This window comes from Hypomesus transpacificus, chromosome 11 (genome assembly GCF_021917145.1).
Source record: "Hypomesus transpacificus isolate Combined female chromosome 11, fHypTra1, whole genome shotgun sequence".
Classification (NCBI taxonomy): domain Eukaryota; kingdom Metazoa; phylum Chordata; class Actinopteri; order Osmeriformes; family Osmeridae; genus Hypomesus; species Hypomesus transpacificus.
In genome coordinates, this window is record NC_061070.1 from 11,997,783 (window position 1) to 12,275,015 (window position 277,233).

The following is a 277,233-nucleotide window of genomic DNA, read 5'->3' on the forward strand; positions in this document are numbered from 1 at the left end:
ACATGGATTAAGTCTAGTCCTTGACAAAAAACATTTTCCATTGAGATCTTTATTGAATTGGCTTAATCTGTTTCTGGGAAAGAGTGCCGTAATGTTTTTTATTTGTTTTTGCAAGCGTTGTTCTTTGTTGTTTATTTTGTTAATGATGACTGATTTGAGTCCACAGATGCCAGGAAGTCTCACCTCTTTGTTTTTCAGATGGAGTCTGGGGGGAACGCAGGCGTCGGTGCCAGGGCCAAGTCCTTCTAGTGACCTGGAAGGGGAGATAGAGTCAGAGATGACACTGACTGAGGTATGCACACAAAGAAAGATGTGCTCATGGTGTGCATGACTTTGTAAAAAGGTGTTAAAAGTAGTTTCCTCTTTCATACTTACTGATGCATAACTGGAGAGGATGGTGGCCGCCAGCGATATAATAAGTAGCAGGTTCATTGCAACCTCTGCTTCCTCTTTTAAGTCTAGAAAAACACAGTTTGCAGAAATGAGAAACCCAAACCGCTGATTCCCTTCTTTGGAGTTAAAGATACACTCAGTACTGCGCACACGCATACACCCATGTACACACGCATACACCCACGTACACACACATACACACACGACGTACACATGCATACACCCACGTACACACGCATACACCCAGGTACACACGCATACACCCATGTTCACACACACACACACATCTCAAAAGCCTACATCTAGGAATAGAACACTGTCACATGATTAACCATTAAGCCCAGTGCACTGTAGTATAGTAAATTGTGTGCGTGTGTGTGTGTGCATGTGTGTGTATGTGTGTGAGACTGGTATAGGTATGTATACAGCATAAAATGCAAAAATAGAATTCAACGTGTATCTTGATGCTGGGTTTTAGAGAGCTGGATGCACCCCACGGTGAGAGAGACCCTCAATGTGGAGACTGACAGTAATCCACCACTATCTTTAAACACCATAAGACACAGGACATTCCTAGACTCTATGCACAATGTACACTACTTTCACATTAGTTTTCACCCAAACAATGAATCCAGATAGTATTCTTCCATGTCTTTATCTAGAATCTTGATTTGTTGTACTCACTCGACCATGTATCTCTGTGACTGTGTAAATAAGTACTTGCGTGGCGTTGTTTATATAATATTATGTACATATGTCTATTCATTGAGAAACAAATTCTTTTCGAGATTATATTAACACAATAATAAAATATCCTAAGAGTAATTTATGAACTCATTATGCAACCTCTGGTTCAAACCTTTAAGCATTTTGGGTCGTTTTCCCGTTCAGAACCATTGTGTGTCTCTCCGTAACTCAACTCAACATGCTGCAGTCAACCCAAACCAATTATTAATCAATATTAAAGCTGTATCAGTTTACCTCCAAGCTGGACCTGATCAAGACCAAGTTGTACTTCTTCCCTCTGTTGATTCTACTTTCTTATTTGCTGCTTGTTGGTTCTGTTTCTGGTTTTTCTGTTTTGGTTCCAGGTCCAGATGATTGGATGCTTGACAAAAGGTCTTCTGCGGCCTCTTCTTGTGTTCTGCTGAGTTCCCACAATGTTGCTTCATAGACTTTGAGTGTCTCTGCCCATCAAGGTCTCTGTTATAAATCTGCAAAGAGACAGTGGGAGGGGTTATAAATTGGTGGGAAGTGTACACACACATACAAATACACTTAAACACACACACACACAAATTACAACCACTTCTCACACTTCTTACAGCTGTCATTCAATGTGGTCATGGCAAAATATCCTTATATGGACACAGACCCATCAAAAACATTTTGCCTGAAATTACAACATGATGTCTGAAGAATTCATTTTAGCAGCATTAGCATTTAGGCATCTATGTTTGTGTATATGCATTGTGTGTGTGTGCATGGTCTTGTTGAAGGACTCTTGTGGGGACTAGAAAACCAGGATAGAAAGGATAGTGACAAGCATGGTAAACAGAGAAAAACTATACCTCTTGGGCACCACAGCTTCAAGTGCTATTTGTAGGGGGTTCGGGGAGGTTTATAGTCAGGGTCAGAATTAATGTTAGGATTAGATTAACGTTAAAAGTTCAGTTTAGGGTTAGGATTTGTTTGTTGCATTGCCCCTAACCCTAAACGTATCCCCTTAATGTAATTAAACATTAAATCTGGATTAACACTGAATGGGAGTGAATTGTGGGTCCTCACTTAAATAGTAAATGAAAAAAACGGTCAAATCTTTAGCCTTAAGAATCATATGCAGGTCTTTAATTCATAATGTGCTCTGTGCCCTGTGGAAAATACTTTGAAGAAGACACTGACATTGAAGACTGAATATGTAATTGTCTGGACATAACTCCACGTCATACAGAAAACAAGATCATTACTGGAAAACAAGTGTGTATTACAGCTGTAGCAAGCCAATATGATTAATATGGTGATTAAATACGTTACAACAAATAACTCAATGTTACAACATTTTATTTATTTACAAAATACTAAAAACATATTATACACATTTGAGAAAAATAGCCCTCCCTTTTTTCTGTGAACAATTCCAAAAGACAATGACCTCATTCTTCACACATTGAGAAATATATGTTGTCTGATGATTTACCAACCTTTCCGGTCCCCAGGGAGGGGAATTCACCTTTTGATGCTGCAACACATTCTAGCCTACATCATCCACTCATGTATAGTCACAATAATGTGTTTCTGGCCAACGTTGGCATATGGGGATTTTTGGATGTGACCACCACTGGAAATATTTTGACAAGCAGGCCTTTATTTAGTGGGGGTGATGTAAGCTATGCTTACATCTCTAAAATTTGACTCTCAAATTTCTACCCATGGGGTGTACATTTGTATCATGTCTTGGATATAATGTTTCACTATTTGGCTTATCATTATTTACTAATAAAAGAAAGGTCATTGTCACTTTACTTTAGCAATGTTCCTCTTACTTACATAGCTTACCCTTGATAAGTATGACATGAGTTTTAACTGTCCCCTGTAAGAATTCAATTAAAAGATTACTTCAACAGATATACCCACGGCCTTGGCATTGAGACTCACAAGAAGCAAGTACTCACATAACATTGTGATGTGAGACAAAAAAAGACATACAAGTGAAGCAGTATGATTACTAAGTGAATACTGTGGAAATAAATGAATCCATCTACTGTTCTGAGAACTAAACGTCATTCACACATCTGTTCCTTATCGCTGGAACATATATTTTTTTTAAGACAGTTGATATTGATTATTGTTGAGAAATATGCACCCATGACATTAACCAATTATTATTTATTTCATAATTGATTGCCCCCTATCAATTTTATATAATACTATTGAAACATCTCTATAGGTGTTTAACTTACTTCACAAATATTTTGTGTTTCTCCCAACTTTTCTTTGTATACCGACAAACACACCAAGTGGAAACTTGGCCTACTCCAATGTCTTTTAATGAGAGCCACGTGTCAATTTTAAATTTGTCCATTTTAGTCCCTTGAAAAACTGATTTACTTCATCTTTTTGCAGAACACTTCACATACTGTAAATCCATGTTGACTCAGGTATTGCAGCTCTACTGCGCTGGCTCCTCAGTGTAATATTCATTTCGAAACACTTTATAGACAAGAAACTATTGCTGTTAGGTGTTGCTTCAAAACATCCTCTGCTAATCATGTCTTTGGAAACTCTGTATCTGTGTCACTATCTTTCTCTACCTAAGAACATAGGTCTAGTAACTGCAATGAGTTGTGTAGTGATAAATGTGTTGAAAAAGTGAAGTTTACCAGTTCTACAGTATTGTTTTGTTGATAACATGAACTGTATTTAACTTCGTAGGGAGTCAGCTGGCTGAGCGATTAGGGAATTGGTCTAGTAATCCGAAGGTTGCTGGTTCGATTCCTGGAAGTGAAAAATGACGTTGTGTCCTTGGGCAAGGCACTTCACCCTACTTACTTCGGGGAATGTCCCTCTACTTACTGTAAGTCGCTCTGGATAAGAGCGTCTGCTAAAAAAAATACATGTAAATGTTATATCATGCACTGTTAATTTGACGAATCTTTTTTTTGTAATCTAATGTCTGGCCAGGGGGCCTGTGCCCCAGAAAAGTTTTATGTCTAACAACGCCTCTGTCTCTGTCTATTTATTTGTCAAATGTGTCACTGTGTCAGATATCTGTGTTGCTTCCATGCTACTATTGGAAAGTTGGAAGCAGAGGGATATACACGAAACAATGAACTGACGTTCAAATGTTATACATATTCTGGCTTTTCCTCCGATTGTAATTAATTCCTAGTTCATCAGCAATAGTACCGTAGCCTACCTCTTGCCCACAGTTTCGGAACCACTGCTGAAGCCGAGTGAGGTTATTTTGACGCGCATGCGCACGCAGGCTGCGCGCTGCCTTGTTTGGGTCGTGAAACTACTCGAAAGTAAAACTAAACCAGCTAAAGTTAGCTATCTAGCATAGGCCTAACCTAACAGTTTACTTACATTAGATTGATTCGATGTTTTTTTTTTAAATTTGAAAACCAAAGTAGCCACAGGATACATTTGTTTGCGTTTTGCCAGTATCACCTTTAAGGAACGACGTCCAGTGTGTGTGTGTTACTGTACTGTACTCTGAACAACAGGGAAACTGATTGACAACATGTGTGTCTGTGACAATCTGGTTTTGACTTGACAGATGTGATACATCGATAGCTAACAGAAGTATTCCAATCCTGTCAAGGTAAAGGTTTGTGAATGATCAAATCAATAGAAGAAATTCCTTGTTAGCTGTTGCTGTTATGCTAATTTCAGCTAATACGAGAAACCTGCTAGTGTGTAGTGTTAAACTGTACCTAATGTAGCATTCAATATCTGTTGCGTGTGTTTGTGTGCCTCCACATTCCTTTCCTCAGACAGCCAACGTAAGCTACGGAGAGAGCCATGCTGAAGCAGACCCACGTCTGCGGGCCATGGGAGATGAAGGAGCGGCTGGGGACAGGGGGGTTTGGAGATGTTTACATGTACCAGCACCAGGTTAGTCATGAATACACCCAAGTTACCTTAAGGTTACAGGTGCATTTTATTTGTCTACTAAGGCATATGTTGATTATGATTTTTGGAGAAGCACCACATTTCTCTACAGGGATCAATTATTTGTATTTCTAACTATGTCTTTTTGTTGATATGTGTGTGTGGGTGTGTGTGTGTGCGCGCGTTTGGAACAGGAGACCGCAGAGAAAATTGCTGTAAAACAGTGCCTCCTTGAGTTGAACTCAAAGCACAAATGCCACTGGACCAGAGAAATACAGATTATGAAGAAGTCAGTCATCAAACAGACCTTCTCACACTTTAAAGCTAGCTACACCAAAATCCCCTGAACAGTGTGTATAACAGTACCGTAACCATCAGCTGTGTCCATATATGTTCTGTGATTCATGTTCAATGAAAGTGTCAGCTATGCTGTCACAATGACCATAACAAAAATATTTCCTTCCTGCCTCCCTGTCCCCATCCATCTGTGTGTGTATTGCTGCCCTAGGTTGAGTCATGTGAATGTGGTGAGGGCCAGGGAGGTGCCAAAGGAGATGAGTTGCATCACTCTCAACGGCCTGCCCATGTTGGCTATGGAGTACTGCACCAAGGGAGACCTGCGCAAGCGGCTCAACAAGCCAGAGAACTACAGCGGACTGAAGGAGAGCGAGATAGTCTCGCTCCTTAATGACGTCGGTAATGTAACCTGAACCTAAAAATGGTATCTGTTTAACTCATGTTTAGGTTATTCATGGTTAATTATGCTTTGGTATAGAGTATGTACATGCATGTTCTCCTGGAATTATTAAGCGTACTCTACCATACAACCCCAGGGTCTGGCATCAGGTACCTCCATGAAAATAAAATCATCCATAGAGATTTGAAGCCAGAGAACATCGTACTACAGGAGACCAATGGGAAGGTGAGGGCATACACACAAGCAAATACACACGCCTCGAACCCTACTTCGATGCTTTATAACATATCTGCTGTTTTTACTCTACTGTACTCTACCGTAGATTGTACACAAGATCATCGATCTGGGTTATGCCAAAGACCTGGATCAGGGAAGTCTCTGTACTTCCTTTGTTGGGACTCTGCAGTACCTGGTGAGAAGCTCTGTACCTCTTGCTTCTTACAAGTACTCTGACACAGACGTGGAAGAAACAAACTCAACAGCTTACTCTGTGTGCGTGTGTGTGTGTGTCAGGCCCCTGAGCTGTTTGAAGAGAAGCCCTACTCATTTACAGTGGACTACTGGAGTTTCGGAATCATCCTCTTTGAGTGCACATGTGGCTTTCGGCCTTTTTTGCACCACTCAAACCCTGTACAGTGGTGAGTACATTTCCCTCTGGGTCATTATTTCATTGTGTGTCTTCTACTTCCTTTGCCAGTGCCTATAATAAGGATTTATTTAGCTATTGTATTCAAGTGTGTATGTGAAGAAGAAAAAACTATATCTTGCTTTCTGTAAGTGCACCTTTGCCCTACTGGCTGCTGACTATGCTTGTTTCTACAGTATTGGGAAGGTGAAGAACAAAGGTGCTGACGACATCATGGCGGTTGAGGATATGAACGGAGAAGTCAAATTCTCAACACACCTGCCCTACCCCAACAACCTGAGCAAGTAAATCAGCCAGACACGACCTAGCCAGGGCTACAGTGTAATGGTACGCCACCAAGCAGTAGTTACTCCAATCTGTGTGTGTGTGTGTAGGGCTTTGTTGGAGCCGGTGGAGCGTCTCCTGAGGATGCTGCTGTTGTGGGACCCAGCTGAAAGGGGTGGAGGGCTGGACCCAGACACACACCAGCACGTCTGCTACACTGCTCTGCAGAACATTCTGGAGATGAAGGTAGACTCACACACACACCAGATCTTTGAATGGTCGACAAAGGGTCTGTTAACCAATATTACCGCAGAATGAATTGTGACACCTATATTGGAAACTATAATCCCGTCAGTACTTTAACTATGTAGAATTATTTTTGGAGAAGTGGATCAGACATGAAAAAATATCCTAGCGGGCACGCTGGGTAGGGTGTGTACCATATGGGCTGAGGCCCTCACATAGCGGCCCAGGTTCAATTCCGTCTCAGGCCATTTCTGCATGTTTTCAGTTTTCTCTCTCCCTTGTATTTACTGTCTAACTAAATGTATCCAATCAAGCTGAAAATATACGTAAAAAAAAAAAAAAAAACATCCCCATCCTCCAGGTGATCCATGTGCTGGACATGTCATCAACCCAGCTGCACTCCCTGGTGCTGGGGAGTGAGGAGGGCCTGCACTCCCTCCAGCTGCGCTTGGAGACCCACACTCAAACACACATCCCCTCCCTCAGCCAGGAGCTGCTGCTGGATACTGGAGTCTCACTGGACCCCCGACCATCGCCCGTCTACTGCCTCCCTGATGGACCGGTGTGTTTTTACCCCCTTCCTCTTAAATTCTGATGACCAGGAATTGCCCTCACCGGTGACAACTTTAGGAAGTACAATGACAAAATAATATAACATGCGCCAAACACTCCAATGACTCTTTCCTCAGCGAGGGTGGGACAACTGCTTAGTGTACCTGTTTGACAAGAGCCTGACGAAGTACACCGGCCCTTTCACTCCTAGACCTGTCCCTGACAGCGTCAACTTCATCGGTAGGCTGTAACACCACTACATCAGCCTGATTAAGGGCCAACGGGTATGCCATGAGACACTGTAGTGGGGTGAAAATTCACGACTGAGCATGCATACACTTTCTTTGAATTTGATACGACCGATGACTCCATCTGCTGTAAAGCCGCCTGTTGAAATGAGGTTGAGATGACTCTGTGTCAGTGCCCGCGGGTTTGTAGCCTGGAACATCGCCGAAAAGCTGGCTAGTCAACGGCGGTATTTATAGCCGCGTAGCTGTTCAACCAATTCAACTGTTGAGTTGATGCGCGTGTCACTCGGTCCCATCTTTGATGGCCGCCTGTGTTTGGCTTGACTCAGTGAGGGAGACTAAGACCCAGCTGCCCCTGACGGCCCTCCGGAAGGTGTGGAGGGATGCGGTCAGCTACATCTGTGGCCTCAGGGAAGACTACGCCCGCCTGTACCAGGGACAGAGGGCTGCCATGTAGGTCTATACACAGTCAGAACTCAGCATATGTTTTGCAACTGAAGCGTATTTGGGGAAATGTAACTACCTCAAATAATTGTAACTCGGACAACATTTTATTTTAAGCATTTGCTTTGTGTCAATCTTTTAGTATTTTGTACATTTGGAACAAGTTAGTTAAGTCATTTAAACACGTTGTGTGGAAATGTAATTATGAGTGCACACGTGTCCTAGCTGTCTATCTTGCAATGTCTTGCTTGTGTGTGTGTGTGTTTGTCTAGGTTGAGTGTGCTGCGTTACAACACCAACCTGACCAGGTATAAGAACCTCCTGTTCTCCCAGTCCCAGCAGCTTCGAGCCAAGCTGACCTTCTTCAGGTGCAGCATTCAGCACGATCTGGAGCTGTACTCCCAGCAGAGAGACACTGGCATCTGTGAGGGCTCCTTGCTCACACCCTGCTGTGACCCCCCCCCCCCCCCTTCCGCACACTCTCATACTCAACAAAACCATATACTCATACAGCACAGTATTGATCATAAACGGTACAATACTCTAGAGAGTTATTGAGGGCAGGCTGGCCTGACCTTCTCTCAAGGCTGGTTCAAACACATTGGCCTTTGTCGTGAAGTATTGTTCGATTGCGTGTTGAAATGGTCAAAGCAAATACGATTTGATTTGAAACCCAGTGAGCCTCAACTCTGCTGCTTTGTTGTTTATTCCGTGTGCTGCAGCCTCAGAGAAGATGCTCAAGGCCTGGGAGGACAACCAAGAGAAGGCAATGGAGTTTGGACAGGTAGATTCAAGTGAACTCTTGTTTTGGTTTTACTCTGTTTTCTTTTGACAAATCTACTCATCTTTACCTCACTGTTCTCTACTCCTTAACTTAAAGCTACTCTTCTGAAAAATTCCCTACTCATACTTACTGTACTGTACTGTACTGTGTGTGTGCGTGTGCGTTTAGGCAGCGGAGGTGAGCTATCTTGATGAGGAAATTGTGTCTCTCCATCATGAGATTTGGGAGCTGGAAAGGAGTCCCTTTGCCAGGAAACAAGAAGACTTCATGGAACAGATGTTCGTATCAACGTCCACTCCTTTTAATCAATGCTGGCCTATGTGTGTTTGTCCTATTTGTAATGTTTTTCCTGTTTGGGGAAGGTGGCTAATAGAAATGTTTGTTTTTCCTCAGAATGGAGACGGCCATTGGCCTCTATAAGAAGTTGACCCTCAAATGCAAAAGTGAGTCGGATCCCATGACAGGGAGCTGAGGTGTGCCCGAGTGGGATGTTGTTGAAATCAGCTCAGGTTCATTCTGATGACACCGAATGTATGCTGTGCTGTGTGTGCGTGTGCAGGTGCTGACCCCCCTCATGGCTACAGTGACAGCTCCGACATGGTGAAGGCCATCATTCAGACCATTCAGAACCACGATCGAGTCCTGAGAGACCTCTACACCCATCTCGGGTACGTCGCACACAGCTCTACGCGCGCACAACACGGGCAACGTCTTCAAACATGCACGCGCAAAATTCTTTGACGTACACACGCACGCACGCTCGCGCCCACACACACACGTCATCGAAATGGTTTCCCGGCGTCTCTGATTCCGTCTGTCTCTGCTTGCCTCTCGTTCGATCCGTCCCTCCTCCCAGTAAGACCGCGCTGTGTAAGCGGCATATGGTGGATCTGTTTCCCAAGCTGGACGTGGCCGTGGAGGGCATAAAGGCGGCGGAGATTGCGGTCACGCAGATGCAGTTGAAGAGACAGCGAGAGTTCTGGCACCTTCTCAAGATTGCCTGTGACTGTGTGAGTTATGGACACGCCGATGCTCATGCATCCAATGTACTACATATATACGTGTCTATATGTATATATATATATACGTGTCTATATGTACTACATATATACGTGTCTATATGTATATACATATATACGTGTCTATATGTATATATATATATACGTGTCTATATGTACTACATATATACGTGTCTATATGTATATATATATATACTCGGGTACACACACACACACTCTTGGATGAACACATTTGTCGGTGACTCCCCAACTCACGAATGGGAAATGAATCCTTTCAATTCAAGTGTTTAAACTGTGTGTTTGTGCCCGTTTGTGCATGTGTGTAGGCCCTGAGCACCTGTCCCAGCTCTCTGCCCCCCCTCACCAAGGCGCGCAGCCTCCCACAGTCCTCCACACTGCATGTGTACCAGCCTCCGACCAAAGACGGCCTACCTCCTCCCAACACGTTCCTGCCGGGGGCCAACGACCAGTGAGGCCTATGACATCGACCTATTAGATCATATCACACAACGGGTATTTGAAGCACTGTCATGTCACTCTTCTCTCTGTCACACAGGCACATTTTCTGTTTTTCTTCCCTCTCTTAGTGAGCCAGTTTGCCACCTGTTAGAGGAGAACCAACAATACCTGAGCCAGCTGACGTCGCTCATGCAGAAGACCGCTCAGCACATGGAGCACAGCGTCATGGTACATGTTTGTGAGCGTGCTGTATGTGAGCGTTAGTCGGCAGTACTCATGCGTTTATGTGTTAACGTGTAAAACGTATGTTTTACTGTTTTGTATTGGCTTGGGTTTATGTTTGGCTGATATGTCACTAGTAAGGCAGGCGTGAGGATGTGCATGCAGTGTTAATGGACCATGTGCAGAGGCATGCCTGACCCTGTGACCCTGCCTGTGTGGCCTGCAGGAGCAGGACTGGAGCTGGACCCAGTATGGATCAGGGATGTATGCTTCACTTCAGTGGTTTGAGAGCCAGCAAAGCCCCGGCTCTGTGAAGGCCACTACCTCCCTCCCATAAGCCCTCGGGTGAACGTGGACTTTTCAAACAAGTGCTTATTTGGAAGGAACTATGGCTAGATTATGTCTGTATGCATCGCACATATTTCAACACAGACTGGATGTCTGCATAGTTGCACGACAGAAGCAGAGTAATCTAATGACGCAATGTAAAAAAATGTGTCAACATTGTGAAGAAAGCCATAATATGTGTCTGTGAGCACATAACATGCATTTTACAGACACCATTAGGATGATGCCTTTGTAAAGTTGAAATACTATCTTGTAAGACAATGAAGTTAATTGAGATATGATGCAACCACATAATTTATTCTTATTTCATTGCAGGATATGACGAGTTTACATTTGTGTGTTTGTATGTGATTGATAAAGTTTTAAAGAAGACCTTGGTCTGTATGGATTTTATTTAATAACACGAGTCCTTATCTGGTTTACTCAGTTATATTTCACGTTTTGGTATTAATTTCGTGAGACCGTGAAACTCAATCTCCACGTCTGTCGTCTATCGCTTTTATTGGCAGATTGCAACCAACGTTAATGCACGTCAGTCTTCTTTCTCTCCACCTTTTAATAAAAGTTTTAGGTTTTCCAATTCTAACCCGGAAGAGCTGAAACGGTTAAGCGAGAGTATCGGTATCTAACTAACATTGCTTGGCTGTCAGAAGTGAAAACACCCGTGGGTGTTGGAAAGGGGGATGGGTCGCTGTGAACCGATCGTAAAGAGAACTGATCAATAGACTGGTAAAATTTCATTTCCATCGTACTTATGTTATTAGCTCAGCTAATTTTAGCTGAGTAAATCATGTTAGCTAGCTTTATTAAGTTGCTTGCTACGAGATGACACGCAGATTGTCGAACTAATTGCTAGCTAGCTAGGTTTGCGAGCAAGCTAATGTAGCTTGTCTAGCTAATGTTAACGTGCGTCATAAATTAGACGTAGGCTACATTGTAGGCTGCTAAATCATAGGTATCTGCAGGATAGCCATCTTAATATTTACGTTGTATACAATGCATATTATGTGCAGTGGTAACGTTGCTAAACACAGATTATTTCTAGTCTAGTAGTAGACCTTAATTGTGTGCCCCCTATTGTGTGAGTGGCTGTATTTTGCTAATTTACTTAGCCTAGCTTAGTGCTAGTGACCCAATAAGGGGGCAAGGTAATTGTATAAGCGCTACGGGTGGAATTGTCTGATAAGGTATTTGGAATTACTTTATAACTGCTGGCTATCCGTTGGGCTGTAGTCAGATATGTTGGAGCAAGAAATAAAGTAAGCTATACAACTATGACTAGTCTTGTGTCTACGTGCCAGGTGTGGTGAGTCCTGCAGGTGAGGATGACGATGGCGCATGTTGGGGCAGTAGTGGCAGCAGCGATGGGGCTGATGGCTATCCTGCTTCATTCATCCATCCATAAGATAGAGGAGGGACACTTGGCCGTTTACTACAGGTAAGAGCTATCTTCGCTTCAGCATGGAGCCTAGTAATGCTGCAACACTCTTCCTTCTCCTTTATACTTTCAAAACGCTCATTTTCACAACAATGGATGTGTGAATTGTTTAAGTCAGAACAGAGCTTTGTGCGTTTTCACAGGTCCTGCGAGAGGGTTGGCATTTTGGTTGTTGTGACTGCATATTGCTTATAATGGTGTTATGTGTTTCAGGGGAGGAGCTTTGTTGACCACGCCCAATGGCCCTGGGTATCACATCATGTTGCCCTTCATAACAACTTTCAGATCTGTACAGGTAACAGTAGCCAGCTTTTCAGACACAAACCCTAGTTCGCTAGAGCAGGTCAGTTACTATTTGCCAAAGCATGGGGTGGGATCAGTTTATCTCATTGGGTGCAAAGAACAGAACAAGTGGATACAGATGGGTGTGAACCACAAGATTAGTCAAACTCACATTAACAACTTTCAAATGGTTACTGATAGCTAAAACAATCCAAGGTTAGCTGACTCATATCTGGCTAAATAAACAGCCATATCAGATCCTACAGTGTAGTGCTGGTCAGTGACTAGCTCCTCTCACAGTTCTGTTGCTTGTTTTAACAGACAACTCTCCAAACGGACGAGATCAAGAATGTGCCTTGTGGAACCAGGTAACTGGAGGAGGGTCTGGCTTGGGCCCTGTGTGTGTGTGTATTTCTGTAATTAGGGCCTCCTAACATCCATGTTCTCTCCACAGTGGAGGTACGATGATCTACTTTGATAGGATTGAGGTGGTCAACATGCTGGTCCCTACTGCAGGTAACACCCTCAGACCCCCCACTTCCCAGAACTCCACTCCCCTAGACGGGACTGGGAAACTGCACGATGCAGTTGATAATGTTCCAACTCACTCCAACCTAGTCTTCTGTTCCCTCAGTGGTTGACATTGTGAAGAACTACACAGCTGATTATGATAAGACGCTCATCTTTAACAAAATTCACCACGAACTCAACCAGTTCTGCAGTGTGCACACCCTACAGGAGGTCTACATAGAGCTGTTTGGTGAGAATACACACGCACACACACAAACACACTCTCTCAGAAGACAAAACTGTCTTTTTTTAAGTTCTGTTAATGTCTTTCGCAGATATCATAGATGAGAACTTGAAGATCGCCTTGCAGAAGGATCTCAATTGCATGGCCCCTGGACTTACAATACAGGTACACACACACACACACACACACACACACACACACAGGCCTGCTACGGCAATGCTGGGTGCTTGGCAACTTAACAGGTTTGAATGTGCTGTCAATGTTTTCTTTCTTCCTGTGTTGTAGGCGGTCCGTGTCACAAAACCCAAGATCCCCGAGGCAATCAGGAGGAACTTTGAACTCATGTGAGTGTTTTAATGAGTGCATGCGTGTGTGTTTAGCTTGTTCAGGCTTTGTGTTTTTAATGTATATTCCAGCATCGTAGCTGAGACACCCACACTAACTGTGGGCTGCAAAGTGGCAAACACGTTGACTTTCAATGGCTTTGCCGTTCTCTCGTTCTCCTTTTCTCCCCTGCCTCTCTTTCCCTCCGTCTCTCTCGGACTAGGGAGGCCGAGAAGACTCGTCTGATGATAACAGTCCAGACTCAGAGGGTGGTGGAGAAGGAAGCGGAGACTGAAAGGAAGAAAGCCATCATTGGTAAGGCTTGACATCCTTCCGTCCCATACCGAACCATAACACCGCGCCCCCTCCAGTGTCCAATAGAAATGCCACGTTACGTTACCCTACCTCTTCAACGTCATTCATTACCCCTAGCAACATGCCCGCACACCATAAAGTTGCAACCATCGGTAACCTAGCAACGTGCCCGTGAACCTTGACCTACAGAACAAGCCTTTGTTCTATAAGACGGCCCTCTTTGAATTTGCTTTATTACACGTAGCTTTGTCCAAATGACCTTTTGATAAGTCACAGACGTTTCCTGGAGCTAGATCAATGTAAAATAAAGAGCCAAATATAAAAATATACTTTATTTAAATGTTTTCTCCGTCTCCCAGAGGCTCAGAAGATGGCCGAGGTGGCTGGGATCCACTTCCAACAGAAGGTGATGGAGAAGGAGACAGAGAAGAGGATCTCTGAGATCGAAGGTCTGTCTGTCTGTCTTCGTAACTCTCGTCCATGTTGTGGCCCCCTGTGTTGTACCAAGCGTGACTCCCCCCCCCCCCCCCCCCCCCCCCCCCTGTGTGTTTCAGACTCTGCCTTCCTGGCGAGGGAGAAGGCCAGGGCTGATGCTGAATACTACACAGCTGCCAAGTTTTCTGAAGCCAACAGGGTAAACATGTACATACTTCTCTCTCTCTCTTTTGCTCTCTCTCGCTCTCGCTTCCTCTCGTATATCATCCCTCATCATCCATCTTCTCTTTCCCTAGTTGAAGTTAACCCCTGAGTACCTGGAACTGATGAAGTACCAGAGCATAGCAGCCAACAGCAAGATCTACTTTGGCCAGGACATCCCCAACATGTTTGTGGAGGGCAACAACAACGGCCCCTCCACCACGGAGGGGGACGCCCTCCCGGACGCCCAGCTCCGGGAACACTGAGACGCCCAGCCTGCCTGTCTGTCTCTGGGCAGGAAGGGGGGGAGGACGGTCACACTTTGTGGGGGAGGGAGGGGTGTGTCTCACCGGGGAAGGCATGAACTCTGATGGCTTCAGGGTGGCATAGCTGCGCAACTAGCTTGGTGGGAGTAAAGAAGTAAAACAAAAAAGACAAAAAAAAAACATGCTTTGGTCTTAAACCTCAAGGGCTGAGAGAAAAAGACATACGGGGAGAAAGAGGGGATGGAGTGAACAGAGGGAGAAAAATGGGATGGGGTTAGAGAGCGGGAGAAGGAACGAGTGCATTCTGCTGCTTTGTGTGAAGATGCTGTCTCAGAGATAGACACCATGATGGAACAAGCATTATGAACGCCGATGCATGGATCAGTCCGGTCCTGAGAAGTCAACCAGACGGGATCTCCTCTTGACATTCGTCCCAGTCACCCTACTTTACACGTGCTTGCATTTTAATGCAACTTTGGGCTTTGCTTTTGAAAGCTTAATTCTTTTTTGGGTTTGTTTTTTGGTGTTTCCCTTTTTATGCAAGACGATTTGATTTGTTTGGAAATTGAGCGGTTATCGATGTTGATTGAGCCTTACCGTTTGTGGTTTAGTTTAACTGGAATCCAACAGGTGACACTAATTATAACTGATCTCTATTTCTGGGATGTGGTCAGGGACACTCACCTGTTTTAATTAAGTTCTTAGGAGCAGAGAGAGAGAGAGAGAGAGAGGTGAGCCTTCTCCCCCCAGACAGCGCATCTGCTCAGTTCAACACTACAACCTAGCACTCTCACTGATAGGTACTGGAGAAAGAGGCGTTGACCTGTATTAACATGTATTAAGCACAGACACTCACACCCCTTACAACCATACAAATACAATCTTAAGGGCCAGAGCTGTATGTGCAGTTAGGTGTTGGTTTTGTATTGGCTTACCTGGAGTCTTGAGTGCTCAGAAGGTGGTGGTTTACAGTAGTATAGGTGTATCGTCATTGTATTTAGTGTAGTTGGTGGGGTCGATGGTAGTTTGTGTGCAGTGCGAGTCCGTGACCAGAGATTGACTGAATATACCCACACTAAGACCAGCCCTGATGTAAACTGTGAAGCCGACAGAGAGGAAGCACTAAATCAAGGGCTGTCCAAAGGAAAATCCTCGGAAGGGAATTGTCCTTTTCTATTCTCACGTCCGTCTTGAGTTGGATAAAAAGGGATTTAATTATGTAGTTGCAGGGACCAGTCGTTTCCAGGCCTACTGATTTCGAAGGAGGCGGCAGGGCTGAAATGAGCCGTGTCCCTGCTCCCTCCTGCTTGTTGCCCTCAGGAAGAAGGATGGGAGGATGGGACAAGTCCTGATCATGCAACTCCTCCAATTGACTTTCAGGGGTCACCCTTCTCTTTAGTGTTGATTAGAGCTTACAATCGCCCCACAGCAGTTTACACACACACACACACACACTCATATGCAGGTACAGTGCCACATCAGACAGGTTTAAAGAGATAGGGCTCTGAGATTTAGACTTTAGTTAAGGTGACAGACTACTGATGAGCTTATATAGGACTAGTGCTGTCTGGCTGGTTAACACACCACTAACACAGTGGAAGCTTCGACCTGTGGTTAAGATATAGACCTACTGATGTTGACTTGATCGAAGAATCTGCATTAAAGACTGTTCTTGTGATTTGGTGGTGGGTTCAAATCAAACATACCAAGGGGTTGTAATTGAGATACTCAAAGGAGGATTCATAACCTTGTGAATGTTACTTTTGTACAATCTGCCTAATTTGGACTATGTCTCATTGTTTTCAAAGATTTATATGCAAGACGTTTTCATCAAGTTTTGACAATGTTCGTTTATGTAAAATAAAGCCTATTTTGATACCACATACTGTGTCATGGTTGGCAGTTTTTGGAAACCGATGTAGTATTCTTAATTTCCACTAGATGGAATACTATAGTTGTGTTAAAAGACTTGAACTTAACCAGGGTTTGGCTTTGTTCTTGTGTTTTTGTGTTCACAAAACACTGACACGTCCACATTCAGCATTTCTGATGATGCAAGTTGTCAGGGGTTTTCCACCCAAGCTGCAAAAGATCTATTAAGGATTTTTATTAAAACATGGTGTTATTGGCCATGAGAATCCACACTGAGGCTGGAAACTAATTTCCTGAGGGGACTTAGGAAGAAAACAGTTGTTGATAATTTATGTGCTTTTCTTTTTTACGACTTGTGCGTGTTTATTTAAGTGTGTGTCTCTGAGAGAGACAGGGAGAGGGGGGGGATGATTTTCAGTGTGGATGGGCTGTGGTTGCATGAGCATGACTCACATTGCAAGCACACACACATTCAATCACGACAAACACATCTTTTGACTGTTTCAGTCGCTTGTTATTTTGACCCATATATCCATTACTGTGATAGGAGCACTCAGGGCTAGTCATCAGCTGTGTGTGTTGTGTGTACGGGACAAAAGGAAAGTTTGTGTGTTTAGTGCGTGTGTGAAAGGATGGCTGTGTGTTTGTGAGAGAGAACAGTAGAGTGTGTGTTGTGTGTGTGTGTTTGTGAGTAGATGGCTGTGGCTTTGCTTTGACTAACCGCTGCTCAGTTTCCTCCTGGGGTCTCTGCCTCACTCCCTAAACGACCCCCACTCCCTCTCTCCTCAGACCATAACTCTCCTGGATGCTGAGTTGGCGCTGCAGACCCTGCTCCTCCTACCAGAGCATTTGGCTGGAGTCTGACTCCTGACCCGGTCACCGCTGGACTCGGAAGTCTGGATGTGTCTCCTCAGGAATTGTATGAGATGAGGAATTGTGGCTGTGTTTGTGTGTGTGTCTGTGATAACAAACGGCTGAAAGAAGGGAGACAGGGCTTTGTGCAGAGACTTTTCCATCTTGTCTGTGGGTGGAGTAGAGTAGCCTTTTCTGTAGTAGCTCATTCTAGACTTTTATTATTCACACGTGCGCACACAGATTTAATCGTTGGAAAAAGTGTGATGTGCAGAACCGAGGCCGATGATCATATCAGGGATCCCAACAGAATATCGACATGGTGTGTTTTAAGCCCCTCCCTTAGAGGAAATGAGGTCAAGGTGAGTTGTGCCGCTTCCTGGATGGTCATGGTTTCCTCCATCTTTCCTGTATCCTTCTGGTGTGTGATCCCACCCTGGCCAGATCCCCCTCCGCCCAGTGGGTACAGCCCCAGTCTTATCTGAGTGCCCAGGGTGGAGGAGTTTCAGTGGGGATATTGTGGGAGGGAAAAGAGTGGGGTGCAATGACCAGAAAAGGGAGCTAGAGGAAGGAGGGAAGGACCAATGATAGGGAGAATAGGGGAAGGAAAGAAAGACAAGGCAAAAAGGAGAGGAATACAAGGAACTTTGTTTTAGCAGAAGCGAGGCAGGGAGAATGGAGAGACGAAGGCCTCTATTTCCCCAAACAACCGGGTGGCAACCGTGACTCAGTCTACCTATCACACAAACCTCATTGGCAGCACCGGGCACCCACACATTCCAATCCTGTGTGTGTATGAGTGTGTGTGTGTGTGAGAGCCTTGTTATAGAGGGAAGAGGAATGACACTGGTGCTGTTATCTTATCACTCACGCTCTCACACACTACCAGTAATTTCAAGAGTACACCCAGAAGAAAGAGGCCCAGCCCTGTAATGCCTCACCACCTCCAGGCTGCCCTGCTCCCCGTGGGTGATTCACCCTGATAACACCCTGCAGGACTCCTCAGTTCTCCGTGGGATTTTCTTCCCGATGAAATGTCTTGTCCACCTCCATCCACGTGGTCATTTCTCACAGGCGTGCCAGTGTCTTGAGTCATCACCTGGACTGTTGGAAACGTTTCTTGTTTGAAGTGTAAGGACAAGGTTGGGCTGCTATGTCTTTGGGGGGTGCTTCATGAGTACGTCATCACAGTCAAACAAGACATCTGAGATCCAGCTGGACTAGATCAGCACCCCAACAGGGTCCAAGAAGACTTTAAGGAGATTTTATCAGGTGTTATCCTATACTGGGAGAGAAGTAAAGACTACAACTTAATCAGACACATACTGGGTGACTTGGTCGGTGACTACACTTATCTGGTGTTATTCGACAAGGGTAGGGGCTATAACAACATAGATAGGCCTCACGTAAACACCAATTAGCAGCCCACTGAGAATGGCACCTTGGAAAAGTAAGGGACAATGCTGGGAGAGTTTTGAAGAAAGCTCCGTACATCCCAGTAACTGGGCACTCCCACGCGTGCAGTCAAAAACATGCTGTCCTCGCACATGCTTGGGCAAGACTAATAAGAAGTCTTTTGAGAAGGTTTGTTCAGAGCCTGTGGATAGCATATGCAACTGAGTCTATTGCCACAGGGCCTGGTCTCTGGTTTTGTAAGGTGTTAGAAAACCAAATCAAATGTATTTGTATAGCCCTTTTTACACGCAAGCATGTCACAGAGGGCTTCACATGCGCCCATGGAACTGAACTAGAAAAGATAGTCTAGATATGGTAATGAATGATTTGCTTTCTGTAGGTGTCAGACCAAATTCTATTCTGAGAATGGCAACAGTTGTGCTTCGTTGGAAGTTCCTTCTATTTCGAAAAGAGCATATGCATGAGCTCCACTCGAGAGTTCGAGAGAAAGTGACGTCAACTTCTGAAATGGAACTTTTTCTTTTCTCTGCTCTCCTGCTGCTCTCACCTGTCCCCTCGCCACCCGTCTTCTCTTCTCCCTCATCCTCTCACATATAGGCGGAGCGGCACAGTTGTCGTATCAGGCTGGATCGTTTATTTAGCTCTTGGTTTCGAGGTCAGGTAGGCTGAAGGCACAGTAGTAGCAACACATCCAATTCACAGATGACATTTATATAAAACACAGAATCACATGGTCTCATTGGTCATTAAACACGTTAAACCAATGATCAAACGGTGCACACAGCTACCTGATGCAGAATGACCCAAATATGTCATCAAAAACAAACGTGAAATACATCATCTTTAGTTTAGAAACATAAAGGAATATGGTTGGAAAAGAGGCATCTGTGATTCCACGAGAAATAGTATTAAAAGTAGAGAAAATAACGATCTTGTTATGATATTCTTCCATCACCAATAATCTCCAATATTGGTATATTGAGACTGTGTGAAATAAACCTTATTGCAGATTAGGTTCTAGCCTTGTGTCTGTTTATTTGGACATGTTGGCTCTGGCCTTGTATCGCTCCAAATGACGTGTCAGGTCTTCGATCCGCATGTCCTTCAGCTGCACCAAGTGCTCCAGCCTGTTCACCTTAATCTGCAGGATCTAAACACACACACACCGACACACTCGTGAAAATACAACATAACTTGCTCCGTGAGATTGTAAATGCAGTGCCTTGCTGACGATCTGTAACACGTTGGTGATGAGCAGCTGTGCTAAAGAGGGCTCACATCTGCAGAGAGCTAACTGACTCAGTGACCACCACTGGCTCAGCTTACCACACACACACACACACACACACACACACACGCACACACACATACACACACACAGTCAGCAATGTTTCATGTGAACTGGAACGTCCTTAGCAGGTCATCACAGGAAGAGGGAGTGTGTCACATTTTGTCAGCAATGTGTGTTTCCTGATTATAGAGGATGTTGCGCATAGCAGTGTATATACAGTGTGTGTGTGTGTGTGTGTGGGTGGGTGTGAGTGAGTGGGTGTAAGTATGAGTGGCTGTGGGTTAGTGTGTGGGTCTGTGTGTGGGTGGGTTTGGGTGTATACCTCCACAGTTTCCTGGAGGGCCAGTATGGACTGCTCCTTGTCCTCCAGCAGCAGTCTGAAGGCGGGTTCCATCTGAGAGCCCAGGGCCACCTGAGGAATGCTGTGGGAGCAGACACACACACACCGGACTCAACAACACGCAACCACATGCACTGCTTGTTACATTGCATAACCATCACTGAATCTATATCTTTATTCGTTTACCGCATGTAACTCAGCTTATATATTTTTGTTTACAATGTAAGGTCTGGTTTATTATTTTGTGTCTTATGTATGAAGTAAATAAATAATGATACAATGCCATGCTCTAACCACTGAGCTATATCCTTCCTATCTTAAAAAAATAAATAAAAACATGTACTGTATATATACAGTATTCTAGTGTGTCAGAAGGGGAAGCGTACACCAGGTATGCTGTGCATTTGCTGGGGCACCTGCTTTTGTCTTGTCCAGCCTTCTCCTTCTTCCTCCCCTGCTCTGCCCTCGGCCGAGCCTCGATCCCACGGGCCTCTGGGGGGGAAAGGAGGAAGCCAAGGATGGAAACACAGAGACACAGCCGTAGGCCTGACTCGCACATCTCTCATCACAGTATCACGATGGATCGGAGCCTTCTAGCCGCGGCAGTGTGGTTAGACCACCCAGTCGACAGGGTTGGTCAGCGGCAGAAGCACACAGGGGTTGATCTAACGGAGGCCCGTGAGCACAAAGGGGTCGAGAGGGGCGGAGGAGGACCAGACACGGCCTTCCCAATCGGAGAGAGAGAGATAGTAGTCGATGGGGGAGCTAGCCAGTGATAAGAACCATCTGGCGATGAGGGCTGATAGGATTCCTTTGTGTGAGCGCGAGTGAGGATGGAGGGGAAAGGAAAGAGGGAAGGAGACGGGAAAGGGGAGGGGGTGGAGGTTGGAGAGAGTGTACGGACAAAGGGGGAGGTGAGGTGAGGGAAACGGAAGAAAGATATGTCTGGGTCCCTCCCTCAAGGTCTTGGCCTCTTGACCCTCATTCCTCCTCTTATCTGATGTGGCACCTCTGTGTGTGCGTGTGTGCGTGCGTGCGTGTGTGCGTGCGTGCGTGCGGGGGGAGTGGTTAACATTTGCTGACATTGGAATTCTGACAGCACCTCAGCAAAGATGTCAGATGGTTGGCAGTGGGACAGAGGTGACAGGAAACAGCCTCCCCAGACAAGAAATCTTTCTGTCCTTTGTTTGTCCCTCCTTCAGATGACTGGAGCACTGGGTCAGCACAACTCCAAGCACGTGCATATATGTGTGTGTGTGTGTGTGTGTGTGAGACACTTCCAAATAACCCTTAAAATGAAATCCAGTCCCCTGCCATCTGTGCAAATGTGCCGACTTGCTGCATGTCAGCTGAGCAGATGAACCCAAATACACACAAACACACGCACACACACCTCACCACATGATCATGAGCTGGCCTGCTGGACTCACTGAATTGATACCAGGAAGTGTCCATCCAAACAAACACATTTGTCTATTTTCTCATTCTATTTACCACAGCCTTTTATGATGATGAAAGGAAGCATAATAAAATAATATAATGTACTACACAGTATGATCATATCAGTGCTTTTCTCCTCAAAACTGTGCGTGAATTGGTGATGTTAAGTTGACAGGCATTAACATAATTTAATGTATTCAGTATTCCCTTACCTTTTGTTATGGTTGAGGTATTGTTACCTGAAGCTGGAGAGGTTTTCTCCTGATTCCTGATATTATAGTATTCCAGATCCTAAGAGTGATGGAAATAATTTATTTACAAATTATGCCATACTGTACATGTTTCTGGACACACAGACACGCATGCATGCACACACACACACACACACACACGCACACGCGCACACACACACACACACACCAGTAATGTGTCTCCAGCAGTGTGCTCCACTGGCTTTTCCTCAATCCTCTCTCTGAGGAAGCACATCACAGGCTCGATCACCCCCGGGGCACACACTACAATCCTCTTCACTGTCTCCTCAGGCACGTGGAAACTGAGCTTGGAAAACACCTTCCTACACAGTACAAAAACAAAAAAACGCATGTTTATGGAAATCATGGGCTCTGGTTTCAGTACCAATAAACAAATGAGTACTCCTAGACAGAGATTTAAGTGTCTGTTTAAATAGGTTTTATTTTTAATCCAGAACTAACTGGATTCCCAGAAAAAGGCCCATAATATCCTTTACACTGCTTGACAAGATATGTTTTCAATGAGTGGCAACCTCCATATCTGGGTCTCACTGCTATGTACAGCGGCATGGCTGTGTTCCAGACCAGAGGTCAGAGAATGCAAGTGTTTCCATCACAGTTCTCACGACCCATAGCAAGGATGTGGAGAGGAAAACATTGCTCAGAGCAGAGGTCAGTATGCACTGCAGGCAGGCAATGCATCTTACTGCAAACATTCCCATATTCTATTCCACACCAAGGATATATTGTCACAAAGGGTTTCCTCCTTGCCTGTTGAGAGTGCCCCAGTTGCTGAGCTTATGCTGTGTGGAGTTGGCTGGGCTGTAGTTGTGCATCTCTACGAGTTTGGGAAAGAAATACTTTACAACTTCAGCAGCCATCACTGGAGGAGAGAGAGGGGGGCACCGTTTTTGGTCAGACAGTGACAGTACATCATGAGCATTTAACATGACTCACAAGAAGTAGGCTAAATGTCGGCGAGTTTGCTTGTTTTGGACAGCATTAATAGTGAGAAAACATGACCAGTTGTTGTACAGAATACATTGCCAAACTAAATCAACACTGCAGACCCTTTAAATGCAACACAGACTCTGTGTCAAGTCTACTGCATAGTAGCACTGCTACTAGCACTAACTTTGACGTTAGCTAGTAGATACCTCCATCGCTGAAGTCCCTTGTAATATTTCTTTTAGGTCTTGACAACGGTATTTTGTCTATCCAAGCATACAAATCTTGCAGTTTTTCTTCGTTTAACTCTTTATCCATGTTTTTGTTACTGCCTTACATTAGATAACTTCGATAGTGTTTCATTGGCTAGCTAATGTAGCTCACTTTTCCAACAACAGGTTGTTTAATTTGTTGCTTGGTAACCAACATCCAGGTATGGCAACTGAGAAAGGACAAACGTTTCTTCACCAGTTGTTTGTGCAATTTTAATTCACATTGGCGAATAAGTCAAGGCCAACTAACATTTTCGTAATATATACACATTTTATCATTGAATTCTTTCAATCACAACATGATTCTCAATATATAAGTCAAAACGTCAGTCTGACAGTCTTTTTTGTCAAGTTTATTTTCAGGTACAAAAATGTGCACAGAAATACAGTACAAGGCAAAACGTTCAGAAATGAGAACAATGGTTCAGACTGAGTATAACAGAATGTAAATGTAACATCTATAAAAAATGTCCCTTACATTATTCAAAAAACCTATAAAAAGTACATCAGCAGCAACAGGTCAACAGACACAAAATAACAACACCTTAAGGCAAACCCTAAACAGTAGTACATAGTGAAATTAACAATGCAGTTTGGCCCTCAGTCATAAGAAGTCCATGCTTGTGCAAGGGGACAACAAAAGAGTCCCTGAAAATGGTGCTTTGTCTAAGAGTCGTACCGAAAGTTGGTGAAGTAAAAGGAAAGTCAGTAAAGAGTCAAAAAACGATAAAAAGAATGATTTGCTGTGCAAGTGCTTACTCATTAAATACAGAGGAGAAGTTCTTTTAAAATAAAATCCACATCATCATCATCAGCATTATCTTCATGGCGGCATAGCCAGTTGTCATAAAACAAGAAAGCGAGGGAGTGTGTCAATCACAGACACATCCGCATGCAAGCACTTTCATACACTCACACAAGCCACACAATCACACACACACACAAGGCACAGACAGTGATCAAATTGCAAACTAGGCGAGGCTTAGGTAGGGGCTGATGTTCCTCAGAGCAGCTCCCCCTGCAGCAGACAGACTCTGAGGACCAGGTCTCCTCAGACAGCCTTTGTTCGATGCAGGCCAGCTCCCATTCAGTATCAGGAACCTGGGATGCTTGACAAGTTGCTCAGCTAGCCAGGCCTCTCCCTGTGGGACAGCCAAAAGGCCCTCCACTCCGACCATTTCAAAGGGTTTCACCTCAGGGGTTCCTCTCCGTCATCTGGGTCTGGTGGGGGGCTTTAAGGCTGCCTTGCCTGCCGCCTGTATAAAAAGACACACGCACACACCAGGAATGAGTCAGTATTTCCTGTCTCTTACTCCCTCTCTCTGGCCTCCTCCCTTCTCTCTGTCTCTTTCTCTAATTATTTAAACCCTGTATGGTAACTCATATATAAAACCAGCTGTTTGCGGTCATGAAAAGGGATGGTTAAATGGTTCTGACTTACTCTCCAAACATCAGACACTCCCTGTGTGTTACATGTCTAAATGCCAGGACGTTGTCCGGATAAGAGGCTTGGACCATAGGGATCTTTATATAGCTGAATGCCAGGAACAATGTCTGGGGTGTTTGAATGCCAGCCATTTGCCCTCCCATGCCCCTTCCTAATACGATTCCTATTTGATTTAAACTGGAAAATCCCTACTTTCTCTCCAGACTCTCCTTTCAAAAGGAAGGTCTGGACAAGAAATATAGGCCCCGCCCCTAAGGAAAAACACTACCAATACATTCAATACCAAACAGAAACTGACCACTGTTCAATCCTTTTACTAAAATACACACATTTCATATCAGTGTCGAAATAATGACCCACCAGTTGATTCTGTTTCCATGGAGAGGGAATGACAACAGGCTTCACAGATGGTATAGGAGGCTTTGGCTTTGTGACCTGATAAAGGAATGATCAAATTGTGAATTGCTATTGCGACCTGAGTATGTCTGTGTTTTTGTATGTGTATTTTCCTACCGTTCTGGGGCTCAGAGGAGGCAAGGGTCTGGATGGAGGCTTTGGTTTAGGCTGGGAAAACAAGTCATTCAAGTAAGTATCTCTCCCATAGTACAAGAACGTCTCCCATGCAGTATTTGTACAACTGGAGATATTCATCCTCACCTCTAACACCTTCTTGACTGGAACAATTGGTGGTGGCAGACATGGTCTAGCAACCTAGGAGAATCAGTTCAACATCATCAATATGCTGCTCTTCTCTCCTCAACACAAGCAGACATGTAAGTAGTACAGATCAGTATGTGTCCAGTAGGTGATGGTTATCAGTCGACTGTACCTGTTCTGTTTTATGCCTGGGGGGCAGCACTGAAGGTGTCTTCCTGGGGGGCAGCACTGAAGGTGTCTTCCTGGGGGGCTGTTGGGAGGCAGAGACAGACATGGCATCATGAAACCCCTGCAGCATTAACTCCCCCGCCCCCGAAAAAGCACAAAAGCACTGACGTCTGGTCAGATTATTAGTTCCCATATGGTACCCCTTATGCAACTGTGCAACTACTTATCCACTATCTCCAGACATCCAACTATCCATTCACTCTTGTTATCCCCCAATGGCTGCACACAAATTGAGTTACGTTGATATAAATGACATGAGCATCAGTCCTGTATTCTATGAAAGCCTATGAATATAAAGTGCGGCCTTGCTGTTTCCGGGAACCTAAACTGATGAAGCCGAGAGCGAGTCCCACCTCGGGGGCAGATCTGCTGGGGACCACGGTGACACCGAGGACCTTGCAGGGGGCCCGGCCCACCGACAGGGAGAGGGGGGTGTAGGCCTGGGTAGCAGACGACTCCACGAACGTGGGTTGGCTGATGCGAGGGGGTCCTTGGCGGGGGCTGCTTGACTGAAACAAGGGGTTGGACTGGCCAGAGGTGGAGCGCGAGGGGCTGTGGAATAACACACAAGAAGGGAACAGTTGACTCTAGGGACGCACAGGAACAACACTTTCTTATTCGTGGTTGTACTGTTGAATAGCAGAACATCTGTTCCCCTATTCTAGATTTGGACTATTAGTGTGAAACAGAACCAATGTTTTCCTACCCTTTGGAGGAATGTTCCTTCCTGCCATTTCTCCTGAATCGCAGACCTCCAAAGACCAGGATGAGGAGCAGGAGGAGAACTCCAGCCAGGGATACACTGATGATAACTCTTTTCATCCCTGTTCACAAACACACACATACACGGCCATGACTACAGCATCCCTCAAGGGTAAATATGACATCTGACATCAACACAGGAAACAGACTCAACTGTAACCGTATCTGTTGAGACTATCGGGCAAATTCAATTACAGTCTGCCTGTTCACTCATCAGAACAAAGTACAGTTGTTAAAGACCATGGGAAAAGGTTGCTCAATGATAGTGATCCCAGACCACACACATTATATTATACACACACACACACACATACACAGGGACACACACACAGACGGTAACAGTACCTGAAGCAGCCTGTTCTGACAGCTTCACATTACAGTAGGGCGGGGCCCAGCCAGGCTCACAATGGCACTGCTTCTCATGGTTGCAGACCTATCAGAATGCAGATGCAGTCAGCTACAAGCTACACGTTCTCATAGGTCAATCTTTGACAGTGATGAGAGCTGTGGGATTGATTGCTGCGCGTCACTGTCTCACCCCCTGGTTGTTGCATTTGGCAGAGCAGTCGTCTGTGCCGTACACCTTAATGTCCTGGCAGCGTTGGGCATAGCACACCTGAGCCACAGAGGGGAAGAGTCAAGGACCTCACATAAACAAACATTAATGTTTCTAATCACTTCTACACAAGAAGCCCATATACTGACCAGAGACAAATAATCATCCATCACATGCATTGACTAAAACCTAACATTTAAGATATAAATGTTTACCTCCTTAACTTGCATTACATAGGTATCTCAACATAAGTGGCATAAAGTATGAGTTCAGGCCTCGAATCTAATGTACTGCTGATTGTATCTAGCCAGTGGATCTTGTACTTTGCAGTAGTGTAACGTTGTTTGGTTTAGCCAGCTTTTCTCACCATGTCGGTGCCACACTTGGTGCCGGTGGGCACCATAGTAATGTCCTCAGAGCTGCCTGTGGCATCCATGCTGGCCTCGTTACACGTCACTCCATTGAGAGTGTGGATCAACTTGTGACGTGTAACCGGAAACGTCCGTCCACCGGTGCAGTACAGCTTCCCGCACCACATCTCCCTGGAAACACCCCAACACAACATCACCAGTCAGCCTGTAAGTCAGTACCCCATTTCCCTGAAACAACATTTGACCAGAGTTCAAGGACTATCGGAACGATGCGGAATGTAACGAATACAATCGGTCGTTGTGTTGGTCACCACAGCCTACAGTTGTATGTAGAATAACTGGTTTATAAGAGTACTACCAGACAGGAAGACAGTGCTATTGTGGTTCTTACTGTGGCTGACACCTCTGGGGTCCATACAGGCTCTTCCTGCACTGCTTGTTTGGGGACAGGAAACAGGCGTTGTCTGCCACCTCAGCATCTAAAACCATAGAGATAGAGGATGTAGAGTGACCTGTCAGGATCAAGAAAACAGGACAAACCCTCCACCCTGAAGCCTGTTGTCTACAGCATCTGTAATACCTCCTCTGTGTTTCACACTGGGGAGCTGGTCTGACATAGATTGAGCCAAGACTTAATCACAAGGCTTAATCTGTACATGGGAAACAGATTCTCAAATGTAAATCTTTATGCTGCGAATGAACACAGGGTCATCGTGAGTACTTCCTATTGTTGAGAAGTACAGTCGTGGGAAATTGAGTGTCACTCTACCTGGTCCCCACAGTCTCTTGCAGTGTTGCGTGTGCGTGGGACACTCTCCGTTGTAGCAGTATCCGTTTCCACGGTTACAGGGCAGCCCGTTTTGAGTGTAGGAATCAACGGGGCACAGAGGGGAGAAGCCAGTACAGTGTTCAGCCAGGTCACAGTCACCGGATCTGGCTCTGCACACGCTGCCTGTTGGCCTCAGCTAGAAGGAGAGGAGAGAGAGAGACGAGAGGAAAAGGGAGGAGAGGAGCGGAGAAGGGAGAGGAGGACGAGAGGGAGAAAAGAGGTGAGGGAGTGGTCTGGAGGAGTAGCAGCCATCGAAAGAGCTGCTGTGGTTTGACACCTAGCAGTTACTGTGGATGGTGACGAAAAGTGAGGTGTATCTAGTATTTTTCTTTGAAAAGTGACATCAGTTATGATTTCCCATCAGGGCCGTCGTGCTCACTTCCTCTCAGTGATGCCACGCGGACTTCCTGCATTCAATATTCAACCACCAACTGCTGTACAATGCATCCGCCATCCAACACCCACAAGTGTGTGTGTGAATATGGTTGTGCCGAGTGTGTGTGTGTCTGTTACCTGGCAGTCGTGGCAGCAGTCTCCTTCTGCACATTGGGCTCCGGCATTCAGTCTGCAGGTGGAAGCGTTACAGCAAGAGTTCACGCATTCCTGTCGGAGAAATAACTACGCCTTCAGTTCCTGTTTCCTGACACTGGGCATGAACCGACAGACACATGGTGTGTGCGAGTCTATAAGTCTGTGTGTGCGCATGGGTGTGTATTGTATGTGGGGTGTGTACGTGTATGTGTATGCATGTGGGGTGTGTGTGTGTGTGTATGCGTGTGTGTGTGTGTGTGAGCACGTACCTCCACAGTGCCACAGTCACACTCCTCCCCAGGCTCTACATATGCGTTGCCACACACAGGTCCCCCGTAGATGCGGTCCACAGAGGGAGAGTCCAACAGACACGAAGGATTCTCCTCCTCCAGGAAGGTGCTGAGCTGCTGCTGGCTGCAGCTACTGAACCCCTTCGGATACTCAAACCTAGAGACACGCGCGCGCACAATCCTTAGCTGCTAGTCCTGCTCAAACTGCGACCGATGGTATTTGTATGGCAGGTTTTACGGCGAAAGTCTGTTTGAACTCACCCGACTGTCTCAGCCATAATGCAGCCTCTGGCAGATGCCGACGATCCACAGCGGCAGTTTGTTGTATCATGGGACATTCCCAGGTTGTGGCCCAACTCATGGGCGATGGTGGAGGCCACTCCCACTGGGTTCTGGTTATGGTCCTGGAGAGATAAGAGGTGGAGAGGAGATAAGATAAAGGAAGAGGAGGGAAGAGAAGAGAAGAAAACAAAAGAGATGAGTGATGATCTTCGACATGCAGCAACGCAAACTGTCCTGCATTTGGTCCGGTGACAGCTGCAGGAGACACCCACCTGGTTGACAGCCCCAGATATGATAGAGCACATGGATTTGGTGGGCGCCAAGCCAACAGTGGACCCTTGAAAATCCACACCTCTGAAAGAACGAGAGGAGCGCTATTCAGAACGGAGCACATCAGAATCAGACGCACTATCACCACGAGGGTACATGCATCAATATCGTGTGTAGGGTTACAGTCAGACCGTGACCAGACAACACAATCCAACAGTATTGAATGACACACATCACATTCTACAGTGTATAAAGAGCGAAATAAACAGACATTTCATTGGCGAGAGAGACAAGAAATGGCTCGTTCATTCTTACGTGACGAATTGTGCATTGTCATGTTTGATCTTGTTCAGCAGGCTGTCCTGGCGCCACTGCAGGAAGCGTGTCAGCGTCTTGTTAGGGTCCGAGCTGACCTCCATCAGGTCTCTGTAGGACCACATCTGCAGACCCACCAGCATCACACACAGCCCAACAGAGCGATACAGCTTGTCCACGTGGTTGGCAACCTGGAGCATTCTGGCCTCCACCAATTTCCTGTCACCAAACTTCTTGTACTGCAACAAGAAAAAGGACGAGTCGATGTTGATAAGACACTTTGAAGTTTATGATAACTTAGAGATTGTGATGTGTTCGGATTATTCTACCTACCTCTGTGTGGTCAACCACTATAACCATTTCCACGACCCTGCGCTGACCAGTCCGGGCCTTGGTCTGGGCCTCCCATTTCTATAAAGAGGAGGGATTTTATTTATGTATAGAGTTGATGTATCTTTTCTGTTAGGGTTGTTGGTACTTGTGTCTAGTGTTGGGAGGGGGGGCTTGTGAGTGCATGTCTTTACCAGGCTGCCAAGATGGTACATCCCAGATGGAAGGGAACCATGGTCGTATACTGTAATGTTGTCATAGGAACAGGAGCTTCTCTTTCTCCTCAGGTGTTCCTCTCGATACACCGCATGAAGCTCCTCCCCTTCCGCATGAGGCTCCACCCCCTTCGACTGCTTTCCTGTCACATGGTCCCCTAGACGTTCAATCAGGTATGACTGATGAGCCAAGCGCACAAACCCCCTGCACAAGAAAAATCAAACTCTTACTTGAGACCTTTTATCGATAACACTTCAACGACAAAAATCAGAAAATCACTTGACCTAATAAAGACAAACATAGATCTATGTTAGTGTAGCAAAATTAGACATCCCTGTTGGGACCATTGAACAGATTTGACCAAAGAGCAAATAGGATGATTCGAATCACACAAGTCTGGTCCTCTCAGTAAGGCCGTTGTGTGTCCATAAGGAGCTGATTAGGTTACAGGTTATCAGAGGCCGGGGGTAGACCCACAGCTTTAATGGTCTTAATGACCGTGTTAGAGGGATACAGGGATAGTTCACTAATGCTCTGATCACTCCTGACGTACGCCGATAAATTGATTATTTCAGCACCCTATCATTTCTCATATTGTATTTAAAGTATCTACTCCAGTCTATAGAAACATTACATTACAGTGATTGAAAATAGATCACATATACATACAGACCCCTCGTGGATAACATAGTATGTCATGCTATTATTCTTAATTGAGAGTGCCACTCACTGTATCCCCGAGCACAGTCCCACACTGACGGAGGAGTCTGCCATATCCACAACGTGCCCATGGTAGTAACAGTGGTCCTGACACACACACACACACACAACCATTATTAGATGTGAGTCTCTTCACAGTGATCTGACGTACAGTACAAAGGAGTTTTACTGATACGACTATGTAGCATAAATAATCCCACTGTCCTGCAGACGTAGACATACACAAGCAGGCTGGGACGTCTCGGGTTAGGATTAGTTATCGGTTAATAAAATAGTACCTCATGATTTGGGGTTGTTACAACCTCGGCGCCGTCTTCTGAGTAGTGGGTCAGTTCATAATGCTTTCCGACAAGATCCCTGGGATGAGATGAAAGAGCTTTAGTGGTGGACAGATGAAGAGGGGGTTGTGTTTGACGGGAGAGGATCTGCCTCCAGATGGTCCCTTTCCATCTATATACCATATTCTCAGATTACAGTGCAATCTCACCTGTTCTTCTCTAAATGGAGAGTGTAGTTCTGTCCGTCTAAAGCGACCAGGTACTGGACAACATCAGGGTATGTCTGCACACAAACACGCAACACAGACAGGCATGTTTCAAAATGGGTTAGGAGGAGGAGGCATTCCATATGGCAAAGACAGATGAAAGTAAATTATTTTGACCACAATTTAACGACCGGGTAATACGTTTGTACCTGTTGAGAAGAACTCCCTTGTGATTGAACTTTCAGTATCCGAGGTGTGACAACTTGGTAGTCTGTCACATGAGGTAATGTAGGAAGGCTTCTCACAAATATCCCTGAAATAATAAAAACCATGTTCAATTTGAAGAAAGAAAGACAGACAGACAGACAGACAGACAGACAGACAGACAGACAGACAGACAGAAAGAAAGAAAGAAAGAAAGAAAGAAAGAAAGAAAGAAAGAAAGAAAGAAAGAAAGAAAGAAAGAAAGAAAGAAAGAAAGAAAGAAAGAAAGAGAAAGAAAGGAAGGAAGGACATTTTTTGGAAAGAAATGAAAGAAAAATATATCATGTATATCCTACCCCATGAGGAGATCCAGAACCAGAAGGATAAGCAACGAGACCATCTCATGATGCTGCGGACAAGAGGTCTATTCTCCCTTCTCCTAGACTGACAATGGCAATGCTCGGCTCTTGGTCTGGGAAATCACACAGCCATACCGGAACCACGCCTCCCTGCCTTGTGCGTTGGTCTCATATCCTGAAAGTTGGCATGAAGTAATCGGCTCTTCCGCCGGATCAGGACCGAGACTGAGTCAGTTAAGAGTCACATTTACTGGAAGGTCCAGATTTTGATTCATTCAACTTCAAAGGAAATTCGTAATCAATGTTGTTATCATCCATATTGTTTAGGCTACCATCAACATACAATTTGACAACTTGCCTATCTTTAAATTCTAATCAGTTTTCTGTGCGCTTGGCCATCTACAAACAGCACGTCCCCCAGAGGCCAGATCTGAAATGTTTCTATCGTTATGAGTAATTGTATTCGATTTGTATAGGCCTACGTGTATGTTGGTTACATATTTAACGCGCTTGTGTTTAGCTTTTGAAGCTCGGGACAAGAGGACGTGACAAATGTCATCAACATGAAGTGCACTTTAATCGCCCTCTTGTGGTTGAAGTCGCAACTTGCAAGCAATACTTTTTGAGAGCAAATCAGGCGCTTATACCGGTGAGCCAATCATATCCGTGGCGCACGCCGATTACGTCATCATCCCATCGGTAATTGACTGTAGAAATCGGTAGAAGTTGTATCTACCTGAGATATATCTGGCTGTCACAGTGAAATGCAAATGAAAAATTCCTAGTACGACAATGTTGCAGCCTGAGTTAATACAACATTTAAAATGTGGCCATATTATTAGCATAGAAACGATTCCAACGTTGCCGGTAGATTCTAAATCGTGGCAGTGTAGAAGGTTGGAGCAGCCAAGTGGAGATAGTGGTACAGAAGAAGCACTTTCACCATTTACTTTCGCTCCTCATGGGATTCATCTCAGCCAGGAACATGAAATATTTGAGGTAGGCTATTTATCTGTAAATCTATGTGCTGTAGAATTTAGATATTTTCAATTTGCCCTCTCAGAGGATTGAGCTCGTCAACTAGCTTGAGCTTTCTACTCCTATTAATAGTGGGCTCTAGCTATCTATTTGTGAATTATACAGAACAGAAAACATACGCTTGCAGCAATCATGTATCCTGTCTCCCCGGTAGGATGGAGATATCCACAGACATCTGTATCTGCAGGATCTTAGCAGCAGCACTGCAGACGCAGACAACTCGCCGAAGCTCAGGTACTGTCAGTGGGCTGTCAGGGCCTCTAGTCTCCATCCTTGGTATCAAAACAAGCTCCCTGTTTCTATGCAATCTCTATAAGAAACCTCTACCTTTACTCCCCTGACTCCTCCCTGGCTCAGCGTGTCTGCGTTTGGCTGCCACATCTCAGGATGCAACCAGGTGTTCAGCAGTGTTGAGGAGTACGAGCACCACTACAACTCCCTCCACAGGCACGTGTGTTGCTCCTGCCAGCGCTCCCTGCCTTCCGCCCGCCTCCTGGACATCCACATACAGGAGTGGCATGACCCGCTCTTCACCATCCTCACCCAGAAACAGGACATGGTAAACCAGACTCTGGACTCTAGAACTTTTTCTAATGCACATATATATTAGATATAAATAAGAAGAATAAATATTGTATACTGAACATTTTTATTGTAGTTAGAGGCAAACATTTTCACAATTGTATTGTTCCTCTTCTTTCTGCCTCTCCAGTTCCAGTGTTTAGTGGAGGGATGTGAACTAAAGTTCAAGACTGGTATACAGAGAAAAGACCATCTGATAAGGATCCACAAGTATCCTCCAGACTTCAGGTTTGACAAGGCCAAAAAGAACAGAAGGTATAGTGGGTGTACTCTACATGGGTGTTCTCATTGTGTCCAGCAGGTAGCAGTAGCACCTCTTGTTTTAAATGCAAGCGTCTGGTTCGCCGTGCTCGATACTGTATGCTTATGGATCATCTATGAATGTGTTTCTATGCTGTGTTGGCCTCAGAGTTGACTACTTTGTCCTTTCAGAACCAAACACATGAAGATCCAGCAGCCTACAGACAGAACTATGGAGGTATCTGACGGTGTATGTGTGGTGGAGAGTGCATGTGAAGGTGCGTGCAACATGGCCTCCATCCACCCAGAGGAGGGGGAGTCCATGGAGGTCCCTCTCCCCCCGGAGGAGGCAATTTGTCTGGTCACTGGAGCTACTTCTGGCCCCTCAGAGATGAACACAGAGCATCCTGCTGGTCCTCCCACCGTCCCACACGCCACGGATCAGCAGAAACCACGGTACTCCTACAGGTCGGTGAGCTATGCCAGGAAAAACACTTCTTGTAATCTTTCTATATCCTTAAAGCTTGGTTCAGATGCGACTGCCAATACTAGACTAATCTATTTTTCTAAGTGTTTTCAGATTCAAGATTTCAATTTTTTGGGGGGCGCTTTTAGTTCTATTTGTATTTTTCCGTTTAGCCGATGGAGTTTTCTGTTACATGTGGTGTTCTGGTGTCGCAGGGTTCCTTCATCTGTGTGCTTCGGCAAGGGCTCTGTCCGTGGGTTTAGGGGTCAGGGAAGGAAGAAGTGACAAACCGGACCCGAGCTGGAAAAAGAGGTTGGTTGATCTTCAATATTTCACTTCATAACTACTTGGTTAGTCTGAAATGGGCACTGCTTGCATGTACAGCTTTGTATGAAGCTAAGGTTAATTTGATCATTTATCATAGCTTACATGTTTAATCGATTTACATATGGTGGCACACATTCTTGGAGAAGTAATTTTTTACAAGTAACTGATCATCCCTCAATACAGTCAACTCCACAAACAGGCCTACTGTATATAACTCTCTCAGTTTCTGAATGTATTAGTGGGTAAACAAACTTCTATTCCCCTTGCTGTTTTATAGTGTATGTGATGAAGAAGCACTGAAGGCCTACTGTATGCAACTCTCAGTTCCAAAAAGTAATACTGAGTAAACAAACTTCTAGTCTCCTTGCTGTTTTATAGTTTATGTGATGAAGAAGCACTGAAGATGACATCAAAAGAACATTCAAAAGAACCAGGACATTTAGCTTATTCTGGAAATATTTATTCTACCCCAGTACAAATGTGTGGAATAATTCAAACTCTTTAGTAATGTCGACTCAATCTGATCGTCTATCTCAATGAGACTAGCCTGTATAAACTAAATTGAATAAAATATATGTACTGTTTTTGGTTACTGAACACTACACCTATTCTGTGGATATGACAATGTCCTCCTTAAATTGACATAATATGGGAGTTGACTGACAGACGTTATACAGTATACCATGTTATTTTTTTCTAACGAAAGATCTTTATTATTTTAGGCTAGTTGCATTATATAACATATAAATACCATACCAGTTATATTGCTGTACATTTTGGTTGCAAAAATAGTTGATACATTTTATTTACAAATTCCAAAAACAGAAAGTTTGCATCATAAAATGTGTTGGCTTGTTCCATCGGTTTAGTGAGTGCGGCCTTCAGATCCAAGTTAAACGCCACAGCTAGACCAAATAGACATAAAGGTTTTCTTTCACGTTTTCCAATCTAGGCAACACCAAGACAATCTAAATCATCCAACAATCGAGAAACCACATGTGTTTGCTATTGGTCTTTATCTTGGCAGCACCGATCGCATATGTAGGCTGGTTAAGCGACTGCGTACATGTTCAATAATATGGTCGGTCGGAAGATGCCATTGGCTTTTTATTACAACTGATGGTTACAATAGGCCAACAAAATATGAAGGATGTCAATACTGTTCTCAGAAAAATACCTTAACTTTCAAATGTACTTTACTTAACAAAGTTAGACCTTCAAATTAACCTGCAATTATGTTTTAAAATCCAGAAATATAACGGATAGGCCAAATGACGGGAATGAGGACGGTGCAACTGAGAAGTAATCCGTGGCGAGTTTGCATGTTGGAACGGTCTTTCCAACAATTCAGTTTGTATGCATTAAGAAAGGTAGTACATCCCATAGGGTCCACTGAATAGTCCGGGTACCGGTAAAGCTGGCCGTGGAAACGATCCGTTAACAGCGCCGTATAGAGACGGTGGGTTCATATGTGCGCCCAGAGGAAAGGGAAATGCGAAAGCCGGGAGTAGGGGTTTGGTAGCCAATTTCAGTTTCTCTATTTCGGCCTCCTGTAGTCTCTTCGCTTTGGCTCTCCGGTTCTGAAACCAGATCTTGACCTGGGTCTCTGTAAGGCTGAGCGAGTTAGAGAACTCGGCTCTCTCAGCAATGGATAGGTACTGTTTCTGACGGAACTTTCTCTCCAAAGACAGAAGCTGGGAGGTGGTGAATGGGGTTCTTGGTTTTCTGTTGTTCTTGTGTTTCCGCAGAGGGCAGGGTGGTGGACTAGGATGCCCTATAATATAATACAAATTCACAAGTTTAATGATTTGTGAGATTAGAGATAATGTGAAATTATGTTGGAACTTCAAACGTCATACAGTACTTGTGAGAATTTTGACAAGATAATGTACAATTTGACAATTTGTTTGGGAAAAGAACAATACAAGATAGGCAGCACACATTGCACTACATTTTAGTTGACATGGATCAGGATTTCTGATCGGTTGCCACCATAGCAGATTAGGCTACAAGCCTAATTGAAACAGAATCGTTGTGATATATGCCTATTATGTACTTAAAGTATAGCCTACGCTTAGCAAAGTAGCAAGCGTTTGAAACTTTTAGCCAACCCATTGCATGTAATCGTATTTTTTTATTTTGGGATGGACATCTTATTGAAGAACACTTACTTGGAGGTGACGCGAATTCAGCTTGAAACCAAGAGCACTGTTCCTTGTCACTGAGCTCTACCGTCTCTCTCTTAGGGCTGTCAGACAGGTCAGCTCCCCCACTGAGAGGAAATCGCTTCTCCGCGTAAAGTCCCATTGGGGACCGACAAACTTTCACCTCTGTCTGGTTTTTAGCCAGCCCTGGATCTGATGAATAGTGAGTCCGACCCGGCGCCCTGTTAGATATCAGGGACTCCACACTGAAAGGCAGATTCAAACTTTTGGTTTTGCATCGTTTAACTGGCGTCGCCAAATCGCGCGTCTGGAGTTCTATTTCCTTGCTGTCGTTGCGATCATCTGGTAAGTCATCCACTTGAGCAGTGGCTGGTGATCCCTGCGCAGGATTCATTACGCACGAGAGCGGGGCCATGCAACTTCTGTATCGAAGTCTATGGTAACTCCTCGACAACCTGTTACTCTCCTGTCTTGGGGCGCCTCTCTGTGCCCTCTGAATATGGCTTCAACTTTTACGCACGAACGTTGCTACCCGCTATTAAAGTTCCACAAGTATCGCTCTGATCTTACCGCCTGCCAATCAGCGTATGAGCTAATCACGTGACCATCCGGGCATGAGTTTTGATAGGCTTGTTCCCGAAAGGAATAGAGAATGATGAAGTTGCTGTTCGGGTGCTGCTCTGGGACCAAGGTTGCTTCGCTCTCTCTATTAAAAACCCGAATAATGGTTGGATTAGCTGATCCTGGGTCGGTAAGCACATGCTTCTGATGAGACCCGTCAAGGTTTAGACAGCATGGATCGAGTGCCCCATAACTTTCATTGTAGCTAGTACCAAGGTTGCATTAGGAGTCCTTTATGGATCTCAATGCCCCCTTGTGTTGTTGTAAACCAAAGAAACACTCAATAAGGAACGACGGGTTGTTTTAAAATAGATACCCTACACAAGTGTAATAAAAAAGGTGCCGTGTTTATCTAATAGCTACAATAAACCCAGCATAACGAGGAAATGTATGATATTAAACGTTTTATCTTTAGCTGTCATTTATAACGAAGGTAAAGAATTCTTATGTTCCATTGCATTTTGGTGTATTTTCTTGTGCATTTGTAATGCAATTACAATAACTCGATCCAATGTTTTTCTTCGACTTATTTCGTTGTCATATTTTTCAAATGTGACAAATCCTCTCATAAAACCGTTCCAGGGATGTGAAGCAATGAAGGATAATCGTCAGTCACGCTACATTAAAGCAATTTAAAGCTTGTATAGGCCTTTAAAGTTTCGAGCGCTTGGCAATCCGTCACCGTCAGTCAGTCAGTCAGTCACACACAAACACATACACACACACACTCACACACACAGAGTCAAGGAGTTTATACAGCAGACAGTTATGTTTCTGCCGGCGCCAGCCTCGGCGGGATCAAAGCCGAAGCTACCTTGGGGGAAAGAGAGAAACAGTTTACTCCACTTAAACAATTGTCCTCCACATTGAATGTCTATGGCTGATGGGAAACCGTTCCCACAGTCTGTCAGTGTTTTCTTTTTCTTAGTAGTTTTTTTGTTGTTGCTATATCCTCATGCCGATATTTTAGCATTATTTTTTGCTATCCAAGAATAAGCCATGCCTTGTAATTTAGAGGAACGTATCCCAGATTTAGCCTATACCTCACGACTTGTTTCTTAATTACTATGCCCAATTATTAAAAACAATGGACTTCAAGACAAGTTCTCCATTTATTTTCGTGAAAGGCAAATTATTTGTATTTGTATATATCATATATAAATAGTACCTATAATATAACAATATTGTTTTTTTATGTAATATAACTTGCGAACATTTCGACTGAAATAATTCTCAGAAATGGGCGCAAAAACTTGACGAAGTCACTCCGAGAATATAAACAATTTAAATAGCCTTTATATATATATTTGTATTAAAAAAATGTAACTGCTTTTTTAAACTTATGTGAGACCCGCCTCTGTCTAGATATAGGGTCTTTGTTTTGCTCTGTACCGTCTTTATTGAATAATTAATATTTCCTGTTGCTCTTCTTGGGGTTAGTGTAATTGCATGGAAAGTCAACAGTGTGTATTTAGCTTCGGATCCTCCGGGGCTGACTGTGGCTTTGCCAGTAGAGCAGAGAGGACTCCTCAGCAGGCTTGTCATTGTTTACTTTAGCTAAAACCCTGCTTGTGAGTGTGTGTGTGTGTGTGTTTCTGTCTCCCTTACTTCAACGTTTTATGATGATCTGGAATATTAAAGTATGCATAAGGGGGTTACATCTATTCCACAGGCCCCCTGTGTGCATGTGTGTATGAGCGTGTACGCAAAACCCCAACCCTGCTGCGGCTCTCAGGCTTACCACAGTAGAGAGTTGTTTAAGGAGGTAATTGTGGTTTTCCAAAAAGTCATCTTTTTGAACCATGCATGTCAGAGCAAGCTTTATATATTCATTCTTTTTCCTTCTTTTTCTCTTTCATGGAAATTGGCAGGCACTCAGAGTCATAAGAAAACTTTGAGAAGGGAGTGAGAGTAGTGTGGGATAAACATTTATAAAGGCCACAGTGGGGAACCTGGTGGGGAGTGTATCGTCTTTAAAGTGACCAGGGCACTGGCATAATAAAACTAGAGCGTGTCTGAATGGACCTGCCAGAACCAGGCATGTCTGAACCTGGATAGAACCTTTATCTCCTCATCTACACTCCACAGATAGACATTAGATGGAAACTTGAGATCCGTTGCTGGAGTGCATAACTTTAGGACGTCTCGAATCAGCATGCATAGGATTCAAAAGTTAGGACTCAAATTCTCATCAGTTAGGATCCAATCCAAGTTCCTGATCCTCAACCACATTGTGATAAAATAGAACTGCCTTCAGTACATCTTTATATTGAGCTACTTTCTTGCCACTAGATATTTGTATTTCCTCATGTGATTTCCTTGTGACCTGACCTCACTGTATCTCTGCATAAATTCTCCTATGCAAGGTTGCCTGGAGTGGTCACATGATTATCCATATGTGTAGCCGTGTTAATGAGTTAGTCTCTGTGATTCTCTTAATTTCAATCACAGGATGGGGTTGGAGAATCATGAGGACTGAGTTATGTGGCAGAACTAAAGCTGATTCCACCTCAGGGGACTGGCAAGATGTGACTCGACTCGTTTACAACTGAGCCGTTTGGAAACAGAGGAACAACACTCACTCACACACACACAGACACACACACACACACCTCTGCTGGCAATCAAGTCCCATTAGCTGTGCGCTGTAGTGTAACAACGTGGACAGGGGTCGTGACCTCTCTGCTCGACATCAGATGCTGCTCAGGAGGGAAGGCTTCAGGCTGTCAGCAATGATCATGTCACTCATTTTACAGTGTATATATATCTGTTCCCTGCTGTCTCTTCTCTACAGTATGATTGTGCCATGATAAAAGTAACCCTTGACCTCTAAATGTCAGTATAGGTTTCTGTACTTCTTTCCATCACAGACTCAGGGTAATGGCTTATGTGTTCATTTGAAGTTGTTCCTTCTAAAAGTCTTCCTTATCTTGGCACCCCTTCCCTAACCCTCACCAGCTTCCCCTTCCTCTCATATGGCCCTTTTCAGTCCCACTTCGCCCCTCATGCTCCCCCATGGCCCCCTGACAGCGCAGAGCTTCTGAGAAGTTCCTGTTTGCCCCCAGACGAGTTTTGTGTCGCAACATGCAACAGAGTAAACCGTGTCAAAGACAATGACTTAGTTTGACAAGAGATTCCACAACAGCACTCCAAGTCTCGTTTAGAGTTGCACTTTCAGCAGAGGCAGCCCAGCTAGGGACGTCTATAGAGAGGAGATTCATGTATACTGCAATTGAAGGTGGTTATTGGTTCTTCAATGATTTACTCGTACGTTCTCTGTGAAGGAGACGGGGACTTTTATTTTGCATAGGATGTGAGAGAGGACGTGAACTGGCGCTGTCTAATAACCCGATGGATCCCTAGTTAATTGCTTAAGTGCCATCTGTCCTCCTCTACAAGGTACTGTGACTGCGGGGCCATATCGAGAGTGCTGGGAGGTGTTGACAGGGCGGACGCCGGTGGGGCATCCTGTCTGTTGGTGTGTTTGTTTAGTGTGTGGAGCACAGTGAGTTTGGTGACAGCCAGTCGAGTTCCACATGGCATCTGATGTGGTCGTGGAGGCCAGTGGTTGGCTGGTAGGGGCTGGGGGCGGCCAGGCTCCAGCCAGAGGTGCTAACAGCAGAACAGTGACATATTGTTGCTGCATTGTAGCGGCTCGGAGGGACAGGCAGGGACAGAGGGAACCAGACACCCGCCCGCTCGAGCCCTGGAGAGAGGTTGGGGGGGGAGGGGAGGCGGTGAGCTCAGTGACACCCTGGCTGATGGCCCATGCAGCCAGGTAAACTCAGACGATAGATGGGCCGGACCTGCGCGCGGTTGGGTCCCGCTGGAGAACGAGAGAGCTCCACGAGGAGAGTCCACTGGTGCCTCAGCGCGATGCTTTCTCGTTCTCCCCGTTTTGGTGGAGGAGATGGGGGGCGGGGGGGGTGGGGAGGGGAGTAGGAGGACCAAGGTGCTGACTGATGGTGGAGATGCAGGAGTGGGACCCAGCAGGATGATACTCTCAGACACACATACTGCAGAGCAGCACACACACACCCCTATACCCAGATACGCCTAGACAATTTGACTATTTTATTTCTCCTGCCTCACCCGCTTGGGCCCTTGAAAGGAGAATAATAATACTGGATCTCTCCTGGCAGGCTGATGTGGTGATTGAGCTGTTATGTCGGTTATGTGTTTGTCCCAGATGGTCATCTATGCTAACCTTTTGATTTTATAAAAGGGTGCTATTTAAAACCACTGAACAGCTCATGAACCTTTCTGCATTTTGGCAATTTGTTTCTCCATTCATCATTATATTTGGTGAAATTGTCCTGTAATTAACATGTCAAGGTTTATCATGTGTGGTTCTTAAACTGACACTGGGATCTGCTGTGCAATTTTGCACATCCCCTAATGGCTATCCACATCTTCACGGTTTGTGACGCCCTATGATTCATTAGACATAATTGGCCTGATTTAAAGTGTGTTTTCAAATGCATCATGGGCTGGAGCACGTTTATGTGTGTGAGATCACACCACACAGAGAGTCTGAACAAACAGCCTCGGCCAATTGTTCTGGGATTACAATATTCTGTCTCATGCAGCTGTGAAAGAAGTGGGAGGCCCCTGAATCAACAAGCATTAAATCCTCCCTGTCTCTGTCTGAGAGGCCCTGCCACTGAGGGGCCAGGCTCGGAACAAAACCAGAGGCTCGGTCACAACTCAGGTCCAGACCCAACACTGAGGAGACTGAAAAGGAGAGACATACTTTTGAAGACGTAGGAAAGAATGATTATTCTACACCCCGAACGGGGGTTATGATGATAGTGAGGATTATATGGCTCCAATTAATGGAGAGAAGAAGGGAGGAGATGGAAAGAAGATGAGTGGATGCCATGGAAAGCGACTGATGAAAGGAGGGAGGGGAAGATGAAAGCTCGGTTGCGCGGATGTTTAATGAGGTGGAAAACACAATTGCACTCCTCTGACTGTGGAGCACTGTGTGTGTGTGCGTGTGTGCATGCTGAGCCTGTGTTTGCGTTGGTATGTGTGAGCGTGTATGCCTGCGTGTGTTTGTTTCCTCTGGCCGTCGTAAATTACCATCAAGAGTAAGCCCGAGCTGATAGAGAGCTGCGCTGTGATAGGCTGATCCGCCCTCAGTTCCATAGAGTCTCTGGCCCTCTTTGCAACGGGAAGTGAAGCGACTCTGCATTTGTCATCTGTGTTGAGTTTGCTGTGCAGGCCTCTCAAAACATTTCAAAGCTTTACATTGAGCTCATCGTTGTCCCACTAAATGGTTCTACATGTTCATGTTATCGTGCCCCCTACCCCATTCTACTACTGAATGCTACGGCCCCTCCGCCCTGTCTCAGTTCTACCAACCCTGTCTCCTACCCATGTGCCCTATTCTTCTATTTGCCCCATTCCATTACCCCTTTGGTCATTGTTCTGTAAACAGGGGTGTGACCGAGGCCCAGAGAGAGGGGTGAGACAGCGATGGACTAGGGCAGAGAGGAGGAGGAGGAGGGTAAGGAGGGTGTCTAACTCTTCCCCGATATTTAGTGAACTCCGAAGGGCGACTCTTCATCCTGGCTTTGCAGGCTTGGCACATGCCTTCTGTTACTAAGTGGCTTCGTATTGAAAGGCTCGGCGGTGGCTATTCTCTGTCCCCCCGGGTGCCAGGCTCTCTGGCCAGGCAGCTGCTGGGCTGCAGAATGGTCCCTTAGTCTCCGCACTGCAGGTGAGCTCCACAGCCAAGAACGGGGCCCCTCAATGGCCCTTTCAGGCCCCTCAAAGAGAAACTGACTCGCTCAGAGAGAAACAGACACACAATGGCCGCCTTCTGTAGATGTGGAGGAGGAGATGGAGACGGGACATTCTGCTGCGGCATGACTGCTGTTTCTGGAGATGATGGAAGACGAGAGGACTAGAGAGGAGAGGAGAGGAGAGGAGAGGAGAGGAGAGGAGAGGAGAGGAGAGGAGAGGAGAGGAGAGGAGAGGAGAGGAGAGGAGAGGAGAGGAGAGGAGAGGAGAGGAGAGGAGAGGAGAGGGAGGAAGGAAGGAAGGAAGGAAGCAAGGAAGGAAGGAAGGAAGGAGAAAAGGTGAAAATGGGAATGGAGAGTAAGGAACGGACAGGGAAACGAGACAAGTGGAGAGAAAAAGGGAAGGAGAGAAGAAAGGAAACGAGTGGTGTCTGTTCTACGTGGCTCTCTGCCCTGTGAGAGGCTCCGTGTTTCGAGAGGAGCGGTTGTCATGCTGTGGCATCCTTTTGTGCCTTGAACTTCAGTGTAATTGCCCCCCTTCCCTTTTGAAGCATTACAAGGCCATGTGTTTTCCACAGTGCCGTGGGGCAACAGAGGTGGCACCTCGCTCCCTCCCTCGCTCCCTCCCTCCCCCCCAACCCTGCCCGCCCCCACTCTCAGCTCCCTCCCTCCCTGTCCTCCTCCTCCCCTCTATTTCTTTCTCCGCCAGTCTGCCATCAGATGGCCTTCCTTTCCCCAGCCCTTTCCTCTCCCCTGCAAGGGAATGAACAAAGGAAGGCACCTTCCTTTGCTCATTCTCACATCCATATATCTAGTTTTTTCTTTCTTCAAAAGCGACAAGTTTCACTGACATATCAAGAACTGGCAGCGGAGATTTGGAGAAGAGGGAGGGAGGTAGGGGTGGAACTGGGGAGAGGATGGAGGGGATAAGAGAGATGGAGCGGGTGAGAATAGCAGAAGGGGATAGCTTAAAGGCAACACCACAGTATAGTCTGCCTCTTAGGAACTCCAAACAAATCTGACCTGGTCTGTGTTGATGTTCAGAAACACAACATAAGCCCTACTTAGATAGAAGTATGGGGTCATGTGATATGCTGCATACTTCACATAACCTCTCTACTGTAGCTGTGAAACCACCACACAACTGTTTGCAACGTCATGGAGCCTTTTGCTGCCTGAACTCATTAAGTTGGGTAAGTAGATGTTATCAGGGATCTAATCCCCCCTCTCTTGCTTTCTCTCTCTCTTTTTTCTATATTTCCCTCCTCCCGATGTCTGTTTCTCTGTAATCAGTCCCAGTCTGTTATTGCTGGCCCCAGGCTGTTTACCTCCCTTTTAAACAGTTTTCACAACCAGGAGACCAAAGCCGACGGAAGGCCTTTAGTCTCCCTAAACGGCCTCTTCAGGCCTGACAGTAACTGTGTGTGATCCTAGGTTCACATCTGGGAGGTGTTTGTCTGTGTTAATGCAGGACTTATAACAAGCAACAGTACAGCGCCCCAACATCTCCCATACATGCAGACCTGTGGTCAGTCTTCTGTGGTTCTCCCAGTTGATGTCAGGAAACAATCTCGTGTTTAAGGGTTGGCATTACCCAGCAAGTGGGAAAGTGTAACCAGGGCTGTTAAAAAAACAAAAGCACCAAAAGATTCTCTCTGACCTTAGCGCTCCTCTCTGGTTCATTGCTATCTCTATTTAAAGTGACACCATCCTGCCTTACGGTGGGAGAACGCCGGACGAGCACTTCGGACAGGTCAAGAGAGAGCCAGGGACAGAGAGCAGATAGAGAGAGAGAGGAAGGAGGGATGGAGGGGAGGGGGAAAGATTGCTCGAGCCACAGGAGGTACAGCAGAGAGACTGGCGAGGGCGGAGGGAGATGGCTATCTCAGTCTCGGAGCGCAGCAGCAAACAGTAATAATAAACGTAATGAAATACGGTACCGAGCAGAGGAATCCACGGGAGTCCTCGAGACTGACTCGGCAAAGGAAGAGTTAGCTAAGCCAGGCCTCGTCCCTCTCTTCCCTCGGAGGTTTTTAAAGAGGAGGAAGCATGTCCTGCAGTCAGAGCAGCTGGTAGCGATTTGGAGACATTATTAAAAGCCGGGCTCTGCCAAGCGGGCGTCTATTCTCCGGGAGGGAGGTTCAGGAGACTGTGTAAACCAATAATGTCCCCCCTGATCCTCTCAGGTCCAGTTCAGCCTCCTGGTGGTTCTGACAGAACAGTGCTTAGGCTGGGGCCGGATTTAAGCATATTAGACTTTAACATGGGCTTTCGGTGAAGGTAGTATGTACACAATAAGCGTGTCGATGGTGTGTAGGGGCCATGCAGTCATGATCCACAGGTTTGACCTGCATTGTAAGTTTGTCTGTGTGTCATGTCTGATTACATACACTGAGAAATGGGGAGGGGAAATGTGTGTTTGGTGAACAGGAGTGAAAGAGGCTAGCCAATGACCTCTTCTTGAGGTACTGTAATGAAAGTATGAAAGTAACCCTTCATTGTAGAATGGTTTGCAGGTCTGTCTATCTCTGCTGCTGCCTCAGTTTGTCAATTGCTATTCTTGATTAGAGAGAAAATTGAGCCCGTAAGTGACATTGATAGTCTTTTATACACACACACACGCAGTTATGGTAAAGCTTTACTGATGATGACCTCCCACCCTCAGTCTTTGTATTCTCCTCTGCTGTGCTCTGGTATTGTCTGTGGTTTCAGCAGACATGTAATTATGGTTTGCGAGGTCTGGAGCCAGATTCTCTTCAGGACAAAGCATGGGAACAATGCTGGACTGGGAAGGTTAACCCTGACTCCCTGGGCTGCCTCTTCCTGTCTCTCTTCCACTACTTCTCTCCCGTACCTGCCTCTCCCTGCTGGGACTTGACTTTCATGGATCTTTTTCCTGCTTCCCCTCCCCTGCCTTCCATCTCCTGCATGTCTCTCCTACCTCCCCTCTCCTGCCTCAGTCTCCTGCCTCCCATCTCCTGCCTCAATCTCCTACATCCCATCTCCTGCCTCAGTCTGCTGCCTCCCCTCTCCTGCCTCACTCTCCTACATCCCATCTCCTGCCTACTCCGGAAGCGTCGGTTGGTAGCTTATCTCCAATACCCCACCTCTCCTCACTCGACAACCTCCACCATTAAAGAGCAACATTGCAAGACTGATACCAGGTCAGAGCTTTGCCTTGACATCCATACTGATACCCCCAGAGGGACCCACGGCATGGTTTAGCAGCAATGACATGTAATTAGAGAGTGGATGGTTTATGTTTGCTCCACAACTCGCTCTGAGCAGCAAGTGTGTTTAACCTGACATGAATGAAGTTTCTCACATCAACACGGCCTCTCTCTAATCCACCCTGAATGCTGAGGTTTCTGTTCAAAAAGAGTCATTGTGCTTTTTACCATGGCTGTGTGTGCACGTGGTGAAAGCAGAGACATTGCTGTCATCTTCTCATGTTGTTTCAAGATTAGTAGAGAGAGAGAGAGAGAGAGAGGTGGGGGGGACAAAGAGAGAGTGAGGGAGAGAGAGAGAGAGAGAGAGAGAGAGAGAGAGAGAGAGAGAGAGAGAGAGAGAGAGAGAGAGAGAGAGAGATGAGGGGACGAACAGACAGGGAGAGAGAGCGGTGACTCAGATTTCTCAGATAAAGACATGCACACCACATCACATGTAATCCTGCAAGTCTACATAGTGATTGAAACACAGCAGTGGAGCTGATCAACTCACTATAGATCAAAGGCATCAAAGTCAAACACAAACAGGATTGTCACTGTGTAAACACGCCCTTCCTGTATTCCACATTAATAATAGTTCACATTTCACATATGATTTCATTCAAAGCGACGTACGGGGGGGGGGGGGGGGGGGGGATTTCAAACAGTGACCTCTAGATCTGCAGTCAAATGCTCTACCACTGAGCTAAACCCAAACCCACAAGGATTTCTATCATGAATCCAAATCCTTGTCAACTCGGAAGCACTGAAGTCTTGCAGAGGTTTCAAACCATCTGTAGTTGTGGATAGTCCATATAGGACTGTTGAGGAAGAGTGAAAGCACACAGGAGACCCAATCACCAGCCAGGTCACATGCGAACAGGCTCCGCTCAGCCCTGCTCCAATTAGTCATGTGGGTATGTGATTAAGAGCAGAGCTATGTGGTAATCAGTGTAATTGTAGCTGGTGCAGGCCTTGACTTGCTCTGTCAACAGGCAGCTATTCATTATCTGTTGACTCAGGAACCACAGAGTATGTCTAATATGATAGAGTCATGAACTGATGGGAGGTTTTCAACCGTCTATCCCAGCTCACATGTTAATACTGCTCACAGGAATTTGGTTAAATATACAGTGCAATTTACAGTACATTTATTCATAGTAGACACTTTTATACAAAGCGGTACACACAAATAATGGACAGAAGAATGAGTTATTCATCTTTTTCTTTAAGCAGACTAGCATTGTACAGTCCCGAGTGCATGTGTATATTACAACTTACAGTACAGTCACATACTTAATTAGTTTCAATCGTGTTTTTCAGACACATACTAGAATATCTGCTTTTTATCGATGTATGTTTACTAAACCCAGAGAGCAGAGAGAATGACCCCCCCAGGGCTGTGGTATGGTCAGAGCTCTGTAGCCAGAGTTAGTAGAACTGGTTAGCCACAAGTGTCTTTCATAAGGATGAAAGTATGGTTCTCCTGTAACATGATCTCTTTGGAGCTGCCATCCCGGGGAAGAACAGCATGGACTTCACTTTAACTCGGGGGCAACGTTGCGATGGATAGGACCCTGACACGCGAGCTTAAATATGCCGACACACACACACGCACACATACTGATGTTACATGCTATTCCTTTTCAAATTCTTTTGTATATTTGTATTGTTTTGGCGTGGAGAACCAGGGAAGCACAGTTGCTCTGTGTCTTGAGTGTTCAAATAGTCCTGTCCCAGTGAATGAGGACACTAACCAGGAGGGCAGGCAAGCCTCAGGATCAAAGACTGTTTCTTATCTACTGGTTTGCAGGCCTTAGTCTGTCCACAGTCAGAATGCAATGTCAGCGTGGCCTGCGAGGGCTAGGGGTGAGACATCATGGGTTCACACGCACAAAGACACACACATCCATATTTTGATGTGTGTCTTAACCTATCACAGCCTGGCTCTCGCTCTCTCTTTCTCCCTATGCCCCCTCGGTCCCCATGGCGATGTGCCATCGCTATGTTAACGCTGGTCCTGAGGAGGTCCGCAGGAGACCATTGAGGTGCGGCGGGGTGATAGAACTCTGCAGGGCCAGGGGTCAGAGGTGAGGGTCAGCGGTCAGCCGTACTCCAGCTGGCAGGCAGGGACTCAGTGGTATCCAGTGATGAGCCATTCACATACTAGATGAAGGGGGGAGAAAAGGGGGGGGAGATAGAAAGAGGGGTGCCGTTTCTCCCCTCCGTTCCTCTCGCTTTGTTTCTCGTCTTTCGCTTCTTCCGAAATGTTACGCTCCTCGGACGCGATCGGCTCGCGATTCTTGTTCCGCGGCACTTCTGTCTGTCCGCCATGGGAACAGAGAGACCTCAGGCTCAAACAGACCTACGCCCACGGACAAATCATGCCAGGCCTCACAGAGAAGGAGTCGGATAGTGTTGGCTTCTCACTTAGATACTCACTTGGGATATCAGTCCATTTACCTCATTTAACTGTAATACTAGTACTGGCTAAGCAAAAATGTCCTATCCTTGATATTTGCCAGATGCACTGTTCCATGTTGGCGGTTGAGTTTAAGTGCCGAACAGAATTGCCTGTAGTTCTCCCACTGCCCTGTGGAGGGCAGAGCTTCAGAGGGAGGGTCTTGCCCAGATTTACCGTATTCAAATTGAATTCCGTCACATCATTCCCCTAGCTCCCCTAGATTCCCCAATCACTGACACCCTCACACACCCATACACACACACACACACACACACACACACACTGACTGACATGTTCACCCTCACCCAGCAGAGTTGATGTCGGGCTTAGGTCATTACTGGAGATCACCTTCCTCACAGCTGCAGCGATCCATGCTATCATCTGTTTGTGTGTTTGTGTGCACATGTGGGTGTGTGAGTGAGCATGCTAAATGTTGGCACGATAACTAGTTCATTTAAGAGGGTTTTCTGAAACATTAGCAATCTCAGAGTGGAAAATGTGTTTAATGAAAAGCCTAGAGAACACAGTAAATAGCTATTAAACTCACTTTAACTGCTGCCACATGTTTACTAAGTGTATGAGGGGAATGATTGAGAGGGGGAAGTGGGTCATTTATAAGTGTATATGTGCACGCGTGCGCGCGTCCATGCGTGTGCGTGCGAGAGAAAGGTAGAGAGAAAACGTGTCCGTTTGTGAGAGCGCTCAGAGTGTGAGAGAGACACGGAGCAGGAAATACACACCCGTTTCTTCCAAGCCTCCATCCATCTCTCCCCCTTGTCACGGCCGACCCCCCACCCTTCCTCTCTCACGTATTGAGCTGATTCACGGACAGACATCCACCAGAGTGGTTCCTGTGTTCTTCAGGCTCGTATCACATGGCTAATGCTGCTAATGCTGCTAGACTAATGCTCATCTCTCACACTGCCGCTAACAGATAGGGCGGATTAAGTCGGCTGGACAAAAGGGCCAATCACATTGCCTGGAGAGACGGGAGTAGGGAGGAGGAAAGGTTGGGGGGCGGGGGGCATGGTCATCTCCCCTTCCTCTCGGTCTCCTCTCTCACACAAAGGCCTCCACATCCCCAGAGAGAAGTGGTCTGGGGGCTCCATTACACAACAGACAGAGTGAAAGTTTCATAATTCCGTCTGGCTTCGGTGTTTGTCAGTGCAGATCCTAGTTGGTACTCTTTCTCTCAACCTGACCTGTCATCAGGGTCATTGTTCCTGGGCTTATAAAATAAAGGTCATTTAGCCCCCTCCCACTTGTTCGACACTTCACATCCTTTCCCCTCCCCCTATTCCCTCGTCCCCAACCGCTACCTGGCATGGTTGTGTTCTTTTCGAATTGTGCTGTAAAAATGTTTGTCATTCGTTTCATATGAGTGTGCGTGTGTACGCGTGTGTGTGCGCATTAGAATGCGTGTGTGTCTGTGCATGCACGCACTCTATGAATTATGACCAACTGTTGAGCAGATGTCAGACTAATTCCCTCTCGAGCAGCTCACTAACGCTGACAGCTTCCACCAAACATCAAAACAACACAAAGCAACATCACAACAACATTAAAGCAATATTATATTCACATCATCCCCGGCCCTTCAGGGAGGTCCCTGCAGCAAGCCTGTAATTCATGTGGTTGGGCTCCACTCTGAAGAAGTCTAATGTGTGTTTAATGGGTGTTGGTGAAATATCAATTATGTTAATTGTAGATCATTGACTTAATTTTAGTTATTTAGAAAACCCCAGATTTCCTCAATGTTAGGAACTGAGGGGATTGTGGCGGATGAGCTGAAAGGGCGGTCAGCCTCAGATAGGCCTCCCTGCTTCGAGGCAACATCTTAACAAGTTATTAACCGAGCAACGACAATGAAGATGGCGTCATCCCAATGTACTGTGTGCATTCATTGCACACATCACACATCTACACTCACAACGTAATCAGCTAAACATAATCAGTTCAAACTAGTTTCGAGCCAGAGGGTCCCAGTTCCCCAGTCTGATTTGGTTCCTCTGTGGCTGGTTATTGTCTCTCCTCTATTTGTTCCTCCAAAAACAAAAGAGGACATATACAGATGCAAGTTTGACTTTCATGCACAAACATGCCGACAGCATTCCTCTCTGGGTTGTTCTGACTGCTGGAGTAACAATCGTGTGCTGCTGTAGGGCAGGAGCCAGCAGAGTAGTTCCTGTGGTGGGACATCAATTACACTCAACCCCAATCTATACTCAGCAACAAATGATGGGCGTCAGGGTTCTTCTTATCTCATCTATCAAACTGAACACTGAGGCTCTGTTGCATAAACCACTGAAAGAGACACACAAGGAAAAAGATTCACCCTGGTACACACTAACCGACACACACTCAATACACACATCCTGTATAAGGTACAGACTGACATACACACGCTCACAGACAGACACACACTCAAACAAACACACTCACTAAGGCTGTTGTATAAGCTGTTTTCAGATTAGATGTGTCATTCACATCAGTTTGTTTCTCATGGAGATGTTTCTAAAGATCCCCCTCACATCGCCCCGTTGAGCCATCTTGGTCTGGGAATCGTACACACGTGGACTCACATTCAAACGCCTTTTACCCGGCAAAATCAGCCCCTGCCACTGTTAGTCGTCCATCATTAGACAACAAACACAATAAATGTTGATGGCGAGGCCCACAGTCCGCAGCCAATCATTATCCTGGCTTCCTCTGTGTGACTGACATGTGCTGAACAAATGTGGAGGACTGGAAGTTCTGCAGGCTGAACATGGCTCAGACTACAGACATCACCCACACCGCTTTGTAGGGGTTGGGGTGGAATGCCACTACAGAGCATGGAGTCCAATGGGTACAGGGCTAGTTTGCTACTGGTTTACCCCTCTATGCATAAAGAAACCTACAAAAAAAATTATCTCTAAAGAAATTCCCCAGAACCCAGCTGTCCTCATTGGTGGCGTCAAGTCAGGTGACAGCTTTAATTCAAATTAAAAAGTTTAAATTCTTCTAAAAAGATGTAAGGAGTGGGAGCCCACGAACACTTACAGTATACGCTACACTTATTATCACACAAATACACACACAAAATCCAAGTGTGTAGCGGGCCCTTTTAGTCAAGTGTAACCATTTAATCGTACCATTCCGATATTGGAACCTATTCAAATATTCATCATGGTGGTTTTCCCCCATATAAATTAAATTGCTCCAAGATGCACCACTTGGAGCATGTTCTCTCCAATAATGCCATATTTCTGGGAATAAATCACATCTTAATGCTGCACTTAAATACTTACAGACAGGCAATTTATTCTTGGCTTCCTATGCGCAATACCCTGGCCAGTTTGAAAGAGTGTGTGTGTGCGCGCGTGTCAAGGTTCATTGCCAACAGTCATTTTTTGCTGACAGCTCACAGTCACTCTAGTCTTTATTGTTCCCTTTACACGTTCTAAAACTCTCGACACACACACACACACACAAACCCTCACACACACCGACACTTGCCCAGGCGTTAGCTTACCTCGGGGCAGTGGTATGGGAGGGGGAAAAGGGAGCTGCGTTGCTCATGTTTTGGCAGACTTCACCAAACTTCATACAGCTTGTAGGTGTCAGGGCAAACCACATATCATAATCAAATTACCCTCCTATCAATCCTGGCCAAAAATACAAAAAGTCTTTCTTTTTGGGGGGGGGGGGGGTGAACTTGTTTCTTAGGAACATTCCACCACTGAGGCCTGTGTTGTTTCCACATCTCTAGAGAGAGAATAAGATGATTGGTTGGGCTTAAGCTGTGTATGCTAACACTGTCTGGAAGGACACAGATAAACCTTTGACAAAATAACACTGTCCCAGAGTTAGTTCTTTAAAGACCCCCTTCAAGTGTTAGATACATTTTGCCTCACATATTGACTTATATGATTGTCCAGATCAGCTGTGTTTCCATTGGGTAGGTGTGCTTACTTTGGTGTGTTTATTTAGAGGGTTTAGAGAGGCCAGAACTTTGATCACATTTTATCACACCTTAATGTCACATTTTCATTCGAGCTTATTCAGTATCACAGTGAGGACGTTTTCTTCAACCGCAGGCTGTGACGTTTGCGTCGTACGAGCTGTCGCGTTTGGTTTCAAAACCCACTGAATTTCCTTCACCCTGTTGCATGACAGCCTAGATACCAGACGAACTTCCATCCTCAAACAGTTGATCATCCGTGGGTTCCCCCCAGTTTTGAACCCTCTCACCAATGGACTGACCAGAACACTAGGCAGGAAGGCATAAGGCCAGCTCCTCACAGACCTGTCCTACCATAGAGACACATGTTCTGCTGCAGGACCTAATGGGGATCATTACTGCCTGGGCGGAGATGGGGGGGAGTGGTGAGTCACTGTGGTTTAGTGTTGGGCCACTCGGCTACAGATGAAAGTAACTGCTAGTGATTTATCTGCCTATCAGAGGGCTACTAGCCAACATGGCCACAAGAGGGTTGGAGAAAGTGATGGAGGGATAGTGGGTTTAGGTCAAAGCCCTTTCACACTTTATCCATCAAACTTCACTTTCAGGTCAGGAATTCCAGATTTTTTTTTCTTTTCTGCTTTGTGGTTTCTGGGAGAAATGAGGAACATTCCCACGATGACTCTCCTCTTTTCTCTGGCAGACTGTGTGTAAGACCAGTTTAGACGAAGACAGACATCCAAACCCAGTCTATGCCTCTTCCTGTGGTGTGTGCATTGTTTTTTATATGTCTAATGAGTGGCATCTGTCTCTGGGAATCAATTATTTTCCCATCAGTTCACATAGTGTCCTGCAGGGGTCAGTGTGCCAGTCAGACAGTGGGTTTTTCCGCAGGATTGAATAGAGGTAGTATGTAGTACCAGCACATATGGATCTGATATAGAGGCCAGATAGCAGTAGACGCTATGGAGCCATCCCTCCAACAGGGCAGGAAGTGTGTGGTGTATGTCTGTCTGCCCTTGGTCTGTTCTTACCCACTGCGTGAGAGAGGGAGGGGGAGTGTGTGCGTGAGCGAGAAAGTGTTTTGGGTTTGAGATGGGATGGGGGGAGGTCATGATGTAGGAACAGACTGAGATGATTCATTTGATACTCGACTTCTAATTGAGACAAGCTCACATTCTTGTTTCATGCGGCCAACCAAAATAACTGCACAAGAGTTGAGAGCAAAGGTGAGTTTCAGTTCTTCTTCCTTCACAGCAGACCAGATTCACATCCATATCCATTGAATACTGATTAACCTTTTATATTCATAAACAATTCTATTTAAGTGTGAAATTGGGAGCTTGTGACTTAACGGAACTGTGAAAATAATAACAATTCCTCTATTTAATTATTGAATCACTGTCTCACTACTCTTTTCAGCTGTCCGTGGTTCACCCTCTTATAAACTTACAGCTTACTTAGTGAAAGTTCAAATGTTCAAACAGAACATGGTTTATGAGCCTACCTTTGCCCTGTGGTGCCGTGCGTCATGACTGGTATGTTTAAAAGAAGTCTGTGTGTCAGATCCACACACACTCCAAGACTCAACAAACACAATCACAATGTTCAGGTAAGATCATACTTCTTCGATTTGATTACACTAGTCTGACTGAATTGTATCTGGGTACAAATGAGTTCTGTTGTACAGGAAGGTTCCCGCTTTGACATACAGTAGGAAACATTTGTACAACATATTTACAGGTTATCACTGTTGGTTTGTACCTCTCTACTATTGTGTGGAATCACAGCAAAGCCATTCAAACCGTCTGTGAGTACAACACGCAAAAGTTATAAGGCCCCAATTCAAATCTTATAATAATTATGTTTACATGTTTTGATCTTGGTGTGTCAACCTAACCATTTCTCTATGTTTACCTGACTGTGGTGCTGACAGGGTAAAGTGGCTGATGCAGCATTCCAGAAAACTCTGATGTGAGTCATCTGTTTTCAAAGTGATAAACATCGATGACCATGGATCTGACAATGACGATATACTCATAAATAGTCATGATAAAACTGAGTCTTTGAGTCAGTTGAGTCCAAACTGAGTCACATACAATGTGTTTGATATGTCTGGGATCCCCTTTTCCGCTTCCCCTCTTCTTCTCCTAGGGACTTGACTGAAGGGAAGATGCCTTTGGGACTGAGAGAGGTGGAGCCTCCAGAGGACATGGATGTCACTGATTATGACATTAACCCCAACATGGCCATCTGGAAGAACATGAGAGGCAATGGACAGGAGGAGAAATACTTGAAGGCCGAGAAGGACAGTGACGATCTCTACCACCCCTCCATGGAACAGAGCCAGATGGCAGATGTTCTCAGAGCCTGGCCCCAGCCAGAGGACACCTTCTCCTGGGTGGATGTCCAGGCAGAACCTCTGGAGGAGGGAGACAACCTCGAGTACTACCAGGAAGCAGAGGTAGATCAAGACGCCATGTCACACACATTCTCAGAGCAGATGGAGCCTGAGGTAGACTGGGATGAGGTGTACCACCCTGGGACCAAGGAGGGGGGAGACGGAACATACCAAGTGGTTGTGCCTTTACAGGAAGAGCTCATCCCACAAGGTGATTTCCATAGAGTTCACACAGTTCCAGAGGAAGATGTGGATGACATTTATCATGGTGATAGGTCTGCACACACCCAGGTGGACCCCCTTCCACAGGAGGCAGAAGTCCGGGATCAAAGCAAGGTCATCAAGAACAAGCAACCGGAAGAGGACCGAGATGACGTCTACCATGCCGACCCTCCTGCATCAGTTCCTTACCACAAGGTGGCTGACACTCCAGTAGCTGCTCTGCTGCCTTATGATCAGGCAGTACAGAGGATGCACACCCAACCAGAGGAAGACCTGGATCACCTCTACCACCACTAACTGCCTTTGAGCTTCACCTTGATGTCTCACCCATCTCACACACATCCAGGATGACAGCCGAACTGTTCAAATCAGTCATTTTTTCTGTATGAACCTGTTTTTGAATGATGATCTATCTGTCTTCTGGAACAATAAAGACACAGAAAAGCTAACACAGCAATGTCAACAATCATTCTAACAGTGTTCCTGCAGGTTTCAGGAAGTCAAATTTAAGACCCTTTTAGGACACTTTAAGACCATAAAGTTGGAATTTAAGACCTGCAAGACGCATTATCAAAAAAATATTCAAATCAAAGAAATGTGTCATTTAATTTACAGATAAAGCAATCACAATAGTAACCTAATTGAATTTCATTCAGGACTAAGTACAGGGGTGGGGGAAAAAATCGATTCACATATGAATCGCGATTCAGTCTTTAAATTGTTTATTTTAACTTAAAAGTTACATTGTGGTCATGTGAGATGTGGGACTTCACCTTCACATAGTTTCATGAATGCAGCCAGCGATTCTGCAAAAGACTAAATTAAATTTAAGACCGGATGAAAATCAGTTTTTTAAGACGTTTCAAGGCCTTAAATTTAAAGTTCCGAATTTTAGACTTTTTAAGATCACGCGGGAACCCTGTTCTAAACATACTGTACTTGCACACTTAAGTCCCTTAGACACAAACACAAGGAGAGAATCTTCCTTTTCAAATGCCCTTAACTACTAATTCATTGTTTAGAAGTGACCCAGTAAACAGAACAATTTACAGTAAGTGTAAATTATGTAATTGACATGATTTACAAACACTGCAATTTTTTGAAGTAACAATTTAAGCAATTAACATAAATTATTAAAGCAATTAGTTGACATGACTTAATTTACAGAAGTGATTTGCACAAATTGTGCAATAAATACTTGTGTAATTGTGTAAGTTATGTAATTCACAAACAAGCGAAAATTAAAACTGAAAAACTAAACAATATATATACAGTATATATATAGCAATACAAATTGAATAGCATTACGAAACAAAATTCAAAAATGTTTATTTACAAGCTGTAGATCTATGTATGAATTACTGACATACTATGTGAGTGTGTGCGTGTGTGTGTGTGTCTGTCACTGCAGTAACTCAGCAGGGATGACCCCCTTCTTCAGTATCAGGTTACCATACAGAGCCGTCTCCCTGTCAATAGAACCAAACAACCAACACTTACACAGTGGGGGTTGTGAAAACACAATAACTAGCACCAAGCACAGAGCAGCAAACACAGTGATACCGGATATGAAGTTATGCAGTAGACCTAGACCTCCTAAAGCTGGTACATCTTACCCCGTAGCCACAACAGCAAAGGCTTTCTTTGCCCGTTCATAGAAGGCAAACCTCTCCACCATTTCCAAAGGAGCCTATGTATAAACACAAATACACACTCAGCAGAGAAGTCAATCAGTATACACCTGGGCCTGTCTTCACCCCTATACCTAGGCCCATAACCAGCATCTGAGATTTGGTCCAACCAGAAGTGTACATCATAGATCTGGGGCATTTTAAAATTTGGAGCAGGGCAATATTTAAATAAATGTTTATTTTGCTCTGAGGTCCAAACATCAGGTTCCTCATCTTAAGTTATGGCCATGCCTGTACCCCTGGTGTTTTAGGTCTCTCAGTTGCAGTTGTTGGTAAGTATACAGTATGTGTTTTTCTGTGAGTGTGTGTGTGTGTGAATACCACCTTCCTCTCACCTGTGACCCTGCCTCAGATAGAAGCTGTGTGAAGGTGTCCCATACAGGAACAGCCAGACCTTTCAGTTTGTCACTTGCCACAAGCTCCATCACGGCAGCCTACAACAAGACAACCTCATTTCAAAAGGGGCTCCCCATACAGTAGTAGAAAACTGAAAACAAATATATTATCATATTAACACAATGTTTACATCCACAATGAATCCAGCGTTACTCATTGTGTTGACAGAAACAGCTGTAAGTCACTTGTTTGACCTACCGGACTGTGGGTGTATGTATCCAAGGGAAATAACTTCAAAATGGCAGCCAAAAGCTCTGGGACCTGTAACCCTGCAAGACAGATGGGCGAAAATGTGATACCTGACAAGTGGTTTGAATCATGGCAGAAATGGCTATGGAAAGAATTGTTGGTAAAACATTTACAAACCATCAGCTCGAATCTCAGTGGGACCACAGGCACAAACAGAGGAAGTAGGAAAGTTTGCATCAGCAAGAACTGAAGGAGAAGTTTAATCACAAAGTTATCAACCTGCCTCTAGTTTGTACGTGGATTAATGCTGCTAACTGGGAGTTTGATTGTTGACCTCCATTTATAATTTTAGATATCTTCACGAGACTAGTAAATATTATGCTACTGAAATGCATCTTATGTATTTAACTTTTTGTGTCGCTGTTTAATCACATTAGTGCTGAAAGTGACATGGCATAACGCCAAGCACGTTTGTTAGTTTCAAAATGTGATAGCTTTTAGCAGAGCTGGAGAAGATAAACAACAAGAACAATCTCTCGCAAATGTATCCCGGCTGAACAGTGCCAGTCGAAAGAATCTTAAAAAAACATACCCAGTTCATCTCCATGGCCCATTTTTGCTAGAGCATAAAGCAATTCTGGAGATAAAATATGGGGAATTCCTTTCAAAACAACCATGGCTACAACTTCACCTCAGTTTATCTCAGCACACGGACGCAGTGCAAGAGTCAATAAGGAAGTGAGTCACGGGATCCAGAATGCAGTTTGATTGGTCGAACAAAGAGAGCTCACACCTCACGCTCCTGTCTGCACACCAGACAAAGTCGCACCGGGCTGTGGGTAGTGAGTGAATAGATGAGAATAAAATAGAATTCACTTTACTGCAAGAGGAAACATTAGGAAATAATTCATTTGGACTTATGAGCTTTTTCATAAAATGCAGGCCCAAGTTTTTCTTGTCAGTTCATGACTAAATACATTTACAGAAACTACTAAATGTTAAAGTAAACTACAATTATTGCATCTTCGTATTTTAAGTAATTACAATGACTTAAATGTGTTTATTCTGTGCGTAATGCGTGCATAATAGGCTGCTCTGCTCTTTTTCATGTATAATTTTCTTTGAAAACCTCTGGATGGACTAGCCTAATAGCAAACACCTGAATTCAAATAATTATGTTTTGGGACTTTCTATGCTAAATATATAGACTCTGTAGACTCATTCGAAAACAACCATCAGTTGAGGGACTGCAATGGGACTGTGGTTGTCTTTGGACAGCCTACTCCAGCACTGTCGTCTAATCCACCATCCCACACGCGCGTCATCGTTAGGCTAACTTTTCATTTTATTTCTTCTTCACTCTGTCAGTCTATGCTCTGCTTCGAGTCATGCATCTGTTTCAAACTGAGCGCTGGAATCTGACCAGTCGTTTACTAAACAACCCTCCAGACTTATTACATTAGTTCAGCAGAGGGAATTTAGGCCCTATGTTGTTTCTGACACCCTCGGGTGGGCAAAATTCAAAGCAAAAACTTCTGAACGTGTTATTCCGACACGGCCATCGGTGCCAAGAATGCGAGATAATGAAAATATTTGTCAGATGAAAACCATTCCACCCTATAGTCGCGTTTCATCTGAACCACGGCAACCTTCGACCGGACCGCAAAACGCCGAGGAAACTTCTGCATGGCTATCAGATATATCTTGCTCTGTATAAGCATGAGATCTGCATGAAAAAGCTTTTAGAGGGACCCAAAGCATCTCGCATAAATAAAGCTCGAGTCCATGGTAAAGAATAACAGACCGAACGTGCAGCTGCTACTAATGTAGAGGTCGACTCTTTTTTTGTCTTCCTCTTTTTCTCTCTCCAGATCAGGTTGTAATTTAGAGGAAATTTCTATTAGCGTGGTGTGAATGGGTGTGTGGAGGCATCGCAGCTGGGAGAGGACAGAGAGGAGAGAGAGACGGACGGAGACTGATGGGTAGAAGAAAAGGGCCTTCGCTGGAGCCAGGCCTGTCTGTTGGTTTGAAAGCTCTTTTCTCTTTCTGTGGACTCATGCTGCTCCCTCTTTAGTTCGGCTTCTTTAAATGAGTTTATCACGCTATGAGGGACTGCACTGCCAAAATGTAACGTTTTGCCCTCATTGTCTGCAAGGAGAGCCTCAATTGGGTCTACATTTATTATTTTGACCTTTCGGTAGCAGGGGAGAGACTTCAAAGGGGTGCTTCTTTTCGACTTTCTCTGCAAACCTTTGTGCGTCCCTGCGGTGTAAGGAGACGAGTTTTCTCTCTCCTTTTATAAGTTTTGTTCCAGGGGCTGACAAGAAAGCAAGCTCCAGGGGAATATTGAATGAAAATAAAAATCAATTAGGCCACGGCCTTGTGAAGATATGGGGCGCCGTCGTGTGAAGAAACCAAGATCAGAGACGTAAAGTGCCTTGAGATGATCGGAGAGTGACTAAAGAAAGTGCCCCATAATCAAATCTGTTCTGGTGTTTTCGTTACGTTTGAAGTGGAATGGTGCATGTTTTTTGTTTTTGGTTAAATTGTTTAATTAAATAGGCTAGATGAATATTCAGACATAATGCTTCAACACAATAGCCTGATTTATTTCGAACTGTCGTAACAGGTTAATAGTTTTCATCACGATAGCCCATTTAAAGCGAACTAGACAGGCCTATCTATTATCATATAGGCATAAGTAAAACAAAACATACAAATTAACCTACTTTTCCGTTAAAATCCACTAATAGTAGTTTGTTAATAATGCTAAATTAACCTATAGGCTATAGGCCTACCCAAAACCTTTTTACATTATGCTAGGCATATAATAGTCGGCTATAGAATAGTTTACAATGATTAAAACAATTATTTGAGATTAATCCGGGAATCCATTTGAACGTTCCTGGGAAAAGAAAGAAATGTTCCAAACAAATCAAAAGATTTGCCTTAATTCATGTTACTTAAATGTAGACTATTTGGCTATTTCGGCAATGGAAAGCCATTTGGAATTTCAATAAATTCGATAGCACATGCTATATTTTAACATAGCCTATGGTTCATATCAGATGAGAGGCACAAGTTACAAATTATAGGCTACTTCAAACAAATGACAAATTAAAATATAAAGTCCAACAGAGACTGCCACAGTTTCGTCCTCATCCATCGGCAACCTAGGTGTTTCTATTTGTAATTTGTGTCTCTTATGCTCCTATGTTTCTTCCCATTTGCACTTATTTGCTTTTCACAATGTATGCTTCATGTTTTGGCTACCCGCAATGTTTTTGGGGCTATCTCGTTGTTTTTGATCATTGACCTATGCACTTTTGTAAAACTGTCACTGCGGTTTTACAAAAGTCTGCGTCTGCTAAATGAATAAATGTAATGGTAAATGTTCTTAACGGCGGTAAAAAAAAATCCAGCTTTTTAATTGTAATTTTTCTCTCCATAAATGCACATTTTAAAAGGTAATTTCAACGCTGAAAATAATGGACTTCAAAAAGGGCCTAACATTTAGGTCGTGTCTCATTCTGCAACTTGGAGAAATTTAAACTATGGTGTACTTGCCTCACCTACTGGTGAAAGATAGAACTGTCACTTCGTACACAGAGGCCTCTTCTGAACTTATTCGTGTGTGAAGTGGCCTGGCCTGCACACAAGTCCATTAGTTATTTTCACTGCCACGTTTCGTCAGATGAGGATGAACCATCGTCCATCTTACAACACTTGGGTACAGTTACCGATGAACTGCCACAAAGACCCACTTTAAGTAATCATCGCCATCATCAACCCAGATATTTCTATACTAGGTTATCATTGAGACTTCCATCTCCCATACATAGGAAACAGCAATTAGGGATAATTACTTTTAGACTAAGAGAATATCTCCTGCCATCTGTAACACTAAGCCTCTAAAATACAGACATGTCTCTATGCCTAATTGACTTGAAACGTAATCCACCAACATGGTAACAGATGGACAGGTAGACACCTTAAAGCAAAAATAGGATATTATTGGAGTTTTAAAATGTCCAAAACCAATTTGGAATCCAACATCCGACAACCAGAAAATAAATACACTGGTCAAATACATCCAATAATATAATTAGTAAAGTACAAATATGACAAGATCATGCACCTTGATCCAGCTTTATTTGCAAAATGTACAGGGTAAACGTGTTTATCTAGAAAATGTTGATATTCTTCTGCAGTGAAAATCAAAGGCATGGTCAGGTGTTACTGGTCGGTATAACGCTTCCTGTTCCATCATTCATCTCGACAGGACTAATCTTTTATGTAGAAACTCTACAAACGGTATTACTGTATGTAGTATAACTGTGTATGCACATAGCGTATAATCACACTACGCTGTATTCACACGCACACAATGTTTAGAAGTTGAAAAGGCACTACCACAGTCTAGCACTCAAACAGGGCACAATTCAAACTTCTCATCCATGTTCATTGTTGTTTCTTACATTTGTGCAGGATTTAGGCGGAAATCCAAGTTTTGAGCACAGAGATGGGGATCATTGGGAACTTTGCATAAACAGTACTCTGCGTGTGGGGGGTTCTGCTTAGCTCTACTGGTCCTGAAAGCTGGCCTTCCTCTTCTCCACGAATGCAGTCATACCCTCCTTGCGATCGCCCTGAGAACACAGACACACGTAGGCACGACACACCCACATTTAGACACAGACCTTGATGTGTAACAAACACAAAAATGGACACAGAGCCCCTTCGAAAAATGACACTGTTCAACTCACAGTAGCAAAGGTAGAGTGGAACAACCGTTTCTCTAAACGATTTCCCTCAGCCAGAGTCAATTCATAAGCTGCAACCAGAGAGAGAAAGACAAGGTCAAACCAGTCCAGTATTAATAACGAAGAGCGTTTTACTCTATTCCTGACGACAACAAAGAAGGAGACAGACCTGCGTTGACGGCCTCTTTGGCCATGGCAGAGATGATCTTGGAATTGCCAGCAATCTTTTCTCCGCATTTAATGGCTTCTGATACCAATTGGTCTACAGGATATACCTTACTCACCAGACCTGAGACACATACACACAGAATGAGCCATGAGTGGCCAATCTGAAATATTAGTCATACAAGGTTTGAAGTGAATATCTGTATTACCTGAATACCTGATGACTCAGCCTCCTCTGTGAATGTGTGTGTGTGTGTGTACCTGATTGCTTTGCCTCTTGTGCATTTATCCTGTCTCCTGTTAATACCATCTCCATAGCCAAGGACTTCCCTACTGCACGGGTCAGTCGCTGAGTGCCACCCGCTCCTATACAGACAAACAGTCCATCAGTCAGTACCACAGACAAGCTAACACAAAAAGAATGATGGGCTGACAGAGAGGCCCTCATTTTTGACAGACAACCTATGAAACAGGAGAGGAGTGAAAAAAAAAGAGATGGAAAAAAAGTTTGGAGATCATGGAAAGGGAGAGGAGGATGAAGAGGAATGGGATGGAGAGGAAGAGGCGCACCAGGGATGGTTCCCAGCAGAATCTCCGGCTGGCCAAACTGAGCCTTCTCTCCAGCATAAATGATGTCACACATCATGGCTAGTTCACAACCCCCACCCAGCTGCAGAGGGATGGACATAAAGAGGGAGAGAGGGGGAAGAAGAGAGAGACTTAATAATACAACAAAGTTCCAGGAGCAAGTTATAACAGACACACTGATCTACGTTTTCTCTCAAGCACAAATTGATTAAAGAGTAAGATACTCACTGCAAATCCGTTGACAGCCGCAATGACTGGCTTCCTGGCCGTGGACACTCTGTTCCAGTGGGCCAGGAAGTTACCGCTGTAACACTCCTGGAATGTTCGGTTTTCCATCTCCTTGATGTCTGCCCCCGCTGAAGATGCACATTGATGATGATGAGTTGATTGAATTGTCATTCTGGTCAGTGGCACTCCAACTTTCATTTATGGTAAGATTCGCATCTACTCAGATGAGATTTGAAGGTCATAGACATATCTTTATAGCCTGGCTGCCAGCCCAACTTCTCCCCGCCCCCCAAAAAATGTGGTCGGGAAGTTGTGTCTGGAGGGTCTCGTATTGGGGACCAACTACAGAAAACCAGAATCTGGGCGGACCAATGAAATTGCCAGGGCGGGCTTTATACGATGATGGACAGATGATCAACAATAACGTAATCAACAACGTCACGAAAGAGCGCTTGGGTTGAATTCGTTTTCAACAAACAACATATTACGTTGCTCTGATTGGTTGTAGGTCTATCCAATTGAGCGAAGAGGCATTTGTTTTCCAGGCTCGTTTGAAACACGCCCCGTAGTCAAAGCCCAACGGAGAGTTCTCAGACTCATATTCTGACTAGAATTATGGGTATGACAACGTCAGGCTAATATCTTGAAGCCTACTTATGCAAATAACCCCCCCCACACACACACACACACACCCCTCACCTGCAAAGGCTCTCTCACTCCCAGTGATGACAATGGCTCCCACCTGCCCATCAGCCTCGAAGGCATCCAGCGCACGCCCCAACTCCAGCATCAGACCATCACACAGAGCGTTTAGAGCCTTGGGCCGGTTCAGCTGAATAAACCCAACATCTTCCTTCTCCCCACGCTTCTCCACTACAATGTATTCATACTGACCACCTGTAAGCATTCACACACAAACACACATAACTGTTAAGCACCTTGAAATGGTTCAAAAACTGCCAGTAAGTGAGGGTGTCTCAACAAAAGGCTGACCTGTGGCACTTAAAAAACACTAGTATCCCAATGTGCAGGCTTTGTGTCCTTGAAAATATACTGAATAATTCAGTAGGGTAAAGGTTAAGTTATGTTGCAGGTACAATACATTGTTGTGGATGAACTTCCCTTCTTAAATATAAATAATCAAATATTATTCTCACCGTTAAATCGACTACGTTCCTGCGCAAATCCAGCAGCACTGGATTGACAGCCTTGTTTAATAGTGCTGCTAGTCTAGTTACTAGATAGTTAGCAAGCTAACGTGCAGAATCCAAGATAGCCTAGTCATTTTACCAACAACAAACTAAAAATCTGTAGCTTGCATATGCTGTCACTAATTAAGTATTTCTTAAGCAGAGAAATGTAGTAACGCTAAACTATGACTGGCAGGTTATGACGCTGATCACTCAGTGTCGTAGCCACTTCGGCTCACATGCTGCAATTTTCAAACAAGTTCCATGACATTGTGGATTTGGAAAGGGCAATGTAGATTTCCTCCACACAGTAAGAGTTATTTGACAATGTATCATATACGTACCTACGCTGTACTGCCGTGCAACCGAGAGACTTGCAGTGAGTGACCTAGCTGGTATCAAAACACGGGCAGCGGTTCTGCAGAACACAGCCATGACTGCGAGGACGAAGTAGTGCTACACTGCTAGCTAGCCAACAGAGACACCAGACGCACGAGTTCTCACTGCTTGATCGCGCGATATTTGACAATACAAGCCAACTAGAGGAAAATAAAGGTGCGATTATGTGCGCGTCTATGCCGGCACAAAATAAAAACAATTCCTTTATGTGAACTGGAAATTTGTCTGGATTGATAAATAATATATATATATATATATCCAAAATAAAACACAGGCAAAATGCTCCATGTATCTTATAACCTAATCTGCAAATGCAAATTGGCCTGGAGCAGATAAAATAGGCTACAGATAGGCTAATGATGAATTCAGGATAATAAAGATTTCACAAATTGTACTACATTTGATCCCAGACCAAAGAGAACAGAATTGTTTACGATTCTCTAGCACACAAGGTAATTCAAAGTCAAGGTAGTGTTTACTTCCACAGGTTCCTGTATGCCCACAGGAGTGAAGCCTTGATGGAGCACATCAGCCACAGAGCCAAACCCTGCCAGTCAATCCAGAGCGTACCACCCTGTACCATCATTGGGAAGCAATCTGAGGAAGTGGTTCTTATTAAATACTCGACAATTAATCTTTTCATATAAGTGAGGAGAGGAGTCACAGACAGACTCGTGTCCGTTCTTCTGTCACCCCATGAGCGTGTCAAGGGGCGCGAGCATCTAAATAGGCTACTGTACAGAAAGGAATGAACGTCCTCGTTCAAGCACACTGATGTTTTGAGCACGGATATGATACATTATTCAGAATTAGGGTATCGAGAGCATCTGCAAAGCTAAGGAATATTCGACTGACATAACAAGGTAAGATTTCTTTGGTAAACCTAGATAAATGATGCAAGTTGGTTAAGGTGTAGGCTACCTATGGTATCGATAGCTGCAGTAATTGGTCGCAAGGCAAAAGCGTAATTATGCTACCGATGATAATCCTAATTAAAAATAAATCTTAATCCATCATCACGGTTTTTGAGAAAGCATGTTTATCGTACAAGATAAGCTCACTAAATGTAGTGCTTGTATGATTATATGGTCTGGTGAATGTCGCTCAGCTCACAGTTTTTTTTAATATAATGGGATATTTATGTAATTTGCTAGCCTATATCTTCACGATTCACCTATTTTGTGGCGAAGCTATGTTTTTTTAGAATGGCCTACAAATGTTTCCTAAGCATAAAGCCAGAATCCAGTGTCCTCTGTGTTGTGCTCTGTTTATATTGACCTACTTAGCACGATTAGCATTCCTAACAATGTCAGTTCTATTATTTATTTCCCTTTCAAATAGTGCCAAGTGCTTGTCTTTTTGATCAGCGAAGGAGATAGTTATTACTGACAAGCTCTTGGTTTTGAACTTCCACAAAACAGGCCAGATCGATAGGCTATCGTCAGGTGAGAGATGACACTGTGGTGGGATAAATAAAACAGGCCCATAAATCATGATCATTTGCCATTGTCATTCATTTAGGTATTGATGACGGGAACGATGCGAGTATTAGCCACGTGCTGGACGTTTCTTCTGATCGCTTCGTTCATAACTGAATCCGTGCTTGCTAAGGGCGGCCGTGGAGGCGCACGGGGGTCTGCACGAGGCACAGCTCGCGGTGGAACTGGGGGGCATTACCGAAGTGGAAGTTATGGAGGCACACGCTCGCGGTTTAGGGCGGCAGGGCGCAGCTCCCCAGTGCGCGTTGCAGCTGCAGCAGCAGCCGGTGCAGCGGTCGCACTATCGGCAGATAACTGGTATGCATCTGCCTTCCGCAACAATAAAGTGGACGACAGCTCTGAGTACGAAGGGGACTATTACAACAGGACAAACTACTTTAATGCGCAAACATCAAAAGCCACTCACAACGAACCCTTGTTTACTCAAATTGTATCTGTCTTTATAACTATAATTCTGCCTAAATATGGACATATCTGGGAGAGTATACTATACTATATGGGCTAGTTTAGATAAATTAAATGTCTGGATTAAGTCTTCTGGATTTTGAGTAGGCCTTGCTGGTTTAGTGCTCTTGACCTAACCTGCATATAAAGCCATGGCTCCCCAGTTGAAGTTAGAAAAGAGAAAGAAACAACCCCCCCCCCACACACACACACACACACACTTATTCTTAATTCATGACAATGACCCTGTTGCAAAACACTATATTTAGACTATTAAATCGTCATAGTTTTGCCATTTCAAAACATGATTTGGAGAGGGTATTTGGGACAGAGAACTGGATTATTTAGAATACCCTATTGGAGGCCTCAGGGCTCCATAAATTTGACTAACATTGTCAATATCACTTGTCTATAACAGCCCCTACACCACTGTCAAATCTTTAATGTCTGTAAAGCTTTACTACCATGTATGCAAATATAATTGCCAACAAAACATAGTGCCAGCAAACTCATACTAGACACTGTTACAGATGTGAATAGGTAATATTTGATTATATCAATAATTTTACAAGATTTGTCTGTTTAGTAGAGGAATGGCTTTTATACACATGTTGTTTACAATGTATTTATCCATTGATGGTTTGGTTGTGTTATGTAACTACAATATGAACTACTAAAAGAGTGTTTTAGAATTGCTCATATCCTTGTTAGATGACCTCAGTGATGATGTTGGAACCAGTTTGGTACTGTGCCTATGGTAAATGTGACTGTCTACGTGACTTGACCGCTCATCTCCTGCACTGTTTAGTCAACACTGTATCCCAAATGACTTATTTTATACTGCACTACTGATATATTCGTAATTTTGTACCACAGTATATTATCCCCATGGCTTCTATAATATTTTCTGTTTGTCTCCATGACCTTTACAGGTCTGAAAATCACAATTTCTAAATGATGACTTTTCCAGGTTTTCCATGTTATGGGGGAGCCCTAGATATTATGCTGCCTATATTACTATACACAAACTGTGTAAACAAGACACTGTACTGTACATAAAAATACAGCATTTATTATTGTCACCCTGTCTTTGTGGTAATAAACATGTTATGTACACAGATGTTATGAGAAGTCTGAGATTTCGAGACAAGATCATCTCAAACAGCATTTCTATGATAAAGAACAGTGTGTTACACTGTGGTTGACGCCTTTTGAATCCTCTTCCTTTCTTCACCAACCTGAGGAGAGGTGGCTTTGTCTCTGTACCGTGTGACAAAGGTTTGATCCAAACAGCAAACCCTGAGGGTTGACTGCCAATGTAAAGACCGTGTTCAATCTCTGTTGCAGGGGGTCTGTCTGGGAGAAGTGTGTTTGGGGTCAGTCTAGCATGACTCGTCCCAGCTCACCCTTCCTGAAGGTCCTGATGAAGTCATAGGCTGCAGCCGTGTAGTTGGGGATTGTGATAGTGATGTTACCTGAGGAATACAAAACACAAACTATATCAGTCCACCAGTGTTTGGTTAAGGGACATAACAAAACTCCCAAGTTTGTCATTCTCTGTAGTAATGAGTGGAAACAATATACAAACGGAATAGTGATGAACGCTATTTCTACTGGTCTTACCAAGGCCGTAGCCATGGAGTCACCATTGGGGGGACAAAAAATAATATATAATTTTGGACAGCATGCGTGGTTCCCTGTCGTAGCGTAGCACATTTATATTTTTATATCAATATATTGAAGGGGACATTTTGACCAGATTTGAATATTTATATATTATGATTACGGCCTTGGGTCTTACCCACTCCAGTGAGGGCTTTAACCCGCTGAGTCTTGCCCAGCTTCACAGCGATACGTTTGAGGACCTGCTGGATGTCATCGCTCGGCTCACTTAGGTCATACTTCTCCACATACCTGCACAACACAGACACACTTTACTGTACAGGGACGTGTAAGGCAAAGATGATCAATTGCACATTATGGAGATAAAAAAAAAGACTTATACCCAAACTTTTCCAGCCGGTTTAGAGAAAACAGTAAATAGTCAGCGATGACATCTTCTCCTACTAGATGGTCCAATATTGTCCCTGAGATAGAGAGATAGAATGTACCGAGTAATAGAATAATCGCACAGTAGCTCCTGTGTGTAGTTATACCTTGCATACTGCTGTATCATGATATGAAGACAAGACTTGTTCGGGTGTGAATTATGTGCATATTTCATAATAGGCCTGGAACATACTGGTCGGTTATCAAGCTTCAGAACAGTAGGTGTCATTGCAGTACCATATGAGTTCTGGACTCACCACAAAGTGCCAGCTTCATTCCCGTCTCCAGACTCTGGATCCGGGGAGGCAGGACTCCAGGTGTGTCCAGTAGGTGGATGATTGGTCTTTCACACACCTGGAGGAAGGCACAAACCTTGTGAAGGAAACTATGAATATGATGATACATACTGTTTACAGCTAAAACAGTCACACCCACCTGGATTTTCGTGAGGACTGCCTTGGTTATACCTGGCTCCCCTCCCACTTTTGATGCTTTACCTGAAGGCAGAATAGTTAGGATAGGGCTGAACTCAAACCATACATCTAGGTAAGGCCAAACTCAAAGATCTCCTGAAAGGCGGCAAAATTATAAGTACCTTTTTTAAGATGCATCCTCCTCAGTGCATTGATTAGTGATGACTTCCCGACATTTGGTACTCCAATCACCATCAAGCAATAATTAGTATCCTGAATGCAATAAAACATTTTCTTGTATCACTCACAATGAGGGGATAAACCATAAGTCTTTATTAGACAATAAATAAATACAAATTTATTTATTGTTCCATTGCAGAAAGTCATAGCACAAGCAAGTAGACAGAAACTCACAGTGGTTAAGTATAAAAGGTCTATTGAACAAATGTATTTTAAGTTTTTGCAGCCCCTCAGGGGGACTAATAAAATATTTTTTACTGCAGATAACGAAGAAGTTGTATAACCCTTATATGAGACTAAATCATGTTGTCATTGCACTTTCAACGACTAACATCAATCAACGTACTTGTTTAAATAATTAATCACTGGTAGGGTTGTTTGCTCACCTCCTCTCTGTGGAAACGTGGACGACTCTCAATCAATTCAGTCACCACAGGAACCAACTGTAACAATGCAGTTATGTATATTAATTTGTCCTAATTCTCTCCTCTTCATTTGCTTCTGTTTCTTTCACTCACAAACGTACCTTTTTTATGTTCTCATCTCTCTGCTTGAAGCAGTCTGTGAATAGGACATTTTTGACCCCATCTCTCTCCAGTTGCTTCAGGATACTCTACATAATCAACCACAATAACATATTCAATGGTGCACAGCATTTCAGTAATCTGGAATCTTACTCAACCAAATAGTGTTTCAGGTGTTGCAAGATTGGTGGCCAGTACCTGCTTACTGGACAGGTCTGTAAGGTCCATCTTGTTGAGCACCAACAGGTGGGGTCTGACATCCAGACTTTCCTGGAACAGAGGGTTTCTGCCTGAAAATGGGATGTGCTCTAGTTAAGGACATTTGCCACCAAAGGAGTGTACCACTCTTTAAGTCTTAGCTGTGTAGCCAGCCGGGGGTCATGAAAGGATATTCTGGCGTCATGTATTTCAACGATGCAATCCACGTTCTTCACATTGGCTCTCATCTGCTTGATTCCTGAAGGGAAATGAGATGACAGCACCAGGTCGTTAGCTAGCCTTTTCCATATGAACGCAATCAGATAACCATGTATTAAACATTTTCATCTTTCCAAACATCATAACATACATGATGCAAATAATAATGAAGCAGCTGCTGGTGCCAACGGTCCAGTAGCTAGACCGTGTTAACAAACCTTTTGCCATATGACCTGGGAACCAATGTGCCACCTCCCGCTCTCCAAAGTCAAACACGGTTCGGAACTTCGCAGCATTGCGGAGTGCTAAATGGAGTTTCATTGCAGGTATCTTTAGGTTAAACAATAGGTTTTTTCACCTATTGTCATTGTCATTGGCAGAAGGTACCTTTGCATTGGTTAAAACTACCTTGTGAAGCCAACCTCGATAACGAATCTAATTTCCGGTAGAGTGCTTCAAATTACTTCAAAATAAAGGTCAACAAATTCATGTGCCAACGTATAAGAAGGCAGTTTTTCATCAGATTTTTTTTATTTTGTTATACACCATATACACATGTTGTTATATTCTATGGTCCCCAGTATATGTCATAAATCTCTAAATTTTTACACTTTTTACAATCCTTCTACATTAACTATGATAAATTGCTTCTATTAGTCCACCATGTTTCGGCAAATCGCTGGTCAAGCTCTTATTCTGAAGGCATTTTCGCAAAACCGGAAATATTGTTGAAGCAAGCAAGTTTCTCGTAAGAAGTATTGTTGTGTTACACAATTGATATGCCGACTTTAAATTGCGACACTGAATAAAATAATTGACTCAAGCCTCCCACCCGCCAGCTCCTCAGCTTGAAAGCAAAGTGAAAGGGGAATCATTAATAAACATGAAATAACAAATTACCCACACAATGCAGGTAACATGGGTGATACCAAAGGTCTTTGTAAATAAAGTTACAATAACAAAAAATTAAAACACAAATTTATTTAATTACAAAGGGCCTATATGTAAATTCCTTAAAGCTGCTATCTGGTGGTTGTTGTGGGGCTTTCGTGAACTCTGCCGACATCAAACGGGATCGTTGTATTGTTGCGTCACAATGTACAATACTCCAATACATAGATGTCATCTGAGAAATCAGATCATTTGCGGTTTGACATTCAGCGTTTTCAAAGATAAGAAAAAAAGCTACTTTCTAAAAATTGTAAACCTGGTTCTTGGCTCAATTGAATAATATCATTTTCTTGAATCAAAAAGGATAATATACAAAGGTATGGATGATTAGTTGAAGCCACAAGTGCAATTGTCTCATTCTTCAACAGACTTCTAAAACTTGTCATTTCAACTGGACAAAAGTGAACTTTAATAGGAGGTGAGCACAAACCTTTTTCACAGATAAGTGCATAAAACCAACATTGTCCGTGCCTAACTGAAGATCATGAGACAACTCGGCCTGAAAGGGGCTGAGCCAATGTCCAACTGTGCTCCACGGCGTACTGGAAGAATGCCCCGAGAGAGTGAAGAAGACGGTGGTGCCCCAGTCTTCTTCTCAAGGCACTCTGCCCTCCCAAAGCTGACGGTTGTCCCCCGGGTTCCCACACTTTCTGATGTCGACACCGACAAGTTCATCATGGCAACCCGCCAAGCAAAGCCTACGCGCCACCTCCTGGCCCCGATCCAGACTAGACGTCCTACTCTTCTGTCTGATTCTCATCCCAGCAACCCTGGGAATATACCTCCACGACCTGGCAACCCAGTGCCTACTTCTAAGCCGGTTATGCGGCTTAACAGCCCTTTGTGGCCCACTCCTAAAGATCGACCTAGCAACCCAGCATGTCCTGTTCGACCAAGACCTTGCTACCCAGTTGGCATCTCTGAGCCAAACGGCAGTGCTGTGCGGCCCTTTCAGCCTGGGTGCCAGCCCAGCAAATCTCACCTGGTTCAGAAGGAGCTGGACCTGGCTGGAGCGCCTGCCAGAGAGGTGAAACCCGGTCCCAAGAACCCCAATCTCTTAGCGCACCGAGTCCCCCTGCTGACCAGGAGGGCTGAGATGAACAAGCCCAAGGTGGTTCCTATCCGTGAACCAGCACCTCCCCCCTGCCTATTTCCTGCCATTGCCAAGGGAAAGGTGTCCCTGGTCAAGGCTAAGAAGCGGAAGAAGGGGAAGAAAGCTCAGACATCCAGCCTGGGCCCATCAGGTGCCTTCTGTGGACGTAGGTTCGTTCTAGAATAGGTCCAGCCCCCTCTCCTCTCACCCTCCATCCCCACCCTTTTTTCATGCAACAAGGAAACAGAATTGAACTGGAGCACAGCACCAATGAGCAGGACAAGTTAGCCTCTGGACCCAGTGAACAAGACCAGAGATGTAGACCTGACCACCCTGCTGCTAGATAACACTGTGCTTCCTGCCCCGCCCTACGACCCAGCCCTGATACCATCCGCCTGCACTGGTGGACACCAATGGACTACATGAACTTGTGCCATTACGTTTATTACCTGACTTCAATAAAGCAAATAATATGTTACACATTGACATACTTCTGACTGAATAGTAAAAGCATGTTGGCATCAACACGAAATAAAGATGTTTGATTTTACCATGGTTTTGTATTAGTTCCCTCTCTATCACATCTAAGGAATATCTGTCAATTTCATGATCCATACTTGTTATCATATGCAAGAGGACCATCAATAGCGAAATAAGTAGAAAGACAGACTTTCTGTGCTGAACCCAACCATTACAGCACCAGGTTTGGCTGGTTGCAAATGGATTATGGAACCAGTTTGGTTGAACAGGAATTATTGTTAATATGCAAAACCTTCTCAGGTCCTTTGAGGCAGGCCCATGCTAGACGTATCTTAACAATCGGTTGTGCCAGATGTTATCTTATTAGGTGGTCTGCTGGGGCACACAATCCATTCCACTGTTACTGTGTATACATTTATTATCACAGTTGCAAAGGAGAAGACATAACGTATTTATGAAAAATATTAGCAAAATATGAATGTACAACATTTTGTACATTTGATTTTGATTGTTGAGAATCAATAAAATAGTCAAACATTACCTATAACGGTACGATTACTAATAGGCGTCCCAAGTGGCTTCAAATCAGTTTGATTTTAACATTCACTAAAATCATTATCATCCATAGAATCTTTCAGTCAACATCAGATCCGCTTCATGAGAAATATTCCTTAATTTCAACACTCTCTTTAGTATGTTTACATATCGTATTCCATTGGTACAATAACATCATTCACATTTGGCTTAGATTCAAGGCATGAGGCTCGAGACTGCTCTTCTTTCTTCAAAGCTTGGATCTCATTGGCTCAGGCACGTTGGGGGGGGAGTAGTGTGATATGAGCCTGTCAGCTTCCCGCCAGCCGCTGAGCAGTGCTCCATGGACGGTGGAGAAGAAGCGGGAATGGGTTGCCTCCCCTGCAAACATAACCTGCAGGGGCTAGGGATGACAGAACAGTAAACACACCATGTGGAGCTGGAGACAGATCCCCAAAGTCAAAGATGGCTACCTATTCTTTATACTGATTGGTACTTTATTATCATAGTGGTTTATGGACATTTTCCTTTTTTAGCATGTGTGTGTTTGAGTTCATATGTGTGTATACAGTGCCTGTACTGCACTCATAGACTGCACTGCATGTGGGTATGTGTACCTGTGACTGCCCCCCCCTGGAGGGGAGGGGTTCTGCCAGGTTGTCTATGTCCTGGCCTGAGCAGCCTGTTGCCGTGTAGCTGTAGGAGCCACATGTCCAGGGGTCCAGAAACCACTGGGAGCGCAGAATCCTTCGTGGAGTGATGATGGGGTTCCCTACACACACACACACACACACACACACACACACACACACACACACACACACACACACACACACACACACACACACACACACACACACACACACACACACACACACACACACACACACACACACACACACACACGTAGACTTTGACTTTTATTGTGTGTTTAAAAAGGCAAAACCACCCTTGAAATTGTTTGAAAATACAATTACACACAATGACAACAGTTCATCACGAACACGGGCGCAACTCGAACGCATTCAGAAATTCACATTAGACAGACAATGATGGTATTGTTAGTATTGATGGTATTGTTAGTGTTTACCTGTGAACTTGCGGATCAGGTGCGTGATGGCGTGCGTCACCTCTTGTTCAGTCAGAGTCTCCATGTACTCGGACTCGTGACCAGCTATCCAACCACAGAGCACATGGCCGTACCTGAGGACAGAACAGGACCAGGAAGGGAGGGGGGAGAGAGAGTGAGTGCAGAGATATGCACAGTGGAATACAGAAGCACAACACTATATGAGCAAGACCCTCATATTCCATACAGCACTATAACAGCGTGGGTCTGACTGACCTCTCAGTGGGCTTGAGCACAGTAAAGCCAAACAACTTCTTCATCCAGAACTTCTCCACATCCGACACCTGGTCTACCAGGTCCACCTTGACGCGAACATCAATGCATTTACAGGTGTGCGTGTTTGTACAACAACATCAAGTCATTAGCAGTGTGTCTTTGGACATGCGTGTGTGTGCTTGCATGTGTGTGTGTGTGAGTGTGTACTCACACACCTCGTCCTCCCACACCAGATAGATGACCTCACAGTCGGCGTCCCACCAGGGAGACTCAAACTCCACAAAGATCTTGTTGTTGGTGCCAAAGCCCAGCCTCTGGACAGAGTGCTGCTTGTGGAGGGGGAGAGGGGGGCTGAGTAGGGTGGCGTGGTGCTTTTTCAGGTACCCTGTCAGTATAGAGAAGAATAGAGTAGATGCCGCTGCACTCATGCATATGCAACGGAACAATTAGGAACCATTTGCGGGAAAGTCCGAAAAAGGGTCCCCAACACTAGGCCACGAGATGCCGATTACAGACGTGTGTCGGTGAGTGTGAGTGTGTATGTATGTATGTATGTATGTATGTTTGTATGCATATCACCTACCTAGAGGAACAGTGACGATGACATGGTCAGCAGGGATCCTCTCCCCGTCCCGACACTCCACCACCACGGGGGTCTGCCCCGTGTCCCCTGTCCTGTCCCCGCCCCAGTGAACACAGTGAACAGGTCGCCCGTAGGACACTATACCGCCAGGAAGCTCCTTCATCATGTTGTCGATCAGGCCGTCGTAGCCTCTGTGAGGAGAAAAACAGAAAGCGACATGACGAGGCCATTTGGTCCCAAAGACAGCGTGTCTACCATAGACCATGGCTGATAATGTACCTGAGTGTGTGGGTGGGTGTGTGTGTGTGTGTGTATGCCCACCTGGGGAAGGTGCAGTCCAGGCCTGGTAGGGTCTTGTACAGTCCGAAGGCCCCCAGCCCCACCAGGTCCATGGAGTGTGTCCCGCTGACACAGCACTCAGTCTTCAGCAGCGTGCTGACCATAGACAGACGCAGCGCCCTAGTGGACGCCTGCTCCCCCCGCCACTGCTTGGCTGCCTGCCTAGGGACCTAACACACACACACACATTTGATTTCTGCATCGTTTTGATAAGACAAATAAACGGGGAGAGACAACGAAAGAGATGGAGAGGGAGGGGGGAGACGGACGCACCTGTGCACGTAGGAACTCTCCCACGCTGGCCCAGGTTTCTCCTCCTTGGGTGAAGTCTGTACTCTGCTCCAGCAGCTCTGCAAACAGGCTCACAGCGGGAGCCATTTCCTCCACGTCGAGCTTGCGCCCTAGGGCACAGGTGTACTCCTTCACAATCATTCATCTCACACTGGGATTTATCAAACCCAGGGGCAACAGACGAAACAGGAGATTAATGTAAAAAATAACTGCATTTTACCCAGCATTTACGAAAAAGCCATGTTTGGTCTTGATCTGAATGTGAAAAAAGGCCTAGGAATGTTGTAGGCTATTAATAAAAACCTAAAGTCCATGTTCAGTACTGGAGAGTGCAAACCTGAGCTGCTGAACCAATTGGGCACCCATGGGGGGTGTCCCCCGATGTCCATGGCCTGATTCTCAGGGGTTAGGGACTCAGGGTCCAGTAGGCCATACTGACGGGCCAGGCAGAACACTGGATTCTCCTCACATGGACCATGGATCCAGTTAGCTCCTACTTCTATTATGTTGTTACCTTTATTAAAAAAATATATAAAGAGAGAGAGTTTGTTTTATTACTGTAAAGGAAGAATTCGAGTGGCACTGTGTCGATCTGAATAGTCAAGGGATATGGTTTCAATACAATTTATTAGACTATACAATTACATAAACAAAGCTTTGCTGATCAATCACAGCGAAGGAGGTGTGCCATCCACACAGGTCGTTCGCAGGAGTGATGATCAGCCAGCACACATGCACTGCCTTATATAAACTTAAGATCAAATGGCATTCTATATGGTCAATCAATCAATGTAGCAAACTCTGTGATTGGCTAACTCAACTTAGTGACAGCTTAACACAATACCAAGTGTCCAGTGTCCCAAAGTTCTTTGATGTCACAGCTCTCTCCAGAGCAGTAGATAATAAAGCCACAGGGGTTGACCAGTCAAATGGTCAACTGTCCTTTGTGTGACCATCTTCAAACAATACTTTTAATTAACACAAACAATGAAACAGGACACAGTCCTTCTAGCCAAAGTTCAGAGCAACTGTCTCATGGACCCCTTACAGTAACCAGAGGACAGAAGGCCATATAAAATGCTTCACCCATCCCCCAGGGCAAGCTGCCCACAGAGCCATCAGCACCTCACATTCCTTTGAACTCAACTTAATTACCTTCCCTTCCTGTCTCTTACCAATGAACATAGAAGATTATAGATTTCATACACATACATCTATGCATATGACCAACATTTCCACTACATTACTACACAGTGCATAGCGAGAGTTTTATTACATTTATATCATGAGCCAGAGATCTTGTTGTGCCAGACTCAGAGCGCCAGATAGTGAGTGGGTTGTGGGTTACTGTTGGTTGGGGTGAGTTTAAATTGCATCTGAATGGAACTACATTTAACTGTAACTGTATATTTCGGTAGAACTAGTCAACTGGTAAATATGGTAACAGTTCGAGACTAATCTAATCGCATTCAAAGTCCAATTTCAATGCACAAAATAAGCAATAAACACGTAAAACAGCGCTGCTCATTTCATACGAACCAGAGCCATCGGTTCCTCACCCATTCTCCCTGTGCGAATCCTTCCCCCGCTCCTCGCAGTAGCTTCGATGATACGCACGTTGCGAAAACCATTCTTAATTAGTTTTTGAGCAGCTCCAATACCTGATATTCCACATCCAATGATGACTATGCTGGAGTCTAAATTATGAATAGAAGCCATCCTAGCCCCACTTTTCATAGCAGGTCTCTGGTCCGATAAGAAGCGGAGTGGGGGGAGCAACACGCTATGTCTTCCGCGTCAGCTGGGCGCACTTCGGAACATCGTGGAAATGTTTCTAGTTCCGCAAGCTGAAGGATACTGTAGTCCAATGTTGAACGTAAGACTAGCATACTTTGGACAACTCTTTTTTGTTACAGTGATACATCATCATCACAAACTACAACCAGAAGAGGGCAGTGTGGGTGTAGGTGTGTGTGTGTGTGGTTACACACTGGTGCAGCTGAGCTGAGCATGGTTGTTGCTGTTGAGAATCTGTGGGAAATAGGAACAGCCCCCCCTCTCTCAGGATACCCTCATTGTACAACCATGGTGGGAACACACACACACACACACACACACACAAACACACACACACATTAGCACACGTAAACACACACAGCAACTGTGCTCATGAGAACTGACTGACTGCGAGGGTCACTCACAGAACAATACTCAACTCTAGTCCAGTCACTGTGTAAATACAGGAAATAATAAAAGCTGTTACATTAGTGTAATGTGTCTGTGTATGAGTGAGTGTGTCAATGTGGATGTTTTAGTTTTTGCTGTGCACATACTTTTTTGCCAATTTGTAAATAGAAACACTAATGGATGGACAACACAACAAGGACAAGGAATTTATTGTACAAAAAACATGTATTCCATGTTGTTGTATTACAAATATTGCTACTTGAGAATATTTCATTTTTACATACTGTAACAAGACTACTATTAGAGTAAAATATAAAAACAGGTCAAATAAATGCACAAGACAAGTTTATAACCTTTTCAAAGTTCATAGGGCCAACTATGGTTTTACTGTAAGTGTAACTATAAAGGCCAACAAATGTGTAACATTGGCTACAGTAAAATACTATAAGTGAAGGACAAATAGTGTGCAAATGTTTCAGTAGTATAACAATCAGCATGGTTATTTTCCACACACTCTTACCACACACATATACGCTTGCATTAATACTGGCACAAAAGTGTGCGCCCTCACACACACATACACACACACACACACACACACACAACCACACATACACACACACACACACCACACACACACACACACAAACACACACACTCTCAGACCAGGTCAGCTGTGCCTGGGACACCTTCCAGCTGCTGTAATATCATGGACTTCAGAGCACTATACCTGGACAACAGAGAACAGACATATTAGCTGTAGGCCTCTTATATCATGTTCTCTATTTTACTCTCTCTCTCTCTCTCTTTTACTCTCTCTCTCTCTCTTTTACTCTCTCTCTCTCTCTCTCTTTTACTCTCTTTTACTCTCTCTCTCTCTCTCTCTCTCTCTCTCTCTCTCTCTCTCTCTCTCTCTCTCTCTCTCTCTCTCTCTCTCTCTCTCTCTCTCTCTCTCTCTCTGATTCTCTGACTTCTTTCACTCATTACCTCATTAGTTTCTACACACACATTGAGGTTAACAGGGCTGGTGAGCAGCTTCCAGCATCACTCTCACTGTTCACCACACAGTGCTGTTAGCTAGCAACAGAAGACAGAGACTCACTTCCTGGTTAGTCTGGAGATCTCCCTCTCCTCCTCCTCTTTTAGTTTCACAACAAAACTGTCCAAAACAGGCATCTCAAACTTGATGTACTGGGCAACCTGGGGAAAGATCAATTCAGAGATGTTAACATGACGCAGTACTTTACAGTTGTTTCTCTTCTAATAATACTGTGGTCCCAACAATGACACCCTATAAATAAAGAGCTTGCTGCTCGAGCCCATTGTTACAACAGACCCTAAACAGGAAGTCGCTCTCACTCAGCTTTCTAAAATTACCTACCTGTCTATTGCTGCAGTGTATTTTAGAATTGTCTAAACGTATTCAGACAAAACAACAAAATGGAGGTTGTGTTGGTTGAGAATGCAGTGGGGTTGTAGAGATGAATGAGACTCACGTCGTATGTGACCTCCTCCCCCAGGTCTGACTCCATAATGAAGATCTTGGAAATCTTCTCGCAGGGGCCGTATAGAACACGGGACACCAGAGGGTACCCACTGTCCCTCAGCTGGCTGCGCTCTGAAGGACCAAGTGTAATCTATGAAATGCGACATCAACACACACACCTGTGCTTTCCGTACTGACACAGTTTCACACAGACACATACAAACGTGTGTACTGACACAGTTCACTCGGAGACATACACACAGACACACACACACATATATATACAGTTCACACACTCACACATATGCATATACACATGTGGAGGCATGCAGACACTAACACACAAAGAGATCTTACCTCCTGTCTCGTGCACCATGTAGAGAACAAACTCGTCGGCTTGATTTTCCACCTACAGACACAAAAAACTGCAATAATCACTTGTAGTACTCAATGTGGAATCATGTATTCCAACCATGGTGACAATACAGTACTGGCCTGACCCCTGACCCCTGGCTCACCCGGAACTTGTGTAGCAGCAGGTTGAGGACCTGGACAGTTGTCATGGTGCTATTGACCCGTACGTTTGTAACCGACCCAAAGGCTGGTGTAAACACAGATGTCTGAGGGGAATCAAGAGAACACACACACACACAAACTTGATTAATGTCACGGGAAAGAACACATTAATTAGCAGCATCTGGTCATAGATGCTGGGTTAGTGGGTATAAAGGGCTGGAGGGGGGGAGGGCACCTTTATCGTTAACTGCAGGAAACCCCAGAGGCATAGGAAAAACCTGGAGCTCAGCCCTTTAGAAGCACATCTTAGTGTGTCTGATAACACACACTCTCTCTCCTGCTCTCCCATACACACATAAACACACACACGCGCGCACACACACACGATGTCCTGGAGGGTTGGGGTCAGTGCGGGGTTGGGAGATGTACAGTACAGGACAGTAATGAGCGGACCAGAGGACAGGCTATTGTGAAGCACTCATCATTCTCCCAGTCCCATCCGTACAGGAAGCCCCGGCCTCTCTGCACCTGGTCATGTGTCAGCAACCAGAGAGACCCACCAGCGCGGGTGTGCGTTCAGTGCGCGCGGACAGGGTGTGTGTTACCTTGTGGTTGTAGAAGTGTCCGTTGATGGAGTATCTGTGTGTGCGGAGGCGCTGCATGTCCTTGGCGCTGTGGCTCTTGCACCTCCTCCTCAGCACTCCCACGAAGGAGGCGTCACTCTTGGTCCGGAGCAGCTGGGGCACCTCCTCCTCCTCCTCCTCTTCCTGTCGCTGCTCCTCCACAGCCGTGCTACCCCCCACTACCAGGACACACACCCACACCGTTTGGTTTGCAGACTCACGTACTGTGTCAGTTGAAACGGTTGAGGTATTTATAACCGGATGACGTATTCTTCCGTGCTAATTTCTACTTATGTTTCAGACAACAATGATCGAGATGATGATCAGATGACTGTCGGCTGATGCCGATGGCTGACTGTCAATGCTTCCAGAGTCTGCAATCTGAAATAGAGTCGTCTATTGACGTATCGCCCTTTGGTTCATTCATCAAGTGACCTAAACTTGGTGTTCATCCTGTGTGTGTTTAGTAGCAGTTACATAGTACCCTCCGGTCATAGACTACAACGTCTCATTTAAGGTTTTTGAAAGACAGATTTTTTAGACAAAATGTTCTATGATGTTCCATCCTGGCAGAAAAATACAAGGGACAGCCTTTCTTATCAATGATCAGTAATCGACAATTGAGGCCAGGGTATAGCTCAGTGGTTAGAGCATTTATATGAAAAGCAAGAGGAACCATTTTCAAATCCCCCTCTTTGGATAAAAGTGTATTATTATATCTGGATAGGATTCACCTCCTTTCAGATCTCAGTAATCTGCCAGTTGACATGGCTGGCAGAGTAGGCTTGTGTGTGTGTGTGTGTGCGCGCACGAGTGTGTGCGTGTGTGTGAGAGAGTGTGGGTGTGTGCACATGTAGGTGATTTACCTCATCTGTAATCTCAGATCTCAATAATCTGCCAGTTGTCTGGTATTGTCTGGTGTCACGTGTGTGTGTGCATGTGAGTACTCACTGGTTAGGGCTGGCCCATGTGTGTGTATGTGCATGTGAGTACTCACTGGTTAGGGCTGGCCCATGTGTGTGTGTGTGCATGTGAGTACTCACTGGTTAGGGCTGGCCCATGTGTGTGTATGTGCATGTGAGTACTCACTGGTTAGGGCTGGCCCATTACTTCGGCCCAGTATGTTGTTGTTGGACTCTGAAGTCGTCTGCATTGACAGTAGGGATCTCTCATTCCTAAAAAACAACACTACGTTCAGGCAGTGTCAAGATAGTCAGAACTGTAGTAAAAAAGATTTATATATTTTTTGGTTTATATACTGTATATATATGCAGTACATATAACCTTGTATTTATAAGGTTGGCAATCCTGCCTAAACTCTAAGGGTAGGAAAGCTGCTCTCTCACGACTTGTTTCCATTTCTAGATGAAACTTCGGATGTTACCTTGAATCAACCCTAATCTGATACACGTGTAGGAGGAAAGCACAGGAGAGGGAGGAGCACTAAAGTCTACTAATGTGTGTGTGTGTGTGTATGTGAGTTGACGGTATACCTGTTGACTCCTGGGCTGCCGTAGCAGAATCGTTCATTGTCATCATGCATCTGAAGGCGGATGGGTCTACGAAGACCCCAGTAGATGTTCAGCAAACCTTCCAGAATCAGCTCTCCATCTTCCTACACAACCACACACATAAATTGGAATTTGCATTATACACACACACACACACACACTAGAATAATAATCCTCAGTATTCCAGTATCAGGGGGATATCCTGCTGGTGGGGAGCCAGCAGCTCCAGTGTAAAGCGTACGTGCGGGGTGGGCCGCATCGCAGGCGCTAGATCAAAGCCTCAGGTCTGGGAGGGACGGAGCTGGAGTCTAACCTGCCCCACCGTCCAGAGCTGAGGTCATGTCTGAGCGGAGCGGCGGCCATGACTCACAGCTCCCGTGTGCTGCTGCAGGGCACGTACGAGATGCAGCTACCTCACGTATGGAACGCAGGCGTGCCTGCTGGCCAGGAACACGTCATGGGACTTTTAGTCCAGTCACAATGCGGACCAGTCCTGTACCAGCTGAGGGCCCAGTACGATGGGTCTATTTACAGTGCTCAGCGTAAATGAGTACAACCCCTTTAACATTTTAAACAATATTTCAATGAAAACAAAACAATTGTGCAAAATGTTGACAAGACTAAGTTTAATATAACATCTGTTTAACTTATAACATGAAAGTACAGTTAATAGTTTCATTTAAAATACCAATTTTTCAGTTTAACTCAAATTAGGGTGATGCAAAAATGAGTACACCCCAGAACAAGTACATCAACAAAGTACTACATCTAGTACTTTGTATGGCCTCCATGATTGTTAATGACAGCACCAAGTCTTATAGGCATGGAATGAACAAGCTGGCAACATTTTGCAACATCCATCTTTTTCCATTCTTCAAGAATGACCTCTTTTTGAAATTGGATGCTGGATGGAGAGTGATGCTCAACTTTTCACCACCAGAATCTTGTTCCCTGAACTAAAGTCTAGCTGTACCTACCCAGGGTGTCTCCAGAAATCTGGGGCCCTAAGAAGCAACACTATTGCTATTAATGACCATGACCAGGGTACAACCTACACTCATATTTTGTATATACAGGATCTTCCATTTATGTCGTTATGTTTGGAATGACAGACCAGCCATTGAAAGAGCTGCTCTTGGTACTCATCCAGGCTCAGAAAACACTAAAGAGAAGGTTTGCTACAACCAGTAGCTACAACACCACCTGGCTCTGACCCTTCTCATCACAGAATCAGCTCTTTCTCATCGCCACAACCCCAGATTCCATTTGTCCTTCTCACCCAACAAACTCAGATAGTGGCTGGTTGCCTAGGTCTGAACAGAGATAAACACGCACTCTAGTACACACACACAAACACTCACACACACACACACTACATGTGCACACGCACTTTTACTTACAACTAACCGCACACATGCATCCCAGACACACACACACAGCAGGTGGCAAAGTCAACTCCAATGTGCTTAAAGGCTAAGAGTAAGATCCTGGGTGAGTCAAGATGGAAAGAGAGTCATGTGATCAGACACAGGGCCGATGACAGGTCACATAGGCTTAGATCAACGTCCTAGGCTTCTGCCTGTTTCCTCCAAGGCTTGTTCATGTTCAATCCAATGAATCCAGGATGTTGGAATTTGTTATGATATTTATATAATTCCGTTGATGTAGACGCTATAGGTGACATAAAATGAAAAGGTTAAAACCTATAAATAAAGCGATATTTTCTAGAATTAATAAAACCCGATAAGAGCGTCTGCTAAATGTAAATGTCCTCTCATTCAGAGCATCTAAAGTGTAGCACTTTGAGATTTTACCTAAATATAAATGCATTACAAATACAATAATACTAATTATTTTTATAAAGAGGCAAAAGTGTCAACTGTTATACAAGACAAGATGGCAAAGAAAAAGTTCAGGACCAAATGAAGCGATTTGTTTGCAGTGTGATTTTTTAAGTCAATGTGTAGTCCAGTGGTGTGTGTGTACGGCTGTGTGAAATTTGTTTGTGTGTGTCCATGTATGTGTGTGGACGAGTATTTTGTGTGTGCTCCCAAGGCCTCATTGTTAAGAAATGTAAACAGTCAAAGCAGCTGCACCACTGAACCTTGGTAACCTACCACTCCTGAGTTTCCTGAATACACACACACACACACACACACTGTAACCCCCTCCCTCTACACACACACACACACACACACACACACACTGTAACCCCCTCCCTCTACACACACACACACACCACACCCACCCACAGTTACTCCCTCAGCAAGGTCAGCAGAGGGCTATATTTAGCAGCCTCAGCCTTGGCTTACCCCCCCGTCACTGTGTGTTCATATAAAAGCTCCTGCCAGTCCCCTGAGCTGCACATCCACACACCACACACCCGGCAGAGCAGACATAGCTCTTTGATCGGAAGCACAGAATACAGCGCGACTGCTGCCCCTGAAGACTTGAGATTCAGAGAAACACAGTGGGACTGATCAGTGATCTGGACCGTTAAAACGAAAGGTGAGTCCACTTTTCAGGAACTGTACAACAGACCTGTATCTCTAAAAACCTTGATCCAGCAATCATCTTTAATTATTTTTGACTGTAGTACTAATGTACAAATGTTCAATGTGGAGTCACAATACAGCCTTATTAATTTATTAATTAACTAATAATGTTATGCTAACCTTAACCCTATTAAACATGGTACGACAGCTACATATGTTGTCTTTAGCCTTATATTTCAAACTACTTAATTTGACAGAGTAATATTGAGCTTGAGCGTGAACACCAGTCCCTCTCTAACCTTGCTCTCCCTCCTCTCTCTGTTGCACAGAATGAAACACAGACGGCTGCTCCTGTCTCTGGACCTGCTGCCCACCATCACGGAGACCCTGGAGGACTCAGCTGCCTTGGGGGTCCCTACCCACCCCTCCTCCCCCTCCTTTTCCTCCAGTTCACAGTCCCAGGACGAATACATGACCAGCATACAGGCTCTAGCCTCCTGCCCAGTGCTGTCCTCTGCCTGTGGCCCAGTCAGGTTTCAGAAAGTGCCTTCCATCCGTCTGTTCTCCAAGCCCCAGGGAAGACACTCAAATTCGGCTTCACTGCCACGCGGTAATCCCCACACACACCGGACTCCCAGAGTGTCTGGTCTCAGTCTAGCCAGGCCTGAGGAGATGACACCGTGGCAGGGCAGAGAAAGAGGCACTGGGGACCCGGTCGACTGGCTGTTTGGACAGAACCAGAACCAGACCCAGACTCTGAGAAGGATCTGTGGAGAGCCGTGTCTGAGTCCGACCATGGCAGCTTCTCTGTGGGTGCTGTGATGCAGAGCCGGGACCCGAAATCAGCAAGTCCTCATAAACTGTTAGTCTGACTGGAAGTCTCTCAGCACGACTAATCCAGATATCAGGCAGGAAGGGTCTCCCTTACAAGGAGAGGCAGTTAACCTGTCACCTGTAATGGGAGGAGTTTGGTGAAGAAAATGAAGACTGTGCATGACTGGAAGTTAGAATTGGACTTTGATGGAGCAGAGGAACCTAAGATCCACTATGAGCAGGAGGAGTTGTATTTATTTGTTTTACACTGGACTTTTGTCTTCTCGTTTACATTCTTCAATGATGTTAGTTAGTGAATCTTTTCACATTTTGTAATAAAAACGTTCAGAAGTCATGCCGCTTGAGTTTTCTGTGCTGTAATTGTAAATATGATATTTCAGCAACTATGACAGAGGACCTCAAACACACCGCTTGAAAATCATTAAATTAACTATTCAAATTAACATATCATAATTTTAATGATAATATCTAAATTGACTTCCATGGATTAACATATTATTAAGTACCAATAACCCACTAACTCAACTGAACTTGTTGAACAAAGATTTGGACACAGCCTAGGCAGAATCATGGAGGTGTGGGTAGAGGGAACAATGAACCAGAAGACAGGATTATAGTTCTATGCTGCCCTCTAGTGGTATTTGGAAGTGCTTGTCACTTGCCTTCTAGTGGTGTATGGAAGTACTTGTCATCTGCTGCAGTTCTCAGAGATCACCTGAAGAGGGGGTTGCATGTCTGCATTATGCTTAGAAAATCGAATCACATAGGTTGAGGAAATAAAATCGCATGGATAGAACGATGGAATTTGTGAGAATTTAGTTCAATTATTGTTACTAAAAATGAAAGTGAAAGTTTTACAGGTGAGTTTTACAGTGATGTACAGGTGTGCTAGAGATAAGGACATCAGTGATGCGTTTGCTGCTCAGATGTGCTAAGTCACATGAGAACCTGAAAGAGTCATCAACGCTCACACACCCTCCCATATGCACCGTGGGAAGCTCACCTTGTCTGTGTGTGTCTCTCCATGTTTGTCTGTGTGTCCCTCTCTTTCTGTCTATGTGTGTGTGTGTGTGTGTGTGTATGTCTTCATGAGTCACTCCCATGATACCCTTGGGCGGTTGGCTGACAGTCAACTTACAGCAGCAGATCCTGACTGCAGCACATCACCTGACACAAACTCACAAGAACATAAAGCAACAGCAGACTCTCTTCATCATTTAGGGAATAATCAGCGACTAGGTCTTGTCACTGCTGCAACTGCAGAGATCCCAGTTCCCAACATCAAAACTCCCACTAGCACCAGGACTGATTTTATTGATGTCAGTCCAGTGTATGAAATATGTATAGGTATTTGGTATGAATTGGTAATTTGGTATTGGAATGAACACTAGAATTGAAATGATCCTGCATGTCGTAATTTTAGTATAATTGGGTCTGGCATGGTTTAAACCCAATTCAAACAGACCAAACAAACTGTGGTTCTAGTAGTGAAAGGGGTATGATTCCCAGGAGGGGGGAGGGGCATCTTGGTCTCTCTGCTGGACTGCTGGGGTCACAAGGCAGGGGTCTAAGGCTCTTTTGTTCCTCATCCTGGTTCTTGACCTTACTCTGGCATCCTGTTCTATACATTTGAGCAATATTATGCATGTATCTGTGCTCCGACAAACACACACACACAAACCGTCAAGCATTTGGTCAGTGATCCGAAGGCCAGTTCACCAAAGCATCCGTCAAGTTCATTGTCCAAACCAGTGGCCTGTATTTGTTTGTTTCTGTGTGTCTGTGTCTTTGGATCTGTCTTTGTCTAACTTAAAGGTCAATGCTCTGTTCTCAAATCAGGCACACCCCTTGTTGGTGTGTGATGATGTGTGAGTGTGTGTTCATGTGCATGTGTGTGTTTGTGTAGATGTCATCATGTCACATCTCTTTGGTCAGTACCGAATTCCTGGGAAGTCCCCCAGAGCCATGACCTAATATGGTGTCTGCATGCGGGAGTCTGTACACACACACACACACACATATTAACTATGATACTCATTCTCTATCTGGTTAACCATATATACATACATTCAGTAAGGGGAAACTCCTGACCACATAGTCCAATTAAAAATAGGTCCAAAAACCTCCGAACATCAGCTTGTCCAAATCACACCACCTCAGTCTTCTTTCTCCTGTCTCACACAGATGCATGCATGTCTCCAGAAGCTACAATTAGCCCATATTGTTGTGCTACATAGTTAAGATTCTCAACTCCACAAGAACTGCTAATCAGAGCAGCCGGTTAAACTAGTCTTAATGTTTACTCAACTCCACTTGCAATTTCTGAACTTTCACTGTATCTCAATTAACCTGGCACTTCCTGTACCTACACACATGCTCTTACAAATTAACACTTGTTTTAGGGATCCAGAGGCTGTGAGTTCTAATTGCACTATTTTATCCCAACCACTGAAATATTGTTATATCTGTGCCCTTCTGGTCCTAGGCCATTTGCTATACTTATTATTTGCAAAATACAAGTGTCTGCTAAATGAATAAAATGTCATGTTTAACCTCAGTAACAACCTTAGATGATGGGATTAACCAGTCAGGGGAGCCGTGGCCCTAAACCGCTGAGAGACGCAGACACACTCACTACACCACGCACTTGTGAAACTGGCCACTGTCCTTTGTTTTATTACCACATTGGCTGGAAGCCACTGGCCGCTCGTTCACAAACAGCCAGCCAGAAAGGTTTCCAGAACATTCCATGGGCAGACTGAGGTTTTAGGGTGAGTCGGCTCTGATCCCCCCTACCTCTCTGGCTCTCAGCTGGAAGCTCTTGCCCTCATGGTAACAGTTGTAGGTCTTCAGGAGAGTCAGGACATCTGACCTAGACAGAAACACAGAGAACATAACATCAGCACACAAACAAGGGAACTGGGTTAACCATTCCAGAAAGTCTACAACAAATCAATGATCCTACCCCCATCCTCCAAATATCTACAACCAGGGTCATCCACAAAGATGTTTGGCCCCATGAAAAGATATTCCACTGGGTCGCCTTCAAATATGTGTTAAGCGGTGGCCATGTCAGCCACGTCCTTTCAGACTTCTATTATCCCCCTGAACACCCCCTCCTTCTATCCACAACAGTTAAAAGGGCATTAAACATGGAGCAGTGTAAAGAAGAGCTGTTAACACTTGACAGCACCAGACTCACTTAGGAATGATCTTCTCCTGGTTTAGTTTCACAAACATCTGGCCAGCAGCCATCCTGACAGACGCATAGCTGGGGAGCACAACACAGTCATTTGAAATGTTATGGCAAGAGTCATCCATTAACTATTATTAAAACAATATGGCATAGTCCTGGCAGCAGTTTCACTGTGACTGTGACCCCTATCATTCAGAACCTAGTTTGAGAAGAAATCACATGTCCCGAGAGACTGAGCCAAAGAAGCCTCTTTCAGGCTCCAGAGAAGTATCACTGTGCCAGATCGATACACAATACCCTTTATCTTGATACAATAAGAAATCAAACAAATAAACATTGATATTGTCCATTCAAGGCACATTTCAATAACATCAATTAACCACCAGCATTTCCTAGGAAGAAATCAGTGCATGTCTGCATTTGGCAGGTTGTTGTGCAGGCAGAGTACCTTTGCTGTATTAAAAGGCACCACAAAATGGCCCATGGTGGACAATATGACGTTAGGACCTTGGATAAGATGGGGGTGTCCGGTGACAAACTGTTGTTGCAGTTGCCTTCAACCAAAATGGTCCTGGACAGCCATGATCCTGACATCCTGACGAAGGACGCCTCATCTTGAGGTATTTTGGAGCGGGAGAGTGGGGGAATTCCGGAGAGATTGGAAACTCCAGTATAGAGAGTATTAAAGAGGAGGAGCTTGTGGGTATAAAACAGAGCCATAAACAGTTAAGCTCAGTCAGTCTCAAGCTCAGCAGTCAGAATGGAGTTCAATTTCCTCTCTCTTCTCGTTCGCTTCGCTGCCCTGAGTCTCATCTGCTGTCTGCTGGTCACAGGTAAGCCACTTTCGATCTTTGTCTCCAATACTCTTATCTCTTTTTTATCTCTATGGATTCATTAGGGTTCGAAGGTGTCTGTTTACACCTTCACTCTGTCACTATCTTTAACAGACCATCACTTTCTCTGAAATATCAAACTTTGTACCCATTTACCTTCTTTTGATCTTGATCTTTATTTCTGCCGGTTTTGATAGCCTACATTTTAAATTTCAGTCAAGAGCGTGTACATTATAATCCAGCATCTAAATCACCTGTGAGGACTTGTGTTTTTATATTTGCTTTCCTTTGCGTTTTGTGTGTTTACAGTTGAGGATGCAGAGAGCACGTTTGTGCCAGGGAGGTGTAAATGCCCAAAGACACAGATGACTGTCAGAAGACCTATGATTGACCTTGCAGTCACCCTCAGTAGTCCCACCTGTGACAACGATGAAATAATGTGAGTACACATACGCACACATGCAGGTGCAAAATGGGTCTTCGGTGCAAAAAAACAATTTCATAAATAATGGAGGCTATGCTTGAGAAAATCATTTGGCTTTCACTTTAGATTAAAATAGATAGGATAATAGATTGACTATAATCCAAGCCCCATGGTGTTATCGTGTATGGTTCAAAGATGATCAAGGTTTACCTCTTTACATAACATAACATCGGAAATCGTTTATCAAACTTTTATCAGTATTTTGAGTGGAAATTTCGTTTGCATTTGTACAGGTCAGACAAGAAGACACGCTTATCAACTACATTAGGCATACTATTGATTAAAACAGAACGAGGGTTCGGTTCTAGCTTACTTGAAACATACTATTGAGAACACATTTTCTGACATGCATTGCACGCGTGATGAACACAGCGTTTGTTTTTTGTTTTTCATCACAGACTTTTTTTTTGCCTTAGGCGCTCGGTATTTTTCATAGGCGCTCAGGAAAACGGCTTAGGTGCGCCCCAAAATGTTCTCTATGCAGGAAAAACCCTGCACACTATATATATTTACAGTCAAACATAAGTGTGCCTACACTTGCACACTGAAGCTAAATGTCCAAGCTGCTTGACATAATGAGCGTTCAAAAAGCCGATGATAATGTGTGTGTGTCTGTGTTTCAGTGTGGTTCTGAGGAACAGGGCACAAGTTTGTGTGAATCCGACAGGACGTCTGGGGAAACGACTGATCCGTTGCTGGAAGAGGTGAGAGACACACCATGGTTGGTGGTTTACACACACACATATACACACACGCTGTAGATAAACACATACTAGATTTTACACTTACAGATTGTAAATAAAATAAATACACAATGTAAATACGCTTACAGTTGATTAGATATCCAGCTAGCAGCCATGAAGACAAACACATGCAGCACAAACACTAAGTTTCCAACTTTGGTGTCTAGTTGCATTGAATGTTTTCACTTCACTTTCACTTTCCCCTGCCATTACAAGGGCACTACACTCAACACACACAACAACATGTTTTGCGTCTTTTTAATATCCGTCCAATATTGGTCATATGTATGTAAAATGTTTACCCACTCACACACTAAAAACTAGAAACTGTTTGGATGAAACTAAAACCCACGCTGTACTTTTACTTGACAAGCAGAAAAGGCAAGATGTAACCGACCTGCTTACACCATTGCCTCACTGTCTAATAACCGCCCCTTATCTAAAAATAAGCACCAACAATGAATTGTGTATTAAGTTTGTGTGTATGTGTGTTCTTAGGGTTACTAAGAGTGGTCTGAACAAGAAGAGGTGTCTGAAGAGGAAAAGGATTCAGGGCACTAGACAGAAGAAGCAGAAAGGTCAAGCTAGACGGCTCGCTGCATCCTGAGACTCCAAAAACCTACAACTACCCCAGGCCTATCCTGCCTGAAAAACTACAACCACCCCAGCCGATCCTGCCTGATACACTACAACTGCCATGGGCCTATTCTGAGGGAACTACAGCTTCAATGGAAGTCAGAAAGACTCGGTACTCTAGTCTCAGGCTGGATAGGAAAGATCTGTTTAAGTAATACATTGTAGAGTAACCTATCAATGACTTCCAAAGCTACATTATAGCTTCTCTTTACATGTATTGTTTGGCAGTGCCCATGCATTGAGCTCTCTCAAACAGGACTGTCAGTTTTGCACCCCAACACTAAAACAACTGGACTAAAAGCACACTAAAACAACAGTAGCTTTAAAGAAGCAAAGAAAATGTAAAAAATAAATAAAGGTCTCAATAGAAAAGCTGTTCAGCTGAGACCAGGAGACGCAATGACTGGTGAATTCACTGCTGGTTGGTGAACAGAACTCATTGAGCCTGTAGTCATTTACAAAGATGACATTGTTGGAATTTACAATTTTATACCTTGTTTAATGTGTGGGTGTTGTTTAATGTTTCTCTATTGTGTGTGCTCTTTCTTTAATCTCTTACTGCTAAGAATGAAGGAAGGTATTTTTATATCATGCAATTTTGTAATAAAACACTGTATTTTCTCTATAGTCTGTGCTCTGTCTATAATCTCTTACTGCTAAGAATGAACAAGGGTTATCCAGGATGTGAGAGGTCAGAAAAAAAAACAACAACCACTATTATCCCACAGTCACACCTCTTCATTGCCAAACAGGGTCTCTTTGTTGTCTAAACACAAAAACTGATTAGTTCCAAAATCTTTGATCTTTTGGAATCTTTTGCCTAGGAAATAATTGCGAACATTTATGTTGGAAGGTAAAGCATCTTCAGGTGGTATAAAGTATGGTGTGTGTGTGCGTGTGTGCGTGTGCATGTGAGATGGAAAATCACTGGACGAAATATAAAAAACAAAGCAAGGTGGTGAGGTTTCTTGTAAACCATGTGACTGAGCTCTCCTAAATATGGGCATAAAGGGAGCCAAGTGAATGGGAACTGGGACACACAGGGCACAGAGTAGACACCCGAGCACTCACTTTGCCCATTGTGACACAGGCAGGTGTGTTCAGAGCATGGTTGCCTAATACATCCGTTCTGTCCTTACCTGCTCTGAGGCTGGCAGAAAGAGAGAAACTGCCAGGAGAGTCACTGGCGATTCAATATCTGCTACTGGGTCTGAGAGGGGGACAGGAGGACTGAGGAGAGAAACTGGAAACTTTCTCAAATCATACTTTGGAAATACTCTCAATAACCATAAAAAAATGGAAGAAAGAATCAGAATCAGAATGGGATTTATTCACCATGAAAGTTTGCACAGACACGGAATTTGCTTTGGCAGGAAGGTGCATACAGTAAACATAAAGGAATCTTAAATTTAAATATGTGGTCTAACTATACTAAGGATACATAAACTAGCAATACTAGCAAAAGTGGAATACAATTAAAATAAAATATACAATAAGTAAAATATAAGTTGCCACTTTACAATATATAATACAATAAGTCAGGTGTATAAATGAATTGAGGGATCCCCTCCTCCAGAGATGGAGGTCATGAGAAGGACAGAAGAGGGGAAGGAGAGACGTAGGAGGAAAGGAGAAGAAGAGTGGAAGGAATGAATAGAAGACTGGTGGAGACAGGGGACAAGTAGAGGTGAGAGGTGAGGCTGGAATGAGAGGTTTGTGTGTAAAGTCAGAAAACAGAACCAGAAGCTGTTCACTCAGAGGCAGAGGCAGGGCCGGCCCGAGGCATAAGTGAACTAAACAACTGCTTAGGGCCCCCGTGGCCACCACAGGGCCCCCAAGAGCACATGAAATTACAGTTTAATGTCTTTTTTAATATATATATCTCAACATCGGCAAGGGGCCCCCAAATCAATTCTGCTTAAGGCCCCGTAAAGGCTTGGGCCGGCCCTGGGTAGAGGGCTACTCATGCGTCAGTGGTCAGAGGGTGATACTGAGGCTTTTAGTGGGGTTAGTGGAGGAACACGCGCACACACACAATGCATGCCACCATATTATTTTCACCCTGTGTGACCCTGCAGCATGCAGGTCTAGATCTAGAGAATAGTTACCTAATACTACAGCTCTCCTGTTCAGACCTGCGCTGAGGGCTAACTGACAAAAGAGTCACGGACCATATAATGCCAAGACCCGGCGTTGGAGAGGAGGACGGGAGGGGGGGAAGGAAGGTTGGGGGAGATGAAGAGATAGGTGGGGGTTTGTAGAAGAGAGGGTAACAGAATGGGAGGACCTTATGTGAAAAACTATGGAATGACAACTATGGAATGACACTGTCACCTAGTGGAAAAGAGCGCTACTGTTAAATGTTTATTTCTGCTAGCAGGAGCAGGGACAAAATTCGACATGCAAATGCAATCCTAAAGAATTGCAAACGAGTTATCTTAGATTCTCCACTCATCTCTGCTTGGATGGACTCAATACAATACAATACAAGGTCAATACAATGCGAAGATACTGGTTCTGAAATTATTGTCATTTTAACTAGAGAATTCCTGAGCTGTGGGTTTAGTTGTCTTTGCTATCATTTGTTCCTCTTTTTGGGAGAATCCCTCACTGGGTTCTGTAAGCTCAAGAGTCAGACCATCACCCGTGTTTCTGGGGTGCAGCAGTCTACAGGACACCCAAGGTGAGGTCAATCCATTAGCCCAGCTCAGTGACAACCTAAATCACAGCATTTAGCTCAGTGACCTCCGACCCCCTAGAGACAGGCTGACATTACCAGGGGAGACTGCTGAATCTGACTGTCATGCCTGGCGTGCGAGTGTAACCCAGCTTGATTCAGACAGGTCGATAACAACATAGCAGAATAATACATTTTCATAAACAGTAAGGGCAGTATGAATATTCCATAAGCACATCGGTCTGTCACCATCGATATGAATTATTTAGCCGGGGCACCTGGCATCCAGACATAAAGCTCTAATGAAATTGCAAAAGGACAGGGTGGCACAGACCATTTGGGACTGACTGACATTCTCCTCATGAGAATGGAATAATGAGCATCAGGCCTGAGGTTTTGGGAAGCTCTTGGTGGGCTGTGAGTCATGGTGACTACTGTAAGAGGGGATGGAAGTTCTATAGTATTCTATTATTTTCTATTCGCCCCCTCTGTGGACAAGGACAAAGGGACCCTCGGACAGCTTCAGATAATTTACGTATTAGCCAATGACACCGAGATCCATACAAATGACAAAACATCAGGTGCAGCTGCGGCCAGCTCGTCACCATAAAGTGCTGTAAAGACGCTGTCCGAAGAGACGCTAGATACACACAACATCGAAAAATGTAATACAAATTAAAAGATGTAGGGCCTACATTGATATGGTTCGGCAAAGTGTGTGTATAGAGAAGAAGAGTACGAGAGAGAATGAGAGAGTGAGAGAGAGAGAGAGAGAGAGAGAGAGAGAGAGAGAGAGAGAGAGAGAGAGAGAGAGAGAGAGAGAGAGAGAGAGAGAGAGAGAGAGAGAGAGAGCGAGAGAGAGAGAGAGAGAGAGAGAGAGAGAGAGAGAGAGAGAGAGCACGAGTGAGTGGGTGAGTAAGAGAGAGAGAGAGGGAGAGAGAGAGAGAGAGCGCTGAAGCCTGCTCATTCTTTTGTGTAGCCCACTATTTCGGCTGAGTGGTTCAGAAAACATGAAAATGATAGGAGAGTTAGTAACAATGTTAACTATTAACATGGCCGATTCATGAACTCATTTAGGCATGAAAGGTTTTCTGTGACGGTTAACTAGGTCACTATAGACGTCCAGTCCTTACTTCCAGCTTTGGTCCCATTTAACTTTAGGACCTTGAAAAGGTTGCGCAATGCACATTAAACAATTTCAACATCAGGCATCGGAGCACGCAATCAAAATTGAGCTCAAATCAAGATGTTAGGCTACAACGCAACAAAGAAATGAATTAACCTAACAAACATAGCTTAAACATAATTGCAGTTTAGGAACTGTAAACAACAACTTACCATCACCGAGGGAGAATATAAGTAGTCGTCCCAACGTATTCTGGTGTTTGATTTGAAATCCACGTATATCAGTCTTCACGCATTCTGGACCCTGAGGGTCTGTTTCAGGAGACCGTCTTGGAACAGGGATGAGAGTGAGTGGCAGCCGAAGAAGCGAACGGCGAAGCTCACTGATAAGCCAAACCCAATCAGTGTGTCTGTGGGCGGGATTTATGGAGCCCGGCTGCAATTATCTTTCTCATCTAAGGGATTTATTATTGTAACCTGTTACAGTCTCACGATAAAAAAAATTTTTTCTTCTTCTTACAACTTACTGATGGACGTTTTTTGGTTCTCTTCACGTGTGGAGACAAGAAGGGGACGGTGTTGTTCACTTTAAAGATGTAACCTTTCCATCCTGTTTTGGAACCTTGGAGGATGCCATCTCAAAACTAGCCTACCTAAAAGTTGCAAGTAGAACACAACCTTAGGAAGTGTTTGTGTATGTGTGCGTGTGTGTGCGTGTGTATGCACGCCTGTGTGTGTGTGTGTGAGTTATGTAGGGCAGGAGCTGATGAACATACAGAGGAAGTTGGTTGTTCCAGCAGTCAGACAGCTTCCTCCACGGAAAACAGTTTGTTTCTGAGGATATGACTGTGGCAGAGCACATCCCTGTGGAAGAAATACTGACGAGTGAGAATGAATGAGGAAGCAGACTGGAAATATTGAGATTGTTATCCTCTTTCTCAAGCTACTGTCATCCTCTCGTCTCCTGTCCTCTCCGGTTAATTATAGGTCATTCAGTCAGTCATTCACAAGCCTATTCAGAGAGAACAATGTAGCCTAGGGTTGTGGGCCAACCTCACAGCCTCTCAGTAGAGCCAGGACAAAGAGACTTTGTTCAGGACCCTGACCATCATATTTTTGTTATAGTGGTTTTAGAAACACTCTGGACAGCCGATATAATGTTATAATCAGGTAGGTTAACGGCTTACTGGATGATAATTATACTGTGTTTTTGTCAATTGCTCAGAGGTTAGAAGTACAGAGCCTGATTGCACGCATGCACAAGCTTCCAGTACTAGTGTGTGTGTGCACGTGCAATGTGTATGTGTTTTAAACAAAGGGTTTTCTATGTCTGGCACAAGCTCAGCTAGGTGTTGTCTGATCTATGTGTTTTTTTCCTCCAGCTATTGATTCTTTGTTTAGCTTTGATGTGGAAGAAAGATGGTCTGTTAAAGCTAGACAGTGCAGCAAAGTATTGCACACACACCAGCCCTACAGTCTTTGTCCCAGGGGACTGGAATATTGTGTGTAAGATTTGATGTGTTTGTTCAGTATTGATCCATACGTCTTAAGAAAGAGATCACCTCACTCTCTGCTCCCGTTTCTGCTGTTGCTCTCTCTCGTCTTCTCTCTGGAGATCGACTGAGGAGAGAGGTGTTTTTCTCATCAGCACGGCGACCAAGCTATCTCCAAGCTCCGTCTCCATGGTCACCACTCATAGGTGTTTAATTACACGAGACACGACAGACCAATACACACTCATGATCTCACTAATATAGATAGGGATGTACTATAGGCTGGAGATAAATCTGTGTTTGGACAAACAAAGAATTCAATACTGATTCAGATGAATAATGTATGAATCCTTAAGTGGATTGGTTTGCCACATGTTCCAATTAGTGTGTCTGCTCTGCTTTGTCTAACCTGTCACACATTATGCAAATACAGACAGCCAGACAAATAATTTGGCAAAATCATTTTATTTAATGTAAGTGCAAAACTATATATAGGGTACACTATGTGCAGTTTCAAGATTGTATATACACATGTATATATAAACCTTAATCTTCCAATTGATCATTAAATAGAAAAATTCAAACCTACGTTATATTTTTTGTCGTGGATTAAAAATCTATAGTGGTGTTGAATAGCAAGAAAAGGGCGTGAGCTGGAGTTCTTGGCTGGTAAAAAGCTTTCCCTCTATACATGAATTGACAAAATAAGTGCATTGCAATACTTCCATAAAGTTCCAAAGCTCTTGGGATAACTATTTAGTCAGCCAGAGATCATAGGAGCTGTGTCTGAGGTTGTCTCTGGCTCTGACTCACAGAATCCTTCCATTTCCTGCATCTCCCTCTCCCCCGAGACCTCTCGTTCTCTGAAAAAGACGTGTCTTTTCTCCTTCCCTCTCTTGTCCTCCCTCACTCTCTCTGTTGATCCTCCTCTCTGCTCTAGCTCTACCTCCAGCATAGCCTGGGTACTCTCTCCTCTCTCCCCCACTCCAAGACTCCTGCCCCTGGGTACAGAGGCCAGACTTGTCCCCTTCCTTCCCGTCACCATGTGAAGTAAGGAGAAGGTGGGCTCCGAGCTTGGCCCTCTCTCTGCCACACACACACTGGACAGCCCCGACTCACTGTAGCTGTCCTGGGGACCTTTGGGAGGTGCTGTCTTGGCTTTCTTGCTCAGGATAAAATTGAAGAAAGCTGTCACCAGAAGCATTGTCCCTTAAATCGAATGAAAAGCCTCATTAGAGGACAACACATCTAACAAATGACATAATTAATAAAGCATGATGAAATGTGCTAGTTTATTGTGAAATAACATTGATAATAATATCACATACTAATACTAAGTTGAAACGACTGGGTTAAAGCTGGAGGTACCTGGTTTGTAAAGGTAATGGAAGGAAAACAAATGCTGGCTTCCTGCTAGTACCTGTCAGAGTCATTGTACCTGGTATAACAGCATGCCACACCAGGACTGGGTGCAAGAAGCAGACCACAGACATGATGGAGTAGTAGAGAAACTTCTGGAAGCCTCCGAGATGAGCCATCTTCTCCCACAACACAAACAGACACCAGTCTGGGGGACATCTGCCGGAATGGGGGAGGGAGGGGGGGGGGGGGGAGTGAGAGAGAGAGAGAGGAGATTAAAGAAAAGAAGAGGAATAGAGGATCAACCCAACCTGAAATATGGAGATTAGAGATCACGGTGTGAGCCGTTCTCTGTACATCCAAAGATGAAGTGTAGCTACTTACGGCAGACACATGATGAGGAGGGCATCCAGGAAGTAGGCCATTTCAAAAAGCATCATACCAGCAGCTGACACCCTGCAGGAGACAGAAAGGAAGCCATTTTCTGTTTACCACAAGACTCAGCAGGGCTGGAATAAAAATGATTTCCAAATACTGTCAAATACATGGAATGGGTTGGATTTGTAGGCTGGCAGACACCCCTGCCTCCACCTGCTAAAGATTCGGGTTGCTGGATGGAGTCTTTACTTGATGGGTCTCACACCTCATTGTGTGACTTTCTATTGCATTTGACAGTCATGTTGACAAGTAAGGGTCAAGATGTGGTCTGATTGGAAAACTGGTTGTTTTGTTGTACAGATAATAGTTGCACATAAAGTTTATAAACAGTTAAAAGCATTGTTCTCTAGATTCTTAAGCCAAGCTTCTCCTTGCTCTCCTCTTTCTCTTTAAGATATACAATTCTCATGGTAGAGTAGGTCAGACAATGTTATTAAATATCAATTTAATTTAATCTAGCTTACTTCGACCATTCTTGCTCTGATTTAACCCATAGAGTCAAATAACTGCAATTCCAGCACGTTTGGTTAATATTAATACACTCTCCAGTTTACCCCTCTTCTATTAGATCTAGGGACATGGTTTTGGTTGTTTGGACAACATAGAAACCCCTACAGACTTAATCTAGATTAAAACGGTAAACACAGTATACACAGCCAATGTGCAATTTCAATTATTATGTGTTTCGGATGCAGGTCTGCATATCTCACTACACTGTTGCTTCCTTGGCAGTGATATAATCTAAGTGGGTTGGCCATACACACATTTGAACATCCCTCTCGATTTTTATCACAGTTAATCATCGGACCTGACTCTAAGACTGCCCCCAAAAGGAGATAATATCCCCAAGTGCAACTGGTACTGTGCATGTGGATGTTTGGATTGAAGTGGTAAACAGACTTGAATTTCTTTTTCCCCCTGGGAAGTGTCTTCCTGTGGGAGTTTCTTCCTGGTGTGTGAGAGCCCCTCAGTGTGTGTTGATGTGTTTGGGGTATGTAGAAACAGTCTCTATTCTGTTAACTTACAGGATAAACATTCTTTCTTTATTAAAACTTCCAGGGGGTCTAGAGGTAAGCCACATGTGGAAAGCTACCAATCCCAGGTAAGGTCATATACCGAGGAGTGATGAGTGAAAGTTAGTGTGAGTTAGAATAAGTTAGAGAACATTAGTTCAACGTTGTAAGTAAAAGTTTGTGTCAGGGTGGCAGGCTACAGTACCTGGTTTCCCAGGATGACAGTGTGTGGGTTGTAGTGCTTGGATATGAGAATACTTACAGTAGATAGACAGCCAGACTGTGGAACTCCCCCTGTCCCAAGGTTTCTACTCCCACAGCACACAGCACTGGAGGAGAGAACCAGTTTATACATCTAAGAAACGCAAAGCTCCTGCATGCTCACAAATATGTACGGAGTTTGCCACATGGAATTTGCAACTGGTGTCATTGACATGCACAATATATTCGTTTCCACAGTTTGCAACACATTGCCACTAGGTGTCAGGGTCAGCTCATAGTTTTCTGTGCAGTGTTCTCTTGTATACTGTGGCATTGGGAACCAGGGAGCCAAGAAACAGCAGAGAGCCAAGAACGCCGCAGGCAGTGCTATGGGCCAGCTCTGGGATAAGGAATCCAGGCCAGGTTTTGCCATAAGTGCTCCCCAGTCAACAAGAAGCTCAGTTGCGGGGGCAGCACAGTATAAAGGTTGTCTAGCACAAGACTTGAGGATCGAGTATGAAGAAGCCACATGGGTGAAAGCTGAAAAATCCTGTCCCATGCTAACCCCCCTGGTACTGTTCTCTGTTGCCAGGCCTGGAGCTATCCTGGACCTTGGTGAGCAGAAGAATCAGCTGCTTTGAGAAAGTTGACCCGTTTTTGAAGCCTTTTTGCGTTATTTCTTGAATAAATGCCCTTTGGTGGGCTTACCCTGTGCCTGGCTGCGAGTCTCTTCTAAGTTTTGTGAGATCGAACCCCCACGTGAAACTCCTTGATTGCCACAATACCCATTACTAGCCTATGATTGCAGCTTCTTTGACTTAAAATGTTTCACAACTAGAGAACACATAAAATCCCTTTGTTACTGTACAAACTAGTTTCTTATGAACGAGAGAAGTGAATTGTTGCTGAGCAAGGATGCCTTTCATCAATGACAAAATATTGAATGGAACCAGCTGTAATTTATAACAGATATGTAATCTCACATAATATTACACCAAAAGGTGAATCATTTTAACAAAACGGACACATCTGTAGTTATCTTTCCCCTTTCACTAGCCAGGATGAAACAAAGAGGTAAGCAAGCCAGTTAAACTACACAACACTGACAACTATGCTGATACTGGATGTTTCCCTGGCCCAAGATGACCAACTGTGGCTGATGGAATAGTGTGCATGGTCTCCATGTCTGCCTGTCTCTCTGGAGGTTCTGAGTGCAGTCAAAAGCCACTCCGAAAGAATCACATCAAGGCCACTGAGGATAGAGAAATACCCTATATGTTGTCATTGTGGATATGTTCCCTCTCTAAAGGGGTCCAAATCACCAGATCAAAAGACATAACCTCACTCCAAGATGTAAGATGTGATGAGGTCATAACCTCAGAAACATTATTCCGGAAAGGTGCATCCATGAACTTACCTACAGCTGTAGAGATACCCAGGATCCTGCAGGCACATTCCACCACAACCCACCACACTCTCTCCAGGCTCCCCATAGCAATACTCTGTCCTCCTTCAAGTGTCTCTGAATCCTTCCTCCTCTGCTGTGTCCTCCAAACCTTCGCCTGCGGGTTCCCCCGGGAACCAGCTGGTTACTATAGCAGCATGGTGGTGCGGAATCACTGAGCTGGTACCTAGCAGCTGGCAGCTCCTAGCAGGGCAGGGAATGCACGAATGGCAGACTGGAGGGAACTCTGTACTCCATAGTGTCAGGCTCTCTGTGGCTGAGGGAGTTAGTCTACAAACTAGGAAACTATGTGCCCTGTGGCTCACAGCACTGCTAATCAGCCTAATGTTAGACTGAAACACACACACACACACACTAACTCTACCACTCTCAGCTGGTTTATACAACATTCCACATACTTCATCCCAAGGTGAGCCTGGGCAGCTCAGGGTCAAACCAGGCATCTGCTTCCATACAGGTTAAACATTGCCTGCTTATTAACACAAAAACAAGAGAGCAGTAACCCTGGAGAACAGAACATAGGTGCTATCTTAGGCTTCTTTCTCCTTAAAACCCTTGTTTTCTTCTGTGTCCCAATCATTAATTCTGCTTAATTCTAATAACCAAAAGCAAGATGTGTTGGTTAAGAAAAGAAATACAACATAATTGAATCTATAAATAAGAGCTGGAGGAAGTAGGGCAGGTGCTGGGGGTGTCCAGTATATTGTATGATTCTACTTCAATGGAATACAATAGAATCAGAGCAGGCTCACATCCTCATCATGACTCCTGCTGTGGATGGAGGCATGTCAATCTGATTACACTCTTACAAAGACTCCTTTGTTAACTTCCTCCAAGTTCACTTTTTTGAGTTTCCATGTTAGTCTAGTTTTTTTTTGTGTATCAATGTGCGTGTATTAATCAAACTGTGTACATGAATTAGTAGTTTTCATATTCCAAAATATAGTTTACGTGTATCATGGTGTCCTTTGTAACAGGCTGTTGGAGAGGCCGACTTATTCAGGGACCCATGATGGCTTATAGCTGGCTGTGCTCCCATGTAAAGAATAGTGTAATCGGATGGAAGAATTAGGTTAAATAGCTAAACTTTGAAAGTTCTCTCTGAAGATTCAGACCTTTTTTCATTACAAAATCATAGTTGTCTGCAGATAGAGGGAAAAAACTTGACTCTAAACAGTTTCTTGCTCTTGGTATCTACAATTAACTAAGTGAAATAACATAAGGGTAACAAAGGAAGGGTGTCAAGCAGCTAACTCGTGCTAGCTCAAGGCTTATGACATTGCACCTCACACAAGTATGCTTGTTGCACTTCATACTGATCTTAGAACCTTTGATTTAAAAAGCCTAAGATACTCCATGCCACCACCAGTGACACCTGGTGGACAAGTGACTGCACTTACAAACCGCACAATGTAAAAAAGACACAAAAAACAAGACTGAATCATACTGTGGAATGTAATAACAATATTTACAGTTGACAATTTGACCTAGATTAAACACATATATACATTTTTTTAATTAAATCTCTGTATCACACAATTGATACATCTAGGCTATTACATAAAACTTGCATCATTACACAAACTACATTTGTTTACCAGGAGCAACACTGAGTGGCTATAGGACCATCAGACTTTGGTAAGCTTATCAAAGTAGTGTTCCAGGATGCCTTCCACTTCCTCCTCCGAGTAGTCAAGCACTTGAAAGAGAGAGCCATCGTCAGCCCCTCTGACCATGGCAGACAGCACTGGAGGTAAGAAACATCACAGGTGGATGGTCAGGGGCCGGTGATACAGGTTGGGAAAGAAACATGGTGCCTTTCGTAAAAACAGAGTGAGGAGTACCTCTGCCAGACTCGGGGCGGAACAGACAGAGGATCCTCTTGTGCATGGCCACAGCCCTGCCCAGCTCATAGCCCACTCCCAGAGACGGCTGGGTCACCTCAGCTATGATTACTGACAACACAGATAGAATAAATTGACCCAAAGTCCACCATATTTCAAGTACAACGGCACTTTATACACACATGGCACGCTCTTTTGAATTGTACAATCTATCAGACTTTTAAATCGTCAGCCTGCTCCAGGGATGGAATAAAGTCTGGACATTCTGTACCTTCCAAGGAATGCAGTCTGACAACTAGCCTAAGCTTAAATTTCAAAATGTAAAAGGTCTTATTCTCAAGAATCTTTCTGAAGTGCTTGCTTTCTCACCATCAGACTGTTCAAGCCATTCCAGGTCTCTGTGGTGAATAGCCTTTTCTCCGCCCCCTACAGAGTCCTCACCTAAAATAAATCAAGTAATTATCACATTTGGATGACATGCTGAGGCTGCTTATGTAGCCTACTCTACTCATTGGTAAGTACTCGATCATACCAAACATCACTACCATTGCAATATTATCAGGCGCATGGGTGAACTTCCCACACAAGTGCAGCAAATGACAGTTGTAAATAATAAGGGCGGCACGGTAACAGAGCTCTAACCTTTTTCTGAAAGATCACCATAACCCACGTGTTCTGTCAGAACTTGCCCATATTTCTCTAACTTCTTCAGAATTCTCTGATAAACAACAACATCTTGTCTACCTCCACGAATGCTACCACAGAAGTAAATGCGCATTGTTAGTAATATATTTATAACCGGAATGGTTACCTAAATATGTGTGAAATCCAGAGTGCGGAAAACAAGTTCCAGACTCATCAATCTATGGTTCCAATTTTACTTCTTGTGCTGCTGATGTTGGCGCGTAACCTGTAGACATGCGTAGTTGCGTACGTGTTAGTTCTACATCCAATATACTGACAGAACGGCTTTTGCGCCCTTCATGTCCAGAGCCTTCTCTGTTGTGTCTATGGTTGCGCCTATGTTCTTCAAAGCTTCACTACCACTGAGGCATTATTGGTTTACCATATAAGTATAACACTGTATTAGTTAAAACAGCACAAAAGTAAATTTTTCGTTATCACAAGCGCAATATACAATTGAAACATAGTTTTGTATTATGTACATAATTGAAACCATGTTTTCCGTCCTTTAGTCAGATAGGATGTTGACCTGACCAAAAAACGTATTCAATAAATTTTTGAAAAACGTTATTATTCACACAATGTATGAAAACGTGACTATGGATAATAACCAATAGTAAAATTATACGTAAATTGCAATTGAAGGAGCATTTTTCCCGTTGATTTGGGAACATCTAAGGTCTTAATGACGTTTTTACGTATACTTCCGTTGCTTTTCCGTGACCGTGACGTGACGACCTAGTAGGGGACCAACCATAACAGAAGCTATTACTCTACCATCTGAGAGAATCATTGAATTTTAAGGTAAATTGAATCTCCACTTTCTCGACAGCTTCTAATTTTAATCTATACACAGTTATCAGGTTTTTATCAAATCAAGGTTGTGATGTAGGTGGCAAATGTTTTCTCTCCTTGTAAACTTCCGCTACTACTGTACAGTATCTAGGTTAGCTAGCCAATTAGCTTTGTGCTAAATCAGAAAGGTTAGCAAGCACCTACGATATTTAACCTAGGATGGCACGTCATTGTACAAAAGGAATACATCCGACAGCTATCTTGCTACGATATTTTATTAGGTTTACGTGTAAATGACGGCCATTGTGGTAGCAATCCTAGCAAATCTGTATGTGTTAAGGAACTTAAGTGTCTCATCTAGTTAATGTTCACTCTCAGCCAGGGCCTCTACTTGAGTCTGGCGTTTGTGGATGGAAGTGGCGATAGCAATTGAGATGGGTCCTGAGAGAATCTTACCGAATTCCGAGGATGAGCTGGGTCAGGAACGGCCGTCGGATGGCACAGTGCCCGACATCGGTGGAGAATGGAGCGGAGAGGACATGGAAGAAGACGAGAGTGGTGTTGGAGACGAGGACGACGAAAATGGAGGCTACTATTACCAGCCTTTAAACCAAGATCCGGATGGTCTACATGCTGTGCCAGTGGACCAGCCCGAGGACATGGGCTCACATGCAGAACAGATGCAAGAGGTTCAAGAAAGGATTGAGGTACACAATTCCAACGGATGTCATAGCCAGCACGCTGCAGAACTCTTACTACATTCCTCAGTGGTCATATCTTAATTCATTTGTAACTTATTGTCTTGCCATAGGCAATGGGTCTCCACCTTCCCCAGGCGCCTCCCGCAGACAGTGAGGATGAGTTGGATCCAGAGGTGGCTGCTGTCCAGGTCAGCAACATGTCTATTCCCATGGATGCAGGTAAGAACAAGGGTTGTGTGTGTGTGAAAGAAAATATTCCAGGTCAAATGGCTTTTTAGACATTTATCACTCACCACAGTCCTCCAAATAAATAAGAATGAAGATTTAATAATTTGTCAGGCAGACATTTGAATACTATTTAATACAGTAGTGTATTAATTTCCTCTGTTACTCTATACTGTTTGTACCTCTCCAGACCACGTGGAGCTAGTGAAGAGGACCATGGCAGCAGTGGCCCTGCCCTCCCTGGGAGTCCCAGCCTGGGCCCAGGAGATCTCAGACGATCAGTGGAAGGACATGGTCCAGCAGACCCTCCAGACCAGGCAGAGCTCTGCAGGCCTCAGGATACAACGCAAAAAGGAATGACCAGAGGTGTCTCAAATCCCATGTCTAGGCCCAGCTCCATGTTCAACTATACACTGAATTTTACCATCACACATGCAAACAAGTGACTGGAGCAATGTCTCACAGATTGTGACTTGTTGGGAACCAACTGTCTATATTATTAGGAATTCGTACTGCGTCCATTTCTTTTTCAATGGAGATTATTCAGTGTGATCCCCTTAATCCTGTGTTCATCTTTGTGGATTGCTATAGGTCAAATGAATTAGGTTGTTCAGTGGAAAAAGCTTTTCCTTTCATTCACAATATTCGTTGTTGAAAATGTCAGTTTATTGTAATTATTACGAGCTTTATGTGCTAAGGGAGAAGGGAAGCCCTCTGGACCGTAGTGGAGCAGAAAGAGGCACATGAACCAGGATCCCCCTTATTAGGAAAAACGTTATAGATCACAAATGTTCCATGCCACCTGTTCTAACACCAGATCGCCTTTAAGTCCAATTGTGTTATTTTCCTTCTACCAGGTTTTGATTACCTTTTGATCATTGTATTTTACTTTGTTTCCTGTCCTAATGTGTGTGTGTAAATATGTAAATGGGCATCTTTAATAAGTAAACATAGAACCCAATCTATTAAAATGTGACCAATGGTGCAATTCACATGTAGGAAATTTTAACTTCAATGGATGTCAAACATGTCTACTTTATTTTTTACTTTTTATTTTGTTCTGTACATACATGAACATCTGTACAAAATATGACTTTCATACTATGTAATGCTCTACCTAATTAAAGTACAACATATGTACATATGACCTGGAAAGCAGCTTGATTAGTGTCAGAACTGGACAGGGGGCAGGGAGATATATAGGGAGGATGGATTGGAGAGACCCTTGGTTTCAAAATGCTCTCTTGAATTGACTTTTTGCTACAGGACAAAATGAACACTGACCTCAACCACAGTACGTCATCTCTCACTAACCAGTGATCTTAGGAGCTATTCTCTTAGTTGGCCTGGAATGTATTAACAGGGCATGGTCAATGGGAATGTAAAGGAACCTGTTATGGTTCTTTAGGCAACAAATCATGTAATTGAACTGAAAAAAGAATTAGGACTTATATATATACACCGTATATACATAATGTATTAATTTAGCATACGCTTTTAACCAAAGCGATGTACAGTACAGGGGGATTTGAAGTTGTAACCTTGATCTCCAGTCAAATGCTCTAACCACTGAGCTTCACCCTCCACACACACACTGTCCAGTGCAATCCGAGACAATAGGATTTTTGTTGTACTGTGATAAGAGTAGTCTTACAAACACTCATGACATATGGGACAGACTTGTGCTGTTTCAGATAAGGGATCACTGTTTGTAGCATAGGAAACCAGGTGGGCCATCCTCCAACTACGACAGGGAGAAGAAGACAGAGTCAGTGTGTCCTGCAGCCAGGAGGACCACGTGTTGTTGCCCACCAATGGAATGGTCAGAGTGGTTGACAGAAAGAAAGACCAATAGACACAACCATACAAGAATATGGGACAATGTGCAAAAGGTGTGAGGACAAGCTAACTAAAATGGAGGGGAGAAGGGGTAAGGTGAGTGGTAAAGTAGGGAGTGTAAACACAGGACAGGGGGGAGCCTAAGCAATATACATTACATTATACAATACACAAATATTTGCAACAGTAACTGCAGGCAAAATCCCCCCCCGCCCAATATATAATGTGCCTGAATAGTAAAGCAAGTGACTTTTTTTCTCCGTCTGTATAGACCTATAAGGAGGATTGTTTTAGCGCACTTTCATACACAGTGTATGAGTTTGTTTCATCAGTTTGTTTCCTCTAAAAATATTGCTTAGGCGCTTGAAAGAAAGTGAAGAGCACAGACAAGGACATAGACCCATTGACTCAAGCAGATTTGCACAAACAGAGAACAGAAAGTAATTATTTGCAGATTATTCTCTACAAGAAACGAAAATAGCCATTTTCTTTTGTAACGGAGCATGACTACAAACCAAATGTGAGAAACAAGAGGGGGGGGGGGGGGGGGGGGGGGGGGGGGGGGGGGGGGGGGCTACAGAGGAAAAAGGAAGCAAATAATATAAACCAAACGTAATACTTGAACACATGAATAGGGGCCTGACATGGTATTGTTCTTATTATTGGTAATAACTATGGCAGAGTCGGTGGCAAACACTCAAATAAAGAAGATATCTGCAACCTATGGTCCAACACAGCTGGAGCATAAGGAACAAACCCCTGACATCCTGTCCACCTCTGACTGAAAGGTTCTCTGAAGGTCTCATTTGACACAGTGACATGATTCACTTTGGAGCTACCCCCTCTAATTATCAAAAATACAACATTTTTGCATGAAACTCTTCTACAGCCAAGTTGAGATATTTTTTTTTTCAAGACTCTTTGTACGGATAATACGGACATTCAGTGTTTGGATTGTGAAGTGCTTTTTAAGAGTGCTTACCTTGGAGTTAACAGGACAAAATAAATCTACTGTATTTGGCCATATCAGTTTAGTGAACAACAAAACATTTAAAAACACAAGTCAGAAACAGAGCAGACCAAAAGCACTCCTAGACCTCCATGCGAGCGGCTGAGTGTACAGCGATTGTTTCTCATTGATTCGTACATAATCCAATCATCTAGGGATTTTACAATCATGCCGCTAGCTTACAAATAACCAACAGGAGAAATTGTTATTCAACAGACACTGTAAGGCCATGAGTTGGGGATGCAAAGACATGAATGACGCGAGGACACACAATGTCCTCAAATGGGAGCAACCAAAATTCATGTGAGGTATAAATGGGTCATTAATTTGTTTCAAAGGTGATCATCTCAAATGTGTTGAGCGCTTTTCCATTGCCTTTGAGGGCTTAGGGAGCTTGTTGTCTTGAACAATTAAATCCCTGGATCTTGCTAGCTGGGTGCTATTCGGACAGAGAAGAACTGCTACCCAATGTACAAGAAACATACATTCACCCTGCCTGTACACCAGCTAGCTAAAACAAAGGCTATGGATCTCCAGAACGTTTGGAACCCTCACGCCACTTCCACAAAGCAGAAGAACACTGACTTCCTTGCCCCCACATTGGGTGTCGGGGGTATGTCGGGGCAGTACTCTCTTAGCACAGCAAGAAACAAGGGTGGACCAACATGTGGAAAATCGGAAACAAATCCAAACACTGACCAAAACTAAAATGAAACAAACATGCTTCACAGAGGCCGACACAATTATGTGTTGAACTGATTGCTGTCCGCGTGCAACCTAATGATCGTCCCACTGTACCCTCAGATTACAGTGTGTGTGTGTGTGTGTGTGTATGTATATACGCTCGTGTGTGTAGGGCGGGTATTTGTTGGCATGTTACAGTTTGTGATGACCGGGTGTTCTGACGACAGGGCTCTCCAGCAGAGGTGGGAAGCTAAGAGGGGCGCGGTTGAAAAGAAGGTGGGCGGGTCAGGTGTACAGCAGGCGATTGGTGGATGGATAAAAGACGAGGAGGAGGGGGAGGAGTTAGCAGAGGGGGCCCCCACTGTTCCCTGGTCAGAGGGCTTCCTGATTGGCCGTCAGGTACTCCTCCGCTCTCTTGTGCGCCTCCAGGGCTTTTATAGTGTACACGTCCTGCGGCAACTCGGACTTCCGTCGCATCAGCGCCTTGTCCTTCTTGATCTCCTTCATCCCCTGGGGGGTGGGGAGAAGAGGCGGGAGAAAGAGAGGGGACACCGGTCAGCTCACACGCTAGTGTGCGTGTAAGGCAGTGCTAAACCTGTGAGTGTGTGCGTGTACAAAGAGTGTGTTGTACCTGACTGTGTTTGCGTTTAAGTTCATTAGTAGCGTCACACATATGTGATTGTTCGAAAGCGGGCCCCACAGAGTACCATCACACGTGTGATTCTGAACATTCCTACCGACTATTTTCCGATAGACAAAAACGATATGACAAACGCTATAGTATGGCTTCAAAATGTACAATTAGGAGGCTAACAAGTAACACTAGCAGGCAGTAGCATTGCTAAGAGTATTATGCTAGGTTGCTAGGTAATGGAAACCGTACCTGTGATTGTGTGTGCGTGAGCAGCAGGTCGTACCTGTGAGTGTGTGTGTGGATGAGTGTGTGTGTGTGTGTGTGTGCGTGAGCAGCAGGTCTTCCTGTGAGTGTGTGTGTGTGTGAGTGCGTGAGCAGCAAGTCGTACCTGTGAGTGTGTGAGTGTGTGTGTGTGTGAGTGTGTGTGCGTGAGCAGCAGGTCGTACCTGTGAGTGTGCTGATACCGGTGTGGCCTCGGTCTCCACAGTCTTCTTCAGCAGCTGAATGTCCTCGGCAGTGGGCGTCTCCATTTCCATAGAGTACAGGGGCACTCCTCCTGCACTCTCATTGTACATCATGTACTGCACACACACACACACACACACAAATACACGTATTAGTGGGTCTGAACGGACAAATCAACAGTGATGCGCCCACGGACGTCCTCAGAGCAGGGAGAGGCGGCTTAGTGGCAAGGCGGCTAATAGAAACCCACCTCTTCCTGTGGGTGGAGGCCCGGCCGCAAGGAGACCTTGGTCATCTGAAAAGAAACGCAGAGTTTAGGACACAAAAGAGACGCACGCACACACACAAAACAGTGACTCGCTATGCAAGGCAGTCTACTTAATTAAAGTCATATCTGCCTGAGCCTTTGGCGCAGGAAAGCTGTCACAAGACATGATTAACTATGATTATTAGTTAAGTCTGGAACAAAAGAATGTCTAATTATTAACAGCATAACCCTGTTTTAAACACCCCAAAGACTCCCTCCTCCACAGCCCAACGACGAGGCAGAACCACACTGAACTGAGTTGGTGAGGACCCATGCGCCCATGTAGTAGTCTTAAAGGGATCGGTATGAGATATTTCTAAAATAGGGAACATTGAAAAGGGGTGTGCTGGGTGGACGGCCATTGGATTTTACCACACAAAAACAAAGCGGCGTCCAACACAAATCCATGAAACCGGCTGGTTTCCTAAGACTCCCGCTGCAACGGCTCGTAGGCTGCTGGCACCCTGCGGTGAGGAGCCTACCTGGGGATTCTGCTTGGCCAGCTCCTCGATCTTGTGCCAGATCTCCTCCCTCTCCTTCAGCTTGTACTTCTCTCTGAGAGAAAAAAGAGAAAAAAAAAACACCAACATTAAACACTTTAGACTGGTCCCACTCCGAAACCACCTGCCTTGCATTTTCCTCTGCCCCGGGAACATGATCAATACTCCTGGATGAGGACAAGGGACAGTGCTGATTTAGAGGAGAATCATAAAGATGTCCCATCTTACAGACACAGTATGTGTGTTTTTTATGTGTATGTGTGTGTGTGTGTGGGTTTGAAATAGCACTCACTTCTGTTTTTCTGCCTTGTACTGCTGAGTGCAGTCATCAAACAGTTTCTGGTTCATCTCCATGAAGAGCTTCAAAGCGTTGTAGATCAGACCATGGATTGTTCTGTCAAAAGGACAGAGGAATGTCCATTAGAATACCAGTCAGGCAGTAATATCCCTGAGGCCAACCAGACGTCAAAGCCTTGGTTAAGTCCTATTAGGATGTTTAACCTAAACGTCTGACTTTTGCAGAGTTTTGTCTGAGTGAATCTAAACACAAAATGGTGCAAAGTGTCGAGGCACGCATCCGGCGGATGTGGGGTTTCTGCTGAATGAATACGTTGACATGAATTCCCTCTCTGGCTTCAGAACGCCGTGGGGTCAGGGCTCGTACTTGTTCCAGTGGCTCTTGGAGTTCTTGTAGAGAGCAGGGAACATGATGGGGAGGATCTTGGCTGCGTTGTCACTGATCAGACTCATGATGTACTCGTTATTCCAGTAGTACAGCGCCCTCTCTGCCACCTGCAAGACACAACAGGATTCGCTAGTTAGTCAACTCTCCTGAACCCCTCTCCTTAACTCCTCTCCTTAAGCCCTCTCCTCAGCCCCTCTCCTTAAGCCCTCTCCTTAAACCCCTCTCCTCACCCCCTCTCCTTAACCACTCTCCTGAACCCCTCTCCTTAACCACCCTTTAAAGTTTTCCTCCGTTATACAGGAGAAACATCTCCTACACTCATTGATGTTTCTGTCACATGGTTTAATTAGAAGCCAGTTGAATCTACTGGCGAGCGTACCTGGAAGTGTGGACTGGACACACACTTGGCCAGCTGTCTGAAGAGCGGCTCCATGACCTTGACAAACTCAGAGGGCTCGATGACGTCCAGGATCTCCTCCAGCTCGTTGAGGAACATCACCTCTTTCGGACTGTGGGTCTTGGGCCAGAATTTCAGCAGGCCCATTATCACCTATGGGGTAGGCACATAAAGCGATTAAATAGGATTTGGTCCTAAAAATTGACATCTTTGTTTGACTCATTTGCTTTTCAACCGAGACCGAATTGTAAGTAATGTTGTCTTATCCTTGGCATTAGTTCTTAGTTCTTCTATTCTCTGATTATCTGCTACACTTTGGATAAAAGCGATGTGCTAAAGGAATACAAGAAAAATGTCACGTATATAAACATAAACCAATCTTCTGTTGTCGGTACACGCTGTATTAGCTCGGAACTGAAGTCTTAAACTCAATTCAGCAGAAAACTCACCGGCTCAGTCAGACTGCTGTCCTTTTCCAAGAACTGCACCACACAATAGGCCAGCTGTGTGGGAGGAGAGAGAGAGAGAGAGGTGGCCAGCAGTGAGAGAGAGAACATCAGACCGGGAGGGGGCCTAATAGAGAACCTGCCCCCCCCCCCCCCTCCAGCTGGGTCGAGGAGGCCTTTCCAACAGAGCCAGCTGTGGTGCGTGCTGACCTGCGGGTGGTACACGCTGAGAGACTTGACTTTGTGGAGGGGCAGCAGCACGCGGATCAGGAACATCTTGTGCTCCTCCTTCAGTGGGAGGGCGAAGCCGTTGATGATGCTGAGGAGGGGGGACAGAGGGGGGGGGGGGGGGGGACATACACGTTTGTTTAGACAGGCGAGGTCGACAGGGTGGAAGCATGAGCATGATGATGGTCGAGGGGGGGGGGCTCGCGTTTACCTTCCTAGGATTTCTAAGAGCTCTGCGATTCCGTTGTGGTGCTCCGTTTCATATATAAACCTGCAGAATAACACAAAGAATAAATACATCCGGTATCATTCAATTTGAACTTGAAAATACTGACGGGATCCATGCAGACGTCGTCAGATGAGTAGATATACTGTAGGTATTAAACCAGTCGATATGGCCAAAGCACCAGCAAGCCTGCATATTCTAGAACATTGTCGAGGTTGGCGTCAAACCTGTAGAAGATGTTGTTGATCTGTCTGCGGATGTAGGCCCTGAGGCCCAGGAACTTGCCGTAGATCCGATGCAGGATGGTCTTGAGGAAGTCCCTCTCCCTGGGATCTTCACTGTCAAACAGCTCCAGGAGCTGCAGGGGGAGACAGACAGGATGAGCAGGCAGCGCCAGCTTCTCTCACATTCTCTCTACAACAGGCTCCTCTGGAAGCTAGCGCCAATGAATGCGTAGACGAAGAGCGTCGTTTTCAAGAAGGAACATTTCAGTGTGGACTGTTCCAACAGGCCAGGTGGTTTGTGAGAGTGAAAAAAAAAAAAAACTGAAGAGTTCAAGTTGGGTCATGAGTTTGGTTGTTATGCGACGCCATCATCTCCGCGCTGTGCCAGGATGCAAAGCAAGCACGAGGGGAGGGAGCCAAGCGCCGCACTCAGAAAGTGAGGAGGCTGACTCAAGTTCTTATCAATATTCACGGAGAAGCAGTTACGGAAAATTGATCTCAGATAGAGCAGAGTGATAACTTCCCTCTCAGCTCTCGTTTCTTTCCACTGTGTGGGAGAGAGAGAGCGAGAGCGGCCAGGCGGAATGCCCTTTCCACAGACAGCCAAATGCATATGTGCACATACGATACACAGGCTAGCGCACACAAGCACGCGCACACACACACACGCGCGCGCTTCCATTTACAAAGGCTAATGTCCTCGTTTAGCGAGTTCAAGGAGATGACACCGTCAGCTTCTTTGACATTTCGACAGCTGTCGAGCACATTTAGCTTAACAAGGAAACGGGGGGAACACTTACGGACATCACAAACTTTTGGTCAATGTATTTTTTGGCGACATTAGGCTGGAAATCAGGCGACTCCAGGAACCGTAAGAAAAACTCATACACCAGCTGAAGATAAAAAAGAAGGGGGGGGGGGGGGAGTTACACATTCAGCATAAGGTTAGTACAATGCTTGGGGAAACTAGTAATGTGGTCAGGTAACAATATGAATAAATGCCTGAGCGCTGGTACCTGCAGGTGGGGCCAAGCGGCCTCCAGCGTGGGCTCATCCTCCTCCGGGTCAAACTCAGCTCCTGTGGGGTTGGAGGACGGGGGCAGGGTCCTGAACAGGTTCACTGAAAACTACACAGAGCGAGGGGAGTCAGTCAGTGCCAAAACACTCCCCCCCCCCCCCCCCCACACATTTCAGCTCATGGAGGAAAGCAATCCTTTCAACGATCATACGGTGTCTCAGACTGGAAATTTGAGAACAGATCGGGTCTTGTGTGTTTCGGGTGCCTAAAGTCCCAAAGAAGGGATGAAAACCTAGAGGTCAAAACGGGGGGTAAAAAAAACGACCGCAAGCCTCCAAACATCCACCCTCCCTGACCATCTCTCAATCTGAGAGGGGGGAGGGAGGGGTGGGGCTACCCTCTCTGTTACCTGAGAGATGCAGCGGAGCTGCCTGCCTCCCTCCTGTCTGAACGGTGACGCAGTGCTTCCCAGGAGCCTGCTTCCTGCCTGAGCCTGGAGCTACAGCCCTGCAGCTCCCTGACACTGAGGAGGAGAGGAGGCTGGAAATAGCCTGGCCACGTCTCTGCGCTAACGCCTGAGCTGTGTTACTGTAGCTTCTCACATGAAGCGTGGGGGGAGGGGGGTGGGGAGGAGGGAAGGAGAAGACAGCAGGGGGCCTCTGAGGTGTGAGGAGGCTACTGATCGACAGAACGTGGAGAAATCGAAGCAGGAAGTGATGGCTGTTAGTCAGAGGGGAAAAAAACAGGAGGACAAAAGATGGATGGAGGGAGGGAGGGTGTATGTGTGTGTGACAGTCAGTGAAGGAGCTAAATGAACAGAGAGGGATAAAGTAGCATGACGAGGGCGTTAGGCCGGTGCACTGACAGATACGTAGTGCTCCCACCAAAAACCTGCAGGTGCCTGAACCCTGACATGTGACAGATAATTACCCAGAGTTCCCCCAGTGCATGTTTATTCACTTGTTGAGCACCAATGCTCAAATGTGCCAGTGGGGCAGACAAAACCAAATAGAACGACAGTGATGCCCGGCTTACGAGCTTCCGTAGGGATTTGCACTGATCGGACTTATCCCAGCCAGAAATAATGAGCTTTGGGGATCTCCCAATGTTGTGGTGTTAGTGCTCCACCCCCTCGCCCCACCCCGCCCTCCCTCCACCTCCCCATGGGTGGATCCCTGAGACTGGGACTGGCAGAAGTCATTAAGCCAGGATGTACTAACACTGGAAGACACAGGGGGGGAGAGAGAGGGAGCGTTGGGGAGAAGGTGTTACAATGCAGGGGGCCTCGACAGAAAACACCCCCCCCCTTCCACGTGAGCTCGGACGCGGGTCAAAAGAGAGAGGGGAAGGCTCTTACGGGCCTGCTTGTGCCCTGGTGGAGATAGGATGGAGGCTTCACACACCATATTCACCTGGTGCAGACACACATCATTCAGTCTTATCATTCTAACACAACTGTATTGTGTGTGTATCACCTGTGGGAATGTATGAACAGCGTCTGTACGTTAATATTGTATGCAGGAGTGTGTCCTACGTGCACACGCTCACCATGATGACAGCCTCGGGGTAGATGGACTCGGTGACCACGTCGCGGTTGTGTGTGATGTATTCCACCATCTCGTTCAGGCCGGCCCGCTTCACCTCCTTGTACTTGAGGTCGCTCAGGGGGTCCGTGATGAAGTCAAAGAGCACGCAGCATTGCCGCAGCTTCTGCACAAACAGCTCCTCCTGGTCGATAGGGGGCGCATCTGACGAGAGGGAGGGAGAGAGAGCGACAGACAGAGAGAGGCAGAGAGAGAGATGGAGAGGGAGAGAGAGAGAGGGGGAGAGGTAGAGAGAGAGGGTTAAAAGAACAGTGGAGGGAGAAGGTAGACCAAGATGGCAATCATTTGTAAGAGACATTCCAGCTAGGAGATCTATCTAAAAATAAGGGGGGGTGGGGTGGGTGGAACCATTGTGCTGAATCACTTTATGCAACAGGTCCTTGGCTGGCCTCCCCTCGTCCTCCCTTAGACAACCAACATGAAGGTCTCCTGTAGCCGTCAGCCCCCTCACAAAGCAGCTCCCACAAACACAGTGGAGGGCGCTCACGGCCCCCTTCACCAAGTAGAGAAAGGTTCTGAAGAGTCTTTATCTATCTCTTCTCAGGAAGAGGGATGTGAAAGGACGCAATGCGTCACGGCGCTGTTGTGGGGTTGCGATGAAACGCGCGCGGCGCCATTCGCAACTTCGGTCGTTTTGGTGGGGGACAGTTGAGAAAAGAAAGTGGTCAAGAGTTGATATGCGAGGGAGATGAGGATTAACCCACAACTCACAAACTCAGAGCTAAACGGGAGAGAGAAGAGAGAGAGACACTGATGAATGGAGGGAGAGACACAATGAAAACGACCATAGAGAAACTGGGTCACAGACAAATGCTCCAGTGAATCGCTGTTGGAGAGGCAGCTCAGAGACATCTCGGTTGTCTTTGACACAGCCACATTACACAAGACATCTGCATTCATTTTCCAAAGCCGTCTTAACTTTCTGGGTTTAAAAGAAACACAGTAAAGACTTCCATTAAAGAAGTGGCGGGGACCGTTTGAGACAAGTTTAGTGCAATTCTGGGTAGAAAGTTCAGGAACTGTGACAAGAGTCGTGTCACTGGCTGCACAACTCTGTGCACTGACTAACTGTATACCAAAAGCTATTGTACAGAGCCTGCCCTGACCGACACTAAACAGACAATTTGACACCACACAGTCACATTTCTCATAAGGGGCCTATTTGATTATCTCATGTCGTCACACTCCTCACAAATCACCCTGGTATGTGACAGAAGGCCCTGAGGAAACGCTGCTAGCCTGGGAGCCACACACACAGACACCCTCACAAACACACACATGTACACAAACACACACACAAAGTCCCCCAACCACTATGTATTTATTCCAACAACGCCTGTACATTCAGCAAATTAGCCCATTATGCTGAGTGGCTGTACAGGCAACGAGGTTACGCTTTTAATGAAGAGGGTGGAAAAATACACAAATGCTGGGTTAGTGTTAATGGTTTGGCCCCCAACTCTTTCTACCTGCCACTGTTGTAGTAGAAACTTATGCTGCTTAGAGGTATAATCACAGCAAGCAAGATCAGTACGTTATGCTGCTAACCCTCTCTGCACAACCACTGGCTCGCTTCGCAAGTGCCTCATTCCCCTGGCCACAGATCCATTACATCAAGCTACATGATCTGATTTCTACTCCACTTTTTACTCCACTCACATGGCCTTCTATCTTGTTTCAGGGCAGAGGTGGGAGTCGTCTGTGTTGCGGGTTTCTGCTGTTGGAAAGAGAACGAAAGCAGGCGCTCTAGTGGCTCACCGGGTAGGGCGCGTATCGTACAAGCCAAGGCCCAAATGCAGCAGCCCGGGTTCAATTCCGGCTCGGGACATTTCTGCACGTCTTCCTTACTCTCTCCCCCCTTCATTACCTGTCTGTCTCGATCCGGTAAAACCTAAACAATGCAAAAACGGATTTTCGTTAAAAGGAGAAATACATCAGTGGCCTTTCGCACAAAGTCTCTGTCTGTAGTCACGTGACTGCCGGTGTAGGCTCCCTATACGTCACTGGGTCGAGTGACAGGAGAGATGGGGAGGACATGTGACTTGTGTGAGCAGTAAGGCAGGGCAGAGGCTTGAGTAGGGGTGCAGCAGATCAGTTCTCGTGAGGGCTTCCAGAAGGGGCAGGAGGCTGTGAGTCACAACAAGCGAGGCAGTGTCCCATGAAGCCTACCGGTGACGAGGGTCTTAAAGACCAACTTATACGTCTGCTTGCATAGCCCCCCCCCTGCCTCGTGCTCCATAAGCAGATGAGAGGATCAGGAGAGATGTTTTATAAGATTACCACCTTACACTTTAAAAGACTGTACCTTTTTTTTATTTCCATCCTCAGAGATCTTTCCAAGTGTTGTAGTGTGGTCAAATATTTAGGATTTGATTTGCGACCGGGCAAAAAAGAAAGACAGCGACTGTTTACCCACGACGGTGGTTCTACCTACATCTACCCTCTTCTTCCTGCTAGAAATACAGTGAGAGAGAGAGAGAGAGAGAGAGAGAAAGAGAGAGAGCGAGAGAGAAAGAGAGAGAGCGAGAGAGAAAGACAACCTGTGGCTCCCCATGTTCTCCCTGCACCCACCCGAGAACACAAGGTAAGAACAGCAGCAGCAGTCCTGAACGTCCAGTATGACTCACCCCTGCAATTCCGCAGCAGCAGCAGCTCCTTCATGGAGCCGGTGACGCACCCCTGACACCATGCACATCAAATCTATATCTGAACCTATTTCAAAGCCCGTTGTATTCAAGCGGATTTAGAACTCGTACCGCTTTGACGTAACCAAGGCTTGGCGAGATCAGGACCATAGAAGAGGTAGATGAGCACCCAAAATGCAGTTCTCTACGGAGGAATAACAAATCTCTTCAAGGACAAACTGAATAGCTAGTGGGGAGTTCCTGTGAAACCACAGTAACCAAGCAGCATTTGAACATTCTATCTATAACTCCACTAAATTTGTTTAGTTCCAGTGTTCCAAAACAGCAGGCCAACATCAGCACGTGGCCCGATCCATTCAGTTGATGTGTCATGAGACTCGGCCTTCACCCTTCCAGGCACCATCCCTCCATACAGCCCTACTTCCCAAGGCCATGCTTCACTTCGCTCAACAGACTCCTATTATCTCTGTCAGATTAGTACAGCGATTCAACAAGACATACAAACAAGAGCCTCACTGTATGTACTGGTTGTAACCAAACAGGGTTCACAAATCTCTGGTGGTCTGCTCTCTGCAGAACACTAGGGACCTCAATCCAGCGATGGCTTACTTGTTGTAGTGTGTGGAAAGATGGGAGGAATCCAGGCTAGTCAGATAGCCAGGCAATTTGGAAAGGACTGTGGTATGTGTCCACGCTAGACTTGGACTTGAGATAGCCACTGACCCGCCAGTTTACATGGCTGTTTCAGTAAGCACACAGCGGTGGAGGTAACATACAGTACACGCACGCCGAGGCACATGTACTCACATACTAAAAACACACACACACACTGTGCTGTAAGTCCAATAAGAGGGTGAGGTCACACAAAAGCAGGGAGGGGAGACTTCAAGGCTTCCTGTGTTGTCTTGTTTGAAATGAGTCCAATAAACTGTAAATGAAGGTGGGTTGCCAGGGCCAACAGTACTAGAAACATGTTCACACAAACTAAACAACAATCACATATAAACAAAAGCCCACTGATTACACTTCTAAGCTGCAAACCGCTCAGTTCTGGTTTCTAGATAATGACATCAGCACACTATCATTTTCCTTGACCAATGACAGCAATCAAATAGACAACTGAAAACGCCATAATAAGTGTTCTCTGAAATAACGTTTGAAAAATATTGTCCTTCAAAACGCTGGTGGTTACTTCTGTTTTATGTTGCCTCATTTTACCTTCCCCTGAAAACGGGGCTGTCAGGGGGGGGGGGGGGGTCACAGGGTCGTTCACCCACAAAGTGTGCACTGCTCACCACCACATAGGGTAAGGGACTGGTGCGAGGGTTTCAATAAACACTTCCCACCTCTGACCCACTGGACAATATCTGTGTCAATATATACCTCCTGTGTGTGATCACCCTTCTGGAATTGTGTTGAGTAAAACCGATGCTTCAGATAAATAACAGGAATCAGCACAGATTATATAGAGCTGAATCAGTCCATGCTAGTGATTGTCGGTTGGAGCCTGACTGCTTGAAGCACATAATGCACATTAGCCAGTACATAATGTTCATAACATCATGATGTACATTAGCCAGTGTATTTCTGCCAGTTGTTTTGACTAAAATCCTCCCCAGAGGCAGGTACATGTGACTGCAGACTAAATTATTTGGGGAACTGGACAACAAATATTAGAGAAAAATGCTGACTGAGAAGCCAAAAATGCTTAATCTGTATGCACACAACAAACACCCCCCCCCCCCCCCCCCCCCCCCCCCCGCTCCCCAGAAAATCTCGTTTTCTCAAATTGACACCTAGTTTCAGTCTCATGTGTAGCTGTTATACAGGCTAATTCAGCAGAGATGGCCCCCTCGTGGGGCCCAGGTCCGCGGGGAGCTCCAGTGAGCCTGGCATGGAGGAGTGTGAGGAAAAGGGAGTGCCCGTCTGCGCCAGGAGCCCCTAATCTGTCTGCACGGTGTGTTGTGGCGAGGCATCTCTGTCCTACTTAGTGCAGACACTTGCACTGCTGATCCAATTACTGCCTGTGCTCCTCCCTCTCTCTCACTCTCTCTTCCTCTCTCTCTCACTCTTTCACTCTCTCTTTCTCTCTGCCTGCCTGGCCAGACAAGAAAGGACTCTCAATGAGGGAGAGAGGGGGTGAGGAGGGAGAAGAGCCCTAAGCCAGAACATGAGGGAGACTGTAAAGTGAGTGAAATGGAGGGAGACAAAGAGAGAAAAGCAAAAGGGATAACAAAAGTATGTCAGCACTTAAAGAAGAGAACGTTCACTTCTTATGGAGCCCCTTTGACTCACACGCCACAGTTTGCCCAGACCTCTGTCGTGTTTCCAGTTTGTATCAAGGGGATACTGCTGAGTCATTCAGAAGCATGGGACACAACCAAACGATTTGTTTCCAATAAAAAAAATCAATCCAGAAACACTAGGGAAGAGGCTGATGCATTTCCATAAATCCAATTAATTCAAATTAAGATATGGAATCTTGTCTCTTGGGGCGTAGGATGAAAGAACCATTCTCAGTGTCATACTGCACGCCTAATGCTGCCCCAAACGAGCCCCAGTAAGTGAATAAAACCTTGGTTTGGGTAGGTTCAATCCATGACCAAAAAGACACGTTTGACATTGAATGTCGGGGTCGCGCGGTCCTCCGGTCTCTGGGCCGGCGCCCCGGGACGTGGGCACGGTGAGTGGAGCTGGCTCGGAGCCGGGAGTTACCTTTGAGCGCAGGCAGCTTCTGCAGCTCCCGGTTCTTGGTGAGGTTGAATCGTGACGAGCTCTGGCGCCGCTCTTTCTTGACGATCTGGGGGCCGCCAGAGTACTTGATCTTGTTTAGCTGGGTGGGCGGTGGGGTGCTGTTGCTGGGACGCTTGCTGGCTGTCTGCTGCTGCTGGGCCTACACACACACACACACACACACGCTTTACATGATGTCCAACTACGAAACGTATGCAATGTAGAATCAACAGTGCGTGTGGTCCGAACACTTGCATCTAAAATCCCTACACTGTGATCACTCTTATCTGAGTCCTGACCCTAGCCAAAAATCTCAAGAACTAAATGTTTTCATTTAACATTTATTGTGCAATGATCTGCTCCCTTCTCATGTTACAATAGTCTCACAGCTCCAGAACCCTCCTACATGGTGATATACATGTATCCCAGTCTACAAACAGAGAGCAGAAAACAATACAATAGAGACCGTCTTGGCTTTATTTAATGGAGCCCAGATCTTTTCCTTCTAATAGACCACAGCGAGAGACAGCAATCATGATTACACAACATCACCGAAGTGTTAAGAATGATAGCAGAGGAACCAGTGTCAAATTAGACTCATGGGACTGGTTCACATACTTCAAAATGAAACACACACAGGAATTCCTTTTAAAGGGTCTTCTACAGCTTGCCTTTGGGATAATACAGATACAACTGCACAGAGGTGCTACTGCTTTCCCTTTTATGTTAATGTGGAGACAAGCTTATCCCTAACATCGTGGTACTATAACTCCTATAACACTGGTAGGCCTTATGATGGCTCACGTCCTTGTTATTCATTTTATACAATGACAAAATAAAGATCAATAAGACCAGGAGTTGGATATGTGTGTTGCAGGTGTAAATCATGCGGATTGCATTGGCTGACTGGTTAGCCAGATATCAACAGGACAATGACAAGTCCAAGAGTCACGATTTGTTCACCGGGAAAAACATCCAATTGAATAGGAAAATGTGTCCAAACTTTTGACTGGTACTGTTATATATATATATATATATATATATGTATTATATATATGGATCTCCATGTCTGGACTAATCATTTTAATAACCTAATTTCCAATGAGTCACTTGACCTCCCCTATAGCACCGTGCTAAGCTGCTGAATGGTCCTGTTTGGAGGGTTTCAGAAAGGACACGGCCACGTCTCTTGGTCCTCTCAGAATCGGCATACAAGCAAGGTGAGAACGGTATGGCCCTCCACCCAAACGAGGGGCAACAGCAGCACACTGGGACACCCATAACCCTGTCCCTACTCATGCTATCACACTGTGTTACGGGGACCAAGACTGGCTCCAGATTTTCTTTGAATCACTGATCTGATGTGTAGATCTTTGGAAGAGTCCGGAAGTATGGAGAATCAATAGACAAGAGGAGCCCTCACACAAAGGAATATATTTAAGAAGCTTTCAAAGAGTCAGGTGCCATCACCAAATAACACAATGGGATTCAGGGATAGGGGTAATAAGGAACAAGTCTAAGCTAAAAGCTCCTGATGGTCATATGGCAGGAGTCCTCTTGTTGAAATGCTTTGAGAGGATCTGTGCGATCGATTGGCAGCAGAAAACAACGAGCCCTTTCTTACCAGGTCACGTGATCAATCTTGATGCGAATACAAACATGAAAAGGAGTCTGCACAGACAACTTCACGATCCATCAAACTGAGCACGCACGACCGTCCTTTCAGAGATCATTGAGTATGTCAGTTAGAGTAGATGTTACAATGTTCTTAGTCATTTTGATGAATGATGTCATAACATTTAGGTCTAGGCCAGAGATATAGGCACAACAATGAAAACAACACCCACTGGCTTTGTGCCAGCAGTCTTTACCCTCACTACCTTCCATGACATTTGATGATGCGAGGGCTGGTACAATCGATGTTCACCACATGATCAAACCTTTGTTCTCGTCTAACAAATGAATGCTTTCAAAATTTAAAAATAAACATTTGTAGTCACTCAACCATGCCGTTGAATTACTAGCTCTCGAGTGGTGTATCTGGCTAAAGCTGGGTGCATGGGCATGGTCACTTGGTTTGCACGTTCTCCTTTAAAGTCCTCAGCTCAGAGGTTCGGAAAGGCAACACGGCGACATCAGATTCCCATCTGATCTCGTTCTGACACAGTTGTTGGGTGTTGTTGTAGGCCCATGGCTCCTTCCTATCAGACATGTTTAGGGCAGCCCAAGGCATGGCAGTGATGGCCTGGATAGGCGAGTTTGCATGACTGAGTTGGACTTAAAATAGACCTGATCAATAGCATCCCACCCTGCGCAACGTCAAACCTGAGCATCCTGCCACTGCTGTCATCAATACCACTCTCTGAACAGTGGCATGTTTAGAAAGCCCAATTGCTAACATTTGTTAAAGTAAACTAATACTCTCTGCCGGAGGTTAACTAACCACATTGATTGCAACAAGGTCTGATAGGGTGTGTTCATCTCTAGTCAATTGCAATGAAAAAGAAGACCTTCTAGTTTCCTTTCATTTCCATCTTGGTCAGGTGCCTGTGGGTAACTGTTGCGGGGGGCTTGCATAGCACGAAATGGCGATACTGTAAATGCTCTGCTGTGAAGTGTCCGTGGACACTACATCCTAGACACCTCCTAGTAGCCATCTGGTGGGCTATTTCCTCCTGAATGTCAGGCCATTTGTAACACTGAAAATATTACCAGATAATGATCTAATGACGCAGGACTTCAATCAATTACACATAATAACCATGGATCACTTTGTTCATGTGATTTAAATATGGTATTGCGGTAGGGCATTTCATCATGTCGTTTATTCAGGCAATTGAAGTGAGATAACAAAAGATGGGTTGTGGGAAATACATATATAGTCCTCTTCTGCAGAGAGTGGGACACTCCATGTAGTAAATGGAGAGGACAGAGTGCAAGAGAGCTCAACAGCTGAGGTCTCGGATAGCCACTCCTTTTCTGATAAAACATATTGGGTCTGGCTCTAACTCAAGCACAATAATGGCCCTCGTGAACAATGTTCCCGAGGAGCTGATGAGACTCCAACCAGCAGGCCAGTGGCTCAACAGACATGACATTTCTGTGTCATCTTTCAATCGCTAACTGCAACAAACACTGTGGCATTTGGATTTATGCAAAAGAAAATCTGAGAAATTATCTTACCTCATCTGCATTTTCAGTTCCTGTGTCTTTACCAGTGTTGGCATTACTGTTTTTAGTGCTGCTTTTGGCAGATTTGGTTGGCTCCTGCAAACGAAGCCACATCTTGTAAATGTAAAAGTAACACACATTTTACATGTTCTTTCAGTGTACACCCTTTTAGTACAAGCCCTGTTGAAGACCCTGCTCTTGACGGCAAAAGAGAATACGATTAATAAATGTATCTAGACTATTAATGACGATTGTGACATTTTTTAAACAGAAAGCCAGCAACAATAAACGACTGTGTTCAATAATCACTACATAACGAATCATCTCACACAATGTTGCAGTTTTCATTTATGACCTGCAGCTGCAGCCTATTTTAAACTCAAGTTCATAATCTTGCGTTTATGTAACAAATGTCGCTAGCTAATGCTTAAACTAGCTGTCAACTCTGCGCGACAATATGTAGCATGCTCGTAGACAGATTGCAGCTAAAATATTATGATGTAGGCTACATGATGAAACTAGACATTGTTGTGAGCCTTGTTTTGATAAATCATCAGATTTACAATATAGGCTATTAATTATTTAAGAGTTAAAAATGCATTGTTGATCTGCTTCTGACCATATAGCACATTATATAATTTAAAAAATATACCACGTCAGCTCTGTGTTATAAATTGCTAAATTACATTGTTGCCCCTAGATGATGGCTAGCTATTCGGTTTGAAAATCTTGTTCTGCTAGGCCTTTGGACAAAAATACAATTTATTTCAGCCGAATAAAAACACGAAACGATAAGCGTCCAGTAAATATCTGGCTACAAAGATTAAAACCTATTTCTGTCATCTTGCAAACATTACGTTACCTTTTCCTTTTTAGTTTTATTCGGCATTTTGTGGCTGATGGTGTTTTTCACGGTGACTCCGTGACAGACTTCCCCGGGACTCGAACGCTGCCACTCAGTTACCTTCAGCTCCCTGCGCCCTTCTAGGCCAGGGAAAATTCATTGGTCAAATACGTCTAATACTGCCTAGTGACAGACCACTGTGAATTTGTTATTGGATATTTAAGAATGGGCGGGTCGACTGTAAAAGGGTGTAGTGGAGGTGTTGGAATATTCTCTTTACCTAGCAACAGTGCACGCCCAAATGTCAAAACAAATAATCTAAAAAAAAAATATTTTTTGAAAATCTGGATGTGAGAGGCTGTCTTCCCTCAGCCACTATGTAAATCTTACTTAAGATTTCAGTATTAACTGATGGACTGAAATCAACCCCGAGCCTCCCGTCCACCCCCTTCTGGGATATTGACAGCAGGGCATAATTATTCCCTAGGTCGTTTATATGCCTGACCCGTTGATAACCAGTGATGACACTAGTTCATGCACTCAGGGGAAGTTATCAGCTGGTTTCCTGGCTTTAAACAGATGCAGACAGTGTGTCCATATTAACAATGTCATCACTGCCAAGTGCTAATAGAACCGGTCAGAATTGTTCAATTATCAGATATTAAAAAAATACCTCCGCCAATAAAGTGCTGTAAGGTTCTGCATATCAATCCTACTTTACTAAGTTTTTGGAATGCTGAATTCTCAATAAAAAAAAAAAAATCGACTGTACATTGCAAAATAGGTTTATGGCGTAAGGTGTCCTTGAATTTGCTAGAATTGGGCACACAGTTATGCATGAATATACCATACAACAATCCAAAAAAAAGATATGCATGAGCCGATTTTTGGTGTTTCTCTTGGCTCAACCATCAGGGGTTTTTAATGTACTTGACGAGCACCATCTACTGGAAATGCTGCAAGTTCTCACCAAAGCTCTCTAAATATATCGGAACTAGCATTACTTTCAAATACAACTATTTTTTCATAGCTTAATTACTAGAAAGTCAGTGCTCCATGTTTCTACCATATATAAAAAAATCGCAATGTAGACATGGTCCAGTAAATCCTTTATTAAACACAATTATGCAAATGACTCTACAGTGACAGAATACTGAATTATATTGTGCAAACAATAAGCCCTGAGCAGAATTAGACAATTATTATTTTCTTTAATATAATTAAGAATTATAGAGGTCTTTCTGAAAGTACATTAATTCCTGCCTGTCATTGTATAATTACTATCACAATCATCCATCTACATTTAAAAAAATACTGTGTACAGATTCTCTTGTCTTACCTTTTCCCATTTTGGGACTGCTTTCCCATGTGGCTTTGTTGAAAGGAGGAAGTGGTGGCTGGCCTTGACAAAATAACATTACAGAATACCTCTGATAGAATTCAAATAATAAACAATTACAACAATTTCCTTGACTAACCCATCACACTGATTATGTAGTAACCCGATTTTGTAGGAGGCAAGGCAAAAGTGTAAGGACACATTGATCAATAGTGCCATGGAAATACATTATATAACTTTTAGACTGATCATATTGCTCTAAAGTCTGAAGAAAAATAACATCAAATGTGGACAGATGCTTTTATTTAAACTACTTCAATTGTGGTTACATGATGACATTTTTATATACGGATGTTCAGGATACAAAAGGCTAAAATTAAACAAAGATGTGTAAAAAAAAAAATAAAGGAACATTTATGTTTAGGAACACTATTTCACATCTTCTTGTCAGGATGGTGCTGTAAAGAGTGATAGTTATTCTAATGAAGTTGAAAAAGAAATACTCTTCAGAGAAATCTTTTGGTCCATGAAGAACCACCATGCTGGTATGTCTTCATAATCTTGAGCACTGTTTCCTGTTTTAAAACACCTTTCAATTATCCAGTGAGGAGGAAAGATTAAGAATACGTATATATCTGAACTAAAATATAACACAACACAACTTTATACAGTACATTACCTTAAAGAAGTAAAGAACAACTTTGATGAACAAGAGGGTAATCAATTTCCCAAAACCAAAGGCTTGCAAAACGAATTCTAAGTTCTCTAAATGGAAATTTCACATTCATATCCATTTACTGTTCAGCTGCCTGCAACTCCACCATTATAGGTTTTGCAGCAGGTGTGGGAGATAACTCTTGTCCTCCTCTATAGCACACCATTTGACGACTACATGAAAGGGCCTTCTCCATGATGGACCACTAGCAGATTTCATTCAAAGGAAAAGTTGTAATCAAAGTCTAATGTAAGGACATCAGCTGGGAGACCCAGTGCTTCTGTTGTGATTTCCATGGGCTCGGCAGAGGGATCATCATTAGCAACTTCACACTCCTTTGGGTCTGGAATGTCCATTTCAGCACTAGTACAGTTTTCGTGAGCTGGATGTAGTTGGGCTTGTGGTTCAGGTTGAAGCTGAAGTTCAGGTTGAAGCTGAAGTTCAGGTTGGGGCAGAGGATGAAACTGGAGTTCACACATGGGTTCAGGTTCAGATTGAAGTTCAGACTGGGGCTCGATTTGGGATAAAGGGGTAGACTGGGGCTCAGTTTTGGGTAGTGGGGAAGACTGGGGTTCTGTTGGAAGTTTAGATTGAGGCTGGGCTTTAAGGGTTACAGATTCCAAGGGTTCCTTATTTTTAGAGACAGATAATTTTGTGACCGTACTGGTGTGGGATGGGACACTGCTGCTGTAGAATATGTCAAACAAATCTTGAGCTTTTGCTGCTGCAAGGTTGGACTTAGGTTTGTCTGATTTCTGGACTTCTGGTTGGTATTTGGCCATGAGAGGAGGGGGCTGGACAAGCACTGCACGGTTCTGCTCACACTCTGGCACACCCGGTGCACCTACATCAGACTCCATCGTCATCAGCATAGACATAGTTGTGGAAGGTTCATCTTTTGTGTCCATAACTTTCGGGGGAACGGAAAGAATGGGACTAACAAAGTTATCTGGCTGGTTCAAAACCACCTCCTGACCACCAAAGGCTTTGGAGATTATATCTTGGGGTAGCATGGGATCAATTGGAGGCTGGTTCTCTATAACTTTCATTGGGGGCACTGTACCAGCACTGGGTGGCCTGATGGAGAGGAAAGCATTTAGAGGTGCAGGCTTGTTGAACTCCCCAACTGACTTCCTCAGGACCATTGAGGGGGCCGGAAGGTTAGGACGTATCCTGCCACGGTTAGATTGGTATGGTACCCAGGTATTAGGGATAACAGCAGTGCCTGAAAGCTTGACGGCAATACTCTTGGCTATCGCCACAGACTTTGAGTAAGGATCCTCATCTCCGTCTTGCCTTTCTGCTTCCTTGGCTTCCTCGTCTTTTAAGAACTCTGCCGCCACTCTCTCAGCTTCTTTTGCAAGTTCGCTTTCTTTTTTCTTCCAACTGAACTTCCCAAAAGCCACTGGGGCTGCTGGCACTCCTTTGGTGGCTTCTTCGCTTTTCTTGCGCAATTTCGCCCTCATTGCTGGACTCGGCCCGCAGATTATTTTGGGAGGCTCACTTAGCTTCTCCGCAGGTTTCTCCGACTGCTTTTTAGATCCTGACGTATCTTCCTTTGAATGCCCAGCCTTGTCTTTTTTAGACAGTCCATCCTCGTTGGGTTTCCCTTTCTCTTTTCCAAATCTATACTTCTCCTCCTCCTTCCTATCATATTTTGACCTGGACTCTTTCCCCCTATTGTATCTAACCCTTTCCTCGCTGTCATTGTCCCTCCAGCTGTGTTTGGGCCTCTCGTCTCCCCTACCGCATCTAGATCTCTCATCTTCCTCTCTGTGATGTTTGTACAGGTTGTCCTCCTCCCTGCGATATGGGTATCGCTCCTCCTCCTTTCCATATTTGTATCTATACTCCTCTTCTCTCTTACTGTGCTTAGACCTCTCTTCCATCTCCTTGCTATACTTGTATCTGTCCGACTCCTCCTTCGGGAAGCACTTGTTTTTATCGTCCTCCTCTTTCTTATTATAAAAAGGTTTCTCCTCCTCTTTCTTGGCAATATTGGGCCTTTCATCGTCCTTCTTTTCCTCCTTTTTCTTGGGTTTAGATTTCTCCTCATCCTTTTTTTTGTTGTGTTTGGGTTTTTCTTCTTTCTCTGCACTGTCTCTGTTCTGTTGCTCATGTTTCAATTTGAGCTTTTTTCCACCTTCCAGATTAAGTCCAGCCTGGCGGTCCAGGTTCCTTCTCTGTTCATAGAGTGGATTCTCGTACATTTGATTCTGGTAAAAAAGGATCACATACAAATATGCAATTCAATAATGTTACAAAACTACCGTTGAATTAAGTTACAAGACTCATTTACTGTGTGCATGGAAAAAACCCTTTAACACAATACCTTGTATTTCTCATTATGCATATGGCTGGTGACATGCTCCTCTGCACAAATTGCATCGCCATAGAACTCCTCACATAGCTGGCAGAAAAATCCCCTCACGGGCAGCAATAATTCAGACCCTGTAAGGACAAAGACACAGTAAAAGAGATTAAACCAACTGATACCAACAGAGATCTGCCACTGGTGTTTACCTTTGTGGTGCTCCTCAGAGAGAGTACCTGTAGTAGGAGGAGAATGTTAATAAACTTATATTGCTTTGTAAAGCATACCATAACATTAAGTTAACCCACACTTGATTAAAGAAATGTGGTTTCTGGTAACTCAGTTCAAATGATACAAATCCCTCGGTGCATATAAAACCTTTCTGGATCTTACTTCTTTGCATTGTTTTGCTTTCAGTGACAGAATACTGTGGCAGTGTTCCAGCTGTGAACAGAACCTAAAAGTAGAAGATTGCTAACAACGTTTAAGAGGCCATCAACAAATATTTTCATAAAATATTAAACTCTTTTTATATTTAAATTTACCTTTAGCAGGCTTAACCATTTTCTCTCCCGAAGAGTCATTCTTCTCATTTTTTGTAGAACTTGATGCCCATGGTCTGCTATATGGATCCAGTGTCTGTAAAGTGAAAACAAAAAAAGACATCTAACTAAACGCAAGAAACACATTGAATAGCACTGTTGAAATGATTAATGTTAAAATATGATGTGACTGAATGGGGCAGCAGGCTGGTGTCTTATAGGAGCTTAACAAATAAAATGTGTCATTTCTAACACTGTAGGTATTAATCGCTGTGTGCCCAAGGACACAACGGGAATCGAACCAGCAACCTTCTGATTACTAGCCCGATTCCCTAACCACTCAGCCACCTGACTCCCCTATATTAGACGATTAATTAAGACTGATCACACCTGTCAGGACATGAAAACAAGGAAAGAAATACAGCACTATAATGATATTTAACCCAAAAGGGCACACCAACCTTTCTGTGCAATTTGCTATGCAAATGTGTGAAAAAATCGAACATGGAACCAGAGGTGACATTACAGTGTTGACACCAATGGTTTCCCGCGTCATAGTATTCAAATAGGCTGTCGGGGATCACTGATGGTGGAGCGCTGGAATTCTGCTTCTGTTTGTCTGGAAGTGCTCTTGAGGACGATGTCATCTAATTAGGAACACAAGTTGAAACAGTTAACAGTTTAAAGGTAAAAGACAATTGACAGTCTACAAGAGAATTAAGACCCTTACCCTTCAGCATAAAAAAGTACAACAATTGAAATACTGAAAATGAATACTTTTAAAAGTTGTATCTCAACTATCTGCTACACTTATACCATGGTGCTTTCTGTTATTTGGAAGATCATGCACTTCCTGGTGAAACTGAAAATGACATTGCCTACTGTGTAAAGCTGCTAGGCTCATGACAACTGATGTGGACTGTAGCGAGCATCCTTTTCTTTGCACAACTGAAGACAAGACTACCGTACACCTTGCACAAGTGAATGAACAAATATAGACCCCATCAATTGGTTTAGCACCCGTTATTGCTAAAAATGCCTTTTGTCCCCCAACTGTTGGAAGTTCTCAAAAACACTTACCGTGCAATTTAGATGATCTGTGTTCCAGTCTTGAGGAGGATACTAAATTCTTATGTTTAGGTCAAGTTCCCACAGTAATAGACCCATAATTAAATCTAGTGTTGGGTTGTGACCACTTCATTAGCACTGTGTTGTACCCACACACACACAAAGTATCTGAGAATAAACTAAACTAGATAATCTCATTGCAGTTATTTATCATGGCTTAATTTTAAACTACCTTTAAAGCAATTAATCTTTTCAGATAATCCAAGTTATTTTAATACATGGTAGTAATGGTGATGTGTTGCCACAGACATCTAAATAACCACAACATATAGCTAATGACTGTGGGGAATAGGAAACAATAACATGTATTTTGTAATAGTGTCATCATAAATTAAAAGTTAATAGGAAACAAAACTAGAAAATCATTCAGAGAAAATTAAGATTGGCTATACTAAACAAAATTGAGGATTATCTGTTAAAATTAACATTGAACTATTTACAGAATCACAAGTTTTACTATGATTTCTGCTCTCCCTGACTGTGTGTGGAGATGATTATGGAATTCTACCTTAGAGGAGGTGGACTTCTCTGGGATACCAACTGGCTCCTTCTTCTCTGCAGTTACTGGTTGTTCAAGATTCCCAGCGGCCCTGCTCGCTTTCTGTGGCTTGTCAGATGCACTCAGTCCCAAAATGACAGCCACCTTATCAATTTCAGAGCGCTTCTTCTCGGCTGCCTCGTGTTCTTTGCGTAAAACAGAGATCTGGGAAATGACCTCCTCCTGCAGGCGACTGATCTCTGTCAATAATGGGTCTTTGTGGCCATCTTTCTCGCGGCGCTTTTTTCGAAGAAGCTCACCTATAGTAAAAGTAAGGTACAGGTAGAAAAAACATCCACATGATAGGAAACGTTAACTTTAGCATTGACATACGGTTCTTAACCATAAAATAACATTCGTTTTTTTTGCACTTAATTGATTTAACTTGATTTATATAATATACCAACAGCAATGAAAAGCTACATCTCAATTCTGAGGAAAATGTGCATGTGAGGGCATCAGCAGGGTATCATCAGTACTTGGGTTGCATACCTTGCTGTTTTCTAAGTCTTTCCAGTTCCTTCATGAGATACTCTTTCTTTTTCATGCGGATGTCTCTTTCTTGTCTCAGTTTTTCCCGTTCCTCTAGCACCTGGTGATGAAATTAACCAAATGTAACAAACAATTTGTAAAATATGTTTTCCGATTGTTTCAAATGAGAATTTAGCTTGTTCAGAAAGTCGTCATTGCACCTTTTGTTTCTGACTTTCGTTGTTTTTCTCTTCTGAACCTCTCCGCTCATGGCTGCTGCCTGCTCCATAGCTTCCCTTTCCATTTCCTGAGAGTGTGACAATAAAAGGGATTAAAATCATGCTTTGAAAACAAAAATACATAACTTTATTAAATGGTACACTAGAATAAATCAAACTGCCCCTGCCTAAAGACAATTATTTTACAACAATCAAAGACTCTAGCTCCCACCTTTTATATCAGAGTCTGAGGTCTGGACAGATTGAAGGTATGTCCTGTCAAATGGCGGGGCACTCAAGACGTCTTCATTCGGAGACTGAGGTGGAATACTCATGGATGGAGGGGGGTACAGTGGCCACTGTTGAGGCATGTAAGGCATGTAGTTCCCGTACTGACCATATCCAGGGGGTGGATAGTTTGGAGCGATCAGACCATGTGGCTGGGCTTGTGGGTAGGCAGACATGGCGTGAGCTGGGTGAGCCATCATTGCTTTTGGATCAGTAGACTGGGTCACTGATTCAGACACAGATTTCTCTTTGGAGCTTTGAGCCTTTCCATGGCCACGCCCCCTGTTAGATGGGGGCGGCTTCTTCCGCCTCTTAGATCCGGAGTCACTGCTCAGGCTTCGGCTTCGACTGCTGCTGCTAGAACTCCCACTCCGACTATGGGTCTTGCGCCTACGATGATACCCGCCACTGTCTGAACTGTCTGAAGAATCATGATGGCGTCTCTTCTCCGGGCGGCGGGTGGGGGTCTTTGGTGGGGGCTTCTTTCCATGCAGGCGTTCCTGAGTCCTGGCAGCCATTTTGCTGATCTCAGTCACACCAAGGTCCAATCCAATGGTTTTGAGCAAGTCCTGGATCTTCTCATACTCCTCCACTTCATGTCTCTCATTCTCTTCAAGTGGGCCTGTCCCTGGTGGGTAGCCAAGGTTAGGAACTTCAATCCTGATGTTTTGGTCTGGGGTGATAGAAGATCTGCTGTGGTACCTCATATCCACCTGCTGTTGTTGATGGCCGCGGGACGCATGTTCTCCACTAGCAGCCTGGCCCAGTAGTTGTGGTTGGGCCACTCCCGGGGCACAGTATTCTTTTTTCAACACATCATGATGGGATGCAGGATCCTCATAGAGTGCATTCTCTGTATCACCATAGATCTCCGACTGTTGGGGAGCTTCTATTTGAGGTCTGGATCTCTCTGTTGAATCATCCTCATCTCCATATAGGAATTTCTCCTCATCTTCAATGTCGGTGTTCTTTTTACCATCCTGCTGTCCAGCAACTCCTTCCAGGAGGCCAAGGATCCCGGAGAGTGCAGGGTTAAGACTAGCACTCTGGACCATGTGAGGATCATCTCTCAACTCTCCCAACATAGAGGCTAACATGCTGGGTTCCATGCCTTTAACTGCAGTCAGGAAGCGTTCTGCCTCTCTGGACATAGTCGCATCTAAAGGGACTCTAGGAGACTCGATATTCTGTTAAGAAAAATTGAATAATGTAAGTTAAACAAATAAACCATATATGTCCACAACCATAATACTGCTAAGTAATTTGATACCCTCTCACCTGCACTGATACAGGGGAGTCCTCCGAGTCAACACGTTTCTTCAGTATGGATTTGGTGGGCCTGTTGAGCAAAGCCTCTAACTCCTTACGGCGTCGTGCCATATCCAGCTCCTTGAACTCGTCAGGCTTCTTGGCTACACTGGAACTCCGACTACTGCTGGTGCTACTGGTACTGACACTGCGACTGCTACTCCTTTTCCTGCCCACACTTCTCCCTCTGCTCTGGGCCCGGCTCGTACTCTGGGCTCGGCTCACACTACGTCCTCGGCTCTTTTCCAGACTCCTGCTCCTGGACCTGGACTGAGGCCGGCTCATGCTCCTTGCACGGCTCCTGGCCCTGCTACGGTCAGGGCTGCGACTGCGGCTGTGACTGCGAGGACGACTCTTGCTCCTCGCTCGGCTTCTTGCCCTGCTTCTATTAGGGCTCCCGCTGTGACTGCGAGGACGGCTCTTGCTCCTCGCTCGGCTTCTTGCCCTGCTTCTATTAGGGCTCCCACTGTGACTTCGAGGACGACTCTTGCTCCGCCCAGCCACTGGACTGCGACTTTGCGGTCGGCTTCTCCCTCTGCTTGGACTTCGCCTTCTTTGTCCATGGTCATCAGGCCCATCATAAGCAGGTCTTGGTGTGTAATCTCTGGAGAACAAATATAGTTAATGATGACTAGAGGTGTAACGGATCGAGGTAAAAAAAAGAAAAAAAAGGCAGTTGTGTGTTGACGTGAACAGGGCATGTTGAATCCCAGCAAATCAATTCAAGACAAGCATGCAAAAAGACAAAGGCAAATAATGGTTTAAAACTTGAAAAGGCTTCCGCATCATTTAAAGTGCCATATATATAGTTATAAATATTAATAATATTCCAATAAATGGAAAGCAAAGTTCTACTTGTCTCCCTTTTTTTGTGATCCGAAAATGATCTGATCCATTAATCAAAACAGTGGTACGGTACGAACCGTTCTGAACAAATTATGACTTTACTGAACAGGTTATTTTAAAACATTTGATGTAAACATGATTGTAATGCAGTTTAGGCTACACAATACTGTGTATAACAGACAGTAAAGACTGCATAACAGAAGTGTCTACAATACCTATCATAAGGTATGGAATTCCGAGGGGGCACAGTTCCAGGTCCGGTCCGCTCATTGCCCACCGTAATCACCAGACTGTGGTCTATGGGGATCCTACCACGGGGAGGTGATGGGGATCTCTGCAGGCAGAAATATGTCATCAGTAACGTGGGCATACACAATTTCTGAAATCAACAAATTGTTTTCAACCATTTATTTACTATATTACTGGGGTTTACTGAAAAACATAAAACAACTCAAAGATATAGCTGCAAACATTGATTCCTTCCTGAAGTTAGGGTACAATGCTTAGGGTACATTCTTGGTACATACTCATGGCATTGTGAGTTAAGTAATGTATTTATTTAATGAATATGATGTACAGTACCGGGGGAAATTTGAACCTGGAACAAATGTATCTTTAAGCAAGTGCTCTCATCCCCAACCTATACCCTTCACTTGAAGAATGTGGAGTTTGTAGTACCTATACGTGAAAATAGGTCTGAGCAATAGACACTACTATACTGTTGATACTTCGAGGAGACATGTATCCCACAATGCGCGCAATTTTAAGTCATTTAGTTCAATGGGCGATTAGATTTTTTTATATATATATATATATATATGACCACTGTACCAAGAAAACCATCATGGCGGATATTATGGGTTCTTGAAGCTTATTTTTCGTGAGTAATAGCGCATGTGTACACGTTTCAGAAAAATCTTGACGGAGAAACTAATGATAAATGTACACTACATGTCTCCAAATTCGCTAGATCTAGCTAACATGAAGACAAATTGAGCTGAGAGCCCGTTACATCTACCAGTGCCAGGTAACATGAGTAGCGAGTCAACACTTTCGCTTGGTGCGCGCGCAATACAAAATGTTGCTAGCTGGCTAAATGGCCTGTTCTATAAAGCTATGTCGGCATTTTCTGAATGAGAACTAGGCAACTCTAAATCATTACCCCGTTAGCCATCATCAACACGAAGGTTAGCAAGTTACTCACTTCTCTAGGAGGAACGCTGCCCCAATATTCACCGCCTGGTCGTCTATCACTTCCTGGATCCGGGGAAGCGTACCTCCTGCGTGGCGGAGAACGTCTGTATGTGTCGGCAGATCCATGGTCTTGGTATCCGTGATGTACCGGAGCCCGTGGCCTACCTCTATCATCCCTTGTAATGGGCCGAGTATAGGGCCGCCCGGGTCCAGTATGCGAACCTCGGGGCGAGGGACCATGGCCTTTGTACGGAGGATATTCATCTCGAGGTGGAGGCCGACCTCCGTACATTTTAGCTAGCTAGCTAGCTATTCAACTTTTGGTAGTGATTGACTTACTGTAACATGTAGCAAATGATTGCAGTATGGCAAATCCACTGTTAGTGTATGACTATTTCGAATAAATCCACATGAAGCCAGATGGGGAGTATTCCTGATCCTCTCTTACATTCGTTTTGCTTTTGCAGGGCACAATCCAAGTAAGCGCGTGAATACGTGAAACAATGGATCTATTCCATTTTAAAAAGTCGGTTCCTGTTATGCGTCCTCGGTGATTATTTTCCTCCCGTGATGTTTAATGGTAGGTTTTCAGTGATGCTCCGGGTTGAGTGGTTCTTGTGACAAATTGGTGGCTATTTCCAGATTTCAGTTTTCCTTATTATTTCACTCATTATAAAAATAAAATGTTAATGCCTCGGCCTACTCTTACAAAACTACGTTGGACGTAAACTCAGCACTGAGCGTGAACGGAAGAGGGAACAGACGTCTATATTCGAACGTATTCACCCCAGGACTGAAAACTGAAAAGCTCAAACTCGATTGGACCTCAGATGAAGATGCTTAAAATCAGGAATATTTTAATAAGCAGTTTTCGTTTTGAATAACCCACGTCAAAATGGAGAGTAGTCTACTTTAATAGTATGTGCTGAAACCCATGTAACTTAATGGTGTCTAAATGTTCACTGGATGGATGTCAAATGATCATTTTGCAACACTGATGCTGAAAGTCTTATACATTTTTTTTCTTGTCCATGTACTAATAGATTCTGGAAAGATATGGAAGGTTTCATACTAAATCAAACTGGTCACCCTACTAGTATCAAAGACAAGGATGTTTATGCATATTGTGACTGTACTCTAATATCCTGAAACTAGGTAGTTAACATTATGATTCTGCTAGGTAAATTTCATGTTCATAAAGCCACATTTTCACTCTATTCTGTGCTTCACAGTATTTTTTATATACTTAAATCTCTTGACAGAATCTCTTAATCTGCTACGAAATAAGAAAGCCTTATATACCATTCAATATTATAAGGAACTGTTTTCAAATATGTCTCTAAAGTAAATGTATACATCTCTTTCTATTTTTGACTGTCTTGATTGTTATCAACTGTAGGCTACTTTAATCTTACTGTTATAACTTTTTTTGGATTTGATGTTTTTCATTATTCTACTTGTAAACAGTATTTGTACTATGCTTCTGTATATTGTGGATTATAAAATATGATTCTGCTTATGAGAATGAAAAAACTGTAAATATGTGTACTTAATCAAAACCAATGCATCATTATGGACCATTTGGATTTTAACTTAACTCAGATGTTCCAAGTGTGTCCATCAGATGAATGGGCATGTGCCTGAACTCAATTGCATACACTTAATCTCACCCATTCCTTTTGAACCAGATTACAAGTGCACAAAAGAAAATAGTCAATATTTCATGAAAATGATCACACTTTATTTTATGTTTAGATGCTCTGTGTGGATAAAGTCATGGAACCTAATGACAAACAGATAAGTGAACATTTTTCTGAGAAAAACTTGTAAATCCATCTAATTCGAAAGGATCACAGAGGGTTAAATAAGATGATAGATCTCAATAACGAGAAGGAAACATTTTTACCTAGTTCTCCTGACGTCTTCGTGGCACACATTGACGCTCCATGTGGATCTACATATAATAACATGAGATTTTTTGAAAGAAATGTGCATCTTGCATGAAACTGAGGCAATAAAACATCACCCAAACACAACTTCCCAATCATCAAGTTTATTTTCTTCGCAGACAAATTAACGTGTACTCAAAACAAAATATGCTGAATACCAGTCAGTAACCAGAAACAGTCAGGCAAATAGTGAGGAAAATATTTATAATTGATTACACTGAACAAACTGATAGTAGAGTTTAGTAATACATTCTAATCTACACTTACATTGATATTTTGCTGGCCTACGATGCATCTTCAGGCACATTGAATTACAACACTGCAGAAACATTCATGACCTTAAACACAACCATAAATGCATTTAATGTAATTGATGTCCCTGGTAGTCAGTAGTTGTCAATTGAATTAAGTTTAAAACAAATTTTCTCCAAGACCAAACTTGCTCAGCAATTCAGTGTCAATCAAATCATCACAGACAGCCAAATGTGTGCGAGTGTTCAGGTCATTATGGAACTAAGCACTGAATTAACAGAAATGACAACAACAAAAAGTCTAATTGAAGGACACCTCCTAACTTTACTCATTATTTGCCTCCATCTCCCACTTCTCCAGAAAGTCCTGCAGGTTCAGGTTGTAGGTATCAATACCTTTCCCAGACAAATGAACTCCATCAGGCCTGTACAGGCCTGTATCAGTACCACACCTGATGTTGTCATGGGTAAGAGCAGTGCCACCTAGCTCAGCTATAATGCTGTGAACCCTGCGGTTGACGGTGGCTCTGACCAGGTCCACTTCAAGACTATCGTCGGAGTGCCTCCAGACCCTCCGGGGCAGGATATCTGACCAGACCAACAGGCATTGTGGGAAAATACTTCTCATGGAGGTCAGGTCTTTTTTCACAGAGGCTAGAAGGTCAGTAGGGCTATCGGTGCCCAGATCATTGCCACCCAGGTGCATGATGATCACATCTGGGTTAGGCCACTTGATCTTCAGCTGGAGCAACTGGGGCAGGAGCTGTGGCCATGTCATGCCCTGCATGCCCTTCCACCACACAACCACACTGCTGGGGTCCATGCCCAGCTGCATACCTACCTCGGGTGACTTGGCCCTCATCTCTGCCCAATAAATAAGGGAGTGACCACAAATCCATATGTTCTTAGGCTCGGTGCTGATAACTTTGCCTGCAGAGATTCAACAACACAGAGTATTTGTTAGATTAGCAGCCTCTTAATGATAGATTATTTCCCATTGAGCACTGGTAGTGTGATGACTGCTCGTACGCTGTTGATCCTTTTCTTGTTGTTCATGAATCATATAATCTACTTCATTACAGTTGTCGGGAAAAACGTTGTAGTTAACTAGTGGTTAGGTTGTTGAGTAAGTTGTAAGTAAATTTATCTTATTAACTCGTTATTAATTCCCAGATATTTTTTTGTTTTGTCTCTAAAGCAGTCATTGAAATCTTAAATCTATAACAATAGTTAATTTTTGTTTCCTGTAGTGATCTGCAATATTTTAGGTGAGGTAAGTTTTATGAACTAGATATGTACAGTGAAGAGACCAAAATATCAACCTACCTTGATCATAGAATGTTACATCTTTATCTATTCTACACTTACTAATGCCATGAAATGAATACTACTGTGCTTAGTTAACATTAATCTGAGATTACAAACAATACACATGACCTACATTTCAACATTGTCCATTGTGGTACATTTCAGAAAAATACATATGTTACCATATGGGTGACAGCTACATATCCTCAGAAAGCCCTTGCCAACACTATCAACAGGACAGATGCAATATGTATCTTCGCTAAATCAAAACGTCATTCAATTACTTTGCACACACCCATTTATGTATTTTAAAAGTGCTTGACACTTCCTAAACTAAATTCTTAAAATGAAACTAGCTAACATGAACATAGAACAAGTGTGTATTATATTCTATTCATGTGAGCATTCAATCATTCCTAATTGCTTGAGTACTTTTTTAAATGCACAACTACAGTAATGCAACTGTCCTGGTAATTTTCTTCCCTGTGCTGTCTGTCAAAGGACTTTATAGAGATTAAAATTTACATTGACCAGCCAGATAAAGTTACAGATGTCTTCCTCTGTTGGATCCTTTTTTCCTCCTTTCTTGTTGGGTAAAATGGACCGCTACAGTAGACTGCTAAAATGCCACGCGCAGAAGACAACATTAAATAAAAGTGGACACCTAGTTGAAAATAAACCCGAAGACAAAAAGAGATATTAAAATATATTTTCAATGCCTTGTTAAAGATGGAGGTTCCGAAATAGCCTGTTGTTGAGAAAATGTTAAGTAAAGACTGCAAACAAAAAACCTAAAATCCTTATTTAACCATGCTCAGGGTACAGTGTGCTATACATCTTTTTGAACATTCAGAACCTGGCCTAACTCTGAAGTACAACTCCATTCAGAATGCGTTTGTAACTTACTTAAATTGATAACCTTGTGGTTAACTTAAAAAAAATCAAATGAGGTCAAACCAAAATGATGACCGACCTTCATACATCTATTATCATCAGACCTTCCCTATTTTCTATTAGTTTCAAATTACCAACAGCAATACTCAATTATTTAGCAATACTCGACTATCTACCTGAAACTCAACACTTAACTGTCTCAGTAAAACTTAGAATTGGCAACCCCGGGTTTTTCTCCCTGAGCGCAAGCAATATTTTATTTAATGGTACTTGCTAAATATTCTGCAATCTACATATAGTTCACCTTTGAATGTGTATAAAAAATATGTAACTTTCTATAAATGTAACACAATTTAAATGCCAGTGCTAACTAAAAGTGAAAGTGCAATCCCAAAACTAGCTAATTTAATATACAAAACCTAACTACTTAAGTTTCAGATTTAAAAAAGAAGAATTTAAAATAAGACTTCACAATAGACATCACGATAGACTTCCCAAAATACTACATGTATAAAGGGCATTATATATATTGGTATGCCTAGCTATTTAATACTGCTGGTAAATAATACTGTAGCAGGGCTTTCTGAACCAAGACAAAAAGTTTACTTTGCGTTGACAGGCTGTTACAAGTCGTCTTCCTTTCTTGGTCTTTTTTTCTTTGACTCCAATCTTGATAGGTGAAATGGACTGCTATTCTTTGCTAAGAAACTGACTTTAGCACACAACATACAAACTGAATTCAACATTCTACCTGAAGTCTAGCTTGAAATATGTCTAACTTTGCATTGTGGAAAAAGATGATTTAAGATAAGTCTACATTTATCAAAGCTTGTCAAACATTGCACTATGTTCATTGTTAATCCAAAATCTGAGTTACCGTACGTGTTGACGGCGTCCACAAAAATATAATCAAATCTATGATCATCATTTACGACGGTGCGGTGGTTGAAAAAGGTTTACGTTGACCTGTTTCGCTGAAGTCACAGGCTAATTTGATCAAGACTATTTACTTTATTGACTTGCAGCCTGTCATCTGGTAACTTGATTGGCTTTAAAATGTATATTGAACCTGGCTACAAATAGTGACTGGCTATATCACTCTTGAAAGTACTGACCAGTATATTATGAAATAAGAGCCAAACAATGTAAGCTCAAGAAGGTACTTTCAAAAGCTAATGAGTATGTAACAATATGGTACCTGGTGGGTTGTTCAGATTTTTGGTTCGAGCCCGCACATCCTTCATTTGCTGCCTATCAATCATCCTCTGGGTAAATTGTTGCTTACTCTTCTCCATCATCCTCTGGTTAAATTGTTCCAGCTATAAGGTCATAACAGAACACAAAAACATACCAGTTATTGGTTTGAGGCATCAATTTACACATTCAACTAATCATTGACTTAATAATACAACAAAGGACAAAAGATTAATACTCAGGTCATCCAAATCATCCTCCAAGCATGTATTGTGTTCATAAATTGGAACTTGGCTCCAAATACAATTAGATACCAATGACATACCCGTTTTTTTTGTTTGGCCTCGATATCATCCTCTGTTCCCGACGAGGCTTGTTTACCCACGGTTGATCCAGCATGCGGCTGTGCTGCCTCGGAAGACTGCAAATTGAACTGGACCACCTTCCCTGGTTTAGGCAACTCTTTCTGTACAGTCTTGGTTTTGACAGTTTCAATGACCTTGAGGCATCTAGAGATGGATGTGACTACAACCGTCTGCTTGGAGTCATCACTTGTGGGAGTCGACGGCGTAACCTGTATCAAGGTATTTACTTGTTGAGGTTTTGCAAGGGAAGTAGACTGAACTATGGGAGCTAAAGAATGTAATGGATAAGGAGATACGGGGGGAGGACCTGCTGGAGGCTGCCCATAATAATGGGTAGGCAGGCTAGATGTGTGTCCAACGTAGGAAGAGTATTGTGCTTGCTGGTACAACCCAGGTGCCTGTTGACATGAGGACGGAGCAGCAGAGGTTGGTGGTATGGGATACTGTGTGCTAGCCCCCTGGTGCCAGCCATAGTCAGGTGTGGAATAAGAATAGCCAGGCAGTTGATCTGGGTACAGTGACGATGAAGACGTGACAGGGGTGGGGTTAGAGGGAGGGGTGATGGGCATCGTCTGTTCGGGTGCGTTCCTCACAGTCTTGGTGAGGCTCTGCATCTGTCTAGCCTTCTCCAAGGCTTCCTCTTCTTTCTGGTCAAGGAACCCACTATATTCGGATGTAGGCTCGTAGCTGGAGTATGGTTTCCGACTGGAAAACCTTGCAGGGGAGATGGACCGGAGATTTTCAGAGTCAGCGGAGCGTGTTCGACTCCGATGTTGATCATCTCTCCTCGATGACGAGTGTTCCCGCTCTCTATCTGAGCGCTCTGAAGACGATTTCTCTGTTCGGCCATAGAGTCTCTCCTGGGTCCTGTCTGCCAGCTTGGAGACCTCTCCTGTGTCAAGATTCAGGCCGATGGTGCGGAGAAGGCTCTGGATCTTGTCAAAATGCTCAGATTTGCTGGTACTACCCTCCCTGGTTTGTCTCGTTGGACTCAATTTCTTGCCTTCCCTCACTGGTTTCTGCCTTTCTCTTGACCCAGAGGACCTTTTGTAGTGTTCACCATCAGCTGCAGAGGCCTTACCATGGTAGAGGAACTTGTCTTCATCCATGTCGGTTGCTTTCTGGTAGGCACTGGGAGAATATTTCTCCTGCGCCATGCTCAGTATTCGAGAAAATCCACTACCATCTTGGATAGCTCTCTCATGCGGCAACAGATCATCCTGACTGTGGTCAGTAGTTTTGCAGCTATCGTGTTCATCAGGAGTTTTTAATACGTCACGGCTGAAACTGAATGTCTTCTCGGGGTCTGCCTCTTTCACACTGTAAGGGTCGTATTTGTCAGTATTTAGCTCAGGGTGGCTCTGTGGCACTACCTGGGTGTTCTCTGCCAACACTGAAATCCCATCTTGAGCATCCGGAACTATTGTCGAGAAAAGACTGGCGTCCACGCCTTTGTTAAGGATGTTAAGAAATCTGCTGATCTGGGTGGTCAAGTTACGTTTTTCTTCAGGGGATGACTTTTGGCTGGGAGGAGAGGAATTACGTTTACTGGATGAAGACGGGCCAGGGGAAGGTTGTTTAGGGATAATTGGATGGAGGGTGGACTGGCTGGAAAGGAGGCTTTGTGGATTCTGTTTGGAGGAAGGCTGACCAGGGGGAGATTGGCATGGAGGAGATGGGCTAGGTGGAGTTTGCTGAGGTGACAGTTGATTTGGAGGGGGTTGACTGGGATTAGGTTGACTTGGGGGAAACTGATAAGTAGAGTGTGTGTTGACAGGAGCAAAATGTTCTTGAAGAGACTGGTTTTGATAAAAATGATCCTGTGCCGAAGTTTGTTGACTTTGTTCATATGGGGAATCGTCATAATATGACATTTTACTGGATCTCTGGGGATACAAAAGATGGCTTTGCTCTGGTGAATCAAATGACTGAATATGGTCAAGTGTAGGTGGGTTGTATTGGTACTGGTCATGATCAGGGGGTTCATTCTGTAGGCAAATGAAATAATATCAATCATTATAGAATCATCTTGGTTAGTTGAGTTAATATATTTAGTGTCAAGAAGAATCAATGATTCATCCATGAAAAAAATACAGTGTTATTAATGTCTTAACTATTTAAACTTCAAATATTTCATAGATTACAGCCATTATATACACCAGTCAACAAGATTATCTGGATAAATAATGAAAGGCGCAACAAACCTTAATTGGGAACAAAGGCCCAGAAACACTTTCAGTGCGTTTCTTCAGAATGGATTTCACTGGCTTGAATTCTGTGATTGGGACAGCGATCCTGCCATGGTCGTAGTCTATGCAGGTCTTTTCCATTGGCCTCATATCCATGATGCCTCCCCTCGGCGGCATGGTCACCATGGCTTTACGGCGAGCGATCATATCATTGAGTTCCTCAAGCTCCCTTTTCTTCCTGGCGAGCTCATGGTCCACTCCCCCGCCGTGCCTGGGTTCCCCTGGAGGCAGGCTGGAGTCCCGGCTCCTCCTCTGACCGCTGCCCTCATACTCCCTGCTACTGCGTCCCTTGGAGACCCTTCTCTCCCTGCTCCGGCTTCTGCTCCGGCTCCTGCTGCGACTGCGGCTACGTCTGCGCGACCTCTCCCTGCTCCGACTGCGCCTGGGCCTGCTGTGTCTATCTTGCTCCCGGCTCAAGCTCGGCGCTCTCTTGTGGCGGCCGAACGCGTCTTTAACGGGACTCCTGCTGCGGCTCTTGCTGTGCTGGTTTCGCCGCCGGCTGCTGTCGCTGTCTTTACGTCCCGTGCTGGGCTTGTTGTCCTTTGACCTCAGGGTTTTGACAACGGCTTTCATTTTGTCGGACTCGGTTGGAAGTTTTGTTTTCATGTCCTCTGGTTTACCCTTGCTGGAAAATGATCAATTGGGGAGGGGAACTGATTGTCTTCATTTTGTAGGTACCACATACTTGACGCGTAAACCAGGACACTAAGGTTTTCAAACAAGAATACAAGTTACTTACTCATCGAGATTGGTGGTAGAATCCTTCATCAGCTTGATAGTCATTTGCTTCTGCACACAGGAAACAGACAGTTAGAATCGTATATGGTATTGTATACACTTTAATTTAGCATCACAAATACCTAATCAAACCTAATTAACCTCAACATTCTTTTTTTACTATACCTTTATTTTTTGGGTTCCTACTCCCCCTAGCTTGGGCACAGGGAGGAAGACTCTTTCAGTCAGACGTTTGATCCTGATTGCCTGACTCCCACCTTCCGCCGTTTCATGCTTGGTAAAAAAAAACACAAAAAAATGATCACATTTACCCCAGAATGAAGTGAAATCTACCCCGTGGATGATAGGTGCAGCATCATCAGAACTTACTGGAATGACGCTGAACTCCACCTTTTCGTTGAGCTCCAGTTTTTTAAACTCCATCACTTCAGTCATGTGGAAAAAAAGCTGAGGGTTTTGCTGGCATTTAATGACCCCAGACAGGTCCTCGATCTCCACCACCATACCCTGTGAAGGTGTATAAAACAGTCGTCATATATGCAGCCATTTTTAACAGAGACGTCTACAAACTATAGTTCAGCTTCCTTTCTTTATGACGGCAAGGTCCAAAATGACCACTTCTTGACTTACCGTTCGACGTTGTTCAGTTGATTCCGCAAATGTTTCTGGGGAAATATTTATGTTGACGGCCCGCTCTTTCTTGGTTTCTCTGTGGGTCGAGATGTTGAACTTGATCTTATCGCCGTCCAACATGGTGGCGGCGGTCCGAATGTCTTGTGCCTCGAACGTTAACTGCTTCTGTTCACCTGCCAGTGTCATCACCAACCTGCCCTTCTCAGACTCTTGTCCCTCTGCCTAAATGACAAGAATGTAAATTATATCAAATGTTACATTCTTCTGTAGTCAACAATTATGCTACGAAGGTGTGACGCATGTGGCACAGTTGAAGCAGACAAACGCTGCATTTGCATCCATGTTTAATGGGAATTCATGACCCACTAAAACAGAAGAAATATTTAGGTATTAATTCGCAAATTGAACTTTCAAGCACAAACACCATGACTTACTGGCAGCTGCTGAGTATTCTTGAGGATAGCTTTAAGGACTGTTCCCTCATACTGTTCCTTACTGATGTCCTCCACAACCTCTGTCATCACAGGTGGCAACTCCGAGCTTACTGGCTTCCACTGAAGACACAAGTGACAAAATACACTATTACATAGACACTAGAGTATCACAGTGGGAAGGTTAAGTGAGTACTGCCAATGGTATTGGGATGAAACCAATGATCTTGTTGAAAAGCACCATATCTCAAAGCACACGAGAACATCATCAACCGTTTATTCTTCCATTGCATAGCATATTAACCCAATAGCTTTTTATTGTAATACCTTGTCTTTGGCTAGAGCAACCTCTTCTTTCTTCTTGATTTCCTCTTTTTCCTTGACCTCCTCCAGCACACTTTGGGTCTCAGAATCTAATTTCACGGATCCTCCTTTTAGCTTTCTGACTCGAATAGCCTTCTTTTTCTCCTTAAACTGAACAATCAACAAAACTGTGAACATTCTAAACTCTCACCTTTATCACACAGGGTTCCAATTATTGTAATCCCTTCATTGATCAGGTCATAACCATTTAACTAATAATAATGAGATGGTGGATAGCACTCACTGAGGTGACAGTGAACTCCACTTCATCTGTGGGGCTGAACTCTGTATCACCCAGGTTTTCAGTCAGGTCAAAGGGCAGGTTAGGGTGGTCCTCTGACACAATAATACCTTCTGTGTCCTTTATGTTCAAGATAGCACCCTGTCACAAGAAGGAAGCATATTACAGTTATAGTAACTACCCAAGTATGCCTGGTTGCCACTTGTTCAGCATTTTTATAAATACTGTTAATCCTCCTTCATACCTTTTCTCTTTTCTCCTCTGTATGTTTAAACGTGGCAGGGATCTTTGGCTTGATGTTGGTGGCTCTCTTGTTCTGGGTAACTATGTCGTTTAACAGATTGATCAGAACATGGTCCCCTGCCAACAGAGTGACCGTGCAGTCCCGTTTCTCGTAAGGCAACTTGGATTTCTCAGGACCAACATTGACTTCTATATATCCGGGTTTCTGCCTTACACCAATCTATATGGAACACACGATGGAAAACATTGAACAAAGCAATATACATGATCCGTATATTATAGGTCAGCTTCACTACAGAAAACCAGGTCACGAGTTGTATTTATGTAGGTGTAGCAAACCAAACATGACATTTGTCATTGTACCTCACCTGCGCTTCAGTATAACTTTCGATGACAACTCCTTCGTATATCTCAGTGTCAACATTCTCAGTTCCACCCGGGGCCACTTTCACATCAGTGGCAATCTCATTAGACTAGTTATAATTCAAAAAGAAGCAATATAAACAAATCTAATTATACAATACTGAAATGTGGTATAATGTATTCATATATTAAGAAGTAAATATCTGCTAAAGATGTGTAGATATTGACCCACCATCTCTTTGCATGCTGTAAAGTGAACTCTGACACCTGGTGCCAATGCTTTTCGACTCCCAAAAAAAGCATCAAAGCTAAAGGTGAATTTCTTTAGGTCCTCTCTTTCAATAAAACCGTAGCTTGGCTGTAGGATGGAGAAAATGATTCATGACAACAAAACATTATGATCTTCACATTTCTGTAATACATAATTACTAATTACTGGAAACATAAAAATGATACATTCGAGGCCAGTCAGTGACAAGTGAAATAAAAAATCGTGTTTCCATTGAGGCCCCTATGAAAAATATCAGACATATTATGGTTTAAATAATAAATATATGAAATAATAATAATAACTTACCCCAATGAATGAAATTATCCCTGTGGATCTTCCAGGAGGAGGCCTAAAACATTGTAACTCATTAAAGAAAGTGGTATCAAATATGGTATCACAAGTAGACCCTCCTACACATCTTTCATCTTGTTCCTTTGTGAGTAGCTGTACTGTTACAAATACACTAGTGATAAAAAAAAAAACATTACTTGTCAAAGGTTCTTGTCCCAAGTAGTCCTTGTGGTTTAGCCTTCTTTGTGCTGGCCTTGGACTCATCCTTGGGCTGCTTGGACTCATCCTTGGGCTGGTTTGACTCTTTCGCAGATTTGGACTCAGTGGTTTTCTCAGTGCTTTCCGGGCCAGATATCAAGGCTTTAATCTTTAAAGACAACAATTACCATGGAATTAAGTAGATTTCCAGCACATTTATTCATCTAAATAGTCAAAATCAGGAGAAGTTGTGGTGCATACCCATGCTGGCTGGTCTGGGGTAGGGTTGACAATTACTTCTTGGTTTGATGGAACACAAGTGCTGGCCTAATGAACACAAGATTGTTTACACTTGGTTTACGCAATATGCAATAGTGTACACATTGTTAGGAACATTGCAGTATAAATACTAATGGATTGGTAAACCACAACAAAGATAGCTGTTACCTCAGTTGGCCATGTCGGAGGAGGGATAGTGGCATAATTGGCCACTGCACCATATTCACCCACTGGTCCATAGCCTGGCATCATAGGCATTGGTGCAAATCCTTGAGGATCTGGTGGGCCTGACATGGGTCCATAACCCATTGGGGGAATTTGAGGATTACCAGCCATTGGATTACCAACATAATTTGGATCGGGAACACCGTAGAATCCATCTGGTGGCGGCCCACCCGGTCCCCAGCCACCTGATGGTGGAGGTCCCCCAGGCACCCACCCCCCTGGTGGTGGTCTGCCTGGTCCCCAACCTCCTGGAGGGGGTCCACCAGGCCCCCAAACATCTGGTGCTGGTGGTCCGCCTGGTCCCCAACCCCCTTGCGGTGGTCCATTCGGCCCCCAACCCCCTTGCGGTGGTCCACCAGGCCCCCAACCTCCTGGTTGTGGCCCACCCGGTCCCCAACCCCCTGGTGGTGGTCCATCCGGTCCCCAACCCCCTGGTGGTGGTCCATCCGGTCCCCAACCCCCTGGTGGTGGTCCATCTGGTCCCCAACCCCCTGGTGGTGGTCCATCCGGTCCCCAACCCCCCGGAGGTGGTCCGCCCGGTCCCCAACCCCCTGGAGGTAGTCTACCTGGACCCCAACCGCCTGGCGGTGGTCTACCCGGTCCCCAACCCCCTGGCGGTGGTGGTCCCTCTGGTCCCCAACCTCCTGGCGGAGGACCACCCGGGCCCCAACCTCCTGGAGGACCATCATACCCCCAGCCTCCGGGTGGCGGAGGTCCTGGGCCCATCCATGGCGGACGTGGTCCCCGACCCATCCCAAAAGGAGATTCATCTTCGCCGTTTTTCTTGCGCTTCTTCTGCCCTCCTCGAATCATAATATCCAATATGAGGAGACACTTGAAAAACACGAGCGGTATCTCGTAATAGCTAACTAGCTAGTTATTCAAAACAAACTAGCTCCACAGCAAAAGACTGAGGAAAATGTAAATCAAAATTATATATCGTATCAACTCGATTAGTTACAGTGATAGTAATACAAATAATAGCTATGACTGTTCATTTCAGGGCTCGAACTATTCTGAACTTACGATTGATTACTACTTAAGCTCACGATTCTTGCAGGCTAGCTCGCTAGCTTTAGCTATGGACTAGCTCTATGGAGAAGCGTGAAGCCGGCCTCAATGAAGAATCTCATTTCCGACTGATTTCTTTAAAAGGCAACTTCAAAATAAAGGTCAGGAAACAAACTGTCGTTTATAATTTGATGTCAAAACTTATTATTTTCCCAATAAGGTAAAAAAAAATAAAAAATTGTAGCGTGTCTGTATTTAAAACAGATACAATGCAGGATTTACTTCAACCAATCATAATGAATTTTGGTGAATCAGAAGACTGGAGAGCTTTAAGGTTAATGTACCTTACGTACATTTTGGGAACTAATTAGTTGCTTAGTACAAATAACCAGACAATATTTCTGTTAAAATAATTTGATTTAAAAAAGCTTATTAAATTGGTTCTACTTGTAGGGAGGCCATGCTCTTACTTTGAAGGCGAATTCACAAAAACGGAAGTACCATTGAGGCAAGTTTGATGGTACATGAACATTGGAACAGAGCCTGTTTAAGGATTACTAGACATTGGCCGGGTTTCCCAGATTCGTTAAGAAGCTCTTAACGCTAACAGCTTCTTAAGAACGTTCTAAGAGTGTTCTAGAGCGTTCTTAGAACGCTTCAAAGAAGCTCTGAGCGTTAAGATCTTCTTAACGGATCTGGGAAACCCGGCCATTCTCTGGTACAACCAAATAACTTATATTGGCCGGATCCCAGATTCGTTGAGATCTTAACACTCAGAACTTCTTTGGAGCGTTCTTAGAACGCTCTAGAACGCTCTTAGAACGTTCATAAAAAGCTCTTAGCGTTAAGAGTTTCTTAACGAATCTGGGAAACCCGACCATTAACTCTTTGGTACAATCTAACATAGCAAACACTCGTACAGTATGCCCAAAGAAAAGCAGTATACAAACCAATACATTCACACTTCAGAGCGGAAAAAAAGCTTTTATTTAGTTAGCCTAAGTCGAACAAACTCAACGATAAGATCAGAAAGATATAACATTTGAGAACATGAATATAGGTTTTTCCCCACTCACAGCAAAATGAGGTATTGAAATATCAGATACCTCAACGCCTCAGCCTATACAGAGATGAACACAGACATGTCCAAAAACTATCTATGGCCCGCCCCCCAAAACAGCATGTTACACAAATTTTGCTTAGCAAATAACACCACAATGACCTCATACTTTCAAACTGTTATTGCAGAGATTCTAGAGCCAGATAACATTCCAGAATTTCCCTGTTCAAGTCCAGACCACATTTTGTATTTAGTAATGTTAAATTTAAGTCTTAGCTCTCGTAGCCCTTTAACACAGTTGCATGAAAAAGTTACACTCTTAAAACAATGTATTTTGCAATGTCATACCAGAATTCTAAACACAAACCAAGATGTAGATCAGGAATACGGTATTTTACGTATTTCACGTATCATGGACGTATTATAGCAATTAAATGTGTTCTTTATTGTTCGTAATAAAGGCATACCCACGTATTAAAAAAAGAAAAGGCAAACCTGTATGTGATGCAAGAAAAATGATCTGAGCCAAATCAATATGCCAGTATATGATGACATAAACATCAACTTATAACCAAGACTAACAGTCTTCCCAACCCTGGATTATAAATCCCTTCATTCAGTTGCCAAAGTAAATCAAAAAGCAGCAGCTTCTGCATTAAACAAAAATTATGGGCTTTGTTCCCAAGCATATTCACATAATGTTTTCACTTATGACGATCCTTCATCAATGCAAGTAATTGTGCCCTTATCAGCGGCATTAATGTTTCATAAGGAACACAAGAAAAGGCTTTATGAGTAATCAAACCTATGGAATTGACAGATGAAGTACAGAAAGTGTAAAATGTTCGTGCAGCTGGTCAAAGTCAGAACAGACGTCTACCTCCCTGTCTTGTATAATCGTTGTACTGTTAGATTCTTATATATCTAATATATTCATATGGTGATACAGTGCCTGCACAGTTGGGACTGACTTTTTTTGCCTGCTTCTTCATGTTACTGTGTGAGAAGGTGTCTAGTCAAAGGGACTAAAGTCCCTCTCTAGGTTCTCCGACTCGTCGTCGTCGGAGAAGAAGTCGTCCTCGTCGATGTCGTCTTCGTCGTAGTCTTCGTGCCACTCGGGGACGTACTCGTCGTCGTACTCGTCGTCCTCCTCGGCTTCGTCGCCCACTTCCTCGCCCGTGTTGTTGTTGTTGTCGGAATCCCCGGACTCCGAGGCCCTGTCAGACTTGGCCCTGAGTGGAGGTAGGGTAGAGAGAGGTAGACAGAGAGGTAGACAGAGAGGTAGACAGAGAGAGAGCTTTGTCATATCTAAAGAGTTCCACTGGAGGAAAAGCAGTATCACCATTATAAAAGGAGGAAGTCCTCTCTCCCATTCCTTACGTTTTGTTGGCGTCTGTGTGATTAGACAGATTTGAAGCTTGAGCAGATTCCTGGTCTTGTCCTGTTTTGGACTGATACCCCACTCGAAAGTCCTGTGTTTGGAGAGACCAGACAGGAAACCCTCAAGACTTGCTGTTGATTGAGCGACAAAGCATCCAATGAGTGGCAAAAGCGATACCTGAAGGTCAGAGAGAGAAAGAGAGTGTGAGGCAGGGTGGAGGCCTACCTGGGTGGAGTGTTGCAGGATGGCCACCAGGCGCTCCTGGATCCGGCGGATGAGCTCCAGTCCAGTGTTGAGGTGCTCAGGCTTTAGGAGCCGGACGCAGGAGGCCAGATCAGTACACTGCAGCAGGGTCTCCTCTGAAAGGCCAAACATACCAATCACTTCAAAAAAGGACACTGAAAGTAGCATGATACCATCTTGTCAACATTGTATTCCAGTATGGCGTTTAACTCAAATCATCAGAGCTACCCTGAGTGATGCTATTGCATCCCTAGAGGGGAGGCCTGCAGAAATGATTCATTTAGGTCTTACCCAGCAAGATCTGTAGGGCATTAGTGTGAAGGTCTAGGGCTTCCATCTGCTGCTCCATCACATCCATCTTCTCTGTGTCCTGGTTGTAGTAGCTGTACACACACGAGTAGGCCAGCACCTAGTCCAAAGTCATAACCATCAGAATTAATCAATGATACAACTGTATAAACGACAGATGTACTTTATGACCAGTATTAGGATATGATGTGGACATGGCTCAGTATACGGACACCTGGTTGTTGAACCTCATTCAAAATCAAAGGCATTCATATTGAGTCGATTAAAACGTGTTTTCTGTAACAGCCTTCACTTTAGGCTTTCCAATAGATGTCAGACCATTGATGCAGGATTTGTTTCTTCTTGCTAATCATGAGATGCTTACCTTGCGAGCCTGAGCGAGGACTTTGCAGGCATCGATGACGAAGGTCAAGGATTTCATCTGCAAGGCTTCATTGATGGCTGACACTTTGTTCTCCAGATTGATAGCAAAGTCCTTAATCGAATCAACAAATGTAAAGTCCATTATGGTATTATTCAGGATAACCAACTTTCTGGATAACAGAATATGGTCCAGAAAGTGTGTGTACCTTGGCCTGATTGTGGAAAGTGCATCTCTCATTGTAGTCTTGAAACTTCTTCTCTTGCCTGGCAGCTTTGCTCACCTGATCATTTTTGACAAAGTAAGCAAGCATTATTTTCTTCTTGTCAAAAAAGGCAGAGGTTGAACAAATGTGTCCTAAAGAGCAACAGTGCTTCAGCTTTAAAAAATAACACATTTTGGAAACATTTTGGACTCTGCAGTTTGATGACATGCGTTAAAGCCAGTGATAACACATGCAGCAGTTATGAAGTCATTATAGATCTTTCTGGTGGAATTCTACACAATGTCAGATCAAACCTGTAGAACTCACCATGGCTGAGCAGTTGTAGTAATCTTTGTGAGTTGGTTTCCATGGCTTCAGACACCTCCAGCAAAAGCCATGGTTACATTTGGCACAAGTCATGCTAGGGAGTTTGAAAAGTACAAAAGGAGATCAGTTAAGGTGGCCATCAATTGAAACTATACGACATTCAATGTGCACTATTGGAGGTTGTGTCCTTACTGTAGGCAACCTTCATTCTTCTCTATCTGGGCCTGGCAGCTGGGGCAACGTTTGGAGATGAGTTTGGCAAGGTGCTTGCTCTGGGCTTCCATGCTCATGCCCTCATAGTAGCCACCATCGTCCATCCACTGGGACATGTGGCTGCAGCTGGCCGGGTAGTGGGCCTGGGGAAGAGATGGAGGCGAGCCCAGGTTAGCTCTCGAGACGTTCGAATATTTCCATGGGTGTCTCATTCACCAATTGCAATTGTGACTATTTATTCTTTTATCTGTCATATAGTTTGGAAGATTTGCTTACCTCTGGGAAGTTGCAACTGAAGCAGGAAGACCAGCAACACTTGGAACAGGTGCCCATGCTCCCGATGTTCTCCTTGCACAGGATCTGGTCACAGCCCTGGGGGTTGGTGCACCAGGTCAGGTTGGAGCAACACTCTACATATCCACGCAGGAGGGCGTTCGCATACTGAAGGGGGGTGGGGGGGGGGGGGGCAAAAGAGGACAGAAGAGATGTGTTGTCAGGAGGTTAGTTGGGTAATATGCAACATTGTACAACCCATTCAAATATGAGAAACTCTTGTCTGAACATCCACGCTTTCCTCAAGCTCAAGTTGACTGCCAGTTGATTTCACAAAATAAGTCAAGGCACGCCTCGCCAAAGGAAATTGGATGGAAAGTAGCGGCATGCTCCAAAAGATATAAATGTACTGGTGCTAAATCAACGCGAGGGCCTTACTAGCTTACACAACATGTTTATAGGGGACACAACCTTTCTTTTTTGGACTGAAAAAAAATCATGTTTATCGTACTTTTAATGGAAACCAAAAACTAGATTGATCCTCCTACCTTGGAGATGGTATCCTTGTCTGTTAGGATGCTAAAGAAGAACTGAGAGGTGGGCTGTGCTCGACAGTCTGTGATTGGACAGTTGCAGTTCATCACCAGGTTCTGCTCAATCCTTGCCGTCAGATACTCCTGCCAGCAGGACTATGAGTAGAAAAAAATAGCATATTCTCCTCTCAACTGCACACATCAACGAGAAGGAAAACATGTCTACAAACACTGTCTGGAATTTCCAAGATCAATAAATCACTGCTTTGGATTGAGAGAATTCAAGAGCTCAAACAGACCTTGCAGCAGTAGTGCATGCAGCAGAGAGTGGGTGCGGCCTCAGTCTCCCCCGTCTGAGCGATGAGACACACGGGGCAGCTGGACACAGGGGCGGCGGGCGGCTGTGGGTTCCTCCCCTTCAGCCCAGCTGCCATGACCACGCTGTCGGGGTCGTCAGAGTAACGCTGGATCAACACGTCCACGTTCCACTTGCAGTGCACCAGCAGGTGCTCGGCCCGGTCCAGGTCCAGACTCAGGGTCCCGGCGACCTGCTGGACGGTGCGCTGCATCAGCTGCCTGACTTCTTCCTGGTTCATGGTCCGGCCCATGGAGAACAGGACCGCCTCCAAGACGCCGTCCTCGGCACGCTGAGGAGCTACAGCCAGGCCTCCCAGGCTGTAGAGGATTAAACACAACCGTCACAACAGACAAAAAGGAAAACAACATTTTTATGACGCCAGCTATAGAGGTCCTTGGAAGGTTGGATGTGGGAAAATGTATCTTTCAAGTATTACAGTGGACATAGGACTTCATCATGACTAGGGAAAGTATTTATTTTGTTAGTTCTGACTGGGATTTGAGAGAAAGCTTCCAGATTAATATAGGCTGTAGTAATAGTGACAACTTTGGGAATCTAACCACCACACAAAAATAAGAGAGCAACAAACATGGTTGAAAGTTTTAAGGGTTCTTTATTTTCTTCGTTTAAGGTTATAAAACATTGATGTTGCATTATGCCTGCATCGCGCTGTGTGCAAATTGTAGGTAATTGTTGCTAATGTAATTATTGGTTTCCTTGAGAAAGATGAAAATGAAAAGTGTAAGTGCAAGATAATCCTAAACGCAAATATCCAGACTGATATTAAGGCATAGCCATGCAGCCACAGTGTGGGTCAAAGTGCAATTAAAAGCTAAATTAGTACAGAACATATGGCACAGTGTGTCAACACCAGGGCTGGAAAAAAACAACCACTGGCTCGCTCTAGAAGTTATCAATCAAAGCATCATAGGAGGGACTACAAATGACAAACAAATGAAGACGAGAAAAAAAGCCTGTTAGTATATAGAATATTCTTGCGTGATATTTTGGCAGTTGTCCTGTCCTCTCATTGAAAAACAAGGCTGAACCCAACGGCAAAGATTTATCCTAGACAAAGTCAGAGGTCTTCCACATAAATAACAAAAAACACCCAGCCTCCCCCCCCCTAGGGTCAAGGGTCGTCAGCACACCTGAAGTCAGCCTTGCTGCCGCTGCCAGGGGTCTTCTTCAGATCCGTCTTGCTGAAGGAGAAGTGTGCCTGGCCCTTCTGGGGCGTGGAGGGGTCCTCGGGCACAAACTCCACAATGTGGGGACTGTCCTCGTTGCGCCTGACGTAGCCCTTGCTGATGACGTGCATGACGCAGCCCAGCACGTCCGTGGTGGTGCAGCTGAAGCGCATGCCGCCAGGGAACCCCCCCGCCTCCTGCTTCTGGCATGTGTCCAACACCTATGAACGCCAGGACATAACAGGCACAGGTTGGTCGGCCGTTTCCGAAAATGAAAACGCGGGCGGCCTGGCGACGACCCCACACGGGAGCCTCGCCCGTTCAGTAAGTTTACCATGCATGTACTTGGACGCTCCACAAGCATGACTATGGAAAAGCAGGAGTGTCGTGTGAAAAGGGTAAGAAAACAAGTTTTACTTTGAACACCAGGTTGTCTATGTGCATCTCCTTCTCGGTCTTCATGATGTGGACGATGAGGCAGTAGATGAAGTTCCTCTTCCTCTCCAGCGTGCGGGCCGAGTCCTCGTCTACATTCAAGTAGGTCTGCTTGGGCAGCAGGTAGCAGAAGCTGTGGCTGTCCTTGCCCTGGGTTAGAGTATGATTCAACTTCAGAACTCCTGTGGTTGGAGAAGGAAAAAGAAAGTGCTCAATAAACACCTCTTGGTTCCGTTTTTTTTTTTTTTATCGTTATGAAGTCACCAAAAATTGGGTGGTACACATGTTTTGTTTATAGATAGCTCATGCTTGAATAAACACCCAAGTATTTATTTAGACAATCCTAAACACGTACCCTTTGTGGGGTCACTGTCGGGGCCGTCGTGGGTGAGGACGCCCTTCTCGGCGGTCAGGGGGGACAGGGCGTGGAGGAGGACGGTGGGCGACAGGCCCGTGGCCTGCAGCAGAGTCTCCACAGACACGTCCTGACCAACACACAGGGACGTCACATAACCCCGTCCGCTCTCATTTCACCACGGAACAGAACGTGTGTGTGTGTGTGTCCGAGCGTCGGGTGTGTCAGGTTACCTCTTGGTGGTTGAACTGCAGCAGGATGTACATCTGCAGGGTGGACACGTAGATGGTACAGGGGCCGTACGTCATCTCGGCATGGCCCAGCCACGTCCACTGGAGCCGCCGGGGCTTGGTGTGGGCCATTTCATACATGCACTGACCTGCAACACAGACAGAGGAACACGTTTTGATCCTTTTCATGGGGAAAAAAGACAATCCGGCCACAGAGAGAGAGATAACTGCGACTGTGCAGAAATGAAACAATGTTTGGGTGAAAAAGAAGACTAACTGTTGGCATAGAAGTCGGTGAACTCCGCCAGGTAGCTGCAGAGCTGCTGGGGGAGGTGCTTTCTGGGGTTGTCCAGGTAACAGGGGGAGGAGACGGCCCAGCAGCGGGGAGACAGAACGAGCACCTTGACCTCGCTCTCCTCGTCCGGCTCCGAGGACTGATCCTCCATCATCTGCACAGCAGCCACGGGGACAGCGAGAGAGGGACAACAAGAATTGACACAACCATATCGCAAGGCTAATCCAACGGTCTACGAAGGATAATGGTGCGTGACTCGTGTTGCTTGGGACCAGCTGGGCTGGACAAAGACCCGAGCCAATGAGCTTGCAACGTTTGTCAGAGCAAGCCGGTCTTGGTCTCACCTCCTCGTCCGTGTCCTGCAGGGTCTTGTCCAGCTGCTGCAGGCGGTACAGGTGGAACTCCTGCTGGAGCTCCTCCGACTCAGTCAGGTTCTTCAGCATCTGCTGGGGGAAGCGGTTGGGGAAGCAGGTGCCGATGTGCTCGATGACGGCATTTTCCAGCCACACCTTGGCCTGGCCCAGCAAGCGGTCCCCTAGGTAGTATCTGCAGAGGAAACGGAGCGGCAACAACGTACGACCTTATCATGCATGTTCCGCTTTCAATTTCCTTAGCGAAAGTAACCGATTTATTTTTCTCACAAACCTGTAAAAGTGCTCAAAAGTGTTGGCCAGTTCGAGGCCAGACAGAAAGAGCATGGGTTCCAGGAACTGCTGGAGCTTGTTGAGTGTCTCCACGTTGCCAGAGTCTACTCCGCTGTCCTGGATCATCAGGTCAATGTACTGGGCAAACCTCTCACTCACCTACAGAATGAGAGAAGGGGATTTGATTAACAAGGTATGTCAACTGGGAACATATCCACTTTACAAATAGCGGGGGGGGTTGTGAAAGGACTTAGGAGAAAGCCGTGAAAGGTGCAACATTGTTGGTCCACAGCTTATTTAGCCACTTACATGCATGGCAGTGAGGATGGAGAGCTGGAGGAGGGCGGCAGAGAAGCCGTGGCGGAGAGCCAGCGCAAAGGCCGTCTGCTGACCAAAGAGCTCCTCCATGGCGTTTTTAAGACGTAGGTACATGTTCCTGTACCTCTCCACAAAGTCAGGTAGGCTACACGTGGAGTCCAGGAACTTCTTTACCTGTTCAAATGATGACACACAAGTAAAGAATATTTTGTCATTAATATTGTACCCATTTTGTTGCGATACGGTTAATGATTTTATATTCGGGACATACTTACACACATGAAGAACGCAGTTGGAACAAAGCCAATGTGGGGCATTGTAGAATAAAATATACAGTACCAGTCAAAAGCTTGGACACATTCTCTCAATGTGTCCAAACTTTTGACTGGTACTGTAAATAGATTTTTTTTCCCAACAAGGTTTGGTAGAAGAGAGGTATTCATACTGACTTACCTGGCGTTGTACCACACCCTGCCAACACAGTGCTATTCCTGCGATGCTGCTGGTGTTCTTCAGTTTGGGCTTGACCGATGAAGAGGAGGAGGAGGAAGAGGCTGCGGCCGCATCTTTGTTCTTGCCTTCTTTGCCATCTGAAAGACAAAAAGGACCATAATCGAATCCTGCATCCAAAACAAAGCTCCGATAGTATTGTCAGGGTGATGAACAGAAACAGCAGCCAAAAAAATAACTGAAAGAAAAACTGAAATTAAAACCTCCTGATATTATATGTGGAAAAGTCAAACAGGTGGGTTGCGTGTGCAGGAGAAAAAGCGCAATGCTCAGGTCATTAGTAGTACAACATGGGGATAAACACTGAGCTGAGAAAAAAAAAAACAAAAAAAAAAAAAAAAGAACAATGCAGTACATCAGCCTCTAATTATTACTTACTCTTCAAATCTTTGCTTCGGTTGATACCTTCTGAAAACAAAAGACAGGCCTTAAAATGGAAGACGTAAGGTGGTGTCTACGATTGTCGTTTCTATAATATGACTCAAAATGTCCTTTTACGTACAACCGGGGATGTTACCAAAATCACTTTCTGTTTCACTATGGACGAACTGCAGCTAGTTTACGTTGACTCAAGGCTCGACGGCATGCCAATTAAGAGACAGTACAGGTTTTCCCTGTGTCTAAACGCAACTTTACTTAACAAGTCAAGTTGACTTTAGCAGGGTGGTTACAGGATGTGACAGGGGACTCACTGGACTTGATGGGCGGCTTGAGCTCCTCCGTGTCCACCCGGCTGGTGTCCACGTGGACCAGCAGGTGCGTGAGGCGGCGGACGCGAGAGTTGAAGATGGCCGCCCGGCCCTTGCAGCGCCGGGCCGACTCGGCGTTGTCCAGGTACTCGCTGAGCAGCCAGGAGAGCGGGCTGACCGCCGTGGTTCCTGTTCCAACACGTCAACACACAGCGGGGGGGGGGGGGGGGGGGAAGAGTCCACATGAGGAACAACACAGCTCCAACAAGACCTGGGGCGAGTCCGGTGTATGATAAGCGATGTATTGTTGACGCAAGGCGTGTGAGGAGATGCGGATGAGGAGGGAGGTTTGCCGTACGGGTGGAGGTGATGCTTTGGACGATGGGGGTGATGAGCGCCTCCCAGCAGGTGCGGCCCAGGGCCTCGGCGGCCTCGGCGTCGGGCAGGAAGCGGTCGGCGAACATCTGCTCGTGTCGGAGAGCGCTGTTCAGTCTGTGGGGAGACGGGGGCGCGGGTCAAGATACGGTCAACGGTGTTGGTCGTATCTCAAGGGGAATGGATGTGGTGTGGGCAGGGGCTGTGGTGGAGTGGAAGTAGGGCTCTTACTTGTTGAAGAGTTGCAGTAGCTGGGCCTTGTCCCCCAGGATCTCCTGGCACCAGGTGTAGGCCTTGGTGGTGTAGAAGAGGTAAGTCCTGCAGCACAGCTGCTCTTTGAACACAGGCCAGAAGGTGGGTTTGGGCCCCAACACCTCGAAACCATGGACCCGTGTGTCAATGCCACCCTGGTGGAGAGATACAGGGCTGTTAGGCAAACATTCGAGGACAGTTAAAAAAAATTAATGATAAAAGGCACGCCCAATGTATGAGAAGGATCCGTTTCGTGCGCAGGGTTTTGATATTCAAATGAATGTGGCTTGCCTGCTGACACCTCTTGACCCTGATCTGCACGATGGACCAGAAGCGAGTCATGTTCTCCAGCAGCACAATACGACTGGCTGACGGAGGCACGTTGACCTGCAACCACAAAAGATCCTGAGCTACTATCACAACCCACAAATGTATCTGCCAAAACGAAAAAGACTCCTGTCCAAACATACTGTGTTCAGCTCCGTATTGATGTTTGTGGGGTCGTCTCCGCCCAGCACCACAATCCGTGCAGGCATGTAACTTGAGTCTTCACTGGCCACAATCACCGCCAGTTGCCTGGGTCAAACAAGGATCTTCATTATTCGTTCATTACCGTAACACATTCCTTTTTATGCTTCTAAAAACGAATGAGATGCATTTTATGACCAATCCACTTTTCTGCCTCACAGGATAACCACAAGAAATGACCACCCAGTTAGAAAAGTTGTGCTTTAGTTTAACCCCATGCATGCATTCAAGGACAAGATCATTTGAAAATATATTTAGTTGATTATCTAGTTACATTTTGGTTAGTTTAACCAAGAGTGAGGCCGGGACGTACCTAATAACCACCCCTTTGTGCATGTAGATGTTGATAAAATGGGAACCTGTGCAGCCATTGGACTCCCAGTAGGTTTTGGGGTTTTTGTCAGTGAGCTTGTTGGCTCGATGGTGATTAGAGGACACCTCCAGCTTCTCCCAGCATTTGTCCTCCTTGAGTTCCACACTGGACCCTGGAGGTTATCATCATGGTCAGATGATGCAAGGACAGTTTACAGGACTAGTGATTACTGACAGTGAGGACAAGCAACGCCTTCCTAAAAGCTTGAACAGACAACATGTTCAGAAACAAGTTAGGAGAACTCTGAAGTTATTCTGTGCGTCGGTTAGAAGGGGCCTTACCTTGGCACAGATTTCGAAGGAACACGTCAAAGAAGGGGATGTTGATTGGCTGGTGGCTGCGGCGGTGCTCTTCTATTTGACCAAGGACCATCTGTGGAGGATTTAATGACACAAAGTAAATATAATGCAAATATAGTGCATTAGTGCCATATCACTTTGGAATAGGTGGCACAAAACCACAACAATACTGCCTAACAGACAAGACAATAGGAAATCGATATTCTAGGTAAAGAATATAAACGGAACCTGGATGCATCCAGCCAGGACGCTTGTGGTCATCTTCTTGTAGAGACTGGCGTACTTCTCACAGTCATTAATCAGGTCCCGTAGCTCTGTGACCATGAGCAGGTTGGTGCTGTGCTTGTCAAGGGCCTTGACCAGGGCATCTTTGGTCCCCAGGCGACACATCACCACGGCATAGTCTTTGTTCAGAGAAGCCAGACGGTAGAGGAATCGGATGAAAAGCTGCACGACCTGAAAGAAAGGAGCTCTCGTTAGCCTGATGAATGCTCTTTCTCAACTGTGACCCTGTGTGAATATTTCCTCTGTTACTATAGTGGAGATTCTACGCTACCTCCCGGTCGTTGATGAAGGCCGTCATCGAGGACAGACAAGGCTCAATACTCTCATGCCACGGAAGCAGGTCTTCTTGGTAGTTGTCCAAGAACTTATTCAGTATCCTAGAAAAAAGAAAGATGGCCCATGATAGACAACGAATGAACCTTCAAAACAGACAAACCCAACATATTCTCCCATCTTTCAGAGCCGGGGGCGCGGGAGCTACCTGAGGATGGAGAGTTGGGCCGCGCGGTCGGCCCGGTGCTGGTCCATGAGGCGGACCAGGTCCTGGTAGGTGTCCCTGCTGCGGGTCACCTGGTTGCGCTCCTCCTCCAGCTGCGACGTGCAGTCACACAGCAGCTGCTCCAGCGTCAGGATCACCTCCTTGGTGGCCGTCATCTCCTTCAGGCTCACCACCAGCATCTTCAGCTCCGTGTCCTTGAAGTCGAGCTCCTCCTTGGACTCTGGAACGGCAGAAACGGGAGGAATCAAGAACGACTTCCTTTGCCTGAGCACGCAACGGCAGAACTGAAGGAGGGGGCAATGTCCGACCTTTCTTCTCCAGCTTGTGGACCATGGAGATGTGGTTGAGAGCGATGATGGCCAGCATGGTCTCTGGCCGCGGGGCTGACAGGCACTTCTTGAGCACGGTGCTGACGTCGCAGGCCACAAGCTGCTCAGCCAAGCTTTTGTGACTCGAGATCAGCATGATGATCACCAACAGACCGTTCCTCACCGAGAACATACACCTAAGGGGGCGGAGACAGACGCTTTTTCTTTTAGGATTCCTTCCCAGATGTTCACAACTTCAAGATCTGCTCAAGGATTTATTCCTTTCAAAATGATTGGTTTCGTTTTCAAATTGTTACAATTTCTTCTTTACTGAAGTGAATAAATGGTTCCGTGTTGGGCCGAACGTTCCCTTTGAAGATGGAGGTGGTCAAGCTAAATACCCTGGCGTGTTGAGCATCAGCTCGATGGCGGCGGGGATGGCACCCAGCAGTCCCTTGGAACCCTGTGGTGTTGCCGAGCCGATGCTAGCGAAGATCTCCAGCATCATCTGGGTTCCAGACTCGGAGAGCGGCACGCAGCTGCCCATGCTACTCAAGTCATGCTTACTGGCACCTGTGATGACCTTCAGAGTCTGGAGAAAGTAATGAAGGGGGGGGGGATATTCAGGGTGGATTCAATAAACATCCTGACCTGAAGACGACATGCAAGGTCCTGAACGCAAATGGGTTTCTCTCTCTAGTAACAGGAACATTCTGAAATCAAAAAAGAAACGTTGTTTTGGGATTGAAGGTAAGACTCACCGCCAGGGCAACTTGCTGGACCTGTGTGACGGTGGGGTGCTCCTGCATGCAGGACAGGATGGCTTTGATGCCCCCTTCCGTGGCAAAGGACACTCTCCACTCATACTTGAGCATGAGGGCACGGGTTAGTCGCAGGCTGCTGACCACGATTTCCTTGGGCTGACCGCTCAGCATCTCCACGAGCAATTTTAGGACTTTATCCCTGGGGTGGAGGAGATTCATATCACATTTCCCATGTTACTCTAACACCCTAGACACTTTAAAACCAAAACGTTAACATAAAGACAAAAAAGAAGTGGAACGAGGAAGTGTTAAATTCATGGGAAAGGTCTCACCGGATGGTCTGGGCGTCGGCCCTGAGGCCACCTCTCTCCTGGGGCCCTTCCTCCTCCAGGACCTTGACGATGAATTTCATGCCAGCCAGCTGCTGACCTGGTTCGGAGCCACCCTTCTTCATGATGTCCACCACCTCGCCCAGTTTCTCCAGGGCTGTCTTCTTACCTTGCACCTTTGGGTTGTTGAACACTGAGAAGGGATGGGGGGGGAAATGGGGTTAGGACGAAATTCTGTTGGGTGACCTAACACAAAGGAATGCAGTCGTGTGATCATATTGCCCTTTCACACACACACACCTTTCATCTTCTCCTCCAGGTCTTCAGGGTACTTGGTCTCATCGTCGGGCAGCTCACTCTCGGTGTCGTAGCTGGCGAAGCCCGAGTCTGCCGGGATCTCCTTCTTGGGCTTCTTAGACACAGAGCCCATGGCTGAGGAGGAAGAGGATGAAGAGGACGAGACGCTGGTGGAGGACGAAGATGAGGTGCCCTGCCCTCCCAGGCCCGAGGAGCCCAGGGAGCCATTGACCAGCATCTCTTCGTCCTCTAGCTCTCCCCCTCCTCTGCGCCGGTAATATTTGGAGAAGGTGTGGGAGCAGAGCAAATCCCCCAGGCAGGAGGCCTGCAGGGTCTGCTTTAGGTAGAGGAGCAGCTTCTTGGCCACCTCGCCTGGCACCAGCAGCTGAATGAGAGTAACTTCATCCAGGTCTGATATCTGGGGCAGGAAGACAGGAGGTGAGAGAAAGTGGAGAAGGACAGGAGGTTAGGGTGAGGGGTAAGTAAACATCAATCCAAGTGTATCCATAAAAGAGTAGGAACAATGTAACCAAAAACCCAATGTACAAAAAAATGCAAGGGCAGCAGGATGTAAGAGGAAAAGGCAGGTATCGATGAATTAGAACAGAATAATACAGTACTAGTGTTTCTTGTACATACCTACCGACATAATAAAGTACCTACGGCTACTTTCTTGAGGGTTGGTGTATAAAAAAAGACAGTACTTGCCTGGTCGTCCAGATTCTGGCGCAGGATGTTGTTGATTTCCTGCTGCTGCTTTGGTTCCAGCTTCTTGATGAAGAATAACACTTCCCACCACTCAGCCCGGCTCAGGCAGGTCCTGTCCACCTGCAGCCCCTCAGCCAGGTAAGGCAGCGAGTATAGCCCACCAGGAGGTTTGGAGAAGAACGTCTGGCTCACTGCACAGAAGGAGCAACATGTCAATGGTCAAAGTAAGTGAAAAGCTTGATTAAACAACATGGAATAACTCCTTAAGGTGCATCGAACCATGTATTTTTCAGACAGTCAAAGTTTTGTAACAATAAAATGTAAATAAACAAATACATTAGTTTCCAGGGAAATGCTGTTTTTCATCGTCCCATGGACGCAATCCAGTCAATCGATAAAAATCTCAAAATCAAGGTCATTTTAAATGAAATCTTAACACACACTTGCATGAAAGCTCACATCCAAATACGTTGGCTTTAAAGGGATATCGACTACTACAAAATGTGCTTTTGCAATGCAGCCACACAGACCAGAACCACTGTACACAACAACCTTTATACTGCCATGTTTAACAAAAGAAATACCAAAACAACAGTGAGGATTCCACCCCAATTCCTGTTTGGTGCAGCAGGCAGAATTTGAAATGTAATGGATTTGGCTGCAGTCATGTAAATGTCCTTGCCGTCTCAACGTACCCGTGGTGAGCTTGAGGGTCTCGGTCAGGGAGGAAGCCTTCTCCTGCGTTTCCTTCTCAGCCTGGCCACTGGTGCCACTGCCCAGGATCTCCACCATGTGCCAGTGCACCCAGTAGGTTCTCGACAGAGAGTTCCAGTACACCTGCAGCAGCAGCGACAAACACAGCTGTCATAAACGGATATTATCCCAATACGTGACCTCTGACAACATGGGTTGGCATTCCACAAAGTTTCCACAAATCCCATTACTTTCGCATACATGCATTTGTGGTGAACAATGGATTTGTGGTGAACAATGGATAAATAATCCCAAATTCATTCAAACAGACGACAACCAATAGCCATAACCGCATTTCCCAGAATCCTCTGCAATCTAACCATAAATGACAGCTTGGCACACAGCCACAAAGACGGTGCACATCTGATCCGTCAACGGTCATTTGAAGCCAGAAGTGAAAGTGAAACGTACTACGCAACGGGCATAGCACACATGCTCTCTATATAGCACGCCATCTAGAAATAAGCTTTACCACCCCCACACTAATGTCTGCCATGGGACAGTCTGGTCTGAAGTTTCATACCTGTACCGGCGGAGATCCGTCGTTGCTATAGCGGAAGTCTCCCTCGTCTCCGGCGCTGACCTCTTCGTAGTCCTCCAGCATGCGGACCAGCATGCCACTCTTCAGGTTGTCCTGCACATACTCCACGTAGGCCGAGCGGCTGGCAAAGTCCGTGCGCGTCTTAAAGCCGTTGCCCGTCTTCTTCTTGGGAGGCGTGGCAACCACAGCAGCGGCGGAAGAAATGGCGGTGACGGGCGAGGCGGAGAAGCGTGGCTGGAAGATGGAGCGCAGCACGCGGCGCGGCGGCTCGTCCTCCGGCTCCTCCCCGCAGGCCCCTCCCTGCGCCGGCCCCTCGGCGAAGTGGGGCACCTGCCGGTTGCGGTCCCAGCCCATGACCCGCACCAGCTCGGATATCAGGTTCGCCATGGCCATCGTGAACTCAAATTCCCGCTGCACCCGCAGCTGCTCTGTCTGGTGGCTGCCGGAGGAGGAGGGGCCGGCGTCCTGCCGCTCCGCACTGGACTCCACGCCTGCTGTGTTGAGCTTGTCCATGAGGGATGTGACACATAGGTAGCGCTTCACCAGGGAAAAGAGCAGCTTCCCTGGGATCTGAAGAACAGAGAAAACAGTATTTATTTATTTTTTAACCTGTAGTAGCACTAGCCAGTTGTCGTACAATTAGTCAACAAAAAAAAGGTTTGTGGGACCAATACACTTGGCTAATACAACCGGTAAACTGACCAAACCGACAAGACATCATGCTTGGCTGGTGGACTACCTGGGGGAGGTGGATCCCTTCAAAGGAGATGCCGTGCTCCTCAGAGGAGGTGGTTTCTGCAAACAGCTCCAGAAGAGTGTAGCGATTGTCAAAATCCATGTGCTGCTCGATGCCGTCTTGCTGGCTTAGCGACAGCAGCACGTAAGCACGACTCCCTGTGGGCAGAGTGGAGAGAAACATGCAGTTTCAAATGAATGCCAAGTATGTGTGTAGCTATGGGGTTGGAGCATTAAATAGCAGATAAAGACATTGCGAAATCAGCCAGTTGAACTCGTCACAACTTTATAATCTATAGTTGACTGGAACAAGAACATGGCCTTGTGTGTACTCATCAATGACAGAGTATAACAAGATCAAGCTGGAACATTTCAGGTTCCATGTGAACAGTCTTTGCCCTTCCTAGGTAGGCCATCTCTGAAGTCCAGAAGGTTGATGAACCTTGCATAAAGGCAAGGTAGGAAAGGCAGCAGACTCCATAGACTCCACATTTCAACACCCTTTCCCAAGAGGACAACTTTCATCTAATGACGAAACCAGGAACTTTGCACAGTAGTATGTTAACTTTGTCTCGTGATTCCTCATTGATAAATTGAGCTAACAATCCTAGCAGGAAACACAGTGAGTGTCACTTTGGAGGACATGGTTTCTCCACAAGGGAAAAGGAAGAGTACTCTTGAAGAAACCCATGGAGAATACTTTACAGCTCAAGGACACAAGATCAGACGCAATATACCCGATCATACTGTCAGACAAATCAAGAGAAAATGCACCAAATAAGGCATTTAGAGGTTCAGGAAAAAGGCATGATGTTATTTGCTTTATGCATTACAGCCAATGCAAATGTAAGAGCAAGACTTTTTTATTCCAAACACTGTCCAAACAGGGGGAGCATCACTGGAATCTCCATGCCTTACAGCTAAAAGGTCATACAGATAACATTAGGCCCTTACAGTTAGCTGGACTATTGCACAATGAAAGCAGGAGTGATAGCTTCCTTTCCTGCAGTGCCTCAGAATCCATTTAGCCGTCACTATGCAAACACTTTACACAAGCCAGGTAGGCCCATGTATCACCTACATACTCATCCTGATATTCTCAGTATTAAGTTGGAAGGACACACTCTGGAGAGTAAGAGGGCAGGGGAACACCACCCGAATAGTTCATGTATCACCAACACACCAAGTCAGGACTTAGGAATCAAGAGTGCCTCACAAATTACAGACGACGACAATCCCCTTCAACCACTTACATTAGTAAGTCTGTCTGCTCAAATATAGTTAAAGAAAAAGTGCTTAAAATCGATCAAAATCTGCTGTACCTGCATCATGCGAGGCCAAGGCCCGGAGCATCTTCCCAGCACTGCGACGCGTCTGTCGCTCCTTGTTGCAGAGCAGCTCCATGAGCAGGTCCAGGGCTCCCGTCTCCTTGAAAACCCCCACCAGGGAGCCGATGCTGGCGTAGGCACTGAGCACATGGATGGTGTGCGTGATGCTGATGGCAAAGTCGCTCTTCTTGGCCATTTGTTTGCGAGCCCTGCAGACGAGATTCTTCACGTCGTCCTTCATGTCAGAGAGCTCCACCTCGTCGAAAGTGACGTCCGTGGGGAACTGGCCGCTGGGCCTCTCCTCTTCCTCCAGGAGGGGCCGCTGGGCATCGGCCTTGCGCTTGCCCAACAGCGACGGGCAGTTGGCATACACGTCTTCAGTGGACATCCACATCAGGATGTTCTCCGTCTTGCTCTCGCCTGAGTTTGAGCCACCGGAGCCACCCACGCCAGAGCTGCTCCCCCCCCCCCCCACCGGCTTCATTGGTGCCTCCACTGGAGCCACTGCCATCATCTATAGCCTGCAGACACCAGCGAATCAGGTACTCTGTTAGACCTTCATGAGTTCGCCGTTGTCTGATCAGCTCCTCCGGGTAGGCCTGCTGCTTTGGCCCCAGCTGGACAACCAGGTTCCCATTGCGCCGTTCACGCACCATGGTACCTGGGACAAAAATGTTTTACCTTGAGTAATTCAACATCACACACCTGGTGATAATTAACTTTTCATTTAAATTATGTGAAACCTGCTTCACTTGAAAGCTCAATCTACCCAATTGGAACCCTCATTACAATCAAAATGACCAGATAAAACAATTGAAACTTCTGTGTGACAATGTACCATCTCCACGCCAGGCTAATAAAGAACATTCATTTGTGAAAGTTAAGTCAATCTATGCCTTTAAACAATACAAAACAGTCTAATTTCAAAGACAGCTTTTCTCTAAGAATCTGTCAACAGTAAAGCCAACCCACATTACAGTTTTGTGAACTGTCATGTTCAACAGTTTTGTGAACTGTCATGTTCAACAATGATTCCTCTTTATGAATGGTAACTAGCTTACCAGTTGCTTAATGTTTTTTTTGCTGAGGCCCTCAAGTTTGTAGCTAACGGTGACGGAAACGAGATGGCTCATGAACGTCAGCTAGCTAGCGAGCGTGGCTAATAAATCCCTTTAAAGTAACTACAATTGTTAATACGTTCCCTAATTTCCAGCCCAAGGCCATTTCCTGTATTTAGACTACATAATGAGCTACCAGAAGTATGCAGTGAAAACCATTTGGCTGAGATAACGCTTTCTTCTTTCTTTAGAGATAATATAGTTAGTGCTAACTTGGCTAGCTTACACGATCTTAAATTTGATTAACTTAGAGCTACTTAAGTTCAAAAGAGAATAAAAACAACCGTCTCATATACAATATCAAAATACCCGTCACACGCAAACTATTTCAGTATTTGGGATCTGTCTAATTGCTGGATTTGAGTGTTAGAGACTTCTTCGCTACTTTTTAACTGAATGACAATGATCCGTACATATAGTAATAACTGAGCGAATTAATAGCTAAAACATCTCAATTAAATCACTGAGGCAGTGGGGCGTAATTTTGCCAACAATTGGTAAACGTGGAACGCTGCATGATGAGGTAGGCGTTTCTAAACTCACAGTTGTTGTACTTTGTACAATCCATGGCTTGCCAGCTAAGTTTTAAACAATTGAATCATTTATTAGCAATAACAACACTGGGCGCGTCAGCCCTTGAGAAACCCAAACCTACGGATAACATGTTGCTAGCTAGCCTATTTCTTCTAAGCGATCTGTAGTCACCATCCCCGGTAGGGCCTGTCCTTGGAAGCCGAGGAGCGGAAGAGTGACTGAGTGGAACTTACTAGCTAGCTATAGCATAGCTAACGGCTAGCTATAATAATAAGTAGCTAACTTGCTAATTTGCTGGCTAGCTACTGTAACGTATTACCTGGCATTAGCTAACAGGCTATGCTATGGAAACTGAAACAGTGCGGCCTAAAAACATCAGCATTTCGGAATATCACAAAGAAAAGGGCAAGCGAGACGCATTACTTGAAATGTCACAGGGCTTCCCCTTCCTCTCTAATTTCTCCCTCCTCAGTCGATGGAGCTTTCTTCTCCGTTGTAATGTATCGTTTCCCAGCCTGCCTGGTATTTTTCGCCAACGTTCGGTACTGTTGAGTGCGCACGATGACAGGTAACAGCAGGAATTTTAGTTTCTTCTTCTGCCATGTGGTGACGTAGTTTCCCAAATGTTTACTGCCACCAACCGGACAGGGTCTTCACTACAAATGCACCCAAAACTGAATTTTGTCACAAGAGTAGGCCTAGTATAGATTCTTAATGGGCTATATAAATCCAAATTAATCTCTGTTTGAAAAAGTGTTGCATTACAAATTCCAGAACTCGACTTCATGCGATTCTTTACTTTCTTTTGTGATTCTGTTCTGCATATTTTATGTGTTTCAATTCAGTGTCGTTCGTGATTTCGAAATAGACTGTCTATGCAATTAAATGGAAACAGACACATAGACACAACTTAAATGTTCACAAAAGATTTCCTTATGTATCGGCCAATGCTGAAAGAGGCTACATTACTTTGAGATGGGTCTACATTAGACCAAAGGTGTAACTTCCTTTATAAAGTGTGTACAATTACTGCCTATACTCTTGTTTTTTTCCTGACGCTCATTGTCGGCCTGAACTACTTCAGTCACATCAGCCTGACTGAAGTACACCCGAGGGCAGTATTGCATTATTTAAAAAGGGAAGCAACGGTACTCTAACTGTATCGTCAGCCATTTGGTGTGTATATTGTGTTCAGAATAGTTTATTGTACAGGTACGTTACCATAGCAAGAACAACTGATGTTTTTACAAAATGTTGTTGCCTACTTGAATTTGTATTTGAACTTCATATAAACTTACAGATTCATGTCAATTTTCAGACCAAGGCTACATAACACTGTGTTCACATGTTGTGCCATTCATTCCCGTACAGTAGTAGACTACTTATAGCCTGACCTATTTAGCAAAATAACACTTTGTTGTCATCAAAATGTTAATTATCATGGATACTTGCATGAATCAACACAGGCTTGTCGTTACTCGTGTATTTGAATTGCATTCAAGAGTATCAACCCGTGCTTTAGGACCATGGGGATATCTACTTTAAGTGACGCTACTTCAACGCTACTGCACTCTACACTCCCCAGCTACATGTGACACTATCACTCAGCAGCGCTGCTGCAGTCCACAAATCGGATCCTCTGGTCGGTGTCCTGAATGGGGTTGATGTTTTTCTTAAATTGTTTCACATGAACAGGCAAAAATGCACACAATTCCAGAAACGGAGCACATAATCACCCTCCAAACTCATTGTTTCCCTCCTTCTATAACCAGCGCTCTACAAAAAGTGGAAGAAAATAGCTCATAGCCTACACAGGACACTTGAGAATTCAGTCCAATACTTTTTTTTGTAGACAAGGCAGAGTAAAGGATCTAAAGAGGATACAGATTTCTAACGCGAAGAAAGTAGGCTACCAGTGGTAAATGATTGGTACCTGCAGGTGTCCGCTGATGTTTTGCACGGGGTCTACACCGCAGAACGCTCTTTCACCTTGGAAGGTAAGTGTTGCCAGTCAGATCACGAACTCGTAGCCTATGTCTACAGCAATAAATTATTGCACCAATATTAAATCAAGAAGGCTACACGACCATCGCGATGAGTTTATGGTCGATAAGTCTATGAGTTTGACATGCAAAGAATCCAGAACAATCAAATAGTCTACTGTGTGGATGAGAACATTAGATTTTTTAATATAAATTCACAATGACAGGGGACTGCGGAAATCACAACCGTTTCATCCACTTTCACAAGAAGGTTGACTGAAGACTGCATAACATATTGAGGTTTTTGGAATTGAAACTTCTAACTGAAACTTGAAGCTTCTAAAACATATAATTGAAATGTCTTTACGAAAAAATTAATGTGGTGGTGCAAGAGGAACGTGTATAACGGCTAGCTCTACATAATCTTTGATAAATAATGATTGTGAGTGGCGGGGGTCAGCACCACGGACAGCAACAGCACCCTGTTTTTCGTTTTCTTTTTTTATTATGATCTTGTCTGGATCACCTTTTTGTGTCCAGAAAGTATTCGTCAACGAGCAGGGACACACAGATTAACCCCTTAAATCTTGTTTACGTATTTATGTATTTCATGTAGCATGTTTTACTGGGAAAACATTTCACAAAAAGCTCGTGTTTATAAGGCAAAAGTTACAATTGCTCAGTTGTTATGTAGCCCATTTTACCTTTTTTGCCATGAAAGACAAGAGAAAACATAATGACAATGCCATGGAATAATCTGTGCCTATTCCATACAGAACGAACACTCTCGAGATCTCTATTCTTCTCCCGCTGACAGGCCACCATTTGTCATTTTATTATGAAAACATATATCCCATGGATTTTTTTATTGATAACAGGACAGTCACTTCACAATTGCTATATACCCTTTAATATTAAAGAGTTGTCAAAGGATGTTCTTACACTAGTTATGTACTCAATGCTTATGCGAGCTCAGTGCTAAATTAAGCCTTTAAAAGCTTTGCTGTGTAATAGCCAATTATGGTCATATGTTCATAGATAGCACAAAGCAATTACCACTGTTGAGACTGTACTTGATGAGCTAGATAGACTTCTTTCACCTAAGAAAATAACAATTTGGTAGCATTAAATAGACGAAATACTATCACCTTTTCCTTTACCTAAGTTTTTCATATAGAGAATGTTAAAGAGGGAAAAAAAACAATAAATCCCAACAACCTAATTGGCTCATTAAAGCAAGATGGTGCTGATAACCGTAGCTTTAAAGCCGGTTGATAAGTTTCCCCCAAGGCCATGAATTCAAAGCAGCAAAAAAAATTCCTGTGTGAAAAGGGGTTAGGGACGAAAGCTTAAAATGATGCCAAGAAAAGTCCAAATAGCTCCTACATTTATTAAGGCATCTAATTGGTCAAGCGATGCTGCACACAGAGCCACTCTAGCAGTCAGTGGCAATCCACTCAAGAGCTGACCAGGATGCCACGACATCCATTAGAGCTCCCCTGCAGTCAGCCATCTCTCATCCCTAAAACAGACTTTCCTGCTGAATACAGCAAAAACAGCCACTCCACTTTGGCTCTTGGCAAGGAAGACAGCACAGATTATGTAATCAATGGCTCTGACATGTAATCCCACTGCTTAGGCACATACACTGTGCTTAACATTTAAGAGGTCTTAAGAAAAAGAAACACTGTTTTTGTTTGTGTGTCTCTTAGTAAAAGGAGCATTGTGTGTGTGTGTGTGTGTGTGTGTGTGTGACAGAGAGAGACAGACAAAGTGGGTGTGTGTGTGTACTTATTTTTCAATATGTACACATGTGTGTATGTTGGCGTACATAAATACAGTATGTTGGTTCACTAATGCTTCTATGAAATGGTAAGTAATATAGGCTGAAAGGCATAAAGGAGAACCCTGAGGATTTAAAGCTTGGCAGAGTTGATGTTTTCAAACTGTCATCTGTGCCATTACATCTTCATAGAAATGACAGAGGTTAATTGAAAAATAACACCTCTCCATTAAAAAAAATTCTAACCTGACCTTGCCCACAAACAATGTGAATTTACCAAACAAATTGCCAGTCAGTGCTCTGACAACTAATTGACAAAAAAAGGTAGAAAATATGGTACACGGAGCCAGACACAGTTTTTATTATCTATTTTTTGGGCATGAATCTGAAAACATGGAGCACTAGTGAGGGCTTTGTGTTAATGCCGCTTTTGAAGGGAAAACAATGCAAAGTCCCTTTTTAACTCTTCAACCATTTTAAATCTGACCTCCCACAGGAGAGTGAAGCCTGCCATCCTATGCCATCTCAAAGGCCCCTATGAGAAAGGCCTCTAACGAGGAGGGGATTTTCTCAGACAATCCAGCTCTTTTAGCAGAGGATGGAGGGTACACAGGCTGAGGCTCTGGGCTCTACCCAGGCTGAAGAGGCTGAGTCCCTCACACCAGGGAAGACATCACCAACCGGGGAAAGGGAGGCGGGACCTTGCAAGCGCAATGGACTCATCAACACCCACAGCCTGATGGTGGAGACGAAAGAGGGACTGATGTCTGTCTACTCTGCCCCTAATTACCAAGGCCACGTTGTGGTTAACCTATCCCCCCAGCAGGAGCAGAATGGGAGCGGAGGAGGACGGGGTCCACCACAGCTGCTAAACCCCAGCGCTCTGCCCCAGAGCATGGACCCCCGCTTCCGACCTAACCTCATTCTGTACTCTGAGAACATGTTGCGGGCCTGGGGAGAGGGTGGGGACTGCTGCGAGACTACCTTCATTGAGGACCTGGCCTCTGGCTCCTCCTCTGCCTCAGTTGCCAAAGACGCTCTCATGTTTGCAGACGGGAAATTTCTGGATCTTTCTGTGGAGGAGGCCAAGATACACACCCTATCATATGACATAGATGATGATGATGAGTTCCAGGAGCTGGAGGTAAGATTATACAATTGGGGATTATTCTTTATAATTTATGTATAAGACTGGGTTTGCATCTGTATAGTTATTATTTTATACATTGCACTTGGACCGAAATCAAAGCAAAGCAGATGACAAGACTATTTGTGAATTCAAACTAATGTACATCTTAGTTCAACATTTTTTGCTTAAAATCTCTTTAGTAAACAGGAGAAAATATCACACAGTTTGAGCTGGGTTATCAGACTCTTCTAAAGCTGGCTCCACAAGAGGAAATGCTCTGTATAGAAAACCTAGAGGCCAGGAGAGTAGAGATAGCACAGGGGAGAGATAGAGGTTTGTTTTTATTCTGGGCTAAAATAGCCAAAAGAAGAGTACAGGAGAGCAGAATAGAGGGGAAGGAAATGAAAAGAGATACTACAGGAAGAAAATGGAAAAACAGTTGAAAAGAAAGGGACAGTCTGGACGATTGGTTCCCTGTGGTGCTCAACTGTCTCCTCCACCTGCTCTGAAGGAGCTGCACGGCCCATGCATACCCCTCCTCAGGAGGGCTCGGGTCTGGCCCAGGGGTACAGAGTTCTTTATGGGGCCAGGTGGTGCCATGTGGGGGGTGTTTCACCAGCACATATCCCTGGATCTATCTACCAGATGACCTTCAATTCTTACTTCATTAGGCACTCAATGTGATCTACTCACAGCTCTAATGTAAACAATAATAAGGTTCGCTCCGTGGGGTTGTCATGGATATTGTGGGTGTTTGATCCAGAAGTGGCAATGTAAGTGGCAATGTATTGTGTATTTACCAGACTTTTATTACTGTGGTAAGTTAATAAAAGACAGTATGACATTCATATTAGTTACAGCTATGTATGAGAAAGTGAGGCTTTTTTCTTATTTTTTTCTTAGAATTTTCTAACAATGTAATAGAATCTGAACTACCAGAGAATAATCCCTATGCAACAAATACTCCCACCCCTGAGAATAATTAGCTACACTAGGCTGACATATCGAAACATAACATGGTTCCCCTGTTGTAGATCTAACAGAGCTGTCCGTATGAATATACTTCACTTGTGGAAGTATATTCCATAAATTTTATAATAAACTAAACATTACTTATAATTATTGCACCATTATCACTTCTATCACAATGATCTTTTCTGGGTATTCCTAAATGTTGAAACAAAATAGCCAAATAGCTCTGTTTTGAAACCCAACCTATTGAGGTCTTGACATCTTGATTTAACTATACCGAGAAATGTCTAATTCTGTTTCAGAATCATGGTCCAATTTAGGCACTGTGTGAAATAAGATTAGAGAATTATGAATTCCTCATCTTGCTTCCAAGCCATTGGAAGTTAAGTAGCTGGTGGGTTGAAGATGTGCAATGATTTGTTGAGTTCCTCTGTGAATGATATGTGGTGGGGGGGATAGACTGAGAGAAAGAGTGATGAAGAAGAAGGTCTGTTTTATTGCCCATCTGGCTATAGAGATAGAGTTTAAAGGGAAAACAAAAGAGAGGGGGGGAGAGAAAAAGAGAGAGCTCCTCATCATTGTCCAGCTGGGAATGGAGAAGAAAAAAGAGAAAGCGAGAGATGGAGGGAAAGTGAGAAGGAAGGGATTGTGGCTCATCATTCTCCAGCTGGCATGATTTCTTTTGGGCCTTTATTGGCCTCAACATATGTGCTGGGCCTTCTTGACTGTTAGAGAGCCCAGCTGTGCAAGCTGTTGGTGCCTTCTCTTAACCTAGGAGAAGGAGAAAAAAACTTGAGCCATCTGTACTATGTAACAACCAGGAGGTTCTGTGTAATATCAACAATCACACCTTTTAACTCACTTACCTTCAGGCCATTTCGAGTGAATGTGAAGAGTTTTACATGTCGAGGAACCCTTCATTGTTTACCTTCGACCTCTTGTCCCTCTTGAACATCCTCAGTGTGTCTGTGCTTTTTATAGAGTGACTACTCGAGCGACACGGAAAGTGAGGACAACTTCCTCCTGATGCCACCCAGGGACCACCTTGGCCTGAGTGTCTTCTCCATGCTCTGCTGCTTCTGGCCTCTGGGGATTGCTGCCTTTTACCTGTCTCATGAGGTAAGCAAAACTGCTCTGGGTCACTGGGTCACAGTATGGTCACATCAGGCTCACTGTGTAAGGGTAGTACAGGTTACATAAGCTAACTGAGACTGGGAAAAATGTATCGAAAAATGTAAAATTGTACATAATACAAGTATTTGTGGAAGCTTATTTTAGGGAAAAGAAAGGTTGCACCATGGAATATCCTTTATTCATTAATGTTGCTTGGAGAGAACTAGCAACTCTTTGGGTTCAATAGGCTTGGCCATAGCTGCGACAAAGAGCCACAAACCAGTTATCTTAGATACAAAGATTTAAATTGAAAAGCATCTTGATATTCTTTTATCGTTACTGTGTGTCTGACAAGGGGGAGTGTGCTCTTGTTAGTTGTTATTTATGAGCTGCCTAAATTCCACATTCCAGTGTAGCGTTTTAGAAAATAGGACAGCTCTCAGATGAGTCCCAGTAAACTGCCCCTTGGTAGGTAGAGAACAGTAAAGGCCAGATCTGCATGAGCACTGGCTTTTAGCAGCTCACATCACAGGTCATCCATGGCAGCTTTGAGAGTGATAGAAGCCTTCAGAAAAAAATATAAAAACCAAAAGGCAGTGAAATCGAGGCAAGGGTGGATGTGTTTCGAATTTTAAACTGTGTTGCCGAGCAGTCAAATGTTTCTCAAAAGACTTGTGGCTCTTGACTGTATTTTGCAATGTGGCCATGAGATTGGATTCTTATCAATTTCAGTGAAGCGTTCATAAGAGGAATTCTGGCATGAATTTCAGTAAAAAAAATACATATTGAAACACCTTCACAACATTATATCCTGATTGTTGTTATGCAAGTAATTTTTTTACCACTTCAAAGTGTCTTTACACCAGTAAATTGAACTCAGATAGCTGCAGGCTTGATTATGATTTTGGACAGGTGTTTTCCCCCTTATTTCTGTATATCCCAATGATTCTGTCTCTCAGTCCAAGCCTCAGCTTTCTTTATGTGAACGATTTCAACAGCAGCTGTCTACCCACTCTGCGCCACTGTAGACTGTCTGCATGTCACGACTACACACATATATCTCGCTCTCTTCCTCTTTCCCTCTCTCCCTCTCTTATTCTCCATCTTTATAAAACTCTGCTTGGTTGGCATGGGCAACACAGCCTACGCTAAAATCAATTCCCCAAAAATCCAACTACAAAGCCGCCGTGGAGAGGAAGAAAAACATGTCGCAGGCTTGGAATTAGAACAACAGAAACCCACATTGTCATCGTGGGAGGTTTTGGAGAAGCTTCAAGCTACTGATAAGCTATTCAGTGAGGCTATTCAAAGATTTTGCAATCCCCTATGAAGCTCCGTATCACATTGAATTGGTAATCATACGCATTAGATAAAAACACCTTTTAATATCTCATCTGGACAAAACCACAACTAAAAAATCCCATAAAATACCTAAAAACAAAAATTTGGCTGATACAAACAATTGCTAAACCCTGTTAGTTGACTCATGTGTAAAAACCTGTCAGAGATTAGCAAAATATTACATAGGAATTTGTAATGTGTGGCTATAATGGTGGAGCGATAACACACTCTAGATAGATTACTTACCATAATCAAAACAGACCACAGTGTATGTATACAGTCCTCTGATACAGTACAGTATATCTGTATTCATGTGCGTGCTAAAGATAACCCCCCACACCCACACAACATGTGCTGCTTAATATGTTCCCTGTCAGCAGCTCCCTCCAGGGTTTATATTTCAGACATGAATCACCAAAGGCACTTTAATCAATCAGGTACTGGCTGCTTTTGGACTTGTTGAGATTTGCTTCACACTCTCCAGGCTCAGCAGAAAGCATCAACACAGTCTTAATACAGGAATTGTTCTACAGTTCTGCACTTTGGTTTCTGCATATATAGAGTGACTTTAAAGGCCACAGACATTTTAATTGGTTCCCTTTTACCTTTTGTACTGCTCAGGACTCCAATTAATTTCCTCCTTTGAGGAGGAACCAAGCAATCAATACAGCTCAGTGGGGGTGACAGGGGGTGGGATAAAAAGCGTGACGAATCTAGATTCCACAGGCTAGATTGCAAGGGACCCCCCATCCTCTCTATTGGATAAACAATCTATCAGCTTCAAAGTTGCTGGGTGAATCGTGAATCTGTGAATCTACCAGATACACTTTTGTTTTCTTCATAGAGTAAGATTGCAGTTTCTCCGTTTTTTTCCCAGGGTTATTCACTTTGACCCAATAAGTTTTCCAGCCAGACCTTAACCTTATCATGATGGGCGGTCGTGGCTCAGGGGGGGTAAATAGGGTCAACCGCTAATCGCAAGGTTGGTGATTTGATCCCCAACTCCTCCTGGTGTGAATGGGTGAATGAGAGGCAAAAAATGAAAAGCGCATTTAGCGCCTCTAAGGCAGAAAAGCGAATATAAATGCAGTCCATCCTCTCCACCAATATTCTCCATCTGAATGGCATTACAATGTCACGACCCAAAAAGACAGAGCACAAGGATTAGCTTCATGCGTCTTTTCAAACTCCAGTCCCTGCATCTCCTCTCAAAGTAAAGGCATAGAGATGTCCTGAATTGACCTTCAGTCTGGAGAGCAAAATATCTCAGCAGAGTCCTATTCCTTGAGTCCCGCTCCTGGAGACAGAACAGTGGATGATCACTACTCTCTGAGGACCCTGAAGACCCATGCCTCAGTGAAGCAGCTTCATTAGTCATGCATAATGCATCCACTACTGTACTACTCATCTTTTCCAAGACCCAGGAAGAACCAATAGAGATTATATTGTGACATTCATATGCAAGCTGTAGTATGTCTCAAATGAGGAGAAACTGGTATGTAAAATTTGATATTTCCATAACTTGTCTGTTGATAATTAATTGGCATACCTGCATGCATGATGTGTGTGACATTTAAACATGCATTTTCTGGACATATTTCAAGATGGTTAATTTGAATGGAAAATTGACAGTAAAGAAATACAATACAAATCCAATTTCAAACACAAGCTGCTGCAGCATACCATAAGAATCAACATAATTTATTTGTCTGACCACTACTCAGCCAGATTAAACAAATGTGGGGATGTCTTTATCTTTGCAGCTTCATGTGCACATACTGTCATCAAATAATGCAGGGTGATTTTTGCTTGTTCGTTGGGCAGCTTCATCTCTATGCAAAAGCCCATTCCCCAACTCACAAATTCATTAAGCTATGACAGCACTGGTCAAACACAGATTGAACTTCACAAACAAAGGAGCACAATCTAATCAGCTGGATACTAAATTGCACAGACTGGGCATTTAGGCATTGAGTGACAGGTTGCTTTTGTTCAGTGGAACTGCTCCATAAGATTTGTCCTTGTTGATAATTTTCAAGCGATCATTAGAATGGGGTTGTAATCTGAACACTTTGAAGAAGGTTTATTTAAACAAATAAATATATATATAGGTTTTGACATGGTGTATAAAAACTACATATAACAATTGTGATAATGGCTTTCACGTGTTACTTGATGACACGGATATAAATGATGCAAGTTTCCACATTCCGTCTGGAAAGTGACCATGCTTGAAAACCTCAAGCCAAATTGCATTTCTTATTCAACAGTTCTTTCAGGCATTTTGGTTCATTGCTTTTCTTGGAAATAATTTGGATATGGAAGAAAGGATTTTACCTACAGTTGGAAAGTTTGTGAGTGAATTACTTCATTTGTTATTTTCTGTATAACTCTAGCTACCACTCAACCCTATTAACACATGGGCAGTTAAAGGCTTCTCAAGAAGTGGTTCTTCAATATTCCCATACTGAACTGTGACAATCTGTTTTTGCTAAACCAGTGTGCATAATCTGATTCACTGCTTTTAGAGCATGCTCCAACACAAACGGGATAAGCTCTTTACATAATATTTTGGCTCAATAGAGTGTCAGAGTATGCCTTGTATGGAATAAGCCGAATCAAATACCTTCCTGTAGGCAAAAGATGGACATGTTCCACAAAACAGTGTTTTTTCTATTACTTACCATGGATGTGATTTTCCTGTGTTCTTCCCTTGCTTTCTGTCATGTTCCCAGCTCTTACACCGCCCCTAGATTTATCCACAATGACCTATTTCTCTACAGTTCCATGTATGTAAAGCACATTTATACTCCTGTGGATGATCGTAAAGGGGTTTTGTGCTACCAGAAGTTCAAGATTGAGTTTATTTGGAAACACACTTAAATGTGTCAAATACAATAACTGGACTTTGTGTGTGTGTTCCAATCGCCTTTAAAGCAATCTTAGGATTTCTTTCCTCTTCATCAGAGGAACTACAGTATGGTTAATTAGTTTGTGCTTTGGTTTGATTGTTATTAATTATGCAGACTTAAACAGAACCAGTAATTACAAAGAACAGCTTTCTGTCCTGTGCAGAACAATAGGCTTGTTAATTGTATTTGTATACTCAGTATGCTCATTAGCTGCAGGGAAGCAAGGGTTTCAAATTGAACTGTTTCTTGTGGTTGAAGCAGAATAATTAGGCGTGGAGATTGGGATCACTGTGTGACTGTATCACATCTGAAGTAATCAACTTGAAGATGACCTGCTCCTTATCTAACAAAGGCATGTTTCACTTACGTTTTATTGATCAAAATCCATCTTTTCAGATCACTTGAGTGAATGAGCAAATGTATCACTGCATGAATGGTATGTTCAGTATGTATCTTCATGATCCGGTAGTGCCTTCGAGATCATTAGTGTTGCTTCTGACAAGGTCCTCTGACTCCGCTACTCTAGTTAAATGCCTGACATGTTGAACACAGAATGTCATTAATCAAAGTAGATTCAGGTTTTAGATGACAGTTTGACAGGAGATCAGAAACGTTCCTCATTCCAGTCCAAGACCCATCTCTGACAGTGCTACGTACTGTAGGCTGGAGTGAGTGGCTGTGCCTCTCAGTAAATCTGTAATGCGCACAGCAGTTAGGCTCGTCCACTCTGCTATTGATCAACATGGTCCCTCCGGAGGCTTACATTTTGGATGGTGGGATTGATCTCTTTATGAAATAATGCGATCAAACTCAGATTAACTGTGGGCCGGGCATCCAGACGCAGGGAATGATGCCTTTAGTTTGAATCATGGTTGCATTGTTCCCGAGCCGGACAGTTGGATGGAGTTTGTGTGTGTGTATGTGTGTGTGTGTGTTGGGGGGGTATGCGTGTGTGTGGGGGTGCGCACGAGAGACAAGAGAGAGAAAAGACAGAGAAAGAGAGAGAGAGAGAGAGAGAGAGAGAGAGAGAGAGAGAGAGAGAGAGAGAGAGAGAGAGAGAGAGAGAGAGGGATAAAGAGAGAGTCGATACAACAACAGCAATATAAAATAATTGTCAGAATTACCTTGATCCCATCTTCTAAGCCAGCAGAGAAACTAAATCTTTTTACAGATGTGAGAAATTCATGATCCCTTTCTGGCTTTCGGATTTAGATATAATGCCTATTTTTCATCTAAAAAAGTATGAGGCATTTTGGGATATCTGAAAATTAGGGGATTATAACCGACTCAGACCCCTTGCTGAAGTGGGATCCTTGTTATTGCTGTCTTCTTCATGCTTGTGTCAGTTTATATGTGGGCATAGAAACGCTCTGCAACATCAATGGAAAGCTGTTACATTTAAGTGCACAGCTTTAGTGTACCTGAACTTTTCAGCAACCAAATCGCAAGCCCAAAATGAGATACCTTTTTCAAATATCGCAGTGCTCATATTCCCACCAAACTGCATTTCAAGTATGGGAAACGTTTTATGTATAGCATTCTTTTTAGAATCATCTTTGGACAGAGGTTTCGAGACAGTTTTGCTGAACCACAGACAGCAAACAGATAAACCACATACAGCTCTGGAAAAAAATTAAGAGACCATTGCACCTTTTTCTTTTCTTTCCAAATAATTAGAAAATGAATATTTTGAGTGAGGAACTGAAGGATTCAACTTACAGTGGCCTCTTAAATTGAACACTTCTGTTCCTCATTCAAATTTTCCTCCAAATTTTCCTTCATTTTTGGAAAGGAAACAAAAAGGTGCAGGGTTCTCTTAATCTTTTCCAGAGCTGTAGATGTTTCCATGGAAATGGCCGACGTTGCTATATGACACTGGAATAAAGTCACCCCAGAACATTTTTGGCATTAGTGACAAAAGAAAGTGAATCTCTTTGAAATATAAGATTTACAGCTTCCTAAAGGTAACTTAGCTAACGCTACAGAAGGCCGATGCACAGCTCTTTGACGTCACTCCCTGCAATTGAGCGTCATTGATTCAAGCTGGTATAAAAATAGAATCAGTGGAATGAGGTTGCATGTTGAGTAGCCCGACCGCTCCTCCTCTGGCTCAGGCTCTGAAGAACACACATGATCGGGCCATTGTCATGTAAAACAAGGACCTGTTGCACCAAATGCAATTCCAAGCAACCAGGGCCAAAGATGCAATTAGCCCCAACTGTGTGACCTTAAACAGCTTACAGCTCCATTGTAGCTGACCAGAATGACTCCAGATTTTCATGATGTGCCTATTAGTTCACTGTAGTTTTCATATGGATGAGCTATCTAAGTGTCCAGTTACCTTTATATAATGGCCAGGGAATGTGTATAATCTGGTCATGAGACTTTCATGTGTAGGAATCTTCTAAAGGCAGTCTCTTTTGGACATTCCTCTTTTGGTTTTTAATTGGCTGCTCACTCTGTGCCCCTCTTTCCTCCCTTAATATTTTCTCCTATCTATCAGTCACTTGCTTGTCTCTAGGAGGTGGTGTGCTGCTGCCAAGCGAGCAAACGTTTGGGTCCTGCTCCCCAGGGTTCAGAGCTTGGCTACGCACATGAATATTTCAGCCGGCCTGTCACAGATCACGTTCACACCAGCAGGCCTTTTTGGTTTTAGTGAGGGAACTCAATGCTGTTGAATACCAATAATCTTTGCTAGAACTGTTGTGGCAGAGCACTCAATGGCCTCAAATGTCCTCCTCACTCTCCTTTCTGTCACTCTCCTTTCTGTCTTTTATCCTCCACCTCTCACTCTCAGTCTGTCTGTCTGTCTTTCACTCACACGCTTCCTCTGACTCACCCTCTCCCTGGTGCCACAGTTACAGAAAATAAATATTTATTTTGGTAGGAAGACAATCGTGGTGAAAAAAAAGAAAAAGACACTGACAGTCAGATGTAATTGGACTAGCAAACGAGGGCATCTTGTGGTTTGTGCTGTACTCATAACTACCCCATCTCTGACCAACCATCCAAGATAGATTACAAGAGAAACAGTAGTGGAGACCACAATAGAGAAGCATCATTGTGCTAGTAATGTGTTTTTTCATCCTTACATTCTGTTTTGAAAGTCTGGGTTGGATCATAATACATGAATAGGCCTCAACATCTCCCATCTCGTTAATCCCCACTGGGCCTAGCACAACAGGAGACCTAGTCTCTACCTTATTATGAACCTGGCCTGGAATCTCTAAACTAGGAGCGGTGGTTCAGAAACTAACATCTGAGTTCAAACAGGCATGCTTAACATTGTTAGGAGGGCCGTCCAGAGGCAGAAGATGAAAGAACCAAGGTCTGCTGACTAATAGTCCAACTTCCTATTACATTATATAATTCATTTGTTCCCCATGCAAGGTAGTACGGAAAAAACGATCCTTCCAGTTCACAGAGGCAGAGAGAGGGAAGGAGAACGGATCCCTATGGGGCTTTGAGACTGAAATACTCTCATCAGAGTGGCTTAATATTATCTTGATATCATCTCCTGGACATCAAAGGCTCTGAGGCTCTGGAGGCGTTGAGTCACAGCCATTCGCGGGATGCCACGTTTTGGCGGAGCTTCCCTGAAATACCCATCCTTCCCAGCCATCTGCCTGAAAATGTGTCTATTGACTTCATAATTGACCACCATTAGTCGAGTGATTCCATCTCTTCCTCTCCTCCCTCTCTCTTTTTTTGACTCTTTCCCTCCCTTCTTCCCTTCTTCCCTTCTTGTCTCCTGTTCTCTCTCTCTCTCTCTCTCTCTCTCTCTCTCTCTCTCTCTCTCTCTCTCTCTCTCTCTCTCTCTCTCTCTCTCTCTCTCTCTCTCTCTCTCTCTCTCTCTCTCTCTCTCTCTCTCTCTCTCTCTCTCTCTCTCTCTCTCTCTCTCTCTCTCTCTTAGACGAACAAGGCGGTGTCAAAAGGGGACTTCCACCTGGCCAGCTCCAGCTCCCGGCGAGCCCTGTTCCTGGCTGTTCTGTCGATCACTATCGGGACAGGCATCTACGTGGGTGTGGCCGTGGCCCTCATTGCATACCTCTCCAAAAACCACCACTTGTAACCTTGCACTGCCCAGCCCACGCCCCCCCCCCGCCCCCCCCCCCCGCACCGCATGGTTGGCCGGTTGTGCCAGGGGTGTGGCTCACCCACGGGCAATCAGAAACACTTCTGCAAATCACAGGCCAGTGGAGTTCTGCCATGTCATGACGAAGACCGACATACTCATTGTATGTAACATGAGAGGGGATGTGACATGGACGAAAACCGTCTGTTAACTGTCAAGTTCTTCTCTTATTTTGACAAACCGTCACATGAACTGTAAACTGTTTCTTGCCATTTCTCCTCATGATGACAGATGGTTCTGTTTTCGCCATTGTCTCTCTGAGTTGTGTTTCGGTTTTGCCATAAAACTGCACATGTTGACAACATATCCGTCCTAAGAGCATATGTTTACAGGATGTTCTCTCTAAACACTCGAGCAGGGAGTTGTGGAGCTGGGTGTTTTATGACCTGCTATATCCACCACCCTATCACTCATGTCTGGCAGCTCCCGTCAAGAATTATGAGAGTGGATTAAAGGGCTGCTAATGCTGTCAGTTATTTACACACCCAGTCCACTTTCATTTACACTGCTACTGAACATTTCCATAGCATATCAGACTTTGTTGGTTGTGCAAAGCTGTGTGTACATAGTGTTGAGCCTACTCACACTGGGTTGTTCAAACGTAATGTTTTAAGTTCCATGTACGGGCAATAGGCTTCTGTGTGAGAGGCCACCATGCTTGTATTGTCTCCTTGTCCGTTTTATAATGGGAGCATGGGAGCATCCCCACAGCACAACGATATCACATACAGTATATGTCACACGCCTACAGTTTGGAGGGATAACCTTACAATGTTTTGATTCTGTCTGTCGGAAATAATGCACCTGGCTGCATCTCCTGTGACAGAAGCAGCTTACGCAGAGATACTCTGGTGTTGATATGCACAAATCAATAGGGGAAAGAGTCCTTGAGGGCTGCAGGAGCCATAGCTGTATATACCTTGTGATTACTATTGTTTATACAAGACTCACAGGAAGGGAAGACATGCAATGTTGAAACTGATGTATAGATCTATGTTGCTGCTGTATACTGCTATGTCACAGTTTTAAGACTTCAATCAGTGTTTTTTCGATTTGCTAATTAAATGTTGTATTTCATTTAAACGATGACTATCATTTCATGTCAGTAATGTCCACATGGGTTTAACATGACCCCTAATTGTAACGCATGTGTCAGTAATAGCTGCACTTAGGTTGCAGCTTTTGCTTTATCCACCAATATGTAATATTAACTGCAAGGAATATTGCTTTTTTAATTAACAGAAACGTTGTACCTGCACAAACTCACACAAAGACCCAATGAACAGAGTGCTTACGGGAGTCAGCTCAATTATAGACCCTACTCCACTCCACTCTGCCTGCCTGCCCCTCCACTCCACCCAAAATGACTAATTACCTTCAGCACACCTTGTGCATATTTCATAGCAGTAGCAACTCACTGCCTGTCAGGAATATTAGCTTTGCAGCCAGCTGAGATGATTCGTCTATTTAACATGACGCTGCTGGTGCCGTAATGGCACTCTGCATCCATTCCCTCCTTCTCTGTCTCTCAATACGAGCCCATGGCTGAGGGAGGACCCTATGGAGGTTATCAGAGAGAGAGGACTGGGCTGCTCTCTCGCTAATGAGACATTCAGCCTTGGTCGGATGTTCAGTCGGAGGTAATTAATGAAGCCCTGAAGTGCTCGCCACGATTTTCCATGTCGAGGAGGGAGTAGGGGGGCTGGTGGAAAGAGTGTGAGGGTGCGTGTGTGTTTGTGTCTTTATATGAGGGCTGAAGGTGGGGTGCGTTGGATCAAATCTTCCTTCGTGGCACACTACAGGCATGTGCACAGAGGATGAATGCTTTCTCTTTGTTTTGTTTTCACATCCTGTAACCTCAAGCCTGGCGCCGAGACGGATGGACAGCGTGTGGGCCTGGCCTAAGCACACCCGCTAAGTGAATCCTGAAGGCCGTGTATTCCATCCTGATTCATACGAGAGTGATCAGCTGAAAGGCTCACAGTGAGTCACTGGGCACAGGACTCAGCCAAGGCAGCTAAAGTCAAGCTGTTAAGAGAGATGACAACAAAGAAACACTCCCTGCATCCTGGCAGCGCGGTTGAGAGGCTGACACAAAGAAACAGATCTGAACGACACAGCAACCTGTAATCCGATACTACAACGTCTTTACTGTTTAGGTAGCAAACACCATGTTGCCATAACAAACTCGAAAGGGACTCTTCTGTACGGCCACGGTGGTGGAACGCCACCTCGCACTCCATCACCAGAGAGAAGTCTTGACCTTTAACGTATCGACAATGCCGAGTTCTCTTCATTCCCACGCAGCACAGCAAGCTGTAAGATGGCCCTCTATGGGGCTGGCAGCTTCCTTCATTCCTAATGCAAACATAACACAAACCACGGCTGTGGTAAGTCCACAGGTTTAGTCCACATCCACATCTTATAGAGGTTAAATTGTGGTGTGTGTTTGATGGGTGGCGACCAGGCGGGGGTGATGGGTAATTAACCTAATGCTCTGTGGCATCCATGTTTATATTCCCTGGCACACATCTGATTTTGTGGAGATGATGATTGAGCAGACCATTTATATGCATTATTGTCGTCAGCATCCCCCTAAGGCAATTGGATGGGAGGAAGATCATTGATCATTGTTGATGTAGTCAGTGTCTCCTGAGGCCCGCCTTAACGTTTGATTGTCAGCTTCAAAACCTCCTTTCCTAACAAAGGGTCCCATCGTTGTTCTTATCAGAGTTGGCAGGGTACAATCTGAAAGCAGATAAGTCATTCAAAACATTGATTAGCACGACCCTGCTGTCTTTCATGTCAAACTCTCAAAGTCGGAGAGTTAATCGAAATCGTCTTGGTCAATACTTCCAGATGTTTTAAAAGGGACTTGTACAAATGACGTGACAAAGAAATACCTGGCTAGTCAACCAAAACAAGCAAAATAAATGGAAAGGTGCTAACAGTTGTTATGGGTTCTGCCTGGGTATGGTCTGGCCAAAAGGCATCATAGCTGATTAATCGCGGCAGCTGTTTTCCACCCTAAGTCCATTAATTAGAAATGAACAGTAATTGAGTTTCTATCCACAGAAACACTGGAGCTGGCTCTGCTGCATAGATATCACCCAAACAGATTGAAGAAGTATTTGCTGGGAAGCTTCGAGAGTGGAAGGTGTTTGAAACTGAAGATAGACAAGTTGTTGAGGTTTTGGAAAAGATGGGGATTGTGTGTCCTGTGAGGGCCGACGCATTGTAGAGTGTTTCACAACATTAACAAAAAATCAAAGAGGATGAAGGCCACATCTGATGACAATGTACCACATTTTAACAACCCACTTCAATGTTCCATCTAAAACTCAATCATTCTTTGTTCAAATCGAATCTGATCAAGTTCTGGCCTGTCATAATAGCTACAATGAGTAACAGTGCTTTGGACTCGCCCTATTCAATGGCTATCTCTCTGTGGTTTAAATGTTAATTAATGTGCAAGTGGGGCATCAATGTATAAGAGCCCACAGCTGTAGCATGGAGCCATGATGACTCAACCCACTCTCTATCTTTCTCGCTCTCTCATCTCTGAATAATTAATTAATCTCCCCTCTCAGAGGCCAACAACTCTCTTGATGGGTGAGTGGTGAGGAGAACTGCTGAGGTAGCAAGCTAGGTCAACTGGAGACAGGAGGACATACTGATCCCAGAATATCCCTTGTGTCTTTCCAATGGTGATTCCAGACAAACAGGAACCAGTGACCATCATAGACTACTGAACATTACAGCTACACAAAGCCACCCAGACAATCTGCAATGTGAAATAAACAAGTTGTTACTGGTCGCCTTACTGATCAATTTCACAGAGCACACACTCTCACAGGGATCCTATGGACATGATTTGTTACGAAATGAGAGAGAGAGACAGAGAGAGAGAGAGAGACATAGACAGAGAGAGAGAACGAAATAATATAAAGACAATTCTGTCCAGGCCTTGCTTGCAATCACAGCTGAAGACCCAGATGCATTTGACTCTGGGCTTGTGAGACAACATTACAACATACCTATCAGACTATACGCTGACAGAAAATGATGGCTCTCAGTCGTACGTAAGGTAATTTGTGAGATAGGGTATGTCACCAATTATTTTTTAATGCACTCAGAATGCTATAATATCATCAACATTTCTTCCATTGCAGAATTTCTAGACAAGAGTTACAAATATATTTTAAATTGCTTTTGGAATAGGATGACTCAGTTGTTTGATAGAAGTTGTTGCGTGATGTCTTACAGCATTATCCAAACATTGCACTGAATGAAACGGACCATAGGCTAGGTCAGACAGCAGCTTCCTGAGGAACACTAATGAGGAAGTTAGCCAATGATGCAGACACACACTTCCACCTGGTTAAGGGGGGCACAGCCACGCTCTGCTTACCGGCTACTTCCATTAGCTCATATTACCCATTGGAGCCTAAGGAAACACCAAAAAAGGTCTGGCACACGCAACCATCCTCGAATGAAGCAATGAAGTCTGAATAGGGGTGGTGTTTGGGATTGAGGGGGGTTCAAGAAAAGAATGAAGAAAAAGACATAGAGCTTCTTTTCGGCAGAGGAGGGAATATTTCAAGAGCATTTAATGCAGTCAAATGGAATTACAATGACGTTTTAATTGCTATGCAAATGCTGGGCGCTCTGGGAAAGACACATCTCCCATGTGGTCTCTATTTTCCTTCAGCAGACACCATCTCCATTCCTTGGCTGGACTCGCCAACTTATGAAAGTCTCTGAAGTAATTACATAATACTGGATACATCCCATGCTTCCATGCCCACAGGAAACACAGGGCACTAAACAGCAGAGTACAGTTTAAGGACAGATTTTATAAGAGCATTAAAACAGTAAAACTGTATACTTAGAGGTCGGATAACATCGTTGGATAGTGGAAATGCATTTAGTGCGTTGTACAGTTTATTGCTTGTTGAGGAACACGGTTTCCCTTTTGTGTAATGGGTCGGAAGTGATCCCAGAAATGATCAAATGAACCTTCTCTCATGCCATACTCGGAGCCATGTCAAGTTCATGTGTGATGTCTTTGGCAGTTTCGGTTTCTTGTGTGTTTTTCGTAAAATCATCCAGGAAAATGGAACAACAGGAAGCAACCTGCTTGATGCATGATGACTGCACATTCACATTCCAGATGGTTGCCTGCACGCGCACCCCCTTATCATGTCCAATTGCAGAACAGCATGAGCAAATTGTGGCATACAAAAAGTACACGCATCTTCGAAGCTACAACAATGTCATGGCCATATCCCCTTTGTCGTCTCATAAGGCTTGCATTCCAGACACAGAATCAGGGGGATACGTGGATGTTCAGAGCCCATTCCACACAAAGTCATCGGCTTACAGTATGCACTTTACAGTATGTAGGGGGTGATACATTATGCATCATTTAAAGCAGAGCATTTATAGCCTTGCTAAATGATGACAAGAATATGGATTAAGAAAAAATCCATCAACCACTGCAGAAAGTTACTAGTTACTCAACAGTAAGATCCCAGCCCTGTGTGAGGGGCTGACCCATAAGCTCTTAGTCACAGAATGACATTTACTGACCTTATCTTCACCAACATGGCTGTCTTTAAAAGCCCATGCACATTCATCCTAAACAACCAGGTTAGACTTCCCTCAGCAATCATCTGTAGTTGTAGCTCTATCCTCTACAGTTTGCTTCAAGCAAATTGCTTAAACAACAGTTGGACGGCAGTTATTTCCACTTACTTCCCATGATGCTCTCACAGAGTGAGTGTAATTATAGTCATGTTTGTGTTGTGTGTATGCACCACAAACAGCTTGAAAGCAGTCGAGGATTAGGGCTGGAGTATGTGTAGAAAAATTCCTATGATCAATGCAGATTCTCTGTTTTGGAAATCGCAAGTAAAGTTGGTAGGGGGCTGGGGAGGCGGAACAGAGACCCCAGATTAACACCCAGAAGTCATCAATCACAACCTTCCCCTTCTAGACAAACAAGGCAGGAATTCTACTCTCAGCCGAGCCATTGCTTGATATAATAGTATTCCTCAGTGTATTGCTTCCTGAAATACAATAAAGCATTCAAACAAGGCATACCCCTTCGGCAAATATGAGCTGCCAGTTTTGGAAATTAAAGTGTTATTAATGGTTATGAAATGATAAGCAGGTTTGAGTTCGGAGACCACAACTGGGGAATCGTTCTTTATTTTAAGTATCTTGTTTTGCTTGCTTGGGTGCTGTTGCTAGGTTACATCCAGGTAACACAATGCAGTATGTCCTTGTTTAAACTGGTGAGAAATGAGCTTCAGCTTTATCCTTTAAAAAATCATTTTCAGAGGATCACTGGCTGGACGTGGCTCAAGTACATGCCACAACACATAAATCCTTTCAAATGAATGACAAAATAAGACAGTTCTCTTTGATGAATGCGCTGCAGGTACAGTAGGAGGAGAGTACTGTCATTCAACCTTGGTTAGATTTGGATGCATGTGAAGTTCCCATCAGGCATGTCAGATGGGGAGATATGGCCCAGATTTATCTGAGAAAGCGTTATCTTTTCACTGGGCATGCCTTGTAACCTGTTGACAAATCGGCCTTGTCGTGACAGAAGCAAAAAGGGACATCCAAACAAGATGTCTCTCAAATCCTGTTTGAGTGTACTAGGTTTCCGTCAGAAAAACGCAAACACAATAACTCCTTTGAGAAAGACAGTGACTCACAAGCACACCCAAGTCTTTTCTAACAATGTTGATTATGTCAAGAACAATTTCAAATAAATGTAATAAATCACAAATCACCCCCATATTTATTAACCTATCAACTCTAGAAGTTCTCTAAGGAATATGCAGAGGTAAATCTAAATGCTAGTTTTGGATTAAATCAGGCTTTGGGCAGAACACGTGAAACCCCACAGAAGGGGTCCGCATGTGCTGGTGAGTGTCTGGAAGATGGCATTTGATGGTCAAGTGTGTTCTGTTCAAATGACACAGGTATCCTGTAACTGAAGCACACAATCCAAAGAGCTGTCTAAATGGATATGATGATATCTGCAGGGGAAAGCTGACATGATATTAAAATGTCAGAGTGAAGATTGAACTGCATTCAATGTCTTTTCACTTGCAATGATTTGTTGCTGTTAGCTAAATGTACTGTAACATCATGTTTGTCAAACTACTCAGACATTTGGGAGCAACATTATTTACTTAAGCTGATTTATAATCTACCTCCCGAGAAATGTTCCAACGAGTTAAACTGCCATTATGGCTGATCCACTTGTGCCAATTAACCTGGCGGCAATCAAAAGTTAATTTGGTGCATGATGAACATATTATTGCCATGGTGTTTTCACACATTTCACAGCAGGCTCTACATGAAGTGTGTCTGTGTGTGTGTGTGTTTGTGTGCATAGGAACAATATGGTGAGCCCTCAGTGTGAACGCAGATGGCCTCCCTCCACACAGAAATCAAACCCTGTTTACAGTGTTTACGCGTGTGGACAACAGCTCAGTGTTGCACTGACATCACAATGCTGTCAGTGTCTCAAGGGAGTGTTCAGAGGATGAAAACCCTATAACGTAATGGGCAAACAACTCAGATGAAGTAAGGATATGATATATGAATATGATAATGTAACAATGATTTATAGTTTGGGGGTGAAAAAAAAAATCTAAAATGCAGCCACAGGGGAGCAATTGGTAACCAAGCACCACCCCTGTCTGGCAGTGTGTCTATGCATACCACCCTATCCCAAAGCCCATGACTCAGGTGCTTAAAAAAATAGAAAAAATAGAACGAAGAACGAAGAAGGAAAGGGTGCATCAGCCAGGGTGCATGTGCTTTTATGTCTGCGTGGGCTATGTGGGTGGAGGTCAATTTTATTTTAAACCAAGGAAGGAAGACTGTCATACATTGTAAATTGACATTTTTATTTTAGTTCCAATGAAGGATTTTATGGGACATTATATAGAGAGCCTGAAGTGAATCCAACAGCCCAACCCACAGTGAAAACCCGCTCCAATCAATAAACAGAAAAATTACCTTTCTGAGCAGTTACATATGTTTCTGAAAGGTTTAGTGCGTGAGAGATGCAGAGAGCTGTGTGGGCTGATCTCCGAGAGGCAGGGACGATATGCACCTCAGCGTTTCTTGTCATCGGCCAATGTGAAGGACAGTTTTAGAATAGGGTAGGAACCTCTATATGACATTGAGGCTGGGGGGAGGGGAGGGGAGTGTTTTATTTGACAGCCGTCAAATCGAACTGTTGAAGCTTGGTCATTGACAGTGGTTTTAAGGTTTTGTATTTGTAGATTAAGCCTGTAATAGTAAAAAATGTATTTCATACAGAGAAATGACTAGGAGACATTGTCATAAAATTGTATTATAGCTGGAATTTAATTTCCCATTATCCAGAAAACGTCAATGACAAACCTCAACACTCACAAAGACACAACAGTCAGTTAAGGACACTCCAGAAAGCCACTCCATTGACATACACAATTTGTACACCAAGAAACAGAACACAATCGATGGTGTTTCAGTCCTGAATTTTTCAAATACTCTTAATAAAATGTATAAAGAGTTATATGCAACAATGGCACCACATACATGCAGACAATGTCCACCAAGTTTGTGGTGGATCTCAACAAAATTGAATATGTCAGGAGTTGTTGAATGATGATGTTAAACGTCATGGCACAAGACAGAGCATGTTTCAGTCCCCACTATAAGCTGTTGCCTAGACACCATTGATAATTTTCTGGGGACGTTGTAGCTGTGACGTTGACAAAGCCCCTGCAGGTAGAGTTTCCAAAATGCCAAATCCTTAATGTCTGGGTCATTTGATTCTCCACATGCACCTTGCACACAATTATTGATAGAAAAAGAAGCATCCTGAGTGAGCGTAAGCAGACATAAATGGTGGCCAGGAGTCGACAAGAGTATCAGGAAACACAGGGTACAGGAAAGCCTTGGAATATAGAATATAAATGCCAACAGCCTTAAATGCAGCATAATGCTTTTAAAAGGAAACCAAATGACCAGACTCCCGCTATGATGTGGAATTCAAAGGGCACACAGTGATGTATGACGTTAGTGATGAGGTCTCACAACTAGAGGCTATGGTTAAAGCTGTGGTTGAAAGAAGAAAAACAACGTGATTTGATTATGGTATTTTGTCAAGCAGGGACTATTGAACATGAATTGTGAACTTGAATGATGAAGTAGATGTAAGAGAAAGGCATTGCTGTTTTCTGCACAACCTGAGCAAAAACATAAAAATGTTTACTGCACAGTGTGTTGTTCCTGAGTCTTTCTTTGTAAAATAAATGGTTTAAAAGTATTTAAAATAGGCTATTACAAGCATTCTAGTGAGAGCCCTTATTTATAGAGGTGTGACATAAATCCCCCCCTTGTCAGATTAATCCTGTTGACTCAGAGCAAATGTAACACAACATGCAGTCGCTCATCCTAAATATTTGTATCTTTTGAGTGCATTTGGTGACAGTGTAAAACATTTTGAGACACTGAGTTTAAACTGTGACCACTCATCCGAGCAGTAACTGTTCGGAGGTTCTGGCAGGTCTTCCAAGTGTATAGTATGACCTTGGAACTAATCACACACATTTCCTGGTTCCCCATCACTCTGCAGCTTCCCTCTCCTGTCACAGTGTCACCAGCTCCTGTATACATAGTCTACCACTGAGAGGTGCCACGCCTGCCCACTCACCTCAGCCACTAGTAAGGGCATGTTCACATTTCATTATAAGAGACAGGCCAACGCTCAATCTCCCAGAAATACATCAGTGACAACATGATGTGCACATTGGTTCAGTAATCAACATTTTAAGAATTGTTCAAGATCAAAGCATTACTGTATGCTCCACATTAGCAGGACAAGGGCCAATCCACCAAGCTAATCAATTCATGACAACAGTGCTTTATGGGTTATCCCAGGTGACTTCTCAATTTTCAGTTTAATTCCACTAGAGGCAGATAAACAACTGGTGTATTATACTTAGACTGTGTGATATGTGTAACAAACTCAGTAAAAATAAAAAGTTTGGGGTAAAAAAGGTAAAGAAATTCTCTATTTAACTGGTTAGAGTTTCGTCATCAGTCATTTGCAAGTCAGAACATGTCTACTCAACAAGTCAAACATTTAAACCCTGTTAACTATTATTTTGGTTATTTAGACTGCAATTACACTAAATGATATCAGTTGTTGGCAAAAAATTGGAGTAAGTACTTAGGATACAGATATAAATCCACAGTCAGTGAAGCATGTGAATTATGCTCAGTGGCTGCAGTAGCACAGTTGTAACCCGTTTCAAGCAGCATGCGGACAAACCCTGGATTTTCCCGGGAGGGGGGTAGCTGTGAAAAACAAAATAAGACAAAGTTCAAGTCAGTGTGTACGCAACAACAGATGGGCAGGGACTTTGATGACAGGGGTTCAACATGAGTGCACTAGCAAAACTCCTCTCCCAACTGACGTACACAAGAATGATGTACACAGGCTTTTACCACAGAATAGCTGTTTACCGTGGAACAAAGGGTCCTTCAAAGCTTTTGTGCACTCCTGTCCTGAACCTGTAGACTGGGTCATTAGCTCTGTGAAGGGTTGTTTGAGGTCTTCATTGTTCCTCATTGGCCAGGGACAGTTTGAGTGTTATAAATGTAGTTTGTTACATAGTGCTAGTCATAGTCCATATAAATTCAATACAGCTAAAGGAAACTTTAGAAGGAAAATTGAAACACCAAGTTGAGAGAGGATTAAGTCTCAAGTCTTTTATTTGTCAGGTACACAGAACAAAACAAGGTCAGACTGGGCACTGAAATTCTTAAGACAAGACAATGCAAGCATCTGGCATAACAGAACGTACACGATTAGTTGGTGACATGAGACTGGCTGTGAAGACATATTCAATGTTTAGATGTGTGACAGTTTCTTCATTACACAACGTTGTGGAGGTATTTACTATTCACAAAGGTAAATGAGGTATTTGGTCCCATTTGAACTATCATGCTAATATAGGTAGGCTAGAATGTGTTGATCATGTGTCAACTATACCCCCCACTGCAGAATCATTTTAGCGGATGCAGTTTCTGTCAACATAATCCATTATTAACAACCTCTGGATTCCACATCAGGCAACATCCACATCCCTGCGGAGGGGACAAATTGTAAAGAATTGATTAAGGCCAAAGACTTCAGTTTCCCATTGAAGACCTTTTACATACACACTCTAAAGATAGCTTGTAATGTAGGGAAGACTACACTCATATTCAGAGGTAACAAGAACCTTCCAGTCAAAATACAACATAAGACAATTGTGGAAAATTGGTTACTATAGGGTATTATGTCTGAACAAAGCGACTATGTTTGGTCTTCAGATATCCATGTGTATAAATGCATGCAGAGTATGCATTAGTTGCATTCCCACTAGACAATACCAAAATACTGTAGATATTCAAACCAGTCGGCTACAGAGCTTCTCCAAGAGATAAACCAGTACCACCTGCTGGCCATTAGCGGTACTTCAAACAGTGATCCTACAGATGCTTCACTGTCTGATCGACGGTACTAGAACAAACCAGAAAAGCAGACATTATTAATTGGAAATTACCATCAAGCTGTTCAAGCTATCATTTGATTTGGTTTCAACATCATTTAGGTTTTTATAGTAAATGTAGGTTTGTTTTAGAACTGCAATGCATACTATGGGTTTTATAGTGCAGTGTCCAGATATCCCCATCTAATTTTTAAGATGGGATAGAAAATGTACTTATTTTAAAGGGCACTTGAAAGAAATTAGAAGCTGAAGTGGTACCTTGAACTAGTCTCATTGAAAGTACTTTTGTGGCTTTCAGTTGAACACAGGAAGTGGTGTGACAAAACCCCAGCCTCTATACAGCCTCTCTGCAATCTTTAAACTCATTCTATCTATCAGACAAACATTTCTACGAAAGCTGCCTTAATAACCACACACAAAATTGTCTTTGGTGTGTGCTCTTCATGTTTCTTTACAATAATCTGTATGCTACGACTGGAGCTCACTGCTAACACGTCTTAATTTCACTTACTAAGAACATTATCTATATAAACAAAGAAGTTGGCCTGGAGGGTCTAACACAAAATTCCAAAGCTACATTATTTCCAGCATTTTGGAACGTTGTGTCAGACCTTCCAAGCCAACTTCTTTTGTTTAGTGAACTTTATTGGTTGCACCTGTAGTTAATTGGTTGAGACCACCAAGCATTGTGTGTGTGTATGTGGGTGGGAGGTTCTGCTACCAAGTTTTAGCTGGCCTGTTGGTGTGGCTAAAGTGTTGCCTTACAGGAAGTCAGTCAGCAGTGTTGAGGCAACTTTAAGAGTGATGGAGTTAACAAGGGACATGTTACTTGTCATTTTCTTCTTTGCTGGCTGGAATGTACTGGGTAAGTTTTGCTTCCACTAATCTGAATAAGATGGAACTGGCTATGTTGACTATAGATTTGGTGTCAATTCTATTCAGTTTAAGGGTGTGACCCCTTGGTTTGGTATTGGTCAGTAGGTTATGAAGTCAGTTTTAACTAAATTTTGCAACTGAATCCGATATTATCTTATGGTGGAACAATGCATGATGGTGAACACGTTCTTATTCCATGCAGTACGTATTTAACACATTTTGAGTTAAGTCTTTTTTATTTTTTCTCTAATCAAATACATCTCATCTGCTGTGGGCTATATTTCTGGTACGCACTTGTTGCCTAGCTTAGTTTCAATTTCTGTTAAATTTCTGAGTGACTCATAGGTGGTAAAATTGACACTTCTCAGTGAGTTGAACATATTTGGCTGCTTTTCAAATTCAAGTTAATACAGTATAGCTTTTAGTTCTTGTTTAGAGGCACAAGCCTTACAAAAAAAAGTATATCGATTTTACACAAGCACTGTCGACTAACACTAAACATTTTTGGCACATTCTTTACAACTTATTTTCTTCCTAGAAAGTTTAACATTCGGTCATACAACTCGACTCATTCCCGGCCACCCCAGTAACATCAGCAAGAACGACACATGCCTTAAGAAGGCTGTGCTTGCTGGGACCTATGCATTTAACAACCAGTCCAATGACCTTTTCCTCTTCAAGCCTTCTGCTATAGATGCTGCACAAAGACAGGTATGGGACGATCATTCTAGATAATACCAGATTCACAGCATACAGTTCTGTATTTTGCACTTTGTACTCTACTAACTGGCCCTCCTGTTGTAGATTATAAAAGGGATCCGGTACATTGCCGATGTGGAGGTCACCCGCACTGTGTGCCGCAAAAATGAACATGACGAGGATCTAGTCAACTGTGACTTCCAACCAGATGGCTCATTATATCAGGTACAGTCTCCGTTTTATATTTAACAGGAGTGCATCTTGGCAACCGTGTAAATACCAATGATTTGGAAGATCTGGACAGATGATATTATTGAGCAAACATTGCTGTTTTCCAGACCTTTGACTGCCATTTTGAGGTTTGGGTTGCACCCTGGCTGCACCTGATGAAGACCACCTATTTCCTGTGCCGACCTAAGACAGGAACAACCTGACTGCTCTTTGTCCTCTGCAAAAAGGCCTTTTTTAAATGTAATTACAAACGGGATCTCATCTTCTGTTTCACGTGTTCTTTTGAAATACCATGTATGCGTGTTTAAACAAAATGTCACCATTTAAAAATGTTGTCAGCACTTTCAGTATCGTCACATTGGCTGCCCAAGAAACAGCTTAGGCCTGTGTTGTTTTGAGTCTGTCCGGCTACTGCACAACTACAGACCTCCGACACAACTCCTGTTCACTGCCCTGACATAGCATGCAGATGTCTGCGCTATAGGATCTTTTCAGTTTCCGGGATTATCTTACTCTTCTTCGCACTGAGTGAACTGAACCTTTGAAAAGCCTGGGCTTGTATCTAATCGTCTGTGATACAAGGGCCTTAATAATTCATGGAATCTTATCAAACCAGCGCAGTGGGCAATGTGTGATCTGGAGGAGAGGCAGAGGGACTGGCACTGCAGCAAGTGGGGAGAGGGAGGGAGCCTTCTCCTGCAGCTCCACCAAGAGGCCCTGATTTGGAGCCTGCACGTTCATTCCTGCTCCTCACAGCAGGCTCTTTGAAGCCGTTCTATAGCGTATGTACCCTCTAAGGCACTGTCGATCTGAAGGAAGGCACTGACGCAAAGGAGCAATTCACCTACAGGGAGAGAGATACATCATCTAGTTCGGTATCCATGTCACATAGGCGAATGAGATAGATCTTTATTTCTCAAACTGATGAGATAGATCTTTATTTCTCAAACTGATGATTGTCAGTTCACTTACAAGAAGCTGATCTTCATAACACTTCATTGTTTTTTTTTTGATTGGTTTGTTTCAGAATAGATATTAGTCTAAAACAGAGCTAGTTTTATTCAAAGTAAACTCAGGAAGATCACATTGTCTTTTTAGCAGAGGTTCGGAAGCATTCAACAGTGAGCAAAAATAAGACAGCTGACAATATATACAAAACCAGACCTCAGTTTTCAAATGGAAGCATTCACATATTTCAAACGTTTCATTACATGTAGATCAAGCAATGGGAGAGTCAAAAAGAAATCAAACTATACATTTGTTCAATGAGGCTCTTGAAAATGGTTGGGATGTTTTTTAAAACCTCACCTTTCAACAGATAAAATTAGATCTCAGAAAATCTGATATCAGAATGCTGTGAGTTAAAGGTCAGATAGGTCTGTGCAAAACAACACAACTCAGTGCAAATAAAGATGAATAACTAAAACTGACATGAGCCCACTTTGGCATCTTGTGACACAAACTCAAAACAAGAGCATGAACAATTTGAACAATAATCACAAAAATCTCTGGGTTAAATATTTAGCCCACACAGTAGTTAAACCAGTTCAAAAAGAGTTCCTTTTCAACTGGGAAGAGGGGTTGATAGATCATGGGAATATCTAATGGATATGAGTGGCGAGATATGCATCCTTGCCACCCAATACCTCACGGGTGCATTAATGATTACCAACACCTGTGTGCCACAAGCTGGTGTGAAGCAATACAACGTTGCATATCTAGCATTAAGCCATTCAGACCGATTTGATTACTGGTTGTTGATTAGGTAAAACCTCTCCCCGAGACAGTAGGAGGGTCTAGGTAGGCATAGAGCAGTCTTGGTGGACGTGTGGAATACATACAGCGCGGGCCCCATTTCTCGGACACTATCGGTTGTTCTCGACTCACACCTTGCTGAGGTCCAGCTTGCAGATGTACGGGGAGCGGAAGGAGCCCAGGTAGAGGTGTCCGTCGTGCTCGTGGACCTCACTGATGTAGGCCGCCACCACGCCGTGGGGGTCGTGGAGGCTGCGTATGCACGTGCCCCCGTCCTTCAGCTCCAGCACCAGGCTGTACCGAGGAACAAACTTCATCATCACGTCCTGACTGAAGATCTGAGGAGAGGAAAGGGGAGATTTCAGTCGTGGTTCCCGAGACCTGGAAAGGAATCTGTCAGAAACGACAGTGAAGGAGACCTTTCGTTCTACTTGCTGTTCTGCGAGGCATGTTTCCTTTTGCTATCTCAAATCCCTGCTGGCCAATAATATTCCTTACATACGCACACATGACTGACATCTTACTGTGACTAGAGGATCACAACACAACATTCAAAATCAACCTAATTGGACAAGAAGGGTATACGACGGATCATGTTCAGGTCTACCTTGAAGATGAGCTTCTTAATCCAGGGCCTTTGAGAGAGGAAGTCCAACATGGAGAATCCAGGGTTGGGCCGCACCGCTGACATGGCAACCCAGTAACCTCCTGACGAACTACGTCGGATGTTGTCAGGGAAACCAGGCAGGTTGTCAATAAAGGTGTCCATGCCTCCCTTATTCAAGCCTGACACGTGGACCCTGGGAGGAGGAGTGGAGACCGGGGGTTTAATGTCCTAACTGGCAAGCCAGCAAATGTTATAGCCTACAACTAAACCCATCTGACATGCCGGTTAGTTCCTAAGTATTTGTGAGAACCTGAAATACCAGGGGAGGTTACCTCTGAACCATGCCAGTTCTGGGGGGGAGGAATTACTGCTAGTTGTAAGAAGCTAAAGGCCTATTTCTTTTATAAAGCTCTCTATCTCAATGATCAATAATCCATCAATTTCTATTTAGCCCCGTCAGTGAACAGAAAACAATCCCAAACAGTTTCACAGCCAAACAGGCTTGAAATGAACAAAGAATTGAACACCTCCCACTCAGTTAACAGCTTCCACATTCCACACACACAGATCTGATATCCCTCCCTCTAGTGACATCGCTATTAGAAAACAAGGCAATTTATCTGTCTCATTCAATGGCCTGCTGAAGGGCCTTGTTACCCTGGCAACGCTGCCTTTGCATCATCCATGCAGGCGAGGCAGGGAGGATTGACAGTGCTCCCCCACCGATTTGGAAAAGTGTAATATCACAGGGCTATAGGAAGTCCTACCAAAACTGAAGAGAAAAACTACAACACCTGCAGGCGGCACTTGGAGAGAGATCAAACAGGATGCACAACAACAGCACACGCTCTGACGCAACATCAGACGAACACCAGAATTTGTCAACCCACAGAGAAGAGCCAGAACTCCCCCCCACCCCCCCCCCCCAAAAAAACATTGCTTCATCTGAAATCCCTGTGTTTGAATCTAGTTAGCCTTTGTATGGCGTACACTAGGAGCGGAGCAAAGAAATGTTGTACCAAGATGCTCATCTTAGATATGAAGAGTGCGTTTTGGCCTGACATTTTATATAGAGTTGAGATAACGAGGGGTGATTCTTCAACAGTTCCTATGACAACCTCCCCCTGGACACTTAACTGCTTTTAAATACTGTTCATCACATAGAAATTGAACCTTGGCCCACCAAATTTAAAGAAGCAGCTCGAATGCTTTCAAATTCAAGCATCTGATCTACATACTATATATTTGGACTGGGTCTTTCCTCCATATGTGGATTGACTATGCTGTACCTGCGTATTCTTGCCATGGTTGTCTCAGCCACTAGAACAGACTCCTCATCAGGGAGAAGCTGAAGACCATTGGGGAAACGGAGATTCTCCATCAGCACAGTCACCTCCTTGGTCTCGGTGTCATACTCTAGCACACTGGATAACAAGAAAAAAGTTATCTTTTACAAAATTACATTAGAGCTTTCGTGAAAAGCACCCAGACACATTTTTTGGGAAGGATTGTATTTTTGCATTTGACATGACTTGCATGACCTGGCAAAAACGAAGCACTGGTTCAGCAAATAGTTTACCGTCCATCAGCGGTGGCCTCCATGATGAGGTAGAGGTAGTCCCTGCGCTGCCACTTGCTGCTGGAGTCAGTGAAGTACACCTTCCTCCCGTCCTGGGTGACGTCCAGGTCGTTGACAAACGAGAGCCTCCGACCGCCGACCATGTGACCAGTTGGCACCAAGGTCGTTACCTCACCTTTTCAGATACAGATAAAACAGAAGGACCGGCGTCGGAAAGCAGTACAATTTATCGAGATCTGAGCATGGGAACCACCAGTTTGACAGGAAAATGAATGGACTGAGAATTGAAATATTGAATGATTTTTTACAACCTCAAACATTTTCCCATTATAAAGAAATTTTTTATTTAAACATGTTAATACAGTGATTATGATGTGACCCAGAATAATGGCCGGCACCGCTGACCTGTAACTGGGTTGACCTCAAACAGCCCCAGGTAGGCATCTGCTACAAAGAGAGTCCCATTTGGACCCACTCGTATGCCCAGAGGCCTTCCACAAGTGGGTTCCTCCTCACGGGAACCTAACATCAGACAACAAAAGTATGAATTCACTAGCGCATAAAGGCTAGTACAGTAGTGCAAAGCACCGTTGATACATGCATCTTTGGAAAAAATGCATTATTTGTTGTTATCCAGCCCTTAATTATGACTGATCAGCAGTTATACAGGTTTGTTAATGTTCCGTCCTTATAATTTCATTGACTCGTGCATGACACATTCAACTGTGAGACAAGTTCACCTGATAAGGATTGGCTCATCGCTGACTAAAGGAGGGTAAATGTGTTGACACTTCCTCATGACCTTATATTTGCAATTCCAGTCTTAGGCAACAAGAACTGTGGGGTTATATTTCTCTACAAGAATGCCACTGTCTGTAGCAAGTAGAGATACGGTTGTGAAATGAAAACATTTGAAATTAAATCCAAGCAACACAGAGTGAGAGTTCATTTGATCAGTCCCTCACCACAGGGTGGATGGCCGAGCCTGGCCACAACATGGCTTCGTTTACCATCGAGTTTCAGTATCTTCCCATCAGATGTACCAGTGTACAGAACATCTAGAGACAAACAAACCGACTATCACATTCAAAATTCAACATTCAACATTTTATGGTTAAAGGCTGTTTGATTGGCTATGGCTATTGTTGTTGAAGTATGAAAAAAAATTATTGACTGATTCAAATGAATCCTTAAGAAAATGTACTAAGCAAATTGGGAGTAGGGGTACAAAAATGTTCTATGATCGAAGATTATATTTTTAATCCTTCAAATACAAAACAGCCAGATTTAGCTCTTCTGGTGAATAAAACTGTGGTTTACTTTGAAGCCCGAGTGACTAAGTGGCAGGCGCAACACTGGGGCAGAGTGCTGGTGTACCTAGTCTAGGCATTGGTAGAAGAAATGTGTAAAAAGTCTAACAAAGCATGCCAGCTACTCAGACAGTCCAGCCTCTTCAACTTTAGCTTCGGAGATATGTCACGGCTCTTGCCAAGAACAAAAGTAGGTGACTGTCTGGTCAGACTCCAGCTGGACAAGCCAGCCCCTTCTGAGATCCCCAGCACACTGACCTCCAATGTTAGCGATGGACTCTGGGCCAACGATTTGGTCCTCAAACAGACGTTGTGCCTCTCTCAGTTTAAAGTTAGGCTCGTAACATCCCACCATGAGGGGTGGCTCACTAAGACTAAGGAAAACAGGAATAGAACAGCAAAGTGTTAAAATATGTAAGTGTATTTAAAAGAAGCTGCAGGCCCATCTCCTCTGCTCAGGGAATGACTTGGCAGTAATCCAAGACAATTATCCAAGGATGGGCCATGCAGGGGTAGAGACAATGAGTTTTTTAGATCTTATTTGTGGTTTCAAATATTTCTAATAATTAATGCTGTACTGTTTGTCTTTTGTCCAGTGTGACATTTTCATTTGTGCCAACTTGAGTAATATGCTTGTAGTGTGTTTGTACCCTACAATGTTATCATGTTCTCTGTTTTTGCCTCAATAGGAAAGCTAGCCTAATAGAGACTTCTAATAAACCTTAAACAAAACCTTGACAAGACAATGAAGAGACTAAATCCCTGTCCTGGCCTGCCCTAGCGCAGACACCTGGGGCAGCAGAGAAATATGAAAGGGACGCTTGGCATCAGGACATCAAAATGGATCGTCAGGGATGCAGCACTGAGAAATGAATTTAAATGAGGGAGGAAGATGCATAGTAAACTACTTGGTTCCAGGGCACGGGAAATAATCCGATTAAATCATCTTTGAGACCGAGTTGAGGATCTTGTACGAGTCATGTGTTTTGTTCAAAGAAAATGCATTAATGGAGAGAAAGGGTTATGTGAGGATAGGGGTTGTCAGGTCCCATGGGAGCAAACAGATGCTCTATATCAAATTGATGTTTGGTTAATGCATGGTGATCATATTGGTCCTGAATCAGCACATTTTCATCAAAACTATTTAAAACAATGACATGTAAATGAGACACATTGACAACTTATCAGTTCCATCAATTTCCCCTCGAGGGTCATCATTTTCAGCAGAGACCTCCAGTGGGCCTTTGATGCCAACAGAAGCACAACTTTCATGCATTAGGCAGTAGATGAGTAAGCATGAATTGTAAATATGAATGATTTTAAACCTTGCAGTAAGGCCAGCTCAAACCTGAAAGATGGCTAGCTACCGACAGCAACGTTTTGCTCACCTGAGCAATTCTGGTTGGATAGGGGACTCCAGGAGAAGAATGACTGCCAACAGTGGGAGTAGCAGGAAAGCTCCAAGAATCAGCAATGTCACACGAAAGACTTTTCCACTGTATGTGCTGTGGGAAGACAAACCAGCGATTTGGTCCTTATAAAGAGTAATTCGGCTATGTGCTTCATGAGCTTGTTGAAAAAAACGAAACATGTATGCATTTAGTTAGTTGTATTATGAATAGTTTACATAGTGATTTCACAAGGGCTATGGCACAAAAGCAAACGGCTACGTGTTCTCTAAGGTTGTGCAATAATTTCAAACAAAGTGAATGCAGAAAAAACGCACAATAATATATATACCTTCTTTGCAAGTATGACACGTCACTGCCAAAACAAAACTGACCTAGATACGCGGAATATTACTGGAATGTACCGCGCACACTATACACGCACATTGTCTCTCCTACCTGGTAAGTGGCGTATAGCTACGCTAGAATGGGTGATGTTGTTATGAGCGTTCGAAGTATGATTTGATGGTTACCGTTTACTACAAATTAAATTGTATATAGCTAAAGGCATCTAGAGCATACCTGGTGCCCTTGTAGAGGGGTTCCTGTAGCTCGTCAGTGATAATTTGTGGTCTGTTCAGTCTCCTGAACCGTAGTCCTTCTGGCTCATTCATGTTGAAATGACACCTCCAAGTTAAACTCTGTTGACAAAGGATACAATTCTAAATGCGCAAATCGCTACATAAGCAGGTTGTTCCTTTAGTGGTTTGCAGAGACAGTCCTCTTCTCAGCATCGTCGATATTCTGTACACTCTGCTGTCAATCGCGGACCAATCTTTAGCGTATACTATGTCGTCATATCATTGCGCCTTGACCTGGGGAACCGACCAATGGGACCGACCGTTTCATCTATCCACATTTTTCTCCGTTCTTGTGTTCTTGCGAACTCGTTTAACGTCATATTTCATTGCCCAAGGACGGTTCCAATCCAAAGAAACCAAGACATTCTCTGACACAAGTCAGTAGAGCCCGTCTACTAATAATAACTACTAATAATGTCTCATTAGACATTCTCTGAAGACATCTTTAACGCCAAAAATACCCGGAAGTGTTCTTGATCTGCAACTTTTATCAAGGATGCATCGGATGGTGACTTCAGAGAAAGGCTCTGGTGACTTGGTCAACTTGAACGCATGATTTCCCAGAAGTCATTGCAAGAACACACGCATGTCATATCGTTCTCCGTCCTCGCGTCCTTGCTGCTAGACCGTTCTCACAAGACGCTTAGCAACGTTCTTCTCAAGAACGCAAGTACGTTTTTAGCATTGATTGAACGCATCTGATTTCACACAAGTCATTTCAAGATGTCAGGAGAGGCGGACAAACATAACTGTAAGTTTTTACTATTCTTATTTCAGCTAAATAGTACGCGTAAATCAGCATCTGAATTAAATTATGACGAGAAATGGGCAGTGTAGTCGCTGAAAATGTGTTTATTTTATTGATGAAAGGGCTCATTTGTAAATGTATTCGATAACCTAGCTAACATCTCAGTGCAGCATGGGCCACAGAAAACGTAACATTTCAGGTAGGTACGTTTTTTAGCTTTGTTATCTAGTTTTTGTAGTTGATTCTCCCTTTTCAAATGTCATATCGATCATATATTGAATACAGATATATCTTCACGTGAATATTTTATTCAGGGACTGCTGAGGAGATTACAGCCCTCATTGAGTGGAGGGGGGCGAATGAGTCTGTTTTCACTGGGAAGAGAAACTCATCAAAATCTGGATGGGAGTGAGTAGAGATTCTAAAGATTATAATTTAGCAAATAAAACATGTTCACTTAAATACAACAAAGTAATCCAAGCCATTGTAGTTGAGGTATGATTTACTTTGCGGTAGCAGATGGGAAACAGGCACCTGCTGCAAATAGCATTTTAGTTTCTTTCACTAGTTTTTGCTCAGTAGTTTTGACAAATAACCAAAATAGTTAATTATAGATAAAAATGCTTAATATTTATCAGTTTCCCTGAATTGCTCATAGAGAGGGAAGAGAATATGAATTGAACTGTTGATGTGACTTCCACTTTGTTTTTCCCAGAGCCTTCGTGAATCAGGCAGAGTTTAAAATTACAGACAAACAAGCTAAGAAAAAATGGAACAACTTGAAAGAAAAATACAAGGTAATTTAAAACAATTGTGAAGTCAGATGTGATGTTTCTTAGTGTTGTACAGCTTCCAACACCAGTTGTTGTTTTAGCACCTCCAAATATCAGGAAATTTGTGACAAGCTTAGTGCTTTCATTAGTTAATAATAATAAATAAAATCCTCATGATTTCATATTTAAAATTATATACACAAATGTCTAAGGTCCTAGCAACTCTGCAACTTAATTGTTGGATTTTTGCCTAAAGGAGCTGAGGGACCCACCACCAGGGAAAGGGGTGGAGGCAGTCACTGCTGCCACCTGGCAGTGGTATGCCCCAATGGATGCAGCACTCCAGGAACAGCATTCTATTAATCCACCTCTGGTAGCTGCTGCAAACATGACATCCACTGCAGGTGGTGTTAGAGCCTCCTCTGCCCCTGCCAGGAAGAGAGCTAAGCCAGCGCCAAGGAAGAGGGCAGGTGATCTCCTGGACTTCTTGAAAATGCAGGCGGAGAAAGAAGAGGAGAGAGAGAGCCAGGCTCTTCAAAGGGAAGAGGAGAGGGAGAGGGCAGCAGCCGCCAGAAGCGAAAAATTCCTCTCACTTTTTGAAAAATTGGTTGACAAACTTTAATAATAAAATATAAAAAAATCTGATTACTTGACAAGACAGTTAATAACCTCCTACATTCAGCACTGACAGAACATATTGTGTAGTGCTGAGAAGGGAATGCCACAGCAATGCCAAGGGTCTCAAAATTGAATTGGCATCAAAAATAACTTCATACAATACAGTGTAAATAAGACAATACACTAATTTACAAACATTTAATGTAAAGAAACAATATTACATAGGCTATATATTAAAGCAAACCAAATCTTAGAAAATATTACACATTCAAAGTTTACCTCTCACCCTACTTGGCACAGTCTTGTGTTTTTATCCCCTAAATGTAATCATGCTCCTGCAGAGATACATTGAGTTCTGTAGGAGCAGAAAGATGTGCAGCCAGTCTAGCGCGGAGGTTGTTGCCAGACACCTCCTGCTCATCTGCACAGTCCTCCAGATTGTCACCCTCTTCCTCATGCTGAGGATGGTCCACCTCCAAGATGTCGTTCACAGAGAGACAAACGTTGTGGAGAACGCAGCAGGCAGCAACCACCTTGGGGACAAACAGAGGACGCACTTCCAGACCCCTTAGAAAGATGGATCTCCAGCGAGTTTTCAGTATGCCAAAAGTGCGCTCAATTACGCAGCTTGCTTTGGCATGGTGGCTGTTGAACCGGGCCTCAACACTTCCTGGTGGAATACATAATGGTGTAGAAATGTTATATGGTTACATTATTTAGTAGTGTTGTTTTTTTACTGTGTTATTTATGTGTTTATGCATGTGTTGGCAACTTTAGATTTAGGTCCAGTAAATATCCCTACCAGCTATAGGCTGTCGAAACGGGGTGATGACAGCCACAGGATTCTGCAGGCATGGATATCCACCATCTCCAAGGAGGAAATAACCAGCCGGGGGATAAAGGGACTCCTTGAACATTGGGGAGCTCCGCAGGACAAGGGCATCGTGGACAGAACCTGTGTTGCCAATGTGCACGTCAATGAACTTTCCACGGCTGTCACAAATGCCCTGCAGGATAACTATGGGAAAGAGCTTGCGGTTCAAGTGACTCTTTTTTAGTGGCCTAGCAGGTGGACGGATTTTGATGCGGCACCCATCAATGGCTCCTGCAGCGAAGCAGAAGGCTTCATGGCCGGCCAGGTGAACAAAACCTGCCCCCACCCCCTCCATCTCATCGGCCTTGGGGAAATGGATGATGCGGTGGAGGATTGTCATCATTTCCTCTACCACGTGGTGTACAGCTCTGCACACTGTAGCCACTGGCATAGAAAAGGCATTGGATGTCACACGGTATGAAGCACCACATGCAAGCCAGTAAACAAACATGAAGACTTCCATCTCGTGGCTCCAACCATGCCTTTTTTTTCTCGGCAGGACCTGGACCAGCAGCTGGATGGTCGCCCTGGCGAGCTTGAAGGCTGGTTTGGTGTCTTCATCTGAGAACACTATCTTGAGGATGGGCACTTGGTCATTTACTTGAGCATAGTTCTGTGGAGTTCCATCCTATTTAAAATTAAAATGAGATAAAAGTTTACAATTTTTTTGCGACAACTTTACCTAATACAAAATAAAGTGGCCATTTTATTTAACTGTCGGGCAACATAACAATGGGTCGTTGTGAACCATTGGGTCATTGTGACCCGAAGGCAGCACTTGGTTGAGTAAATGGTTTTGTTACTATTCGACCACTTACATTGAGAAAGATAAGTGATAGCATTTGACGAAGCCTCGCCATCCTCATCCGTCTCATTCTGGCCCTCCTCCTCTGGATCAGTTGCCTCAGCTCAGCTGCCTCCTCCTCAGCTTTCAAGTAAAGTGACCCTATAGCCACTGTTACCAGTGCCCTTCTGTTTGTTTCCATAATTGTCTGATTTGATTCATACGTTTTATATGTATATATATATGTATTGCGCAATAGCCAAGAAAACCTTCATATAAATTCGTTCTCCATCCTCGTGGTCTTGAAGAACGTTTTCGCAAGACGCTTGGCAAGAACGTTCTTCTAAAGAACATTAGCTTTCTTCTGACTGATTAACAGCCGGACCAGACCGAGCCACAACAGTCCCAGTCGATTACTGATGACGTAAAGGTTTGATATTATTTTGCGCGAAAGTTAGCTAAACAGACGGAAGCCGTCGTTTTCACCGTATCCGAGTGACACATACATTGCATAGGATTTAGTTAACCGAAAGAAAAACATAATCCAAAACCTGGTAGAAGTTAGCTAGTGACGCTGAGTATAAAGCTAGCGTGCTTTTTACGATCGGAGTTCCGCAACTCAAACTACTAGGCTACAGTTAAGCTAGCTAGCTTTACTAGCTTGTTGCACTGACGATTTAGCTAGCTGATCTGAGTTCAATATCTCTAAATATCGCTTTGTTGTAGTCTGTACAAGCTCTTGGTTCCATACCAATAAGGATGGAGTACGGGAAGGAAAGGGTTGTGGCGCTGGTAGACATGGACTGTTTCTACGTTCAGGTGGAGCAGAGGTTGAATCCAGCCTTGAAGAACATCCCATGTGTGGTTGCCCAATACAAGACTTGGAAGGGAGGCAGGTGAGTTTCTGACACAAAGATGCTATTTCTATGGCCACTGCAGTTTGGAGCGATCCGGTTATCATTAGCAGAAAAGCAGTTTGCTGCCTTTAGTTAAGATCCCTCCCTATAATTTTAGTCTATGACATGTGTTTTAGGTTTCCCTCAAAACACCTGATTGACCCATTCATTTGAATCAAGTGTGTTGGAAGAGGAAACACATGTTTAATATGCAGAGTAGGATTGAGAACCACTGGTCTATGCACAGGACCAGGGGACATGTTTAAGTCAGACATAGGCATAGCTAAAAGCATTTCTCCAAGTTGCATGGACCATACAATTCAGCATCTCTGTGTTGGCAACTTACCCACCTTGCCTACTCTGTGTCTAGCTAATATTGGCCTACAAAAAGGAGCAAGTTTCATATCTCGTTTATCCTGAACAATTTATCACATTTTCAACATCATATTTCTGTTCCTTCCCCCCAGTATTATAGCGGTGAGTTATGAGGCCAGGGCTCATGGGGTGACAAGGAATATGTGGGCTGATGATGCTAAAATACTGTGTCCAGATCTCCAAGTGGCGCGGGTTAGGGAGTCTCATGGCAAAGCAGACCTCACTCAGTAAGTTGCCTGAAACCCACCAATCCATTCTCATACTTCGATCAAAAATAGGCCTCACTAAATGTACCTTGTTTAGTAAATGAACCCAACAGAACAGACTTCTTCATTTGAATATCCTCTTACTGTCTGCCATCAAATGACCCAATAGCATGTTCAGAAGTGCTTCAATGATATTTTTCTCTGCATAGTTACCGTGAGGCCAGTGTGGAAGTGATCGAGGTGATGTCTCGTTTCGCTGTGATCGAGAGGGCCAGTATAGACGAAGCCTACATGGATCTGACAGCTGCTGTGCAGCAGAGGCTGAAGGACATGACAGATCTTCATGTAGACCCTGGCCTGCTGAAGGCCACCCATGTTCAGGGCTATCCACAGGATCCCTCAGACCAGGAGGGGGCCCCAGAGGACACTGGCACAGATAAAGGTGGGTTGGAAACAACTCTAAATGTGTTGCCATTAACTACTGTTGATTGGCACTGATGAAGAACCTCCTTTTTTGGGATGTGACATCACTGGACAGGAAACAAAACTTAAACTCACTAGCGGAGAGGGGAGAAAATAAGAGGTTGCAACGTGGTGCTCGTAGCTGTGCTGGGGTAGGCTCAAACTGGGACAACCCATGCCCACCCATACAGTAGCTCTAAGCTGACTGAAAACGCTCTGGTTCTTGTTCACAGAGATGCAGAGGTCCAGAGGGCTGCAGCAGTGGCTTGGCTCCCTTCCAGTCCCTCCGGCTGGGGCCCTGGGGCTGCCCAGTGCCGAGCTGCAGCTGGCGGTGGGGGCCGTGATCGTGGAGGAGATGAGAGCAGCTGTGGAGCAGCATACAGGCTTCCGCTGCTCTGCCGGGATATCCCACAACAAGGTCAGTGCACCCTCTGCCACTCCACATATGGAGAGGCCATGTTTGTAGTCAGGAGCAGTCATCCATGGGGTCCTTTGGTTTATGTTTGCCATCTCTGTCCAGGTGCTGGCTAAACTAGCCTGTGGCCTCAACAAGCCCAACCGCCAGACTGTCTTGCCTCTAGACTCGGTACCTGAGCTCTTCAACTCTCTCCCCATCGGCAAGATGTGAGTTCTTGTGTGGTGTTGTACTATGTTGTATTATGTTATTGAATGGATACCAGTCAGCATGTGCTGTTGTTTATGTGCAGTCGAAATCTGGGCGGAAAACTAGGGGCGTCCATCTCCGAGACCCTGAAGGTGGAAAACATGGGAGATCTGACCCGCTTCTCTCCGGCTCAGCTTGGACAGAGCTTTGGGGACAAGACCGGGTAGGAACCACTACCCCACTGTCCTAACAGTCTCTCATTCTCCCAAGCCCTTCCTCCTCCACCCACACAAACACCCATCATCATCATCCCCTCGTCTAATGAGATGTGTCCTGTGTGCAGACCATGGCTGCATGACATGTGTCGGGGGATCGACTTTGAAGCTGTCAAGCCCAGGCAGCTTCCAAAGTCTATTGGCTGCAGTAAAAACTTTGCTGGGAGGACATCGCTTGTCACCAAAGAGCAGGTACACAAATACATCATGCTTCCCATCATGCCTCAACTGTTCCTTTTTATTCCGGGCAAATGTGTGTTGGATGTCCGCAGCTGTTCATCTTGATCCGTGTGTTCAGGTGCAGCACTGGCTCTACCAGCTAGCTCTGGAGTTGGAGGAGAGGCTGACCAAGGATAAAGACATGGTGAGAACCTCTCCAACTGATCTTTTCTTTGGCTGAACTCTCCCTGTGTCCTTGTCACTCTCAGAACAACTGAAGAATGAACTCTCGTCTCTGTGACTCATGACAGAATGGTCGAGTGGCCAAACAGTTGACTGTGGGTATTCGGCAGTTGGGGGAAAAAAAGCCAAGCAGCTTCTCCCGCTGCTGTGCGCTAGCACGCTACGACGCTACCAAGATCTCGACCGACAGCTTTGCCATCATCAAGAGTCTGAACACGGCGGGAAACCACCAGGCGGCATGGTAACACAGGAACTCTCTTCCTCAGTGCTGTAAAGCAAACCCAGTTTTCAGCTGTCATGTATTTGACACCACCCTCTTCTCTTTCTATATCTCTGTCTCCCTCCATCATCAGGACTCCGCCCCTCACCTTGCTCCACCTCTCCGCCAGCAAGTTCAATGATGCCCCCTCTGCAGGGTCAGGGGGAATCGCTGGTTTCCTGTCTAGTGATGTCACATCCACGCAGAGTAAGTTCTCCACTCAAAGCACCCAGGCCTCTTCGGACTCCAGCCCTGGTAGACCAGGTGCCATCCAAGCCTTCTTCCAAAGAGCTGCAGAGAAACAAAGGAAGAGGAGGGAGGAAGAAGAAGAAGAGGGGGAGGGGAACGTGGAGGAGGGTGGTGGAGGCTCTGGGACTTCTCTCCAATCAACATTCATGCCTTCCTCTGGGGTTGAGGGCTGTGTGTCTGGGCAATCATCCTCCAGGTCGTCCTCTCCCCCTCCCCTTGTAGTCGCCATCCCTCCCCCCCCTTCGGCCTCGATCACCTCCTTCTTCCAGAGGAAGACGCTGGAGAAGAGCAACTCTGGAACAGACGAGCACATTGGTGGCCGTGAGACGGCAGGACACCACATGACAATAAATGACAGAGACGCACTGGAATGTGGGTCACTTTCAAAGAATGGCACAGCATTAAGTGAGGAAACCGCTCAAGGTCATCTGTTAGGCAGCCTCACTAGGAGGTCAGGCTCCCCTGTGTCCTGCCCCGCTGCCTCCCCTCCCACAGCTTCCCTCACGCCCCCGCAGCTTTCCTCCAGCCTCGTGTCTGAAGACCTGCTCACCTGTGAGCGTTGTGGACAGGACGTCCTGGCCTGGGAGATGCCCGAACACTATGACTACCACTTTGCTCGGGACCTACAAGACTCGTTCTCTTCCACATCCTCCCCTTCCGTCTCCTCGCCCGTCGCGGCCACGTCTCTCCCACCTCCACGGGTAGGAACGGGTACCCCCAAGTCTTCCCGGGGAAAGACGAGGGCGAGGGGCCAGTCAGGGCCCCAGGCCAAAAAGCCTCGCAGCAGCAGCACCCTGGATGCTTTCTTCAAGAGGAGCTGACAAAGACGTCAATGGAGATAAAACATTGTATCCCTATGTAAATCTCATGGGTGTATGTGGTCTTTTTGTTTGCAAAATGCTGTTTCTCTGTCACATATTTTACATGCCGCACTTTTATACCACTAGGTGTCGCCACATCATCACGAGATCATCCTGTTGAGAGAACTCAAGTGTTCAAAGTTGATTTTAATATAAAGCTCAAATAATACCACTTTGTTCAGAAATGTAAGTATCAGTCTTAAGTTGTGTTTGTCTAAGGGCTTTAACTTCTGGATAGTGGAGCTCAGAAGAGGTAATTAACTAATTGAACATTAGCTAATTGAACTGTCGAGACTACCCAACAGCAGGGAGCTACTTTGACTATATTGATGCTCACTGTTCCCAGAGAGTCAACAGGCCAGGATTGCCTCTATGACAGATATTGTTGCACCACTTGTAGGTGTGGCCCATGATGTGAAAATGCCCTCCACAGTGGAAGCAAGTGTTTATTGTGTTGTAACATCAGGGGCAGAACAGTGGAGGTTTCCCTGTCAATGTTCTTTCACATGAAAACACAGTTCAGTTTTTTTTATTGATTTATGTACACCATAATATACAAACTGGATCTGTACATAAATACATATGGTACTTCACCCAAAAAAGAGGATTAAAATACAGTACGTCATTTTGAAGAAAACATTCGTCATTGCATCCGTAGTAGAGGAATTGATTATATTTGTGGTGTGTGAAAACAGGTGATCTACGAAGAAATTCATTAACCACTATAAATCTATAAAAACAGGAACATTCCTCAAATGCAAAAATCTATTTGAAACATTCGATACGCCTTTTTCAAGGCTATAAAATAGTTTGGTTGAAATACATTTTTTCCTCTCTAACTGTGCACACAAACCCTACATCAATAACGTTATTGTAACAAACAAGGTACACGTCTCTACTGTCTCCATACTGTTGTTTTGGAGGTGACAATCTGTTGGATCATTCATGTGAACATACAATGACATGAAATAACTAATTAGGCCAATAGTAGCCTTCAACAATGAGTAGCAACTCTGAGTTTAGATATCAAATATGGTGTCACTGAAAAGCGCCAAATCTGGCTGATTGTAAAAAAGTATTGAAACCCTTGGGTGTCATGGAAGGTTCTCAGAGTTCCACCAGGCACTGTGTTTAATCCTTACAAAAGCAAAATGATCTCAGTAACTTCATGGAAAAGACTAAACGAAACTCGAACACAGAAGGTTAAACACAATGTCAGCTTAGCATTCACCACACATAATCAAACACACGATAAGCACATACCTTTTTTTGGAAAGAATTGGTTGAATAACAGTTTCCAAAAGCCCTTTATGCCAAAACCTTGTCGATTCAACACTGGAGTAGTGATGTCATGAACTACTACTGACCCCTGCATCTGAAGCACATCATCTAGACAACCACCCCATTGGTTCATTGAGTTATCAACAGGCATTACTACAAGTCAAAATCCTAATTCTCACACAGTGTCCTAAAGGAAGATAAGGTTATCGTAGTCAATGCTGGTTGATAACCATTATGTCAGATTCATTTCCACATGCCAGGGTACCGTCTTCATAAAGCAGCACTGTCAACAGCCTGTTCAGTGTGAGAGGGCCATGTGACTCTTTGTAACAAAAACTAAAAGTGTATAAATGTTTTATAATTGACGAGAGCTGATGAAATAAAGAATGACAAGGAAGCATCCCAGGAGGATTTAGAATCTCTAAAAGGCTTGTCCTCTGTCGTCAGGCACTCAGCTGGTCACAAAGACGAGGTGGTGTGTGGTGATGATTGCCTGCCTCTGACATCATTGTTAGCTGCTATTGAAGCCTAGTCTATTGCCCATAGAGCAGTCTTCTACTTCAAAAGTTTGTAAACATGTCTGAAATATAGAGGTGTATTAAAAGACTTAGTGCCCTTACAGATGATAAAAAATATAGGCATTCGTGTCAGTGTGTGTGTGTGTACGGTTTTGTGAAATGATATTCTTGCGTTCAGGTGCAAACGTGTTTCTTCAATGCACGTGTATTAAGCACTTCATCGGGTGTATGAATCAGCGAAGGGACTGCTTGTTTACGCTCATGTTTCCATGGTTACCAGAGAGATAGATGCCAGATGAACAAATCCTTGTTGATCACCACTGTGACACTAAGGCAATGCTTGGGGGAACCTACCTGAACACCAACAACTTAAGGTGAGTTATTATAAGAAAGGATCTCGTTTTAAAGGCTCGAGAGATTTGAGTGTGAGACATTTGGTGTGACAACAAGGCTTTGGAGAAGCAATCATTAACAAAAGAGAAAAGACAGAACAAAAAATAGAAAAAGTTTGCTTAAGTCTGTTGTGTTGAGACCGGCCTTTCAGATGAAGACCAGAGGCAGAGGATGGCTGGAAAAGGATCCTCTCTCCGTCACGTTCTTCAGTGTGATTCTAGAAGGGACTCATGGTGTGCTGCATCCACAGGCCGGTCCTGAGGTCGGCCCCGAGGCCGGTCTGGGGCTCTAGGCCTCCTCGTCCTCGCTGTGGGGGGGCTCGTACTGGGAGACGGGCTGCAGCTTGGTGACCTGGCCGATGCCCTTGGTCACGCCCTCTCTGAAGAACAGCTTGGCCCCCACCTTAAGGTACTCTGGGTACTTGATGAACCGGAAGCACACCACCGCCTTCTCTCCCGTCCTCAACTCGTCCTAAAGGGATGGATGGATGGATGGTGAGTCGGAGGACAGGAGCAGTTTGACAGAGGACAGTGGTTTCATTGAGGTCGACACTTTAAATCGAATTGGATTTGGATAGCCCTTTGAAGAGTGAAGATGGGCTGGTTTGGAGAGCAACTGCGGTGGCACGACCCTTAGTGGCCAGGGCTCTGATGAGAATGCTTGCTTTGACATCTTAAACGCATGCAATCACAAGCCCCGGTCTATCATTACATCCGTCTGCCAAAGGATTATGGTCTGGTGGAGGACTAACCTTGCCGTGCACGGCCTCCACCGTGGCAGTCTGGCGGACGTTGCCCACGTGCACGGTGACCTGGAAGCCCTTGTGGAAGGTCTTGGTGTGGAACAGCAGCACAATCTCAGCCTCAAACAGCGAACAGATGGTGGGGTTCATCTCTGGGCTCACCATCACCATGCCCTGGGCAGAGGACACAAACACACCCTTTAGATACAGACGAAGAGGGCACACATCTTGTCAGCGACCCTATCGAACATAGGGGCGTGCACGTAGAGTAGGAAACATCCCGGGCAGTCCCACACAGCCACAGCGGGGGTCATAGCGAGGGCCGCCCTCACCTTGCGCAGCAGCGAGCGGTCAAAGTCTCCCAGGGCCAGTGTGGCGGCCTGGCCCGCCCTGAGTACCCTGCATGCCGAGCGGTTCCTCTGGATGCTGCACACCGACAGCTGACGGAAGTGGCCAGAGTCGGTTGGCCCCACCACTAACTGCTCGCCCTCGCGACAGATTCCACTGCAGGGCGACAGAGAGGAGAGAAGGACTGGTTAAGATTAAATTTTGTCATTTAGCAGACGCTCTTATCCAGAGCAATTTACAGTAATTACAGGGACATTCCCCCGAGGCAAGAAGGGTGAAGTGCAAGGACACAACATAATTTGGCACAGCTGGGAATCGAACTAGTAACCTTCTGATTACTAGCCCGATTCCCTAACCGCTCCGCCACCTGACTTCCAGATTACTGACCAAAAATGGCGGAGTAAGGGGGAGATAGAGCAGACGGCAGATGACTAACGAAAGACAGATCAGATTAGAGCAGCAAACTGACCTGTAAAGAGTTCCTCCCACCACGGTCCCTACTTCAGGCACGGTGTAAATCTCATCCACCTGGAAAACACACCGAAGATGGATTGTCTGGATTAGAGTCTGTGTGTTTTTGTGTGACGACACAAACATGAGTGCACGGTGTGGGTCAGAGGGGTGATTTTTGCACCTGGAACTCAGTGAGCTGCTGCATGAGGTCCTCCTGCTCCTTGCTGTTGCTGAGGGGAGGGATGATGTTGAAGAAGACCTTGAGCAGGTCCAGGCTCTCCCCCGACACGCTGGACGCCGTGAAGATGGGCGTCACGCTGCACAGGAAGACACACCCGTGACGGTGGGAAACCATCGTGTTAGCGCTTGTAGCGTGGAGCGTGCAGGGCAGTGAGACAACACGGGGGGGGGGGGGGGGGGGGGGGGGGGGGGGGGGGGGGGGGGGGGACATAACAGCTGGGACCCGATGCTTGGCGTGCGTCTGTTACCTCGGCGACTGGGCGAACTGCTGTGCCGCCGTGACGGCGTCGTCCGAGTTGGAGACCACCAGGGGGACCTTGTTGCAGCCGGGCTGCTTCAGGACGCGCTCCAGCTGCTTGACGGTGCGCTCCACCGTGGCCCGAGTGCACAGGTCCACCTTGCTCACCACGATGAAGATGGGCACCTTCAGGGCCATGGCCAGGCCAAGGTGCTCTCGCGTTGTGCCGGCTGAACGGGTTGAGGGGCGGGGGGAAGGCAGAGAAGGTAACAGGTCAAAGGGAGCACTTTGAGGAAGGAGGTTCGTTCCGCACCAGTGTAGCAATGCCACTTTTGTTTTAGGCTTTGAGAGACAGACGTCAAAGCCGTTCCTCTGGCGGGGGGGACAATTCTGCTGAGGTTGCAGTGAGACTAGGAGCCGGACGGCGGAAAATAACTGCTTATCTGGAGCTACAGATACAGGGAGAGGTGTGCTCAGCGAGGCATGGTATCAAACAGATAAGAGAAAGAAGCCATGTCATGGCTAGACAGAAACCGAGGACAAGGGAGCACAGATAACACGCTGAAACCGTGACACGGCCCCGTTTTCGAAAATGCTTTGGCCAGAAACAGCCAGGCTGGGACAACACTGACCAGACAGGAGGAATGAGCCGTAAACAAACACAACTTCCTGTTTGGGACGTGCTGTCCCAACGTGTCTGAGTGTGGACTCTTCTTGAATGTTAAGAATTTGACGAAGAAGGTCATATGGCCATTGGTTTAATCACACCAGTGTGCTCTCCTCTGGTGTTGGCTGCACTGGTTGTTCTGGAACTCTTGTAAACAGAGAAGGGATGGAGGGAGGGGGGGGGGGGGTAGAGAGACTACAGTATACAAATACAGCCTTGGACCTGGGGTCTGTGATCAAGTGAACATGAAGGGTCAAGGGCACTGAGCAATGACACTCATTACTAGGCCTGGAAGTCCACAAATAGACTTATTCCTAATCAGCTGAGCAACAGATCGTTTTACCAGTACGTAAATAAAACACAACCCCTCTTCATTTACGGCATAGTGTGTACAATGTGTGTCACCTGTTGCCGAGTCAATGTCCCCCTCCTGAATTAAACGTGTGTATGTGTGTAAACATGCACTTGCTAAAGGGACATACCTTACATAACATTGTATCAGCTGATCCACAGTGTTGAGTGTGAATTTCTGTGTGTGTGTGAGTTACCGGCAGTATGCAGCAATAAAGTATGCAATATGGATCAAAGTTCCTCTCTTATCGAATGTAACAGTGCATTGGAGCAGCTGTTCTGCGGTTAGGCAGCCTTCTACAGAGGACTCTGTGTCTCCTTTTGTCTCATCAGACACTCAGTGTAGGCCTACTGTTTACACAGATTACTGTGTTACATAATTAAAGGTTCACTGGTTGCGTGGTGTTGCCTGTCTGTGTGCTTCATGGTTAAGATGGTCCTCATTCCTGACCCACTTTGTCTATGAAGACGGACGCTCCAGCAGAAAAAACACCTAGTGGCATGGATAGTGTATTTTCAAACTGTAGGACATCTGCCAGACTAGATATCTAAGTTGGTTGCCCTGCGATTGCAAACAAGTTTGTATAGATCAGCTATTTTAAAGTACCAATGAACTAGCACTGAAGTGCAATCATCTAAAGACATTTATCTTTTATGATCAGTAATTATGTGCAGGGGTCCCTTAAGTAGCTCACACTATCAAACAGTAAAGAGTTCAGCCTAGTACACACACAGAGACTGGTGCCAGAGCAGTAATCTTATATGCTCCGCCTGACAGGGTTTCAGGAATCTAACCCAGTCAGTTCAACTGTCAGGCATGTCAGGATGGCCGAGCGGTCTAAGGCGCTGCGTTCAGGTCGCAGTCTCCTCTGGAGGCGTGGGTTCGAATCCCACTTCTGACAGTAACATTTTAACTAACCAAGCACCAGAGAACTAAATTATCAACAACGTATACACAAGTTCTGGATACATTGGGACTAGAGGTATCCAAAACAGCTTTTCTTGGAAGCTTATTGTCAAATAGCCTAGTGGAGAGACTCGTTAGACTGGTGTGTCTTAGGTGAACTTTCCGTGTCTTAGTGTTTCCAGCAGTGTCAGCAGTACTGACAGGCCTTAGTAAATCTCAGCTTACTAAACCAGCTGGTCTCAGTTTCACTTGGACAAGCACAGACCTGAGCCAGGCTGCAGGGGGCAAGAATGTAAGATATTCTGGGACAAAACCTGAGGGGCACGGTGGATTCTGATAAGGTTCAGGGCCTGCCTGTTACGCAAGCCCAGATATATTGTGTGTTTGAACAGTACTGCTGTAGCCTCATTCAAAACAGGCTTACCAGGACCTTTCCACATCAGTTTGTAAGCATTTATTAAGACCTTTATGAAAAATCTAGCACAAAGAAAATCTTTCAGCTGAATTATCAAAAAACTTGCCTCGTCTCAATGAACAACACGAGAGCTCAAGAATATAAATCTATTTACACAGCCTTATAGAAAGATGAAAATGTTCAGATGGCTCACCAATGCCTGTGTTTGCACTGACCACCAGCATGGCAAAGTCTGGACAGTAGCTGGTCAGCCCAAATATGGTGGTTTTCAAGTACTTGTGGTGTCCAGCCAGGTCGATGAAGGTGATCATCTTCGATGCACTCTCGCAGATCTCTTCTGCTGTCCGAGACTCACTGTAGTTTACCACCTGGTGGACAGGAAACAAGAAGAGACTACTGTTCGCTGCAAACTTGTCTTCCAACACCAGCAGGACTTGCACCCATCTAAAAGCATCTGCCTCTCCCTCTAAATAAATAACGGGTTGTCCTTCCTCACCTCTCCTTTGCTGTTGAAGCCCAGGATCTCAAAGCTGATGCTGGATGTGCGTCCTGTCTGGATCTCGTGGAGGTGTCTGAAGAGGTTGAGACGGGCGCGTCCTCGCCCGTTATCCAACTCCCCTTGCGTCAGCACGCCGAGCAGGGTGGACTTCCCCGAGTCCACGTTCCCTAGCACTGCCACGCGCAGGTCCAGGAACTAAACAAACACATTGAAAATGAAACATGCAAAACTTATGAAGCATTTGCATCCACTTCTACCGTCCACACAGACAGTCTTTGCGCATGCAAACCGACGCAGCAGGTGCAAATCTAAATTGGCCCAGATTTCCTTGTTCCACGGAGGGTTCACCCACCTGTTGGTCGTCAGGCACTTTACGTATGAGCACCTCAGCGATCTTACGAGGGATCTCAGAGTCATAGTCCACCTCTCGCTCTCTGAGGACAGTAATGTCAGCTCCAACCCTGAGGGGACACCATCCATGAAGCACATTGTCTGTCCAGTTCACACCATTCCCGCGTATTTGAATGGGAAACAATAAAGACGACATGTGTCTGAGTGAGAGATGGCAACGGGAGGGCCTTACTTCTCAGCCATCCTTCGCAAGGTATTGAGGGACGCCCTCATGTCCTCCTCCGATAGGCCCACCAGCATTCCGTTATCCTCCACGCCAATCTGATAGACGGCCTCGCCGCGGCCCTCCTGCAGGCGCCATTTCATTTGCGTGGCCAGGTGTTCGAAGCGATATTGCGTAGGGCTCACCAGTTTCAGCTACAGGGCCGGGAGAGACAGGTCAGAATACAGTGCTGGAGGTAGATACACCAGGGCAACAACCAACCCGGCAGAGTCCAGAGGACAGATACGGCACCCTAAGCTGGACAGGCAAACCATATTGACTAATGACACCGGTGGAACTGAGAATCATTTTGTCATTGTCGTTGTAAAGACAGTGGTCTAAACATATCTCAATTGTGTTTCTGGACAGGGGGAACCTTTCAGAGATTCTGCAAATGTTCACCTTCAGGGAATTTATTTTGAGTAGCTTCAGTTTTTACCAATAGCGAGAGAATAGGCCTATGAGTGATTGATAGATAACACTTTATAAGGAAAGGACAGTTGAGGCAGTTGAGTTTTCGCTTACCTTGTACTCTATATTTCCCTCTTCAGCCTGAACCAGGGAGAGACAAAGGCCAGCATTTAAATACAACTGAGACAATGAACCCTATTGTTCTGTAAATAGGTACAAAAAACGCCCAATCTGACTCAAAGAGCAAACGATCCCTATGTCTGTGAATAGGATGAATGGTTAGGAGAATGGTTAATAGCAGCATTCATTGTTTGATATGGCTGTAAATGCATGTGTAAGTGCTCTCATAAAGTGATGCAACTATGAACCCGGCTTTGTAACTGAGGATGTCCTGATATCAGTGGCATGTTCAGACATGTAAAGGGTAATCATGACAGAACACTACAGATTGAGAGGGTTGGTTAACGACCACATAATTAATTGGGTATTTAGCATATTACGTTATTGTGACACTTTTTACACATTCTCAATTCATAAGATCAGTAAACACGTTTAGGAGTCATGGTAACATTTTGGGGGATTGAACACGGACAGAAGAAAGTTGAGTTTTACGTCTGAGGTTATTCTTTGGCAGAGGTTAACGTTTGGCAGAGGTTTAAAATCTACATTTAGCCAAACTCGGCACGCCCCCTTTCCGAATATTTACAAACACAGCTGATCATGCCAACATATGATAGGTTTCAAACCCCTCTCGTCCCTCATTGAAGTCAAAAGTCATAACCCCTCTCGTCCCTTATTGAAGTCACAAGTCATGACCTACACTGCTTTCTTAATTAAAAACACTGTTTATTCAGTTAGCTTTAGCAAGGCTCTCACTCGGTAACCCGCTCAAATGCAACGTGTCATTGGCGGTACAGCTGACGAAAAACTGGTCGAGCCTTTAGTAAGTGCCACAGCAGACTGCTGCTGAACTGAACATTAATAATGTCATTAAACCACATGCATTTTATTTCACAATAGATGTAGATACAATTCGTGCTAAGATATACAAACAGTTACAGTAGAACATCCAGAGTTGAGGACACACCAACTCTGTAGGAAACATTTGATTAACTCTAGGCTAATGCCAGATTCTACCATGCAATAACTGCCCCCCTTCAAATAATTATACCTGAGACTAGCTCTATCGTGGCTATCAAGAATGGGTTAGAACCAAGCTAAGCCAGAATGGACGATCAGAAACGACTTCTTAAGTGCTACGCGGAAGCCTCGGCTTAATACAGTAGATGGTCGGGCTGGGTACTTCTGCTTACCTCTGGAGGTAGATATGGAGGATTATTGCTTGTTTTTAAGTTTCGGGATAACCGACCCTTTGGCTTTTTGCTGTTCTTGGCATAATGTTTTTTGGAAACATTTCCAAAGCCAGTTCCTGAGCAAGATCCAACTCCTTGAGAACCAGACTTCTGTCCGGAACCTGAACCAAATAGCTCTGATACCAATGTTTCCATTATAACTAGTTTGCTATCTCTGTACCGACGGTTTGGCTGAATAACTTCTCAACCCGCCGTAACATGCGCCTTTTGCGTTTCAATTTAATAGTGAAAAGAACAGCAAAAACATCCAGGGTCTGGACCCAGACCAACCCCCCACTACAATTTGACTGAACAAAAACAACGGACCAGAGACGACTAGCGTCCGAGTTGAGAGCGGAAATACGTCAAACCAATGTGTGCTACGTCAATGTTTTGGTTTCACTCATTGGTTGCCAACACTTGCATCAGCTTGTCTTGACAGAAGTGTCCCGACTGTTAGGGCAGTCAAACTTGGGAAGATTTTGTTGCAAATTCCAATCACTTAAATATAATAGATGTGATCAAAATAGTAAATACATAATTCCATCGTATATGTTATTGAAACACTAGGAAATAGTATGGATATAGGATGGATTAACAACATTAAGTAGCCTAATACATTAGTTATCGTATTGTTTGTTTGTTACAAGATGTCAATTCTGAGTTGCCTAAATAGTACCCTCAAGTGTTCACTTTAGACAATGCACCAACAAATTCAAATTCAGTTCAAGACACGTTCCGGTGTCGTGCCCCAGATGCACCCCCGGCTAATTTTGACTAGGGAAGTGTCACATGTAAGAAACTTACTCTGGTAATCATTTGGTGCATTGCATTAACACAGTGGCGATTTTTGACCCTTTTCATCTCAGCACCCCTAAAAATAATAATAATAATAAAATAAAAAAAGTAGTGGTCGTGGCCAACACAGCATTTTACCCGTGCTTCCCGACATTACAACTGCCTCTGGAACCAATCGTCACTCCTAATGCCTAAACCTCACAGCCAATCAGAGGCAGCGTGGGGAAAGGTTGACAGACCCATCTCATATCCAGTAGTAGAAACTATTTTAATACTATACTAAAAATTATGTCTATTGGATGTGTGTTAGCTTTACAGTGATGCTTTTGACTTTTGCTTTTCAAAGTAGTTCAACACAGGTAATCCCGTTGGTTTAACTGTTTTTATGATGTATGCTATACAAAAAATGGCTTTATGGTTAAAAGAACATGACATTGTTTACAAGAGCACAGATTCCACATAGATCTAGCCTCTTAATTTTGCGCCAACGCATTTGGACCGGCCCTCTGAACAATGCCAAACTTAAAATATTAATATTTTTTGTAGATGTTTTGATTTCAATAGCAATGAATATGAAAAAAGTTATTTACAATATTATAAATAATGCTCTTTTAATAGGCTGTGATATGTACGAATGTACGGTGCATAACATAGTAATAAACTAATCTAGCATAATGAATACTAGTGCTGTCAGTTTAACGCGTTATTAACGGCGTTAACGCACACCCATTTTAATGGCGTACATTTTTTACTGCACGATTAACAGACAGTCTTTTTCACAGGCTGTCGCAACAACTACTGACGTTAGAAAAACTACAACACTAATAATTGGACAAAAAGAAATCAAGGGACATTTAGAATAGACAAAAATGTTCGATTAATTGTGATTAATCGTGAGTTAACTATGACATTAATGCGATTAATCGCAATTAAATATTTTAATCGTTTGACAGCACTAATAAATACATTTAAAATCATAATAAAATCTCCACAATAATACTGGTAGTTACTCCGGCCCAAGTAGTTTTCTGTTCCGACCCGGCCCCACATTAAACAAAAGGATAATTATCTGGCCCTCGCAGACAAAAGTTTGGGGACCCCTGGCCTAGAGGGTCAGGGGTTCGCCGTATCCTTATCACCTTTTTTTACCCCTGACCTGTTTGCTCTCATTCTTATTGGGGGCTGAGCACCCCTAAAGGTCTGATCCTAGAATCGCCCCTGCATTAACATCAAATGGAAAACAAGGCCTTCCATTAAATGCTCTCCACCCGCATACGTTTTTCCCTTTACCCCAGCATTAGGTAAATTTAATAGCATACTTGTAATGCCGATATGTAGGCCTTTGACAGGTCTGAAAGAACAGCATTTTGTGCTGAGAAGATCATCAGTTAAATACACCAATAACCGACATTCTTCTCTCCTATTCTCTTAACCGAAATGGGAGACTGCTGTTTCCCCTCCGTTTGGTTATGATATCATGAGATAATCCTTAACTTTTTGATTCGAGAGGTTGTGCGCACGTTCCCGCGAGGGGGTACTTTTCAGGGCGGAGGGGCATCTGGGGGCACAACACCGGCCACCTCACAATTTGCCATTCATAAATTACCAACGAGTGTAAAGTTAAGGGACGTTTATAAAAACGTATAAAACAAATGAACATATCTTTGCAATTTTCAAACCAATTCAATATGTCACCATGATGCCTTTTAGATTGTTTTTCCACCACATTTTTGTCTTTATGTAACAAAGAAAATTTGCAGCCAACTGCCCCTGTTTTTTTCACCAGTGGAGTTCTAGAATGTGGTGAATGTGAACTCTGATTGGTCAGAACGGCTGTGATGTAGGGGTTCTGCCCCATTTTTTTTTATTGAGAAGATAATTTTACAGCAGTACTTTCACATACATTCTCACGCGTACTCTTACATTCAGTTTCTCTATCTGTCTGTCTCTCCTTCCAATATGTACCTTACAGTTTCTCTCACTCTTCTGGTCCTCTATTTGGGACCATTGGATCAGACCACAAGTTATGTTCTCTCGGAGAAACTGGCAGACAGTAAACTCTGTGCAGAGAAGGAGTGTTCATGTAAGTATGGGGATATAACAAGACTTGCACTCTCTGGAACATCAAGAGTAACTGTTGCCTGAAGTCTAAAGCATGTCTTTTCAGAAAATGTAATGTATTTTCTGTTGTCTTGATTGTTTTAAGATGCTCTGTCCATGGCCTTGGCTTTAGATGACTTCACAGCTCCTGACTGCAGATTCATCAATATTAAGAAGGGGCAGATGATCTATGTGTACTCAAAATTAACACCAGCAGAGGGTGCTGGAGTCTTCTGGTCGGGCAGTGTAGGTTGTTTACTTCTGAAGATTTCCCACTGAGCGTGATCTGAAACGTTTGTGTGTAATATCCAGTGTGATATCAAGTGAGCCATATGCTGAAAGCTTTACCCTACAAGTGCTGTAGTAGTGTACCTTAAAACATATATTTTTGGGGGTGGGCGGCCAGGTGGGAGGTGGAATGTGTAGAATACATACTTAGTCCTAGGGGTGTTAGAATGAGTCAAACATATGCTTGACCACTACTCAGAGGCAGCAGTGTATCTGTTTTCTGTTAAGGGCCACAAGGTGACCTGTGAATACTAAACCAACAAGGTGCTGGTCCCTCTGTCATGGCAGGTTTACAGTGAGCGTTATGTTGACCAGATGGGAATCATTGGCTACTTCCCCAGCAACCTGGTAAACGAGACGTACATATTCCAGAGGGACACGGTACAGATCCCCACCAGTGTGAGTGCAAGGTTACTGCTTTGACATTCTGCAATGTATGCTAAAGTCATCAAAATGTTTGTCTCTGTTTATATATATATTTTTTAATCATAAGTAATTGTTATAATCTTGTTATGATGCTTTCTCTTTTAGGTCATGGACTTCCATTGTGTTTGAACTTGCACAGACATGTGTCAGCTATTGCAAACAAGAACGGGTAGAGAAACCGAAATTATTCAAGATGTTATTTTCTACCGATAATATTTAGATTTGTGTACTGAAATTACAAACCTTTTTAATAAAACATTATTTTTATTCCATGCATAGAACGGCCTCGTGAAGATACCTTTTCTTTTCACATCTTGGTATTCAGGGTTTACAATCAGTACAATACAATTATTGCCAAGTAAGTTTACTTGAGGGATTGATGAGGGATTGAGAGTGTGACCTTGAGTGTGACCTTGTTCATATCTGATGAACTACTATGTTTAGGCAACCAGATTCTGCTGAAGTAAGTTATTGTACTGAAAAGCTTGATAAGACATTGTAAAACATAATATAAACAAATTAATTGTCATTCTTAATGAGAAATAATATTTGTATATATGATTTTTTTAAAGAGGATCATAGGTGATCAACACTTTGATTTTAAGTAAAAGTTGATGTCTAACTTTATTTCGCAAACTGTGCTTAAGCTTTTGAATGGTTGAAAGCAAAAACCTTGAGGAGAGCCTTTTCTCCCTCATGCTGGAGTATTATTAAATAAATACAGTTTTATGTGGCAGTGTCAATCTTTCAATAAGCATATGATGCCAGAACCTGATAGATTTAACAGTTGGTGCTGACAAAGAAATAACATTTTGTTAAGAACATTTTTTTGTTTGTTCATGGGAGGTAACCACTATTACATTTACATTTAGTCATTTAGCAGACGCTCTTATCCAGAACAACTTACAGTAACTACAGGGACATTCTCCCCGAGGCAAGTAGGGTGAAGTGCCTTGCCCAAGGACACAACATCATGTGCACCGGCCGGGAATCGATCTGGTAACCTTCAGATTATTAGCTCGATGCTCTACCAGCTCAGCCACCTGACTCCCTATGCAGCTGCACTATGCAGCTCTGTGTTTATTAAAGCCTTCAATGTTAGCATATTTGGTTTAGAAATCCTGTCCTATTGCTCCCATGACACTGCATATGGTCAAATACTTGCAAAAACCAACTCTTGTTGTACTCAAGTTTGTAAACTGTCCTGAGCCAACAATTGTTGTGTGGATGCAGAGTGAAGAGCATTACAAGGTTCATTTGGAAGCCTGAGGCCTGTGAGGTTGTGAGGGCGGTCAGCAGTTGAGGTAAGATGCTGAGGTATGCTAATGACCAATCTGCTGACTAGCCTCTCGCCCACGCCTTAACTGAATGAAGTACGGGATGTTAAACTTGGGTGTTTAGTTAAGGGAAAAAGGATCACAACATCAGATTACATTTATTCATTACATTTATTCATTTAGCAGACACTTTTATCCAAAAGCGACTTCAAAGAGAGAGCTTTACAAAGTGCATAGGTCACTTAGCCCCAAAAACATTGCGGGTAGACAAAACATGAAGCACATATTGTGAACCAAAATAAGTGCCAAAGGGAAGAACCATAAAAGCACGTAGTTAAACAAGTTACAATTAAACAACATGAATCGCTATAGTTGCAAGTGTAGAAAAGGTGGGGGGATGTCATACCAATCTTTTGTGCAGTTATAACCAGCCGGTTCTATGCAAGCAAATGCTGTACTAGACTGCCAGGACCATACACTCCTGAGGGATTTTTGAGCCATTGCCCTCAGATTGTCGTTTCAGGACCACTGTCTGTAGAAATGACATTTTCCTCCATCCCAAGTGCTATTGCTGCTTACTGGTAGATAGCACTGGCTGTATTTCTTGCTCTATCCTGTACTTTGCACATTGCTCTTTTATTTACTTGCATATCTATTGTTCACTCAATAAATATCTCATTATATTTATTGTTATTTGTATCCTGTTCCTGAAAAACCATCTTCCCCTTGTGGGACAGAGATAACCTTGAACCTTGATGAGAAAATAGTATAATTACCGTATCTAACAGCTCAATCTGTTCGTGTCTGTCTTTTGTCGAATTATCTGGTATGAACTGGCACAGAAAGATCAAATTGTTTCTTGCAAAGAGGCTCTCATCTCTGTCTTATTATGATAATAATAATAGATATCATGATACTATGATAACAGTAACGATAATAGATAGATTTACACTAGGTGAGGGGGATGTGGAGAGATCGTAACTGCTTTGGTCATGAGATTGATGAAAAAGAAGCAAAGTGTGACTCACTATCTGCTCACACACACACGCCTTACGTGCAGACACACACAAACACACATAGCCCAGAAGAAACATGTTCATACTCTCTCCTTTAATGATTAAACCTAACATGACATTTTCTCAGTTCTCAGTTAAGACTCCCTGCACAGGATGTTCCAGACACTATCTTCTGTCTTCCCGGCCAGACCGGCTCAAAATCCACCGTTTCCCTCTCTCTATCCTCACCCCCTCTCCCCCTCTCCCCCTTTTCCTTCTCCTTCTCCTTCTCCTTCTCCTTCTCCTTCTCCTTCTCCTTCTCCTTCTCCTTCTCCTTCTCCTTCTCCTTCTCCTTCTCCTTCTCTCTCTCTCTCTCTCTCTCTCTCTCTCTCTCTCTCTCTCTCTCTCTCTCTCTCTCTCTCTTTATGAAGGAAGAGCCCTCCAATGTTCTTCAATACGTTATTCCTATATCTGTTTCACCAGGGGCACCACAGATACTGAAGTATACCCAGTTGAGAAAAGAGGGCTGTCACAAACAAAAATCAATGCTCTCTCGCTTGTCCTCCGTCGAGATCAATACAAACCTGTTTATGTTCTCCTCTCCCACAAAATGTCGAGCGAGTAAAAATATTCCCAGCTTCTCAGAGAGGTTCTCCTACCAAGAAGTCTAAAACAGAAGCTGTTGCTACTACTGTCTCTATTGGGAGAATCTTGAGATAACACAACTTGTTCCATCATAATGTTTTGAATGAGAATTCATTTGTTAGAGATGCACTTACCTCATGGTTCAAATAAACACCCTCCCATGGTGCTCTCTCACATTTCCCAACCTGTTAATGGTGTCTATAGATTGTTCCCCTAAGATCCGGATTTAATCGTTGAAGTGAAAAACACATTTACGTAAATCCTCAAATAACTTTGCCCTCAAATACAGTCTCCAGCTTATGATATGTTGTTTCTGGTTGTCTATTACAGTACTATTGTATCGATCCAGTCATGTATATTTGGCTGTTTGCATTGAAAGTTTTTTGAAGCCCAATAAAATGTTTTGGGCACAGCTCCTAACGCCTCAAGACCTAGTTAGACCTAGTCAGTCTCTAGTCAGAAAAAAAAGCTTAGGGCGGTTGCCATGGTGACAGGCAAGGCTGCCGTGACAGAGAGTGATGGGGAAACTAGGATAGAGAGAGTTTGTGTGTATGTTTGTGTGTGAAGGGGGCAGCTGTGAAATACTTTGTTCGATATCCCCCACCTCCCCTAACACACACACTTTTACACCCATTATTACCAAGTCGTGATTTTTTCTTTCACAATAACCTTTTGTAACAGGTCGTAGGTGCACAATTCGTCAGTCATCCCAATCCTTTTCCCTCATGGTACTCAATCCTGGGACCTTTCACTAGCCTTGTACACCAACTAGCTTAGTTAGCTTTCGTGGTTGCGGTTAGTCTGTATTTACACTGATTAAACTATAGTTTCATCAATCCACATTGGTTACACTTGGACAAATGCTTCTACTTTCTGTTGTAAAAAACTGTTGTGTATTGAACTTTCCATATCTCGACAAATGCAAAGCAAAAACCACAATGAATAATAATAAATAAATAAAAACATTGAAACATGTTAAAAGTCTGAACCTGCACCTGGATACAGTCAAGGAAGGGGAGCAGAATGGAGCCACGTCTGCCTCTGATGAAACCTTATCCACTGCAGATTGGAGGGAATTGAGGTTGAAATGAGAAAAAGATTAAATAATTGGGCCAAAACATTTGAAGTAAAAACACACAGGTACCCAGTGTTACTACGATGAGTTCCATTGTGGAGCAAACAGCCTCATTTCTCCCAACAAGCCAACATCTTAGCCGTTGTTCCGGTAGAAAGAATATTTACTTGGAACAATGGCAGAACACTACGCTTGTGGTAGGCTGAATTATTTGAGTGTGTTCGTGTGACTGTCTGTGTGTGTCTGCTTGTGTATTTGTGTTAGTCAATGCACGTGTGTGTGTGTGCTAGCCGTTACAGATTGCCAGTTTTAATCAGCTCTCACCTGTATGGATGGTCAGACCTGTCGGCACAGATCTCCTTCAAGAAGATCCTCTGGCAAACACAAACACCTGCCTGTTCCTTCGATGGAAGCAACCAGGATAACAGCATTTTAGGTGAAGCGTACACAAGGTAATGCGTTCACAACATTTATTGGACTGTGGTGTGTATGTTCATACTTTACTGTTGAAAACAACAATCAGATTGTGGATGAGTACCGTAGAGGCTCATGGACTGTGTTGTTGATAAATAAAGGGAAAGTACTCATCCAGGAGATTACCTACGGTACATATGTATGGGTGAGGTGTAGGAGCTGCAGCATGTTATCATCTATCATCAACACCGATTTCCCCAAATCACTCCTGAAATCAATTGCATACTGAAGCTATCAGAGAGAAAGAAAGAGTGATAGGAAGAGAGGGAGAGAGAGAGAGAGAGAGAGAGAGAGAGAGAGAGAGAGAGAGAGAGAAGAGAGAGAGAGAGAGAAAAGAGAAAGAGAGAAAGAGAGAAAGAGAGAAAGAGAGAAAGAGAGAAAGAGAGAGAGAAAAAAACAGAGAGTGCATTCTAAAAGTTTGTATTTGAAAGTGGTTCCTGTTTTGAGAGTGTGGTCCCTACCTTTCTATACATCACAAGTGTTTTCATAATGACGTGTTTCATTCACGTGTCACACTCTCACCCGAATAAGCTACATTCAAGCACACTTCCTTTTCTCTCTGTTATGGACATCCCTGTGGTTACAGTAATGATTCATACAATTGGCATATAGGGGTGTGGTTTAAAGGTAAGTGCTTTGTTGGAGAGGAAATGGGAAAGTGACCAATAACGAAAGCCTTTCCAGCCATTCATTCAGCACCATTAACAATCCTGGTCTTTTAGTCATTCACCCAGATATAACAGCAGCACTGCTTGTCAGTGTCTGTGATGTCCTTAGGGATCCTTGTGGATACAGGCAGGGGGCTGAAGATAGATGAATGTTACCAACCGATTCAACTTAGCGCAATTAAAGGGAAGGCACTGAAATAATGTGAACATACAGTCAACATTTACATGCTTAAATCTGAGTGCCACGGAAAGTCCAAATGGACGAAGTGGTGAAACGTTCCACTGAACAAGCCAGGCTTAATCCCGGGGCTATGTAGGAGGAGATGTACAGGGACAAGGTGTGCGACAGGTGATGGGACACAGTCTCGCCTGTCTGTCCCTGAGGAGCAGTCCTGGGATCAGAGGAATGATGCGTCACAGGCTTGTGTGGACCGCAAAGGAGGTAACCTTTCCAAGCCTCTTGCATGACGCCACCACATTGATTAGTTGCCATGAAAGATTCCTGTCCGCCCCTCCATCCCTCCAGCCTGTTTGTCTGCTTCCCAATGACGTGTGTGAGAGCCCAGATAAATGACTTGACGTACGGGCCTATATTTCACACCCTGGTTCTATGTTGTCCTAGGAGCTTGGAGCTGTTTTCCAAGATGTGTCAATGGCCACAAATCAACTAGACAAGAACCAATATCAGAACCAAATATTATCAGTGTACATTGTAATAATATTAAAACGTGTAGGTGTGTCGAGGTAACGCACTACAATTCAAGAACCTGTCTCAATTTGTTTCTTGGTTTTGTCTACAAAAAAATATTTCCATAAAGATCTGATAGCAGTTTCCCTTGATACAGAGATTCTGCAGTCACCGGATCTAAATGTGTTCCATGGTCATTGTGGTGTTTTGGTTATAGATGTGTCATTGTGTGCTTGGAAAGTATAACTATATATTAATTAAAATAACAATAGTAATGAACTACTTGCCAGCTCACAACATCACTCCTCAAATGGATTTCCATATTACTATGACGAGCAGAAAGCAACCGCTTATTTCTGTCCACTCAGCAGCGGGTGATGTGGCATTTTTCCATCGGAAACATTGCTCCTTTTCGGCCAGGGACTATTTGCAGCGACATGTTCAGCACACGTCTTAGGGCCTAGTGTTTGTCATGACAACCAATTACCCATTGCAAAAGCAGCATAGCTAAGTAGGGTAATTATGAAAGAGGTTAAAGAGAGTACTGCAAAAGAAAGTATGAGTAGCAGCGAATGAAAGAAAGAAAAGGTGTGTGTGTAGGCTATGTGTGTGTGAGAAAGAGAAAGAGAGAAAGAGAGAGTGATGCACTGTGCCCTTCTACTGTTTCATCTGACCACATACAGAAGGAGAGATGAAAAAATCTGTACGCACACAGTTTATTAGCTATTAAGATCATAATCTTGCACTGTTGTGTGTCTGCTTTCCTATGATGACATCCCAATGCTGCGGAAGTTTTCTTGTGTTCAATTCGGTCTTCATCCAAGCACACGAGGGACATGGAGCGTATCTCTCTCCTGCAGCTTCCCTAACCTGCAGTCAGAGAGGCAGTGAGTGACAGGCACTGATAATGCTCTGGTTCTCATTAAGAAGAACATGGAATCAGCCATCCAAAGAGTCAAATGTGTCAAATCATCAAGAGCTTGGCACGCACTGAAGCACACACACCCAAACCCGAACACAAACACACACAGACACACACTTACACAAAGTGAACATTTTAATCATGTTTTTTTTTATCATAAACCTGCAAATAGCTCACACCTTTAGTCACACACAATAGTCACACTTTTCAATGATCCAGGTGTTAATAAGTGATACTGAAAGCCTTTTTTGACAACCTACTGCAGGTACAAATTACTCTCACAAGTCTTTATGGACAAGCACACACAGTGTCTCTCAGGAACTGCCTGTTATTCATTTACTGAGGACTACTAGCAGTTTATGGACAAGCTGAGTTTGTTAAGCCTAATGGTCCATGTATTGATTGGTGTATGCATCCTTATGTGTCGTAGGCACAGAGAGAGCAATGGCACTCTCACTCAGTATCTGTAGACATACTTCAGCCTCCAGTTTTATTGGACCTCCTGTTACGGCTAGACCAGGGTTGATTTGCCTTGGTTTCCTTTTTACAAGTTCATGATTGATCTTAAATGGACCATTATCTGTGCTATCACTTCCCTATCATCCTCTGTGGAGAAATAGTATCTGAACCAGGTCCTTTGACTTCATTTGCCCATGTGCAAATTCAAGATTGTTTTGAAAATGTAGAAGCATAGCAGGCAATTGTAATGTGGTCCGAAGAATATTCAATAAACAATTTGATGAACCGAAACCTTTGGACATTTCCAGGCATTAGCTGAGATACGAAAGTGAAACGACTCACAGAAAAACAAGCCTGAAAGATAGGGCTCATCAGGTTAGCCTGCCTGACAGTCAGTGCTGGTTTAGTGCTTTGTGGGTCGTGAGTCAGTGAGAGACAGTGACCAGCGACACTAATCCTAGGATCAGCCACTCCAGGTTGTCACCTCCATGCTAAGATTCCGTTCCCTTTACCAGGTTTCCGTCAGCGCTCACATGCCCGGGCGGACCACACAGCGGAACCGTGGAGAATCAGAGAGAGACTTTTCAAAGAAGAACACCACGCCGTGGAACAGCCAACCGACAAACACGCTCACATGTATGCGTGCAGACGCACGTGCAGATGCACAGCACGTCAACAACATTTGAATGTTGCTCAGGAGTCCTACGTGCAGGAGGCACAAAGGCAACGCTTCTCTGTTCAGCCCCAACCTTGGCTTTCATTCTTATCACACGCTGTGGTTTCAAATAAACCTCTCCATTCATGGGACAAACAGCATGTGCTATTGTCACACACATACAATGCAGACAAAGGAAAAAGCGTTCTAGGTCTCTGGCTGCTGAGTATCTAGGCCATGTTTACCTTCAACCCTTGCCTTTAAAAAAATAGCTGCTGTTTACTTTATTAATGGACTGTCCTCTCCAACTGCCTGCCACATGAAGGTCTTCTGGAAAGAGGCTGAAAAGCTCTGTGATACCATTACCATCAGCCCTAATGTCCTTTTAAAATGGAAAGAGCATCAGGCCTCATCTCCCCATCCCCCCCCCCCCCCCCCCCCCCCCTCCACCGTCACGCAGAGACGTGTGGGCTGCTTTATGCCCTTAGCGTGATCCTGCACAACCGTCATCTCATTCTGCCAGGGTCAGCTCCCCAGTGCTCTGCCATCGTCATTGCTCTCCCACATTAGCAATTAGCCTGTTAGCGGAGTGGTGGCTGTGTATCTTAGCTAATGAGGAGGTGTTAGGTCATATAAGTAGTATATCCAGACCCTATTATTTATTTTTCTTTGTTTAGATGTTTAATTGTTTGATTAACCCACCGAATAATATTTATCTGTGGACTAAGTAGAAGCAGGTGTCAACATGCTTGCTGTGTGGCTTAGGTTTAAACAATCTCAAAGACACACATACACACACGCACACACACCCCCCCCCACACACACACACACACATACACCCCCCCCCCCCCCCACACACACACACACCCACATACACACACACAACAGTGAGGTCCTCCTGAGTGAGAGGTCTTCTGATTGTGTTGCTATAGCCCTACAAACCCCACACCCATTGGTGACCTGCAGGTAATCCACTGAAGCCTGTTCCCAGTCAATGTTGCCAAGAACAGTATTTCATTATCTTCTAATCAAACCACCTTTTTACATCCAAGAGTGTGTTTCTCTAATGTTTGGGAGAGTGGGACATTCTATTATGAATTTGTGAAAAATACAGGAAAAGGTACTACAGATGTGCAGAGCATTCTTCCGTAGTGCAGATAATAAGAAAGACAGTGAAAGAGAGAGGGAAAAAGAGAAAGAGACACAGAGAGAGGGAAACAGAGACAGAGAAAGTGTGAGAGAGGACAAAGCCTATGACCAGGTGCTACAGCGAAACAGTAGCACATACTGCTTTGCAGTAAGGGTCAAGACCCTCTTGTCATGGTAAGTCAAATGGGCATGTTTTATGTAACGGTAAGACCTTGTTTGACTTACGTGGTGTCGTGGTGTGGATTTCTTTGCATGCTCTGCTCATCAATACAAACTCTGGTATCTTGGTTTCTGACAGGGAATAGGATTCGTTCCATTTCAGCCATGCACTGAGGCAGCGATAGTATGTATCCCATCAGCTCCTTGGTTGGATTGAGACTTTTCCTCTGTGGTGTACACACTCACAAAAGCTCATCTGGAGAACCACAGAGAACACTCTCATGAAAAATGCTAAAATCCTCTTCCTATGTTGGAAGGGTTTCATACAGAAGCCATTTTAAGGTCATAAATACCTATTTACTGAAGGACTCCAAACAGCCCCCAAAGGAGCAGGAAAACGTTATATCTTTGTTGTTTTACGGTTATAGTGGATACTATTTAGCACCTCTTTGTTTTAAAGTGTCTAAAGCTTCTCCTTAAAGTCACAGTTCATTTAAGTACAAGATCTATTTGGTTAGAAAATGACAACAAATATACCTGTTCAGTTCAGTACAGTAGCCATGTTGGAGCAGATGGAAGTATGTGTGTTGATCTTTAAGGTATTTAGCTGTGAATAGGGCCTTCTTCATGGTTTTATCCACTGCCGACATCTTTCCTCTTGGGTTTTAAAGAGGAGAAAAAGTATACTCTTCTCTTAACTTTCAGTGTACTTGCTGTCGGATTTGTATGTTCCGTAGCGCCTGAACGGCTGAATGCTTGACGGACCTTCTTGAAATAGTACCGGTTACCAAGGTCACTAAGGGGGCTTTGCGAAAGGTGATTTCTCTTTAATTTGGTTAATTATCTTTTACTTATCATGAGCCCCCATCCCTCTCTCTCTCTTTCCCCCCCTCTCTCTCTTTCTCTTCTATACTGTATATGTCCATGTCACACTCTTTCCAGATGGTTCTGATTCATTCCTCTAATTTGCTAATCAAGGTCTTGTTTTTTTAGCAGCTCATTATGGAGCTCAAAGTACTCCCATATAAATAAGTAATAAAGAGAGAGAGAAAAGATTGGGTGTGATTATGCTTCATCTTCCAATTGTGCTGTTGTTTTACCCTTTCCAATTACTCTTAAATGCACATTGTGAGTGCTTGCAGAATAACAATGGCAGGGTTATTTCCCTCTAGATTGTCTATCTATCTTTTTATCTCTCTTTGACGCATCCGCCTTTTCAGTTTGTTTCTTCCATCCCTCCCTCATCCTCTCTCCCTGCTCACACGCTCTCTCTCTCTCTCCCACCCCATCTCTCTCTCAAGCTCTCCGACTTGCACCTCTACCTTTCTTCCCCCTTTTATCCTTTATTTCTGTCTCTCTCTCTCCCTCTCCCTCCCTCCATCATTTGTTGTCGGGTGGCAAGGCTGGGTGAGAACAACATTGCTGCTGGGTTGCGTTGGCGGTTTGTTTGCCGGAGATCATTAATAATGTAGATTACAAGTGAGACAGAGGAGGATTTCATTCCATATCGATGCTAAGCCTTAGCACAAGCCAAGTGACTTTATGTTTCATTTCCACCCTGATTGATATGACTGCATTAGGATGAAACGAAGAAAGAAAAACGACAGAGGTTTTTTTAACTCCCTGAAAGCAAGACAGAATAACAGGTCGTTTGTCCTTCTGTCCTTTTAAAAATACCGGAAAACGATGTCCTTGTTCCACAGGAAAGCAAAAACAAGTAAAACTACTTCCATTTGAGTTTCATGGTATGCTCAAGTGTATACATATGAGGTTCACCAGGGATACGATGACAACAAACCTGCAACAAATTCTGCTGCCAACCTGTGAGCTTTCTGACATGATTATAAACACTTTCAACTCTCACAGTGGGGAGAATTAAAACAGCACAGCAGTGCTGAACATCACCAATGAGGCCCCAGCAGGCAGTGAAAACATCTCACTGGACTCCTCCTCACCTCCACACCCACAAACAACACAGGCACATACAATCAGAGCAAGTGAGAGCAAATGAAACAGACGGATATATCAAATGTGGTCTTCCGAGGGGTCGGGTTGATGCTGATGATACATCTGTGATGTGCTTCATCACTAATCATAGCGTTTTCAACAGAGTAGGCCTGTTTATCTCTGTGTGTGTGTGTGTGTGTCTATAGCACACCAAGAGCAACACAACGAGGTGTCCCTCTGCTCTACTCTAACACACCTACCTGTGATAGCCGTTTGTCAAACCCACACCCAGGTAGGAACTCACACCAAAGTTAGTGATATCTTCCCCCAAAAGATAGGCAGCTTCCTTTGAAAGATAGAGGGAGAGAGATAGTGTGAGACGCCATCAGGAACGCACTTACAGAGTCACCAGCTGTCTTTCAATCAATAAGGATGTAATACCTGTAATCTGTCAGTCATCCAGTCACCCAGACAGACAGACAGACAGACAGACAGGTCAGCCAGGCAGCTAGGGACCAACACAGCCAGCCAGCCAGTCAACCAGCCAGTCAGCCGGTGACCCAGACAGCCAGCCAGCCCTGTTTTCCCTCTTTCTTCCAAGCTGTCAGACAGGACAAGTAGTGCTGCTGACACTGACAGCTTAACAACTGGGTTTTTTTCCCCTTCTCATTCCTACCATCTCTCTGGTAAAGATGCAGTTTCTTAACAGGGTCTGGGCACTTGGGGAGTACTTGTGGTTTCCCAGGCAACAGAACGGGAATCGCAAGCTTCTTCTGGCTGCCTTCAGGTCTCTTTGGTATTTACTCCTCACTGTCTCCTTCACAGAGGAGACTAGCTAAGTTCAGCGAAGAATCGTGGTTGGTTGTTCACATGAGTTAAGTCACTGTCTTACAACAGGTGTACACGTTTTAAAGACCTGTGTGAAAAACGACTCAAACAACAAAAATATTTGTTATACTCTAAACTTGATGTAAATTATGGAATTATTCTGTTTGCCTACAGGATGTTGGTGAATTTCGAATAAAGGGTATTAGAGGGTCTGCTTTAATTTGTTTGAGTGCTCTTGTAATATTGCCATGCTGACCTCCACATCAAAGACCACCAACTTGGTGTTACAGATCAATACTCTTCCCTTTCAAAGCCAGGGAGGCTTCAGAGTCTGTTGCTTTGCTTGAAAGGTCAGTGCCACAGGTGGTCCCCTCCCCTAAATAGCAAGGAGTCTGTGCAGGGGTGTGTGTGTTCATGTCTGTGTATGTGTGTGCAAGCATGAGTGTGTTCTGTTGGTTCCTGTGCAGTATTGTTCGGATCGATGGCCAGGACTGGTTGGAGTTTTACGCTTCCCAGTCTCCACCCTATGTAATCTTGCCCCCAGGCTAGCACCGTATAATGAGGAACCTGTCTTTCTCAGCTCCTTCCAAAACATGTTGCCAACCAAGCCAAGTAATGCTTTTAAATGACCTAATACACATTTAATGATGTATTATCTAAAATGAGTAGGGTTGTGGCCCAGACTACACCCACATGATTATTTAACGACCAGTTGATTGGAGAGAGTTTAAGAAACCAGAACCAGTTCAGACTCACAGTGGTGCAAGCAAAGTCTCTTTTGACTAAAAGGTCCATGGTCAGGATTTATAATGGAAAGGAAAAAACAGAAAAAGCATACAGCCAGTTTTCGTTATTCAATCAGGCAGATGCTACATAACAGATCCATGACAGTCATTGGAGCACAAAATGGTTACAGTTGGAACGCATACAATACACAGAATACATGAACAGATAATAAGGCAATAGCTGATCTACTGGTTTTGATTAAAATAAGTACATGAGAAATCACTGATTTCAACCACACTTGTGACATTTAGACGATGGTCTCACCATTGTAATAACAAGGTGACTCAGACAAAAGAACCTGGCATGTTCCACTATCCCTTTCTTCACATAACGAAATCAGTGTGTTTCTGTCAGAGAATAACGTATACTTGACAGAGAGACTCAATTAGCCTTTAGTTCCAGACACGTTCCTGCTACATGACACACCATAAGAGCAGAGCCAGTTATCTCAGCACCAGGTACAGAAGTTTCTGTTGAAATGCTCGGAATTGAACCATTCCACCTATGTACAACTTTCTGTCCATGAAAAAATATGTACAACAGAACACGGTCTCCCTAGTGACCACCTACAAACATTTTGCACTAATGAAGAGTGGATACCATTTCCCATCCAAGACAGAAGCCACCCACTCACGGCACAATTATGTAAATATTAAGCTCAAATAATTAGACACCATGTATATTTTTATTAAAAATATTGTTGTCATTCGAGAGAAAAAAAAAAACACAGATCAGAGTCCCATCCTTTCATTTGTTGGATGCTGACTTCTGGCAACTGCTGAGACTAGCTTTCATTTCAGAGAAAAAGCCAGCGGTGGATGACTGGGGCACAGGTGAAAAGAGGAAAGGAGCCTCACCTTTCGTGGCTAAATAAATCAGAGTCTGGCTGGTGCACAGTAGCAGGTGTGTGGGAGGGAGTCAGCAGGGAGGACGGAAACTGATTACTGGAGCAGATCCTCTCAGAACCCCTCCCCCATCCGTACCCCCTCTCTCTGAAAGCATTCATGTCATTCACCATGCTTGCGAAAGTCATGTCATATGGTTCCACATAATGGAAATATGTGACTAAACAAAACATGCTGATACTGTCCATGGAATAGTGAAAGTACCATAAATGGTGCTTCTGTAATGTAAATGTCAAAACTAATAAAATAAGTTTGTGTATGAGATGACTCAAGCAATCCTTTTTATTTGTTCCCCCCGTTTCCCTTATGAGAAAACGAGTCTTCACCTGAAGGAATACAGACAGGGATGTTAAGAAGATGATTACATTGACAAGCACCCCACACATCACTGCTTATCAAAGCTTTTGTCTGTGAGATGTAATGACAGAAATAATCATCAGATAAGCTTGCAGAGCATGAAAACCAATCGCTTCTCATCCCAATATCCTCAAAGCGTAGAATATAATTCTTTGAGCAAACAGACATTTCCTTTAGGGGACAAGCCGTCGAGAGATGTATTATTATAAAGCTCTATGGAATTCACCTGATCTATGTTGCCTCGCTGACATAGATTTTGTGAAAAGATGAGATTGCTTTGACTGGGTGTCAACCAGACAGGTGTTTGTTCTCATACAAGGCCGCACCAGCTCTTGAATGTTGTCTACTTCAATAGAAAGGACAAAACTGGAGGCTAGCTTCAGTTAGCGTTACAGTGACAGTGGTGCCAGAAAGTCAATGACTAGGCAGAGACCTTCAGTGGCTAATCCTTTCTAAATCTCTTAATATATCCAACATACATACTTTATCTCCAATGGCTTGATTTCAGACGGATGATATCTTTCCATAATGGTCATCCCCAGAATTAAGTGTGGTCCAGTTCAGACGCAGACCAAATCTAACATACATGTACAAATAAACACACACAGACACACAGACACACACGCACAGACATTATCTCTTCTGTTGCCGTGCAGGAAAGGATTCAAACAATCTTAATTAATAGCTAAATGTATGCTGCATTTCGTTGCCTTGTACCTGTACTTGTGTAATGACAATAAAGTTGAATCTGATCTGATCTGATGCCTGTCAAAGCCTAAATGAAACGGAAGGGTGGACGGGCGCATGAAGTGAAGGTATAATAATTCCATAGACCACTGTCGTACAATGAGATGTTAGGCTACTAACCAGGAGCAACCTCGCGTTACCTGCCCTATGAAAGGCAATTTTCGAGAGTCCTGAAAGTGCCCTGTTTTCTGTGGCACGCGCGTCGTATGCGCGCGCGCCGTTACTTTCTGAGAGAAACTGGAGACACACCCGCCGGAGCCGATTGGTGGAACGTCACGCGGAGAAGACCCGAACGGAGGAGCTGATGAATTATAGATGGTGATAGAAAGCTGAGGATGCAGCTTTGGTCCCAAACACATCCCATCGACTTATAGTGCCCACAGCAAGCCAAACATTGCTTCAACGAGACGGTCCAAGTTCAACTAGCTTCGGCACCTGAGGAGGAGATGTATCTGAATCTCTGATTTCAACCACCTCTTTAGAAGAGCATCCCGGCACAAGAATTTACTCCGACAGGCACACCTTCACAAGGCTGACATGATGCGCGGATCTTTTGGACATGGGACAGCCGTCGGATTGATGTTATTAAACGCACTATTCCTTGCGACGCAAACTGCTGAGGAAGGAATCTTCACAAATCATCTCTTGGTTCAGCTGCATGAAGACACTCATGATGAAGCGCATCAACTTGCCACAGAACACGGGTACCAGAGTGTCCGTAAGGTATAACATTTATTGTGTTTCATTATATGATGGATTGCCTTTGTCTATTGATAAACACAGCCTGGGTCTATCCGTTCCTATTCGTTTTATTTTATTAAATAGCCTATGTCTTCCCATCATATTTGTCTGTCTTTCTGAATATGAAAAGGCCTTCATAAACCCATGTGGAAAACATTTAGTATTTTATTTTCACAGTCTATGCATTGCTTCATCAGACAGATCTATTTAGAAATTGTATTTTATTAACGACTGTATAGCTACCACTAGCTAATTAACGAAAAAAAAATGGTGTGCATTTTAATATTTCCAGTCCTTGAAATTCAAATGACATTGATTGTTACGGTTGATGTCCGGCTCTTAAAGGCTTGCATCAGTTCCAGACAGCGTGATGGACGGGGACATCCCCGTTCCATAGATAATTGAAATCTAATTAGTTACCTGGAACACTTGGAAGGTGTTCCATTATGGTTTTTCTGCTTCAATTTTAGAAGAGGATTGTTCCATTTTAGTTTACTGAACAGGTGTCTGAATGACAATCGTATGGCCACTGCCCATTGCAATTTCGATTTCTCCTGAAGAAGAGATTAACCTCTTGACAGATTCTTTTTTCTACAATAGCTCTTTTCACTAACGGCCTGCTGTGACATCTTGTCCTTGAAACCATCTCAAGATCTTGTGTCTCACCTGCATGTGTGTCATGGAAGTCATGCTTTGTTTGGTGTAGGCCAGCGCCGTTTGTTTGTGAAGTGATGTTTACACTTGTGATGTAGGCATGTATTCATTGGCCCGAAAGTCTGTGTTGACGTTTAGCTCGCATAATATAATACTACGATAATATGTTATCATCCTCCTCTCTCCACAACCAACAGCTTACGTTACCTAGCCCAATAAATGCAGAGTGTGTCGGCATGCGTCAAGCACCATAACGAGTCCGTTAGGATGGAGCAAGGGAAATTATCCCCTGACAGTAGGCGTCGTGTAACATGTCAAAATAGGAGCGTGGGCGCATTTGGCTGGAACGCTAGCCAATGAGGAGCATCAGAGAACAGAAAGCTAAATGGGTTGCCACGAATTAGGATACAGTTCTACATTCATACTTTCATTGCTCAAAACTTGTATCAAGATGCCTAAAACTGCCTATGTTCTCCCTTTCATGGTTGTTTCCTGTAATGACTCTAGGTTATGTAATTGCAGGCTATATTTGTCTCCTTGGGACACGCATCATTAAACAATATCTGTGCAATTTGAATTAGCTGCTACCCGTGCTTAATTAGCTAAACTGAGAGACATACTGGGCCAACACACATGCTCACATACACACACACACACACACACACGCACACACACGCACGCACGCACGCACGCACGCACACACACACTGTTGTTAAGGTGACATACTGTATAGTGATAAGGATAAAACAGGCTTTATTGAGCTTAATGTCTTTGAATTCTCCGTTCCTTATATGATTTTTGGTGTAATCAATCCGAAAATACAATTGATAACACGTGGAGTGCCTGAAGTGCACTGGAGTACCGTAATAATTATAGACTATCCTCATCCGTAGCGATATTGATCATCCTGATCCTGCAGATCCTGCAGATACAAGTGTTTTATCCAGACCAGTGAGCTGATAGCCTGCTTGTTGTTAAGGCATAAGGAGATGTTTAATCTGTGCATGGGGCCAGAGGCACAGCTCATATTATGCATTTAATTTCCGTCCACTGGGATTTCTTCTGCCTGACTCCAGTAAGGGCAACAGCCTTTGAATATCGCAAGGAACTTACACCTATGCTACAAAAACAACCATGATGTTCTGCGTGTTTCTCAATCTCTATATTTGACCTTCTCTGTGCTCCTTTTTCTATCTCTCCATATTTTTGATGCACCCCTCTCTTTCTTGTTTCCCCCCCGTCTTCTCTTCCTCTACGTTCTCTTTGTTTCTTTCCCAGGTTCCCTTTGGAGAGGGGCTTTTTCACTTTTATCCCCAGGACATCCCTCAGAGACGGAGCAAACGCAACACTCGCAACCGACAGCGACTCCAGAAGGACCGCAGGGTACAGACACACACGAACACTCTCAAACACACTCACACACACTGACACAAACACTCACACACACTCACACACACATGCACACCCACACGCACACACGCTCACACACACACGCATTCACACACACAGACACACATACTCACACGCACACACACATGCCAGGTTCCCATAGAAACGATTCACCTCCCCCTCCACTGCAAAACTATTGTTAATTTGAAAGCGGCCTGTTCCTAGACATCATAGGAGAAAAGGTATCTATAATTGATTGTGTTGCCAATGGATTACTCTAGCTGCTACAACAGTATAACAACTCTACGATAGACTGACTATATAAATTATGATATTTGAGGCAGGCAGTTAATCATGCCACTTATGTGTTCAGATATTCGGTACATAGTGATTCTGGTCAACGACACCATATCTTCAGAAAAGCAACAAGGAAATAGTTTCTCTCCACTGAGCTTGTGGTGAAAAATTGACAATCATAGAGTACACTTTAAATAGACCAGTACATACATCACGTTTAGTCATTTAGCAGATGCTCTTATCCAGAGCGATTTACAGTAAGTACAGGGACATTCTCCCTTAGGCAGGTAGGGTGAAGTGCCCTGCCCAAGGACACTCGGTAATTTGGCACTACCGGCAATCGAACCAACAACCTTCTGATTAAAATCCTGGCTCCCTAAGCGCTCAGCCATCTGACATACAATAGTTAGTCAGGAGTCATTGGTCATGTTATGCAGATAGCAAGGTAAATAAGCCACCTTGTTACTGACAGGAATTTCAGGCCATTGTTTTAGAAATGTGCTTCCTGAAGTACCATAGGACACAGTCCAGGACACATTAGTATTAGTTTCAAATGAAGGAAACACCAATGCAGATGCAAAATTCGTTTTCTCAACTGAATGCTTCACAATATAAATGGCCATATTTTAACTTGTAAAGAATGTACATAAATATATATATTTGTTTTGTCTGGGGACAAACAACAGGTCCTGATGTAGACAAGGATCCAGCCTCTGTTATTGTGCCAGGAAGAGGTGTTAATGAAAATAAATGTGAGCTACTCCAGAGAACTAATATGGCTAATGATGGTGATGCAGAAAAAACATGGCCTTACTGACTTCCTGTAAGGGGCATTCACTTCTCATCTATTGGCTGACATGCTGTCCCCTGGTTATAACAGTAAGTTCAGCTTCCCTGTGCTTCTTATACGAGTGGGAGTGGAAAGGACCCCTGCTGCTTCTAGTTTTCTTCACCTGTGATTTACTGACACCTAACAAGCTTGCCAAAGGAAACCACACTATTCTGACTGTGACAATGCAATTCTTTTGACTTTGTGTGATTGTATCGTGATTCAGCAACTGAGCCATACAATTTCATTATATTTTTCTGTCTGCCTTTTCCTTACAGTAAAAGGAGCTTATATTCAATGACCCAGTTAGAATGACTCCATATTGTATCTTTTGTGTTAGATCTCATTAGCCAATTTGAACATACTTTCCACTGAGAATACCATGTTAGAAGAGAAAAAAATCCTCCTGAATGTGTGTGCATGTGCATCTTTGTGATCTGAAAGAGAGATGATTGAGAGTGAGGGAGGTAGGGGGGGGGGGGGTAGAGCAGATGGGGTGAAAGGACTGAGGGGATGAGGTCTTTGAAGTCGGGTGGTGTTCCAGCAGGCCTGCGGGCAGGGCCAAGGGACGAGGGTGAGGGCGAGGGCGAGGCCACAGGCTGCATCTGATGATGGGAGTGGGTGTTGTGACATTCTGGAGAGCCTGCCTGTCTCTTGGTCTGTTGGTCTGTCTCTTTGACGGTGTGTTGGTCTGGCTAGCTGGCCGGCTGGCTGGCTCAGAGGTAAACACTGTGGTTGCTCCCATGAGATAAAGGGGGCAGATGGTCAGAGGAAAGAAGATAGAGGAGGACACGTGAGGAAGGTGGGCAAGGAGGGTGTTTCCCCCCCCCCCCACCTTGACATGTGTCATCACCTAACACAGAAGCTTAAATTAACTTGTCGAAAAATAGTTTGATGTACACAGGTTTAGCCGTAGTTGTTTTTCATGTTCAAAAGAACAACCAAATGTATAAGTAAGGTTTCGCAAAGCTGTTAAAAAAGCATTTTTACCTCTGGTCATCATTGTGTACCTCCGTTAAATTGAAATGTCCTTTTTCTGGTTTTCTGTGCTTGTCGATTGCCATTGCTTTATTGCTTTGTTTTGCACTGATAGGGTGAAAGGGACAACCGCTTTTACACGCCTGGGCCTGTTAAAATAAACAACGAACAATAAGACCCCTCGGTGCTCCCCTCTGGCTTAAGTGCTGATTCCTTATCAAGCATGGTAAACCACTGGACAATGACCTTTCCTTTCACTCTCTTAGTTGTGTTTGCTGAAGGTAAACAGAGAGAGTACTCACTGACTATTTTACTCTATTCAATAGAAATACATTTAAATAGTCCCCTTTTACCAATCTCCGTTACAGACTGTTCAAATGGTACAACACATTGCTGTAATTTCAGATATACTGTGGGCAACATCGAAATCTGCAGTCTAAATTACACTCTTTAATGTTCAGCATGTAAGCCAGCATGTAAAAATGTCCCTTTGAAAACAATCTTGAAAGGGGTTTTAATGATTTAGAATACATTTGTAGATCTCAGTCAACCATTATGCAAAATAATGTTAATTCCATCTAAAGCTATTAGCTGGAAAGCGAAACTTGTAAAACTCATCTCGTCAGCCACCCCTTCTCTATTTCTCTCTCTCTCGTTCTTCATCTCTTTCTTTCGCTTTTCCTCTTTATCTCTCTCTCCCTCTTGCCCCCCTCTCTTTATTACTGTACAAGGACCCTGTACAAGGAGTTCTAAGCCTTCAAACCAAGTGACGTGTCCTTGAGAGGCTGATGACAATTAGTACAAGGTCTTTTGTACTCCTAATAAGTTCCAGATAGAGAGCCTACTTCAGACCAGAAATGATGCCATGGCTCCCATTTTTAACTGGAGAGAGGATGAAGCGGTCTTGTCTGTTCTTGTCACCCTTCTTTCCACTGTCTGATCTTTGTCTAATTACCTTTACCTTTAGCAAACAGCCTCAAAGTCACAGACATTTGTACTTACTTTACTGTCCTTGGCGATCTTCAATGTTACACTGGTCCCCCTAAACTGTTCTGAATCTGAATAACTCATCACAATGTGGGCCTTTTCGGCTTTAAAGTCTTGATACTCAGTCACCAAAGTTACAGTCTCTACAGTTAGCTAGACCAAACTGCGTTCTCTTATAGTAAAATCTCGTCAAACAGAAATCCGTTGATCTTGATTTCATTTGTCATCACTATTTCATCTTTTGTAAGTCCCTCTGTTATCAACAAAAGGCCTGAGCATCACTGGGGAAGCTGTGAAAGAACGCTTCAGTTCAAACCACAAAGCCTATATATCTCAGATCCTTCAGAGACAAGTCTCTTTGAGGATGGGAACAAACACGTGAAGGTGTTTAAGTGCAATCAGGGCGATTCTCTTGTCTGTTGAGACCCTCTCTGCACAAACGACAATTTGGAAGCTCTGTTTCTTGTGTGCCAGGCAGAGGAAGGGAGGAAGGGGGTGAGGGGGGGGGGGGGGGGGGAAGCAGAGGCCCCAGCTGTAGGCATTGTATGTCTGATTCAGAATGGGAGAAATACAATTAGACTGGGAATGTATAGGATGTCCCCTCTTTCCATCATACAAAGCTGAAGAACTTAGGGGAGGGGGAGATGTGGAGGGATATTTGTCAAACTAATGTACAAAGGCAACAGACTTGCATCTAACCAAAATGTGCTTTTGCGTCTATTAGTGACATCCCATTTAAATGGATGTTCGGTCATCGGAGAATCTGCCTGAGAAGCGACGGTCTCTTCGTTCCTCCTCAGTAGACACTCACCAAGGTTTCTCTCCACAGGTCAAGAACGTCGTTGACCAGGAAGGCTTTGGCCGCCAGAAACGAGGCTACCGGAACATCAATGATTTGGAAGTGAACATGAGCGACCCTCTGTTCTCCAAACAGTGGTATCTGGTAAGCGATCCGTTCGGCAGCTACTCGGCTGCCAGCCTGATGGCTGACCTTTCACACCTGCCCACATCAGACCGCTATAATTACTCCGGAGCTCAGACACATTCACTAACGCTGCCCCCCTGAATTTATTCTCTCATTAGTCTAGCAAATATTGCCCGCGCCACTTCCAAGCTACATCTATGTCAGAACCTCCACTTGTGGGCTAACCCCCCCCCCCCCATGCTGTTTACCTAGACTGATCGTAACTTTCTCAGTGGACATCCTTTGTGTGGTTTGTCACATCACCCACTCCACCCACAGCAGGATGCGTTGTATCACTGACATTTACCCTTCTGAATCCCCACACCTAGGCCCCCTCACCCACTCCGCCCCCCCCCCCACACACACACACATCTCCACACGCACACATCTTCATGCCACTGCGGGTTTGTGAGAAGTTTGTGAACCACAGCATTTGCTGATGGCTGGTTCTTGTTCCAGATAAACACCGGCCAGGCAGACGGGACCCCGGGACTTGACCTGAATGTGGCAGAGGCTTGGGAGCTGGGCTACACCGGGAGGGGGGTCACCATAGCCATCATGGATGATGGTGAGCACACCTGACGGATCATCAAGATCCACCATTTTCTGTTGACTTTTAGACTTATGTAAAGCTTTACTTACAAAGAAGAATAAGGACAAGTGAGTTAGGGGTTTAACTTTACCCACTTACGGTCTAACGTTTTAATTATTTTAGGTTTGATATACAGTGCCAGTCAAAAGTTTGAACACATGGAATGGGAAAATGGGTCTAAACTTTTGACTGGTACTGTACTTATTGTGACTTATTCCTGTTTAAATAATCTTTCAGGAATTGACTATCTTCACCCGGATCTTGCTTCCAACTATGTAAGTACTTTATTTTACTTAATCTGCTAATTGACAATGCTTAATCTGACTACACTTCAGTGGAAAGAGCCAGACTTGAGGTGGGGCATTCGAAGCCTGTATATGTTATTGTGGGGTGCCCATTCCAGGTGTCTTCCAAGTCTCCTTCATGGCTGGCCAGTCTCCTTGTATCCTTGGAGGACGTGGAGACAGGCAGGCAGGAGGCCAGCCAAGCTGTTTAATGTTAATGTGCACTGCTCTTTGGCAGGGTGATCTGTCACAGGCACAGATAATGCCAGGGTAGCTGCTACTGCATAATGTGAAACGCCAACTCCAGAATACTGATAATGGAGCCTTAGAAAACAGGAGCTGTTGTTGTTAGCCAGAACTCTGGCAAAGAAGGAAGAGAGACATCTGTCAAGAAGCCATTCTAAATATCCCACTGCTGTAAAATGCTACATACTATAAGGGTCATACATATGTTTTCATTAGCATGAATATTCAGTGGATGACTGCTTGAACACCTGAAATGGCAACATTTGTGTTGTTTGGGCGCTGTAGTGTGCTAGTAACCTGTAAGAGTTGTGATTGGTGTGTTGGTCTGAGTCAGGGACAAACAACAGGCTGGAGATATGGTGGCGATATGAAACCTGCACCTTGCGGTTGCTGGTGTTTCTGTGCAGTACCTGTCCAATCAAATGCATTGTGTGTGTGTGTGTGTGTCCAATAGACTCATGTGAATGAATGGGTAAGCCACAACCATGTGGTGGGTCTAAACCTGCACTTTTAGACGTTCACTAGTAAATACAGACGTTCCACTTTCTCAGCTTTTTCTCCTCTCAACTCGGTGCTCTCTGTATTCCAGCTGAAGGGCTGCAAACGAGAATCTACTCAGAGTGAGACATCAGATGGTCAATGAATTAGGTTGATAAAGAACAGTTTAACATTTTAACGAAGTAAACATTTGTGTTCTACTTTAAAACCGATAAATATGAAATGGAATGAGATGCACAAATATGTTTTTTTTCCAGCCATCGGAAGCATACGGTTCTTTTTCACGTTGTGTTTAGAGGTCTGTTTGTGTGTGTGTGTGTGTATACTGCGCTGTTTTTTGCCTGTGAACGGAAATGAGTCTTCTCCCCAAAATAACCTCAGAGTCTCAGCCAGGGTGAAACAGCAGCAGGAGCATGTTATTTTGGGCTGATGTGTCCTGTTGTGAACACATCTTAAACTCAGTTCACCACAGTTCCTGCCTGTGTGTGTGTGTGTGCGTTTGCATGTGTGTCACTGTATTTCTGAATAATTGTTTATTCTCTGATCTGTTCACGCTCTTCCAATACTGCAGCACAGAGAACCCCCGCAAAGTTTCTAAACACTGATAACGCCATGCACTCTATCATTCAATTACAGTTCGAGGAAAGATCAAAGTTGTGTATGTGATCCCACTGTGCATACAGTGCGTGTGTGTGTGTGTCTCTGTGTGTTTGTGTGGGTGTGTCCATCTGTGTGTGTGTGTGTGCGTGTATGTCTGTAGATGCATTTGTGTGTCTGTGGGGAGGGGGTGGCTGGCTGGGTGAGAGAGAGACAAAGAGGCTTACAAAAACTTGCTCATATTCACTTCCCTTTATAGACTAATGTGCTCCCTTCAATTCCAGATTTTTCTAGAATACAAACACAATCAGCCGCCATTGACTGCCTTGCATTAGTATGCATAAAATTGTGCGTGTTTGCCTGGGTGTGGGTGTGTTTGTGTGGACCTCGTTTCTGATGGGATTCCACAAAATAATAATACGATAATACTGTAATAAAAAGAAAAACACAGATTTAGTTCTTGAATCAAGGTGTGTTTTACATTCAAAGCCCATTGACACAAAAAATCGGTATAAAACCATTTATGTAATTTAAATATTTGTTCCGTGTCATGAAACTAATAAGGAAGTAATGGTAAATAAAAGGGCTTTCTGCTTATATCCATAACGTGAAACATGTCTTTCACTCGATACAGTAAATTGACTTTTTCTGACATAGGGTTTTCAAGAGGTCAAGGGAGTGCAGGGTAGAAGGAAGGAGAGCAGAGCAGGGAGAAGGATAGGTGGGGTGAGGAGAGGAGAAGTGAAGGAGAGCAGAGAGAAGGAGAGGAGGGGTGAGGAGAGGAGAGATGAAGGAGAGCAGAGCAGGGAGAAGGATAGGTGGGGTGAGGAGAGGAGAAGGAGAGCAGAGAGAAGGAGAGGAGGGGTGAGGAGAGGAGAGATGAAGGAGAGCAGAGAGAAGGAGAGGAGGGGTGAGGAGAGGAGAGATGAAGGAGAGCAGAGCAGGGAGAAGGATAGGTGGGGTGAGGAGAAGTGAAGGAGAGCAGAGAGAAGGAGAGGAGGGGTGAGGAGAGGAGAGATGAAGGAGAGCAGAGCAGGGAGAAGGATAGGAGGGGTGAGGAGAGGAGAAGTGAAGGAGAGCAGAGAGAAGGAAAGGAAGGGTGCGGAGAGGAGAAGGGAAGGAGAGCAGAGAGAAGGAGAGGAGGGGTGAGGAGAGGAGAAGTGAAGGAGAGCAGAGCAGGGAGAAGGATAGGAGGGGTGAGGAGAGAAGTGAAGGAGAGCAGAGCAGAGAGAAGGATAGGAGGGGTGAGGAGAGGAGAAGTGAAGGAGAGCAGAGAGAAGGAGAGGAGGGGTGAGGAGAGGAGAGGAAAAGTGAAGGAGAGCAGAGCAGCGAGAAGGAGAGGAGGGGTGAGGAGAGGAGAGGAGAAGTGAAGGAGAGCAGAGCAGAGAGAAGGAGAGGAGGGGTAAGGAGAGGATAGATGGAGAGCAGAGAAGAGGAGAGCCATCTGAAGTGTGTACAGGGACCTTTGTTATTGGATTTTGAGCCTCAATATTGTTCTCCTCCTGAACTATTACTGCCCTTCCATGCTCTGTGGGGAAGTAACCATGACAACATATGGTGATGTCACACAGCGTTAGGGTGCATTTCTCACCGCGTATACCGTCTTTCTTGTATCTAAGTGGCATTAAGTGTGGCGTTTAGTATAGTGCTTGACGCAGATGGCGGCGCAAAAATGCAAATGACGTCTATGTTTTTAACCAGGAGCTGTGCCTGTACAGTGTCTCTCTTACTCTCGATACATCAACTAACAGAATTCTGAATGTCCTGTACATAATAATAATAATTATAGTCTGGCTGAAGGAGTCCTTTGCTCCAATGTTAGCTGTAAATTACCTTACTGTAATACCAGAAACCTTCTGTGATTTGCACCATAAGCTAAGTCTCATGATTAGGGATAACCCAAGTGGTGCCCAAGGGCATGTAGGAAAGTCTGTGTGTGAGGCATCTTCCTCATCAGGTCTTTTTTATTGTATCGATGGCTTCACCTCAATACAGCGGGGACTAACATCAAGAGCACCCTGAAACAACCTGTATTACCAAAGGGAGTGGATACTTCTTGAAAGTCTGGGTAGACATGGACAACATTTGGGGCATGTTTGTTGCGTGAACATCATTCAGATGACTCCTGTCTTTGTCATGTCTGGGCAGGGCCTTTTGGGTCTCTCTCCTGAAAGAAACAAGTTCTTGTGTCACTGATTAGAAATAAGCCAATTTCAATACTATTATTCTCTCCGCTAGTAAGAGATGATGGAGGGAGAGACGGCGAGAAGAGTATTTGGATGTATTCGGGTGTCATTAGTGACTTTGCAACTAAGGACCATCATTTCCCCAACGATTTCCTGGTGTAAATGCTGGATTCTGTGGTGCTGAGATAGAGAAAGAGGAAACCCTGAATCCACCTCTCCAGCTTGCACACACACAGCCCCTTTTTGTCACTGCCAGCCAGAGGGATTACAAAGGTATCATCCCCTCAAAATACTTTTCATCATGCAGCGTTGTGCCTCGGTGTGCTACTGCTCACACAGTTACCTGCTCCACACGGAGGTCATTACACAGCACGCCAGCAGGCACAGCTGCTTGGCATCTTTCAGTCTCACGGTCCTTGACTGAGTCGAGCTTGGAGATGCCAGTCTAGCAGCCCGGCCTGTCTGCCCTTGAACCTGTCAAACTCCAACCTTCTGCAGTGATCTGATAGGTCCAGCTGTCTGCTGTGGGATCTCTCTCCCCCCCCCCCCTCGAGACCCTGCCAGTGATATGATAGGTCCAGCTGTCTGCCCTGGGACCTCCCCCGGACTTTACCAATGATCTGGAGTGTCTAGCTGTCAGCCCTCGGACCTCCCCCGGATCCTGCAAGGTGAAAGTCACATCATAGCTTTTACCTCTCTGGGATGAGGGAGGAGGATGAAAAGAGACAAGCACGGTTACAGGAGAAGATGATATGAGGCTTCCAATCAGTCAATTCATGGCAAAGAAGAAGAAATTAATATGAAACCAAAATGTATATGTAGAGTTCTCGAAATTACAAATGAACCAAAATTGAGCAAATTCTTTGCTTAGAGAGAGAGAGAGAGAGAGAGAGAGAGAGAGAGAGAGAGAGAGAGAGAGAGAGAGAGAGAGAGAGAGAAAAGGAGAGAAATAGAGAAGCAGAGAAAGAGAAGGAGAGTGTTGTAAAGTAATAGTTCTAATAACACTGACTGATAAGTGAATGTGTGTCGCTGCACTCCGACAGATGTCTGTGGGTGTGCTGGTGTGTAGGTGAGTATGTGTGTGCTGGTGTGTGTGTGTCTGTGTGCGCTCACACGCCCAGAGCAGGTCATTTGCTGATTATGCAGGCTAGATTGATGACTGTCTGACAGATGTGTGGCTCCTGCATCTGTTTTCTCCTGTTTTCCTGCAGTTAATTCCGCTCCTATTACTTGTGGCCACGAGGAATTAAATGGAGGGAGTAATTGGGGTGTCATTGTCTCAGTGTAGGCTCCCTGTTGTGGACATGTATCGCCTCAGTATTACCTCAGTGTGTGTTTGTGTGAGTTTGTACTCACTCAGTGGTATTACACTCAAATTCAGTAGTCAGAAATTCAGGAGTCAGATGGCTGAGCGGTTAGGGAGTCGGGCTAATAATCAGAAGGTTGTTGGTTCCATCCCCGGCTGTGTCAAATGACGTTGTGTCCTTGGGCAAGGCACTTCACCCTACTGGCCTCGGGGGAATGTCCCTGTACTTACTGTAAGTCGCTCTGGATAAGAGCGTCTGCTAAATGACTAAATGTAAATGTAAATTATGGGTATGATACTTCAACCATTCTGTTCAGTAACTGAAAGCAAAGTCGAAGACTGCAAAATTGCTAACTACACAGTAGATGTGTAGAGGTCCAATGATAGGAGGGCATCTACAGAGGTAAGGGAAACGGGTAAGTTAACCCACCAGCTGATTCACAATGTTGCAGCAATCTACTGGAAATGTTGCTACAATGCTGGGTGTCAGCTGGGGAGTTAACTAACCCGGGTATGTCACATAACCTGCTTCCTGGAATAACCCCAGATCAGGCCAGTCGTGAATAAACAATGCTCATGCACACAGCCCAGGCTTTTCTGGACAAGACTTGCTGTGATAAGGTCAATGCACCACTAACGCAGCTTACCCTGTTCTCTGACAGTTTACATCTCTTCTCTTCTCTCTTTCTCCTCTCTTTTCCTCTCCTCTCTTACCAAGACTCTTCCTGTTTTGTCGTTACAGAACGCGGAGGCCAGCTATGACTTCAGCAGCAATGACCCGTACCCTTACCCCCGCTACACGGACGACTGGTTTAACAGGTAGTTTGTGTGTGTGTTTGTTTGTTTTCTGTAGAGAGAGTGAGGTAGAGATATAGATAAGAATAATGATCTGTTTCTTGGCTGCTATAGGGTTTGGCCTAGCAGACCTACTAGGTCTCCTAGTATTTATATTGATTTTCCCCGACATTCTATCCATCATGGAATGTATATGTGGCTTCTGCTAACATAACAACATTGCTGCCATATAAAAACAATTCTCCTCGCAAAGCTGTTGTATCCTTTAGTCACAGAGTGGAACTGACAGAATTGGTTGATGAAGATCTCATTACAGCTTGACCACTGCTGCAGATAGCTCACGTTTCCATCCTCCAGCCACCGTTGTGGAGATGTAAATCTGCCCTGGCCTGCAGGACACTTAGAAACACAAAGGTTCAGATTGTCATCGTTCCTCTCTCTCGCCATCTCCCTTCCCCTCCTGGTCGAGACGCTCGCCAAGCAGACGTTGGGTCTGATAGTAGCTTATCTCTCTCCCATCGCCGTCGCACACTGCATGATCCACTGCTGCCTTGCCACTTTGCCAGGGCACCTCAAGGACACCGCAATCAAACGAGAAAAAAAGGACCTTCCTCCTTGTGTCCTCACTCCTCCTCGTGTCCTCTCTCCTCCACTCTTCATAAGTGTTCAGGCAGTGTGTGTGAGCTAGCGGAACGAGGGAAAATGAGTGTTTGTGTGCGTCTATGTGTGTGGACTGTATATGGATGTGTGCATTTGTGTATGCATGCGTTTGCGTTTGTGCGTGTGCATGCGTGTGTATGTGCGTGTGTATTTGTGTGTAGGTGTGTTCGTTTGTTAGCGTCGCCTCTGCTGTCTCAGCATGCACGGATGGCTAATCAGCTGCTTGTTTATAAATAGCTGACTGTCTGTGGCAATGCATGCTGGGATGGCTCACAGAAAGGCAGGGAGGAGCGTACATTACATGCTGTGTTTAGGCAAGACATACAAACACACAACCTTTCTTGCTGTCATGTACACTGTATATGTACTGAAATCTACAAATACTTACCAAATATAATCACATCCAACTAAACCATTAGTTTTTAGTCCAAATAGGGGATTTAATCATTTGCGTGTTAACTAGATGAATGTGTCAGGGGCTCAGCATGCTCCTTAAGCTAATGTTATCCAGATGTCACAATGATGGATTTGCTAACGCTAATCTCCATCGATTTCGGACCCAAAATGCCATGCCTGTCTTGTAACCAGAGAATTCTCCCTGAAAAGGCAGACCTTGGATGATTTATGCTGAGAACACAAAGATAGGGTCCCTAATCAAGAAGATAAAAATTAAAACAACTTGACTTCTAAGAACATGTTCCATGACCTCTATACATTCTAATGGTCCCTATTGGTCCCTGTTAATCTGTGTTTGTGTCTATGTGTCTGTCCAGCCATGGGACCAGGTGTGCAGGGGAGGTATCCGCTGCAGCCAATAACAATATCTGTGGAGTTGGAGTGGCCTACAACTCCAGGGTGGCAGGTATGTGTGTATGCTTGTTGTAACTCCTTACTGGTTGAGGCAGCAGTGTGACAGAGTACAGACAAGCTATTGTCCCCTCACTACAGTAGAATCCTAAGTAGGCTGTTCAGTATTTTTTTTATGTACTGCGGAATCCAATTATTATAATTGTTGTGTTCGGAACCGAATTATGCACCATTTCTAGCTCTAAATTATAATTTTCTGTTGGAACCTTTTTTTTTTTTTTTTTTTTTACTAATAATGGTAATTTAAATGTAATGTTTTGAACCCTAAATGTGTTTACGTGTACTGTTTAGAAAACCAAATGTGTTTTTAAATATAAGGGTTAGAACCTTAAATAGTTATGATCTCAAAAGGGCTGTGTGCAGAACAATTTTTTCAAGAGTCTTCATACATTTTTTATGTTTAACTTCAATGTCATACTTCCACTATTTATAGATGTTTCTGGAAGCATATGGCTCTGGAATCAGTGAAGAAGAAAATTACCATTGTAGCAATCTAGCTTTGTTTCTGTATGTTAGAAATGTTGTTTTACCAATGTCAATATCTTACCTATAAACATTTGTTCATGAGTTCAAAGACCACACCAACAATAGAATATGTTTAGACATTTTACTGGAGAGATGATTGACAGGCTGATAGCAAAACTGATGCAAGTTAAGGATGCTGGTTGCAAAGCCAAGCCGTTTGCCTCCTGTGGACACATGATTCAGGGGCAGAAGTGAATGGGGAGGAGTTGGTGCTGTATTCTCCCAAACCTCAGTTAATTTTTACTCCATTCAGTTTTAGTGAAGAGAGATCCATCATAATACATACTATATATACTGTACAGTATATATACTATGTATATACATTATGTAAACACAAAGAGTTTCTTTTTCTCCTGTCCTCCTCCAGGAATCCGGATGCTGGATCAACCCTTCATGACGGACATTATCGAGGCGTCCTCCATTAGTCACATGCCCCAAGACATTGACATCTACAGTGCCAGCTGGGGCCCCACTGATGACGGCAAGACCGTGGACGGGCCCCGAGAGCTTACCCTCCAGGCCATGGCTGATGGGGTTAATAAGGTAGAGAGCTTGTTACCATTGGAAACACCACACATGCACACACACACACACACACACACACACACACTGAGTTAGCATGCTGATCGTGTCAGTGCCAATTACCAGCTTGAGTAATCCTAGTGCCCCATGCAGGGGGAGGTGGTGTGCGGTCCAGGATGACCCTCTCTCAGACAGGGCTGCCGAACAGCTCCAAATGTGCTGTCATCTCTGATGATATTACTGTAACGCAGCTGATCAAGCCCTGTTCCACTCAGGCCCACACTGCTAATGATCACTTATAGAAGACGTTGCATTGGCTATCAATGCTGTACATTTTACAGGAAAAAAACGTATTTCCTACAACAAAAAAAGATTATTCAATTAGACGACTTTCCATAAAGCTGCGACGTATGTTTTCTTACCAGTCGAGAAACACTTGTCGCCTTCACCCTGCTCCAATCACTTCAGTCTAAATGAGACACTTAGTTGCATCTTGAGCGTGGCGGCTTGGTTTTGCAAATTGCCATGGATAATGGAAATAAATCACAGGGAATGTTCCGGGAGTGTGGCGTGTCTGTGAGTGTTGGGGCCTAAGCAAGAAGTGATGTCAGTGTTCCACAGAAAAAGCTCTAGGGAGACAGAGATAGAGAGAGAGAGAGAGAGAGAGAGAGAGAGAGAGAGAGAGAGAGAGAGAGAGAGAAAGAGAGAGAGAGAGAGAGAGAGAGAGAGAGAGAGAAAGAGAGAGAGAGAGAGAGAGAGAGAGAGAGAGAGAGAGAGAGAGAGAGAGAGAGAGAGAGAGAGGAGATTTGGGAATGCAACGGTGTCTGGTGAGCCGCAAATATAAAACAGAAGCTCCAATGTCGGAAGCCTCCATGTTTCATGTTGCCTCATTTGTCCTCACCAGGCAGTATAGTGGTCTGAGGATGCTGTTTATTCTCTGCTGATTCAAGAGGGTGGAGCCGTTTGGATGGCCAGTTCCTCATACTTTCAAACACAGCATCAGAATTCCTATAGTCTGATGAGAGGACAAGCCCAACTTGACCTCTAACCCCCTCTACCTTCACTATGTGTCACATATGTAGACATAGCAGGCTGGCCTGGGACATACCTTAAGCTACTTTCTTTTTATTTCCGATCCTCTCTATTTGGTTTTGTTTTAGGGACGTGGAGGAAAAGGCAGTATCTATGTATGGGCTTCAGGAGACGGCGGTAGCTATGACGACTGTAACTGCGACGGTTACGCCTCCAGCATGTGGACAATCTCCATCAACTCAGCCATCAACGATGGGCGCACGGCCCTCTATGATGAGAGCTGCTCCTCCACCCTAGCATCCACCTTCAGCAATGGACGCAAGAGGAACCCAGAGGCTGGTGTGGTAAGTGTGTGGGGGTGGGGTGGGGTGGGTGGGTGGGTGGTGTGTTAAATGGTTGCTGGTGTGTGGGATTAATATAGATTTATCTGGGAACTTCTGTTTAGCTTTTTGTAGTTGTTTTTCTCCTCTTTTTTTTTGCTTTTGTTTATTCCATGCAGTGTTTCACGAATGCTGTTCCATTCACTTTCATCTGAACAAAGGCCACAAAAATGTTGTCCATTCAATCTACCGGACATTCATATGTTCCCCACCTCATTTAGGAAGACTAGACAGAACCTGGCAGGAGGAGGGTGACGGAGACGGGAGAGGTTGTAGCCTTGTAATTGCTGTGCAGCGTTGAAATGTCAAGGAGATGTTAGGGGAAAGGAAGGCTCCAGTGTTCAGTTACGCCTTGTCTGTCTCCCGTGACTAAGTTGATCAGTGCTTTTCTAAAATGCCAGCTTTTCCCTCAGGCACTCAGACAGACAGCTCACTGACCCACCCCTTGACGGTCCTGCTATTCATTTAGGGTCCTCACATGTTCTGCTTTCACTGACAGGGATGATGAAAAGAGGGAGAAGCCAATCTTTTTTTACAAAGAGAAATCTATAAATGTTTGCAGTTGTCATGTGGCATGTAGAGTTAGTGCCGTGAGAGATACGGCATTCATTTGAAAGCTGTCCCTTGGACAGACACCAGCAGGACACAACAGTCTGCCTGGCGCTTATTTCAGCCTTCACTTCGGGAATTGCAGCATGCCACGGATGAAGCATGCCTGGAAAAATGTGTGAATCACTAGGGTGTGCTATGGATAAATGTCATTGTTCATAAAAGGGAAAAGACTTGTGAAGTATGTCAGGAAATCCTCTTTGCTTTCGAAGAACTAACGTCTGGCTTTGACAGCCAACCCAACCGTCAAGGTCAGAAAATCGACATTTTGAAGCAACTTCATCGACATGAGAGGTGCTATGTAACTTCTTTTTACAGGCAGAAATATGTTCATGTTGTCAGAGCTCAGAGTATTGAGGAGCAGATCGTTTTGGTTCTCTCAGCCTAGTTACCCAGATCAGATGTGGATACTACCCTGGTTCTCCATCCCACCGAGAATATTGGATTCTTGATTATCACTAATTAACGGCTTATTACCAACCCCATATTAACCTTATCCACTACTGTTTACAATCTTGACTCTGCTTTATATTCCTCCCTACATTTGTGGCTATTGTTGTTGTTGTTCATTGTCATGGTTGCTGACTGCCATATTTGTTTTCCTGGATTGTGTTTTGGTAGGCCACCACAGACCTGTATGGCAATTGTACCCTGCGGCACTCTGGGACCTCAGCGGCTGCACCTGAGGCTGCTGGTGTGTTTGCCCTGGCGTTGGAGGCTAAGTATGTTTCCTCCACTGCTTCGACTCATCAACCATGTTCTTCTCAGTACTGTACAGAGTTCACCTCCGTGAGGAGTTCAGTTCGTGTTTCTTCTTCAGTTAGTGTTTTACCTCCAAAAGTGCTCACATAGTTAACAGTACATACCCCATCTTCTCTATCTCTTTTCATCTCCACATAGCATACACACACTCCTTCTAGCTCTTCTCTCTCTCTCTCTCTCTCTCTCTCTCTCTCTCTCTCTCTCTCTCTCTCTCTCTCTCTCTGTCTCACAGCTTTTTTCCCAATTATTTCTCTTCATTTCTGTGATCTTCAGAGAGCCACTTCATATCTCTGCCTTTCACATAAACCTCTTATTTACCCAAACTGCCATTAGGGCTGCTCACTCACGCAAAATACCAAACTCTGTTTGTTGTCTCGCCCACTCATTACAAGCTCTCTGTTTTCCTGCCAGAGATACAAAGCTGTCCTGGCATGTTTCCTGGTCTTTAAAGCTCATTGCATGGCTGCAACACAAGGTTTTTACGGTTAGATGGAGACTCAGAGGGCATGTTAGAGTTTTATTAATTAATCTTTGGCCTGTGTACTTCGAGACAGTTAGGCAATGTGAGCTGGATGATGTGTAAAGTGCAGGGGTGTTTCCCTGAAGACCTACTGCACGTGTCTGTTATACTCACAAATGTCTCCCATTGTGGCCATCGCTGATTGATGTGAACCATGAAAAAGGTTATTATGTCTACAATGATTGGCTGTGTGGTAGCAGTGACTTACACCTTTTTGGGGAATTACACATTTTGAAACATGAATTTACAGTCAATGTAAATAATTTTCAGTTTAGTTTATTCCTCACCGGCAACAAAATGCAGAACACAGGCCATTCAAGTCCACACCCTTTCTCACATGACTAACCTTTTGTGCTCTGGGTCAGTATTGTTCTGCTTCCCAAGGCAATCAAATGAAATGATCCTCTCTCAGATGCCCTTTTGTCAACAGAGGTGTTGGTCAGATTGTTTGTCTGCTATTAGTACCCAACACCAGTTAACAGTGAGCAAAGACACTCTATTTGTCTAAGACACAACAATGATGTTGCAGTCACTAGGAACGGACATTAGACCTTCCTAAAGGGTAAATCGCTGGTGTGTTGTTAGAGCACCCGGGAACCCTTTTTACTGACCAAAGACACTTGAACTGTGTGTGGTGACAGAACTGTGTGAGTCACAGCAGAACAAAGCTGTCATTACACACAGGCTAGATAAGGCAGCCCCATCCAGCTGTCTGCCCGCCCACACACACGCACACACACACACTTTAGCTTCAGACAACTGAGACTTTTTATCATCACATGGTATCGACAGATCAGGCCGGCCTCCGTTATCTGCTTTATGAATGCACATGAATGTATCTTTGTATTCTTGTGTAGTCTAACAGGGATGTTCCATTGCTAGCCAGATTCTCCCTTTTCTAAGTGTGTTGGCTGTAGCTTGCCAAGATGTGGGAAACAAACAACTGAACACTTGTGGTGCACGAGTATCAGTTAGTCTGCTCCTCTCATCCTCTCCTTTCCCTCTGTTCTTCCTCCATCCCTATCTCTCTCTCTCTCTCCCCCCCCCAGCCCTGACCTGACATGGAGGGACATGCAGCACCTGTCTGTGCTGACCTCCAAGAGGAACCAGCTACATGATGAGGTGCACCAGTGGAGGAGGAATGGCGTGGGTCTGGAGTTCAACCACCTGTTTGGGTATGGCGTGCTGGACGCCGGCGGCATGGTGAAGATGGCCAAGGAGTGGAAGACTGTCCCCGAACGCTTTCACTGTGTGGCCGGATCGATCCAGGAGACCCAGTGAGTTGGACCGATTGCATGGATGATGAAAAGGATGGTGAGAATGATGATGATGACAATGGAGGTGGTGGTGGTGGAGGATCGTAGGCAACAATGAGGGCTATGATAAGGAGAAGGATGAGAATGGTAGTTTTATTCGTAATTCTTGTGCAATTCACCAGTTTCACCCCATGAAACACAAGTGCTACCACTCTGTGGCCTCTTATCAAACGTGCTGGAAGCTCCCAGCGCCAGCAGAACAGGCCTCTGGGTACTGCAGTTCTTCTGATTACAGTCCAGCCATCTGGCCTGTGTTAGGTAGAGAGGGGGGGATCTCTGCTTTGTCTCCCTTTCTCCCTCAGTCCACCACCATTCTGACTCTAGTCCTTCCTTGCCTCCCATTTACCCACTACACCTATGTGTGTGCGTGTCTGTATATCTGTCTGTCTGTGTGCCTGTGTGCCTGTCTGTCTGTCTGCGTGTCTGTGTGTCTGTCTGTCTGTCTGTCTGTGTGCCTGTCTGTCTGCGTGTCTGTCTGTCTGTGTGTCTGTCTGTCTGTCTGTGTGCCTGTCTGTCTGTCTGTCTGTCTGTGTGCCTGTCTGTCTGTCTGCCTTTGGTTTCTTCAGGTCCCTGCCTCCTCTTGTGTGTCTGCATGAGCCTCATCCTCTATCACAGACTATAATTAGACCACCTCGCATCGTCCCCCATCGCGCGCCTTGGCAACACTGTCAATTAGATAGACTGACAGGCGTGGGGGCATTCTCTGTGTGTAAGTGTGTGAGTGAGTGAGAGACAGAGAGAAAGAAAGAAGAGAGAGATAGAGAGAGGGAGAGAGTGGCCTGCGAGTGTAACAGAATGTCATATGTTCTATGTTTGGCTCTAATCAGTGGTGGCCACCTCAAAAACACTGAAGAATGGCAAATAGCCCATGCCACAAAAACGAGGAAGAAAGAGATAGTATGTGTGTGTGTGTGACATAGTGATAAGGACCTGTATGTTAGCAATCTTAACGAATGCCTTCATAAAGCCAGGGTACAACTAGCTGGGGGTAAGAAGGAAGGGAAAAGGTGGCATAGAGCTCCACAAGAACCCTGGGAACAATACCACCTACAGCGGCAACATTCATTACATGGGAAATGCTTTCCCTTCGAGCACCAGGGATACTTACGGTAGACACACTCAGCAAACATCCCTCAAATCCTTGGTCACATTACATTTACATTTAGTCATTCAGCAGACACTCTAATCTAGAGCGATTTACAGTATGTACAGGGACATTCCCTGAGGCAAATAGGGTGAAGTGCCTTGCCTAAGGACACAATGTCATTTGTCACGGCCAGGAATCGAACTAGCAACCTTCTGATTAATAGCCCGATTCCCTAACCGCTCAGCTATCTGACTCCCTTAAGATCCATGTATGTCTTTGTAGCTTCCGCGACATATGAGTTCAGTTTTAGGCCGAGAGCACAACAGCAGGACAGCCTGAAGGGGGTTGCTGACATACAGTAACTCCAGCAGGTTATTTGGAAGTGTCAGGTCTCTGGTCTTCCCAGCTTCACAAGACATCAGTCCCCATCAGGACTGAAGGGTAATTACAACATGGAATCACAACAGCTTCATCCTGCATGAGAACGACACACACACACACACACACTGGATAATACGCTCATGCGGGCACACAAACGTATGTACACACACACAGATGCGGGCATCCACACACTCACGCACTCGTGCACACACACACACACACACCCTATGGCTGGACATCAATCAGATAGGGCCTGCTGGGTTGTGTTTGGGGCCGACCTGCTGGGTCAGAACTTGTCATTATCAGCTGTGAGCTCTGGGGTTTAATCTGTCCTCTCAGACGTATCTGTCCTCTCACTGTTCTATGACTGAAGCCTGTAATTATTCATCGCATATTATCTGATGGGATCCCTCCACCTGGTGCTTGGGTAAATCAGTTGGGAGGAACGAATTGATTTTTGCACACGTTCATATGCAGGCCCTTACACTCCTATTTGCACGTGGATGATTCATACCAATGTGGAAGTACACACACACACACATGCACACACCCACCCACACACACAGACTGACAGGAGCCCAGTGGCTGTGCAGAATGACAAGATGTGACCGCTGTTACTGGATGTGTCGCCAGCTGATAGTCACTGGGTGATGGGGGGTCGCAGATGAATTTTGCAGTTTACCTCATTAACCCCCAAGCCGGCTTCCTCAGATCAGATGCCTTCTGGGTTATCGCTCCACAGGAAGTGGTTACAGTAAGTCATCTGCAACCTCCGACCCATCCCACACGTTAAGTTACTGTTAGACTATGAAAAAGATCTGTTGTGATCCATTTATTATTGTCAATATCTGACTTGATCTAATTGATGAAGATCCCTTTCAGTAGTTCTGAACGTTCAGTGTTTTTCTGTATTGTTTGTACAGGTTCCTAACTCAATGCCTGTGGTGTTCTGTGAAACTCCTCCACAGAGTATTTATCGTTGTGCCATGAATTGCAATGAGCTGCTAAATCAAGCCTAAATGCCTCGCCGTAAACCCCCTGCTTCCTCCCTACCCCTCTTCTCCAGCTCGGAACAGTACACAGCTCATCTCCTCTGCACATTCTCCTTCATTCTCTCTGTCCCTCTCTTACCCCATCACATGATGTCTCCCTCCATCTCCCTCTGTTATCTGAGGGGGCAGTTATAATACAGAGATGTGGCCTCAGCCTCAAATAATGCCATTAGGTCCACTTACGGTACAGCTGTCCATCCGGCCTCTCTCTCTCTCTCTTTCTCTCTCTCTCTCTTTCTCTCTCTTTCTCTCTCTCTCTCTCTCTCTCTCTCTCTCTCTCTCTCTCTCTCTCTCTCTCTCTCTCTCTCTCTCTCTCTCTCTCTCTCTCTCTCTCTCTCTCTCTCTCTCTCTCTCCCTCTCTTTCTCTCTCTCACTCCACAAGCCTCTTCAGGACTACTCTTTCATGCATTTTCAATATAGGGACATCTCTGGTCCAATATGAGTGTTGTTGCTATTTCCTGGAAACCTGGCAGGGCAAAGCAATTTTTTCTCATAAAAATGTGGTTGGGTCATTTGTTTGTGCTTTTGTGTGCCTCGTTTGCATTTATATGACACATACTGTTCATGGTTTGGCCTACGTGCCATAGTCTCCACTCCCTTCTAGACTTGAATTTGTGGAGTGCATCCATATTCCAATGGTTGTGTACTTGATGGGCGCTCTGCCCCCGGCTACCCTCCAGGTCAGCCAATGGAGATTCACCCTCTAGCTCCCCCTGCTCTTCAGAGACACACAGTGACACTGAACGTCCCTTTGATGCTCTTCTTGGTAGATTTACTTAGAGGTTCTGTAATTCTGAGATGCTCTGCCAAGACTGGCTCTGAAGGAATAACACAGGCAAGGTATGAACACCTTCAGAGGATGTCTTGATGTTAAGGTTGCATTCGATGCTATCTTATCCCATAGGATGAATAGAACTAGTGACACAGAAGCCTTGCCTCAAAGCCAGTGACAAGAGAGTCTCACTCTCTCCCTGGGTGGTCACACAGCGAGATATCAGACACAGCTCTGAGAGTTTACCGTAACCTATGACAGTACGAGTCAATGGTTTTAGTGGTGTGATCATGTTCCTGTTTAGGCAGGCAGGGTGTACTGTATATCTGTCACAGTTGTTTGTCTGTGTGTAGTGGGGAGTGAGATTTGAAAAAGCCCAGTGCTCCATTAGTGTGCACTCGGCCCATGGTAAGTAGGTCAGGTAATAGCTGGAGCTCCCTGAGAGAGAGAGAGAGCTAGGGGATAGAGAAAAACGGAGAGCGAAAGGGAGGGAGAAAGAAAAACGCAGAAAGGAAGAAATGAGGCGACAAAGAGAGATGGAGACAGAGCGGGTCGGAAGTAAATATGCGACACGCCCTCGGGTACCCTCAGACACAGTGACACCTCGAGCTACTCTACCGATGACAGTGCGTCAAATCTCTCCTTGTCTCCCTCTCCCACTTCATCCGTTCCCATCGCTCTGCATCTTGGTCTGTCTGTCCCTTCCCATCCTCGTGTGCTGCTGTCTCTCACTTGATTGCTCGCAGTCCCGTACAAACACGCCCTATCTTTCCTTCTCGCCTCATTGGCCTCTTCACATTTCCTCAACCCTTCTTCCTCTCCCCCTGTTTCTGCAGTAAGATACAAACAGGTGACAAGGTGGTCTTGGCCATCACCACGGACGCCTGCCAGGGAAAGGACAACTTTGTCCGCTACCTAGAGCACGTCCAGGCTGTGATCACCGTCAACGCCAGTCGCCGTGGCGACCTCAGCATCAACATGACCTCCCCCATGGGCACCAAATCCATCCTGCTGAGTCGCCGGCCCCGAGATGATGACGCCAAGGTGGGCTTCGACAAATGGCCCTTCATGACCACCCACACCTGGGGAGAAGACCCCCGCGGCACCTGGCTCCTCGAAGTGGGATTCCACGGTGAGGAGGAGCCACAAAAGGGAGTCCTAAAGGAGTGGACTCTCATGCTGCACGGAACACAAAGTGCTCCATACATAGACCAGATAGTGCGCGACTACCAGTCTAAACTGGCCATGTCCAAAAAGGAGGAGCTGGAGGAGGAGCTGGATGAAGCTGTGGAGAGGAGTCTGAAGAGTCTGCTGAGTAAAAACTAGCTCACTACTGTCTGCATGACATGACTCTCTCCACTTCCTCTTTCTCTCTCTCTCTCTCTCCTGTCTTTTTCCTTCTCCCTCTCTTTCTCCCCCTCCCCCCTTTTGTCTTTCGCTTCCTTGGACGGACGCCCCCCTCCACCTGCGTCCCACAACTCACCTTGTTTCCCTCTTTCACCCTCCTGTCTCGTTCGCCCTCCTCTCCCCTTCCCCTTCTTCCTGTTTTTCTACCTCTCTGTCTCTCCTCTTCAGCCTTTCCTTTGCTTTAGTTTATTCTGTACTTGACTTAGCCACCCCACCTTCTATGAATGTTTCTAGTTATCCAATCATGATAATACGTAACCTTCAATTAATCTGTTCTATGTAGAGAAAACAAAGATCCCATCCAGCTTTCAATGTTTTTTACACTTTACGAAAAATGTATATAAACACAATATATACATCAGTATTTACACCATATCATGTTTTTGCTTTCCCTGCCCTCCACCTCTGATCAGGCAACTGATGTACAGTTTGTGACTGTAAATTATTTTTCCGTGTCATTCTACTTAAAGTTGAATATCTTGCAAGCAGAGCAGTGATACTTCTTTCTGTTGATATTTTTGTGACAAGCACTGTTTATATAAACACGAGAAGGAACCGGTGATTTATTTTGCAGCCTGTGGTCTCGTCTCAAAAACGTATTTCATATCCTTTGACGTACGGTATATTATAATAATAAATTTATTCAGCTGTTTGTTAAAGCACTTGAGTGATTTGCACCACTCTGCAACAGTAAGGCAGGCAGGCAGGAACAGATGACAAATGATCTCAAAATGTGTCAGGAAATTGAAGGAGTGAAATTTGACTGTAGCTGAGAATACTAAGCTGTTTATCCATCGCTGGTGCCATCACTATTCAATTTATTGCTCAGGTAAGTCATTGTCCATCACAGACCCCATCTTTAGACCACCAGGCCTGCATGTGCAATAGGAAACACTGTCAGTATAATCAAATATGTACATATGCACAGACCTGGAATCTGTCATACAGTAAACATAATATCTCATTTCAATAATAGAGAATGTGCTCACTTCCACTTTAACCCTCCACTCTTATTCTCGATCTAATTCTTATTCCATGTCTCAACCTGTCAATCTTTCTACTCCCTCCCTCTCTCTCCCTCTCTCTGTCTCTCTCCCACCGTCCACTCTCTCAAAGGGAGAGTGGATTAAACAGGTGGCACTGTGTGCTCCTTCAGGTCATGTTGATGAAAAATGGATGAGGCCCCTCCAGACACTACACTGCACTTGAAAACGGTGCCTACTCCAGGGTGTGATAGAGAGAGGATACAAATACAGAGAAATACATCGAGAAAAGGAGACTTCACGAAGGCACTGTCTGCGTACTAAAACATGTACTAGACTCATTTTTACTAGACTAGTACTCCACTAAAAAGAGAACTGGCTCTTCTCAAGCCCCACACAATAATATGAGATCAGGGGGAATGCTGTGTTCACAAAGCAGGCACCAAAAATATGTGGGGTTTCAAATCAAAACACAGGTGACAACATGTTCATTCAAAGATTGAATTTTTTATTAATTATCAGAACAATTGTATACACAGCAAAACTGTGTTAAGGGCAGTTAATGGCAATCAATTAAGCAAATTAACTCTCAAGGGAAGATTAGGCAACGTATGGCAGGGTGGTAGCATTTGTGTTTTATCATTTTTTAAATCATTTTTTTAGGTGACGAGTCGCATGGCTTGGAATTTGTCTTCCAAGTTTTCAGACAGTAAAGGCGTAAGGCGTGGGCATAGGCAGGAACGTCAACAGCAGCACTGCGGAGCCAGAGAGTGCAAACAGGTTGAGGAGCATTAAGGAATGTGTTAGGATTTTAGAAGTAGGGTTCTTTATCTGTTGGAGAACTGGCATTTAACACAACTGGTCTCTCAGACTCTTTTAATAGGAGGGTCGCATATCATATCAGTCTTTAGCCTTTTTGATGAAGTTGGTGAAGAGGTACGTCCAGATCTCTAGTCAGGTACAGGGCTCATCTTCAGTGTTTCTTCTTGCTGGTCTTCTCAATCATGGTCTCCACCACCATGGCTGTTTGCTCATATCCCTTCACCTTGTTGTCATCTGAGAATTTCTCCACAGACTCCACCAGCTCCACCTTCTCGTAGCTCATGGAGTCTGGGGGCATGCTGCTGGTGCTGAGGGGGGAAGGCATGGATGGGTGACCCCTGCGCCCGTCGTCATCCTTCCCACCTCTGGGGCCAGGGCCTGGAGCAGGGTTGGGCTGTGGGGTAGGACCAGGGTCCTTAGGTCTGGAATGGGGATCTCCATTTCTGTGCTTCCCCTTCCCTCGACCTCCTTTGCCGCTCTCTCCATCTGAGGGTAGGGTTGGATCGAGGTGGCCTGGACCTGGCATGGGCATAGGCATGGGCATAGGCATAGGCTGAGGTGGGGTGGGGAAGGGGCTGTAAGGGTCATAGGGGGACATCATGTTGTCCCTGATGGTGACAAAGACGTGTCCGGCAGAGGGGCTGGAGGAGTAGAAGCAGGGGTGCAGGTAGCTGCCGTCACCTGTGACCAGCACATAGCGCCCTTTGGTGTAAAAGTCGGCGATAGGCTCCGGCTTGCTCTTGTACTTCCGCATGCGGTCCCTGACGATGTTGCAGAGGGTGTCGAAGGCCTTGCTGATCTGCGCCCCGTCCGGCACATCCTGGGGAGACACGCCCGTAAACAGGGGACTCTGCTCCACCCTGTTGGCTCCCTCGCCTCCCTCCTCCTGCACCGCCAGTCCTCGCTTCTGGTCCTCGGTGGCCTCCCCCGCTTTCTCATCCTGGCCGCTGTCCATCACGTCCTTGGGGGTGATTTCTCTCTTCTTCATGACCTTCTTGGCCAGGTTCTTCTGACGGGGTTTGATATTGGTAATGTCTTGGATGGCTTGAGTGAGGTCTGCCAACACATGATGTCAAAATGAATACAAACACGCAGACAGAATTGACATATGATTCGCAAAAGTCACTTGACAACATGTTAGCGCTCAGATATGTGTTACAGATACCAAACAAAAGCCTCTACGATGAGCCACCACTCCCTGCCAAGATATACAACAGCCTTTTGTAACAAACACTTAGCCATCGTCTCATCAGCAGTGTATCATCAGCAAAAGCCAGAAATAGACCTCAAACTCAAGGCTTTATTTATTGGTTTGATTGTTTTGTTTTGTAAGCCTTTTGTTCCAGACAGCAAAAGGCCCTTGACGGTGAGTCAAGCCCCTATAGCCCTTGTGTGGCTGAATCTATGAGAACCCCTCAATAGCTATCACGGACAGCTCCTGTGTGTGATGGCAGCTTAAGTGTCTTCTCCATAGAGATGAGTGTAAAACTGCGGTGTGATGGGGGCTGTGGGCCTCACCTCTCCCCCTGCTCGGAGCGCTGGGTGTGTGGGTGTAGCGGTAATTGGTAGTGAACAGGGTAATGGGAGTCCCAATTATCGCTGAATTCAACCTGCAAACAGAGAACCAGGGCCAGCATGTCAGCAACATAATACCACATGAAAAGGTACAATAGTGTCAGTCTGCAACGAAAGTAAGAACTGGTGCATTCAGACTAATAAGATCTAAAGGTAGTATGAGTAATTATGATTTTGAGAAGAATGAAAGGTAATTTTATGCAGCAAATTTTAGAGAAAAGAACAGACTCTGTATTACAGTAATAAACAAATGGATATACAACTATTCCTGAAGCTGAGCAGGATGTCATGCACAACATGAAAGGTGAATGTGCTGTGTCTATTGAAAAGGGTTCATGTCATACAAGATATAAGCGTGTATGTGTGTGTGTTGATGAATGTTACCTGTTGTCCTCATTCTCGATGATCCTCTTGTACCTCTCCAACTCGTTCTCCAGGGAGGTCTGGTACATGGCCAGGTGACGACACTCGTTGGTTAACCTCTCCAGGGACTTTTCGGCCTCCTCGATCTCCTTCCTCAGAGAATCAATCTTTTCGTTGTACATCTGGATCTCATCATCGTAGCTCTCCTGAGTGTTCTTTATGCTTTGCTCCAACCCTGTGGTCTGAAAGAGAACAAAATGTTGTGAGGAGAGGAGGAGAAATGAAGAGAGAGAATAAGTGGAATGTTTTCATGTGACATTAGAAAACAGTATTCAAACATTGGCCTTTAGATGTTTTTGATGACAGAGTTAATAATCATTTAGCAAATATGACAATCTGTGAGGAAAATATTCACTTGGTCTTTGTAAAGGTTACTCTTTCTTACGGTCCTCTCCAAATCTCCTGTCAGTTCACAAATTGCCATGGAAACTCAAACTCATGAACCAGCTGTCTGATTATAATCACTGTCTGAAGAATAATTATTTCTGGAACCTAAATCCCTTGACTGCCGACTGAGGAAGGTAAGGGCTTTAGAAAAGTGCAGATGTCGTTCGTATCCACCATTGGATGCAAATATTATGTTAACGAAAATTACAAACTTCTGAAAAATCCTTTGATGGATGAATTTCTCTCTCAAGTAGAAATCGTACAACAAGGATATTAATATGTCTTTAAAAAGAACATTTATGGGAGACTGACAATTAGCAGATACATGCTACATAACATAAAGAGAGTGAAGAGCAGCATTTGATATCTATCGTAAAAACCTGTGTGTGTTTGTGTGTGGGGGGAGACGACGACAAAATGAACATCACTGATTATAGACTCAATTTGATAAGAGATGTTGCTCTCTTCTATTTTCTCCTTTCCTCTACCACATATTCATGGCCAGGTAATGTCTGACACCTAGTGGTGAACCTGTGCAACAGCTCCCAAGATTTACCCTTAGGACTACGTTGAGCTACCCATCATCGTCCTATCTCAGTAATCTTAAGTGGATGCCTCTTTCTGTGTATTATTCTGTAATGCTATGTTCAAATGTCCAAATCAACCCTCTCCCATACCTTACCTATACCTCTTCCACCTTTCACATCTGTGTACACATGAATTCTGAGCCTCGGTGGCATTAGACTACTGTCAGGGTTGTCATGGTGACAGTGAGTGACTCACCTCAGTCTGAAGTCGCTGCTTCTGCAACTGTAGCTGACAGAGGGCAGTCTTGTACTCCTCCAGCTGGCTCTGTAGGCCCGGAACCTTCCTCTGGGCCAGTAGCTTCTCTTGCTCCTACGCACACACACACACACACACAGTCCAGTGCAGTTAATGAAATAAAACACATTTTCTAGTCTCTTCAATAATCAATTTAGAAGGCAAGCCTCATTATACAATTTCTCCCAGTCTACCTATCTTTATCTAATGTGACACGTCAGATCTACACACAAACACACACACACACACACACACACACACACACACACACACACACACACACACACACACACACACGCACTCGCACACATGCAGACCCACGCACATACACACACAGGAATGCTAATATGCCCTTACCTCGGAGATGCCAACTGTCATGTTGGGCATCAGGGGCAGGGTCTGGTTGATCTGGTGCAGAATGTTGACATATGTCTGGATCTCAGCCAGGTTCTAATGAACAAACAGAATAGGTCATCAAGTGAAGATAACCCAAGGAGACTCCAAAATCAGTACATACAGTTCATGGCACACATGAAATACTCTCCTGGCACATTCCACAAAGTGGAAAGATGCTCACTGCATCATAACATCCCCAGACAGTTACGTATACTACAAAACATGGCCCTTAACCGTGTTTTATAACCGAAGTGCTTTATTCCATCAGATCGACCATCTTATATTGGCACATTTAGCAGGGCTGCATCTCCTGCACAATTACATCTGAAACGAAAGTGGGAACAATGCAGGGGACACACAATGTCATGGTCGATCTATCGACTGTCTCTTTGATGATGTGGCTCCTCCACTGACCCTAACGTAGCCCACTTTTACAGTGAACTACAACAAAGACACATTGATTTACATGACATAGTGCGATCAATGTCTGGTAATTATGTTGAGAGGCGACAAAATGCACAATATCTGTCTTTGTTGGAATTTGTATGTATGGGTAGGCTGCATGTGTTCTAAAGGTATTCAATGTCATAATGCATTTGAACCCTTAAGGCATAATGCATTTGAGACCTTATATAACATAAAAGTTCAGACAAAGACACAAGTCGATAGATCGCAAGGACATTTTGTTTACCGTACACAGTTCGTACCTTCTTTTCAGATGTTGTTCTACAGGAGACTCAGGCTAGGTAAATGTTGCCATTATGAGATGGTCGATCTGATTGAACTAAGTACTGCTGTTATTAGAAAGGGGGGTTGGGGAGGCTGAGGTGGGGAACGGTCTTTTTTGCACAGGGTTTTGTGGGGACAGCATGTCCTTTAATAGCACTATAGCCATACTAGAGAAGAGGTGTGAAATTGTATAGCCTGCGGTTGAGCCCATAATCACTATCATAGAATCTTAATCTGTCTCATTATGCTGTGTTTCCAGAGCTCTTTTTCAGTATAAACAAATTACCAATAAATATGTGTGCAATGAAATGAAAAAATTAATAGCCCAAGGAGTGGGCAAATAAGTGTTTTTTTCTGGGTAAACATCCTGCCACTAAGTAGGATTATTACGTAAAGCAATTAGACATTAATTACATTTGAGTATCCTATGATTGGATAGTTATACTTTGTCTGGCAGGTGTCAATATGGTCATATTCACTGGCTTTCTGAGCTGTCTGGCTTACCCTATTAATCATATTGTAGGTACCTTTAGTGTGTACTACAGAGTAAACCTGAGGCTCTATTACATTACCATTACATTTACATTTAGTCATTTAGCAGACGCTCTTATCCAGAGCGACTTACAGTAAGTATCTTTAGGCTTGAACAGAGATTTTTAGGAATGAGATTGAGGAACAGAGATTTTTAGGAATGCTTCGCTCAGCTGAGAAGTAATGCCAGTAGTAACCTAAAGATTGCTAACTATTACATCACTGACCTTCTTGTGTCTGTCTTTGGTAGAGTTGATGTCATCCTGAAGAAACTGGGACTGAATCTGATACTCCAGATTGCCCAGGAGAGCAGAGTCTGCTTCCTGTTAGAAAGGAGAAGAAAAGGAGGGAAATTAGGTATCAATGATAAATCAAACAGTTTATCCAAAGTTATCCAAGGATATTGCTGCAAATACATATATATATATATATATATATATTATATATTACATAGTATTGGATAATGCCCTACACTATGGTTGTGTGTGAAGACCTAACATCCACAATGAGGTACATCACTATATTTTGACTGATTGCTGAATCATTGCTAAAATCACTCACTGTTTGAGTTAAGGAAACAGTGAAGCATGAATATAATTGAGTTATTGTTGTTAAGTTATATTTCACTAAAAGCATACCTTGTTGAGTTGTTCCAATGTGCCTCTAAGTTGCTCCTGATATTCACATTCATTTCTATATCTACAAAGAAAACAAAGATTCGATTTTCAATTTCATTTTGCCTGCCGATAAGAAGAATGTTCAAACCGCTGTGACATTTTCTTTCAACAATTACGGTGATTGCATTCTAATTCTTCTCGCTGCTCTTGTTTTTAAACGCTCCTACTTCTAACAAAGCCACATCTCTCATTATGTTACCCTGTTTCTATCCTAGTCTGAACGATCCAGAGTGCCACTAACACCACACTCAACATGATCTGTGGTAAGGTGACACCAACAGCAATAAGGCCCTGGGTTTGATTAATGCTTGTGGTACAGTTTGGTGCTCAGGTGGACCATGTACCGGGCCTTACTCTGTGGAGTTTGCATGTTATACTGGTACTCACATGGGTTTCCTCCACAAATAACCCCTATGTTTCTCTCTTGCCCATGTCCCTGGCCAGAACATGAGGAGAGCACTTGGCCTTTGCCCCCTTGATATGACTGATCACTGCTCCTGTGTGTGTATGTTCTAAGTGTCCCAACTTCTGCACGCATGTTTATGATGATGGACAAATATAGTGTATTCTTCATTATCATCAGCGGTCTATCAGGCATATAATGACCTTTGTGCACCCTTTCTCTATTCCCAGTGTCAAGTTTTGTCTGCAGTTTTAACACTGACATTTGTATGTTTACAAACCTCTCGAAATGATTTACAATTAACTGTCCAAGGCTGCATACCATAGCTTGGACCACAGCCATAGGACAACCAACTAATATACAACATTAAAACACATTACATAGTGAAGAGGCATCGCTTCAGTACATTGCCACCACATACTTGTTGGTATACTCATCCAGCATACGGCAAGCATCTTTCAGCTCGCGGTTGAGTTTTGCATGGTCTGCTGAGAGCTCGCGGATACGCTGACGGTTGAGATTGATCTGCTCAGTAAAGGCCTCTTCCAGGCCGCTGGCCTCCTCCATGCGCTGTAGCGTTTCCAGCTGCCTACGGAATACGGCGTTACGCTGCTCCAGTACCCGCGCCCGGTTTATGTAACGGGCAAAACGGCTGTTGAGCTCCTGGAGGCTCTCCCATCCCTGGATAGCAGAGGCACCGGCTGATGCATCCGAACTAGAGGGCTCCTCAAAGACGTCGGAGCGCTCATACTTTTCCTTGCGCACTTCGCGCCGGTAGCTGGTCTTGAACATGCTGTTGACACTGTTCCGCTGCCTGGGTTGATGTTATACCCGGTGTGCGTGGTCCCCTTCAGCACCTTTAGCGTGTGAAAACTCGGCTGCTCACCCTCCACAGTCTCATGCTAGACTAAACGATGCCCGGCCCTTGCCGGCCGCGAAATAGCCCCCCAAAATCTCCCACCTGCCGGTGACTACGCAAGCCACGCGCGTGGTGGCTTCCAGATATTGTTTACGCCTTTGTGACTAAAGTTACAAAAGCTGGAGGAATGATGACAGGGCAGAAAGACCAAAACAACGAGAGGCTTGGCGAGAAGAGAACACTGCTGCGTCAAACAGACTATTATGAGAGCCCCCTTTGTTTTCGATCAGCTGTGGTTCTAGATCTGTTTGATTTAGAAAAAAGACTGAGCTTTTGTTTTGGTCTGAACATGTTGCCAACTGGCAAGGCCTTTAACATCAACACAAGTGGTTTGCCTATGAATGAACCACAACAAATACACTGTTTATAATAACCTGCAGAAAACTGACAAGCCTCCAGGAAAAGGAAAGATATTGATTGGTAGTGCAAACATTTCAAATGAGATGATTGACTGACAATTCAACTGATGATTTGATGGAATGGTGCAATGGTAGCCCATTTAATCAACCTGACACCAATAAAACGTTAACGGGAGTCAGATGGCTGAGCGGTTAGGGAATCGGGCTAGTCGTCAGAAGGTCGATGGTTCGATTTTCTGCAGTGCCAAATGACGTTGTGTACTTGGGCAAGGCACTTCACCCTACTTGCCTCGTGAGGAAATGTCCCTGTACTCACTGTGAGTCGCTCTGGATAAGAGCGTCTGCTAAATGACTAAATGTAAAAAGAACAAATTGTTTTCAAATTCAGTATAGCAGTTTGTGTTCCCAAGGTTTAGCCTATCATGCCTATCATATTTTCCCTTGATATAATGTCCATTTGTGAGAGAGAGAGAGAGAGAGAGAAAGAGA

At 44.4% G+C, this 277,233-nt stretch overlaps 30 protein-coding genes and 1 non-coding gene across 43 annotated transcripts in view; 13 read left to right on the top strand and 18 right to left on the bottom strand.

Moving 5' to 3' along the window:
• The window catches only part of LOC124473665 (tissue-type plasminogen activator-like), a 4,546-nt gene extending 2,931 nt beyond the window's left edge, over positions 1-1,615 (bottom strand). Inside the window, exons 1-3 of the mRNA XM_047029301.1 lie at positions 1,375-1,615; positions 376-458; positions 184-253 (exon numbers count right to left, since the gene is read on the bottom strand). Coding sequence (XP_046885257.1) covers positions 184-253; positions 376-432 — 127 coding nt within the window. The 5' untranslated portion in view covers positions 433-458; positions 1,375-1,615. The remainder of the gene's footprint in view (positions 1-183; positions 254-375; positions 459-1,374) is intronic.
• Positions 1,616-4,369: 2,754 nt separating this feature from the next.
• LOC124473521 (inhibitor of nuclear factor kappa-B kinase subunit alpha-like) lies at positions 4,370-11,308 on the top strand. Of its 4 annotated transcripts, none has more exons than XR_006956728.1 (21): positions 4,370-4,717; positions 4,890-5,010; positions 5,202-5,296; positions 5,516-5,703; positions 5,841-5,929; positions 6,027-6,116; positions 6,218-6,342; positions 6,527-6,634; positions 6,725-6,860; positions 7,222-7,422; positions 7,550-7,652; positions 7,990-8,113; positions 8,377-8,528; positions 8,827-8,888; positions 9,057-9,166; positions 9,282-9,331; positions 9,448-9,556; positions 9,749-9,898; positions 10,234-10,376; positions 10,495-10,594; positions 10,815-11,308. XR_006956728.1 is itself a non-coding variant. In XM_047029040.1 (21 exons), the coding sequence occupies exons 2-21, from the start codon at positions 4,918-4,920 to the stop codon at positions 10,923-10,925; spliced, it is 2,343 nt and encodes a 780-aa protein (XP_046884996.1). In that variant the 5' UTR covers positions 4,371-4,723; positions 4,890-4,917; the 3' UTR covers positions 10,926-11,308. The 4 variants fall into 4 exon arrangements, 3 of the variants coding, with proteins under 3 accessions (XP_046884996.1, XP_046884995.1, XP_046884997.1); XM_047029040.1 differs by having other exon boundaries at positions 4,371-4,723; positions 9,745-9,898; XM_047029039.1 differs by having other exon boundaries at positions 4,371-4,717; positions 9,745-9,898.
• Positions 11,309-11,323: 15 nt separating this feature from the next.
• On the top strand, positions 11,324-16,834 carry erlin1 (ER lipid raft associated 1). Its single transcript, XM_047029042.1, has 12 exons — positions 11,324-11,665; positions 12,238-12,374; positions 12,588-12,669; positions 12,978-13,024; positions 13,111-13,172; positions 13,291-13,416; positions 13,502-13,575; positions 13,696-13,754; positions 13,958-14,049; positions 14,409-14,498; positions 14,604-14,683; positions 14,781-16,834. The coding sequence occupies exons 2-12, from the start codon at positions 12,262-12,264 to the stop codon at positions 14,949-14,951; spliced, it is 996 nt and encodes a 331-aa protein (XP_046884998.1). The 5' UTR covers positions 11,324-11,665; positions 12,238-12,261; the 3' UTR covers positions 14,952-16,834.
• A 2,871-nt stretch (positions 16,835-19,705) lies between these two features.
• On the bottom strand, positions 19,706-23,788 carry spef1 (sperm flagellar 1). Of its 2 annotated transcripts, none has more exons than XM_047029604.1 (7): positions 23,571-23,788; positions 23,185-23,296; positions 22,583-22,736; positions 22,375-22,453; positions 21,109-21,214; positions 20,705-20,804; positions 19,706-20,241 (listed from the first exon to the last, which is right to left on the bottom strand). In XM_047029604.1, exons 1-7 carry the CDS (start codon positions 23,677-23,679, stop codon positions 20,125-20,127), a joined length of 777 nt encoding a protein of 258 aa, XP_046885560.1. In that variant the 5' UTR covers positions 23,680-23,788; the 3' UTR covers positions 19,706-20,124. The 2 variants fall into 2 exon arrangements, with proteins under 2 accessions (XP_046885560.1, XP_046885561.1); XM_047029605.1 differs by having other exon boundaries at positions 21,139-21,214; positions 23,571-23,769.
• A 98-nt stretch (positions 23,789-23,886) lies between these two features.
• adam8a (ADAM metallopeptidase domain 8a) lies at positions 23,887-32,619 on the bottom strand. Its single transcript, XM_047029609.1, has 24 exons — positions 32,482-32,619; positions 32,131-32,234; positions 31,925-31,998; positions 31,716-31,794; positions 31,448-31,524; positions 30,696-30,921; positions 30,505-30,582; positions 30,172-30,410; positions 29,859-29,940; positions 29,566-29,708; positions 29,284-29,461; positions 28,997-29,086; positions 28,424-28,619; positions 28,046-28,133; positions 27,651-27,825; positions 27,266-27,343; positions 27,073-27,160; positions 26,672-26,789; positions 26,319-26,517; positions 25,910-25,987; positions 25,738-25,791; positions 25,594-25,644; positions 25,441-25,515; positions 23,887-24,889 (listed from the first exon to the last, which is right to left on the bottom strand). Exons 1-24 carry the CDS (start codon positions 32,528-32,530, stop codon positions 24,845-24,847), a joined length of 2,664 nt encoding a protein of 887 aa, XP_046885565.1. The 5' UTR covers positions 32,531-32,619; the 3' UTR covers positions 23,887-24,844.
• A 543-nt stretch (positions 32,620-33,162) lies between these two features.
• Positions 33,163-35,704, top strand: znf511 (zinc finger protein 511). 2 transcript variants are annotated; one of them, XM_047029611.1, is made up of 7 exons: positions 33,163-33,483; positions 33,677-33,756; positions 33,880-34,081; positions 34,235-34,332; positions 34,537-34,812; positions 35,026-35,122; positions 35,415-35,704. In XM_047029611.1, exons 1-6 carry the CDS (start codon positions 33,277-33,279, stop codon positions 35,093-35,095), a joined length of 933 nt encoding a protein of 310 aa, XP_046885567.1. In that variant the 5' UTR covers positions 33,163-33,276; the 3' UTR covers positions 35,096-35,122; positions 35,415-35,704. The 2 variants fall into 2 exon arrangements, with proteins under 2 accessions (XP_046885567.1, XP_046885566.1); XM_047029610.1 differs by having other exon boundaries at positions 33,166-33,483; positions 34,235-34,359.
• Positions 35,705-36,361: 657 nt separating this feature from the next.
• msx3 (muscle segment homeobox 3) lies at positions 36,362-37,861 on the bottom strand. The gene is made up of 2 exons (XM_047029612.1): positions 37,309-37,861; positions 36,362-36,911 (listed from the first exon to the last, which is right to left on the bottom strand). Exons 1-2 carry the CDS (start codon positions 37,715-37,717, stop codon positions 36,499-36,501), a joined length of 822 nt encoding a protein of 273 aa, XP_046885568.1. The 5' UTR covers positions 37,718-37,861; the 3' UTR covers positions 36,362-36,498.
• Positions 37,862-54,190: 16,329 nt separating this feature from the next.
• On the top strand, positions 54,191-56,355 carry si:ch211-217g15.3 (uncharacterized protein LOC368914 homolog). 3 transcript variants are annotated; one of them, XM_047030181.1, is made up of 6 exons: positions 54,191-54,512; positions 54,706-54,895; positions 55,027-55,093; positions 55,220-55,257; positions 55,438-55,856; positions 55,977-56,355. In XM_047030181.1, the coding sequence occupies exons 2-6, from the start codon at positions 54,888-54,890 to the stop codon at positions 56,201-56,203; spliced, it is 759 nt and encodes a 252-aa protein (XP_046886137.1). In that variant the 5' UTR covers positions 54,191-54,512; positions 54,706-54,887; the 3' UTR covers positions 56,204-56,355. The 3 variants fall into 3 exon arrangements, with proteins under 3 accessions (XP_046886137.1, XP_046886135.1, XP_046886136.1); XM_047030179.1 differs by having other exon boundaries at positions 54,279-54,512; positions 55,438-56,355; XM_047030180.1 differs by lacking the exon at positions 54,191-54,512 and having other exon boundaries at positions 54,702-54,895; positions 55,438-56,355.
• Positions 56,356-56,493: 138 nt separating this feature from the next.
• fuom (fucose mutarotase) lies at positions 56,494-58,916 on the bottom strand. The gene is made up of 6 exons (XM_047030182.1): positions 58,775-58,916; positions 58,360-58,428; positions 58,192-58,262; positions 57,933-58,031; positions 57,523-57,596; positions 56,494-57,375 (listed from the first exon to the last, which is right to left on the bottom strand). The coding sequence occupies exons 1-6, from the start codon at positions 58,857-58,859 to the stop codon at positions 57,309-57,311; spliced, it is 465 nt and encodes a 154-aa protein (XP_046886138.1). The 5' UTR covers positions 58,860-58,916; the 3' UTR covers positions 56,494-57,308.
• Positions 58,917-62,317: 3,401 nt separating this feature from the next.
• Positions 62,318-65,616, bottom strand: echs1 (enoyl CoA hydratase, short chain, 1, mitochondrial). The gene is made up of 8 exons (XM_047029236.1): positions 65,461-65,616; positions 64,626-64,823; positions 63,927-64,054; positions 63,681-63,780; positions 63,372-63,476; positions 63,115-63,234; positions 62,949-63,016; positions 62,318-62,831 (listed from the first exon to the last, which is right to left on the bottom strand). The coding sequence occupies exons 1-8, from the start codon at positions 65,549-65,551 to the stop codon at positions 62,766-62,768; spliced, it is 876 nt and encodes a 291-aa protein (XP_046885192.1). The 5' UTR covers positions 65,552-65,616; the 3' UTR covers positions 62,318-62,765.
• A 417-nt stretch (positions 65,617-66,033) lies between these two features.
• sprn (shadow of prion protein) lies at positions 66,034-67,619 on the top strand. Its single transcript, XM_047029412.1, has 2 exons — positions 66,034-66,081; positions 67,037-67,619. The coding sequence occupies exons 1-2, from the start codon at positions 66,034-66,036 to the stop codon at positions 67,517-67,519; spliced, it is 531 nt and encodes a 176-aa protein (XP_046885368.1). The 3' UTR covers positions 67,520-67,619.
• Positions 67,620-68,021: 402 nt separating this feature from the next.
• On the bottom strand, positions 68,022-71,547 carry mtg1 (mitochondrial ribosome-associated GTPase 1). Its single transcript, XM_047029279.1, has 11 exons — positions 71,320-71,547; positions 71,077-71,141; positions 70,883-70,987; positions 70,687-70,773; positions 70,547-70,603; positions 70,103-70,193; positions 69,943-70,004; positions 69,765-69,861; positions 69,464-69,545; positions 69,260-69,372; positions 68,022-68,933 (listed from the first exon to the last, which is right to left on the bottom strand). The coding sequence occupies exons 1-11, from the start codon at positions 71,420-71,422 to the stop codon at positions 68,836-68,838; spliced, it is 960 nt and encodes a 319-aa protein (XP_046885235.1). The 5' UTR covers positions 71,423-71,547; the 3' UTR covers positions 68,022-68,835.
• Positions 71,548-74,025: 2,478 nt separating this feature from the next.
• On the bottom strand, positions 74,026-78,618 carry paox (polyamine oxidase). The gene is made up of 10 exons (XM_047029022.1): positions 78,277-78,618; positions 77,055-77,231; positions 76,700-76,827; positions 76,409-76,596; positions 76,088-76,278; positions 75,720-75,889; positions 75,505-75,590; positions 75,250-75,362; positions 74,777-74,931; positions 74,026-74,562 (listed from the first exon to the last, which is right to left on the bottom strand). Exons 1-10 carry the CDS (start codon positions 78,452-78,454, stop codon positions 74,410-74,412), a joined length of 1,539 nt encoding a protein of 512 aa, XP_046884978.1. The 5' UTR covers positions 78,455-78,618; the 3' UTR covers positions 74,026-74,409.
• Positions 78,619-79,096: 478 nt separating this feature from the next.
• rassf4a (Ras association domain family member 4a) lies at positions 79,097-96,426 on the bottom strand. Of its 2 annotated transcripts, none has more exons than XM_047029024.1 (11): positions 96,277-96,426; positions 89,572-89,640; positions 89,166-89,241; positions 83,023-83,144; positions 82,619-82,704; positions 81,512-81,708; positions 80,909-81,010; positions 80,748-80,799; positions 80,401-80,522; positions 80,007-80,104; positions 79,097-79,634 (listed from the first exon to the last, which is right to left on the bottom strand). In XM_047029024.1, exons 2-11 carry the CDS (start codon positions 89,622-89,624, stop codon positions 79,565-79,567), a joined length of 978 nt encoding a protein of 325 aa, XP_046884980.1. In that variant the 5' UTR covers positions 89,625-89,640; positions 96,277-96,426; the 3' UTR covers positions 79,097-79,564. The 2 variants fall into 2 exon arrangements, with proteins under 2 accessions (XP_046884980.1, XP_046884979.1); XM_047029023.1 differs by lacking the exon at positions 96,277-96,426 and adding an exon at positions 90,014-90,285.
• LOC124473514 (C-X-C motif chemokine 9-like) lies at positions 90,226-92,888 on the top strand. Its single transcript, XM_047029027.1, has 4 exons — positions 90,226-90,398; positions 90,708-90,837; positions 91,506-91,586; positions 92,124-92,888. Exons 1-4 carry the CDS (start codon positions 90,326-90,328, stop codon positions 92,230-92,232), a joined length of 393 nt encoding a protein of 130 aa, XP_046884983.1. The 5' UTR covers positions 90,226-90,325; the 3' UTR covers positions 92,233-92,888.
• A 1,588-nt stretch (positions 96,427-98,014) lies between the features above and the next one.
• tmem72 (transmembrane protein 72) lies at positions 98,015-102,317 on the bottom strand. 2 transcript variants are annotated; one of them, XM_047029026.1, is made up of 5 exons: positions 101,985-102,317; positions 100,629-100,695; positions 99,300-99,371; positions 98,995-99,134; positions 98,015-98,765 (listed from the first exon to the last, which is right to left on the bottom strand). In XM_047029026.1, the coding sequence occupies exons 1-5, from the start codon at positions 102,058-102,060 to the stop codon at positions 98,317-98,319; spliced, it is 804 nt and encodes a 267-aa protein (XP_046884982.1). In that variant the 5' UTR covers positions 102,061-102,317; the 3' UTR covers positions 98,015-98,316. The 2 variants fall into 2 exon arrangements, with proteins under 2 accessions (XP_046884982.1, XP_046884981.1); XM_047029025.1 differs by having other exon boundaries at positions 98,977-99,134.
• Positions 102,318-103,550: 1,233 nt separating this feature from the next.
• On the bottom strand, positions 103,551-104,884 carry dnph1 (2'-deoxynucleoside 5'-phosphate N-hydrolase 1). Of its 2 annotated transcripts, none has more exons than XR_006956746.1 (4): positions 104,688-104,884; positions 104,246-104,317; positions 103,877-103,987; positions 103,551-103,779 (listed from the first exon to the last, which is right to left on the bottom strand). XR_006956746.1 is itself a non-coding variant. In XM_047029572.1 (4 exons), exons 1-4 carry the CDS (start codon positions 104,652-104,654, stop codon positions 103,661-103,663), a joined length of 438 nt encoding a protein of 145 aa, XP_046885528.1. In that variant the 5' UTR covers positions 104,655-104,803; the 3' UTR covers positions 103,551-103,660. The 2 variants fall into 2 exon arrangements, 1 of the variants encoding a protein (XP_046885528.1); XM_047029572.1 differs by having other exon boundaries at positions 104,519-104,803.
• Positions 104,885-105,277: 393 nt separating this feature from the next.
• mea1 (male-enhanced antigen 1) lies at positions 105,278-107,428 on the top strand. Its single transcript, XM_047029121.1, has 4 exons — positions 105,278-105,364; positions 105,734-106,062; positions 106,167-106,275; positions 106,472-107,428. The coding sequence occupies exons 2-4, from the start codon at positions 105,766-105,768 to the stop codon at positions 106,639-106,641; spliced, it is 576 nt and encodes a 191-aa protein (XP_046885077.1). The 5' UTR covers positions 105,278-105,364; positions 105,734-105,765; the 3' UTR covers positions 106,642-107,428.
• A 2,288-nt stretch (positions 107,429-109,716) lies between these two features.
• Positions 109,717-126,100, bottom strand: ppp2r5d (protein phosphatase 2, regulatory subunit B', delta). Of its 2 annotated transcripts, XM_047029119.1 has the most exons (17): positions 125,959-126,100; positions 125,109-125,192; positions 121,908-122,085; positions 116,492-116,691; positions 114,942-115,052; positions 114,726-114,818; positions 113,929-114,059; positions 113,687-113,746; positions 113,458-113,566; positions 113,251-113,304; positions 112,784-112,954; positions 112,384-112,511; positions 112,012-112,113; positions 111,702-111,774; positions 111,163-111,207; positions 110,894-111,028; positions 109,717-110,323 (listed from the first exon to the last, which is right to left on the bottom strand). In XM_047029119.1, exons 1-17 carry the CDS (start codon positions 125,983-125,985, stop codon positions 110,186-110,188), a joined length of 1,839 nt encoding a protein of 612 aa, XP_046885075.1. In that variant the 5' UTR covers positions 125,986-126,100; the 3' UTR covers positions 109,717-110,185. The 2 variants fall into 2 exon arrangements, with proteins under 2 accessions (XP_046885075.1, XP_046885076.1); XM_047029120.1 differs by lacking the exons at positions 121,908-122,085; positions 125,109-125,192; positions 125,959-126,100 and adding an exon at positions 118,306-120,448.
• Positions 126,101-127,565: 1,465 nt separating this feature from the next.
• Positions 127,566-149,659, bottom strand: znf318 (zinc finger protein 318). Its single transcript, XM_047029413.1, has 29 exons — positions 149,271-149,659; positions 149,085-149,150; positions 148,823-148,992; positions 148,641-148,683; positions 148,296-148,421; positions 148,069-148,173; positions 147,702-147,920; positions 147,461-147,598; positions 147,181-147,327; positions 146,857-146,976; positions 146,420-146,644; positions 146,159-146,296; positions 145,955-146,062; positions 145,791-145,840; positions 145,007-145,676; positions 142,763-144,790; positions 142,442-142,562; positions 139,370-139,971; positions 136,852-137,142; positions 135,863-135,981; positions 134,772-135,405; positions 133,438-134,680; positions 133,209-133,294; positions 133,009-133,108; positions 132,487-132,776; positions 131,312-131,497; positions 130,854-130,947; positions 130,327-130,445; positions 127,566-130,210 (listed from the first exon to the last, which is right to left on the bottom strand). The coding sequence occupies exons 1-29, from the start codon at positions 149,436-149,438 to the stop codon at positions 128,210-128,212; spliced, it is 10,407 nt and encodes a 3,468-aa protein (XP_046885369.1). The 5' UTR covers positions 149,439-149,659; the 3' UTR covers positions 127,566-128,209.
• Positions 149,660-151,307: 1,648 nt separating this feature from the next.
• On the bottom strand, positions 151,308-170,868 carry LOC124473501 (cullin-9). The gene is given in 43 exon segments (XM_047028989.1): positions 151,308-152,630; positions 152,779-152,870; positions 153,005-153,138; positions 153,314-153,431; positions 153,696-153,806; positions 153,901-153,975; positions 154,225-154,318; positions 154,417-154,580; positions 154,714-154,878; positions 155,259-155,399; positions 155,543-155,918; positions 156,753-157,009; positions 157,206-157,405; positions 157,579-157,708; positions 157,812-157,957; positions 158,086-158,257; positions 158,448-158,649; positions 158,749-158,906; positions 159,057-159,239; positions 159,519-159,655; positions 159,954-159,983; positions 160,268-160,453; positions 160,623-160,756; positions 160,871-161,046; positions 161,183-161,278; positions 161,362-161,467; positions 161,733-161,904; positions 162,074-162,164; positions 162,320-162,547; positions 162,648-162,753; positions 162,858-163,095; positions 163,184-163,380; positions 163,585-163,775; positions 163,945-164,146; positions 164,280-164,469; positions 164,577-164,991; positions 165,282-165,472; positions 165,977-166,118; positions 166,558-167,145; positions 167,315-167,469; positions 168,633-169,110; positions 169,112-169,299; positions 170,714-170,868. Coding segments are annotated over 42 exon segments (7,770 nt in total). The 5' UTR covers positions 169,295-169,299; positions 170,714-170,868; the 3' UTR covers positions 151,308-152,410.
• Positions 170,869-171,902: 1,034 nt separating this feature from the next.
• Positions 171,903-193,151, top strand: LOC124474314 (synapse differentiation-inducing gene protein 1). 2 transcript variants are annotated; one of them, XM_047030320.1, is made up of 4 exons: positions 171,903-172,287; positions 174,552-175,199; positions 177,138-177,275; positions 193,075-193,151. In XM_047030320.1, exons 2-4 carry the CDS (start codon positions 174,654-174,656, stop codon positions 193,099-193,101), a joined length of 711 nt encoding a protein of 236 aa, XP_046886276.1. In that variant the 5' UTR covers positions 171,903-172,287; positions 174,552-174,653; the 3' UTR covers positions 193,102-193,151. The 2 variants fall into 2 exon arrangements, with proteins under 2 accessions (XP_046886276.1, XP_046886275.1); XM_047030319.1 differs by lacking the exon at positions 193,075-193,151 and adding an exon at positions 185,436-187,201.
• A 3,294-nt stretch (positions 193,152-196,445) lies between these two features.
• On the top strand, positions 196,446-199,303 carry LOC124474170 (cystatin-F). Its single transcript, XM_047030100.1, has 4 exons — positions 196,446-198,101; positions 198,651-198,823; positions 198,917-199,036; positions 199,150-199,303. Exons 1-4 carry the CDS (start codon positions 198,041-198,043, stop codon positions 199,243-199,245), a joined length of 450 nt encoding a protein of 149 aa, XP_046886056.1. The 5' UTR covers positions 196,446-198,040; the 3' UTR covers positions 199,246-199,303.
• A 774-nt stretch (positions 199,304-200,077) lies between these two features.
• LOC124474168 (adipocyte plasma membrane associated protein) lies at positions 200,078-206,708 on the bottom strand. Its single transcript, XM_047030098.1, has 9 exons — positions 206,264-206,708; positions 205,682-205,798; positions 204,552-204,667; positions 203,949-204,041; positions 203,389-203,505; positions 202,984-203,158; positions 202,694-202,828; positions 201,405-201,597; positions 200,078-201,135 (listed from the first exon to the last, which is right to left on the bottom strand). The coding sequence occupies exons 1-9, from the start codon at positions 206,353-206,355 to the stop codon at positions 200,926-200,928; spliced, it is 1,248 nt and encodes a 415-aa protein (XP_046886054.1). The 5' UTR covers positions 206,356-206,708; the 3' UTR covers positions 200,078-200,925.
• Positions 206,709-208,494: 1,786 nt separating this feature from the next.
• On the bottom strand, positions 208,495-210,548 carry LOC124474169 (putative nuclease HARBI1). The gene is made up of 3 exons (XM_047030099.1): positions 210,154-210,548; positions 209,264-209,963; positions 208,495-209,131 (listed from the first exon to the last, which is right to left on the bottom strand). Exons 1-3 carry the CDS (start codon positions 210,319-210,321, stop codon positions 208,779-208,781), a joined length of 1,221 nt encoding a protein of 406 aa, XP_046886055.1. The 5' UTR covers positions 210,322-210,548; the 3' UTR covers positions 208,495-208,778.
• Positions 210,549-210,566: 18 nt separating this feature from the next.
• On the top strand, positions 210,567-217,012 carry polh (polymerase (DNA directed), eta). The gene is made up of 10 exons (XM_047030096.1): positions 210,567-211,015; positions 211,483-211,617; positions 211,806-212,038; positions 212,292-212,476; positions 212,579-212,682; positions 212,766-212,885; positions 213,006-213,129; positions 213,236-213,301; positions 213,408-213,580; positions 213,693-217,012. The coding sequence occupies exons 1-10, from the start codon at positions 210,879-210,881 to the stop codon at positions 214,666-214,668; spliced, it is 2,253 nt and encodes a 750-aa protein (XP_046886052.1). The 5' UTR covers positions 210,567-210,878; the 3' UTR covers positions 214,669-217,012.
• Positions 215,221-224,490, bottom strand: gtpbp2a (GTP binding protein 2a). The gene is made up of 12 exons (XM_047030097.1): positions 224,097-224,490; positions 222,898-222,924; positions 222,343-222,527; positions 222,112-222,220; positions 221,757-221,954; positions 221,454-221,628; positions 218,931-219,150; positions 218,624-218,759; positions 218,459-218,517; positions 217,974-218,145; positions 217,651-217,815; positions 215,221-217,370 (listed from the first exon to the last, which is right to left on the bottom strand). The coding sequence occupies exons 1-12, from the start codon at positions 224,289-224,291 to the stop codon at positions 217,188-217,190; spliced, it is 1,824 nt and encodes a 607-aa protein (XP_046886053.1). The 5' UTR covers positions 224,292-224,490; the 3' UTR covers positions 215,221-217,187.
• Positions 220,758-220,840, top strand: trnal-cag. Its single transcript has one exon. It is a non-coding gene; the product is annotated as a tRNA-Leu (tRNA).
• Positions 224,491-226,781: 2,291 nt separating the features above from the next.
• On the top strand, positions 226,782-228,023 carry LOC124473831 (otoraplin-like). Its single transcript, XM_047029523.1, has 4 exons — positions 226,782-227,016; positions 227,140-227,279; positions 227,610-227,720; positions 227,853-228,023. The coding sequence occupies exons 1-4, from the start codon at positions 226,893-226,895 to the stop codon at positions 227,874-227,876; spliced, it is 399 nt and encodes a 132-aa protein (XP_046885479.1). The 5' UTR covers positions 226,782-226,892; the 3' UTR covers positions 227,877-228,023.
• Positions 228,024-242,786: 14,763 nt separating this feature from the next.
• On the top strand, positions 242,787-268,206 carry pcsk2 (proprotein convertase subtilisin/kexin type 2). The gene is made up of 12 exons (XM_047030174.1): positions 242,787-243,206; positions 245,157-245,261; positions 249,188-249,301; positions 249,782-249,890; positions 250,152-250,189; positions 255,774-255,850; positions 257,260-257,348; positions 258,246-258,421; positions 259,561-259,776; positions 261,043-261,143; positions 262,753-262,980; positions 267,148-268,206. The coding sequence occupies exons 1-12, from the start codon at positions 243,021-243,023 to the stop codon at positions 267,635-267,637; spliced, it is 1,929 nt and encodes a 642-aa protein (XP_046886130.1). The 5' UTR covers positions 242,787-243,020; the 3' UTR covers positions 267,638-268,206.
• Positions 268,207-269,200: 994 nt separating this feature from the next.
• LOC124473854 (filensin) lies at positions 269,201-276,410 on the bottom strand. The gene is made up of 8 exons (XM_047029554.1): positions 275,888-276,410; positions 275,025-275,085; positions 274,614-274,709; positions 273,088-273,180; positions 272,692-272,805; positions 271,483-271,703; positions 271,042-271,133; positions 269,201-270,579 (listed from the first exon to the last, which is right to left on the bottom strand). Exons 1-8 carry the CDS (start codon positions 276,256-276,258, stop codon positions 269,675-269,677), a joined length of 1,953 nt encoding a protein of 650 aa, XP_046885510.1. The 5' UTR covers positions 276,259-276,410; the 3' UTR covers positions 269,201-269,674.
• Positions 276,411-277,233: the final 823 nt, after the last annotated feature.

Coding starts and splice junctions, on each gene's coding strand:
- rassf4a (XM_047029023.1), bottom strand. CDS start 90,285: ATGGCTCTGTTTTATACCCACAAGCTCCTCCTCTTTAATACTCTCTAT. Junction 89,242..89,571: donor CAGGAGAAGATCATTCCTAA/GTGAGTCTGGTG, acceptor GTTTCTGTCTAG/GTCAGATGTCCTGACTCTCC. Junction 80,105..80,400: donor GGGAGGAGGTCACATACGAC/GTGAGTCTCATT, acceptor ATCTTTCCCCAG/GTTGCCCAGTACATCAAGTT.
- spef1 (XM_047029604.1), bottom strand. CDS start 23,679: ATGGATAAAGAGTTAAACGAAGAAAAACTGCAAGATTTGTATGCTTGG. Junction 22,737..23,184: donor AACTGGGGCACTCTCAACAG/GCAAGGAGGAAA, acceptor TGTACTGTGTAG/GAAGGTGTTTTCCAAGCTCA. Junction 20,242..20,704: donor CCCTCCAGGAAACTGTGGAG/GTATACACCCAA, acceptor GTGTGTGTTTAG/ATCCTGCAGATTAAGGTGAA.
- LOC124474170 (XM_047030100.1), top strand. CDS start 198,041: ATGGAGTTAACAAGGGACATGTTACTTGTCATTTTCTTCTTTGCTGGC. Junction 198,824..198,916: donor TAGATGCTGCACAAAGACAG/GTATGGGACGAT, acceptor CTCCTGTTGTAG/ATTATAAAAGGGATCCGGTA. Junction 199,037..199,149: donor CAGATGGCTCATTATATCAG/GTACAGTCTCCG, acceptor GCTGTTTTCCAG/ACCTTTGACTGCCATTTTGA.
- polh (XM_047030096.1), top strand. CDS start 210,879: ATGGAGTACGGGAAGGAAAGGGTTGTGGCGCTGGTAGACATGGACTGT. Junction 211,016..211,482: donor AAGACTTGGAAGGGAGGCAG/GTGAGTTTCTGA, acceptor CCTTCCCCCCAG/TATTATAGCGGTGAGTTATG. Junction 212,683..212,765: donor TCTCTCCCCATCGGCAAGAT/GTGAGTTCTTGT, acceptor GTTTATGTGCAG/TCGAAATCTGGGCGGAAAAC.
- LOC124473514 (XM_047029027.1), top strand. CDS start 90,326: ATGGAGTTCAATTTCCTCTCTCTTCTCGTTCGCTTCGCTGCCCTGAGT. Junction 90,399..90,707: donor CTGCTGTCTGCTGGTCACAG/GTAAGCCACTTT, acceptor GTGTGTTTACAG/TTGAGGATGCAGAGAGCACG. Junction 90,838..91,505: donor TGTGACAACGATGAAATAAT/GTGAGTACACAT, acceptor TCTGTGTTTCAG/TGTGGTTCTGAGGAACAGGG.
- paox (XM_047029022.1), bottom strand. CDS start 78,454: ATGAAAAGTGGGGCTAGGATGGCTTCTATTCATAATTTAGACTCCAGC. Junction 76,597..76,699: donor GAGAGTTCCTACGTGCACAG/GTGCGTCCGTCT, acceptor TGTGTGTGTTAG/GTCCCTAGGCAGGCAGCCAA. Junction 76,279..76,408: donor CTGGACTGCACCTTCCCCAG/GTGGGCATACAC, acceptor TTCTCCTCACAG/AGGCTACGACGGCCTGATCG.
- LOC124473831 (XM_047029523.1), top strand. CDS start 226,893: ATGTACCTTACAGTTTCTCTCACTCTTCTGGTCCTCTATTTGGGACCA. Junction 227,280..227,609: donor GAGTCTTCTGGTCGGGCAGT/GTAGGTTGTTTA, acceptor CTGTCATGGCAG/GTTTACAGTGAGCGTTATGT. Junction 227,721..227,852: donor CGGTACAGATCCCCACCAGT/GTGAGTGCAAGG, acceptor TTTCTCTTTTAG/GTCATGGACTTCCATTGTGT.
- gtpbp2a (XM_047030097.1), bottom strand. CDS start 224,291: ATGGAAACATTGGTATCAGAGCTATTTGGTTCAGGTTCCGGACAGAAG. Junction 221,629..221,756: donor GCTTCAACAGCAAAGGAGAG/GTGAGGAAGGAC, acceptor CCTGTCCACCAG/GTGGTAAACTACAGTGAGTC. Junction 217,371..217,650: donor TGGAGGCCGTGCACGGCAAG/GTTAGTCCTCCA, acceptor CCATCCCTTTAG/GACGAGTTGAGGACGGGAGA.
- LOC124474169 (XM_047030099.1), bottom strand. CDS start 210,321: ATGGAAACAAACAGAAGGGCACTGGTAACAGTGGCTATAGGGTCACTT. Junction 209,964..210,153: donor TATCACTTATCTTTCTCAAT/GTAAGTGGTCGA, acceptor AATTTTAAATAG/GATGGAACTCCACAGAACTA. Junction 209,132..209,263: donor GTTTCGACAGCCTATAGCTG/GTAGGGATATTT, acceptor GTATTCCACCAG/GAAGTGTTGAGGCCCGGTTC.
- dnph1 (XM_047029572.1), bottom strand. CDS start 104,654: ATGCGCATTTACTTCTGTGGTAGCATTCGTGGAGGTAGACAAGATGTT. Junction 104,318..104,518: donor TGGTGATCTTTCAGAAAAAG/GTTAGAGCTCTG, acceptor GATTTATTTTAG/GTGAGGACTCTGTAGGGGGC. Junction 103,988..104,245: donor ATGGCTTGAACAGTCTGATG/GTGAGAAAGCAA, acceptor CTGTGTTGTCAG/TAATCATAGCTGAGGTGACC.
- si:ch211-217g15.3 (XM_047030179.1), top strand. Junction 55,094..55,219: donor CAAAGCCATTCAAACCGTCT/GTGAGTACAACA, acceptor TGGTGCTGACAG/GGTAAAGTGGCTGATGCAGC. Junction 55,258..55,437: donor GCATTCCAGAAAACTCTGAT/GTGAGTCATCTG, acceptor TTCTTCTCCTAG/GGACTTGACTGAAGGGAAGA.
- fuom (XM_047030182.1), bottom strand. CDS start 58,859: ATGGTTGTTTTGAAAGGAATTCCCCATATTTTATCTCCAGAATTGCTT. Junction 58,263..58,359: donor CACTGAGATTCGAGCTGATG/GTTTGTAAATGT, acceptor TCTGTCTTGCAG/GGTTACAGGTCCCAGAGCTT. Junction 57,376..57,522: donor TTTGCTGTTGTGGCTACGGG/GTAAGATGTACC, acceptor TTCTATTGACAG/GGAGACGGCTCTGTATGGTA.
- LOC124473854 (XM_047029554.1), bottom strand. CDS start 276,258: ATGTTCAAGACCAGCTACCGGCGCGAAGTGCGCAAGGAAAAGTATGAG. Junction 272,806..273,087: donor TGACAGTTGGCATCTCCGAG/GTAAGGGCATAT, acceptor GTGTGTGCGTAG/GAGCAAGAGAAGCTACTGGC. Junction 271,134..271,482: donor ATCGAGAATGAGGACAACAG/GTAACATTCATC, acceptor CTCTGTTTGCAG/GTTGAATTCAGCGATAATTG.
- mtg1 (XM_047029279.1), bottom strand. CDS start 71,422: ATGAAACTCCATTTAGCACTCCGCAATGCTGCGAAGTTCCGAACCGTG. Junction 71,142..71,319: donor CCCAGGTCATATGGCAAAAG/GTTTGTTAACAC, acceptor ATTTCCCTTCAG/GAATCAAGCAGATGAGAGCC. Junction 70,194..70,546: donor CACGTTTCCACAGAGAGGAG/GTGAGCAAACAA, acceptor TATTGCATTCAG/GATACTAATTATTGCTTGAT.
- ppp2r5d (XM_047029119.1), bottom strand. CDS start 125,985: ATGCCGAATAAAACTAAAAAGGAAAAG. Junction 114,819..114,941: donor CCGCTTGGCCCCACCTGCAG/GTACCAGCGCTC, acceptor TTTTATCTTCAG/CTGGTGTATGAGTTTTTCTT. Junction 112,512..112,783: donor TGTCCAGTCCACACTTCCAG/GTACGCTCGCCA, acceptor TGTGTCTTGCAG/GTGGCAGAGAGGGCGCTGTA.
- msx3 (XM_047029612.1), bottom strand. CDS start 37,717: ATGGCCCCGCTCTCGTGCGTAATGAATCCTGCGCAGGGATCACCAGCC. Junction 36,912..37,308: donor TGAATTCGCGTCACCTCCAA/GTAAGTGTTCTT, acceptor ATTATATTATAG/GGCATCCTAGTCCACCACCC.
- sprn (XM_047029412.1), top strand. CDS start 66,034: ATGGAGCACATCAGCCACAGAGCCAAACCCTGCCAGTCAATCCAGAGC. Junction 66,082..67,036: donor CCTGCCAGTCAATCCAGAGC/GTACCACCCTGT, acceptor TCATTCATTTAG/GTATTGATGACGGGAACGAT.
- pcsk2 (XM_047030174.1), top strand. CDS start 243,021: ATGATGCGCGGATCTTTTGGACATGGGACAGCCGTCGGATTGATGTTA. Junction 249,302..249,781: donor TCTCCAAACAGTGGTATCTG/GTAAGCGATCCG, acceptor TTCTTGTTCCAG/ATAAACACCGGCCAGGCAGA. Junction 255,851..257,259: donor ACGGACGACTGGTTTAACAG/GTAGTTTGTGTG, acceptor GTGTCTGTCCAG/CCATGGGACCAGGTGTGCAG.
- erlin1 (XM_047029042.1), top strand. CDS start 12,262: ATGACGATGGCGCATGTTGGGGCAGTAGTGGCAGCAGCGATGGGGCTG. Junction 13,755..13,957: donor AGGAGGAACTTTGAACTCAT/GTGAGTGTTTTA, acceptor CTCTCGGACTAG/GGAGGCCGAGAAGACTCGTC. Junction 14,499..14,603: donor GAGGATCTCTGAGATCGAAG/GTCTGTCTGTCT, acceptor TGTGTGTTTCAG/ACTCTGCCTTCCTGGCGAGG.
- znf318 (XM_047029413.1), bottom strand. CDS start 149,438: ATGGCTGGTAATCCTCAAATTCCCCCAATGGGTTATGGACCCATGTCA. Junction 146,645..146,856: donor AGAATACTCAGCAGCTGCCA/GTAAGTCATGGT, acceptor CTTGTCATTTAG/GCAGAGGGACAAGAGTCTGA. Junction 130,446..130,853: donor AATGGTTAAGCCTGCTAAAG/GTAAATTTAAAT, acceptor TTGTCCTTACAG/GGTCTGAATTATTGCTGCCC.
- echs1 (XM_047029236.1), bottom strand. CDS start 65,551: ATGGCTGTGTTCTGCAGAACCGCTGCCCGTGTTTTGATACCAGCTAGG. Junction 63,781..63,926: donor CGGCTGTCAACGGATTTGCA/GTGAGTATCTTA, acceptor ATCCCTCTGCAG/CTGGGTGGGGGTTGTGAACT. Junction 62,832..62,948: donor TCCACTCTACCTTTGCTACT/GTGAGTTGAACA, acceptor CTGTGTTCTCAG/GGCGATCGCAAGGAGGGTAT.
- LOC124473521 (XM_047029040.1), top strand. CDS start 4,918: ATGCTGAAGCAGACCCACGTCTGCGGGCCATGGGAGATGAAGGAGCGG. Junction 5,011..5,201: donor TTTACATGTACCAGCACCAG/GTTAGTCATGAA, acceptor CGTTTGGAACAG/GAGACCGCAGAGAAAATTGC. Junction 6,861..7,221: donor AGAACATTCTGGAGATGAAG/GTAGACTCACAC, acceptor CCCATCCTCCAG/GTGATCCATGTGCTGGACAT.
- LOC124474168 (XM_047030098.1), bottom strand. CDS start 206,355: ATGAATGAGCCAGAAGGACTACGGTTCAGGAGACTGAACAGACCACAA. Junction 203,159..203,388: donor TGAGGTCAACCCAGTTACAG/GTCAGCGGTGCC, acceptor GTATCTGAAAAG/GTGAGGTAACGACCTTGGTG. Junction 201,136..201,404: donor TTAAGAAGCTCATCTTCAAG/GTAGACCTGAAC, acceptor TCCTCTCCTCAG/ATCTTCAGTCAGGACGTGAT.
- LOC124474314 (XM_047030319.1), top strand. CDS start 174,654: ATGGAGGGTACACAGGCTGAGGCTCTGGGCTCTACCCAGGCTGAAGAG. Junction 175,200..177,137: donor ATGAGTTCCAGGAGCTGGAG/GTAAGATTATAC, acceptor TGCTTTTTATAG/AGTGACTACTCGAGCGACAC. Junction 177,276..185,435: donor CCTTTTACCTGTCTCATGAG/GTAAGCAAAACT, acceptor TCTCTCTCTTAG/ACGAACAAGGCGGTGTCAAA.
- mea1 (XM_047029121.1), top strand. CDS start 105,766: ATGGAAGTGGCGATAGCAATTGAGATGGGTCCTGAGAGAATCTTACCG. Junction 106,063..106,166: donor AGGTTCAAGAAAGGATTGAG/GTACACAATTCC, acceptor GTCTTGCCATAG/GCAATGGGTCTCCACCTTCC. Junction 106,276..106,471: donor GTCTATTCCCATGGATGCAG/GTAAGAACAAGG, acceptor GTACCTCTCCAG/ACCACGTGGAGCTAGTGAAG.
- adam8a (XM_047029609.1), bottom strand. CDS start 32,530: ATGAGATGGTCTCGTTGCTTATCCTTCTGGTTCTGGATCTCCTCATGG. Junction 29,087..29,283: donor GTGACTGTGGCACTGTGGAG/GTACGTGCTCAC, acceptor TTTCTCCGACAG/GAATGCGTGAACTCTTGCTG. Junction 28,620..28,996: donor ACTGCTGCCACGACTGCCAG/GTAACAGACACA, acceptor CTCTCCTTCTAG/CTGAGGCCAACAGGCAGCGT.
- znf511 (XM_047029610.1), top strand. CDS start 33,277: ATGTTGCAGCCTGAGTTAATACAACATTTAAAATGTGGCCATATTATT. Junction 34,082..34,234: donor TCACCCAGAAACAGGACATG/GTAAACCAGACT, acceptor CTGCCTCTCCAG/TTCCAGTGTTTAGTGGAGGG. Junction 34,360..34,536: donor AAGGCCAAAAAGAACAGAAG/GTATAGTGGGTG, acceptor TTGTCCTTTCAG/AACCAAACACATGAAGATCC.
- tmem72 (XM_047029025.1), bottom strand. CDS start 102,060: ATGGGGAGCCTGGAGAGAGTGTGGTGGGTTGTGGTGGAATGTGCCTGC. Junction 99,372..100,628: donor AGTCTGGCTGTCTATCTACT/GTAAGTATTCTC, acceptor TGTCTCCTGCAG/GGTGTCAGCTGCTGGTATGA. Junction 98,766..98,976: donor AGGTACAATGACTCTGACAG/GTACTAGCAGGA, acceptor ATTCGATTTAAG/GGACAATGCTTCTGGTGACA.